General features: G+C 48.8%; 6 protein-coding genes across 10 annotated transcripts; 1 reads left to right on the top strand and 5 right to left on the bottom strand.

Annotated features, from left to right (window-relative positions):
* Nucleotides 1-411: 411 nt before the first annotated feature.
* Nucleotides 412-78,673, bottom strand: ARHGEF12 (Rho guanine nucleotide exchange factor 12). Of its 3 annotated transcripts, none has more exons than XM_032709756.1 (41): nucleotides 78,161-78,673; nucleotides 45,877-45,900; nucleotides 44,973-45,061; nucleotides 43,320-43,376; nucleotides 34,471-34,569; nucleotides 33,985-34,034; nucleotides 33,110-33,167; nucleotides 32,250-32,428; nucleotides 31,797-31,874; nucleotides 31,484-31,603; nucleotides 30,738-30,872; nucleotides 29,268-29,339; nucleotides 28,447-28,539; nucleotides 27,922-28,032; nucleotides 27,187-27,285; nucleotides 26,475-26,517; nucleotides 26,228-26,333; nucleotides 24,772-24,909; nucleotides 24,254-24,286; nucleotides 23,271-23,385; nucleotides 22,341-22,446; nucleotides 21,905-22,117; nucleotides 21,363-21,492; nucleotides 20,975-21,010; nucleotides 20,183-20,337; nucleotides 19,350-19,496; nucleotides 18,475-18,560; nucleotides 17,534-17,659; nucleotides 16,649-16,763; nucleotides 15,644-15,744; nucleotides 15,318-15,395; nucleotides 14,008-14,083; nucleotides 13,431-13,598; nucleotides 12,842-12,929; nucleotides 11,922-12,011; nucleotides 11,699-11,775; nucleotides 11,146-11,373; nucleotides 8,905-9,375; nucleotides 6,752-7,065; nucleotides 4,736-4,808; nucleotides 412-4,197 (listed from the first exon to the last, which is right to left on the bottom strand). In XM_032709756.1, exons 1-41 carry the CDS (start codon nucleotides 78,190-78,192, stop codon nucleotides 4,187-4,189), a joined length of 4,620 nt encoding a protein of 1,539 aa, XP_032565647.1. In that variant the 5' UTR covers nucleotides 78,193-78,673; the 3' UTR covers nucleotides 412-4,186. The 3 variants fall into 3 exon arrangements, with proteins under 3 accessions (XP_032565647.1, XP_032565646.1, XP_032565648.1); XM_032709755.1 differs by having other exon boundaries at nucleotides 44,973-45,067; nucleotides 78,161-78,321; XM_032709757.1 differs by lacking the exon at nucleotides 78,161-78,673 and adding an exon at nucleotides 57,793-58,193.
* Nucleotides 78,674-86,006: 7,333 nt separating this feature from the next.
* On the bottom strand, nucleotides 86,007-92,702 carry LOC116797851 (TLC domain-containing protein 5-like). Of its 2 annotated transcripts, none has more exons than XM_032709722.1 (3): nucleotides 92,637-92,702; nucleotides 89,652-89,851; nucleotides 86,007-89,290 (listed from the first exon to the last, which is right to left on the bottom strand). In XM_032709722.1, exons 2-3 carry the CDS (start codon nucleotides 89,848-89,850, stop codon nucleotides 88,752-88,754), a joined length of 738 nt encoding a protein of 245 aa, XP_032565613.1. In that variant the 5' UTR covers nucleotide 89,851; nucleotides 92,637-92,702; the 3' UTR covers nucleotides 86,007-88,751. The 2 variants fall into 2 exon arrangements, with proteins under 2 accessions (XP_032565613.1, XP_032565612.1); XM_032709721.1 differs by lacking the exon at nucleotides 92,637-92,702 and adding an exon at nucleotides 91,725-91,828.
* Nucleotides 92,703-95,943: 3,241 nt separating this feature from the next.
* On the bottom strand, nucleotides 95,944-97,326 carry LOC116797769 (TLC domain-containing protein 5-like). The gene is made up of 2 exons (XM_032709599.1): nucleotides 97,131-97,326; nucleotides 95,944-96,482 (listed from the first exon to the last, which is right to left on the bottom strand). The coding sequence occupies exons 1-2, from the start codon at nucleotides 97,324-97,326 to the stop codon at nucleotides 95,944-95,946; spliced, it is 735 nt and encodes a 244-aa protein (XP_032565490.1).
* A 5,629-nt stretch (nucleotides 97,327-102,955) lies between these two features.
* On the bottom strand, nucleotides 102,956-144,589 carry POU2F3 (POU class 2 homeobox 3). Of its 2 annotated transcripts, none has more exons than XM_032709536.1 (14): nucleotides 144,304-144,589; nucleotides 140,081-140,134; nucleotides 139,356-139,424; nucleotides 128,414-128,448; nucleotides 114,934-115,038; nucleotides 113,808-113,910; nucleotides 110,727-110,809; nucleotides 110,443-110,625; nucleotides 109,979-110,120; nucleotides 109,279-109,415; nucleotides 107,943-108,104; nucleotides 106,391-106,457; nucleotides 105,447-105,579; nucleotides 102,956-104,150 (listed from the first exon to the last, which is right to left on the bottom strand). In XM_032709536.1, the coding sequence occupies exons 1-14, from the start codon at nucleotides 144,587-144,589 to the stop codon at nucleotides 104,111-104,113; spliced, it is 1,599 nt and encodes a 532-aa protein (XP_032565427.1). In that variant the 3' UTR covers nucleotides 102,956-104,110. The 2 variants fall into 2 exon arrangements, with proteins under 2 accessions (XP_032565427.1, XP_032565428.1); XM_032709537.1 differs by having other exon boundaries at nucleotides 103,487-104,150; nucleotides 105,447-105,558; nucleotides 144,304-144,443.
* A 3,392-nt stretch (nucleotides 144,590-147,981) lies between these two features.
* Nucleotides 147,982-158,942, bottom strand: OAF (out at first homolog). Its single transcript, XM_032709624.1, has 4 exons — nucleotides 158,690-158,942; nucleotides 152,749-152,883; nucleotides 151,700-151,880; nucleotides 147,982-149,519 (listed from the first exon to the last, which is right to left on the bottom strand). Exons 1-4 carry the CDS (start codon nucleotides 158,915-158,917, stop codon nucleotides 149,245-149,247), a joined length of 819 nt encoding a protein of 272 aa, XP_032565515.1. The 5' UTR covers nucleotides 158,918-158,942; the 3' UTR covers nucleotides 147,982-149,244.
* Nucleotides 158,943-191,173: 32,231 nt separating this feature from the next.
* On the top strand, nucleotides 191,174-215,548 carry TRIM29 (tripartite motif containing 29). The gene is made up of 10 exons (XM_032709548.1): nucleotides 191,174-192,028; nucleotides 199,736-199,831; nucleotides 201,018-201,251; nucleotides 201,599-201,797; nucleotides 204,579-204,581; nucleotides 204,983-205,066; nucleotides 208,432-208,491; nucleotides 209,641-209,742; nucleotides 210,785-210,861; nucleotides 213,333-215,548. The coding sequence occupies exons 1-10, from the start codon at nucleotides 191,174-191,176 to the stop codon at nucleotides 213,393-213,395; spliced, it is 1,773 nt and encodes a 590-aa protein (XP_032565439.1). The 3' UTR covers nucleotides 213,396-215,548.
* Nucleotides 215,549-243,793: the final 28,245 nt, after the last annotated feature.

Here is a 243,793-nt window from a genome sequence, read left to right as displayed (position 1 = left end):
AACAGCAGAAATTCAGTCAAGGCACTTCAACCTCTACAAAAGCCCCTAAAAAAAATCTCCTTTGCCATCACCACTCTGTCCTGCCAAACACTCCAGGCAATTCCAATCCCCCAAAAAATCCACCAGACAAAAGGTTATTTCCTTTAAGCTTATTTAATGATATTTGAAACGCTTAAATTTTCTATTTCCCAGATCCTGAAAACAGATTTTTTTTTTAAGTGACCAATATTTAATTCCAGAAACATACAACCTGATCAGCTAAGTCATAAAAGAGCTATTTTACAAACATACATCTGGATAATTAGAACAATAAAGTCTTTTTAGACATTCAAACATGATCAGTAAAAATACAGGATTATTAATAAAGATTTTTGTGTATTTTTTTTTTTAAAGAATACCTCCAGATTTTTCTTTTTTTCTTCTCTTTAAAGTAAATCTCTGTTAAGAGTACATGATTGTATGTTGTACAAAGAAAATAAAAATATTCTAGTATGAAGAGAGCTCCACAAGACTTAATTCAAAATAAAACAGCAGTGTTTTGGCTGCAGTATCCCTTTTGCAGTACATCTGCTTGTCAGTTGGCACCTTTGGGGAGGGGGAGGGAATTGAGGGATTTCTTTAGGGAACAGAGGGAGAAATCAACACCAGATACCAGGAGATTATGGGTCTGATGTTCAGACCCCTATTCCAAAACCAGGGACAGGATCTGTAAATCAGAATATCCAGGTTTTACAGAATAAAACTGGGAACAGGCTGAGTGCTGTCTGAAAGCTGCCCCAAACCATCCAGATTTCTTCACTCTTGAGGTTTCTTCATCCTTCTGTCTGATCCCACCCACAGGATGCTGAAGGAATCTCCCCTCCCTACAGAAAAAGTATGTTCAAGAGACCCAAATGATCCAACACCAGCTCAGCATTTGCTCTCCGACAGGAGAAGGAAATTCCCATCCCAAAAAAATCCATTTGACATTCCTGCTTGTCCATGAACCATGTGACAGCAGAAGTGACCTCTCAGAAGGACACAGAAGATGGTTCCCACACTACAAATTTGTCCCCAAAATAAGAAACCCTTGTTACTCTTCTGTTTGGGGAAGGGAAAAAAAACCCCAAAACAAAAACCCCTCGACTATTTGGGAGGAAAAAAATCCCAGAGAACAGTGTCCTGCTCTGTTATCCAGTTTGGATATGGGAATGTACAATCCATCAACAACCAGGGGCAAACCAAAATGCTTCCTCACGCTGAAAACTGGGATTTAAAGAAGGGAATCTTATGGCTTCAAGGACGAAAAAAACATGAGAATCCTGAACAGTGCATTGGAGCTGCAGCTCCTTCCATGCCTGAGCTCTGGGGGACAGCACATGGGCCAGGAGAAAGGAATTCCCTGGCATTCCAGGTGACTGCTCTCGAAAATAAGGGATTCCTGACCCCACCATTGTTTTCCCAGAGGGGGAATGCCCTGTTTGTGAGGAGCTGAACCAAAACCCGACCAGCACAGAGCTCAGAGGGTCCTTTACGTCGCCCATAAAACTGGGTTCAAATTTAGGCTTCTCCAACATTCCTTCAAGCTCTCTGGCCCCTCCTGCCCTGGAGACTGGCCATGCCAGCTGGGACAAAGGCACCCAGCCTGGCTGTTCCCCTGGCACACCTGGAGAGGTGACAGGGACAGCACTGTCCCCTCCCCTCCCCTGTGTTACACATGAAGGGAGGGTGGGGAAAATCCCACTCCAGCAGCTCCGAGGCTGAAGTGTAGGGATGGGGCCACACAAATACTCTGCATTCCCAGCTTTTTTCACTGCTGCTACACCTGTCAGGGATGAAAACAAAGCAGTGGTGGAACCACAGACCACCAGGAACCTCGGAGAAAACCAGCCCACCAGGGATTTTGCCTTCAGTCACAAGGAATGAGTATGAAGCAGCCAGGCCTTCACCTTTGCTGGTCTTCCAGGATATTCTTCTGAAGCCAGACTAAGCTCTCTCTATTCTACAGTTCAGGGATAACCTTCCCATCAACCATGGAAGCCTCTGGAAAGCTTTCAGACCACCAAGGTCACAAAAACTGCTCCTGGGTCTGGAGTGTGGGGTTGCAGCTGATGGAAGGGAACTGGGAGGGAGGAAAGTGTCTCAAACACCAAGTCTGGCTCTATCCCAGTCCTTTTTCTGGCAGGACCCATGGCAGCATGGTTTGGGGGATGCTCCCCCCCCTGGTTTGGGGGATGCTCATGAACATCTGGGTGTTTGTAACCAAAGGAACCGTGTGGCTGAGGTGAGGAGGGGAGTGCTGGGGTAATACTGACAGTGAATCTCACCCAAGGAAGCTCCTGCCAGCCTGGCAGAGAACACTTGGGTTTGTGTTGGCAGTGTCATGATGCTTCGTGCAACCAGCTCTTCAAACAAGAGGAGCTCCTCCCTACCCTCTGAACTTCCACATCAGGCCCAAAATCACCTGTGCTGCCTCTGCCCATCATCACAGGAACTCTTCCCTTGCCTGTTCCATGGGGAAGAATAAGATCTGATGTTTTTCTTACAGACAAAGGACAGATCTGTTTTCCTGCCAGCAGCTAAAATGTTTCACTCAGAGGAGCAGGGAGTGGGATCTTGACAGTGACAGTGACCAAAGGCAGATTCTCTGAGCACTCCCTGATGCTCTGACTGTCAGTGGGATGCACAGGCTTGGCTTGCTGCTCACTCTGGGCTCCTTAAACAGTTTAAAACTCGGCAAGAGGGTGCAGCAGAGGCTTCCTCACACACCTTCCCCCAGCAGCCCCACTCCTGGTGTCTGTGGTACCAGGGACAGCTTGAACTGAACTCCTTGCCTGTGCCAGGGAGGAGCTGCTGCCCTGGGACCAACCTCAGCTGGTCCAGTGTTACCTCAGTGATAACCTTTTCACCATCCTGTTCCCAGACTGGAAGGAATTCCAGCAGCAAACCCCGTTCCAACAAGCCTAAGGAAGTCCCAGAGAGCTGGTTCAGCCTTCTTGGATTTGCACATCTCTGTTTCAGCGAGAACACGTTGGCACAAGTTAGTTTAAAAAAAAAACAACCAAACAAACCAACCCCACCCCCCCAAAAAAAAACCCCCAAAGCCCACCCCAAGCCCTCAGCAAGACATACTTTCAGGTACTAAAACTTACTGGCCCTATAATCAGCAGTACCTGTGGCTAACTCCAATGGCAGCCCTTTTTCATTCAGTAGTGAATCAGGGGCAGAGCTGCCCCACATCTTTGAAACACTTCTGGGTTTGCATTTTTTTCTTCTTTTTTTTTTTTTTCTTTTTTTTTTTTTTTTGATCCAGAGAAGAGTTACAAAAGTGCTGCAGGTCCAAGTATTTTTTTATCACTTTACAAAGGAGACAATGATCAAAGCCAACAAAGTCAAGGAAAAAAAAATAAAAATTAAACCTCTCTTTCTCCCCTCCCAGTCTGATCTTGCAAGTCAACGAAGGAATGGGAAAGGGGAAAAGGAAAACTCGCCCATCTCAAGTGCCTGGATGTTTAGTGCATGGAAAATTCTTGTTGCACACGTGGTGACAGGAGCAATTCCCATGCAGTTTGTTGAAACACAGGTAATTCCAGCCACAAGCCATCCTAACAACCTTCATAAGTAGCTCTTGGCATGGCAGTTTGAGTTGCCAGCAGGGAGTGCAGAGTCCAGTCCAGTGAAATAAAGATTCACCTGCACACAGGTAACACCCTGGTCCCTCACCCCTGACCCAGGATGGACCATATGCAGGGGGCTAGAACTGTCACTACCCAGTTCAAACAGAACAAAACAAAACAAAATAAACAAAAAAAAAAAGGCAGATTAAAAAAATTAAAATGTGCTTTTGATACACGGAATGAAGTCAAATAAATACATTGATCTTTTTTTTTTTTTTAAATGTCTAAATACATTTTTTTTTATATCCTACACCCAAAGCTCTGTACATTTGGTTTGGTTTTTTTTTTTTTATTTTTCTGTTCTGAAAAATGTATTTCTGGTAGCAAGGAGAGGAGCAGAATAGAATAGACTCCCTCACTGACAAGATAGTGCAGATGCCCCACAGGAAAAGCACCCCATGCCCACTTTGCTAAAGTCTGGTTCGTGTTTGGATGGTCCAAACCCTCTTGTCTCAGAGTCCACAAGGAAGACAGCGGGTGCTGTGTCCTGATCCTCTTCATCCCATCTTCAGCCACTCCTGAAAACACGACTAGCTTTTGTCTGAAGGAGGGAAAAAGAGAAAAAAGGGGAAAAAATGTGGTGAGAGACAAATGTCTGGCACTTCTGACCACCCCTGTGACATGAGAGACATCACACCCGTTTGACCTCAAAACCCTTGTCAGTAGTTGCAGCAATTCCAGGTGTAGGATGCCCAGTTTAAAGGGACCCATGGAACCACTGCACAGCATCAGAGACACCCCGGAGGAGCAGGAGCCAGACTGATCATTGCACACCTTCAGAAACCTCCCTCTGGGACTTCACACTGGGAAGAGGGGCTGTGCATCCTGAGGTGAAGGTCTCTGGCAGGTGGGGTGAGAAAGAACCTTTCCAGAGGAGGAACAAGCTCCTCTGCACATCCATGGATTCACTGACCTTTCCCGGAGCTCAGCCCTGGGAGAGCTGCTCGAGGAGGTGAATCCTTTCTTTTTTTTTTTTTTTGGTGAGTGTGAGAAACATGAATAATTGATTTTGTGTTCTCTGTTTAATGCCTGGGGCCGAGGTGGAACGTGCTCCCAGTTCCAGCCAGGCTGGTTCCTACCTGAGTGCTCTCCCGTGGAGGCTGAGCCAGCCAGCCCTTGGCGTCGCAGAATGGTGTAGTCCTCCTCCACCTCCTGCAAAAGCAAAACAACCCCAAAGCTCAAAGTGGCTCTTTATCTCCTGAGCAAACAGAGGGGGCTTCAAATGGGAAAAGAGAAGTTTCAATCACCCACGTTGCAGTGACTCACAGTGGACCTCAACTCCTTCACCAGCATCTCTGTCTGACCTTCCATTTGCATGCAACACTCTACTTTTTTTTTTTTTCCCCTTCAGGTTTCAGTTAAATTGAAGGCTGGCTACTGAATGTTTCATACCTCAAAATGCTATAAACCTTCTGCAGCGATGGTTATTTTGTAAAGAGAATCCCCATCACAGAGAAAAATGAAATAATTCTGAATATATTTAGCCTGAAAACCTTGTCATTGGTTTGCTGCAACTTGGCACCTTCATTTGACACTGGCAGCAGCAGCATGCAACAGATTTGATAAACCTTTTTATGCCAGGAATTCATATTCCTTAGGTCAGTGGCCCCTTCAAAACTCCACTGCTGCAGACTTGTCCCAGCCCTCAGGAACCTCTCCAGATTCAAACCAATACGTGCCCACCAGAAATATTTGCCTCTCGTCATCCACAACTCAAATTCAAGCAGAACAGCACCAAACTCCTGCTTCAAAAGCTCCCAGAAACAAGAGCCAGAGGTAAGGAAAAACATGGCAGGTCTTTTTTTGTTTTCCCTCCCTCCTCAAAATTATTTTCAAGCTCTTTTTTTAAGCCTCATACCCTAAATGCCTCATACCCTAAAAAATTGCTTTTTTTAAGTCTCATACCCTAAAGGGTATGAGAGGATCAAATAATTTCCTGTGGAGAGAGGACAGCTCTTCACTCACAGCTCCAGCTCAGCTGTGCTGGAGGCACTGCAGGAGAGGGAAGTGGGGAGAGGCCCAGCTCCTGAGACATTTGAGAATGGCCTGAGGAGAAGCTTTTCTAAAGGGTATGAGAGCCCTGAAGGTGCTTTAGCGGGAGAACAACACACCTTTAGTTGGAAATACATCACATCTTTAGTAGGAAACACAAACACACCTTTAGCAGGAAACACATCACATCTTTAGTAGGAGCACAACACACCTTTAGTAGGAACAGAATACACCTTTAGTAGGAGCACAACACACCTTTAGCAGGAAACACATCACACCTTTAGTAGGAAACACAACACACCTTCAGTAGGAGTACAACACACCTTTAGTAGGGAACACAACACACCTTTAGTAGGAACACAACACACCTTTAGTAGGAACACAACACACCTTTAGTAGGAGCACAACACACCTTTACTAGGAACACAACACACCTTTAGTAGGAGCACAACACACTTTTAGTAGGAACACAACACACTTTTAGTAGGAACACAACACACCTTTAGTAGGAACACAACACACCTTTAGTAGGAACACAACACACTTTTAGTAGGGAACACAACACACCTTTAGTAGGAACACAACACACTTTTAGTAGGAACACAACACACTTTTAGTAGGGAACACAACACACCTTTAGTAGGAACACAACACACCTTTAGTAGGAACACAACACACTTTTAGTAGGGAACACAACACACCTTTAGTAGGAACACAACACACCTTTAGTAGGAGCACAACACACTTTTAGTAGAAACACAACACACCTTTAGTAGAAACACAATACACCTTTAGTAGAAACACAATACACCTTTAGTAGGAGCACAGCACACCTTTAGCAGGAAACACATCACATCTTTAGTAGGAGCACAACACACCTTCAGTAGGAACACAACACCCCTTTAGTTGGGAACACAACACACCTTTAGTTGGGAACACAACACACCTTCAGTAGGAACACAACACCCCTTTAGTTGGGAACAAAACACACCTTTAGTAGGAACACAACACACCTTTAGTAGGAACACAACACACCTTTAGTTGGGAACACAACACACCTTTAGTTGGGAACACGACACACCTTCAGTAGGAACACAACACACCTTTAGCTTTTCAAGGGCATCCTCAATGTTCTGGATGTACTGCATGAGCTGCACACGGATCTCCAGAGGCAGGGGAGGGCTTGCCATGAAGGAGCAGGACTCTTCCACTCCCCCCCAGCGCGAGGCCAACATCTCCTCCGGGAACGGGGAGCCCCCTCCGTCCGACCGCGCGTCCCGGGGGGACAGCGGGTGCTGCCGGGCAGAGTCCAAGGGGGCCCGGCCACCCCCCGTGCACTGGAGGACCAGGGAGGACACCTCCTCGTCCGTGGAGCTCTCCTGCACTGTTCCATATCCATCGAGGATCAAATAATTTCCTGTGGAGAGAGGACAGCTCTTGGCTCACAGCTCCAGCTCGGCCAGCACTGCACTGGAGGCATTGCAGGAGAGGGAGGTGGGGAGAGAGGCCCAGCTCCTGAGACATCTGAGAATGGCCTGAGGAGAAGCTTTTCTGAAAGCTACACAGATTGTATCACACCAGACTGGTTTGGTTCTGAATTGGTTCAGAGATTAGGGCTGGTTTTTGCACTGTAGATTAAAATCTCCATGATTAGATAGACAGGAGTTGGACTCAAGATGATCCTTGTGAAACTCTTCCACCCCAGGATATTCTGTGAACTAATCCCCCACTCTTCTGGTTTTCCATTTCTATTATACTGATTTTTGCACTGTAGATTAAAATCTCCATGATTAGATGGACAGGAGTTGGACTCTGATCCTTGTGGGTCCCTTCCACCCCAGGATATTCTATGAACTAATCACCCACCCTCTTGTTTTCTATTTCTAATACTGGTTTTTGCTCTGTAGATTAAGAACTATATGATAAGATGGACAGGATTTTTGCACTGTAGATTAAAATCTCCATGATTAGATGGACAGGAGTTGGACTCTGATCCTTGTAGGTCTATTCCACCTCAGGATATTCTATAAACTAATCACCCCCCCTCCTGTTTTTCTAAAATCTGTTTCTCTTATGCTGGTTTTTGCACTGTAGATGAAAAACTATATGATTAGATGGACACTAGTTGGACTCAGATGATCCTCGTGGGTCCTTCCCAACTCAGGATATTCCATGAGCTCATCACCCACCCTCCTGTTCTTCCAAAGATCTCTGTTTCTATTATGATGACCGAAAAAGCTGCACTTACACTAATGGTACCTGACAAACCCAACTTCTGGATTTCCAAACTCCACTTGCCACTTATGGTACTGAGGCTGCTTTTACCTTTAAAACTGAGCTCGCTGGTATGTTAAAAGATAAAGCACTGACAGACAGAAATGCTTTCACAACCTGCACCTTGGTAGGATTCTATCAAATCATTTCTCCCCAGCAAAGCCAGCACGTGGAGTCAGAATTGACTGAAAACAGATCAGTCTAATTCTGATGTCCCTGCACAGTTAAAAGAAGTAAACAGTGTAAGAGGTGACAAATAAATTAGATGCTTCAAGTTGTTGGCTCAGTTTTAATAATTTAAAATGTCTCAGCAAGAAAAATTATTTGCAATATGTAGTTGGAAGGCAGAGCTCGGGCAGTCACAAATTGGCTTGTTCACATGGATTTAATCCAATTTTTAAATAAAAGCATATTTATGGGTAAGAGATTTCTATATGACTATTAGTCTTTAACCTGCCTAATAGCAGCTACTTCTACACAGCATGCACATGAGAGAAACCTCAGCTTCTCTAGCAAGTTTAGCGACAAAAACCTGCCAAATATGCCATATGTAGCAATAATAATAGAAATAACAAAAAAAATAAGCTTTTAAGAGCTTCAGACAGGGGTAAGGTCACAAGAGACTGTGACAGTGCAAAGCTAAATTCTTTTCTTGATCAGGAGAAGCCAACAGAAAATGGCACCATGAGTCACGGGGGCTTAAAAAAGGGCTTTGCCTTCAGGGAAAACCTTTTCCCTACACGTCCCAACAGCCAGCTGAGGGATAAAGTGGTCCAGGGAAAGTGCAATCGAGAGCTTGGATTGTGCAATTACAGCGTGTCACAGTGTGTTAACCCCACAGCACTGCAGCTTCTGCCTCCACAGCACAGAGAATTCAGCAGGTACGTGCCTGCACAGCCCTTTTCAGGGCTGGAATGACTCGTCAAGGTCGAGAGTTGACTTTAGGATAAGCAAGAGAGGAGCCTCTAATGCTGAGCCTCACCTGAGATCCGTATTTGCACCTCCTCTTCCTCCTTCCTCTCCATCAGTTCGCTCTCAGAGGGGTTTTCATCGCTGTGAGCCTCCCGAGCATCAAAAAAGTGCTCCCCGCTCTCCTCGGCCCCCACCCCTTCCAGCTCCAGGGTGGAAACCTCCGGGGTCCCGCTCCCGCGGTCCGTTCCCAAATTCCCACTGGGCCTGGGGTCTCTCCCCACCAGCTGCAGGGCATCCCCTGGGGCTGGAGACTCAGCTGAAGTCCGGAGGCCATAACCAGCTGTGGACTCCTCAGCTGTGGGCAGTGTTCTGTCCGAGCCAGGCTGGAATTTGTCGCCGTCCGAGTGCTGGAGCTCGTTCCCGCTCTCCGTCTGGGCTTCCTGGGAGACAGTCCTGAACCTGGGGAAGCGCTGCCGCTCTTCCAGGGTGCCCTTCTCAGCCAGGCCAAACTGCTGCACCAACAGCTGCCTCAGCAAACCCACTGCAAGGAGAAGAGACACGTTCAGAGTGATTAAACCGGACAGAAAGGTCACCCCTCCGCCGAGGTGCATCTCCTCTCGTTGCTCTTGCCAGGAAAAACAGGGATAAAAATAAATGTAATAAGGGCTCAGGTCTTACTCCACGTTTCACCTCATAAGTGAGAGCAAACGTGTCAGTGCAAGTTCCATCTTCTTAGAGAAAAACAAAGGAATTGCCTGCTGGAATTAGCTGGAGTGCCTGGGTTTCACCCTGCAAAACAGCTGTGGCTGTGACAGGGGATTCCCTGTGACTGTTGCATTCCTGTGAGCATCTTGTGACTATTCCATTCCTGTGAGCATCTTGTGACTATTCCACTCGATTTTGAAATGACAGATCAAAAAAAAAAAAATAAAAAAATTGAATAAATGTTTTCCCTAAAATTTCATGCAAATTTATGCCCATTTGAACTTCAACCCACATTCCTTTAGCTCTCAAATTATCCCAACCAAACACTTCAAAATAAGGACATATTGTTCAAAACAAAGCTGTGATGCTGTCAAGGGTATAGCTGTTCATCCTCTCCACGGAGCACTCTTGTAACACCCAAAAAAAAAAGCTATGATGTCATACAAAGGAAAAGTCACTCATCTCAAAACTTGAGTGACCCTCTGCTGCTGTTGGAGAGCTGCTGGTTTAATTCTGAGAAGTCAGGAGACTGTGTAAGGTCACCAATACTGTCCTTGCACACCCCCAGACTAGGATTTATTTTAGCACTGGCCTCTGAAAACAAATACCAAGAACGTTTGTGTAACGTTCACAATCAGAAAGGGACTTTGAATTCTGTAAGAAGAAGGATAAATGGATTAAGAGATCCAAGATAACTCAGAGATTGCAGAGAACTGTCATTACTTGTACAGAGAGAAGGAATTGGGGCCAAGGATGCGAGTGCTCTGAATTTTGGGAGAGTCAAAGAGCCCCCAGAGCAGCAATACAGACTCTTCCCTCCAAGTACAATGGAGGGACTGAGTGTCCCTTTGAGGGTTGCCAAGAAAAGATATATGGATTAATGAATTCATTCAAATTTTAGGAAGTTCTATTTAGGAATTGCACTGCTAGAGCTGATGGAGGAGGTTGCAGAGCATTATCCCTCTGAAAGGAGATGTACTGCAGAACAGAGGAAGTGATTAAAAATCTTCTATAAACAATTTTAAAGAATCATCTGTCCATCAGAAAAACTCCTTTTGAACACACACAAGAGTTGATCTAATTATACCCAACCACCTCTAAGTCCTCAGGAAATCAGAACTTGGACTTGCTCAAGTTCACATATATCCAATTTGCAGGATTTCACAAAAAAAAAGTAGTTGAAAATCACAAAACCTCTCATTTCCACAGCAGTGGAGCAGGATAGAAGTCCACAGCCTGACTGCCTTGTCTTCAAAATTCACTGCTGACTAGCAATGGCACTGTCCAGCACTGCACTAAGTTCTGCAATATAATTCTGCCATCAAAGCACTCCATGGACAGTGACAATTCATTAACACCACCATTTTAGACATGGGAAAACCACAGAAAAACAATGAGATGCCCTGAAGCCAAAGGAAGGGTCAAAGTATGAATTCAGACCTCCGAATTCCTGGCTGTCAGATCCATTTTGCTGTGAAACACAGCACAGGGAGAACTGATAATTAATAGGAACGGGCTTTTGGTTTTAATTTAGATCACTGATGGCTGAGCTAACGATTTCCACCTCTGAATCACATCCCCATGGACACTGGCCATGGATACTCACAGTTCCTTAATGCATCCCGTGCCCACTGCCCCTCTGACAGCGAGGGGGAACTGGTGGCTGTGTGTTCATAACATGCAGAGGAGTCTTTGAGGGTCAGCTCTGCCTGCTGCACCTTCTCAAACTGCCCTTCAGACACCAGCAGGCCTCCCACCTTGGCCTTTTCAGACATGATGGGTGAAGAGGACTGAGTGTTGAGTATGAGGGGAGATTCCAGCCCCAAGTCTTTATCTGGGGAACAGAAAACAGACATTCAGGTGAAACGACGGGAGACTGCAGAGGATTCTGCTTCACACAGAAAACTCTGAAAACACTAAAAAATACAGTTCTTGAGCCAGTTCAATCCAGGGTTAAAAAAGACTCATTCCCAGCAATTTCTAAACCAGATGGGAATAGTAAGAGGTACATTTCCGAGAGGTTCAGCATCACTTCTCCACACGACTTTTCCTTTGAAGAAAAATATCAAAGATGCCCAAGCCACGAGGAATATGGCTTGGCACATCTGCACTCCAGGCAGCAAATCCACTGAGCCCATTTACCTGAATCCCTGTTTTACCTGGGCTTTGGAGGCTACTGGCAGGAATGTCATGCTGCTCCTTGAGCTTCTGCTGCTCCTCTTCTTCACGCTCCTCCCTGCAGGGAGGGAAGAACCAGCACATTCCTTTAGTCACATTGAGCTGAGTCTCTGCAGGAGAATCCCTGCTCTGGCTGGCAATCTCTGAGCAGGAGGGGTGCTGGAAAAAGGAAAACCAGCCCTTCCTCCTCCAGCTTTTACTTACTCTCCAGGGCCTGACTGTGGGAGTGGAATCACTCTCCTGGCACTGCCCATTTTCACAGTCCCTGCCATCTGGGCTATGAGGTCCTGCCACCTACAGCAGAAACATCAAATAAAAACATGCAACGAGTGAAGCATAATGAATACTTTTCTATTTAACACCTCTTAAATCCAGCTAATACTTTTTTTTAGACTTTATTACTGCTTTTCTTATCAACAGAAATAGCTTTTGTTCATGTTCTGTTACATTCAATTCCCCAGTAACACCCTGTGAACACTCACCTCACCAGGATACTTTTCAGCAGAGGGAAATGATAGACAGGACCTTAGCAGTTGTCAGATGAACCAGTTATTTTATATATAAATATATACAAAAGCATTATTTCACATATTACTGAAGAGTTTCATATATGACACATGACAAGTTGCCATGTATCCCATAAATAAGTCCTATACTTCAGAAGAAAAGCATTTCTACCAAAAAAAGAAATAAAATCTTTTAGCTAGGGGATCAAATTCCTGCTTATGACACCAGTATCCAAGTCTGCAAAGATACCTGGTTCTGCATGAAGATGCAGGATTATTTAATCTTATCTGGCAGTCAGTCACAGAAAACCAGAATTTCAAGGGTAAAAAAAAAGCATTTTTGAGGTCAGAATGGGTCTGGAGGGAGTCAGAGAGCAAACATAACAACAGAAACACTGTGTGGGTTTGGGGGTTTTAATATAATACACATGCTCACTAATAGGTGTGTGTTCACCCTCCCCTGCTTTCTCCAACTTAGGAGAGACTAACTTAGACCATCAGAGCTGTGTTTTTAGCTCAGAGGAGGAACTCAGGGACACCTGCACAGGTACTAGAGCTGTAAAAGACCTCTGGAGCACACCAAAGCCAGCAGCAGCTGGAGCTGAAGCAGTTACTTACACGTTCTTTTCTGAGACAGTCTGTGCCACCAGCTCGTAAATGTGAGCGCCGTTCTCTGACATGGAGATGACGAAGAAAGCTTTGTTATCTGCACCAACACAGGGAAGGAAGGATTTAGCTAGAATGCCTTGGGCCACACAGCTTTCTGAAAAGTCCTAAAACAAGTCAAAACCCCGGCCCAAAGCAAGGACAGAACAGGTCATGAGATAACTCTCCAACGCTGTAATTACGGACACATCGACCTTGCCCTGTCCAGGAAATTTGTCCTCAAAAAAAAAAAAAAAAAAAAAAGCCATTCTGAAAAAGCTTTATTTCTCCTCTGTTCCCTCCTAATAATTTCCAGAGTACTTTTCATCTAACACAATCAGAGTACTTTAATTTAGAAGCCTATTTAAAACCCGAGCAATGCCTATTACTGCTGCAGAGGAGTTAAACGGCTCATACATACTAAGCACGATGTTGGACAACCAAGAATTAAACCTACGCAGTTTTCCCTGTTCTACTCTGGATCTCCACACAAAAACTTCTCAACTGAGCTCAGCCTTTATTTTTGGCTTCTCCTTTTGGCTCCTCAGTGGGTCACACTGACCTGTTGCCACCTGGCGAACCAGGACGGTGTTGAGTTTGATGATGGGGCTGAAGGTGTGTTTGCTGTCGGCTGTGGAGGCCAAGATCTTACTGTGGCACTTCAGCACCAGTTTATCATCTTGTTTCTGCAACAGCACCAGAATGTCCTCCAGCAGCAGAGTGTAGAGATCTGCCCAGAGTGCAAAAAGAACCCAGAACGAGTTAAAGATTCAGAGTCTCCTATCGCACCCCTGCAGAAGGCAAAAAGCAGCATTTTTGATTACTCATGCAGAGGCAGCAATCAGTGCTGTGCCATTCCAGGCAAAGCTTGCAAATCTTCCTCATGAAAACTACAGCAGAAAGCTACAGATGGAATTGGATCATCTCATGACTGACTGCTGTGTCCCTGCATGGCCCTAATGATGCTCCAGCACATTTCAGAATTGACAAGAATAATTTAATCAGCTCTGAGGAGCACACGGGCATTATTACATGTGGCAGGAAGGAGAATAATTGGGAGCTGAGCAATGCTTTCTCCTTCTCTCCTTCCCAGCAAACACACACAGAGCCAGGGAAGGCAGGGGATGGCACAGACTCACCAATGGTTTTGTCACGATTCACCTTCCAAGTCAGAGGCCCTTCATGGAGCATTTTTCTCTTTGTTAGGTCCAAGTTCTGTCACCAGGGGAAAGAAAAGAAGCAGCACTGTGAAATTTCCATGGAAGCAAGTCAGGATAAAACAGAGAGTTGCCAGAGGGACTCCACTTTGGAGAGAAGCAGCTAAACCCAGACTGGGAAAAGAAACGTGGAGCAGGAGCAGGTTGTGAGTGTAACCCAAAATGTTGTGAGAGATGTTTGTTGTCACTCTTCCTCCTTCACTGCTCTTTTGCAGATGCTGAGTGTCACAGGGTGGAGGATTTTCCTACCAAGCCAAGCTCCTAAGGCATTAGGATGCCACCTGTTTCCTAGGAGGAGCTTTTCCAGTATCCTGCATAAAGTTTGCAGTTCCAGCATTACAACTGGTTAATGCCTCAGCGCTCGATTTGCAAGTCAAGTGTGCCTACAAATGATATACAAATCATCCCGAAGATCTGACGGAATTTATAATGTCAATGGATTCTTCAGGCATTTCAGTGCTTGTGACATTTAGATCTGCAGGCAGAAGTGACAATTTTCACAATTCATCCCTTCCAAGTCTCAGAGTCTACAATCAATGACAGCAAGATTTCATAACTGCCAGTGAGTTGTTCACTTCCTCTCTGGATGCCTGCAAGTTTTTTTATTTGTGGGAAGGATACATGACACAGTTTCACAGAAAAGTCTTCAGATAAAAATTTTTTTGGCTACAGATTTTGGGGGAGCAACCAGCAAGGAACCAGCTTCATTAACATAACTGCAAGACTTTACAGGGGCCATGAACCAGAATATTTGTAACACTGGACTTTATTTGGCTCTACCTGTGGATCTCTTACACAGATCAGCCTGTGCACAAGATCTTCTTTTCCAGCCAATTGCACTGCTACACCTCAAGGCTCTCTGAGGCCTCCCCACTTCCAAGAGCACTCCTAAGATGTGCAATCACATGAGATATAATCCACAATAAGACTCATCATCCATCAGATATCTCTCATATGATACACTGTTTGAGCTTTGACCACTAAGATTTGTTTCACAGAGCTCCATCAACACCATTCTGTGCAGAGCTGGGTTGTTATATCCCCAGAGATCTTGAGGAAGGTGGCAAAACTCACATTTTTGAGACTAATTGTTTTCATTTCTGTACAGAAACATTTACCCCCGAAGACCATTTGACTGCACATCAGAAAACTGTGGCAGAAAGAGGCACAAATTGAATGGCAGGGCTGCAAACACAATTTACAGAGGGATGGGTTCAGTGTTTTCAACTCACCCTGAACTCATCCATCATGGGATCCTCAGACTGCTTCAGGTAGGACAGGTCGAGTCGACGCTGATAATCTTCCAAATGCTGCAGAAAACACGACAAAAAGGGTCACTCTGAGCAGCAAAACTCCCTGGGGTCACAGGGCAGGTCTGGACACTTCCATGGATGCACCCATGGGCACCTCCACACACTCCCAAACGCTGGGATCCTCCTCTCACAGGTGCCACAGAACACCTTTGAGCACAACATAAAGTCACAAGTGGAGACTCCAGGTGCCTTAAAAATGCTTATTATCCTCCCCAACCCTGAGTGCTCCCTCTGTCACCTCCCACCTGCTTGTTCTCTGACTCTTTGACAGCCTGGTTCACGTGGTTGAGGATCTGACGACAGTGATCCGCGGCTTTCTTCACTTTCTCCTTCTCTTCAGACAGCTCTGCAAGAGAAGGAGGAAAATGTAACAATGCTTTCCAAAAAAAAAAAAAAAAAAAAAGCTTTGAGAAGTCAGCAATCTAGTGCAGATTGCCGACCTCAAATTTGAGAAAGGGAAGTTAAACTCGCAGACGAGTCTGTCAACAAAAGGCGCGTTGCAAAGGTGAAGTGATAAAAATGAGATTTGTGGCAGGAGATAACTCATTCTAAGCTGCAGATCTTCATACACAGCACAGTGGTTGTTACTCTCCCTTTTCTGAGGGGCTTGTGACAACTACTCACTGCACGAGAACCTGAGTAGTGCTCTGAGAAATCCAAAATCTTCACCACAAAGGGAACAGACACAGGTGAACCCATCAATTCTCACCACCACAAGCCACACTGAGAATTCAGTTAACAGGCACATAAACCAGTACATCAAAGATAATGGAGTGTCACATGCTTTCCTAATTATGATTAGGATGAACTTGTAAATGCAGCCTATTTTTTATGAGTAATGAAATTACACTGCAGAAGGTATCAGATAGTAAACCTGGAAAAGCTTTTTGTGATATTATTAATGACACTGTTGTGCTGGAAATATCTTTCAGTGTAACACATTCTAACTAAATCCCACCCTCTGCAAGAACATGAGAACCTTGTGATGCTTTGGAGATTCAACAGATTCACTTATTTCACGGTGAATTTTCTTTTTTCCCCCCTAAGAAGGAACAAATACTTTGTATTTTTGTATACAAAGGGGTTTCCTTTTTGTTATTTTTCTAGCCTGCCCTCCTGTGCAGAAGGCAGCAGCGAGGCCACAGTGAAAACAGATAAAATTGAACAGCTCTTCAACACGTGCTTTGAAATCACTTTTACCTGGGAAAACCTGCTGAGGTGGATCATAAACCCCTGTGGAAAGGCTTTACCTGTGTACTTAGCAATGTTATCCAGCAGAAGGGGGTACTTTGTCAACCTCTGCATCTCCGTGGGAATTATATCCTTCAGCTGCAGCCGGCGGCACAGGGGATTGCTCTCAGCATCCTAAATTTGAACAGCGCAATATCTGCATTTGTCATTTTTATTAAGGTCATAATTACCTGAATGCATAACATCTATTCATCACATAAATGTCTATTACTTCGCTTTCCAGTAATTAAATGCAAGACAAGAAGTGCCAAGATCTATCACCCAGACAAGGCAGCCCCTCTCCATCTGCAATTACACAGAGGAAGAGCTCATCACCAGAGCAGTGCCTTCCTTCCCTCATTACTTCCCAGAGGCCTGGGACCATCCCCCATCAATCTCAGTCAGCACCACACAGGGAACACATCAGTTTAGGCTTTCACACCGCAGCAAAACACAGCACATTCTTCAATATAATCTCCTCTTGCATTACCCGAGTCCTCCCCAGCCCGTGGTAATGAAGATAATGTTCTCTCCTGCAAATGCCACGTGTATCCAAAGCCCCTTTCCTGGCAGGCAGAGCAGGTGCACATCATCTGTCTCCTGCCCCTGGCAAGCACTGAAATGGCACTGCCCTAAGAGCTTTTCCCCACAGAACTCCTCATCCTTGGGACACCATGTGCTTCCCTGCATCCCACCAGGACATTCTGTGCTCCCCACAATTAAAGGCTCCTCCCTCCGGGAACGATTAGCAAGAGATAAACACAGTGCTGGAAAGGATCCCAACCCGAAGACAATGTTAGACATGATGTCATTAATTACTGGAACTCGATCTACAAGCATTCAGGAGGCTGTGCTGGCCCCCAGCCACATCCTCGGGGCGACTCCAACCCCGCTGTCAAACTCACCTGCACGAAGGTCTGGAAACGCGAGTCCTTCTTCTGGCGGGACTTGATGACCTCCAGGGCAAAGGGCTGGTTACTGCAGAACGTGGCAGTGGCATGTTTCAGCTTCTCCTCTGCTGCTCCACTAAACTGTGCCAGAAAGCCAAGAAAGCCAAGTTTAGATAAGCTCAGGCTCAGCACGGGCCACCCTCAACAGACACAGAGCCGCTGGTGTGGCCAGGGAAGAAACCAACATGAGGAGTGAATTTCAGCCCTGGTTTAAGGCTCTGCCTTCCCATTTTCCTGAGGAACATCCCAAACTCTACAGTTCTCCTGTTTCCAGCCCAACCACACCACAGAATGGCAGAATGGTTTGGGTTGGTAGGGATCTTAAAGCCCATCCAGTCCCACCCCCTGCCACGGGCAGGGACACCTTCCACTAGCCCAGGTTGCTCCAAACCCCATCCAACCTGGCCTTGAACACTTCCAGGGATGGGGCAGCCAAACCTTTCCATAAGGATCTCAGAAATGAAGCCTTCAGCGGTGCTACAGAACTTGAAAAGGTTCAGCTATGTAAATTCCAAGATTAGAAATAAGTATTTTTAACTTCTAACTGCACCGCAGGCAACACAAGACATTTCAGTGTTACTGAAATAAATGGTGCAATTACATTTTTCAAAATGCTACTCTCACCTTTGTGTCTCCAAAAACTACCTTTCTATTCTACCCACACATCTGAAGGAAATTATTTCTGTTCCTTAAATTGCTCTTATCTCTAACCAAATGAAAGCCCACAGAAGTTCTTCCTGCTTTCCTTCCACCCTTATTCTCCAGCTCCATAGAAATGACAACTTTCAGACCTTCAGTTCCCATCAGCTGGAAATTGCCTTCACCAACCTCTGCCTCTGTTTGTCATTCTATTGAAACATTATTTTCAAACGTAAGGAAGCATAAAAGAATTTTACCCAGGAAAGCAAGTCTTCCCCAATTTGGCCAATGACAGAAGTCTCGTTCCTTTTCCGGACAGTTTTCATCTGATCATTCAGTGCAACTTAAAAATAATAATAAAAAAAGTAAAATTTTATTAATAGTGGTCACATTGCTTAATTTTCAGCAGTTATTTTAAAGTAAAAGCTATTCTAGGAGAAGACTAGATTTGCAGTAATTTCAATTAAATAAAAAATAATTATCCTGCAACACAATAAATTTAGAATAGCTAAGAAAATGCTATGTAACTCCTTTGGACTTCTGTCTCACCTGCCTTCAAATGACCCCTAAGAACCATTCCAATTTTATCTTTTCTGAGGCTCAGTATCACTTTTTTTAAAAAGAGCAATATATGTAGAATACAACTCAAGCCACCTGCATAAAATCATACAAGTGATTATTCAGTGGCAGGGCTGCAATTCCCCTCGTGAGCAGTTCTTTCCCTAAACAATCAGGAGGGGCCACCCTTCAAAACCACCTGCAAGACATCAATCTTTCCAGCTCTGTTTTCATATTCTCTTCAAAAACCCAGTTGTAACATCTTGATGTTGACCCACAAAGCCCATTCATCAAAGCACTGCTCCTTTTATCCGGCAGGAATCAGCACAAGGCAGGCTGTGCACACAGATAAGAGACAGCAAGGGCTGGAGCGCTGGGCAGATGCTTCCCTTATCAAAATATCTCTGTAAATCAGAAATATAACAACTGTGTGCCAAAGGAAGCCCAGATGTAACGCTCCGTTTTATCTCGAGCGCTGCACGAAGCCGCCTCTTGTTTCAGGGTCACTTTGGCTTAAATTTCTCAGCTCTTGGCACCCAGAATTCCAGCTGAAAGGCACCTCAGCTGCTCCTACCATGAAGGCCAAGGATGTCCTCCAGATTGGAGAAGATTTTGCGTTTGTCACTGGAGTTGAGGATCCCTTCCCTGGTCACACGTTGGTAGAAGACGTTGTGCAGGACCTTCAGCGTGCGGACGTGGGCTCGCTCTGTGTAAAACAGCTCTGAGGGGAGAGGGGAAACAGGGATTGTGACTCTGGGTGGGGCACATGGAGCCAAACACGAAGCCAACAGAAGTCAGAGTATCAAGTTAGAACAGTCTCCCTCACCAGCACTTTCCTTGCTGGCCCATATTCCAGCACGGAGCCACGCTTTGCTGTAATTCCATGTTTGAAAGAAGAGAGAAGCCAATTGATTCACAGCTCACAATTGACCCCAAACCAACAGTGAACTCTGAGCAGCTCATAAAGCCACACAGAGAGTCCTGGAACTGAGATGAAGCTTTGAAGATGAAGTTTGGGAGCAGCATTTGCACCGTGTCCTTTCCAAAAAAATCAAGCTTCTCTTGCTTTCTTTCATAGAATATATTGCAAACTGGCCTTTCAGTACCTTAATATTGTTTAATAACCACTTAATATCGTTTAATAACCACTTAATATCATTTAATAACCACTTAATATTGTTTATTTCTTCTCTAAGGACTGGATCAGTCTCATCTCAGGATACTTTTCAGCAACAAGTACAATTTCTATACACAAGAACTCTGCCAGCCAGAAATTAACAACCACTACTTTGAGCAGATCAGTGAAAACAGACCTAATTTTAAATGTGAAGAACTTCAGAGCTCCAGAGCACAGGTTTCAACTTTTTTTTGTATGCTTGGTGAGCTAGGAAAGAACATCCATCTCACCATTAATCACTTCTTGGCGCTTGATTTCATAGGGTTTGAGCCCCATCAGCACTTCCCTGCTCACGAGCTGCTGCCAGTTGGGAGGGTCCATGTCCATGTCAAAATCATAGAGCTCATCTTCACTCTGCACATCTGCAAAGCCAACACTGTCCATCCTAATGTGAGAAAAAGGTGTCAGACACTTCCCACCTTAGGCACAGGTGTAAGGAAGAAAGAAATGCTAAGTATACATATGTCAGTTGTAGAGGATTATGAACATGCTCTCAATGTCAGCTGGAGGCTGTTTGATGTCTGAACCTATAGGCACAGGCTCTAATTTTGCCCTTAACGACTAAGAGTGAATATCTGTTCTTCCAGTGCTTCCACAACCCTCCTTTTAATGACACAGATCAAATAATTCGCTTGGAGTCAAATATCAAGCCAGTGAAAGGGCACGGCCCAATTTCTTTCCTCTGTCTATCTGCAGATCCAGAGCCAACAGCAAGGCACAGGTTTAAAGAGAAAATATGGAAATGTCTACTCCCTAACCTAACAGCCATTCAAATCAGGAGATACAGCAATCACTCCACTTCACCCACAGATCAAAGGGTTTATTTGCATATGACTCACTCCACCTCTCCTATATGTGGCTGCCAGTGCCTGATTCCATATAGGTGTTATTAAAGAAAAGGAAAGATCCTGCAGACAACTGTGCTGGCTCAGAACAACGAGCTTCATAACCTGCATTCTGCTTCAGAACCTCCCAAGCCCTAAACAATTCGGTGCAGTTCAAACATTTCTAAGCACACTCACTTGCGAAAAGGCTTCGGTGTTCCCATGTCAACCATTCTGCAAGGAAGAAAAGGAATTATTAGGGAAGCTTATGCCTGAATTCCCCCTGCTCAGACACTCAGCACAACTTCAGAGTACAGCTCTGAGCTCCTCACTAGAACATTCTGTCCCCTGTCAGACTCACCCTCCTGACAGAGAGTTTTTTAGTGTTACCACAGCAGCAGACACAGACCAGTGGTTCTAATTCTACCAATAAAAATGATGTCACTAATAATTTTATGGACTGTTTCAACAGCCACTGTCACACTGACACAGGAGTTGGACTGCAATGGTCCCCATGTGTCCCTCCCAATTCAGGATACTCTGATTCCAGCACTCTCTCAAGGCTCACTCAAGTAACCACAGTTACCTCTCTGACTCTCCCTCCTCCTCCTGCAGGTTTTCCAGAGGAGATGGGAATTCAAAGGTGGTGTTGGGTGTGCGGGGTGTGCCATCCATGGAGTCACTGGCAGGTGGAGCTTCTCCAGGCTGCTTCAAACCTAGACAGGGGGGAAGTGGGAAATGTCATTAGAGAACTTTCCAGCCTCTTCAGAGCCTCTTGATTCCAGCCTCACTTCAGCTCAGAGCTGGAGGAACTGAATTCCTGGGCTGGTAAGAAAAATCTCGGTGACAAATCCCAGGTGACACAGGCTGCTGCTTCCAACAGCAGGCACTGAGACTGGGTCCTGCCTGCTGGATGATCCAATGCCACGGTGACAGAACCCACTAACAACACTTTCTGGTCATGGTAAGATTTCCCAATTCACAAAAGATGACTAAGGAGAGGAAGATCATACCTGATGATACAGAAAGGTTTCCCAATTTGTCAAGCTTGTTGCATCAGAAGCGTGCTTTGCATACTTCATTCCCAACACCAGCTTTAATCATTCCTCTGCATTCTTTCCATCCTACCTGGTTCGCTGTCCTTGCTTCCCTCTGGAGAGGAGAAGGGCCCCATTGCCAAGGGGGACATGGGGTTGGCAGGTGGGTATGGAGCATCTGTGCCATCACTGGAGGAGCCACTCTGGCGGATCTTGCTGGAATCTGGGGGCTCTGGGCTCACAGAAGAGGCTGTGGGTAAGTGCTTTGGGTGCCTGGGCTTCTGCATCTCCATGGCTCTGCCAACTGAACAAACACAGAGCAGTTACTCTGCTCAAAGAGCCCGGGCCTGTTTCCAGTGATAAGGAGAGGAAGCATTTCAGGGCAAAAATAGGTCTGCGTGTCTTTAAAAACGTATTTTAAACCCAAAAAGTTTACTGAGTCTTCTTAACATGAATTTTTAAAGACAGCAGAGACTTTGTGTGGCTTTCAGACCAAAAGGGAACATGTACTGCCCTGCCTGACATACTTGCACTGCTGTCGTGTCGACTCGGTCTCCTCGGTGGGCCCAGAATATTTGGAAAGCCTCTTCTCTTCCCTTTTTCCTCTCCTTCTTTCTCTTTCTTGATACTTTGCTGCAGTTCAAGAAAAGCAAACGGATCACTCACTGCTTGAAATTCAGTTATTTACTGAGATGTTAACTGAGGAGGGAGAGAAACACGACTCATCTTACCCTTTCCAAAAGGTTGTGAATGCCTGATCTAACCTTTTCACAGTGTCAGTGCAGAACTGCTCCTAACACTCCTAACATTTCCAGGGAAGCTGGAATGCTGATGGAAATAAGCAGCTACTGTGACCAGATACACCCCCATGCTGTGGGGGACGAGCCATCACCCCCCCAGAGATGGGAGTTTTGGTGGAAATATTCATTATATAACCTGAAAAGTGGGGGTGGCAGGAAGAATAGCTTTCCTGCCTCATGCAGGATGAGTTTTTGGGCAAGTCTGTCAAGAAGAAAACTAAAATATACAGGCCAACAGCTGATTAACCATCATTAACCATTAATGAGACCATCGTGGGATTGCATGATCCTTGTGGGTCCCTTCCAACTCGGCGTATTCTGTGATGATATGAAACATTTCTCACCTAAAGGCTAAATAAGGCTAAAAATAAGGCTAAATAAGGCTAAAAATAAAGCTAAATAAGCCTAAAAATAAGGCTAAGTAAGGCTAAAGCTGTGAAAAACAAGCAGTCAGAATTCAGGTGTACAGGTAAAGGAATTTAAAAGGCCACTCATTTTTAATTCCCAGATGCAGAACCCAATTTCAGCTGCTGTGCAGCTCAGTCACCCCAGATCCTCTCGATGAAGAGAGTAAGATCAGCCCCAATTTTTCATGTGTGTCATGCAAAAGTGGATTTTGAATCCTAAACTGATGCTCCCTGGCCACAACAGCACTACCTTGATCTTTGGCAGGAAACCAATACGGCCCCGTTTCTGCTCCAGGTTCCGAGGCTCCTTCACTTTGACTCCCAAGTGTTTCATGTAGGTAAGGATCACATATTGCATCGTGGAGCTGCCAAGGAATACAAAAAAAGAGTAAGGAGAAGGAGGAATGTATTGGAAAAATACACTTTACCAATAAAATTGAGGTCAAACGCAAAGGTTTTAGTGAGAAGGTGATTATTTTTATATGAAAGTAAGTCGGCTTTTTTTCTTTAATATAAAACAAATTATCACAGACACTGGGAAAAATTCAGTTGATATCAGAATTTCTCCTGTTGTAAATATAAGATGGGAGTTTATAAAGATGAAGTATATGGGTGGAATAGGTTGCCCAGAGAGGTTGTGGACTCTCCATCCCTGGAAGTGTCCAAGGCCAGGTTGGATGGGGATTGGAGCAATCTGGGATGGTGGAAGGTGTCCCTGCCCATGGCATATGGTCTTTAAAGTCCCTTCCAACCCAAACCATCCTGTGACTCTCTGATAAAATGCATAGAAGCCCAGGAGGTAAAACTAAAATTTTGAGAATTACACAGAAGGTCCTAAAATTCTATATTAAATACAAATGAGAAGTCACATTATAGCTTTGGGTTATGGTAAAAATAAGTAACAATAAAAGGTTACTGTGAGGAGTCGAGTAAAAGCTGCTCAGCCAGTTGTATACACACAAAGTGAACAGGACAAGGCACACACACAAAATAAATCAAAAAGAAACATGAACTCCCAGTGACAGTAATTTCTAAGATCTGAAACAGAGGCAACAAACATCAGAGGCTGAGAGCAAGAGGCTGATGCTCTGAATTCCAATCAGTCCTAGCAGGGGATTTAGGGGATGAGAGTCGGTGGCACAGCCAGGAGAGGGCTGTCTTGCTCTGCTCAGAGAACAGAGCCAGCACTGGGGATCTTCCTGCCCAAATTAAAACCCCCCAAACTTCCATTACCTCTTGTCTTCTTCCAAAGGCTGAGATGTCATCCTGAAAAAAAACAAGAGAATTTAAAAATGAAACTCAAAAACCAATTAACACCCCAGCCACATCCACCCAAGAGCATCAGCAGCTGTGTTCAAAGTGTCCTTTAGGATGTTAAGAAGTCCCAGTAAGGAAAAAACCAAAAAACTCAAAATCAAAAATGAAGGTTTGGCTGCGAAAATTGGCTTCAGCCCACGTTAAAAGAACAAATAGGTTCTGAAGCTATAGGTTTCTAAAAAAAAGGACTGATCTAATAATGCACAAGCTGACAGTGGCAGCATTTCCTCTGCTGTTTGAGCAGCCTCCTTGAAAACACACTCCACTATTGGTTTAGTTTTGGTTGCCATTGTTCAAACACTGAACAAGGGAAATGATGTAAATGCACTGATGTCAAATCCCAGCTCCCAACTCCTCAGTGCTGCTGTTTTCAGGTTTGGGGCAGATCCTGTTTCTCCTTTTTACACTCCCAGCACTCCACTGCTGTGACTTACAGGACCTCCTCGATTTTAGCAAGGATCTGCTCTGCACAGGTCCTCTCCTTCTCCACCGCGTTCCTGTCCCGCACTCGCTCCGCGTCCAGCTTGGTGAGCTCCCCCTCGGCCAGGGTCAATCCCATGCTCCGTTTCTGCCTGGAAAACGGGGACAGGGAAGCACCATTGGAGACTGAACCCTGGGACAGGGAAGCACCACTGGAGACTGAACCCTGGGACAGGGAAGCACCACTGGAGACTGAACCCTGCCCCGCACCGAGGAGCAGCAGCCTCATGGCACCCGGAACGTCACACGCGTCTCGTTATCGGACGGAAACGGAGGAGTCTGGAGGGAATTTGAGGGGTGACAGGACAAGGGGAATGGCTTTAAACTGGAAGAGGGCAGATTTAGATTAGATATTAAGAAGAATTAATTAGATATTAAGAAGAAATTCTTCCCTGTGGAGGCCCTGGCACAGGTTGCCCAGAGAGGCTGTGGGATATTTATTAAAAGAGGGATGTTTTTTAAGAAAAAGTAGTTATTCTGCAGCAAACTCTTCTGCACACAATCCAGGTTGTGTATTGAAGTATATACCTTGAATTGAGACTTTTTAGGCATGAAAAAGTCCATTATTATACACTTATACATTTGTGTAATATATATAAAAATATTTGTACTATATATAAAATACATATATCTATATGTATTTTATATATAGTACATATATATACATAAAATACATATATCTATATGTATATATAACATATATACATAATACATAAAGATATATTTATTATATATATAAAATATATATACATAATACATATAGATATATGTATTTTGTATATAATATATATACATAATACATAAAGATATATGTATTATATATAATATATTTACATAATACATATAGATATATATATTATATATATTATATATACATATATAACACATATAATATAAATATATATATATATCTATTTGTATATAAATATACACTTGTCTTGGTATAATGTCTGATGTTGGCACAGAGCTCTTATGGCTCCACGTGAAAAGGCAAATTATCAAATTGTATTCTATGCCCATGACAAGTTTGTAAAGTGGATTATTCCGTGCCCAAAGGGGAGAGGGGAGGAAAATAGGAAAAGGGGAAAAAAAAATATATAAGCTGATTATAAACACATTTAGTAAGAAGGATTTATACAACAACACCTGAGAAAGTATATTCTGAAATTGGCTCAAACAGCTTCAAGGAATGAAGAATCCAAACTCTAAAATTGATCTGACAGTTGATTACTTGCAACAGTGTCAAAAAGCATTCAAATATTGGTCACTTTGAGGGCCTTTCCAGTGGCATTTCCAATTCGGTCTAAGATTAATTACTCTGTCCCTCAAATTTGGGCTTCCCCTGGCCTGGCCATGCTGCCTGAAGGTAGAGATGAATGAAATGGAAATCACACAGACAGCGGGTGTTACCTGAAATCTTCCAGATTCCTCTGCACTTCTGGGCACACTTTATCTTGCATAGTCTGGATGAACTGGCGGTGAAGCTCTTCAGGAAGGAGTTCTGGCCTTCTTCTGTCTGTGAGTCAGAAAGTTAATAAATGATTCTTTGGAGGAGTGTCCCCTCCACCTCAGAATAAAGTCATTTCCCAGAATATTTTAACCCGTGAGGGAGCACCTCTGTGCCTTTCCCTTACAGAAATGGGCAAGGACACCCTACCTAGTTCCAAGGAGATTTCATCTGGAACTGGAACTTTGAGATTCTGCAAAAGAGAAGGAAGGCTGGGAGAACAAACACAACCAGCAGCACCCCAACGAAACCCACAGCACAGAGCAGACAAGAACATTCCCCGAAAAGCCAAAATTACCCAATCTGAAGCCCTGATGGTTTTAAAGGGGAGACTCCCATGCTGAGTATATATTATATTTCACAGGGATTATTTGAACATGTGGTGTATAAACCCCTGCTACAGTATCTGGTTTAATTTATTTAATTTAATTACATTTACAGTTTAATTCATGACAGTAAAGAATTTTCTCAGGCTCTGAAAAAGACACATAACATTTCCCAATCCTTGTAGCAGCCACATCAATATCCACAGCAATTATTAACTAAAAGGCAGTGCAGAACAGCTAGAGTTTGCTTACCTATCACTAAATCATTTCTCCTATCAGACAGCAAATTCCCTGTGATTTATTGTGGCATATATATGTATATATATACGTAGATATTTCAGGCATCTGAAACTGTATTAATTTCCTGTATTCACTGGTAACATTTAAAAAAAAAAAAACCTTAAAACTTTTATTAAATTTCATTATTAGTAAGTATTATTAAAATTCTTATTTTTAAAATTTTCTATTTTGGAGGACTTAGGTAAAAATCAACTTGCTAGAAGTGCTTGGAACTGAGGGAAATGACTGGAACCTACTGCAGCTCTGTCCAGGAAGAACTGGTAAAACTCCAGGAAGACTCTCCGGGTCTCTTTGGAGTTGGTCTGTTTGTACAGGTCTGTGTAAAGGTAGCACAGCTGTGGGAAACAGGAGGGCAAGAAAGTCAGTGATGCCACAGTAACCCTTCTAACAGCCCTAAATCCCGAGTTTTCTTTCAAACATTTCAAGGAATTCAGCACTGCTGGATTGAAAAACCCTTCCCAGGTACTTGGGAGTCCTCGAGGGAACCTCAGGTAACATCAGGGGAGAGGGAAGGGGCAGGAAAACAGACACAGAGAGGTCAGACCTTCCCTGTACACAACTAATCCCACCTAACACCCCTAACTCCCGAGTTTTCTTTCAAATATTTCAAGGAATTCAGCACTGCTGGATTGAAACCCTTCCCAGGTACTTTCAGTCATGGAGGGAACCAGAGATAAAAACCAGCGGAGAGGGAAGACACAGGGAGATCAGACACAACTAATCCCACCACCTTAGGGTGGAATGAAAGGCTTTCAAGAGCTAAATATTTATTTGTGAACACCTAAATGTGAAGAGGACAGTTTTTGTGCTCCTCCATCTACCTGAGAAGACAAAGGAGAGATTTATCACCCTCATGCCTGCACAGGGCTTGCATTTCTCCCCTGGCCAAGTCAAGCCACTGAGTGCTACATGAGGAGATCCTGATTTATTCTGGTTTATACTATCAGGGAAACAATTCCAGAACATCCTACCAGTGCTGCAGGATCAAACTGAGACACCACGTGGTGCAGGAGAACAGCCAGGTGAGCTGGGCGAGACTTCAGGAGCTCGATGTTCTGGAAGCAGCTGCACTGTCCATTAATCTGTGGAGGTACAAGGAAAACACCCGAATTATTCCAGAAAGCTGCTGTGAGATAAACCCAGGGCAGCTAAAATAACTCAGAGTAAATATATGGCAAAAGCCACTGCTGGGACAATAATGCAGAACTTAAGAGAAACTACACAAGCAAATGAAATAAGGCAAATTAATGTCTAGGAAGCTTGAAGTTATGAGAAGAAAGAAAGGATAACAGACTCAAAGATGGCATATTGTCATAAACTCCCCAAATGTTCCTGTTTGGCAAGACCAGCAATAACAAGAATCACAGTCCCTAATTCTTATTTCACCAGAACTGCTCAATACAAGCAAGTCATGGAGCACCTGGAGTTTAGGCCCAGAGGAATAGAATGGGATTTCAGCAGGAAAAAGGGTGGCTGAGGCCAGAAGTCATTCCCACCTGCTCCTGTTCCGTGTCAAAGTCATCATCCTCTGCTCCAATGATCTGAGTCCCCACTCGGGATAAAGGACTTCCAACACTGGACTGGGAATCCTGGGGTGAGTCAGGAGCAAGGGAAGGGAAGAAAAGCATGATTCTATTACTCTCTTATCACAGTAAACCTTTACCAAGCTGGAAATATCACTATCCTTTTTATTCTTCTCCAAACTCCGTGGAAACCCACGTCTCTTCCCTCAGCCTTGTCCAAGTTTGCAGCTCCCCCCACCAATGCTCCTCCCCAGAACCATCAAATCAGATGATTCCAAGACCAACTGCATCATCTACACACATGAGCACACTGAGCATGTGGCAGATGACAAATGCCATCTCAGTGTAAATGGAGAAATATGACTGTGGAAAGACAGGCAGATGAGGGGAAAAATAACTGGGAAGTCATCCTAAGGAGGATGATACGTTCAGACAGGTCTGCACTTCCTGCTGTGCTCCACTTTTACCACTGCTGATGATGCCAGCCTCAAAACAACTAAATATCCTAAAAAAAGGCTGGACTCAAAGAATAAAACATGTACAACTGCTCTACCTATTTTCTGTCCCGCTGTTTTACTGCTGATTATGGATTTCTTGCCTCTAAACGGCTCTGCTCTTAAGCTCCATAAACATTTACTCAGCTAATTAACTTTCCCTGCACCATTTTAATTGCATTTCATTTTCTCAAGCAAAGTTCATGCAGGCTCCATTTAGAAAGTGGGGGAAAAGCAGCAAGATTTTAATGGGCCCATTACAGGAGATGCTGTTGTGACACTTTTATGATTTGTACTCACAGTATCTTGAACCTCAGGCTTTTCTGGGCTCTCATCTGGATAAATCCTCTCCTTCAAGCCACTGCGAGGACTCTGGGAGAGAAGGAAGTTCAGTTCTGGTAAGTACCAGCAAGTCCAGGAAAGTGAGAACTGCACACCAAGTGTTTCAGCCACAACAGCCAAAACTTCTCCTTTCTCACACAGTGAGCTGCTCGACAGCTGAGGTGTTGAAAAGACAGGCTGAGATGTGTGTCCTACGTGCACAGTTCACAAAACCCCCCAAAACCCCAAGTGAATGCAGAAGCAGTTTGGAGAAGAAAGCTGGTGACACTGAGCAACAGCAGAGCTGTAAAATCTACCACCTGTCCTTGGCTTTTCAATGCCCTCTCCTCCTCTATTGACAGTTCATGTTTAGCTCTCTTCTCTCCACCTTCTCTTCCTCAGGTGGCCCAGCACACCCTTGGCTTTATTTGCAAAAACCACGTGCTCTTGGCTCATCTTCAGTGTGTCCAAAGGTTTTTTTTTCAGCCAGGCTGTTGCTTTCCAGCCTGTCTTTTTCCATAAAGTTATTCCACCCCAGCTGCACAACTCTGGAGTTCTTGTTCAGCTTCCAAAGGTTTTTGTTGCCCCCTGATCCTTTCTCAGAGCCACTTTGGATTGAAAAGCCTGAATGTTTGGTGTGCCAATCACCTGCACTGATCTAATGCATCCACAATACTGACAGGATTAAGTTTATCAGGAAGATAACTATGATTTTTTTTCTGCATTTATTATATAAAAACATGAGTGATATCCAGTCAGATTTGGAGCTGGAGGAGGAATGTTTCACATTAGAGTCATGTCTGTTCACATCTGACCCACCTTGCTTTCACTTCCAACTGCTGGGACAAATTTAGCTCCCACATCCTTGAGTTAATCAACAAACTCAGGCCAAATCCAAGCACAGAGTCTCAATTCCCCTGCACTAATCAGATAGTGACTTAATTAAGGATTAGGCACCAGGGCTCTGCAGCAGGGAGAGCACACGAGCACAGACTGATAACTAATGAGGGAACACACTAAGAGCCTTTACTGCTGGCAAGAACTGAAGCTTATTTGGTAGAAGGAAGGCTCTTCCCCACTTTCCTGGCAACTTGCCCACTGACTGGATCTGAGTCACAGTTCTGCAACTGGAACATTCCCTGAGAAGATGCTCCAGTTGGCACCTGAGTCGTGAGAGGGAAGCTGGCATCTATCTTTCTTTGTCTGGTTACAGGGAAATCTAATCCTGGATAAAAACCCAAACCCACACCATCTTTCCCAGTTCATCCAAGTCCAGTCTATCATGTTTTATCAGGGAAGGAGTTTTGGTGGGTGCTGAGGAGCCCATTCCAGCACAGAGTTACTGAGACAGAGCACACGTGTGACACACAGGACAGCACAGAGAATCTGCACAGGAAAACCAAACCCAAAGGGCAGAGAAGCAAAGCACTGGAGCTGTTGCAGACTCACATCAGCAATGTCACTGTTGGGTCTGGAGGGGCTGTCCCCACTGCAATCCAGTTTGCTCCCGCAGTCCCCACTCTCTGCCTCCCCCTCGCTGATCTGCAGCGACTCCGACACAGACCTGGAGGACAGGACTCCATCCTGAAAAGATAAAGTGAGTTGGGAGACAGCACAGGGCAAACAGAATATTTCAAGGGATGATCAAAAACCAAAAGCCAGTTAGATCACATTACTTATAAGACTTCTAGAAAAGGCTGCAATGCTTTTCTAAGAGAAAACAACAGAAAAACCACATCAGGTTTTCAGGACTTATCACAGGCAGAAGGAAAAGGGGGAAAATAACACATAACAGAAGCTAAATTTATTTTTTTTTTTTTCAAAAGTGAAGGTAAAATTGTTTTAAGCTTCCAGTTCTTCATTCCCCACTGTAAGAATGACTTCAAGGGGTTTTCTGAAGTCGCACTGACAGACTAATCAACACATGATAGCTCACACTTACTGTTTTAAAAGCAGTTTTTCACAGATGATTTGAAAGCCCACTGTAAAGCCTCCTGCATGTCCTTATACTGACATTACACTGCACTGCTTGACAGCCTCTGCAAGTTTAACTCCCAGGTCTCAGCTCTAGAGGGTGCAACCTGCCTGTCCCAGCAGGGCAGAGCCTGGCAGGGAACTCCTGCTCGCCCACGTCATCATCCCCCAAGAATTTCCACCTGGAGCATCCCACAGGGAAGCCTGACACGTTGTGTTACCTGAGTGCAGCCCGTGGCTTTGGAGAGCTGCTCCTGCAGCTGAGGAATGTGCTTTTTGGCCTCCTGGATCTCCTTGAGCAGGCGGGGGGTGGGGGACCGGCCGTACTCCTCTTGGAGGGACTGCAAAAGAATTGAGCTTCCACTCAGCACCTCAGCTTGGAACCACAGCCTACTGCTCCCTTCATTCCATTTACACATTTCAATAATAAACAGCTGCTACAGAAGGTCTATTTTCCATAGCTCTGTAAGCAGTGATTCTACAACCCACCTCTGACTTTCCCCCACCCCTCTCCACCTCACACAACCCCGGTACCTGCAGCCTCTCCTGCTCCTTCTGTAGCATCTTCCTCAGAATCTCCACCTTCTGGTTGTGGACAATATTATTCTCCTCCTAGAAAATACAGAGAGATTAAGGGGTGGGGTTTTTTTGGTGGAGCTGGGAAGACCAGGAGAGTGGACATGCCCATTTTTCATCTGCTTCCCAAACACGGGCTCTAAACAAAAAAGCAATTCAAGCTTCCAAACACAATCCTGTGTGTTCTTTCCTAATTCTGAACACAGCTATCAACATTTAAAAAACCCTCAGATGAGACTGGATATTTGCACTTGCAAAATGTTTTTCACCCAGGGAATAAATACCCACGGACGGGATAAATATTCCAATTTGTGATTTGTGCAAGAAGCACTAATTAATCCAGGTTAAAAAAAAAATAAAATACCAGACTACATTTCCACAGTTCTTTGGAAAGAGAGCTTTAAATCTTACCCCCATAAGCACTGGGCTGGTGATCCTTTCTGCATTTCCTGATGTGCCAGGTGAGTGGGGAGATGTCATGATGGGAGACATATGCCCAAATCCTGCCAGATCCACTTCAGAATCAGCCAAGGGAATCTGGGGCGACCCTGGTGGGCGCCCCTGGACAGTGAGAGCTACATAGGAACCCGCTGCAGGGAGACAAGGACAGGTCACACCTCAGACATTTGGAGATTTCTGTGATTCTACTCCCATGATTCACCCTGGAGACAAAACTCAGACCATTCCTCACCCATTCCTCCTTCAAACCTGAGAGCGTGGTCAGCTCTGCTTTACAAACATCTATTTAAATCTCGGGTAATCCAAAAACTTCCGTGATATAAAAGCAAGCACTCCAATAATTTCTAGTCCAGCAGGTTGTATTTACAGTACACACAGGCTCAGGCCACAAAATAAACTCTGCTGGGGTGGAAGGAACCACCACCACCTTCTTCCTTGTGCAAGATAATCAACCAAGAACACACTTCCTTCAGCAATGCCAGTGCTTTGCAAGCATCACCCAGCAATGCACTTAAAAGTGCCTGAATAGCTCTGGTATTTAAGGGGGAAACAAAAGATGGGAAAGCACCTGGGCAAGGCTTGACAGTAAATTCAAACATCAAGCTAAGGAGAAGCTACAGGAGAATGTACCAGGTTGAGTTCAAGGTGTCAGAATTACCCCAATTTCGCTTCCCTGTTTCACACCCTCCCTTTCTCTCTCAGCACTGGGCATGGTTAGACCTCACCCTTGTCACCTGAAGGCTCAGTCAGCCTTTCAAATGAAGCCTGTCACACTTTTAAGGAGCCCAGGGTCAGAAATGACCTTTACTTACACTTGATCAGCTTTACCACCTCCAAATGGTTCGAGTGTGTTACGAGGGTGCCGTTCACCTGGGGCAGGGAGGGGGAGAAAATTCAGTGTTTAGCAACTGATTCCCAACCAAAAGCATCCACAAACGACACAAAAAGCACTACAATATTTTCTTTCCCCACCCCCACCTCCATTACTACATCTTTCAAGACACCATCAGGTAAACAATTTATCCTTCTAACAGTTTATCTCAGTGAGCAGAGCTCTGCTAAAAGAAAACTATACACATACCAAAAAAAAAACACCGAACACTCCAAGCAGTCAAACAAACATAAAAAAGCAATCCATCTCTGACTGGGCAGAAAAACAACAGGGTAGCTGATTTAATTCATTAATTTAAATGCTTGGTTGAAATCCCAGCTCTATTTGTGTCAGGAGCTGGTGGAGCACAAGCAATCACTTTGCACTAATAGTTTACACAGTCTTTTTAGTTACTGCCTTGGTTTCTTAGTTGCTTGGCACTAAAAGAAAACATGGATCTGGGGACACTCAGGGGAAAAACAATAATTCAGGCAGACTTTATCTACAGGTGATTATTAGTAACTCTCCATTCCTTCTCTCCCCTGCCATTTCTGTTTCTGTTTGATACCTGAACCTTGTAGGATGCTGAACTGACCCATAAAGCTCTGAAATGAGTGATCTCCACAACAAAACTAACACTGAGCAGTGGGATTTCAGTGGTTACTGGTCTGGTATCCCCAGAACATGGAAACAACCCACTCCTCACTCTGCCAGGCAAATGAAAACATCCCAGCAGATGTATCAATGGTGTTTTTTCAGGGATAGAGCTCATTTAATACAAAGGATCCACTTCCCCCACAATTTGAATGCCCTTACCTTGATAATTCTATCCCCTGTTTGCACTCCAGCCCGCATGGCTGCTCCATCTGCAGGGAAAAGAAACCCTTCAGTTCCCATTTCAGTACAAACACTCAAAGAAAAATGGTTTAAACACTTTCGCAGTTTGATGCAAAACTATTTCCTGCACTCTGCCAAGCTTCCTCTGCCCCCAGCAGGTGAAAATCTCTGGGTATCTTGTCTAGAGCAGCTCTGTTCTCCCCTGGCAGTGCATACCCCACAGCCACAATCCCACCACGTTCCAAGGAGTCGTTTCCCTGCCCTTGGACACAAGAGGTCAGTTTTCAACCCATCAGACACGGAGGAGGCGATTCGCTGCATCCCAAAAGAGCCACACGTCATTCCCAAGGTGCAGCCGCCCCACCCACGGGGATTTTTGGAGTTTTCTCCTCCCTGTTTCTCTGATCCCCATGGAAAGCCTCAGGCTGCTCCCTGGCTGGCACGTTTGGCCCCCTCCTTGCCCACCTTCCTTGACGGACTGCACGAAGACCGGGTTGTCTCCGCTGACCGTCAGCCCGAATCCGTTCTCATCCCGCTGGATCACGACACACCGCTGAACCAGACCTGCACCAGAAAGGTGGGGAAAGGCCAGGAGAAAGAGGAGGAGAGAAATACAAAGAGACACAAGCTGGGCATCAGTCCAAAACCTTATCCTCCTAGATAATCACACAGTACTGAGAGGAACTGGTACAGTACAACAGAGGGAAAATATATGAGAGACAGAAACAGGGCAGCAGTCCAGGAATAGAGAGGGATGTCAAGACAGGTCAAGCTTATTGCTTCAGCTACACAAAACAGAGAGATAGAGCAGCAGAGATGCAGACAGCTCTGGCACATCACACACAACTCGAGGTAAAAGCAGCTTTTAAGGAAGAGCAGCAGTACACAAACCAATGAGCATCATTCCCTTTGTCTGTGTTAATGGTTTTTCAGAGTACACCAGAGGGCTGTCATGTTCCACTTCATCAAAAACAACACACAGCTTCTAGGAGAAGTCACAAATCTCTCAGACTAACACGAGGGGGTTGGACTAAAACAGATTTAGTGATCAGGAAAAGTTCTGCCCATTCTCAGCACAATTCTCCTCTTGGGGCACCTTCTGTTCCAGGTGAAAATATCACACAGAGCCAGACCAGCAGCAGGGAACAAGTACAAGCCACGCTTAACTCCCCTGAATGAGACTTCTGAAATAAAGACCCTGCTTCAGGCTACTGAAGTTCAGGGCCAAAATCCCAGGAGATGTGAGTTTGAATCTGCTCCTCCTTTAACTTGCTGTGAGACATCAAAGGCGACTTGTTTTGTTTCCTGCTATACTCAGTGTAATGTGAGCATACATTAATAATGAGATACATTTACTTAGTAGCTGCAGCATTTTGACAAGGTGAAATGCTGGTTATGTCTCTTGCTCACCTGAAAATGAAATAAGGGAAAAATAAAACAAAAGCAAGCAGCAGTCTTGGCATATTCATTGTTGAGCACTTCCCCAGGAGCATCTGCAAAAAGCCCCCCACAGTGGAGTCATTATCCTGAAAAGTGACTTTAGGAACTTTGCAAAAACCCTTATGTCTACCAGCTTGCTTTGCTGCTTCTTTTCTACAGTCACATCAGGCAAAATCCCTACACCAGCACCTTGAAGAGGAACTGGGAGTTCTCCACAATCAGATACTGAAACTGTGGCCGTTCTGTTTAGTGTGGAGGGAGCACAGGGAGCTGTCCCAGACAGACTGGCTTTTCTGGAATACTTTTTAAGGACTGAATTGTAACAGAGCATGGAGTCATACCCACAGCTTAAATTACTCTCACACCACTACAGCTCCTTTCACTTCTCTGGAGCAACTCCTGATGGAAATGAGGAGCCTCGAGTGAAAACACAGCCTGCCCAGTCAGTCCTGTTCTCCTCCAGCGTGGCATCCATGAAAATGGGTGTGGGAGCAGTGGGAAAGGCTGTATTCCAGGACTTTTGCAGCAGTCTGGTCCCAGTGTCACATCCCAGTAACTCACAGTGGGATGGGATGGATGCAAGGTGAGAGCAGACAAGAGGAGCAAACCCCCCTGAGCCTCTTCACATGGTTAAGGGAAAGCACAAGCCTCTCCCTTCTGCACCTCCCATTCTTCTGTGTGACCAAGCTTCTTGAAGCCTCACTTCACAAGAATGATGCCCCGGGGTGGGGTGTGGGAACATGTGCTATTCCATAAAAACAGCTCCTTTCCAGCCCTGTGCCAGCCCTACAGGTTTTATGAGTAAGCCACCAAACTAATCTTTTGACTCACAAGAACTGTCCTTCTTTAAAGACACAGGGTAGCCCTGAGCACTTGCTGCTCTTCCACTGGATTGCTTTTTTTCCAGAACTAATAACCCTTGGATCTATTGATGACCTTGCTCCTGGAATGAGCCTGATGCCAAAGCAGAAATGCAGCAGGTGATGCAACACAAACTGGCCTTACAGAGTTTAGAGTTCCCAACTGTGCAACACCACAAGTCTCAATTTCACCCAAAAACCCCTCTGAAATTTAGAATGGGGAAACAACTGAAATTAGGACAACTTGAACCCAAATAAGTCCATCATTGCTTTTTCCCTGTATTTGCTCCCTTCAGACAAGGAACAGGCACTTAACCTTTCTCCTAACACAACATAAAGGCTGGGCTGAGGTGTAGGCAGGCCAGCTGAGAGATTCCATCCTTGACTGGGACACACAGCAGCTTTCTAGTGATTTTAATGAAGTTATCTGAAGGTAACACTATTACCTGCAGAACCAGACCTGCTCTGATAGCACTCCTTGTCTGAACCAGGCACACTAAAAAGAGCAACCTTGAAGTGCTCTCTAAAACCCCCCAAAATCTGCCATTTGCTCCCTTTTGGTCCCTTAAGTAAAACACCTTCAGTTTGAAATCTGCTGCGCGGTGGAATTTTGAGAGCAGAGCAGCAATGTTTTCATAACCCACGGCTGGTCCCTTGAACACCTCATCAGACACTCAGGAATGGACTCACAGGAAAGCCACAAACCACTGGGAGCCCAAGGACACCAATGCAGAGTTGCCAAGAGCTGCTCCTGTCACGCCTGGATATCACAAGAACACACAGGGACATTAAACTACCAACTAAACCAAGTGACAACCAGCTTTTCATTCACCTTTTTCCCCTTTGTGTTCCAATCCTTAAGTGCTCCCTGGATGGAAATCCTGAGCTGTTTATTTTGAAATATCTTGCCATGATATTTCACTCTTTCCAGCTGAAACTTGGTGAATATTACAAGGTCAGCAGAACTAATCACTGACAAAATCAAATCACTAATAATGTTATTCCACATCTGCTTTCTTTTGACAGTGTCTCGATGGCACAAAGTGAGGAGAAATCACTTAACCGAGCTTTAAGCACACAAAATCAGATTACATGGCTGTGCCTCGAGTGGATTCATAGAATTCTGTGGAGAAAACAATAAATTTTGATCTCTTTTTTTTGTCCTCATGCAGATGGTAATTCCCCAAACTCACTGGTGTAGCCTCAAGCCTCAAGCACAGCAGAGCAGCCAACCGTGGGCTGGAGTTAGAGAGGTTTGAGATTAAAAATGAAAGCAGACAGAAGAATTGCAAGTGAAGCAAAGAGGATCCACTCTTCAATAGGTGGCACTAGTCCCTCTCCATTCTCCAGCCCTGATCCAAGTGCCTTTGGACAGTGGGGAAGGGTAAAGTCGAACTTCTCAAGGTCATTGACACCCCATGGCTAAAATTAACGTCTCAGCCAGTCCTGCCAGACACATTTCGGTTCTCCCAAGAGCTCCTCGAGTAAGAAGGTCATTTACTTCATCTCCTCTTCTACTATTTGGAAGTTATTCAACGAAATAGGGAATTTCATTAGCTGTTCCCAACGAATAGAGCAGAGTTTCATTCTGAAAACTTGACTTGCTGGAGAGAATGGAGGCACCAGGTTGGACAGGGCTTGGAGCAACCTGGGCTGGTGGAAGGTGGCCCTGCTCGTGGCAGAGATGATTTTTAAGGTCCCTTCCAACCCAAACCATGACTCCATGAGGCATAAATTCCATCTCCCATAACACCCCAAGGCTTTTCCTCTGCTCCAGCTCGGATGGAGCTGAGATTTGTGAACTATAACCTCCCCTGGGGCCATGAGGCCACAATAGGAAAATGCAGTTTAATGGGGAGTGATTTGGAATGAATCATTCCATAAACAAAAAAAAAAACCAAAACCAACCAAACAAAAAAACCACCCCAAACTCCTTGGGGATTTGAGAATGCCCAAATGTTTCACTCCATTTGGGAAGCCATCTTTCTATAAAGTATTTTCAGAAACGCTGCTCCACGGAACAAACAGAACCATCAGCTTTTATAAGGACAGATTCTCAGCAGATGAAATTCTGAATTTCAGTTCTAGTCATTACCATGATTTCATACCAGATGCCATATAAGCAGCATTCCTCAGATTCTTCCACTAACAGAAGTCATGCAAAGTCACTGCAAAAAACTATATTGTTTGAACAGTGCAGTCCATAGAGCCTGGATAAAATTGTTAGTAACAATGGCACTAAATACTGCTCATAAAACAAGGGTTGGTAACCTTTTTAGAAAAAAAAAGAGCCATGTATTTTAATGTGATAAATAGGACTATCTGCTCCCATGGCAACACCACATTCAATCCCTGTGGTCCAGCCCTCCCTGCATTCCCAGCCCTTCCTGGCTATTCTAAAGGTAGTGATGAGGGGTTCCCAAAAGTCCTTTAAAAAGGTCTGGAAAAAGAGTGACCATAACACAAAGCTGATAAGAACTGCCAGGAACAAACCAGGAAGAGTTAAGTTCGATTTCAAACCAGCTCAAACCTGGGGGTTCAAAACAACAACAAAAAAACCAAAAAGCCCCAAAATTTATCACAGATTTGGAGGTAAAATGTGAAAGAGTCTGTGTAAAGTCTGGGCGAATATTCAGGCCAAAAATTGGTCATTACTAACAATAAAGGAAGATGTTTTTGGAGAGCAAACAAATCATGGGGAAAAGGAAAAGAGAAACTATCTCATCTACCACCCTGAGAGCTAAATTCAGTTGTAAATTCATATAAGAGATGAAAATTCTACTTTGAGAAACAAGCATTAAGTATCATGGGAGATCATGGCACTAATTAGTACATTACAGCATATCTGAACTTAAACTCAGTCTCTCTCCTGATCATCTAAATTTTGCTGAATATACAAATATAATTGGACTTATGAAAGAAAATATCCCGCTCTGAGCTCATGCCACTATAAATTAACTTCTGTATGTCAGGCCAATTTCCCTGCCTCACCACTCTGCCCCCCAGAGCCACTCATACACTTCAAGAAATTCTGCTCTCTTAATTAAAAATTTCAAGAGGTAAGAACAAACACACACACACATACAAAGCCACACCTCCTTTTCCTGTTGTCATTCCAGACTTCTCTGTTACTCCCTTTCCAACGCTCAGTTACCAGTGAGAAAAATATCAAGCCCAGCATTTCTACTTGTAGGTTTTGGAATAGTTTGGGCCCATCCAAAGCAAACAGCAGAGTCCTCCACACATTCCACAGAACCTGGGGAAAGCAGAGGGCAGAGACAAAAGGCAGGGCCAGGTCCAACCCAGCCAAGGCCACTGGAAAGGAAGGATGAGTGGAAACTGCTCCCAGAGATCCCGGGCAGAGCATCTGCAGGAAGCTTTGGGGGAAGTCAAAGCTGACGTTAGGAAGTCGTGTTTCTGTCGGCCACACATGGAAAGCCACGGATTGAGGGAGCGGAGTAAACACACAGCAATCCCATCAAACACACCAAATGTTTCCTGGCATTAACCCCCCACACATGGAAAGCCACGGATTGAGGGAGTGGAGTAAACACACAGCCATCCCATCAAACACACCAAATGTTTCCTGGCATTAACCCCCGGCAGCTCCACAGCACCTCTGGTGTGTTGGGGGGGAGCAGCACCGGGAAAAGGAACTCCAGGCAGGGATCTGGGAATGAGGAACCAGCATCCACCTGGCAGGGGAGAACTGCTCCTCACAGGGAGCATCAGCCCCAAATCCCTGCTGTTCCACCCCAAATCCCTGCTGTTCCAGCAGGTCATTTTTCTGCTCACTCCCTCATTTCTCTGCTCCTTCCCTCATCTCCCTGCTCATTCCCTCATTTCCCTGCTCATTCCCTCACTTCCCTGCTCATTCCCTCACTTCCCTGCTCATTCCCTCACTTCCCTGCTCATTCCTTCACTCCCTACTCATTCCTTCATTTCCCTGCTCATTCCCTCATCTCCCTGCTCATTCCCTCATCTCCCTGCTCATTCCCTCATCTCCCTGCTCATTCCCTCATTTCCCTGCTCATTCCCTCATTTCCCTGCTCATTCCCTCATCTCCCTGCTCATTCCCTCATTTCCCTGCTCATTCCTTCACTTCCCTGCTCACTCCCTCATTTCCCTGCTCATTCCCTCACTTCCCTGCTCATTCCCTCACTTCCCTGCTCATTCCCTCATCTCCCTGCTCATTCCTTCATCTCCCTGCTCACTCCCTCATTTCCCTGCTCATTCCCTCACTTCCCTGCTCATTCCTTCATCTCCCTGCTCATTCCCTCATTTCCCTGCTCATTCCCTCACTTCCCTGCTCATTCCTTCATCTCCCTGCTCATTCCCTCATTCCCCTGCTCATTCCCTCTCTCCTCCCTGAGACAGGTTTCCAGCTCTGCAGGAGCAAATCAAGGCCCTCTCCAAACCTGTTTGCTGAGGAACCCTCTCCCACCCCAGGAACATCACTAGAACATCACTATCGGGTTACTTTTCCTTAAAGGAAAACAAAAAAAATAAAAGTGTGTGATTCAAAATCCCAGGGGAAAGGAGAGATCTCATTTTCACATTAAGAATGGGACATACCCCCCTAAACTGCACCAGCTAAAGGGCTTTTCCTAAGACTGGTTTAGAAGGAAATCCTCAGGGTTGGTGGTTTTTTGGGGGTTTAGAGGTTTTTTTGCTTTTATTTTTTACTGGATTTTTTTGGTGGGTTACCTTTTTTTTTTTTGCTTTCATTTTTTACTGGATTTTTTGGGTGTTAGATTTCTTTTTTTGCTTTTATTTTTTGCTGGATTTTTAGGGGGTTAGATTTCTCTTTATGCTTTTATTTTTTATTGGATTTTTTTGGGGTTAGATTTTTTTTTAATTTTATTTTTTACTGGATTTTTTGGGGGTTACATTTTTTTTTGCTTTTATTCTTAATTGGATTTTTTGGGGGTTAGATTTTTTTTGTTTTTATTTTTTGCTGGATTTTTGGAGGGTTAGATTTTTTTTTTGCTTTTATTTTTTATTGGATTCTTTGGGGGGTTAGATTTTTTTTTTCCTTTAATTTTTTATTGGATTTTTTGGAGGTTAATTTTTTTTGTTTGCTTTTATTTTTTACTGGATTTTTTGTGGGTTACTTGTTTTTGCTTTTATTTTTTACTGGATTTTTGGGGGTTAGATTTCTTTTTTTGCTCTTATTTTTTACTGGATTTTTTTTGTGGATTAGACAGTTTTTCTGCTTCTATTTTTTTATTGGGGTTTTTTGGGTTCAGACTTTTTCTTTGCTATTATTTTTCATTGTTCCTCACAACCAGAGCCACGACAGCATCACTTGGCATTACTTTAGTGGTTTAAGAACCTGGATCCCAGCCAGGAACACCTGGCAGTTTTATTCCAGTGGAATGATAAAAGCTGATACTTGGAAGAGTCATTGCAAGTGCCCAAAAGCCCACAGCAGGTTATGCAGCAGCAATTTTCTTAACAGATTAAAATCAGAAAAGTGTCACAGACTGTTTTAAACATGAAGAGGGGGGAAAAAAGGAGAGGGAAAGAAAGGAAACTCATGGCTGGAGTCAGGACATGCACACTTAGGAACAGGAGATGCAGCAGCACTGGTCAGAGTCAGCCCAGCTCCAAGGGTCTTTACAAGCTGTAGGATCCAAAAAAACCCATTAACTTGTGAAAACTTAATGCTTTCTAGTATCTAACAAATATCTTTAGAGGCTGGAAACTGGAAAAGTTGTTAAATACAGCCAGGGTGAGGAGTGTCCCAGATCTGGGGGGAGCTGAAGGAGCAAATGGGCTCATCACAGTGCAGTGACAACACCCTGATGTGTGGGGACACTGCCACCCCAAACCAATGGGGCAGTAACACCCTGCTGTGTGGGGACACTGCCACCCCAAACCAACAGTGCAGTGACAACACCCTGCTGTGTGGGGACACTGCCACCCCAAACCAATGGTGCAGTGACAACACCCTGCTGTGTGGGGACACTGCCATCCCAAACCAATGGTGCAGTGACAACACCCTGCTGTGTGGGGACACTGCCACCCCAAACCAAAGGTGCAGTGACATCCTGCTGTGTGGGGACACTGTCATCCCAAACCAATGGTGCAGTGACATCCTGCTGTGTGGGGACACTGCCACCCCAAACCAAAGGTGCAGTGACATCCTGATGTGTGGGGACACTGCCATCCCAAACCAATGGGGCAGTGACAACACCCTGCTGTGTGGGGACACTGCCATCCCAAACCAAAGGTGCAGTGACATCCTGCTGAGTGGGGACACTGCCACCCCAAACCAATGGGGCAGTGACAACACCCTGCTGTGTGGGGACACTGCCATCCCAAACCAATGGGGCAGTGACAACACCCTGCTGTGTGGGGACACTGCCACCCCAAACCAATGGTGCAGTGACAACACCCCGATGTGTGGGGACACTGCCACCCCAAACCAAAGGTGCAGTGACACCCTGCTGTGTGGGGACACTGCCATCCCAAAGCCTTTGTGAGATGCTATTTATTCCAGTGCACAAGCCCACACACAGCAGTGATACACAAGCCAGGACTGCAAGGTCACTCACTCCCTCTGCAACAAAGAACGGGCAAGTTCATCTTCTTACATTTGTTTTATTTATTTACAGATACTCTGGGAAACGTGGGAAGGAACTGAGTGGAGATAACCTACAAATAATGCAAAAAGGACTGCATTGCTTGCTCTGACCTCCACAGCCAGAGCAAGACAGGCTTTCCTACAACCACACAACCCTTCTGGGGTCCAACAGTGCCCCAAACCCCCTCCAGTGGCACGAGGGCTCTGGGTGGGTAACAACAGAATATTCCAGGTGAGAGCTTGCCAGGTTAGTTTTCCAGCCACTACAAAACTAGAAGCTGATACACTAAAGCAACACTTCAGTGGCCAGTTTGGCCAGTCCCTGCTGCAGAGCCAACCATGCAGATCATGGGAAGGGGTGGGAAAGCCTGGGATGCACAGACAGAAAGCAGGAGCTGCCCAGGGATGAGGCTGCTTGAGCTTACCATATGTCTCGGATCTACTCTCCTCAGAACTAGACTTTGTCTTCTTGGAGGAGCTTTCTGCACGAGAGCAGGAGAGAAGGAGAGAGAGATATAGAAAATATGGAGACCAAACATGAGAAAAAACAAACAAACAAACAAACAAAAAAATCCATGAAAAAAAAAACAAAAAACAACAAAACGCAGACTGGTTTGTTGGGTTAAATCGTGCAAAACACACAAATAAGATGGGAACAAAACACAGGTGGAACACTTGGAATAAGGGGTGAATAATGAAGGTACAGGTAACACCACACAGAATCTTGTTATAGAATTTAAGACACAATAAAAGATGTTTTCTGCAATAACTACAGGAAGGATTCTGGATAAAAACAGTCCAAGCACAGAAACTCTGGTATTGTTTAGCTCCAAAATAAGTAATCAACACTGGCACAGCAGTTCAGCATCCTGAATTCACCCCTCAAAAACAAAATCCTTTTCTGAAGGCTGCAGTGCAGGTTCATCTGACCAGACCAGGGCATAAGCATCATAACAGTGGAGCCAGGTGACAGCTCTCAAAATTGGAGTGACTTTCATCAAATTAAGATTAGAGGATTCTTGAAGTTTGTTTCTGAAGAAAATAAATTCCTCCTCCTTCAGAGCCCAGACCTCCCCCAACCTGAGATAATTTTACATTACCCACTTCCAAGGACTAAGGAAAAGAAGACAAAGCACTAATTCAGGTTTTCTCCCTTCCAGGATTTTTTAACTGGCATTTGAAGCCCATTTTCATTTATTTTGTGCATGCTGGGAAGGAGTCATGCAGCCAGTGACAGAAACCATTAACAGCCTGGTTTATAAACATCAGCTTCAAATGTCTTGTGCAAGAAAAAAAAAACCCACATCCTACAAGTTGTACCATTCAAGTCTCCTGCCTTCCTTCCAGCAGCCCCAATGCAGAGACATGAAAAATGCACATTGCAAGGGGCCAGGAGGCTCACATAAGAGCCTGTCATGCATTTAATGAACATACACAGAGTCACTGGGTTAGGGTTTCAGGGACAGGGAAGAATCCCTCAGTTCCCAGACAGTTCTGGACAAGCTGCCCAAACTGACCCTAATTTAGCCTTAGGGAAGGTTAAAAAAAAAACAAAACAGGGGAGCACATCCTTTTAAAAGAGATGTTGGTCTTAAAATGTAGCACGTTGGAAAGTACAAATTCACTTTGCAAGGGACAGAGAGGGCTCAAAATCCACAAAGGTCCAAAAGAACAAAACAAAACCCCCAAAACTTAAACCCAAACCAGGGAACCCAGCCCTGGCTGAGCCTACAACATCCCCAGTGTGACACTTAACTAAATCACAGCTAATCACAGCATTAATCCTGACATTTCAGGCTGACTTTTCTGAAAAAGTGCGAGTTCCAAATGTTCCCTGAGCAGCTCTAATCATTTACTGCCACACCATCCTCAGGTTTATCATTTATGAGATGTTCAAAAGCAACGCCCCCAAAAAGCACAACCCGGCTCCCAAAACCCTGTCTGCTGGGGCATTAAAATTAGCTTTTAAACCTAAAATAGCTTTTAAACCTAAAATAGCTTTTAAACCTGATATCCCCCAGTGCTTTTCAGATGGAAATGCGGGTTTTCACCTGGGGTTTTTTTTATTAGGACTGTACCTGTGGGATCGAAGTCGTGGGTGCTACTGCAGCGCTCGACCTTCTGCTTCTTGTCAGCTGGAGACTCTCTGCTCAAAATGCTGCCGTGTCTGGGTCAGGGAAAAGATAAAAAAAAAAGCACAAATCCTCACCACCAGAGCGCAGAGGAGCTGCTGGGGCTCCCAGAAATAACCTGAGCCGCTCACGAGAAAATCGAGATTGAAACACAGGCGTTAAATTCGCTTAAAAAATTCATTCCCGGGCTGAATTCGAGTGGGAAAATGATCTCCCTCTCGGAGGCTTCGGGAGAGTATCCAAGGTTCTAGAAACAGCCTTGCTAACCTTCAGAATTAGCAACAGCAAGTGCATTCTCTTTATCGCTCAGCTTGAAGAGCAAAATAAAACTGAGGCTACATAAACCCAGATAAAACCTCCTGCAATATGAACTCTGCCTCCTCCCCAGCAAACCTTCAGTGTCTTTGCATGCAAAAATTAAAAGATTTAGAATATTCCTAGCCCCCCCCCCCCCCCAGCAGATCATGTACCAACTCAAGTGTCCCTTTACCATCTCGAATCTCAGGTAAGATGAGCCTGCAGCGATGTGACAGAATGCAAATGTAACACTATGCCAGGCACTTTAAGTTCACCACCAACTATCTTTTTGGCACCTTGTCCCCATCTGGACATTTAATTTCCTCACATCTGCAATGGGTAATGTGCTCTGGGTCAGCACACATCTTTATTTTTCCTTTTAAAAGCGTCCCTCGCTCAAAAACGCTGCAGCATAACTTGCAGTGAAGAGACAAAGTCAAATTTCAGGAACTCAATAAACATAAAAAGTCAAATTTCAGGATCTCAATAAACATAAGAAGTCAAATTTCAGGAACTCAATGAACATAAAAAAAATCAAATTTCAGGAACTCACCTCGTAGGTTTTTTGAGAGGAAACCTGAAAAGAAGAAAAGAACACAAGTTTAATGAACTTTTCTTTCTCAGTATTATCCTTCACACCAACATTAATGCTTAAATACAAAGTTATTTTACACTTCTGTGATACCATCACAAGAAAATCCATCTTTTTTGCTTTTTTCTTCAGTCAATTATTAGTCCATTTAGAGCTGATTCAGTTAAGTAAAGATATGTTTAAGGTTTCAAACAGAATTAAGAACAGTCTGCTCTCAAATCCAGCAGCTCTTTTGTCCTCAATACACATCTTCCTCTCATAATTAATTCCCTCCACTAAAAATTAACATTCCTTCATTTTTTTTGCCCTAATAAAGGTCCAAACTAACTGAAAATTCTCCTTCCCAGTAACACAGCTCGTGTTGAAATCCAACATCTCTGTTGTCATGAAACTCTATGAACTTGCCACCCTTGAGACAAGTGCAAGAGAGTGAAGTTAACCTGAAATTATATCAACTATTCCACATGTTATTATACATACAGATAACAAAAGCAACAAACCCACAGCAACAAGGTTGTATATGTATTTTTAAGTAAGGGAAACATGTGGGATTTATGAAATCAGGGGGGTTTTCCCTTGAATTACTGCAGAAAATGGACAGAACAAGGTGTTTGCCATCCAGCTCCAGGCACCAACTTCTACTTTCACAAAGCAGAATTCTTTCTTTCTCAGAACCTTTTGCAAGTTTAACTCCATTCCTACTTGTTTCATGTTTTTAGGTCCTTCAGCTACAAAGCAATACATACATTTAGAGCTGTGTGTGAATATATAAAAACTCAGTAAGCCACTTTTTGTTCGAAATGAAGATCTACAGATGTTTTATAGCTGATAATTTTCATATATTTATATATATATATCTAATAGTTATTCTTAAGGCATTCCCCTATTTATAAAGGTTTTCCAAGTGCTGGGGTGAGGGTTAGAGGGAGGAAATTCAAGACAATACAATTTTAATACCACAGAGGTTACCAGGGCAATGAATGACAATTTTTTTAATTATTATTATTTTTTTAAGTTTAGCTTAATTTAAACAGACCAAATGGGTCAAGAGCAATAGTCCCATGTTAAGTCTGTATTAAAAAAGACAACATGAGGGCAGGACAGCCCCAAGGACACCAGCTCCAAACTCAGACTGAGCTGAAAGGTTGGGAGCTGCTCCAGCTCCCTCCTCATTACCTGAAAAACATAACTGGCTGCACAGAAGTGCTCAGCTTAATCCCTCTCTTGGAATAATAGCTGTGCCATTAAGTGTGGATCCACCCAAAACTCTGGCCAGCTCCCACATGCCAATCCCCTGTGCAAACATGCACTAATATGGCAACTCTGAGGCGAGCAGCTGATGACACATTAGGCAAGTGAAATTAAAATGTTGTCTGTCTGTTCCTGAAAATAATTAACACCCAGCAAGACACTCGCCATCTCTGAGATAACAGCATCAAAATTGGGGCAGCTGCAAGAGCAGCTTCCAAATTAAGGGGGTAGGTGGGGCCTGCATTGCATAACCTATGGGCAAAGCAGCAGTTTGAGGAATTAATTAATTGAAGACAAGAAGTGATAGTCCTCTTTCCTCCTGCCCCCCAAAAAGCTCTATCTTAATCTCAGAAGTCTGGGAAATCCACTCTGATTCAAATCAAGCCTCTCCACCTGCAAAGCCAGATCTCTTTAGCATCCAGTCCTCCACTTACGAATTTTGACCAGCAAAGAACAATTTTGTGCAAGACAGACAGCTTGGATCCCACAGAAAGAAAACAGAAGTCATCTCAGGCCAATCCAGCCCTGCCTGCACAGCCAACAGATCCAGCAGCAACCAAGTCTTTCATTGAGAAAAGCAGAAAAGATAAAAACAAAAACAAAACAAAACAAAACAAAAAAAAAAAGGAGTCCAGGCAAAGGCAGCTAAAAGATGCTTAAGATGAATTCCACCACGTTTTTTTATCTAATTAAAAAAATCCTAAACACTGCTACCCAAATATTTCAATGAAGCATTTCAGTGACAGTCCCTTCTCAGCCCCCAGAGCTGCAGGTTCTGCTCCTGCAGCAACACACGGGTCCTGGGCAGCACAAAGTGAGCTCCCTGACATTCTGGCTGCTTCAGAGCTCTTCCTTATCTGCTGGAGGATGAAACACAAATATTCTATTTTAGAGGTCTAGAAGTTGGGTAGAACTTTCCTCTCGGGCCAGGGGTATTAACTGTGGCAGGAAGGATGTTGCAAGGTATGGGCAGGAATAATTGTGACTCTGCAGTTATTGAAGGAACTGCAGCAAGTCATTTTGTGCTATAGTGACTTTTCCCTCAAAGTTGAAGGTTTTAGGGATGATCTTTCCTTGTGTAGTTCTCTTTCTATCAGAGATTCCATTGTTGGTCCTGTTGAACTTTTTCTGTAACGTTTTACAGTCTTTATTTCTTGCTAATATCAGAGCAACTAAAACCAGGTTTAATTCAGTCTCTTAGGCAGCTGTGACTTACAAGCAGCTATTTTGCACTTTGGTTGATATTATGCACACTGTTCTGTGATATCAAAATATTTTGAGAATGTTTGAATGGATTAATTAACAAATACGGGGATGTTGAAGACTCTATACTCGTTATTTGAATAACATTGTCACAATAATTGCATATATGGGGATGCTGAAGATTCGTTTGAATGACATTGTTACAACAATTGCATGCATGTGGATGTGTTTGAGAAACTAGCAACTTTAACAACTAATTAATTATTTAGGAAGGAACCCTGAAGTTGTTGAAAATAAAATGGGCAGTGACATCGTTGGAATTTTTCCCGTTGCTTTGACGTTACCGGTGAACGTGAAGTTCCTGCCGAGTGGCAGCCAAAATCCTCCTGTTCCTAGCCCAAAACCGTGCTCACAGCTGGGCAGCACAAGAGGTCAGGAGCCAGCTGGCTCTGGAGGATCCCAGTGTCCTGGGAAGAGCCCCCAGCCCAGGCCCTGGGGCCGTGTCCCCCCAATCCCAGCGCGCCGGGAGCAGCTCCGGGAAGCTCTGGAGCCCCTTGGCCTCCCGCCAGCTTCCTGCCTTTCTTTCTCCTCCAGAGCAGGGAGGGAGGCAGGGACACGGTGGGGAAGCAGGGCAGGCAGCAGGTCAGCCCAGGCAGTGCAGGCTGGGAGAGCTCCAGGCTCTGCCCTGCACTTGATTTGCTTCCCAGGTATCCCCTAAAACCAGTGGGGTGGGAAGGGGATGGGCTCTGTCCAGCCAGGCTGGAGGAGAAGCTCCCCAGCCCCCCTCCCAGGAAAAACTCCTCTCCTAAATCTGAAATCATTCCTGGGCACTGAGTTATGAAACCCCAGAAACTGGAGGTGGAAGAGTCAGCTGAGCTGAGGCTGCAACGCTGATTCGAGGTCCTTGCTGGGCACACTCAGTGCAACATTCCTCCTCTTTTCCCACTTTCCTGCCTGAACACCACCCAGAATTCCTTGATTTGCTGGAGACATCCCTCATTTCCATCCCTCACTTCCATCCCTCATTTCCATCCCTCATTTCCATCCCTCATTTCCACCCCTCATTTCCACCCCTCACTTCCATCCCTCATTTCCACCCCTCATTTCCCAAACGCTGTGTCACTCCAGCAAAGAGCGGAGGGGATTAAACACAATCAAAGAACACAGAGCAGCTCCCACGGGCTCACCCAGCAACAATTTGTGTTTCAGCACCACTTATCTTCACTTGGAAATATGATTAAGCTCGAAAGCAACACCGAAAATCCCCTCACTGCGTTAAGAGCGTTCAGCAGCACATATTACATAGTTAATGCACTTCACCTCCTACTGTAAACAGCAGGGCAGAGCAGGGTGGGGTTAAACAGCTGGAGACTTAATTCCAAATGGAGCTGGCAAGTTTAGGCTCCACGATAAAAAAACCCTGTAGACATTTTGTCTGATAACTGATGAACATCAGCACATTTTCAAACAAGTTGTTCCACTCTCCCAAATACCGGCAACAATTAAAAGCCAAGTCACATTTTGATTTTTTTTTTCCCCCCCAAAGACTGGGTCAAATAATTTAAGCCATTTAAACGCAGCAAATTACTAAAAGTATGTCTCCTTAGTCATGGTGCATTAGGAAAATCTATTTACTGTAAAGCCAAGTGAGGAAAATACACCTACAAGTAGCAACACAGTGGATTAAGAGTTATACTTCAAGTTAGCTCACACACACACACACAGGCAAGTGCTTAATAACTACCTTGAAGCCAAGCAGAAAAAGATAGTTTTAAGACCTAATGTGTCAAAAGACACCAGAGCAGGAAGGATTCCCAGCTTCCAACAGTACAAAGCATTCCATTCTAGCCCGGGAGGTTGAAAATATAGCTGACCATAAATAGCACAGCATTCAGATAACCATGTTGGGTTTTTTTTCCTCCCCCTACTAAAATATTACCAGAATTCAAGTATCTGCTATCTGGAAAGCTGATCAAAGAGAAAAATATTTAGATTCAGGCAAGGGCCTCAACCTTGGAAATATTTATTCATGGGCCTAACTTTAGTCCCATTTCCTTCAGCAGGACTGCTCACATGCCTGAGACGAAGCTCGTGTGTGTTTGCAAGTAGAAATTACTACAACTTGTGCCCAGATGAGTAAGAAATATTGTGAAACCCATACAGGGGAGAACAGCCAGAAACTGCTTGCTTGACAGAACTAATCTTTAATTAGGAGATGAACGGTTGCAATGGAAGCTTCTTCTCTGCTTTATTAGTTTCATTTAAATAAGATGTTGCTTGTTAGAGAAAAACCCTCTGAATGAACTCTAAATTTGAAAGGAAAGCAGCAAACACACCTGATCATGCCAAACTCGGGAGAAATGAGACATGGGACAGGTTTGTTACAGGTTTGCTCATTTGTGGTTTTTATATACTTAGAAAGAGAAGCCCCCCCAATAAAAACACCAAACTTCTGGGTAAAACGACCTCATCCTACTCCAGGAGGTTTCCACCAAGTCATCACTCAATGAGAAGCCTTTGGCCAGCACCAGCTCCATGGATTTCAGTGGAAAAGTAAATTTAACTGGCAGCTACAATCAGAATCCCAGAATGGCCTGGGTTGGAAGGGACCCTAAAGCTCATCTCATTCCACCCCCTGCCATGGGCAAGGACACCTTCCACTACCCCAGGTTGCTCCAAGATTCATCCAGCCTGACCTGGAACACTTCCAGCAGTGGGTGTTCAAGACTTCTGGAAGTCTGAGCTGGATAGTTCATGTGCAACCAAACAGCTCCTGGAGAACTCCAGCTCTGTTCTTGAGTGACAGTCACAAATCACTGAACAATTCCATGACTATTCCGGGTGCATCCAGCTCATCTGGTACCTATTAAACTTCATTTTCAACACCCTGCACCGACAGCACTCAAGAGAAAAGCTACATCTGCCTAAATCTCATAGGTTTAAGTGCCCTGAAAGTACAGTAAACACGGATGTTTCCAACACTGTTCTGCAGATAATTCCCATAATTTCACCTTGAAAGACACAGAATGAAAGAAAAACAAGGAAGGGAGTCTGTTTTCCCAGCTTGCAGATCCACCAGGGCAGCTTTTTGCAGGGCTTAAAAGCCCTGAGAAAGGTACTGAGGGAGAGTGAGGGACGTGACCTGGACTAAAGTAGCCCCATGGTGACTTTAACGTGGAGCTAAAGGTTGTCTGTCCCAACAAAAAGGGGGAGCCTGCTCTGCACAGGGCAGTGGGTGAGCCAAAGGATCTGAGAAGAGAAGATCCAGGGAAACACGGATGCAGCAAGTGGGAAACTACTGGCAACCGAGGGCAAACACAGACAGCACTTCCCTGTAATTGCCTGTGCTGCCCACAAACTCCAGCTGGAACCACATCAGCCAGGCTGGGACAGCACTGATCCAACACATCCAGCCCATTCAGCTCGGCATTAAACCACTTAAAGAGCAGCTTTATGCCCTGTCATCTTTTCCCTGTATCAAAGTAGAGAAGCTCAGGAAACCACAGGGTTGGTTTTTTCCTCCAAAAAAAAAAAAAACCAACCCACTGCAGACTGATGGCAAGAGACTGGACACGAGGTGCAGGGAAACTCAAACAGGGAGGATTCCTGGGAGCTGGCAGAGCCTATGGACAGATCCTTCGGGACTGAAGGCAAGTGCACAAGGAGGCAAAAGGGAGTTGGGCATTAAAATGTCCATGTTATTTTTGCAGGAGTCCAAGGCAGCAACCCCAGCTGACGCAATGACTCATGGAGGAATCGTTCCTGGCATTATTAGCTTTTGATTGCTGACAGCTCCAGGAACAGGCCTGGTCGCTGCCTTCGGAGAAGGAACCCAGGAAATTCAGGGAAGTGACTGGAGAGCCCATAGAGCCAAGGTTGTCTCCCCCTCTAAACATTCCCAGCAGCTCCAGTGTGGGATGTGCACTAAGAAACCATCAGCAAATACCTCCCACTCAATGTTAGATTGTTTTTCTGGCCACAAATGTCTCTCTCCACAAGCAGAACGCGCTCTCCAATTTTCCTTTAAGAGGGAAAATGCAGAGTAGCCAATCCAGCCCATCCCCACACTTCCTGATGGATCAGCAGATGGATCAATGCAAGGGACTGGTGCTATGGCAACCAATGTGCTGAGGACTTAAACTGGGTTAAGATAAATTTGATAAAAATCAAAGTCTGGAAGGCTGGCAAGTCCCTGTTGGGCTGGAAGATGGGAATGTCAGAGCTCCAAGAGGAAGGTTTTTCTACAGGGAAAGTATTCCACTGGTACTAGTTAGAGCACCCACAGGATGTTTCCTCTTTGAGCTTTAAAAAATTAAATATCTCTATACAGAGTTCTCTTTCACTCTTGCTGTTAACCAGAGATTTATTCTGGGTGAAGGTTTCATCAAGAGGGGTGAAGAGAAGGCAGGATGAGAAGGGAGAAAAAAAAAACCAGTTTAAAACCACGAAAGAAAAACAGAATGGAAAGATAAGTCTTCACCATAAAACGGGTAATGAGAACACGGAGATTTGCCTCCTGGTGATATTTCCTGATATGGAATTTCCTGATGACATAGGTAGTATGTCCTGTAAAAATGACAAGGAGGTTGCTTTGAGTTTACTCCAGCCAGCTGTAGTTCCTTCCTTAGCACCCTTCCTGTAAAAATCCGAGCTGGGAAAGGTTTCTATTTCTCCATGAACAGCAACACTCGGAAAGGGCAGAAGAAAAGCATCTCCAGAGAAGTTTCCTCCACAGTTCACTCATTCACTCCCAGCCCAAGCAAGTGCCTCAGCTATTTTTCCATGACACAAGCACTTGGATTTTTCCAAGAGCTGATGTCAGGGCTTTTCATGGAGAAAGAACTGCATTTACAGGGCAGGCAAGGAAGGAGGGCTTCCCCAGCAGCCATTCTCAATGTGGCCTTTGTGCTGCTCTGCTGCTCAAGCCAGGACCCTGCAAGAACTTTTAGTCCCCGTAGAAACTCTATAAAGGGGAGGGGACAGGGACATTTCCAGCAGCCAGGGCTGTTCTTCCACCCCTGACTGACTTCCAAGGCTCAGAAGCATCAGCTTTCCTTCTCCAGGCCCTGAAGTTCCAGCCTGGTAAGACAAGGCCACTTATTGTTTAATATCTCTGCAGCCAAACAAATGAAAACGGGGAGGGGGCACTGGAGAGAACATAAATAAACCATGTCTGCTTAATGCTGCCTTTAGATTCAGCCTAAAAGCAAGAGTTGAGTAACAGGGATGAGGTTTGGCCACAGAGCAGGTACAAACTCTGCTCAGGAACTCGTGGAGAACAGAGGTTGCCAAATCCCAGGTGATTTCCTGCTGGTTTCCCGACACAAATTACTGAATCTCAGAGTTTCCACCTCTGGGGAAGGAAAATTGCAGTGGAAAAAAAACTGAATTAAACACCAGAAATACTGAAAATGCCCAAGTATTAGTCTCTAATGCTATCATATCAGAAATTTAAGCAAAACCAACGCCCAGCAGAGAAGAAACGTCCATTACTTGTTCCTTTCCTGCAGGATTTTACTGCATGACCCATTTAACAGAAGTGACCAGGTACAGCAGGAAGGTCAGGTTTGTGATTTCAGAAGTCATGACCCAGTTTCTCCCTTATTTATTTATTTTGAAGCACGCCATAGACAAATATTCCCAGGCCTAGAGAGCTCAAGCTTCCCTGAAGCAAGAAAAGGCAGCTGAAAGATGCAGTTTGGCCTTACTAGAAGAGCCCTAAAATAGCCCTTTTCTCCACATTTTCATCTCATCTTGAAAGAGGGGGGGGGGAAAGGGGGTTGAACACGTCTGTTGTGATTCCTTCCTCCAGCTTTCACTTCTGAAAACCACTTTAAACCCCTCTGCCCGCAGACTGGGAGAAGCAAATCGAGCACCAAGGGCTTCTTGCACAGACAGGGTGTGGAGTCCAAATTAACCTGCCCTCCCTAAACTGGAGTTAATTACGGGGAAATGAAATGTTTGCTTTGCTTGCCAGTAATTGCAATTCCGAGCTGGCTCAGTGGCAGCAGCTCCCTCCCCACCAGCACTCCTCCTACACGGCGTCTGGAACAGCTTTCCAGTGAAATGCTCAGAAAAAAAAGAATTTAAAAAAAAAATAAAATCAAAGCAACAAGACAATTTTCTTCTCCTTAAGCCAGCCATGGAAAGCTCCAGCCATGGAGTGCCACGGGATTTGCTTTCACCTGACACACACACACACACAGAGGGCTGGGGATCACTCGTGTTGCCCCGGCGTGTCGAGCAGTTCTTGCATTTCATTAGGCACAAAGCCTAGTTCCTTATTAATGCCATACCCAGCTTGTGGTTGTTATGAACCAGCAGCAAGACTAGTGGGGAAACAGCCCTTAAAAACAGCAAAAGACAGCAATTAGAAAGGGAGGAGGGGAAAAAACACACACACACATACACAGAGTGCACGTAATACAACTGGAAATGTAGCTTTCAAAATAGTTTAATGCTCGCTCCAATTAGGCAGCTTTAAGTTTTGCAAATATATGTACAAGGTTCAGAGGCACAATTTGAATATTTGGCCCAGAGTTCACATTTCTGGTGAGTAAGTGAGTGAGTTACAGTTGCCTGGCTGGGGAACACCACACCTCTGTGGCTTGGAAGCAGCACCAGTGGCTCAGGTGCTGCACAGCAGTGAGGAAAAAACCTGCAGGTTTTAAAGAACCAACAAGGCCAAGCTGCTGTTCTGCTCCTCAGCATTATGAACTTGTGTGTGATTTAACATCTCACTGGTCACCGAGGTGATCAGAGGGATGGAGGAAAAGCTGAGAGAACTGGGATTGTTCAGCCTGCAGGAGAGAAGCTTTGGGGTGACCTAAATGGGGCATTTCAGTACCTGAGAGGAGCCTGCAAGAAAGATGGAGAGGGAATGTTTAGAAGGGCCTGGAGTGCCAGGACAAGGGGGAATGGTTTTAACTGAAAGAGTTTAGATTTAGATGAGATATTAGGAAAAAACTCAGTTAAAACCAGCCCAAGCTGTGGCTGCCCCATCCCTGGAAGCGTCCAAGGCCAAGTTGGAGCAACCTGGGAGAGTGGAAGGTGTCCCTGCCCGTGGCAGGGGGTGGAATGAGATGACCTTTCAAGTCCATACCATGATTTACCTTGATGCAGGTGTAACTACAACTTGAAAACACCAGGAAGAGTTCACAGCTCAGCAACATTTTAACCAATGGATTTCTACATTCCAAAGGTATTCTCAGGTTTTTGCCTGACCTACTGTCCCACACAAGGTTTCATTAAGTAACTCCTATGATAAATAAGGTCAGCAGGCACCTTGTCTTAATTTAGATTTTCCTTCAATCCTCTTGTTAGCTTGTTTTAAAGGTTAATGTGCATTTACTGCTCCGGAAATGTAATTCCACCACTCAGACCCAAGACTTGCCTGCTCATCAGAACTAGTTTATGAGTTCAAAGCTAAGCAGACACTCAACCAAAAAGCATTTTCAGCCCTGCCTCCTCCAGCCATGAACCTTTGGCCAAATTACACCCGTTCTGCATGGGATGTGCAGACAACATCCACCCTCCTGACCTCTGCAGAGCTTCTAAACATCTCCCAGCTGCAATAAACTAATTTACAGCTAATATGTCTCAAACCACCCAAAGGCAAAGCGCTCCCAGAGGCTTAATTTACACCAGGGGGGAAAAAAAAATTGGATCCACAGTTTTACAAAGGAAAGTTGCAGCATGGAGAGGACCAAGGAATCATGACCACAGTGTTGCTCAACCTGTACAGTGTGTTCTTAGGCCTCCCCAGCTTCCAAGCCAGCTAATTCTGATTCAGATTTTAAAAGCATCCGTGGAAAGTTTCTCAACCATACATTTCAGTTGGAAAGAATTAAAAAAAAAAAAAAAAGGTGATGTCAGCTGAGCTATAGAGAGATTAGTGTTACATATTAGAGTTGAAGCTACCTTAGCTGTTTACGTGGCCTAAGAAAAATCAGGAGCTTTCTGGGATATGCAAACCTATTTTTTCTCCCCTCAAAAGGCAGGTCTTGCCCACGGAACACAAGAGGAAAGATGCACACAGCACACACTGCATGAGGAGTGAAAAAAAAATGTGCACACAGGCATTCGTGGCATGCTTTGCTCCTTCCCATTTCATCTTCCCTTCATCTAAATTACAGGAGAAATCCAGAAGGAACCACTGCAAAGGGCTGGAGCAGAACACACAGGGCTGAGGATTTCCCAGCCACATCAAGCCCTGCTCCTTCCACTGTAAAATGGAAGATAAAAAAACCCAGGAGTGAAGCTACTTGTAAAATGGCTCAAGATCCTGAGAACAGCGTGTGAGTCAAACACAGAGCTATTAATAGGCCTCAGAACATGTTTGTATTAGTGTTTTCCTCTCGGGTCTCTTAAAATAAATAAAAATACAAGCAAAGAAAAGAAAAAACCCACACAACTCCGTAACGTTTACTCAGGGAACCCACCAGCTGCTAAGAGGTGATGGCAGCAAATTCCCCAGCCCATGCCAGAGATAACCAAGCTCTCAGAAATATCAATATCACAGTGAAGTTGTGACCCCACTGGGTTCACTGACACCAGTCCTTGGTGCCTCCCCCTCAGCCAGGCAAGGATGCTGAGAATTGCCAACCCTCACTGACTGTATTTGTAAATATCTCCATAAAAAACACACCCCCCCAGCATCTCCCAGCTCTTCTACATCAAATCCTCGCAGCCACAAATCAGTACAAACTACTGCAAATGGAGAGGAGGCTCCCAGTGCTCCTCTGATGACTGTCACTGCATCAACACTCTCAATTCTGCACCAACAGCACTGTCCACACCATCACTGTGACTGTTACTATCCCCCACTGAGGTAATTTGCTTTGCTTTTTAGAACATTTTACAATAACATTTTAAAAATAATTATATATATATATATATACGTACACATATATATAAGATCAGTTAAAACTGCCTTCAGAAAAAACACACTCCGAGATGGTTTGGAACACTGATAGCTAATTTAACATGAACATGCATAAAATATCAGCTTAGCAAAAATCACATTCCCTTCCACTGCAAGAGCTGGGGAGAAGGGTCTGCTAACACACTGGTAGGGAATTCAGCACTGGGAAAGGGAAAGGAGGGAGTGCTGCCAGCATCTACATCTAAAAGCATCTTTCCTAGCTGTCAAAACCTTTGTTCTTGAGCTGACACACAGAGGCACAGATTTTCCCCAGCAAACACATTAAATTAGCCATTTTCACAATGGAAACACAAAGGAGTAACTATTAAAAAAAAAGAGAAAGGAAAAAAAAAAAAAAGAGACAAACCTCCCTTCCCACCCTTTTTCCAGGAGATATTAAAGGAAAAAATTCTTTCTCCTCTGCATTCAAAGGAGCTGTTTTCTCATCTTTCAGTATATCCAGCAGCACAGAACAGGAACAAAGGCTCTCACATCATTACCTGTTTCACACGACCGAGTCAGCTGAGCAGGGAGATCCCACAGGCCCCTTCCCAGGGGGAGCACGCTGAGCCCAAGTCCTCTCCCAGGAGCTCCAGCTGCCCCTCCTGGAAGCTTTCTGGGTTTTTTTTTTACGCTTACCCGATGTCCTCGGGAGGCATCTGCCCGATTGTTCCACTGACCACTCGAGGGGAGGGAAGAAAACTCCACCTCTTCTCTCCCACCTCCTCCCAGGCACCATCAGCCCAGCGCTGCACGGCTCATGGACACGGGAGGGAACAGCATCCACAGGCTCCAGGCAACCAGGACGCAGGGGAGAGAGCTGGGGTTTTAAAAATTTACCATTTCCAGCTGTCCTGGGGGGCAGAATAATACCTCTCTCTCTATATGTATTTTTATGTCTGTGCAATAGGTGGATGTGTGCCTTGTGTGCATCTCTATCCACATATAAATCCCCAAATATACATAAATATATGTCCGTGCACGTCACTAAATCCCAACACCGATCCCAGAAACCGCATCACGAGGCTCGGGAAACAAAAGCCTTGGCAGGGGGCACTGACATTTTTGGTTTAGCTTTGGGGTTTTTTTTTCCCCCTTCAATCCACTTCCAGCCTTTCCCAAGGGTCAGGCTGTGCCACGGAGGGATATTTTTGTTTCCCCACAAACGACCGGGAGCGGCACCTGGAGAGCGGCAGCGGGAAAACCGGAGCCTCTGGAGGGCTTGGGGACACAGGGAAGAGGGTGAGGATGGAAGCACATCCCTGTCTGTCAGGGAGGAACTGGGAGGTCAGAGCTTGGTGCTGTTGGAGTGGTCAAGCCCTGGGCAGGAAGGAGCGGAGGGTGAAGGGGCTGTTTTCTTTTTCTGCCCCAATAACCTAATTAAGTTTGGGAGCGCTGCTGGCGGGGGAGAAATTTCTTCACGCTACACTGTCTGTTTGTGTTTGATTAATGTAAATCTTCCCAGGGCTCCACAGCCCCGGGGGCAGTGGCTCTCCATTAACAAGCAGCCAGTGGAGGGGAGAGGGAAACCAAACATCTCTTATTTTACCCTTTGCCATAAAACCAGGCAACTCCACCCGAAAAGATCAGAGCAAGAAGCAAGAGAAGAAGCTCCCATTCCTCAGCCTTGCTTGGTTTCACACCCTTTCCTCGGTTTGGACTTGAAAGGAATGTGCTGTGTTGCTTTCCCCCCCCAGAAAGCTGTAGGTAAAATATAAATAAAAAGTTAATTCTGTAGGTTTTTAAGTTTATTATTTCCACAAGCAAAAAAAAAATTGGAGGCAACAGTTAAATAAATTTTTCATGTGCTTAAATCCTTTCTTTTTTTTGGTGATTTGAATTACCATTCCTATTAAATCCCACTTCTTCTTCCCCCCAATCACAGGGCCTATTACAAAGATGAAACTGCAGCAAACTTCTTAATGTATTAATAGCAGTTATTTTCTCTTGCATTTCCTCAGTTCTCATGAGCAAATTTTTCAGGCTACAACTCACCACAAGTTCTGTGCTGCCCAGTCCAAGGCATGCTGGTCCCAAATATCATCTCCAAGCCACAACTGCACCAAGGCTACAATTACCCAGGAGAAAAAGCCAAAGGAAGCCAAAGAAATCAACTCCTACCCCTCCATCTCCCTGCTCCAGGCAGTAATTTCCTAGCCAGAGCTTGTATTTTCCATGCTTCCCTCTTTTCCAGTGGCAGGCATTATCATTTTCTAAATAGCAGAGGGCTGGATTTCATTGGTTCCTATTTTGAAAGCTTTGCCCAAGCTCCTCATTTTCTAGGAATTTCACGAATCAGAAAATTGTCAGCTCTTCCAAAAGAAAGTGGGAACTGGGGGAAAGCAAAAAACAAAAAACAACCAAAAAAAAGCCAGGCCATGGCTCAGATCCTCCCAGGAGCACCCCTTCCTGGTCTGGAGGACACCATACAAAAAAATGGGGAAAAATAAAAGAAATCAACAGCATTGGGGTTTTTTTTTAAGCCAACACGAAATCAGGGAGTTAAGGAAGCCAGGGAAGAGTCACTGCAAATCCCAGAGCTTCATCTCCACTTTATTCGTGGCTGAGTGAGAATCATGTGCACCAAACAGCCCCTGCTAAGGGTGTCAAAACAGGGATATTTTTAAACCTGGACTGCGTTTTAAAAAATCAAGTCTTGCCGAATTCTCCTCCCTCGTGCTCCTCATCATGTGAAACATGGATGGAACAACGTGACAGGCCAATATACCTGAGTTTACTAAGCTGCATTTTGTTTAAAACACTGGTTTTTTCCCCGTTTCCTTCATTGGGAAGAGCAAATTCACACTCCCCAGTGCCTGCCTCAGTTTACTCTTCAATAAAACCTTCCCTACTGGACAGAAAAACACATTATAATCATAAGAACAAATATGTATATTGTAGAGTACTATATATTTATATATATAAAATAAATACATAATATTTAAAATATATTAAAATATATTAAAATATATAAAGTATAAGTGCAGACTATACAAAAAATATAAATATAGAATATTCAATATACTACATATATTTAATGTATATATTAAATATCCTTGCAAAACTGGAATTCATGCAAGCAGAGTGCTTGCTTTTTTTAAATTTTCCTGTAAAAGAGTTAATTTGCAATCATTCAGATCAGTGGGGAGGGACCAGGAATACAACAGGAATATGCTTCAATATCCTTTATGCTTTTAACTCAGAGGAGGCATTTTCAATTCCCTTAAACATAAAAACTCCCTTAGTGGCATCAACACTTGGGAAAATAAGTGCATTTGTACCATAAAACAAGCTTAAAAGCTTCAGAAATGGAGATTGCAGCTTCTCTTCATTACAAAAAAAAAAAAAAAAAAAAAAAGCCAAACAGACTTTGAAGAACCCAAATAAAAGTTCAGTCTACCAGGAAAAGCACTTAGTATAAAAAAGGATTTAAGCACATGAAAGATTTATTTAACTGTTGTCTCCAATTTATTTATTTTTTTTTTTTGCTTATGGAAATAAGAAACTTAAAAAATAAACGCAAAATTCATTTTTGTTTCTATTTTATCTACAGGTTTTCTGGGGGGGGGTGGGAAGAAAGCAACACAATACATTCCTTTCAAGTACAAACCAATGCAGCTGCCAGGAAACAGGGTAAAAACAAGGAAGATTCGGGAATGGAAGCTTCTATCTTGCTTCCTACTCTGATTTCCCAGATTTCCTTCCCTCAGCCACAGGAAATACGTAGAAAACCAGTTGGAAAGGGGGGGAAAAAAAAATAAATCTTTGACCATCAAAAGGAAGAAAATCTGATGCAAGCAAGGCTTTGAGGAGAAATTAAAGATAGTCAAGATATGGCAAGGACTGGAATGGAGCAGCATCATTTTAAATCCACAGGGATTTCTGGGCTACAGCAGGAAGGAGGATAAGAAAAGGAAATATGGAAAAGAGATACCACATCATTAAAAAATAAGTCTCTCCTAAGAGCAGAGAAAAGATGGTATTAATAATAAGTAGTGAACTTCTCATTTAGCCAGATGCCTTTGCCCACTTAGAATAAAACAAAGGACAATTAAGTTAAATAAGTGTTTCTAAAATATCATAAGCTTGTTTACTCCAGGTTTCACCTGCCAGAGTTTTCAAATCTCTCTGCTCCCTCATTCTTTGCAAGTAACACCAATTTTGGTCCCCATTCCCTCCCTAATATTCTCTATTAATTAAGGAATTCTTCACTTCTTGCCCATATATAAACCCCACGCCCTACAAGCACCGTCAGCCAAGCTCCTCTCTGTGTTGAGCCCCTGCTCAGGCTGGGATATGGTAAATATTTATGCAGAATTCACAGACCTTTACCCCAAGAAGGAGCCAGGCCTGGGAAAAGAGCAGCTTCCCAGAGCTCCACGGAGCGGAAGCAAAGCGGTCCCAAAGGACCAGAGTCCACACCCCTGTGAAAAGAATCCAGAGAGCAGCAAGAGCAGCTCAGCATCCAACTGCTGCCACTGCTGGGGGAGTTCTGCTGGGAAACCTAAAGATTCCACACCCCAAACCCTAAGGATCCTGTTTGGGAGGGGCTGTCCCATCCCTGGAAGTGCCCAGGCTTGGAGCAACCTGGGCTAGTGGAAGGTGTCCCTGCCCATGGATAAAGCTGAGCTTGGAGGTCCCTCCCAACCCAAACCAGTGTGGGATTCTGTGATATGATACCTGCAGCTCAGCTGAAGAGGCCCAACCTCGCCCACAGTTTTTGGGAAGCTCAAAAAGGCACAGGTGAATAAATCCAGGAAGTTCAAATAGGTGAATAAATCTATTCCATATAAAGATTTCAGCACAGATCCCAGCAGGATATGGGACAGATGGACACATGCATTTTTAACCAGTGAATCCCTGACATCAGAAGCCATCACAACACACAAAAAGTTTGCCAGTGCACCTTCTCAGCCCCCCAAAACCATCGCTGGCAGGCAGAAGGGCTGCCCAAATGCTTCACAGAGCCCTGGTAGGAGCACTGACTCCCAGTCTCTCCCATGCCTGATGAGCTCAGGATGTTCACTTCTCCTATTTTATATCAAGGAACAAAATCCATCCCACACATCTTAAATAAACAGGAACTAGCAAAGGACTGCTACGGGTTGGTTTTGGGGTTTTTTTTGAGAGAGAGAATGTGTAAATATAAAAGTACAGACAAGAAGATATGTGAGAAATCTGACGTATTTCAGCAAGATACTGCAAGAACACAGAGTCCACTGCATGACCTGCAGCTTTTAGGCACATCTGAGAAACATCTGAGCATTTTCAGCTCCAAAAATCATGGGCCAGTATGTCAGAACATCCCCACAAAGGAGTCAGAAAGATGTGAGAGGCACTGAACTGCTCTTAAGTCACGTATGGGGAACGTCAAATTTTCTTTGCTTTATAAGAAAAGGATCCGTGTGCTCTTTCAAAAACTTTAACTCATCTGAATATCAACTTGCAAGCTCCAAAGGACTAAAAAAATCTTGTCTCTGGCCATCTCTGGGCGTGTTTTAAGGAAAGCAGGAGGCAACCTGATGACCAAGTGAGTTAATATTTCATTGGAGAGTCCCAAGTGTGTTGTGTTACATAAGAGTGGGAGTTAAAGATATAGAAGCTTCCTCTTAGGAATAGAGGAGACAATTTAAGGACAGCTTATATGAGGTAGAGCAATAATATTCCAAACCCACTGCTTCACATATAAAAAACATATAAAAACCCTTCATGGCTTCAGCTCCCTCAATTACTGGAACTCATTTGGAGAAAGAGAAAACTGAGGGACAGAAGCAGGAAATGATTTTTGCAGTAAAAGTAGATCAGCAATTGCTGCAGTGGAAATACTACCCAGACCAGCCACCCTATCTTAAATCAGTCCCTTAATTCCTTTTTTAAAAGCTTAGTGACACAAATCTTTGTGGTACCTTGGTACAGAAACCAAGTCACAGATATTTGCAATACACAACTTATTTGGGAAGGCAAGTCAAGCTGAGTGCTGGCAGTGCACATGCAAACTTTCCATTTTCAGAGCATTTTGCTACAGAACAGATAAGAAAATGTTTTTAGGATGCAAGATACCAGATGAGAACCCTCTAAGAAACACCCCTAACTCTGCAAGTCCATTAGTGGACCCGGTTACAGCAGTCACTGGGAAACTCAAGGGTCAGCATCTGCAGGATGCCAGGCAAAATTCAACTTAAAAACTGTCACAGAAGGGAAAAAAAAAAAAAAGAATAAATTAACTGTAGGACAAGCTCCAGGGAAGTACTACCCACAAAGGAAAAAGCAAGGATGATTTAGAAACGGGAGAAAACGATGAAGTGAGTAGGGTGGGAAAATCAACTCGACTGCTGGAGACACAACTCAATTTATTATGCACGGAGTGATTCACCACTCAAATCCTCTGCTCTGCTCTGAACAAAACCCACCTTCCAGGCTCCAGCCAGCTGACCAAAAAGCAGAGATCAGCACAAGTTAGGATTAGACTGGCAACCTACTTTAGAGTCAATCATTACAAGGCTGCAGCACAGCTGTCTGCTGTTCATGCACGGCTGCCTGAACCCCCAGCCAAAGGCTCTCAAAGTCATCTTCAGAACAAGAGAACACTCAACTCCTTAAAACTTTCAGCACAATTGTTAACTCTGTGCATTTATTACTAGTAGATAATACTGAAGTAACTCTGCTAACCGAAGAAAATTAAAGAAAATTATCATTTTCAACGTGCACAACCGGACAATTTTTTCTTACAGACAGTAACTAAAATAAGAAAGTTCTGGTCCAAATATGAAAACTGATTAAAAGACAGCTGTGAAGTCTGTTAAGTCTGCCATCTGTAAAAGCAAAAAGTGAAAGACCTTTTATGAAAGAGGACCCTCATCCTTCCAGTTTCATTGTCTGGGCTGACTCCTGGCATAGGAAAAGGGGTTCTATGGAGCTGCATCTAAAAGGTCACGCAGCTTCCTTCCTTGATCTTTTACCATGAACAATTTTAGAAGGCATTAAACGTTTCAGAACAGTCTAGCTAAACAAATTTTTGCTTATCCTGTCATTGAATTAAGTTCAACCAATTCCAGTAAGTCTGCTGAAAAAAAAAAATAAAAAAAAAATTAAAAAAAAGAGCCCCCCAAAATGGCTCCAAAATACAGTATTTATGCCAGTCACTAAATTCAAACTTGAGTCAATGCCAAAACAGCATAAACTAGACAGAGAAGTAATTATTCTATAGCTGACAGTTTGAAAAGAGAGAAATGAGAGCAGTGATTCTCATTTTCTAAGACAAAATAGACTTAATTCCCAGCAAACTGAACATAGTTGTTAAAAATGTGTCATAATTCCAAGAGATAAAAGCCCAAGACCAATACCATGGGTTTAGCACTCAATACCTTCTGATGGTTCACTCCAGAGCTGGGAATTATCAGCAATAAATACTTTCAGGCCTGTAAAACTCTATGAACTGCTCATTCTACATGGAGGACCAGGGAGGGAGTGGGGGAGCTTGAACTTATTTTTTCTGAGGGATCTTGCAGGTCCTTCTCAGTTCACCATCAACTTCACCCCACCCCAGCTTTACAAACATATACAAATAAAACAGATACGTACAATAAAGAGAAAACAAACAAATAAAGGACACAAACAGCAGCACAATGTTGACCCCCCTAAGCAGGTCAGCACTGGCTTTATCATCCCTCTATCCCACGGCTGCAGCCTCACTCTGCCAAACCCTAAAAGCAGGGAGGAAAAACCCAAACCACAATGCAAGCTACTGCTACCTGTACTCACAGCCCCAGCCTCTGAAAATGCAGAAATTCAGGTCCTTTGGTGCACAAAACCACACTTTAATTCTCCCCCTGCTTCAGTGCAACGAGGAGCACACCGGCAGCAAAATTCAGAGTTCACAGACATTGCCCACGAGCCAAAGACCAGTTTATCCCCCCCAGAATTAACTTTATTTTGCAGTCTGTCCTATTGATGATTTCTCCTCTGCCCTGCAGCCAATGCACAATCCACAGCCTTTCCCAGGGCTCTCCATCTCCCCCTCCCCACCAACCCTCACACTCAAAGTCCAGCACGGGGTCGGGAGATGGGCAGGGAGAGAAAGGAGCTCTCCAAGCTTTATTGTTTGAACTCCAGCGCTGCACCTGCCTCTTTCCTTTGGAATCCCAGAGCAGGAACATTCACACAGGAGTGATCAGGAGGGTACATTTCCTCCAGGAGCCTGCCCAGTGCCTCGGTTCATGGGGAGCTTTTAATATTTGCTCACCGGCTGCAGCCTCACCAACCCCTCCCTGCTCTGCAGGGCTAAAAGCAGGCAAATCTTCACAGGATACCTGCAGCTGCCTTCCAGATCACCAAATAGAAACCACCAAGTGTTAGCACCTTCATTTAGCTTGCCTACAGAACCTTCATATATATATATATATATATATATATATATATAAAAATAATAATGTGCTGGCTCTTATCAGCTCCATCTGAGTCATCCCTGCTGGAGGAAAACACAACTCCCCCACTGCTGCACTGCCAAGCTCCAATTTGGGCAGGGAGGGCCCAAAATCCAGCTCTCCCTGCCCAGTTTTGCCTGTGCTGCAGGGACTGAACCTGCTCCTCACCCATCAGAAGTTGTCCACGCTCAAACAGCTCCCAGCAGTAATAAAATGTTGGGTTACCACCACAACCAACAGCTGAGCATAAGGAGCTGGGATGATTCATGTCACCACACATGCAAGAAACTTGACAATATAAACACTGAGAGAGAGAAAATATTAATACACAAATATATATTAATATATAAAATACATATATTCTATTATATATTGTATATTTTTTATATATGCATTTGTTATATTTATATATGAAATATATAATACGTCTTTTATATATTGATATATATTATATATTTATATATGAAATATGTAATATGTATTTTATATATGGATATATTATATATTTATATATAAAACATATAATGTATATTCTATATATGATATATAAAATATATAATGTATATTTTATATATGGATATATTATATCTTTATATATAAAACATATAATGTATATTCTATATATGATATATGATATATAAAATATATAATGTATATTTTATATATGGATATATTATATCTTTATATATAAAACATATAATGTATATTCTATATATGATATATGATATATAAAATATATAATGTATATTTTATATATGGATATATTATATCTTTATATATAAAACATATAATGTATATTCTATATATGATATATGATATATAAAATATATAATGTATATTTTATATATGGATATATTATATATTTATATATAAAATATATAATGCATATTCTATATATGATATATGACATATAAAATATATAATGTGTATTTTATATATGGATATATTCTATATTTATATATAAAAATATAATATATATTTTATATATGATATATGATATATTTATATATAGTGTGTTTATATATAAAACATATATAATTGTATGTTTACTATGTAAACTATAAATTATATAATTTCAGATACAAATTATACATAACATATAAAGAAAGAAATAAATTATATATTAATTATAACCCTAATTATAAGTGATCCATAAAGTATATAAATTATAAATATACCTAAATACAAAGTATATATAAGTTATGTAATATCTTCAAAAATAAAGCATACAAAGCACTACACTACAATTATTTATACATAAATATATAATATATATATAAAAGGATGGACCCTCAGAGCAGGATGGACCCTCAGAGCAGGATGGACCCTCAGAGCACACAGGCACCCACCTCCAGGAACGCTGCCCCCATCAGCACAGCTTTGATTCCTTCAAATCCCACAGGAATCCCACAGCTTTCCAGCCCTGGGTCCCAGACACCTGAGCAGGGCTTCCCACTGCCACGCAGCCAATTCCTCTATTTCCAATGTACTGCCCCGAATAAAGCTCGGAGGAGGAGATGAGAAGATTCCACGCTGGGATTTAAACAAACTGGGCCCTTGAACAGCACAGTCCTTGGCTGAAGTGCCCAGAGTCCCTCTGTGCCTGTCCTTGCAACCAATTACAAACTATCTTTTGCATTTATCAAAAAGAAAAAGCAAACCAACAACCCTCCCCCTTCACTATTTGCCTGTTGGTGGTGATTTTTTTTCCCCCCCCTTTTTACCTTAGCTGTTGAAATGTTCCTTTGGGGCTAAACTTTTTGATCTGAAAGACATTTCATTAAAAATAAAATAAAAAAAAAAAAAACCCTAAGTCCCCATATACTCTATATCAACACTGGTTTTGAGGAAATATATTCCCTCTTCCCAGGGATTGTGCCTGGATTGCCAGGACCAGAGCACAGCCAGGTGCCCCAATAAAAACAGAGAAACCAACTTATTTTGGTGGTGTCAACTTCCAAGTTTCTCAAGACCTCTGCTGATCAAATCCCATCAGTATTCCAAGAATCAACTGATGGATGTGAAGGAGCCATTTTCTACATATATATGAAAAAGCAGCAGATGGAGCATAATTTTCAGTTGCTGTGATGCTCCTGTTACTGCAGTAATAAGGAGGCTCAGCAAAGCTGCCTCCCAGGAGCTGCAGAGCCACGAGGATTAAAAATATATATATTAATTAAAAAAAAAAAAAAAAAGAAAAAGAAAGGGGGAGGGTGGAGAGGGAGGGACAGATTCTCTCCACCTGGCTGAATTCCAGTGAAAGGATTGAGATTTTTGCAGGCTGCCTGAAAAAAAAGAAAAAAAAAAAAAACCAAAAGAAAGTTGCAAAGCTGTTTCCTCTCCCCCTCCCAGCTCAGTTTAATTATCTGCTTCTCTTTGACTCGTGACCAGGGAAGAACCTCCTCCAAACTGGTGCCAAGTGTCCAAACAAGCTGTAACCAGCACAAGGACTGTCCCCACCGCCTGCACCCCCCCGCCAGGAGCACCACTGACCTTTCAGCTGGGCAAACCCATTCCCACTGCCAGGGAAGGAGTGTTTGCCTGCCCTAAACCAGGGATTGAGCCTGGATCACCAGGGCCAGACGCCTCAGCTCCAGAGGGGAGTCCAAGGCACTGGTGAGCAGGTGCAGACACCAAAAAACCCACGGTTAATGTCTCACTGGTGAGCGCAAAACCTGCTCCTGAGTCTGCTGAAAGGAAAAGGGGGAGGAGGTCAAGGTTTGCTGTGCAACACGTACAGCTGAGGCTGCACTGGGTACCATCCAAGGTAAACACCACTCCAGCATTTCCAGCCATCACCAGCATTCCTCCAGCTTTCCACGCTGGAAGAAACCTGTGCTTGCCCTTTTTGGCTTTTTTTTTTTTTCCCCCTTTTTCCCCTAAGTGTTTTCTTCCCAGAACAATTTCCACGAGGTGAGCGAGGTGAACGTTTTACGTCACTTCACGGACCCGAGAGACACCTGAGTGTAAAACTTGGGGCTTCCAGGGCCGGATGCCCCAATAAAAACAGAGAAATTAACTTATTTTGGTAGTTCCTGAAGACCTTTGCTGATCTCAAAGGGCTGCTGTGCTTGGCAACACCATATTACCAACTGCTATCACCCACCACTGAAGCAACAAACCTGTGGACAGCACTTTTAGATCATGCAGCCACTTCCAAACTATTCCAAGATATTTACTTTTCCTGCTGAAGGTCCTGTTAAAACTCCCCAGGGAAGGGAAGCCTCACTGAGGCACCTACACACTTGGACAAAGGAAATCCCACAACAATTGGGAAGGGCTCTCTCTGCAGGATCCCCACAGCACCTTCCACCAGCCAAAAACGATTGAGCTGCTTGGTTTGTGCTCAGATCAGATCTGTGCCCACAGGAACCACTTCCGCTGCCAAAACCGCAGGGACTGCACGGGGTAAAACCACAGCCTGTCATTTGGTGCCTCTCAACAGGCAGCACCAACCAACTGCCAGCTGGAGAGCTGCACTTCAGCACCAGGAGATCTCCAAGAGAGGGATTTTTATCCTGGGCACGCAAGAATTCCACCCCTCCTTACACTTAGAGAGTTCGCATTTATATGAATTTATATGGAATTATATAAATTCAGCTCCCTCTGTTGCAGTTCCCCCTGGATATCTGTCACAGCTTCCTCAGGCAGGGTAGGTGGCAGGAAATCAGGGTGCAGCAGTGGGGAAAATCCCTCTTTTTTAAAACCAGATACGACCTGAGAACAGCAGCTCATCTTTGGCTGAGGTCACTGCCTAACTTGGGAGTCACAGAATTATAATTTCTCAGAAGGCAGAAAAAAAATATCCCATCGACACAGACCAGAAAACCACGTTATTTGCTCACTTGCAAACACTGACTGGGAAAGGCACTTAACAGAAAAACAGGAATTATTACCATCGTGGCTCAAATAGTGTCCCGTGGGACTCGCTGTCACTGCAGGCAGCCTCCTCAAGAATTAGACAGGCACTCCCAGACACCAAACACGCCTCTTCAGTCCTCCACAGCAAATTCAGCTGCAGCCCTGGCTCGTCAGGGTTTTTTGCCTTACCCCAGCAGGTCCTGGCCCTTCAGGGCTGACATGTCCTCAGAACACAGGGGCAGACAGGAAGCCTCTGTCCTATCTGGGAGTTGCCACCAGCTCCCCCATTTCTCCCCCTCTCACTCATTTCCTATTGATTTCTCCTGTCTTAACACTGCAGCTTTTTCCTATTTCCTTTGTCTCGCTCGTTATAGCTTCCCTCCTTTAATCCTCCTCTTTCCCCCCCCTGTTTTCCAGCCCTTTTCTGGCAGCTTTGATCTCAGTCCCTGCTCATCAGAGCCCTCTTTTGCATCTGGGCACACCAGAAAGGCAGAGGTGCCACAGAGTACTGAGAGGAGACGCCTCGTCTGATGTGCTGCCAGCGAGCTGCACCAACAGCCACTATCATAACAGGGGAAAAAAGACTTTCAAGCAGCCATCAGATGCTTTGGGTTGAGCCTGCAGGTTGGAGCTTGTATGTTTATGGGAGTGGTGGACTCCGAATCCTGTGCCTGTCTCACATCAGTCTAGGGCTTTATTAAACACATGGGTCTTTTCCTCCACGCTGGGAAGTGCTTGCTCAGGTCAATTCGGGTCCAACCCAAGCTTTGCAACCCCCTTCCAGTCCTGCAGCTCGCTCAGGACTCCATAAAGGAGTATCTAACTCTTCCTAATTCCACTTGGGAAGTCACCCCCAGCCCTTGGTAAAAGGGCTGCCTGTGATGCCACAAACCAGGATTCACAGCCTGCAAATAAATTCCAAACCAGCTCCTCACATAAACAAGAACAGTTGTGCTGCTACTCACAGATTCAGTAAGGAACAGCAACTTGGAAAAAAATTAAGATTTCCACCAATATCCCTGAGGATTTCCAATGCCGTGATCCCTCTTAGGTTTCAAGTAGCAACACTGCAAATTTACACCACCAAAAGAGGCCCTTCTGATTCATTCACACAGTCCAGTCCACCTTTTAACAAAACCCTGTTCCCTGACCATAAAAGGCTGAGTTTTTTTTTTCAGATGAACTGAGCCCAGATTACAACAAAATTATTTCAAGTACGGAAACCTGTGCTGCGATCGATGATCTTTTCCACCTCAGGAGGGACACACTCATTTGCAATTCCGTGAAGTACCTTCAGCACCGAACATCACAGCCCAGACCTTTCAGTGTTGTCAAAACAAGGCTTAAAATAGCCCCGCCATCGCATTTAAGCGTTTTGCCAAGCGATGTAAACAGCGATGTTTCTTATTTACCATCACACCGGGGCTAAAGAGATGTTTCTTATTTACCATCACACCGGGGCTAAAGGGTTCCTGCCCAGAAGTCTGACAGACACAACACTGGAAACCCCCCAAGGAAAGGATGCACAAAAGGATAACAAAAGCACAAACCCCCCGTTTAGGAGACGATCTGTGAATGTCTTGAACGTTGTTTGTTTTGCTTTTGCTATTTATACTTATGCTTACATCTCAAACATAAGGATGCTGCTTTTTCCTGTCGTTTTTAATACATTTGTTTTCCCGTGTTTTCTTTTAAAAGAAAAATGAGCAAACCTTGTTTCTTCCTGTCTTTTTTCTCTATGTGGGCTGTTCCTATTTTTTTTTTAATGTATCCTGCCTTGCATTTTATCCCTTGTACATTCTCAATGCACGCTGCACATTTTACATCCCTTTTGATTTTACTAGTTTGCTGCTGCTTCTCCTGTCCTTATTTTAAGCCTTCTCTTCTGGTGATGAAACATTATCTACATCCAGGCTCCTGACCCTCAGTTTAATCAAGCTGAGACATGAACTAACACTTTTATTCTTTAAAACCTAATAATTATGCAGAGCAGGGCCACGGAGCAGAGCATCACCTACCTGAAAATATGCATTTAAGTCTATTTTCTCTCAGTGCTATTGGCATCTCTTACACAGGAAAATCTAGTTATCTCAAAGCAGATAAAATATCAGGCCTAGAGTGAAAGAAGGGAGAGTGCTTAGGAAGGGGAATATTTGCAGAGCCTTAGGAATGCTACGAGAAGCGCTTTTATTAGCAACCCTGACCACCCAAACTCCAGGATAATGCAAATGGGATTCATTAGTAAGTCTCCTACTGCTGATTTTCAGAGGGAAAGAAGAGGTATTCAATGAGAAACCTGGAGGGTAAAGCCTTGAAGCAAGAGCCTGAGCTTATCTTTGAAGCAGCAGAGCCAACATACCTCCCTGGTGACCCAGAAGGACCAGCTCGAGGTTAAGTGGAGAATTCAGTCTCCAGACCAAAGCAAACACTGCTCCTCTCTGAGACACTCTGCATAACTCTGAGCTGCAGCCCTGGGCTGGCTGGGGGGGGCTGATGGTTATAACCATGAGAGGCCAGGGATGCCTCCCAAAACACTGTGGGAAAACAAGAGTTAATGCTAAAAATCCTGTTGATTCTACTCCAAAGCTTCTCGGGAAAGCAGGGAAACAGGAGGCACTGAAGCTGCTCAAATTCACACAAATGTTTAAAGACATGAATTCCCTGGGAGGAAATAATCAAATAATCCTGGTGTACTGTCATGAAATACATAAAATAACTGGCACAGGTGTCAGTATCACCTTCCCCAAATTCATGAATGCTCTGTACCACCTTAGCATGAGCTGCTAAATAATCTTTGATGCCTAAATCACTACTTCTGCAACGTGATGCAGAACAGTTGTGAGGGTGAACAGAACTCTCTTTGATTCCCAGCAGGACTGTGGTCACTGCTGCCACCCTCAAGGACCACGAAACTCTCGTCCCACACAGGTCACAGGAGTCAAAGATCACCAAGGAACACCCACAAAGCTCACCAGTGACCTCAGCAACTCCTGCTCCGAGGGCAAGACGCACTTTTCTTCCCAAGAATCCCCAACTAGGACAGAACAAGAGACCTCAAAACACTCCAGTGTGCAAACAACTGTCCACAGGAAGAAAGGGGAGGGACACTGGACACAGAGCAGGACAACCCAAACATGACAGTGGTGAGTTGTGTCAACACCCCACCAGCACTCAAACACTCCATGGGCAGTCAGAGGCAGGAGAACTGACTGCATCAGGCTGGAAAGGGTTTCCATATTCCATGTTTCCTAAGCCCTGTGGATGCCCCTCTGACAGGAATGGTGTCTGAAGAGCTCACACATCACCAGGTTGCTTCTCCAGACTCTTCATGCCACCCCTCACACCCTCCAGGCTTTCCACAACTACCTCTGCTGAGTAATTTTTTCCTGCTAAATGTCCCCAGTTCCTGTAGATGTGGACGAGAACTTTGAAAGTCTAAAACTGAAGGAGCCAACATCCCAGTCTCACTCCTAACCCATCCATCTGAAACGTTCAGAACTGCCATACCAGGAGTTATGTGCACGGGGGAGAATTATACAATTGGGCTAAGAGATGAAATATCATTCCTGCCTCCACCCAAATAATCACAACGCCCACAGCTCTACTCAAAACTAGAAAATCAAGCTCACCTCAACTCCTGTCTCCAGTAAAAACCCTAATAAACTATGCAGCATGAACTGGGAGCATTTGCTTCCTGGCCAGCAGAGAACATCCCAGACAGTCCTCTCTTGTCACAGCCACGACAAAAGCAAAAGAGAAAATGGATTTATGCACAGACTATGTCAACTACTCATTTCCAAACTCAGTGAAGGCACAATGATGGAAAGCACAAGATGATTTGCCTTAAAGATTATTATGCTTTTTAGTCCTTAGATGTCGTGCTGCAGCTCATTTTCCATAAATATTGGGTCTCACATTAAATAAATTACTACTGATTAAATAAATGCATGATATTAGCATCTAACTACTCACTAACAATAAGGTGTGACTTTCTGTGAAGTTCTTACTCTGCTGGAAAAAAAAGAAAACCCTTTTTTTTCCCCCACCAGGCAGTTAAAGAACTCCCAGTTACTACAGGGACTTCCAAAGACAGGGGAAAGTGCATCTAAGCAGATAAGAAACAATTAGGGTCTATTTTAGTACCAAGTCAGGAGCAAATCACCAATTAAAACTTCTCGAGGGTAATTATGTGTAAATTCTACCTCTGCTGTTTTCCAATCATAGCAACAGAAACTACAGCACGGTTATAAATAAAACTCATTTGCAAGCAAGTGCAGAGGGAAGAGTCACCGGTTCCTCAGCGAGGTCCTGCGAAGGCAAGAGCCTCCTTTCTTTTTATTGGGCTTTTAATAAACCAGAAAGAAAAACACATAAAGCGAGTCCCGCAGCCGTGCAGTTGCTCAACTCTGAAGTGAGTCTGGAACGGTTACAGGAAGAAAAATAAAAAACACAGTGAGCTAGGAGAGCAGGAAAAAAAAAAAAAAAAAAAAAAGAGAGAGAATTAATGGCACACAAATGTTTCTTCGGTGTCATAACAGGATACAGCTACAGCCCAGCTCGGGGCAGCCCTCGGTGGCCAAGCAGAGCCTGCAAATGGCCGGGTTTCATCCCGGCCCCGGCGTGGCCTTGGGAAGAATAAAGGCCTTATCTCGCCCGGCCACAAACAGCAACGCCCAGAGCCGGCCTGGCTGTGTCCAGGAAAACTCCCGAGGGAGGGAACGCGGGCACAGTCACTGCAGGAGCGCAGGAGGGGCAGGGAGACTCCTCCAGCAAACTCGGCCACCGCCGCCCTCCCCGCTCCCAAATCCTCCGGTGACAGCCCTGAAACCATCCGGCAGCAAAAACCCAACCCAGCTCCAGCAACCGGGCGAAAATTTGCATTTTTTTAGGCTAAAAACTACGGCAAACCTCACTTAAATCCAGGTAGGAAGGAAGACCAGATCTGCCTGATTTCAGACACCTGCTCTGGGATAAGAAATGGTCCCCTCCATGCACCAGGTTCCTTCCACCATCAAGTGAATCTTGGTGAGCAGCTCAGAGATGTTCCACCTCAAAGGCTTACTAGGCTAAGCAAGATAAATGCCACCTCAGGAGGCCTCTAAATAAACACGGCCTGGCTAAGAGAGGATTAAGTGAAGGGGGTGTATATGTTTACAAACATAAAGGAGCAGAGCAATAAGGCTGGAGATGGGTTTGATAAGGTCCACTGGGCATTTTTTTTTTTATGAAAAAAAAGCAGCAGCTGCCAAAGTAAAAGAACATCCTGACATAAAGAAAGGGAAGTTTAAGTCACTGTTAAAAGTTCTGACTCTCTCAAACCACCAGCAGCCATGCAAGGCACCCCAGCAATCCTGGACACTGTTTTGCAGATGTGTTTCTACTCTATCACGAGCTAATCTTTATTTTACCCTTTAGGTGTTTCTCCAAATGCTGAGGAGCTGATGGGGAACAGTGTGTGTCAGAGGCTTCTTCAGTAACTCTGAACAGCCATTACACTCCCAGGAGTTTTAACATCTGTTCTGCCTTTTTGTTTAATGCCTGGTATTCCCCCACTCTCCCAGGCACTCACTTCCCTCCAGGCTTAAGGCACTTGAAGAAAAAGACACTTGAAGAAAATGCTGTTGCTTTGGAGGCAGCTGGATACCAGAATCCAGCTCAGGGATGGAGCATAACCATCAGCAAAATTAACTGAGTTAAGGTTTGGTCCACAGAGGGAATTATCATCAGATATGAACTGGCCTGACTGTGTTTCAGCAGAGTGCCAGACACTAAAATCCATTTAACTTTCCTGGGAAAGGGAACAAAATAAAAAAGATGGAAAAAAAAAAAGGGAGGGGATTTAATGAAAACATCATTTATCACACTAGCTACAGAACAGCACCAGAAATGGCCATTCCTACACTCCTAATTTATATACTTTAATGCCATACATGACATCATCAACAAAAACATAAAAGCCATAAAACATGTCAAGGATGAGACAAGTGCAACTTGTGCAGGGGAAATGTCTGACAGCTGTCAAATCATAGCACAATTACCACCTTCAGCTGAGGGGATACCACAGGAAATATCTGCTGCCTGTAACATGGATTTAGGCAGCTCTACATGTGTAACATGGAAAGCTAATATGGAGAAAAATGCAGGCCCATGCCACCCTGTTATATTCCTAATGCCAGCTGGCACAGATGCCAGCTGGGTTTCCCTGTTTTAGGGTAGTTCCCAACTGGATCCAACCAAGGAAGGGCACTGAAAAAAAACACAGAGAGAACTGAACACGTCATCTGATTTCCACCATGTAGAGCTAATGATACCAGAAGCATCAAGATGATTTCTACTGCACCTGCTTTACATTCCCAGATTAAGAGACAGATTGAAAGAGGCAACACAGAGGCTTCTTGGGCCTAATGGGAAAGGAAGCATTTCCCCAGTGCACTGTGGGACAACAGTGACCAAAAGACACCCCCCTCCAGATCCTGCACAATGCAGACAGAGAGGAGGGGTAGGAATGAGAAAACACCACCATGCCTGGGGTTCTGCTGAAAGGTTCAGCCAGGGAATAAATCACAGAATCATCACAGAACCCCAGAATGGCTGGGGTTGGGAGTGACTTTAAAGATCATCTCTCTCCACCCCCCTGCCACGGGCAGGGACACCTTCCACTCTCCCAGGTTGCTCCAAGCCCTGTCCAACCTGGCCTTGGACACTTGCAGGGATGGGGCAGCCACAGCTTCTCTGCCCAACCTGTGCCAGGGCCTCCCCACCCTCCCAGGGAAGGATTCCTTCCCAATATCCCATCAAACCCTGCCCTCTGTCAGCATGAAGCCATTCCCCCTTGTCCTGTCCCTCCAGGCCCTTTTAAATAGTCCCTCTCCATCTTTCCTGTAGCTCCTCCAGGTACTGGAAGGCCACAATTAGCTCACCTCAAAGTTTCTCTTCTCCAGGCTGAGCAACGACCACAACTTTGCACTTCCAGGGCTGGGGTTCCTTCAGGCCAGAGCTGGAGAGCAGTGGCAAGACAAGATCCAGCTTCCCCACATTCCCCCAGCCATCCCACATCCCCACTTCCAGAAAGCTCCTGACTGCCAGGGCCGTGGAGACAGCTCCTCACCTGACATTAAAAGCCTTTTAAACCAGGAGCACCAAACAGAAACATCCTCCTGACATGACTGAGAGCTAAAGGAAATGAGACTTTTTTTTTTTTTTTGCCTCCGCTACGTTTTCAATTTGGCCGTTCCAATTCAATAATGGAAAGTATTTTGTTTTACTAACAAGTAAATTAAATTCCCTGTTCTCGTGCTTTTCTTTTCCATGCATCACTCAGCTGCTTCTTGGTATGAAAATCCTGCCGTTCCTTTTGATAGCATGCAACTGCCACAAGACATATGGTCTGAAGTATGTAACAAAATCCTCACAAAGCCACTGAAATGCCTTTTTAGTGTCATTGTCTTGGCTGGTACAGAGAAAAACGTCCTGCAACTCAAGAATCATGGATGGGCTGCAAAAGAGCAGAAATTTAGGAGTTTTCTTCTGTCACCTGTTCTGTGACAGCTACACAATTAATTACAAAGACTTAATCCTCTATGAACAGTCATAAACACAGGCTATACACAATTCTGAGCTGACCTGTGGAGTCATGAAAAGGCCTAAGTGTGAGAACTGCACTCACTGCCCACCCCTGGAGTCTATAGGAGGAGCTCAGGCAGCCAAAATCATCATTCCTCTGTCCCAGCTCTGGATTCTCTGCTGTGCCAGAGCTGCTCGGTCATGAAAGGCCAAAGCAAGGCCTTTGTCACACACATTCACACCTTAACCACCAAAGATACATGATAAGAATATAATAAAATACATGAAAATTTTTGACATTGTTAAGCTGGGGGAAAAAAAAAAAAAAGGATATCTTTTCCTCTCCTCAAATGAAGGCACTCATTCCACTCATTCTGCCTCAAAAGCACATGAAGAGGTTTCCTACTTGAGTTTTTTTGTCACAAAGAACCCCACACTTTTCTCCCAGTTGAAGCAGGAGAACTCCAGGCCGTAATAAAAGGCACATGGAGCACCCGCAGAGCAGCCCAGAGGCCTGAGCAGGTATCTAAAGCCAGGACAATCTAAACCGAGGGAGACACCAGCAGACATTCCTGCTCCACAACTATCCCTCCTGCCTCACCTGAGGTGACCTCCCAGCAGTGCTTGACCCAAGGAGACCCAAGTGCATCCTGCACAAGGTTTCTGAGTTCACACTCGAGCTGAATCCCAAACTCCTGTCGCCTTTCCTGCTTTAACTCCTCGCAGAGATTACTCTGGTGTTCCTCCCATCCTGGGAGCTGAATTACAACCCGTGCTTCCTACCAAGTCAGCCTGGCAGGCTTGAAAGCTGTTGGACCTGAAATACTCCAGTTTCAAAGTTTAACCCGGTCGCTTTGACAGTCAGACACCCTGGGTACAGACGGGCTCCCAGAAACTCAGATTTAACCCCGCTCTTCTCATTCTTTCTATCAATGAAGTCAGAACGCGAAGTACGCGAGCTCTGGAAATAGTCTCTACTTCAGAAAAGAGGAAAACCAAAGAAATTTCATTTCATACTGACCTGTCCGTGATTGTGGACTGTGTGCCACTCATTGGAGCCTTTGGCAAGAGGTCGTTATTATCCAATTTACATTTTACTTATTTACTGCGGGAGTAGGAAGGAGGCTTCGCCCCTCGCGGAGGTTCCGGGCTCCAGCCTCGGCTCCGGGAGAAAGTGACAAGAGGAGGAAAACGAACCGAAACAAAAAAAACACCCCAAAATAAAACAAAAAACCCGAAACAAACAAACAAGGGGAAAAAAAAAAAAGAAACAACAAAAAACCAACCAACCAAACAAATAAAAAAAAAACAACTCTTCTTTGCGGTCGCGCAGAATATCCAGATCACGGAGAGGGGAGGGGAAAAAAGTAAAAAAAAAAAAAAAAAAAAAGAAAAAAAAAAGGAAAGAAAAACCAGTCTCGGTGTTCCCTTCGCCCCCCGAGGGGGAGGAAAAAAGCAGCGGCGAGGCTGCGGCGGGAGCGCTGCGGGGGCTCAGCGCAGGGGGGGCGGGCGGCGCTCCCCGCCCGCGGCCGGGCCCATGTCCCGCTGCCCGCCCGCCCCGACCCCCGCCCGGGGCTCGCCCGCCGCGGGGGCGGCCCGGCCGGCCCCTCTAGGCCCGGGGCTCCATCGGCCGCCGCTCCGCCTCCCGCTCCGGCCCCGCGCACGGCCAAGCCTCGCCGCGGCCCCCGCTCCCCTTCCCGGCCCGGGGCTGGCCCCGCTGCGCTGCTGCGGCTGCGGCCAGGCGGGAGCGGCGCGTCCCGGCGGAGCCTGCGCCGAGCCGGGCCGGGCCGGGCTGGGCTCGGATCCTGGGCTGGGCTCGGATCCTGGGCTGGGCTCGGATCCTGGGCTGGGCTCGGATCCTGGGCTGGGCTCGGATCCTGGGCTGGGCTCGGATCCTGGGCTGGGCTCGGATCCTGGGCTGGGCTCGGCTCGGCTCGCCCCTCCCCGGCGCCTCCGGGGGGCTCGTACCTCCGGCCGCCCCGCCCCGGCACCGGATCCCTCCGCCGGCAGCCCTCCTCTTCCTCCTCCTGCTTCTCCTCCTCTTCCTCTTCCACCTCCTCCTTTTTCTCCTCCTCCTCCTCCTTCTTCTTTTCCCTCTCCTCCTCCTTCCCCCTCCTTCTTCTTCTCTTCCTCCTCCCCTTTCTCTTCTCCCCTCCTCCTTCTTCTCCTTCTTCTACTCCTTCTCTCTCCTCCTCCTTCTTCTCTTTCTTCTCCTCCTTTTCCTCCTCTCCCTCCTTCTCCTCCCTTTCTCCTACTCCTTCTTCTCCTTTTTCTCTTTTTCTTCCTCTTCCCCCTCCTTTTCCTTCTCTTCACCCGCTTTTCCTTCACTTCTCCCCCTCTTCCTCCTTCTCCTCCTTTCCCCCCTTCTGCTCCTTCTCCTCTTCCTCCCTTTTCTCCTTTCCCCTTCCTTCTCTTCCTTTCCTCCTCTTCCCCTTATTTTCCTTCTCTCTCCCCCCTCCTCCTCCACCTTCTCCCTTTCCTCCTCCTCTTCTTCCTCCTCCCTCCCTGCCCTTCTCCCGGTCCTTTGCGTTTTCCCCTTCCCCTTCGGGAAGCCTTTCCCAGGCCAGCGGGGTGCTTCCTTCTCTCCCATCTCCATTCAAGTCACAGTCCCTCCTCCCTCATCCCGTATCCCTGCCGGAGAGCTTTCCCTCTCCATTTCTCATCCCCAGCCCTCCTCCTCCTCCCTCCCGCTCCCCGGTTTTTGCCTCGTCACAAGCTCGGAGGGCAGGGAGTGCCCGCGCCTCCATCTCCACGGGCTGCGGGATGGAAAACATGACACCAGAGAGGCTTAACAGCAGAAAGAAAATAAACAGTGAATTAAAACAGTGAAGTGCCGGGAGCTCTGTCTCAAAGAGTCACCGCCTGTGCTGTTTGCTCCAAAACCTTTCATGGCTCCACGTCCAGTCTCACATTCCCCTGCATTTCCACACACGTTTCATTAGGAATTTTTCTCACGGGTGAAGGTCAACATAAACCCGAGAACTGATCCCTCCCTGCACGGACCTCAGCCTTCCAGAAACACTGCACCAAGTTCCTGCTCCTCTTCGTGTAAAAAAGCTCCAGTATGAAAAGATAGGCAAAAAGGGATATTTGGACATTGAAATTTCAGCAGGTGTGGATTTCCCTCTCCTCGGCACAAACACATCCTCGCTGGTGCACGGCTGTGTCTCCCTGCTATTTATGCCCTGCACAACTCTGCTTCAGAGGGAAATGCCTGCCTCAGCTCTACACAGAATCCCAATGGTTTGGGTTGGAAAGGACCTTAAATATCATCTCATTCCACCCCCTGCCATGGGCACAACCTTCCACTATCCCGGCTTGCTCCAACATCCAACCTGGCCTTGAACACTCCCAGGGATGGGGCAGCCACAGCTTCTCTGGGCAACCTGTGCCAGGGCCTCCCCACCCTCACAGGGAAGAATTCCTTCCTAATATCCAGTCTAAACCTACTCTCTGTCAGTGTGAAGCCACTTCTCCTTGTCCTGCCACTACAAGCAACTTGTTCTCAAACACCTGGAAATAAAATCTACATGCTCTGACTTCAGGAACCTTCCACGCTTCTCCTCCAGGAATTAAAGCTCACGAGCACTGCAGAAGTCCAACAGAAATCAGGATGGTTCCTCTGCCAGGGAGGGTGGGCAGTAATTCCTGCTCTCCCTGTGCAGAGAAACTCACGGAACATCAGTCTGTCCTACCAAATGCCAGCAGACTAAAATAACCCTATTAGCTAATCCCAATCATCTAGGACACCATCCTCCTTCCCTTTAATTAATCTTGCCATCGTATACTTCAAAGCCAGGACACTGGACTTGGAAAGAGCCTGGAAAACAGGCTTTGGAAACTTGGGAGCAGATCCCTCCCTGAGCACACAGGACCATACCTTGCCTGAAGCTAAATCCAGGCTGCTGCTGCTCTGGAACACGGAGCCTTTTCCTGCTTTGGAGCGAAGGGAGCGTGGATCAGGAAGCCAGCAGACTGTCTGAGAGCCTGAAGAATTTGTTGTTTTGATGAAGTTCAGAGCAAAGAGGGGAAGCGTGGGATGAAATCATTTTCTACATGATACTTGACATATAGACGCGGGACGTTTATACTTCCTTTTTTGGTTTCCTTTTGAGGAAAACACAGGCTTGGGGAGAAAAAAAAAAAAAAAAGAAAAGTGTGGGAGTGCAAGACAAGCAGCCACGTCTGCCTCTCATTCTGCAGCTGTGCACCACAGCGGTGATGAAGTGACTGAATGCCTCCATATATCTGTATTTATTTATTATATAATCCCTTTATTGCATCTTGCCTGCAATAAATCCCTCCCTGCTTTTAACTTGGGGAACATCGAGTTCCGTGCCTGGAGAAGGGAAGGCTCCTGGGAGACCTTCTGATTCATGGCAGGCCCAGCATTTGCATATTAGGCCTCCTTTATTCCTTTAATTATATTTTATTGTGCATGACAACGTAATGAGAACAACAATTAGCTGGAGGAAATGCTAAGACATGGATACTGAAACCATAACTGCTTCTCTTTTCTGCAAATGCTATTTTTTTATGGTGGGAGCTGACTGCATACTTAGGTTAAGATGGATGCCTATTTATGATAATTCTGCCTGGGCAGTTTTACAGCGTGAAATACGGGGTGGGGAAATCAATAACCAATTACACTGTACCAACTAAAATAGATACTTTTTTTTGGTAGCTCTGAAGTTGTCACTTATGCTGAATTTACCACAGAGTACCATCCCATGGCAGAGGGGTTGGAACGAGATGATCTTTAAGGTCCCTTCCAACCCAAACCATTCTGTGTTTCTTTGATTAACCTCATCAGTCTCCAGGGCGCAGCACCAAAGTCCACAAAAGTCTATTTTTCAGTCCAAAGCAGAGCTAAGCAGCTCAAGTGAGGAGAACCCGGGAGCAAAAACTGATGATTCCTGGGGAGCATAATTTATTTTGCCCTAAAGCAAAGGACAGATCCTCGGAGGAGCCTTAGAGGGGCTCCTGCAAAGGCAGGTTTATAGAGAAAGTGTTTGCTGAGGATCCTTTTGCCTAATCCCTCTTTTCCAGCCTCGCACCGAGGAGCTGTTGCCATCTGCTGGGAAAGCCTCGAATGGTTCCTCTAACCTGAACTTCCCAGCAGGTAAAGGGTGAGCTTCTGATCGCCCCCTCGTTCCCCTTCGGGAAGGAGCATTTCCAAACCATGTGATACCTGGGATGCTCCGTGGGGGTTTGCACCGCTGTGGGCTCGGCATAGAAAGCCACAGAAATCAGCAAAAGGCGATACTTCAAATTTTGACTATGAATAAACAGCGCAGGTGACCCTTTTTCCTTCAGGAAAATCTTCATGTTTCGGTTGGGATAACCAGCCATGGGAGCAACTCACCTGTGTGTGCAACGGGTCTCCTGCAGACCTCAAGTAAAGAATAGGGTAGAAAGTAAAGAAAGTAAATAGTAAAGAAGTAAAGTACAGAACAGCAAACAAAACTAAAGAAAATAATAGAGAGCTTTGCAAAATTATGTGCTGAGTCAGACACTGAGTTTTGCTGAGCTCCATCATAAAAATCAAGGGGATGAAGTCTCTTTTGCTACAAGTCATCAGTTTAAAGCCACTGATAGAATGCACCAGTATTTTGGACTGTTAGTTAAACTCACCATAAATTGCTGTGCCAGCTCTTGTTCTGCTGCTTTTGGGAGGAAACAGCCAACCTTTCCACCTTGCACAAGGCTTACAGAGAAGACAGTTCACTTCCCAAACGTGCATATGGATTTGTGACTCCTGAAGAACAGAGAGGACCTTGATCTTGGGTCAGGACTGGGGTAAACCTGGCTCTGCTCTCAAGCTCAGCACAGCTCAAACCTTCCTGCCTCAGTGATTGTTTGTAGTGCCCTGTGTGTGACTCCACCCAGTCAAACTCACCTCAAGCACCAACAGCTGCTGGATCCAGTGGCCACTTCCACGTCTGGATGTAACCCTAACCTGACAAAACACAGAAATTCTATGCAACTTCAAAGCCTTTTCCCATGTTAAAACAAGCCCCTGATTTGCCACCTACAGACAGGCAGCTTGTCCTGCACCCAGTTCCCTGGAGCTGCTGGAAAATGCACCCAGGGCTGGTCTCTTTTAGGCCACTTGGGACAACACTTTGCTGCCTCTGTTGAGACACAGATGGACTAATCTGTCAGAGCTTCCACTGTGGCAGCTTATTACAGTTCCTAAACCTGGATAATCCACGTGGCACTAAGCATTTTTATAGCTCTAAGCTTTCTTTCCATACCAGCATAAGCAAAGCAGCCACCTCTGTGAGGGCAGATGAAGCTGCTGGACGTTCTGCCAGGAGGTTCCTTCTCACCCTCTGCTGGAGGGGGGATTAAAAACAGAGAGGTGGTTGTTAAGGGGGTAAAATCTAAAGAGGTGAAGGGTGTAAATTTCTCATCACGTTTGAGGATTGTTACACTGAACCTTCTGACACAACTCAAACAACGAAACACAAATATTGCTGAAAAGCTGTGTTTGTAGCTTTTAAGAAGCTGCAGAACCTGGCACTTTCTCCTTCTCATTCAAAATGAATGACCTGTAAACCACTCTGACTTTACAAAAGCTTTTCCATACACCTTGATCTATTCAGTTTTCCTCATTAATTTTCTAAAGATCCCTCATGCTGCCAACTTATCAGCTGCCAAACTGCCCCTGGAACCTGAGGGAAAGAGGGCAAATCAAACTCCTTCTCTTACACAGATTTATTAGAGCACTTACTGAAGCTGACTTGGAGAGAGCAAAGTGCTGGTTTATTGGTATAACCAAAAAAAGAGTTGCTCCTTGCCCAGAAATTGCTTAAGGGACACAAAGCCAGTGCTGACTGATTCCCTCTCCCTCTCTGGAATTTGATTTCTTTAGACATAAAAGACTCCATGTTATTTTACTTCCAGACTGTACAAAATCTGCAAGTATCAAGAATATCACCATGAAGCTTAAACCATTCTCTCATCTTTTCTGTCCAAGAAAGACCTGCTGACAGCAATAGTATCAGTCTAATAGCAGATTTCAAAGACTTAGAATGCTTTTACATCAGTGCTTGGACTATTGCTGCAAGGGAATAAAGCCTTGGATATCAAAAAAAAAATTGCAATTTCTTCAAATACAAATAAGGAGTTCAGCTACAAAAAGAGGGCAGAGGACTGAAAGAAGAGGTTAATTTTATAGAGTTCATTTTATAGGGCCAGCAGGCAAGCAGCAGGGAAGGCTTTAAAGAAATAACAGGACAATAAAAAGTTAAATTAATTGGGTGTTGGGGGGCAGATTTCAGTATACAGTCAAAGCACATCTGTCCATTGACTTAAGGTTCCATTCTGGCACGTCACTCCTGAAGACATAAAACCTGGAGGACGCTTGCAGCTCTAAAGCAAAGCCTCAGAATGCTGCTGTACTTTCTTCTCTGCTCCTGGGCTACCCCCGAGGTTAAATGAATTCCCAGCATAAATTCCTGCAGTCCCTGAGCCCCCTTCACCCCACTGCCAGGGCTGCCCCTGCCCTGCAAACAGGCCAACAGCTCCAGAGGGCTCAGCAGCTGCTGCCCAGTGCTGGAGGATTTGGAGCCCGATGGAAGGGTTACATGCAAACAACTAAATTGGCTTAACTATTTATAGGAAGCAGACTTTTGGCACTCTGGATCCCTGGCAAAATGCTGGGGCCACAAGCAAGCAAAGTGGCTGTTCTTTACCAGCACAGCACCACAGGCCTTGCCTTGGCCACACACAGGTCTGGAGCTGCTGGGACAGGGCAGGACCCTCCTTCCCTTCTGGATTTATCCAGTGCCTCGCCCACAGAAATCCTGGGTGGTGCCCAGGTCTCTTAAGCATCACTGAAAGAAATGTTTTCCTCTCCTCTAATTTTGGGAGCAGCCCCTGAAGCAGAGATTTTAAAACAAGTGCACATCTTCCCCAGTGACCTGACGAAGCTGTTGTGTGTGTTGGTGGCTTTCCCGGGGCTCAGCTGCTGCACCAAGGGCAAAAGAAGTCCCTGATTCCTGCACAGCCCCCTGGCAGCTCCCATTTCCCTCAGCAGATCGGGACAGCCCTTCCCAGGGAGCTCTGGGGCACGAACACAACATGACACACACAGCTCCCAGCAGCTGCCCTGCCTGCAGTGCCTCCCTGGCCCTGAAAGGAGGCAGATCCCCAGCACAGGAGCAAAACCAGCCCAGCACAGACAGAGCAGCACCACTCAGAGCCCAGATTAAAGCTGCACCTCTGCACGGTGCTGACTTTGGCTCATCTCTACAGCTGCAAGTACCCCCCCCCCACAAGGCAATGTTAAATTAAATTAAACATTAAATAATGCTAAACACGCCCTCTTCCTAGCAGGCTTCCCAATGAAGCAATTCCTAGATAATATTTAGTTTATGAATGAGAAGAGCTCAGTGTGGAAACACAGTGGAACGTTGTCCCTTAGCATGGAAAACAAAGGAAACATTTTTGCTCTGCATTACAGGACCACACACAGAACCACTGAGGTTGGAAAAGACCTCCAAGATCATCAAGTCCACCCTCGATCAATCAAAGTCCTTGATCAACCACAGCCCAGAGCACTGAGTGCCACATCCAGTGGTTCCTTGGACACCTCCAGGGATGGGGATTCCACCACCTCCCTGGGCAGCCCTTTCCAGTGCCTGACAACCCTTTCCATGAAGAAATCCCTCCCGAAATTTTAACCTCAGACAACCTTGCAAAGAATGCTAACGTGCCCAAGAAGCAACAATGCTGAAAGCTGTACAAGCTGTTGTGAAAAAAAAAAGCATCCACTGATCATCCCTTTGCTCACTTACACTCATCCAAAATACACATTGCAACTGAGGAACAGCATCCGAAGAGAGAAAGGAAATTCCTCATATAATTAAATAATCTTTATTTTATAAAACATAATACAAAGCATCTACACCATTCACTGGTGGAACATTAGTTGCTATTACACAGTAATTCAAACACGAGTTATTATTCCACACTAGCTCTGCAGTTTCCTTTCCCAGTTTGCTCTAGCCACCATGGACCAGCCTGAGGACAGGACCCACCCTGTGCTCCACAGCTTGGGAGTTGTGTTTCTGGGTGTGTGAGTCCATGCTGGACACACTGTGAGGCCTTGCTCTGAGATGCTGTTGCAGCTCCACCTCATAAAGCTGTTCCTAATTGCCCTTTTGTTTCCTGGGGCCTTTGTTTAACTTCTAAAGCCATTGATGGACGTTCTCCTTCCAACCAAGTTCAAAGGAGGGGACCACTGAGCCACTGTAACTCAAAACATCTCCACACAAGGTGTGGTACCTGCACTCAGTGACACCCTCACTCACCTGGGCAGGTGTGGGATGTCCAGGTAACCACACACCCCAAACCTCAGAGCCCAGACCACCAGGGCTGCCCAGGAAGCTCTTCTTGGTGGGCAAGTCCACAGCTGCACTGAGCAACAAGCAGGCTGTTCTCACCTGCCTTTCTTCAGGCCTTGCTGCTGAAAGCCCCTTTCCCTGGTCAGGCTGGCTGCTGAACCTCCTCTGGCTCGGGATTTACTGCAATCCTTCCCAGGGAAAACCCACCAGGCATCCTTCCTTCAGCCTGGGGGGTCCACGTGAACCAGAAGCAGCACATCCTTAGTCCCTTTGGCTCCTACCTTTGCCAAACACCTCGGACTCCTGCTCCTGGGAGGCAAGCAGATGCTGGGAAGTGCCATGTTCAGGTGACAGAAGTGCTGCTGATGGGTCATAGTGAGAAGTGCTTGGCTCAAAGCAACAGCATTTTGCTTTTATGCAGCACAAACCACCCAGCATCCATCAAAGGTGGCTTGGTGTCAAATGGAAACCCCCCACGAGGTAGGTAATGCTGTCCCCACTCCAGAAAGTGGGTAAGCTGAGGCAAAAAGGCTCCTTGACGTGCTCAGGAGAGCTGGGAAAGAACCAGCAAGCCCCAACCAGCCCTTCTTGTCTCCCTTCAAGGCTCAGTAGTGCTGGATGAGTCAAGTTTCCTTTGCAGGACCAGCTCACCACTTGGCTCTGCTCATCTGAAGGGCTTTTCTTGGGCTCTTCAGGTCTTTGGCTGCTGCAGGGGAGGCTCAGGCCCTGAGCTGCTCTGGAGGCTCAAATGAAATGATCCTAATAATGACAGCAACAACAAAGGAACAGCTGAAGAATATGCAGTGGAACAAACAGCAGAAGCTGCCAACTGGGGACAATGTTTCCCTGCAAATGGGACCAGATAAGTAATGATTATTTTTTCTCCCAGTCAGGTTCACTTTTTTTTTTTAATTAAAAAAGGCCACATTCTGTGCCTCTCTGCTTCTTTAATTATTAAGCTGTAAAATAAGTCTCTCTGACCCTATAAATGCTCATTTTATAAAGTGACACAGATCCAACGAGGGAGACAAAGTGAATTCCAAGCCCAGAGGTCAAGGCATCAATTCAGATGAAGGAGAGCCAAGATCAGGTCTCTGGCTTGCACAAGGACAAATTTGGAGCTGGGCAGCAATTCCACCTCAGCCATTGGGTTTTTGGAGATGCATGTTGGCCACTCTTCAACCAGAAATCCCAGTTTGGATTTGGGTCAATAAGCCCAGCAGAGGGAATTTTGGTGTTCTGCAGACAATCAGCCAGAAAACCCCTTACTGGCAAGTCCTGGTGGGGCTTCTCACAACAGAGAGTCACTCAAGGAGCTAAAAGGAGTATTTGTAGGGGATGGCTGGAGTTTTAACAGTCAGGGATGAAGAGGGAAAAGTCATAAAAGCATTTCCCACCAGGGGCTGTGTCTTTGGGTGTATTCACAGAGCACCTAGTCCTGTAAGGCTCCAGTGCTGATTAGAGCTTCTGGACACTACAGAAAAATAAGTTATCAATATGTTAATAAATAAGTCATTAAAAGGAATTAGAAAGGGTAGGAAACAACAACCTACCTAAAATACTGATTTTTCTAGAGTCACACTCTAGCTCATCCACCAAAGCTGTTTCTCCCAAAGGGAACACTGGGATAATGAACTAAGTGCAGGTAACAACCATCACTCTGCATCGATGTAGCACCTCTCAAGGAAAAGTCTGAAAGTGCATAACACAGATGGATCAGCTCCATCACCCCCAAGTCACAGATGGGGAATTAGGCACAGAGTTAGAGTTATGTGACTTGCCCAAGGTCACACAGTGAGTTGGTGGAAGAGCCAGGAATTTGATGCAACACTAGAACATGCTTCTTCCTACCAGTAGGAACACTCTTAGCTGCCTACACTGTACAGGACACTGAACATGAAGACCTAGTGTTATCTCCTCCTCTCTTCTCCAAGGTTCTATCAGCGCTGAAGGAGTTTTCTACTCACACCACTATTTACACCCGCACTGCTGGACTAGTCAATGGTCAGTATATAAAATTAGCCCTTCCTTCCCTCGTGCCATCCAGCGTGTGCTCACCCAGCCCCTGCCAGGCCAAACACTGCAGCCCCAATGAATCCATGGCACAGCTCCACGGCTTTCAGTGGAGCCGAGCCAGGGATAAAACCCGGCTCCAGAACCGCTAACGTGAGCTGGCTCCTCTCCCCATTCCAGGCACGGTCCCCCCCCCTCCCCTGCCAGGCAGCGGGAACTCGAGGAATTCTCTCCTCAGCACCCCCCTCAGTGGGTTTTCAGGTGCCCGTTGGTTTTCAGGCAGCAGGCGCCGCTCCGGCGGCTCCTCCACGCCTGGTACTTCCTCATGCTCTTCCTCCTGGCGAAGCGGCAGATGCTGAGCATGAAGACCCAGGACACGGCGTACATGATGACCCCCCCCAGCTTGATGTACCAGCGGGGCCGGGGCGAGGCCAGCTCGCAGTACATCAGCCAGGCCCCCATCCCGATCCGCACGCCGGTGAACAGGACCACGAAGAGGAAATCCACCACGTCGCCCGTGAGGGTGTGGTAGGAGCCCGTCTCCTTGAGGAACCAGCGGGCCTGCAGCAGGGGGTTGGTGATCTCGCTGCCGAAGATCACGGCGTTGACGTCCGCCGCCGACTCGCCCAGGGCCAGCGAGGCTGCGATGCCCACGATGCTCACTAGGTGGTGGGCCAGCATCAGGGCACCCTCCGTCTGGAAGTACACGCACCAGCACAGGTCGAAGAGGAAGTAGCCCAAGCTAAGGCACAGCCCGTGCACCTGGAGGGTCGTGTTGGGTGATCCTGAAACGTGGAGACGTAAAGAACTTTAGGGCAGCGAGCGGGAGCTGAGACGAGGAAGGGGTGTTGGCTTGTGCTGGTCACAGCCCGGCCAGAGAAGCCCCCCCCAAGTCACAATGCCACGGTTGTCAGTCCGGCAGCTGCACACACGTAATGGCCACACGGGCGTGAGCAAACTGCAGCTGGGGAGGGCCAGCACACGAGGGAACGCAGTGCCAGGCTCCCCATTTCTCTAGAGCTTCCCATCACAAAGCAGCTCAGAGACCGCTGCAGTCACCGCTCCTCGAGCGGGCCGAGGTGGTGGGAGAGCCCCTCAGTGCCACCACCCACGGAGGGAGCTGGGACCAGAGTTTTCATCGCTCACCTGGGTGACTCAGTGGCCAGGGCCCATCGATAAAGCCAATGTAAGCAGAGAGACAGGTGGCAAGGATGCCATGGGTCAGGGTGACCAGCCTGCAGCTCCACTCGGAATTCCGGTGCCTGTAGCGGTGGCAGAACCACTTGTAGAGGGAAAACCAGCCCAGCAGACTGCAGGCCACCCTCAGGGGCAGGGGGAACAGCATCCTGTCAGGGGGACAGGGACACAGAACGGATCAGAAACACTCAGGGGACCAGAAGGTCTGTAAGTATCAAGGCAAGGTGAAAACCACTTTACTCTCCCCACTGCAGACTTCATTTCGTCTTTAATGGCACCAAGACCTCCAAACCTTTTTGATGCAGAAGAATTAGAATCTATGCCCATAAAGATTATTTTTCCAGAGGTATTTCTTTTACATGCCTTCCCTCACTCACTGTGCAATACAGAATCTCTCAAACAAGCAAAAAAACACACTGCCAGAACAAAATTACAGCGCACAGACAACTGTGGGTGCTGCTCTTGGTGCTAAAAGCCCCCCAGTTATTTAATAACCAAATATCTACACCTCATTCATATTTATAACAGCTTTCTGTGAAATACAAGATATGTCTCATCACTCCTGAGCACTCAGGGAAGTACATCAGAAGCAGCTGAGTCACGCTTTGGGATACAGGAGTTTCCAGTTGTGCAACAGCAGAAGCACCAGTGGTACCTGCTGCCCAACTCTGGCCTCACACCCAAACTCACACCAAAGAGACTTCACGTGATGAGGAGTCAGAGCTGCAAAGCCCAGCCTTCCTGTTTGGCCTGTTGAGGTACTCCCAGGAATGACTGGAGGCTGGGTAAACAAAACCATTATGTTTTAATGGGCCTTGGGAACACGGGAGATGAAATAAGGATGTGATTAACTGCTCTGAGCAGGAGTTTCCATTCGCATCCCTGGTACGTGAGCTCCAGAGTCAGGGCACATAGGGGAAGGAAGAATTCTGACGTGACAAAAGGGACTGACCAGCTGGAGAAGGCTGGTAAAAGGAAGAGGAACAAGCTTTTAAACATTTTGAGGTGTTCTCCACACCTACTCACGAAAAAGAGACTTCTCCATCCCCTGGAAGGAAAGAAGAGGGCTGTCGTCCAACTGCACATCAAAGCTCAACAGTTAATGGCTTTAAACTGACAGAGAGCAGGATTAGATGGGATATTAGGGAGAAATTCTTCCCCAGGAGGGTGGGGAGGCCCTGGCACAGGTTGCCCAGAGAAGCTGTGGCTGCCCCTGGATCCCTGGAAGTGTCCAAGGCCAGGTTGGATGGGGCTTGGAGCAACCTGGGCTAGTGGAAGGTGTCCCTGCCCATGGCAGGAATGAGATAATTTTTAAGATTCCTTCCAACCCAAACCATTCTGTTATTTGTCCTTAGCACATATAATACATATTGCACCTGTGCATTATGTCTGTGCCTGGATGCCAGACAGGCCAATATCATTTAAAACCCACCAATAATTATATAATAATAATAAATAACTATATATAAAAATATATAAAATAAATATAGAGATATATAGAAATATATCACATACAAAAATAATAATATCTAAATATGACACAATATCTAAATACAATAATATAATTAAAATATATATTATATATCTTTAGATATCTAATATTATTATATATATTATGTATATCATTATATGTATTATTACGTATATTTTTCTATGTAATATATATTATATTATTGTTTGTATCACCAGTAGCAACGTGGCCCCGAATGAAAGCAGGCTCTACAATAAACACACGCGCCTGAAAACCGGGTGCAGAACAGCCCGGAAGAGCTTAAAAATCAGACGGGAAAACCAGATGGGCACCTCCCGCAAAGCACCGTTATTTCCTTATTGCCTTTTTTTTTTTTTTTTTTTGGTAGTACAAGTAATAAAATGGAGGAGCCCAGAGACCGCAACACAGAGAGATCGAACCGCATCCCGGGGGCAGAGCCCAGCGCCGGCCCCATCCCGCATCCTGCCCTTTTCCCGCGGGATGCGGCCGCCCCCCATCCCCGCGCGCATCCCCGCGGGCTCCCGCCCCACCTTATTCCCTTGCCCGGCTCCTCCCGGGCCTGGCTCGGCTCCTCCCGGCTCCCCAAAGGTCCGGGAACAGGGTCCGGAGCCTTCCCTTCCCCGCACACCCACCGCCAGGGCCGCGGAGCCGCGGCCGCCCCCGCCGCGCAGGCAGAGGAAACGGCGGCGGCCGAGGGGCACCTGGCGGCGGGGAGGAGGGACCGCAGGGATGGAAGGGATGGAGCGGGGATGGCAGGACGGGAACCGCGATGGCAGGACGGGAACCGGGATGGCAGGACGGGAACCGGGATGGCAGGGCTGCAGAAGGGATGGCAGGGCTGCAGAAGGGATGGCAGGGCTGGAATAAGGATGGCAGGGCTGGAATAAGGATGGCAGGGCTGGAATAAGGATGGCAGGGCTGGAATAAGGATGGCAGGGCTGGAATAAGGATGGCAGGGCTGGAATAAGGATGGCAGGGCTGGAATAGGGATGGCAGGGCTGGAGGAGAGACAGCCAGATGGGAATAGGACCCTAGAGCCTTCATCATCCTCGTATCCCTGCTCCCAGAACAAAGTCGTGTTCCCACAGGGCACACAAAGCCTGTGGGCACAGAGAGTCTGTCCCACCCCCCGCCCACCCACTCCAATCACCTGGTGTGTGGCAGAGATAACCCCGGGGGTTATCTTCACACAAAGCACGCCGGGGATTTGCTTTACTCACACCCAGGCAGCGCCTGCTGGGAGCAGGCTCTTCTCCAGAACTCCTAAAGCTGTGTCACACCAGGTTCAAGGTTCTGTGCCCTGCAGGGTTTATCACCCAGCAGTGCAGCTTCAGCAGGCTGGGAGAGCACAGAGCCCTGCCCCAACATCCCCTCCATCCCCTGCTTAGGCAGCAGTTACAAAGCCCAGCAATTTCTTCTCACTGTTCCCATTCAGTGCTCACCATTCTCTGGCCTGCCTTCCACATCCACAGAGCAGCAAAATGCAGGACACCTCCTCCAACCAACACACTGGCTCCTGGCTGATGTTTCCAAACTGAAAGGGAGCAGGTTTAGAGATCAGGAAAAAATTCTTCCCTGGGAGGGTGGGGAGGCCCTGGCACAGGTTGCCCAGAGAAGCTGTGGCTGCCCCATCCCTGGGAGTGTCCAAGGCCAGGTTGGACAGGGCTTGGACCAACCTGGGCCAGTGGAAGGTGTCCCTGCCCATGGCAGGGGGTGGAACAAGATGATCTTTAAGGTCCTTTCCAACCCAAACCATTCTATGATTCTATGGATGTTGACTGAGCAGCCAGGAAGAAAAATAGACACGTTCACACAAGGCACAGATTTATGGATTTAATGCAGGAGGTAGAAATACAGAGAAACTGTGCATTTTTATTTCCTAGGTCATACAATGTGCAAATTTTGCATCGTGAGGTGCAAATTGGCGAGTTAAACCACCCCCCAGTGGATTGTACCAGAAGTGAGGTGCAGCTTATACACTAATTTTCCTGTTTGCTTTGTGCAGACTCAGCCATTTCAATGGGCTGCGTTGCACTGGCTCGTTTTGCCTGCAGATGAACAGAGTTCAGCAAAACAGCTCAGGGCAGGACACCTCTGCAAGCAGTTGTCTGCACTCTGCTGCCCCATTTAGTGCAGTTCCACCCTCTCCCAGCAGCACATTCTTTCCTCTTGCCTTCTGTACCTGTTCTAACCAGAGCTGGAGGGTCACAGTGTGTTAGCTTACAGCACTGGGAAACTCCTTGTCCACAGATAAACTGGGAATACACAGGAACTCCAAACACCCAGTGACAGGCCACGACCAAGGCTCACTTTTTGGGACTGTAAAAATCAAAAGGACATTTATCTGTCGAGGATATTTGACAGACAAAAACCAGACACCTGTATTAAGAATCACATTCTTTAAAATGCAAGTACACAAATCCAGTGGGATGCCGAGAGTGGAGCTAAATGGTTTTCTAGCATCACATCAGAGAATTTCAAATTAAAACTGTCCTTAGATGAGAAGTGGTCCATGACCACCTGAGGGCACTTACTTTGCTTCAAGTCCCAGGATGGCTGCTATCAGCTTTGGTTGCTTGCAAGCAAGGTGGGGGCACTGGGCTACTGTCCCACAGCTGAAGGAAAAGCATTTCCTTGTTGGAAGCCAAGCCCAGGCTCACCTCCACTCCAGACACCAGTCCTGGCCCAGCAGCTGCAGGTTCCCAGCTGGAAACAGTCACTCAGCAGTGACCTGGGACATCTCATGGCACCAAAGGTGTTCTCACACTTTCAACTGCTTCCTCAAAGGTAGTGCAGCCAAAACAGCCTGCAGACCAAACCTTCCAAAACAGTCATTGCCAGGATGAAACCCAGCAGTGAGGCATTGGTGCTGCAGAGCAAAAAAAAAAAGGCAACCATGGCCAGAATTTAAATTACCCCATGACCTTGTGTCCATCAGGAGCAAACACCTCAGTTCAATGGCCCGTTCTTAAGTTCCCTGCAGTACTGACTCATTGGTTATGGGTCCATTAGTCACAAATCTGAGCTTCACCTGCCCCTCACACCTCAAGCCTGACCTGCAGAGCACATGGCTCAGTCTGAGCTTGTCTCCTCACCAGCTCACTCCTTCCTGAGCTGCACGAACCAGTGGTGGTTTAAGTTCCCTCCAGCCTGTTTGCCTCACTTTCTTAACTTCAGTTGCCTCCTTAAGACCCAGAAAAAAAGAGCACTACAGCAACCATTTCTTTTAAAAAAGAGAACATAATTTTATTAGAAGTCTCATGACTCACAGGAGTTTTTGGAAGAGCACAGGGTCCATACCTCAGGCCCCCAGAGCCAGCCCAGCTGGAGGACAAAGCTCCTGCTTTCCTAAACAGTAACTTGCCTGGATTCACAGCTGCAGTGCTTCCAGTGGACTTGCCAAAAGTCAAGTTATTTCAGGTCATTTTTTTAATCTCTCCAAACACCTTATTCTAACCCCCAGCCAAGGCTGATTTCTGCCCTGAAAAACACCAAAATTAGTGAGATAAGAGGCAGGGAGGAGCTGCCTTCCTTCTGCAGCAGGACTGACACCTCACTCCAGCAACACCCACACAGGCAGTTCCAGGGGCTCTTCAGCTCCATGAAGAACCTCCCCTAAAATCTTGGAAAGCAGCAACCAGCCCTGCTAAGCCTGCAAGCAACACAAGGCCCTTTGTTTCTCAGCTCCAAGCCAGGCTTTTATAGGAGAGTAAATCTCAACTGCAGCCTTAAACAGAGGGAAATTCACATTACAACCCCAGGGGAAAATGTCAGAACACGACTCTGAGAGGTAAAGAAAACAAGAGAACTAGTCCATGCTCCAAGGCCTGCTGGTGTGGAGCAGATGTTACACTGAGACCTGTCTTGTCTTGACTGTCACCCCTGAAAATAGTCACGTATTTGACTCATTAGCCATGAATTCAGCTTTAGTGGCTTGTAAATGATCCAACCCCAGGACAGAAAGAGCATCCAGGGGGGCTCTTCCCTATCTTCTCTCACCCACAAAAAGCCTGATTATTGTTTTTAAGCAATCCAAGGCCAGGAGAACACACCTGCTTATGGAGTTTATTGGCATGAGTCTAATTCCTGACTCTTATTTGCAAGGGCCTGAGCCAGTCCCAGTGAAGTCACACTGCTCTAAGATCAGTATCTGCTTGAATGCCAACATTAAAAAAAAAAAAAAAGAAAAGGAAATGTATCATTAAAAACAACAAGGTAAAACCTTGCCTCACTTCAAGTACCATCACTCCACACACTCAAAGGACAACTCTCCTACACCCCTGAAAGCACTTCAGTCTGGTCCTGAGGCTTTCATTGAGTACTTAGGAAAGCACATTGTCCAAATCCAGGATTAAGGAGAGTGAGGCTCAGCAAGTCTTTGCCAGGTCACACCCCTACCCAGCCCCACTGGCAGGAAGGTTGGAGATTTTCCACGTTTGATTTTCTCTGCGCTCTAAAATAATTTTACCTCAGAAACAATGACAGAACACACAGACTGTGCCATTATTGGCTGCAGACTGAGCGGGTCTGGCGTTGCCACCCTCCTTGAGGCTGCACCATTGCTGCAGAAGTCAGGGAATCAGTGTCAGGCTCCTCGGATTTCCACTCAAATCCCTCTTTTCCCCAGCTTTTCCACGTTCCTCGCGCTGACCCATCTCCAGCGCCAGAGAGTCATTTTAGGAGCCCTTTTCACAGGAATAAGCTCCAGCAGCCAGGCCCCAAGGCCAGGGGATTGTCCTCCACAGCCCATCAGTGAGCAGCCACGTGCCCATTTGCTCTCACAGGTTCATTCCCACTCCTCAGGCGCTTCCAGGGCAGGTGTTTTTTCCCCATCTTCCTCCTGACGAAGCGGCAGATTTCAACCGTGAACCCCAGGGACACCACGTACATGGCCAGGCCCCCGGCCTTGAGGAGCCAGCTGGGGCTCGGGGACATCACCATGGCACACATGATCCAGGCTCCCCCCACGATCCTCAGTGCCAGGAAGAGGAGCACGAAGAGGGAGTCCACCAGCTCTCCCAGGAAGGTGTAGTACCGGCCCGTCTCCCGCAGGAACCAGCGGGTCTGGAGCAGGGGGTTGGTGATCTCGCTGACAAACACGACAGCGTTGACCTCTGTGGCAGATGTGCCCAGGCCCAGCACCAGCACCATGCCACAGATGCTCAGGGTGTGGTGGAACAGCATCAGGCCCCCCTCTGTCTGGAAATACAGGCACCAGCCCAGGTCAAAGATGAAGTAGCCCAAGGTCAGGGACAGCACGTGGGTCTGGAGAGGTGTGTTTGGTGAGCCTGAAATGAAAGGTGCACATGAAATAAGCCTGTTTAAGGTGTTCTTCTACAATACGGAGCAGTACAGGTTGTGAGGTGCCTCTTTCCTCCTTAGTTTCCAGCCTTATCCCATGGGCCACGTGCCAGGCTGGAAGCTGGGATGTCTGGTCCTGCTTTCCCTTCACACCCCGTCCTGCCACACTGCTGCTTTTCTCTTTTTCTCTCACAACCCTTTTAAAAAGCAGGGATGGAAAGTCAGACTTCCAGCAGCAGAACTATTTGAGATTTAATGATAGAAAACATCAAACAAAACGCTGCAGAGACAAATGTCAGAAGTTATTACACCCTTAAAGATGTGAAAGCACTTAGTCTGCTCTCAACATTGCTACATCTGATGCTGCAATAAACTCAAGCTGCCAAGCTGAACACTTTTAATGTAAACCAAAGAAAACAAAATAAAAAGAAAAAAAGAAAAAGGACAAAGAGATGAATAGTAAAAAGTGATAAGGGCGGGGGAATTCAACAAAATCCTCCCTCAAACACCCCAAAACCACCCATAAGAGGAGAGCAAAAGCAAAAGAGGGAGGGCAAAACCCCTTCCTCCACCTGTGACAGAACCACAGGTGAGCACAGGGCATGACAAGGCCATGGGGGAGACTCCAAACACACCTGCGTGGGTCAGAGGCCAGGGGCCGGCCAGGAGGGCGGTGTAACCCGAGAGGCAGGTGACAATGAGCCCGTGCAGGAGGGTGACCAGGCGGCAGCTCCACTCGGAGGAGCGGTGCCTGTTCCAGCGGCAGAGGCAGAGGTACAGACACAGCCAGGTGAGGAAGCTGCAGGTCACCTCCAGAGCGATGGGAACCATCCTGCTGGACACGGGGGGAGAGCGTCAGGAGGGCAGCAACACCCCCGGGTTCATCCCACCACCCACCTGGGTGTCCACCCCAGAACATTCATGGAAACCCCGGAGAGGGGAATACAACCAACCAACCAACCAAACCTCAAACACCAAAACGCGAGCAAAACAGCCCAACCCAGAGCCTTGTCCCCCTCCCCTGAGCACGGCGCTCTCCCGAGCCCCCCTTTAGCAGCAAATGGCCAAAACCACGGGCTCAGCCCTCCCGGTGCCAAAGCGCCTCTGCCTGGCCCCCCACCCTTCTCCCTCGGGCACCAGGACACCCGGAGGGACCAGACCCCATCCCAGCACAGGGCAGGAGTTCCCCGACAGCCCGGGAACCCCCGGTCCTTACCCCGGTCCGGGCGCTGCCGCCGCCCCGCCGGGACTGGCCCCACTCCGGCTCTGCTCGCCCGGGACCTGCAGCTCCGGGGCTGTCCGGGCTGGGAGGCGGGGCCGCCACACGCGGAGCCTTTTATCTGCCCTACCCTGCCCCGCCCTGCCCCGCCCTGCCCTGCCCCGCCCCGCCCCGGCCGGGCCCCCGCGGGCTCCCCGGAGGATGCTCCCCCTGCATCCCCGCTCGCTCTGCCCCTCTTTTACCCACCCCGGAGGCGAACAGGCTGCGAGCCCCGGGGCTGGGAGAGAGCCGAGCTGCCGGGCAGGGCGGGGAGGGAAGGGGGAACGGGGTGGGGGAAACGGGGACAAGCGTTTGGTACCTCCGGCCAGTCCCAGCCCTGCCGGCTGCTCTCCCGGAGAGCCCCCGGCCCTCACTTGGGCTGGATGTTTTCCTCTGTGATGGAGGAGGATAAAGCTGAGAATAAAGCCGGATCAGGCTGATGTCTCTTTTTTTTTTTTTTCCCTCTTAAGTGTCCCGGAGTCCTCTTTCGACTTTTGTACCAGTTTTGAGAACAGAGGCAGACAGGGAGCAACCTTTGTGTCGTCCTGATTGCGGGGAGGGGAGGCTGAGACGGGAGTGGGCGAGTTTGGGACAGCTCGGGGCCGAGCTGGGGAGTGGTGCTGGACGCACGATTAACAGAGAGATGTGACACAGAACACGCAGAACAGGATGAGTGAGTGAGGAGCTGAGCCCAGCAGAGGCAGGAGTGAGTAACCAGGGGAGGGCTCTGCTTCCTCCAAGCCCTCACAGCCAACTCACACGGTGTCATTTCTGTTTACTCAAGTTACTGTAAAAATTGAGGCTGTGTGTCCCAGACAAGCCAAACCTTCCCTACATCCAGGGCTCCACGCTGGGAGTGAAACCAACCCCTCAGAGCCCCCACCTGTGGTCACTGAGATCCACTGTATGTGCTGCACTCCAGAGGATGTTCCTCTGTGTCACACACTAAAATATTCTCCTGCTTGGATCATAGGCTATAGGTTGCTCTTATATTTGAGCTAAAACTTCCTGATTTTTGCCTCCTTCCCTGGCATTTTGGCCCCTGCTCTGAAGCAAACCCATGGGCTGTGCAGGTAGGGACCCCCAGCACAGAGAAAGGGGCTCCCACTGCAGCTCAGGCACCAGTCCCTGCTGGCTCTGTAAAGCTGAGCCTGAATTTAAGCTGAGCTGTTGTATTGGAGCATCAGGATCTCTGCTAATTCCCCCAACACAGTAAGGCCCAAGGGTGGGGGCATCAGGAACCATGAGAGCACTTCACAGGGTCATTTGGATACTTAGAAATGCTCCAAGTCTCCCTTCAGGCCTCGGGGAAACCTGGGAAGGAGCAGGAACAGAGCCCAGTTCTCCAGCTTGCACTCACTCTCCTCACAGGTGGAAAGCAGAGGCAGAAATAATTCAGTGAACAGTAAAAGAAATTAAATTGTTAATTTTCCAGCCCTCCCCATTCTTGCCTGAACTTGGGCACTGCTAAACATCATGGATGCCCCAGGTACCCCACCTCCTGCCTGGTCTGCACGTGGCTGAGAGCTCTGGGGTTGTTACAAAAAAAGCCACCCTTGACTTCAGTCATTACTGGGAGTGTAATTCCTGTGTGCACTCCAGTGTCTGCCAGCACAGAGGAAAGCTGGGAATATTTGTCCCTTTGATATTCTGAGGATGCCAGCTGGCTGAGAAGAGCAGGAACTCTACAGACAGACCGTAACTTCCAAACCCCAATTTGATTTTGGAGCTGGGGGGTCTGGCTTGTGAATGACCAGATCACACATAAAAACAAAAGATGAGTGGATTTGCACCCCTTATACTCACAAGTGATGGGGATGGGACCCCCAGAGGTGTTTTTAGGCAGGGACTCAGCTGAGAGTCGGCTCTTCACTCCCTCCTGGGGTTCAAGTCACTGATGCTCAAATCCCAGGGGTGGAGGAGCCCTTTTCCTTGGAGGAGAGTGGGGACAGAGAGCTTGGGGACTGCTCAGGCACAAAGAGCAGCTTTGGTGGCAGCTCAGGTTGCTCGAGAAGGTCACCTGAGTTCTGATAGCACATCTTGTGAGCACCTGCTCCCTTCATTGCTCAGCTGTGGCTGTGGGAGGGGACTCTCACTCCTGGAAAGCTGGAATTTCCTGCTCTGTTTATTTTGATGCTCCTGTGAGACTGGAAGCGTTCCTAGATGACAGGGGGATGAAGATATTTCTCTTCCAACTGGAGCTTTGTTTTTTTTTGGTTTTTTTTTTGTGAAGCAAACAAGCTGCTGGTGTTTGTTTTCCCATCCAGGCCCAGTCTATCAATAAATCCGGGAGATTTGTCATTGTGTTTATAAACTTCGTGGGGGAAGATCAACTCTCGGGGTATGTTTGCACAACACCTGGCACAGCTTGGCTTTGATCTCACAGCAATACTAATGTGCACACACCGTTATTCAGCACTTAATACATTGGCAATTTCCCTCCCAGCTTTCAGGAATAATGTTCCAAAATCTATGCAGTGCTGCCTTTTGGGGGGGGGGGGGGGGAGAAAATTACTCAGAGGAATTTGTGAAAATTTAATGGAATAGTCCTTGTCAGTTCAGAGCCAGATTTTATCTCAGTGTATCTTCTCTATGCTATAAGAACACATAAATATATATTATATATAATATATATGTAATATACATAATATATATTGTAAATAAATGCCTTAACAACTTTTATTTTTGGTCTCTTTTGATCAATAGCCTCACAAACCTCTGGGAGCCTTTACCAAGTGTTTAAACAAACTGAAGTCAGGAACCAAGTTACAGCTCAGCTACCAGGTACAGGATTAATGCAGGAATTACTGGGTAAAATTTGCAGGAAAAGGTTTTCAAGGCAATCAGAATGGGAACTTCTGAGCTTTTAAATAATTGCTTATGAGCTGTGAAATAACTGCAGATTTTCACAATAGAAACGAGCTGGAAAGTCGAGTTTTGCTGTTTCATAAATGCCTTCTATGAGGGCTGGCAGGAAAATCAGCTGGAATGCTGAGCATTCCTGAACTCTGCTGCTTGGCACAAACTGAGGGCTGGGAGAAGGAAAGGATTATCACCCCCACTGCCTGACAGGGATTAAGTCATTTGGCCAAGGTCACGCAGGAGGTAAAACCATCAAGGCAGAGCGTCCCAAAGGTGCAGGTCAGTGGTTTAAATTTGTTCTTCCTATCTGCTGATCTTTAAATGTTGATGTTTATAGGCAAAATTAATTAAAAAAAAGAAGTTAAAAGAGTACAATTATCTCAGCCACGTGCCATCCTGTGATCCAGTTGTTCCCATCATGTATTTATTTTAAGAAGGTCTATATTTTAGGAGGGAGAGGCTGGAGCAAGGCCCCTTTGTGCCACTTGAACATCTTTTTCGGATGGATCTGGCTTTGAATAAGGATTGGAAAATTATTGCTTAAAAAGCTGGCAGCTCCTTCAGGGGTCTTTATAATCACAGAGCCTCAGGCAGCCACTCCTCTTTTCCATCCCTGGCCAGGGCAGTTGGGTTAAAATCCAAGTCCCTTTGACTTTATTCATGGAGCTGCAGCCCACTCAGTGAACATTCCCATGGGAATTGCTTCTCAGCAGGAGAGGAGCTCTGGAAAAGGTTCTTTCCAACAACACCAAGAAACCACTGGCATGGTTTACTTATTAAATCAGATTTCTGCTGATTTGTTCACTCCTGCTTCTCCAACCCTCCACCACCTCAGCACAGACCCCTCAGTCTCACCCCAGTTTAACTCGTCCGCTGATGTGAAACAAACGAAAATTCATCAGGCAAAACACTTTAAAATATTGTATAAATATAGTATAGTTCTGAATTCACACCAGTGAAAACTCTGCCACGTTTAATTCCTGTCACTCTGGCTGCTGAAGACAGTTCTCCCTGTTAGAGACAGTCAGAACCTCCAGGAATCTCCCAAGAAAACCCACCCCCACACGTGCCCCAAACCTGTGACAGCCCAGCTTGGGAGCAATTACATCCCAATAATTCATTTCACCTTCCTAAACACAACTGGAAAAGCAACAGAGAACAAGGCTTGAAAATGAACCCTCCAAGCATGTAAGGAAATTTAATTAATGGCAGAAAGAAGGGCCATAGCAATCAGGAGAGGTGGATTAATACTACCCAGCTACAGTTCTGGCTTTCCCAACGTAAAATGTCATTTTTAATCCCAAGAGATTTTTTTTTTTGGAGAAAAAAAAAAGTTTCGTTTAATTTTAACATTTCCACTGAAAAACAGAGATGATGAAAGTGGTTTAGTTAGAGGTAAATGAGTACTGGGGGGAATGCAGGAAATAGAAATACAGTTTGTCCATTTTTTGTGTCAGAACATTTTTTTAAAAACTTGTTTTAGTACTGAAAAAAAAAAAATATATTTTTAAAGAAATGTTACCTGATATTTTCCAGCCCTCATTATTATCAGTGTCTGCTGCTATAGCAAAACCTCACTCAAAGCAACAAATTCTATGTACAACGTGCATGGAGGGCCCAACACTTTGTGTGAAAGCAGCTGATAAATTCTTTAAGGTCCACAGACCCCCTAATTCATCACACAGGACTGGATGAGTCGGAGAAGAAAGAAGGGATCAAATCCCCAGAAGTGACAAAGGATCATTTTTTACTTAAAAAAAAACCAAAAAACCCTCATATTTACCTAAAAAAAGCCATCAGAAAAAACAGTACTACTCAAAAATATCTATTTACAGTCTGTGACTCAGATACTCATTTACTTTTGTTCCACTGAATTAATGACTTGTACCCGTTTGTCCTGCCCAGGAATTCGTATGACTCAAGCCTACTTTTAAGAAAATTAAAGTTTTCCTTTAATTAATGATTAAATTAATGATTTTCCTGGTGATAGGCTGTGAAAGTGGATGTTTCCTAAGCTTTAGGAGCTCGTGGAATTCCGAACACACCAACCTCAAGGTTCCCACCTGAGCAATAACAACGTGTCCTCCCAGGAGCAGGAAAGCAGAGAACAGACTCAGGAAAGAGCAGAACACCTCAACTCCAAAAGAGGTTGGGTTTGGTATCAGGGAAAACCCAAAAGAATGAGTAAAAGGAAAAAAAAAAAATAAAAATAAAGCAAAAAGGGGAATGTCAAGACTCATCCTTGTCCCACCAAATCAACACAAATTGCTTTTAGGCAGAATTTCACCCGAGGTTTCCAACAGCATCTGGGAGCAATAACAAGACTTGGACACAAAATTTTGCAAAAGACAATTTTTTTTTTGTTTGTTTCATTTTCGGTTTTTTTTTTGTTTGTTTGTTTTTTAAAAGGAAAAAAATAAGAAGCCTCTAAAATAATTAATTAAAAAAAAAGGGGGAGGGGAGAAATAAAAAAAAAAGGGGGGGAAATGAAAAAAAAGGGGGAATGAAGAAAGGGGGGGAATAAAAAAAAGGAGGGGAATGAAAAAAAGGAGGGATAAAAAAAGGGGGATGAAAAAACGGGGATGAAAAAAAGGGGGGATAAAAAAAGGGGGGATGAAAAAAGAGGGATAAAAAAAGGGGGGATAAAAAGGGGGGATAAAAAAAAGGGGGGATAAAAAAAAGGGGGGATAAAAAAAGGGGGGATAAAAAAAGGGGGGATAAAAAAAGGGGGGATAAAAAAAGGGGGGATAAAAAAAGGGGGGATAAAAAAAGGGGGGATAAAAAAAGGGGGGATAAAAAAAAGGGGGGATAAAAAAAGGGGGGATAAAAAAAGGGGGGATAAAAAAAGGGGGGATAAAAAAAAGGGGGGATAAAAAAAAGGGGGATGAAAAATTAAAGGGGAGGGGAATGAAAAAAACAAAAAGCACCTTTGGAAAGAGCAGAATGGCTCAAAGCAAAGCAAGTTTGGAAGTGGATAAAGCACAGTTGGCCTTGGAAATCTATGGAAAAATCAAGGCTGACGTGTGGACACGGGGCTGTGGTGAAATGAACTGGGTCCCCTCGGCTCAGTTTGGGGTTCGTGGGGTGTGTGCGTGACAGCAACAGCAGGAGAGCCCCTCCTCGTGGGAGGGTTTAGGGGGAAGAAAGGAGAGTCCTGACACAAGAAATCCTTCCAGGTTAGAGCCCGCCAGGCAATCCCAGCGAGGATGCAGAGGCTTTGCAAGCAGAGGGCAGTGTGTGACATGCGGGCAGGGCTAAGCAAGGGCTCGGTCGTGGAGGGAACGTTCGTGGGGCTGGGAATCCTTGGGGAAAATCGGCTGCAGTTTGAGTCCCTGGAGAGCTCCGCTGCTCCAAGGGTTCCCTTGGACAAGGCCTTCGCGTGGCAGCACCTGGAAGGCACTGGAAGGCCGGATGTTGCCCCAGGAATTATTCCTAGAGGAGCTGGTCCGTGGCTCGGAGCCGGAGCTCCGTTGGCACGCGGTGGAAGGGGGGCTCTCAGTGGAGGTAGGTAGGTTGGTTCCATCGGTACCAGGATCTGTTTGCAACACAGGGAACAAGAGCTACAGTTGGTGAGGCTTCCCCCTTGAAATAAAAATCATTATCACTCCATTCATGACCTTGCTTCACTTGGCAGATGCTCCTACAGCAACCCCCTGACTTTCTAGGTAAGATCTTCATGATTCCACGTGCTACCTGGCTGTTGGACCTGCCCCGTGTAAAAGGAGGTCTGATCCATGGCTCAGATCCCACCCCCTGCTCCCTTTCCTTCCTCACACACCATCCCTGCTGTGATGGGGCAGAAGCTACAAGTGCAGAGAGCCCTGAGCAGCACAAGCATCCTCGGTGAATTAACCAGGAGGGCTCTGAGCCCGTGTCTGGCTCGATGCTTTTGCAGCATCGAAAGGCAGGACAGAGGGGGAAAAAAAAACAAAACAAAACTCTGTTCTGCCACTGTGAAAGAGTCACTCACAGCACAGGTCTCTGGGTGGCACTGCAGGAGAGAAAATTGGCTGTGGAGGGGGTTGTACAAGCAGAAACAGCAAAATAAGCCTTTCTCTGCTTCCTCCACGTAAAAGGTTAGGTTAGGACAGTCCTGGCCAGTTTATCTATTCAATTTGATTTATTTTTTCCCCTTTTTAACCAGCACAGCTTTTCAGGCAGAACTTGATTTGTTATTTGTTTTCAAGCAGAGAAAGAGCCATATCCCAACAATCATGGAATATCCTGAGTTGGCAGGGACCCACAAGGATCATCAGTCCAACCCCTGGCCCTGCACAGGACACCCCAACAATCCCACCCTGTGCCTGAAAGTGTTGTCCAAACCCTCCTGGAGCTCTGGCAGCCTTGGGGCTGTGCCCACTGCCCTGGGGAGCCTGGGCAGTGCCCAACCACCCTCTGGGGGAAGAACCTTTTCCTGAGATCCCACCTGACACAGCTCCAGCCCTTCCCTGGGGTCCTGTCCCTGCTCACCCAGAGCAGAGATCGGAGCTGCCCCTTGGCAGGAGCTGCAGCCCCCTGAGCTCTGCCCTCAGTCTCCTCTTTTCCAGGCTGAACAAGCCAAGTGCCCTCAGCCACTCCTCACATGACCCCTCCAGACCCTTCACCATCTTCACAGCCTCCTTTGGACACTCCCTAACAGCTTTATATCTTTCTTATTTTGTGGCTGCCAAGACACTCAGGGTTAGAGATGAAGCTTCACATCAGGACGTGCCCCCACGTAGCTCCAGCTGCTGGAGTCTCCAAGGGCTTGCACGTTCCTCCCTGAGATCCCACTGCTTCCCTCCCCAGCCTCCCAGTGCCCTGGTGAGCTGTGGGGTCCCCTCTGCCTTACCCTGAAGAGTTGAAACCAGAAGAGTTCATGGCAGCTTTGGAGTTGCTCTGGGCTGTGCCGGGGCTGCTGGCATGGAGGGCACTGCCAGGGGACGAGGGCCTGCTGGAGTTCCCTGGGGAACACGATGATGTTACTGTGTGTGAGAAAGCACAGTGAGACTGGGCTCTCCTCCTCCTGCCCAGGGCAGCCCAAGCCCAAACATTCCCATCATATCCTGTCCCCATCCTGCTGTCCCCTCTGATTCCCTGCCTGCCCTGCAGGGGCTGTGCCCCAGCCATGGGGAAAGTGGGGGACCCCAGGACTGCTCCCTGGGGCCCTTGGTTTCCATTCCTATTTCTACTCTTATTCCAATTCCTATTCCTATTTCTACTTTTATTCCTATTTCTATTGCTATTTCTATTTCTGCTCTTATTCCTATTTCTATTCCTATTTCTACTTTTATTCCTATTTCTATTGCTATTTCTATTTCTGCTCTTATTCCTATTTCTATTCCTATTTCTACTTTTATTCCTATTTCTATTGCTATTTCTATTTCTGCTCTTATTCCTATTTCTATTCCTATTTCTACTCTTATTCCTATTCCTATTTCTACTCCTATTTCCCCCCCTACTCCTATTTCTCACCTCTCAAAGTTGATCTGACACTCTGACCCACTCCCAGGCACTCCCCTTGCTTGGCTCCTGTGTGTGTCCGGCTCCCAAACCTAAACACCCCACTAAAATTTGCCCAGGATTATCCTGGGAATGTCTTTATCCCAGCCAAGAGAAAGACTCAGCTGTTCTTGTCCCAGGCACGACAGTTACATGGGGACACTTTCCCTGGCCAAACCCAAGGGTCTTATGAAGAGTATCCTGCAAATGTGCCCCCAAAATCAAGTAGTCAGGGAGGAAAGGCAGAGGGAGGAGGGAAGGAAGGCAGAGTGGGGCAGGATTCCCAAGGCTTACCAGTCCCAGGCATGGTGCTGTGCACTGGATTGACAGAGAGGGGCCCCAAGGACCCTGAGGTAGAGACCTGGGGAGAGACAGAAGCAAACAGCATTTGGCACTGAGTGTATAAATCCCATAATGCCACCCCTTTCTCATTCCCTTTGGAGTGTGCTGGCTCCCAGGCTCACTTATCACCTACATCACGGATATTTCTATTCCCACTCCGGTGCAGAAGCACCATTCCCATACTCAGGGCCACGAAAAGAAACCAGAATTAGTTTTACACGTTGCTGGCACCCTCTCCATCCATCTGAACTCATGGAAAAGCCTGAAATGATCCAAAGCAAGCCAAATTCTCTGGAAGTCCCAAGATCCCGTTGCAGGAGCCGCTGCCCTTTGGATGTTCTGCCTGAAACTTCCCAGCTCCCTCTGGTCCTGGGCACAAATAATCCCATGTCCTTGAGGGAGTCGTGGATGGGTGGGAATTCTCAGGTGACAGGAATTTGGGAGCTGCAATCCCAGCAGGCCTGGGGCACTTGTTGCTCAGTTTGATACTGGAGGCAGCTCAGGGTGGCTGATGAGCAGAGGGCTCATCCCAGGGAAACAGGGAAATTATTCACCCCCCCTGCAGCTTTGAGAATCCACGGCTTGCAAGCAGCTCTTTGTGCGTGTGAGCTCAGCCCAAACGTGTTGTGCAACAAGTGGCCAAACTCCTTGTGATGCTTTCCTGCCTTCCGAGGGATAATTCCAAAGCCCAGAAGATTTCAGGATAAAAGCGTCGCCGGTGAACACAGACTCTCCCTCCCACTCCCAGCACTCACGGCGCTGCAGGGAGGTTCCTGCCACTTTTAAATGTCAAAGCAACCAAGCAACCACTAAATTCACCAGCAGAAATGCAACAGTAGCTCGTTATCCACTGACAGTGGATCACAAGGACACAGCTTTCAAACAGCTCTCACAACATTTTCCTCGTCTTTTCCCCATCCTCCCTGGCAGTGAAAATACACTTGCCAGAATGTGAATGTACCACATGAGAGAAGGACAATCAGCACTAATTAAGTGTATTCCGTGTTCCTGCACAGATGTAAACCAACAGACTGAGGTAGAAACAGTTACCATTATGCTTCAGAGTTAACAACTAAATTGATAGGAGTGGATGTAATTCCCAAACTCTGGAATGCTGATATCTCCTCCATTAACTTTGGAAAGGTTTTCCTTACCGGTCTCAGGGGGGAAAGCTTTGGGATAGCATTCCTATTTAAATAAGTGATCCTACAATTAAACTAAACTGTTCCTTCTGGGAAACTTGCATTTTCTTTCTACTGTCTTCAATAATAGAATAAAAAAAATAAATGTTCTGACTGAGATTCCACTTGAGTTGGGATGCTGATTACATGCCCAATCCATGGCTATCCCAGGACACTGCTGCAGGTGCAGCTTCCCACTGGACTGTGGGGTCAGGGAATACAAGGAAATGTCCTTTTCCTGCAAACCCTTCTGCCTCCCCACACCCTTTTTCCCCTTCTTGTCAGGGATGGCCCACAGAACTCCTTAATCCCCCGTGTCTCACCAGTCTGGAGTTGTAGATGGGTGATTTGATGGGGGATGGCATCGGGCAGCTGATCCGCTTTTCCTTCTGGCGCCGGTTGCAGAACCAGACCCGAACCACCTCCTTTTCCATGGAGAGCTGCTCTGCTATCAAGGATATCTCCTCTGAACTGGGCTTGGGGTTCTGCTGAGAGAGGCAGGAGGTTAAAGCAAGCCCCAGAGAGCTGCACCTTAGAGCATCGGTGCCTGGTGCTGGCAGGGCAAGGGTGGGGTTGGCTGCGAGCTGGGGAGGGGACAAAACCTGCTCCTAAGACAAAGGGTAAATATTTGAGAGGGAGAGATCATGTTCTGTGAACCAGGTTCCACAGCAAGTCTCAAGGAATCAGCGTGGGATGAGTCACCTGTCCCTGGTACTGCACAAAGCCCCCCACTCTTCAAACAGCCCCTAAACCATTGCTGGGGGGCACCTGGAGCCTGGTGGTCTTGTCAGCCACCTCTCAGGTTGTGCACCCGCCTGCACCACCTCAGCAAAGCCACTGCTTCCCTTCCCTCCTCCATCCCTCGTTTACAAAGGGAAATAACAGCAACTCATTTATTTCCTGGTGCGTTTTGACAGCAGTTTTAGCTCTGCGGGGGTTTGATCCGAGTTGGAGACTTGAGGGTCAAAAAAAACCCCCGGCTCAGAGGTGCCAAGGCAACGTTCCCATTTCAAAGGACGCCTTCTACCAGCTGAAAATGAGGTGCCAAAATGATCTGAGGGTGGCTGAGCAAATTTTGATATGAGGGAGAAGCCAAAAAAAACCCCCCAAAACAAACCACAAGGGCTCATCAGAAACAGTTTTGATGAGAAATTTTCAATGCACAATTTAGTCCCGCTGATTAAAGCTCTGTTTGCTTTCTGCAGTGATTTTTCCTTGAAATTCTTGATGCTGAAAAAGCAGAAGGCTCCACTTCTGGATGGTTTCAGCAGCAATATTTGAGGCAACCGTGGTCTTACAACAGCTGCCTAATGGGGCATCGTGGCCCCCGAGCTCCTGTGACACAAACCTGCAGCTCAAAAAGAGAAGAGGTGGGTGCAGGACATCAGCTTTGGCTCAGTGGGTGATAACAGGGAAAACGTGGTGATAAAATTGTAATTCCCTTAAAACAACATTTCCCAAGGAGACAACAGGGAATTTCTCTGGTTTTAACACTTTCCCTGTTAACCCCTTCGGGCATTTTCTAACCTGCTTTCACAACAAACCAAAAGAGATGTCTAATTTTTATTCTTTTTTTTAAAGAGGATTCGGTGCTGCCACGTCCTAGAAAACACTGAACTCAGAGAGAGTTCACAACACACGGGAAGATTTCGCCCTCACATCTTGGAATCTCTTCTCCAGCGTGGAGCGAATGTTGGTCTCGATGCTGGTTCTCTTCTTCCTTTTCCGCCCAAACATCTCATTCACTGAGGGGTAGGAGTTGGGGGTGCTCATGGAAGAGTCCAAAGGAGCAGATTCTGGGGAGAAAGGGAGAGAAAAAAAGAGATATTCAAGGAGATGATGAGTTATTTTCCTCCCTAGATCCTTTCAGTGCACTGAGGCACCTCCTACGGCACATAAAGTTTTCCTGCAGTGTAGATCCTTCCTCTGATGAGGATCAGAATTGCTCCAAGGGCCCCAAATCCATCAATGAGCTTGTCCAAATCAGGGAAGAAAGAGGAGTGCTAATATTTTAATCCACACACTGTTTTTCCTTTGTCCAGCCTGTTTTCCAGCCTGCCCTGATGGGGATTTTCCAGTGGTTTAATTTCACACAGTTGAAGATGTTGGCTAAACCACTTGGATAAATTAGTCAAGATCAGTCTGCAGAGGACACCAGCCCAGTTCTGCTGCCACTGGTGATTCCCCTGTCAGTGATATCTTCCTTTTCTAATCACAGCTCATGAGCTGATCTCTGAGCACCTCGAGTTCCTTCCCATTCTTTCCAGTTTACACAGGGTTGAACAGATTAACCTTTTCCCGGGGGTTCCTGGATGGATCCTCTCACCCTGGTGGCATTTCTGCACCTCATGTCACCCACCTGCATCACTCAGCCACTTCTCCAGCAAGGGTTTGAGCTTGCACATGTTCTTGAAGCTGAGGTTGAGGGCCTCGAAGCGGGAGATGGTGGTCTGGCTGAAGTCGTTGCCGTAGAGCTTCCCCATGGCCAGTCCAACATCCCCCTGCCAGGGAAGACCCAAAGCACAGCATGAGCTCAGGAAAGCCCCTGGCAGGTCCCTGCTGTCACACCCCCTCCGGGCTCAGCCTTGTTTCCACGACCCACCTTTCCCGAGAAAGAGGCTCCATTTTCCCCCAGGGATCTGCCCCACGCCCCAGCTGTTGGAGGAGGTGCAGATCAGGAGGTAATGAAGTTTTGGGAAGGGTGTATCTCTTGGTGTGTTTGGAAGGGGACGCTGCCAAATGAGCCAAACTGTGTCTAACCCAGCCCTTCCACCACCACCACCCCCCCCCAGCCCAACCTGTCCCCCCCACCAGCCACCCCACCTGTGTGAAGCCCAGCTTGATCCGCCTTTGTTTGAAGGTCTTGGCAAACTTCTCCAGCTCCTCCAGGTCACTTGGCTCCTCTGATGCCCCCGAGGGAGTCAGGTGCTTTGCCACTTGCAAATGCTGGGGGACATCCAGGTGGGGTTCAACCGACGAGCCAGGGAGCCCAGAACGCCCCACAGCCTGCAAAAACAACACCCCAAAAAAGGGATGTTCAGAGGCACAACGACAGGAAAACCCCCGATTTCCTCTCCATGGAGCAGCACCCTGTGGGTGGGGGTTACCTGTGATGCCAGGCTGGGTCCTGGCTGGGAGAGGAGGAGGCTGCCCTGCTGCTGAGGGAAGGAGAGGAGGTTGGGCTGCAAAGCTGAGGAGAGAAAAAGGAGACACGTCTGGTCAGAGCAGCTCCTTCAGCAGCTGAACATCCCTGCCCAGGAAAGGCTCGTGGAGCTCTGGGTGTTCAGCTCCATTAATTAGCTCTTGCTCAAAATACAGGAATTTCAGCCATTCAGCCAAAGTGTCTGGCTCTGAGCTGGATTAGAAGAAAGAAAAGGTTCTTCTCGTGGCTCTTTAGCCTGAAAGGGATTATTACAATAATTATATAAGTAAAATATCTCATCCACTGATCCCTGTGTGGAGCTCATTACCCTAAGGCTGAACCAGAGCTTTTTATAGAACTCTGACTTTGATTTTAGGTGCCAAGCAGCAGAGAAGTCACTCCATCCTTCATGGGGATCTCTCCCAGTGCTTAATCATTGTAGCTGTTAGAAAAATGTACATCTTATTTCCAACATAAGCTCTTCTGACTCCCAACTTTCAGCCACTTGATCTTGTTAAAAAAACCCCCCCTGATCCTACAGTTAATCTCACGAGCCCTCCCACTCTGCTTTCTATTACACATTTCATTTTCAAGTGTCATTTTGAAGCCCTCTGACCCTTTCTTTTCTACCCAACTGTATTTCACATAAATTGAATTTCTTTCGGAATATATGATCTGGCACGAAAATGATGAAAGGGAAGAAGGAAGGGAAATCTATAAACCCAACAAAAACTAGTATTTATGGAGCCTGTGTAATTGTTTAGCTGACAAACTGCCAAGTACAAGCCCATATCTCTTACAGGGAATGTCCTACAGGACTAAGTTGTGTAGTTCCCTAGAAATTTAGTTTGGATCAAGTCCATTGTGAGTGAAACCTATGGAATGTAGTGAGGATTTATCACCTCTCTTGAAAGACTCAATATATTTAATTGATTTTAACTGACAATTACAGGGAAATCCAGAGAAATTTATGGACTTCTGCTAATAAATAGGAAAACAGATAATCTCCAGGATCAATCTCTCCCCCTTTCTCTTTTTCTGCCTTTTCTTGTTTAATTTAGCTCTGATGTGCACTGTCCCCTTTATTTATTTAGGTTGGGGTTTCAATGAGCCTTCCCTAACGCTGGAACAACTTTGAATTTCAAATCCAGGCTGGTAATGAGGTGCACATTTTTAACAGAGCAGGTAATTAATCACAGGAATGGCTTGCCTAGGGACATGGCAGATGCTCTGTCATTTGGAGTCTTTAAAATCATGATTGAACACCTCGGTGAAAGCTGAGCTGGAGCTCAAATGAAAATTATGGGCTGGATTCAGGAATCACCGGTCTGACAGCTGAGGAGATTGAGGCTCTTTGCACAAGATGAAGACTTCAGCAGCAATATTTTGACTGACAGCATTCCCAGCATCTCCCTGGCTGCTCATTCCCACCCTCAGAGCACAGAGCTCACAGGGAATCACACCAGGGCACGAGGAACCAGAGCCGGGAATTTCTCTGCCTTAAAACTGGTTTTAAAACAGAAAACCTGCACTGAAATCCTTGGAAAGGCTGAACCCCTTTGGCCATAAAATCCATGGATTGAGGTGTCCATCAGTCAGAACTCAGGAAACAACTGAGGGTGTTCCCCTGAGGGCTCCAGGGACAACTTCAGGAATATTTTGTGCATCTCTTCAGCAGGAAGAAAACTCCCCCTGTGTCTGTGCCAAAGAACTAATTCCACAAAACCAAGTTGTGCCTTCCCTTTCACTCCCCAGTGGCTGTGCACGGACACAGCAAAGGATCATTAAAACCTGGCAATCACTTATGCAAATGCAAGTGCTCCTGCACAAAAATCCAGCTCCTGGCCAAAAAAATCCAGTCTTGAGCAAGTCTGGAACTGGAAGGGGTCACAGCCAAACAAGTGGCCGTCTGTGGGGGGTTAAAGCTGCCAAAAAAGTCACTGAACAGAAGAAATTCTAATCTACAAAAGGCAGCAAGTTCTGCTTTGAAGTATAATATATTTATTAAACCCAAATAAAAGCAGGCAGCAAGCAACAGATTGCCCTGACCCTATTTCAAACGAACTATATTCAAGATTATTAGTAAATACACATCAAATAGTTCCTTTATACATCACTCAGCATCACTTGGCAGAGAGAAGAGTTTATGTGCTGCCAATAAGAAATAAAATTCCCATTTACCTACACCCAGGGTATGTACCAGTGGCTTTGAGCTGCAGAGATTTAAGGGTTTCATTCTGAATTTTAGTTCGGACAGAGCGAGCTCTGCGCTGGACTAAATCAAAAATACAAGCCAAGGACCTGCATCACTTTGTGCCTGTGGGGTGATGGATCAAAGCCCACATCTGTCTGCCCACAAGCAGCAGAAAAGATCCTCCCTGGCACGTCTGCATCCCTGGAGAAACGCCATAAAAAATATCAGGGGTAAAACCAGGACCACAGGGACTTTCTCCAGGGCTGGGTCCAGCCCTCAGTCCTTTCCCGGAGCCGTGTTCCAGCAGCAGTTGGATCTCTCCTGCCCCACGGCAGCTCCAGAGCTCCCTCTCTCCTCCCCAGGTTGCTCCTGGCGGGGTCAGACCCGCTCGTTCTCCTGCCAGCGCTGCCCTGCAGCTCCTTCCCGGGATTTACCTCCCTCCGAGGTCCTTCCCGAGATCAACTCAGCCTCTGCTCGGTTTTCTGGGAGAACCGAAGAGCGGGAGGGAGCCCAGGCAGGCTGGGATTGCTCCCCGGGCAGCAGCTCCTTGCTGCGCTGCTGGAAACCGGCCGCTGTCCCGAATTCCCGGTGGGAATTCAGCCTGGCCCCAAGGTGGCACTCTCGGAGCGTGCAAGGCGCAGGTGCCAGGAGCATCTCCAGGCCTGGACCCTTCCACATGGATCTGGGATCATCCCCGGCGTGGGAACAGCCCGGGATGGGTGGGAAGCATCGGGGAACAGGCTGGGAAAACCCAACGGGCTGGTTGAAAGCAACACCCTTTGGGAAGAGAGGTTTTTTCCTAGATATTTATCTGCTTATAACGATGCCCATTTGGGCTTTTATGGCTCTTACCTTGTTGTCCTGCCTGAGACTGGGACAGAAGAAATTGGGGAACTGACTGCATGTGCCCAGGAAGCAACACCAGCTGCTGCAGGGTGTGGAGGGAGCTCATATCCTACGGGGAAAAAGCAAAGGGAACAGTAAAACTGGGGGAAAATCTCCTCTCCTTGACCCCCTTCACACTCTTCACTGAACTGCCCAACCCACTGGATTTGGGTAACTTGAGAGCCACAGATCCAGAGGTGCTGCAGGATCTGAAGGTTTCAGCTGTACAGGAGGAATTCTGTGCACACACACAGACACCCCCACAGAGAACTGTCTGCTTTTCACCTGAAAAAAATTCACTCTTGGAAATGATATTTTTGAGGTAATCAAGCCCTGGTTGTTAGAAGGAGCAGTGAAACCTCCTGGATTTCAGCTTCTTCCAGATAATGCATTTTCAGGGAGCAAACTCCCTAAAATTACACAGCAAATTGCAGCAGACTGTCCCATCTCACCAACACCCAGAGCTTGCTTTCCACAGCACTGTTTTGAATTCTGGGGGGAATTGAAGAGTCCCTAAATTGTATAATGGATCTGAATACCCCTTGAAAGAATGAGGGAAGAGATTACTGAGCATCTGTGTGGCCTTCTGGCATTCAACTCCTCCTAGAATTTAACAAGAGTTAAGTGCTAAACCCCAATTTTTTACCCTAGGAAAAAAAAAAAATTCCTCTGGAGGAATTAATTTCTTCTGTGGTGTAAATCAACTTGAGGCAACACATTCAAGGCTACTGGCTGAGATTAAGAGTTAATCTATCCTAGAATGTTATCTGCAACAATGGCATTAACCAGACACTCATGAATGAGGAAGAGCAGAGCAAACACATCTGACACTTCCCCTTGGTGTTGTCTCAGCCTCCAGTTATTTCCAATTCAAGGGATTTCCTGACCATGGTGTGGTTTGCCTACTTAGCAAACCCTCAGAGGAAATCCCATCCAAGGATGTGTCCAGTCTGCTTTAGAATCCACCTGCAGAGAAGGAAGGCTGAGGAGGAAGCTGAATTTTAGCAACACAGATCCAAAGGGGAAGTGCCAGTGTCCAAAGGGGTTTGGCAGAGGTCTCGTGGTGGATCCCTGGAGCAGCCCAGTCACTCACCCCTGCAATTTGGCTTCCAGGCATCATTGATGAGCCCTGCACGAGGTGCCCTGACCTAGGGGGGATGGCAGATTGCAGGGAGTCGCTGAGGTCTTCGGTTTTAATCTGAAAAAAAGAGCAAAGCCATGGCAGAATTAGGCTGGAAGGGGTCTAAAAGAGGCTCCTTTTGGGGAAATTTAAGGGTCAGGACTGGCTGCTTCCATGGCTGACAGGCAGGGTCATTCCCCACTTCATCCCATGGACAGAGTCCTCCTGCTCTGCCGAGCCAAGGGCAGTTTGCTCAGTTAAAACACATCCATTGAAACACTTCAGGAAGCAGCCAAGTGCAAGGTTTAAGGCATTTTGTGGAGTTATAATGAAGGCAAAGAAGCAATTCCCCTTCACAGATCACGACTCACACCCCCCCTGGCAGGGCTGGTCACGGAGAACCTCTCATTCTGTTCTGCAGGGGATGGGAAAGGAAAGGTCACAGAGTGAAAGACCTCAAAAAAAGCACAGTAATCTTCCAGTCTTGAAACTGCAGCACTCCAGGCACCAAATGCATTTGGCTTTGCTTCTACCAAAAAAAAAAAAAAAAAAACCCCAGGAAGTTTTAAGGAAAAAAAAAGAAAAAAAATCTGCTTCCTTAGTTACAACAAGCTGTGGAAAAAGAAATGGAAAACTTCACAGGAGTCAGCCCTTTGTCCAGTGGTCATTTTGAGCTGCCTGAATGTTCAGGAAAAGTTCTTGTCTACAAGGAAAAAAAAAAAAATCATCTTAATTTCTGTGTCTACATTCTTGAGAGATGAATTTGCCCAAGGACCAGCAGCAAATCCTTGTTTCTGGCTTATTCCTCAGTCTCCGTGTTAATTTCTAGCACCGCTACTACATTTGAAAATACAAATTTGTTAAAAAATAATAATAATAACCTGTTACATCACTTTGTTCTTGCTGAAACCCTTTGGTAATGCTGACTGGGACAGGGGGGAGGGCAGATTTGAGGGGCTTTTAGGTTCATTCCTGAAAGCTGTGTGAGGAGTGTCTGTGCACAGGAGGCAGAGAAGTCCTATAGAACCCTCAGAACACTCTTTATCTAAGGAAAGAGTCAAGGAAACTTCAGCTCAAGTTTCTCCCAAGCATGAAGACTCCAGGAACAAGGCTCAGACCACGAGTCCCATTCAAGAACCTCTTGTTGTCACAAACTGGGAAAACCAGGAGGACACCAGACAGGACAGGTTTTGAAATTCCTGTTTGTGGGCTCAGCACTGCAGACTCTCCCTGACTGGTGGGATTAACCCTCTCCATCTCCCACCAAATTACTCCCAAGCCCCACACCCCCCCCAGAGATGGGGAGGGTCACCTCGGAGGGGGCTTTCTCCAACTGATGGGGCCTTCAGGCCGTACAACCTCCCACCAGCAGAGGGGGACAAGAATTTCAGCCTTAAAACCAACATCCCAAGCGACTGTTTTGGCTCGGGTGATGTTCTTCTCCCCGTTTGACTGCAGCAAACAAAGACACAGAATCGCTTAGCCTGGAAAACACCTCCGAGATCATCAAGTCCAACCTCTGACCGACCTCCACAGGAGAGGAAAACGGGATCACAGGAGGCTCCAGAGCAGGGAGCTGCAACATTCACCTCTGCATTTTGGAAGGGAAGGTGATTACAACACCCCCTTTCATTACAGCTCCAGCTCTGGCCACCGCCGAAACTAGTTTTGCAATAAGCCCAGCTCCTTGCAACAAGGGGCAGACATGCTGCGAATTCCAGCTCTTTCCTACCTTTCAGGTTGGCATGATCATCCCTCTTTTAGCCTGGCAGGGAAAAAAAAAAAAAAAAAAAAAAAAAAAAAGGATGGAAAGATCTTCTTCTTGATCACTGTCGAGTGATAGTGTCTAAATCAGTGAAGGATACACAAAAGGTTCAGGAGAACACACCCTGAGCCATCCAGTCATTGCAGGCAAAGCGGGTTTACGGGTGTTTTTTCCTTTCTGAGGGCGCATTAAAAAAAAAAAAAAAAAGGAAAAATATAAATAATAATAATAATAATTAAAAAAAAATCAATAATTTCGCTCGCAATTCATGGGCGTGTGCCTCCAAAAAAAAAACAACAAAAAACCAACAACAGTCCCCCAAAAAAATAAAGTCTTCCAGGTCTTAGAGAACGAGGCGCCGGGTCCCGCCTGAGTTCCGATCCCGATGGGAGCGGAGTGTTGAAGGAGCACGAGCCATTTCCAAACTGAAATCAATTTTTCCAGCTGCCAAGCGGGACGCTCTGGACCCGTTCCAGGGAGAAAGGGGTGTGTAGCTGCACCCCGGCATCGCACAAGATGGGAACGGGAGGTGGGTTTGGCAAAGGACCGGTTCCCGATTCAAAAACAACAACATCTCCCACTGCTCCTTCCCCCGTCCCTGGAATTCTCTGGCTCCCTCCTGCACAGTGGGCGGGAACCTGCGGGTTCTTGACAAATCCTTCTCCCCCCCCTTGCACCTATTTCCATTGGGTTTAGGCTCAAATTTACCTCTCCCTCCTCTTCCTCTCCCCACCAGGCCTGCAGCTGGCTAATTGTTCGCTGGCAGGAGCTGGGGGCACATCCAAAACTTTTTGGGATGGTTTTATGCAAATCCCGCACCTTCGTGGGTTTTTTTTTTTTCCCTGGCTAAACCGGCAATATCACCAAAAAAAAAAAAAAAACCAACCCCAAAAACCCCAAAAACCCACACACATTGTGGGCGAGGCCGCCCGATATCATGAGACTCCCGTATAAAATAATGTGAATTTCAAATTAATAAAACGAGGGGAGGAGCTGCCTCCTCCTTTCCCAGTGCTTGAGCCTCGTATTTGGAGAAAACTCCTGCAAATATGGGAAGAGTTTTCATTAAGGAACTGGGGGGAAAAAAAAAAAATAAAAAGGTTGAAATTATCACAGAATCACCTCATGTAGATATTTGATGAGGACTGTGAAACGTTGCAAGTGAGCAACGTTGGTTTGGTTAAAACCGGGACTAAATCCCACTGGGATTGCTCAGGACTTTGGTTTTCCATGAGCATCATGGCAGATGGGAAATGGGGAACAAGAGGTCATTGAGAGCAAGTCTGAGTTCATTCCCATTGGATTTTACTTGGGGAAATAACAGTATGTAAGGAAAGCAAGGTGGTTTAGAGGAAGGTTCCCTGCCTGTGGATGGGATACTGGAGTGAGATGATCCTCAAGGTCCCTTCCAACGCAAACCATTCCATGATTCCACGACAAATGAACAGGACCAAGCAATGCCCTGCAAACACACCCTGCCAGGAGGTGAGGAAAGGGGCCTGGGCTCTTGGCTGTGAATTTACAGCCACCTTCATCCTCCCTTTGGGGCTGGAGGGGAGCCCCCAGGCAGGGCTGGGAGCAGCTTCCAGCTCCTCTGGAGCAGGTAACGGCAGGTGGTGGCACGGGAGCGCAGGGATAGGAAAGGAATCACACTTGCAAATCTCAAGTGGATGTTTTCACAGCCCTAAAACAGGGGCAGCTGCCCCCGAGCGATCCCAGAGAAAAACACAGGAAGGGTGACAGGGTAGAGAGGGTCCCTTCCACAGTTGGCTTGAACATCTGCTGGGCCTGGGCAAGGATGGATGGTTTCTTACCTATCTCTGGCCTAAACACAAAAACAATAAAGCAAAACAAACTAAGAAACATATTGAGGGTGATGGAAAATGATCAAAGCTCCTGAGCTTTCTTGCGTAACTGATTTGTGGAAGGTGTTTCATAAACATTTCATAAGAAGGAGAATTATGAAGAAAACATCTCCCAACCTGCCTGCAATTACTGCACAAACTCTTCCTTACCAGTAGGAAGAAGGGGAGAGGGAAAAAAAAAAAAAAGAAAGAAAGAAAAGTACATCTGTTTTGTAACTGATCTGTGAACTTCTGGCAAATGTTCGGCTCATGAAAACATCCTGCAGACATATTGCAGAGCAGTAAAAAGGCAGGAAGTTGGAAAGATTCACCTCAGAAGGTCTGATGGCACCACGGGAAGGTGATAACCTTCACAAAGACTGGCCCACGTTTGAGTCGGTGGACTGATGGTCAGATCCCCTGGGAGGGCAGGACTCTCTGTATAAACCCAGTTTAGGCTCACTGGTAATCTCAGCTGGGTTTCCTCATCTATCAGGCACCAAAAGCACAGAATCAACCAAGTTGGAAAAGACCCCTGAGATCACTGAGTCCAATCTTGGACCCAGCACCACCTTGTCACCCAGACCATGGCACTGATGCCACATCCAGTGTCTTCTTAAACACCTCCAGGGACAGCGACTCCACCACCTCCCTGGGCAGCCCATTCCAGTGTCTGATCACTTCAATTCCAATGCCTGATCACTTAAAATTCCAATGTCTGACCCCTTCTGTAAAGAACTTCTCCCTAAGAAGCTGAGTGCAGCCCCAAAACGCAGCACCTCCTTCTCACGAGGATGAGCTTTGCTGTAACGCAGGCACAGCTCCATCACCCTCCTCACCACTGACTGAGCCCCCAGAGCCTCCAGTGCTCTCCCAAAATCCAGCTCAGGGGTGTCCATGCCCTGGCAGCGTGAGGCCCTCACAGCCATGCCAGCTGAGCTCCTCCAGCAGCAGTTATCAGCCAGGAACTGCGGCCGCGAGTGTGAGATTGGAGACAACCCTATTTGTTGTGATGTTTCTGTTTAGGCAGTAACCTCTTTGAAACACATTTATCTGCCTCTGTATCTGGCTTATCTCACAGTCAGCAACTCACAGCTGCTTAAGAGCTTGAGTTACTCACATCCCTCCCTCCAGAGGGAAGGGATGGTGCAGAGGGAAGAGGATCAGGTGCACACAGAGGGTCTGAACCACCTGCCCCTTGCTGAAAAGCAACAACACGGCTCTTCCGGGGCTGAGTCACCCCAAAAACGCCCTTCAACACATCAGCACTGCCTGGAGCTGCCCCAAAACCATTTGCCTGAAGCCAAGGGAGGTCTCAGAGCTGGCTGTGAGGCTGTTGCAGCTCGCTGAGCCTTCCCACCTTCCGATGGCGTAAGCGCGCTGCAGCGAATTAACCTGCACACGTGGGCACCATAAAATAAAAAACACACTAATAATAAATTATAGCAATAATAATAATAATGGGCTTGCAATTACTATTTCCACATGTACTATCCTGCACACAGGGCTTAACAGACACCCGGGAAGGGAGGAGGCAGAGAATCTTTATGGCGATGCCACGATATTCACCTTTAACATTTATATCACACTGAAGGCTGGGGATTTTTGGAAGCTGTCAGCACGACAGGAAGGGAGCTAATCCCATGCTGAATTCCTAACAGGCTGTGTCCTAAAACTCAGCCATGACAGCGCACTGAAAAACTAATATATAATCCCTAACCTCAACACACCTGCAGCACAGCAACATGAGGCCTTGGAGTTTATTAACTGAGGCTTGATTTGATATGGTTTGTCCTCTGAGCTTCAGCTCTGGCTGTTAAGAGTTGTGCTGGTGTAAAAGTGGGGGTGGGAAATCAAAACTTTCAGAGTTTACATGGTTCACAAAGGAAAATAAACAGAAGTACACGCAGCTTTGCATTGACGGGCTGATGCAGCATTTCCCTGGGATTTTTGCTTTTAAACAAACAGGGAAGAGAGAGAAGTCACCCCTCTGTGCTGAAGGATAAACCTCAAACCATCACATGTGGCTTCAAAAGCAGGTGCTGGGTGAGGGAGAGGAGAACCAAAACCGGAGGTGGGAAGAGCACCTGCCCTGGAACAGCCAAACTCAGGTGGGAGCATCCTGACCAAGGGCTGCTCCCATCAAGGGCTGCTCCCCACAGCCCCTGCAAGAGGCTGGGGAGTGATTTCACAAGGTGACCTGTGCTCAGGGAGCACAGAACTGGTAAAAAAATACTGAAAAGCGACCACTTAGAGCATCTCCACTCTTGCTGTTGGTACCCAGGCACGTGGTACCTTCCCTGCCAAGGCCTGTGGACTTGCCAAATTGGAAGTATTTTAAAAACAAGGAGAGGAAGGTGCCGTTTTTTTGGTCAGAGCGGTGAGAACCTCCAGTCAAAGCAGGGAAAACAATTTTACCACCATTAAGGGCTGTGATTTCTCTCCTGTCTCCATTCCAGCCACCCTCATCCCTGCCCTCCTGCCCCAACCTTCCCATGCAGTTGCAGCACTGCTCCCTGCATCTCTCCCACTTCCACTTGCCCAACTCCCCAAAGCTCTCCAGAACTCCACCTCTGCCTACACCTTTGTGCTTATCTGCTCTGCTCCCACCCTGGGCTGCACCCCTGCCCCTTTCCTTATCAATGTGATTTCACCAGGCTCCATGGATTCTCCCATGCCCTCCTGCATGCTCACACAGGTTCCCTGGAGCCTCATCATGTCCCCGTTGAAGCCAGCAGCGAAGTTGCCTTATTCTGGTTTTCCTATGGTCAGAATCTGACCCTTCCCTTAACAGTTCTTCAGATTCCCTGCCTGAAAAATTCCCTCCTTCCACGGATCTCTTGTCTACGGGGAGGGAACTGTGTTTGTTCTGGACTCTCTGTGCCTTCTGGCTACCAAGCAGTGACAAATCCAAATACCTGGCACTGCTGTGCAGTACAGATTTCCCTGGATTAGTCACCCAGGAGAAGAGCAGAGCGGTGTCCAGCCAGGCAGCCCCTGGCAGTAAGGCACTTCCCACCCCATCCCACGTTTGTAAGGAATTAACTTGGAATCAGACAGCTCCCGTGACTGGGGCTGGCCCCAGCCCAGCCCCACAGGTCCCTCTCGTTGCTTCATGGTAGTTTTGGCACCAGTTGCTGTGCCCCAGGGAACTGGGACACGAGAAGAGCAGCTAGAGGGATTGCATTAAATACACTAAGTAATATAATTAAACAAGAAAGGGAGAGTGAGAAAGATCAGCTTTGGGTGGAGGGGATGAAGTCTGGTGACCAAGGGGAAGAAGAAGCTCAGAGCCAGCTCTCTGCTCCAACTTGGAGGTTCTGGGCAAGGTTCCCAACAAGGAGGGCTCCTTGCTGGGTAAACCCCCCATCTGACTCTGAACCCCTCGGTTCAGCCCCCTGATTTCACAGGGAGCAGATCAGCACCTCTGGGAAGGGAGAAAGGTGCACTCTGGTGTCAGGCTTCCAAAATTAGAGGCCTTGCTTGGAAGCCATCGCCTTCACCTCCCTGTGCTACGACTTGCCCTTCTGCAGAACGGGTGCAGGGCCCCACCCTGGCTGGGTGGTGCAGGGCTGTGACTGAGTTCTTGGAGCTCACCAGATGAAAGGCCTTCAAGAACTCAGAGTCCTCTCCTCACTGCCCAGGACTGCAGCAGAGTCAGAGCCCTGCAGACTCACCACCCAAAAAGGTGCTGGGCAACCTCAGCACTGGCTGGGCAGTGACAACCACATGCCCTGGGCTGGGTTTCTGTTGTGGAAACAAGTGTTATGACCCTTTGGACAGGTCCATGAAACTAGGGCTTGTCCCCTGTGAGCCTAGAAAACACTTCCCAAAGGATGGCTGGAGCCCAGCTGGAGCAGGGAATGAGCACAAAGAGAAGATCTGCCTCTCCCTCATCTCCAAGACAGCTTTGAAAGAGCTGTACAGGATATTTTGCCAGTGGACCAAGGCAACAGGTGTAGGAACTACCTTATAAATGCAGGTTGCTCTTTAGAAGCAGGAAAGGAGGAGTTTGGGAACGGACTGCAGCTGGATCCTAAGGAGCAGATACAATCCAGCCAACTCTGGGTTGTTGTCAGCTTTTATTGGCTGGCCTAAAATTAGTCCAGTGGTTTCAATCCACCTCTTGAGAAAAAAAAAAAAAAGAACCAAATCCTTGCTCTTAATCCCACCCCCCATTTCCCCCATAAGCTTCCCCAGGGACACACTGTCCTGTTTTGGGAGTTCATTCCCAGCAATCTCATCTGAGGGCCTCTGCAAAGCACCAGAACAAAACCAGCTTGAAGAAGGGGTTCCTCTGCATATCTGTCCTAAGCAAAGCAGGGCCATATATAGACACAGAGGACTTTCCCTCCAGCCAGGGCTTTCTCTGATGCTTTCCCAAAGGGCTGCATTTCAATGAGGAACCAGCACACAAACAAATTTATGCAATCAGTCTGCTCCTAGGACAGAGCAGGGAAACTTCAAAAGGGAAAGGTCAAGGCAGTGCTCAGCTCAGATCCAGTGTCAGTCAAGGCAGATGGGACAGCCAGGCTGATTTCCAGCCAGTGGAGGCTCAAGAGATGAAAAGCAGATGCAAGACTTAGGCTGATCCCCCGGGGCAATGCAGAGAAGAGAGAGTGAAATCTGAATTGAGCCCCAGAGGGGAGAAGGAAGCAGGATGTGAACCTCCCCTTGAGAGGAGGGCAAAGCAGGACTGGGATGGAAATCTGGAGGGCAGACTGAAACCTGAACTCCCCACGGGGAAGAGCCAAGCAGGAACAGAAATGACATCCAGGGAGCACATGAGATTAGGGGGAGGTGGGAATGAAGAGCTGTGAGAGAGATCCCCGGGGGGAGGGAAGCCCTGGTGGAGCGAAATTAAATCTGCAGGGAGTTTTGCATCCCAGATATTAATAACAAACTACCCAGCAAGGTAGGCCCTTCTTTCCACCTTCAAAAGGATGGAGGGGAGGAAGAACTTGTCTGTGGTTGAGCACAAGACTATGAATCAGAGAATCAGAGTCCATATCCCAGCTGTGCCACGGAGCAGGTCCCTGGATTTCAATACACCCCGATGTCCACAGGCAACTGTCCCATAAAGCATCCCCTGATTTCAGCTGCAATCACAGTGCTCAGCATCTTTGGGAAAAGCCAGTCTGTGTCTGTAGGACAGAGCTAAACACCTCCCCACCTTCCAGAGGCACCGGGATGCTAAAATCCATTAGCAAAGTGCCTTCAGACGTGTGGGTGGAAAGCACCAAACAAGGTCAGAGCGTTATTAATGGCACTGAAAAACGAGCCACCAGTGATTCCAGATCTCAGATGCAGTTGGCCCACTTTAATTTCTCACATCATGTGTCTACAGGACATCGGCTGTGAAGACCTGAGATAACCCACCTCAAAGCAACTGTTGAAAGTCCCACATAAATTAAGAAGTTAAAGTTTCCTTGGACAATGACTGTCAGAGCAGGGAGATGAGTTAGACAAGGAGGTCCTGAGGGAGGGGAACCCTCTTGCAGAGAGCAGGGTAGTAACACACTGGTTTTAGAAGGGGGGAATTCTTCAACAGACCCAGCTGAAAAGGCTTTCTAGGAAGCCTGTTAGAAAGAGATATTTATCCTTATTACATTCCCTGATTGGTGTAAACCAAAGAAAACAAAGAATAGGAGTAAAGAACCAAAAGCAAAATTGAAGCTGTGCTGAGCCCTGCTCAAGGACATCAGTGCCTGCTTGTCTGTCTTAAATATTGTCAGGTCTCACAGCAGGAGCACCTTCACATCGATCTGATTAATGGTAATGACAGGTTTGATAAACAAATGACAGCCTGTCTTGCAAGGGTCAGCCTTTTGCTGGAATGAAAGTGCATGGCATATTTGGATATGGAGCACATGCAGATCCTGCTCAGCCCTGCCAGCACAGCTCACACAAAACCTTTCAGCTTGATTTCCAAAGGGACATGTTCCCTCTCCCAGCACTGAAAACAGCTCAGTGCCTGAGAGCAGGGAGGGCTGGGAGAGATCTGAGCCTGCATTCCCTCCCTGGCACCCAGACTGTGTCACTGCCAGGACCAGCGTGGTCCTGCACATCACTTCCCTGGTGGAAAAGCCATCAGGGATTCAGCAGCTGTGCCTTTTCCTCCTCCAGCTGCAGATCAATGCTCAGCCCTGTGTGCTGGGCTACAACACTCCCACCAGGCACACAAGCCCTGGCATCTCCCAAAACCATGAGCCCCAGCTCCGTGTGTGTATTCCAGAAGGCAGTATATTATCCCAGGGATTAGCTCCAGACACCTGGCTCTCCAGAACAGCTCTCTTCAGAGCCAGCTACAAAAACAAACCATCCAGTATTTCCTAAAGGCTGAACGCTGAGGAGACCAGGAATTAAACCAAACCAAGCCCGGTGAGACCACAGCAGCACCTGGGGAGGATCACCACATTCCAGCCCGGGAAAGCTCCCATCCCAACACTTCCAGCCCTTCTCCTGGTCCCACTCGATGCCTTTCCCTGGCAAAACTCAAGCCCTGCTCGCAGAGTTACCCAGTTCAGTCCCTGCCACGCTCTGGCCACGATCCCAAACCATCAGGAGGCAGATGTCCCTCTCCACGCTGCCAGCAGCGAAGGTGAAAGTTTATTACTGTCTCTTTGCATTTCCCTTGATATAAACAGGAAACAACCAGCATTAGAGTCCCTGGCTGAAAAGCCAAACCAGATAGGCAAGGCAGAAGATGCTCTTTTTTCCATACACACCCTTTTCCCTCTCATTCACATACAAATTACTGCTGCATCCAGGTGGGAGGAGAGTTTGAAGAGGGGAGGGGGGGGGGGGAAGAAACGTTTGCCAAATAGGTTGAGGGATCAGAAGGAGCTTTCTCATAAAGCACAGGGCTGACCCACAAACTGCAAAAAAACCTCAAACTCCGCAGAGAGTTTCCCTCCTCCCCGTTTGCAGGGTGAGAGCAGCCACGGCAGGGAATTGGTAGGCAAGGAAGGGGTCTAACCAGGTCACTCCACCCTTCTCTTCCCGCCTGGAGCACAACAGGGGAGGGAAGCAGACCTGAAATGTAGGCCATCTACAAAGACTGGGGGAGAGGCTTAAACGAGGTGAGATTTACGATCTTCAAAGTGATTAGCGCCCAGCACTCCAAATAAAGTCAAAGGCAGCTCAGCAGCTCCTGCAGTCAGGTTGGAGTTGGGTTTCAAACCATCCTTCTCTGGCTTCGGGTTGAAAACTTGAATTGCAAGGTAACGAAAAAAAAAAAAGCCACCCAAAGCCAACCTCAAACCCCAAACCAAATTAAAAAACCCACCAACCTCCACCCCTAATGAAAGAGCTCAGCACCTGATTTTACATGAAAACACTTTGATATTTCCATCTCTCCTCTCTTCCTTTTTTCTCGTCATTTGAAATCTATTTGCTGAATTGAGGGTGAATTCACCAACAGCTGAGGTCAACCCAAAATGTGAGTGTGGAACCCGTGTGCATTCGGGCTCATGCTCATTTAAGATAATAATTTAAAATAATAATAATTACTATTATTATTATTATTTTAAATAACAATAATTCAAAATAATAATTATTATTTTAAATAATAATAATAATAATTTTAAATAAGCCTACACGTGGCCAAGAGAGAGCCAAGAGAGGGAGACAAAGAGCCACTTGCACAGCCCTGTGTCCACTCATGGACTGTTACATCCCCATCCCTGACATCACTGCAAAACCCCGTGGGCAGACACTGTTCTGGGGCGTTGGACCAGATTAAAAACAAAATGAGACAATAAAATGAGCTTGTTCACAGCCTTTTGCTTTTTAAACCCTGTGAAATCCCCAGTCAGGTTTGCTACTCACTCACAGGGAGGTGCTGGCACAAACGAACGAGGTTTTGTGTCGCCCCTTTGTTTTTAAGGAAAAAAAAAATATAAAGCACTGGCGGGAAGTGAATGCTACAAAAAAACCCTCACAGTTCTTTTGAGAAATGTGACAAAACAAATTTTGGCAAACAGAACCACGATTTCTTTTTAGGAGGAAGATGTTTCTACCAAGCCAACTCTACTGACAGCAAGCCTGGCTTTCCCCCCCCCCCCAACTTCACCAGCATCGTTCGGTGACACGCAGAGGAGCAGGACCCTAAAACCAGTGGGTCAGAGCACTTCTGATGCTCCACCACAGTCAGTCAAGTCTCCTTGATTAACCCCAGCTTCCAGCTCCAACATCTTTGTGGTGGTGTTGCCATAGGAAAAGTCTGCACCGGGGAAGGATCTGGTGCTTATTTCTATCTGGAGGGAATTTTCTGTTATCGCTGCTTACGAGCAGATTGGATTCTTCTCCTGGCGCGTGGAAAGCCTCTGCTCTGGGCTCTGCAATCCACAGAGCTGGAGACACAAGGCTTTTTTGTTTTCAGCTGGGTATTCCAAAAACCTGGAAGATGGCTGAGCGTGTTAAGACACCTCTGATGGGAAGTTATGACCCACCCAAAGCCGGAGCAGCCAAGCCAAACAAACAAACAGCAGCTCGCTGACATGTGTCAGGCAAGAGCCACCGGGGCAAAGCTTGCAGGGCAAAGAAAAGGCCACAGTGAGAAGGCCCAGCTGTCCCCCTGCTGCAAGCAGGGAGCCTTTGGAAAGGGATGTAAGCCTTGAGCTCAGGGAATGCAGAGCTGGGAGCAGGGAGGTTGCTGTGCTGCCAATATCTGCCGCAAGCGCTCGTGGCTGTCCGTGGAGTTACAGCCCCTGTTGCTTCCCTGGCTCCAGCTCCCCATCCAACCCCCAGAGTCCTGCAGCAGCTCAGGGGGTTGGCTCTTTTTCCTCTTCTGCTTTACAGGTTCTGAGCCCAGCCCTGGTGGCCACAGGAGCCCTCAGCTCTGGACTCAGAGAGCATTTTCATAGGATCACAGAATGGTTTGGGCTGGAAGGAACCTTAAACACCAGATTGTTCCACCCTCCTGCCATGGGCAGGGACACCTTCCACCAGCCCAGGTTGGTCCAAGCCCCATCCAACCTGGCCTTGGACACTTCCAGGGATGGGGCAGCCACAGCTTCTCTGGGCAACCTGTGCCAGAGCCTCCCCACCCTCACACGTCTGCACAGATTCAAGAGCTCCAGAGGGCTGTCACCTTCTGAGGTGACACCCAGCAATTCCTTAGAGCCACAAATGAAAACCTCCAGGCACTCAGTGCGTTGTTTTTACCAAAAAAAAAAACAAACTCAGGGGTTGTTTTAACTTCACAAAGCAGGAGAACAGCAAACACAGCAGAGACAACGGTCCCTCCTGTGCTCACTGGCAACAGGGGCTCACCTGCCCCAGGAGCAGCACTGCTTTTATCTGCTGTCCCTTTCCCCACTGCCTTGCAAAGAGCAATCTGGGGTAGGCAGGCCTGGTCTTGACCTACACACTCCAAGACCTCAAACCACCTCATCTTTTTAGTCCTTGCTGATACTCCTGTGAGTCAACCCTGTACCTTTGGCCTCGCACATCACAGCACTCCCAGTGTCCCAGTGCACGGGGCTCTGGGGAGGGATTTGCACATCTGCCACTCTAACTGAGGTGCCTTTTGTTTGTAAGTGATAATAGAAAATAAAAAAATTAAAAGGTCAGCAAAACCCTCAAGCAAGTGGTCATTTAGAGAAACTCTGTAATTAGCTGAACTTCTATGAAATAGGAAGAGGGAAAGCAGAGGTGAGATCTGTCATTCTGTCCCACAAGGGGAATTGGGAAGAAGTTCTGTGGTCTGTTTGATGGCAGCTTCTGCCCTAACAGTTCTTATCTCTCAGCAGGAGCTGCCTGGGACTCGGCATGATGAGCAATTAAAAAACAGTCATCCAAGAAAGCAGGAGAATACCTGGTAACCCAGGGAGAGTCTTACCTGCCTGTTAAAGTCCAGCCCATTCTGTTCATTGCCTACAAGGAAACAAACAGAAAAATATCTCAGTATTGATGACAGTGAGCACTGGTGGGAGATTTCCAGAACTTAGAACACATGGGAGCAAAGCCATGGGGCTGGCTCAGCTCAGAGCAAGGAGAGGAGGAGGAAGGGGGAGTCACTGGGAACGCAGCAGTGGAAGGATGAAATCAGCTTTTACAACATTTAATGCTATCAGCCTTTGCTGAAGGTTAACAGAAGTGTTTCTTCCCGGGAGATACCTGGCCAAGCAGCAAAGGGTGGGGGAAATCTCCCTGAGTGCAAGGGAGATTCCAGCAGGGGTGAGCTGGAGGACATCACAGATCTCCAGGGAAAGCCGGGACTAAGGCACTGCACGTAATAAAGCCTGGACTGACTGTGGGAAAGGCCGGCAAACGGGTGGCCAGGGCTGTTAGCCTGGGATCTTCAGGAACCCGTGTGGCACTGGGTAATTATGGGATATCTGAAGGAACAGAGGGTGCCGTGGGGTTGTGCTCAAGAGGCGTCTCCTTGATTCCAAAAGAGATTGGCAGGCACAGGGGGAAAAATCAGACAGGTTTCAGCCTGAAGGTACCGCACAGGCCCTCACTCATTCCCCTTTGATGATAAACATCCCCCCCCCTCCATCACACCTGCCAAATTCATCAAGAACATCACAGAGGAAAGGTTGTGCTCTCCACAGATATGAATGCTTTAAGGGATTCCACGAAGCTCTTTAGCTGCAAAGGCAACCCCAAGAAACCCCTTCCCTTTGCAATACATTCCCCGACTCATTCTCTTCCAGTCCAACCGAGTTTGTGATAAACAGCCTTAAATTGTTCACATCCCACCAACACAAGCCCTCGGGGGCTCCTCCCGCTGTTTTTTCCAGTATAACGTTCCCCAGAAAGCAGAGCCCGTGCCCTGTGATCTGATCAAGCTCCAACACATCGTGTTTCTCAGCAGTTCATGTCTCCTGCAAAGAGCTGGAAAGCTGCTGGGAGAGGCTGTGCAGGCAGGAGTGCAAATCCAGCCCTCCCATGGACTTGCTTTCCTCAGCTGAACGAGCCTTTGCCCTAACCCAGCCTGCAGTTTTCCATGCACACAACATTCCCAGGTGAATCAGCGTGGCCCTTTGAGATCCTCAGGGGGAGTGTGCTTGGTACAATTACTCATGGATGGCAAAATATTTGAGAGGCAACGATAACAGTTTCATGGCAGCCTCTCGTTCTCTGCTATCTAGAAACAGCTCTGGAGATTTAATCTGAAACATTTAACAGCACTGACTGTGGAAACTGAGCTGCAGGACTTTGCCACAGCACTGTTTAACAGCAGAACAAGCTGTTGCCCCCATCGACTCTGAGATCTCCTCTATCTCCTCACCATCTGCACCTCAACCACGATCCAGCTCCGTGCCCTCTCCCCCAGCCTGGCTGCATTTCTGCTCTGCTCCAGCCTGCCCTCGCTTCCTGCCTTCCCCCCGACCTGCTCCTCAAAGCTTTCTCTCTTCCCAATCTCAGGTCTTTATCTCCTTCCATGCAATCCCCTGCTCCTGCTGCAACCTCCAGCTTGCCACGTGCTCCCCCCCTCCTGCCTCTCCTCCGTAGCCATCTGCTCCCTGACCACCTCTCTCCAGCTGCTCCCGCCCCGGGAATCGGGTTCATTCATTGCCTTCCAGCCAACAACTGCACAGCCACCGATGGGAATGCTGATAGTGCTAATGGATGATCACAATCAGCATCCACACACCTGAGCAGGACTCCAGGAGGATCTTCAAGGCCTGCAGTTTCTACCTTTGAAACCCACGGTGAAGGGGAGGGGGGGGGGAGTTGTGTTGATGCAATCTGAAGGCAGTAGCTAAAGGGAAGAAAAGCGAGGAGAGAAGGAGGAAATAAAAGTTCCCAGTTGCTAAAATAGAACAGGAAGGAAAAGGTAATCTCCTGGTTTCTTGGATACAGGAGTTTCACTCACGGTTCGAGTGCAGCATGTTGATGAGGCAACATTCAAAGGCCTTGAGGGAGATCCCGAGGTCCTGGTGAAGGTGTCTGAGTCACCACCATACACCCCAAAACTTGGAACCTGGCATGTGCAGCTGGAACAGTTTCCCTGCACATCACTACCACCAGGCCCAAGTTCTCCTGCACGGTCTTTCCTCCTCTTCCAAGCTTCCCACCTCTTACTTTTCCCAGACTTTGACCTGCCTTTGCCCCTTCCTCTCCTCCAAGGTCAGACACAGCGTCCTCCAGGTTCTACCCACTGAGGGTCAACAGGGGGGACTGGGGGCACCTCAGCCAGGAATTCTGTGACTGCAAATATTCCTGGAGACTGACACTAACTCAGGGGTAACCTGGGTGTCTCAGTCTGAGAGAACTGCCCTGGGCTGCCTCAGGAGACAGCGAGGAGCAATAGGCACCTCCAGAGGCCATTCATCCCACCTATCTCAGACACCCATCTCCAGCTGAGATGAATGGCCCTCTGGAGATGACTATTCCTCTTAATTGACTCCCAAGGGACCCAGGGGCAACTAGTTCGGGCTTAGATGTCCAAGAGTGAGATATTTAAAACTGGGTGAGGTGATTCCTGCTCCCAGTGGTTATGTAAATGGGAGCTGGATACACAAATCTCTTCAAGGCTTCAGCAGGACCAGCCAGTGTTTGTGCACAGATTTATTTGCAAACAAATCTGGTCTTTTTCTACCTCAGTTAATGTAAAGTTAAAGTGATTCCAGCTGCAAGACAAGGTTTGGGTGTGATAGGGATAACAACTCTCCCCTTTCAGTTAAATCAGTAACTTTGCTGCAAATATTTTAAAAATAGACTCGGTTTCCTCCCAGTTTCTGTCAACATCAGGACTCACACTGCAGTAGTCATCTCTCCTGAAAGGAACGGGCTGTTCAAACACTCTGCACTTAAGATTTTATCTTTTCTAGCTCCAGGAGATAAAAAGAAAGAAAAGTGTAAGTGGCAGCAGATTCTCTCCTGCTGTAAACTGCCAGAACTCCACTAATTTTAATGGAGCTTCAGCCCAGCCAACAACTTGCCTCTTGCTACACCAGCCAGACACAATGGGATCCAAAATCTCCAGCATCTGCAAGATGCAGTCCTGCCCTCCCTGAATTGCATCAAACCGGGGGAAGCCCTGAGATTTAAACCGGGCAAGGCTGCCCTGAGCTCCTGCACAATTCCCAGGAGCTTCTCCACAAACGAGGCTCTTTCTGGGTGTTCCGGACAGGGAAGGGGAGGTGGGGGGGGGGGGGGGGGGGGGGAAAGCAGCGATAAGCTCGGTTTAGCACGGCAGACCAGGACTGTGCAGCTCTCCTTGGTTCACCTGGCAGCTGTTTTGCATAGCACTGGCATCAGATCTGGTGCGAGTTTGCCTGGGGAGGTTTCTCTGGGGATGGGAGAAGCAGAACAGTTCCGGACAACTTCCCCCCCACCCCACCCGCTGCCTGTTCCCCCCCTCCCGGGACGCGGCGTTCGCTCTGGAAAAGCGGAGACAGGAGCTCCATCACGATTCCCGCTGGAAGCTGCAGAGCCAGTCGGGCACTCGGGGATGAAAGCACCGTAATGGGGAGAGAAGGAAAATCAGGGTTGCAGCGCTCCTTCATCTCTCCTCCAAAGGCAAACACACGCATGCAGATGTGTCACCTCCGGGGGGGTGACAGCTTCTCACCCAGCGACACCACAGGGATCACCTCGGTCCCCCTCCCACCCGGCCCCGCGCTTAATTCACCCCACGGTTTGATCCTGGAAGGGCCGGGGGAATTAGGAGGCGATTTCAATCTTTAACAGGTGTTGGGGAATTCCCACAGGGAATCAGTTTTCTGCCGCGGCGCATTTGGGAGGGAAATTCGGAACAGCTGAACGGGCGATGGGGGAACAGTGCCAGGCAGACACCAGGCAGGGGGTTCGGCTGCCTGGGCTCAGATGTCTTAACTTTTAGGTGTCTAATTGTGAGCCAATTGCTCTAGGCTCCCTTTACAGCCACGGAGAGGGAGGAAGCAGGCGCTTCCAGAGGGCAATTCATCTCACCCTCGAGATAGAGAGCACGGAGATGAATCACCTTCTGGAGACACCTATTTCCATCAGTGACTGCACAAGGAGCCTGGGGTGAGCAGGTCAGACTTCAGCCTCAGAGTATCGAGTATCTAAAATTAAGATTAATCTCACCCATGCTGAGGATTTTAGCACCCCAGCTGATAAAGCACAGTGCCACCGGAGATTGGCAGAGCAGGCAGGATGCTGAGAGCCTTTCAACGTGCATTTTCTAAAGGCTGAGAAATTAGCCTGTTCAAATCTCTCACCTCAAACAACACGTGAAGTTAAAAGATTTACCCGAGTGCTGGTAAAGAAAAGAGCGGCAACAATTACACAGCTATAAACAGTACTTGACCCACACGCTGTAAATGCTGCAAAATGCTCACCTGCACCGAGGAGGATGTGGTTCTACTAAGCAAACAAGACATTCAGCATCAAATACACTCCTCAGGATTTCAATTGACTCTGGAGACTCAAGCAAACACCAAGTCACAGCCCTCACGCTGCTGTTCCCAGAACCACCTTCTCCAGAGCTCCAGCGGTGGGAGCTCACTTAAATCACCTTTTCTGCATGTGGTGGTTACCCCTGATTCCCAACAGCTGTGCCCACCAGCACGGGGGAGCAGGGACTGCCCTGAGCTGTTCCCTGGATCCTGCTGGGATGCTTGCTGCTCCCAAAGCACTTAAAAAGTGCTTTTTAAAGGGAGCAGGGCAAAGTGTGAGCGGGATGGCGAGTTTTTGAGGCTCCGAGGGCACAAACAGCCCAAAGCATCGGAGCATCTCCATGGGAAAGCTGAGGCTGGGTAGCAAAAGTGAATCTGTGCTGACTCAGACAGCTCCAGACTCCAGGGGAAGCTTTCACTGAGCACTCAAGTGTTTCATTTGGGTGGAAACCCCTGGGTTATAAAAATGCCTTCCCTTTGTCAGCGGTGCCTCAGAGAAACCCCATCCCCAGGTCCCACTGCAGCTCGGAGTGTGATGTTCCCTTCGTGTGGGGCAGGGAGTGGGGGGAGAGCAGGACAGCAAGTGTGGGAGACTCGGGCAGCTTCCAGAAGGAAACCCGAGGGCAGCAGTTGTTCCCACGGAAAACATTTCACCTGCAGGTGCTGGGAGAGGGCAAGTCTCTTCTCTTAGACCAGAGGCAAGAGGCAGATCAGACCAGCTCTTCCTTTGCCCCTCTAATTCAAGTCAAACCAGCCTTTTGTTCCCCTTTCCCCTCCCCATCCTTTTTTATCCTCTTCCATAATGGGATGTTTAAGGAAAAAAAAAAAAATTAAAAAAAAAAATAACCCAACCTCAAACCCTAATCACCTTCATTTGAATTTCAAATATCCCCCTCCTGGCCTCCCCCACGCCCCAACTGACTCGGAGCTGGGAATATGGAAATTTCTCCTGCTTGCCTTAAATGTGGCTGTGCTATGAAAATCATCAGCCTTATGCAAATCCCGAGCAGCCCCGATTGCCATAGCAACCAGCTGTTTCCAGCCCAACTGCTGCTGCTTTCATTTATTCGGGACTTGTCCCGGGGCTGTGCATGGCTGCGGGGGGGGAAGAGACGAGAGAGAAATCCTGGAGGCTTTGAGGAAAGTTTCACGAGGGAGAGCTGGCCTTGGAGAGCAAAGGCGTAGCCAAGGACTGGGCTTGGAGCGGGGCTGGGAGAGGCCAAGTTTCCTCAAAAGACTTTGGCCTGGCAAGATGTTTCCAGCCTGGTAACAACAAAAGGAAGCAGCTCAGGTGGTGCAGCCCTTTGCGTGGATGCTGAGGGTACCACTGAGGTGGGTTGGTGGGGGCACCTTGCCTTCCACCCCAGCTGGAAGCTGACACAAAGACCAGAAACTTCATTCCCTATTCCAGGCTGAGCCATCACCTTTAAAAGAGACCCTACCCCAACACCTGAGGTGGGAATACAACAAACAGCAGCTTTCCCAGAGCCCAGCAGAGATCAGGGCTCTGTTGTGCCCATCCCTGGCTTTCACCCTGTCAAAAAGGTGGGAAAAGAGATCGGGACCCTCCCTTTGGAGCTGAGGAATGAAGACACACTTAACTGAGCTTGCACTGTGGCAGAGGCAGACTGAGGCAAGGGCTCTGATTTTCCATCTGCCCTGACATGGGTTTAATGCAAACCGGGTACTGGGAGGGGATCTGGCTCCGGTGAAAGTTTTGGTGTCCAGTTTCAGAGCTGCCCTTGCTCTCTGCTCCACTGCCAGGGGCCCTCAGATGTCCTGTGCCAGCAGCAGAGGTGTCTGGTGCTGCCATCCTTCCACAGGCTGGGTGAAGATGAGGATGCCAGGGACGAAGGACATTCCCAGCAGGGTCTCCTCAAAAGGGACACTTAGGAGTAGATGCATCAGAGCCCCTTAGCACTTAATTTTCTTGAGGTTTAAAAGACAGGGTCTTTCTTACTCTGAGAGACAAGATACCTGCTTTATTGCTCTCTCCAGGGGAGACCCCGTGGCTGTCTACAACTTCCTCATGAGGGGAAGCAGAGGGACAGGCACTGATCTCTGCTCAGTGTGAGCAGTGACAGGACCCAGGGAACGGCTGGAGCTGTGTCAGGGGAGGTTTAGGTTGGATATAGGAAAAGGTTCTTCCCTCAGAGGGTGGTTGGGCACTGAACAGGCTCCCCAGGGCAGTGGGCACAGCACCAAGGCTGCCAGAGCTCAAGAAGTTTCTGGACAAGGTTCTGAGGGACAGGATGGGATTGTTGGGGTGTCTGTGCAGGGCCAGGGGTTGGACTTGGATGATCCTTGAGGGTCCCTTTCAACTCAGGATATTCCAAATCGCTCAGAGGTTACCCAGGCTGTGAGGGTGACATAACCCTGCTCCCACTGCCACCAGAGCCCCGTGTCCCAGCTCCGTGTGCCCTCCCCATCCAACCACACCCCTCTACCCACCTCCTGCCCCTCCAGCTCCCAGACCTGACTGGCACCACCGACCCCCTGTCCCGGGGAGCAATCCCAGCCCTGCCAAGGCAGCGATAAGGCTGCGGGGCTGTCCCACACTGCACCCACACAGGCACAGCCCGGCTCTGCTCCCCGTGCTGGGGTGCCCAGCACACCCCTCCCAGGGCTCCTGGCAGGCCGGGCAGTTCCCCGGGATCCAGGGTGGGGAGGGAAGATGCTCGGGAGCGCCCGCAGCTATTCAGTTACCGATGGTTGTGTTTGAAGAGCTTCCCTATCGCCCTTTTGTAAAAGCTTTGGCTTCCCCCCCATAGCCTCAACAGATGAAATCAAAGGGAAGTAGCTCTGCTTGGTGTAACCTGTTTTGATCGAGCAGATAAACGGGGGAACAAGTGTCTGACACAAACAAACAGACAGACAGGGGCAAGTCCCACCTCAGCGTTTTGTTGCATCAGATACCGAGGGCTCAGATAAACCACAAGAAGGGGGAGATCTCTCTCTGCCCCTGGGCTGCAAGACCAGGGGCGACACTCGGCAGTGCCAAGCCCCCACAGTTCCCATCAAAAAAATCAACCCAGAGCTTTGCTGGCATGGCTTTCATCAGTTTAAAGAGATGAAAAGAGCTCGGAGCCAAGCAGAAAACTCACTGCCTGTCATTACCCCCCATGGAGTCAGCGGGACTGGCTGCCTGGGAGCTCAAGCCACGCGTTAAACCAGGCTGGAATCCCGCAGGAAAAGGGAAAGGGGACCCCCAGAGTGGAGGGGTCAGGCTGGGAGTGACCCCCACAGCTCCTGGGTGATGGGGGAAACATCCAACTCACTCCCCCCGGGGGAGAAATTGGTGCCTGTTCCCCTCTTCCCCCTCACACACACCGTAAAAAGGGCAGAGTGGAAGTAAAGGAAGGATTAAGATTCACAGGGTTGGCCAGGGTAGGTGATATTCCTTATAAATTATTGTATTTTTTTTTCAATCGCAGCCTTTTTTTTTTTTAAATGGCAAAATTCCACTGCCCTCGGAGAGGCTGGAATCAAACCAACCTGGGTTTTGGGAGAATATCTTACTAAAAAGCTTTGAAGCATTTTCTACGAAACTGGGTGGATGGAAAAACAACAACAAAAAAAAAGAAAGAAAGAAAAAAAAAAAGAAGCCTGATCTTTCCAAACCTCCTACGGAAGACGAACAATTTTAACAATTTTCTCAAAAAAGAAAACCCCCCACAATTATTTCAAACACTTTCAAAGTAAAACAATGCCCCAAATTACCCTTCTTTTTTTCCCCCCTCTAAGCCTGGAATTGGCGGAGATATGAAAGGATGAGATTATGCTTCTGCTACTGACACTTCCCATCAGATCTTTAGGCATCAGGTTTAGATCAAGGGCTTGGTTTACAAAAGCATTTTGGCACCCAACTCCCTCCAGGATTTTTTTTTTTTTTTAATATATATAGATTTATTTTTTTTTTTAATTCTTCTTGGAGCCAGTCTCCATCTTTTGGTGATGAAAGGCCTGTGGATATCTGCACCTCGAAGGGTTTCTAGCCTTTGTAAGGTATAATATTGTTAGCTTGGGAACAGACCTCTCCTTTGGGGGTAACAAGATTCCCGGGGAGTCGTGTGGATTGGTGTAATTCAGTAGGAAATGGGTCTTCAATTAATGAGTCATCAGAAAACAGCTTTTCCCCACATGAAGCCAGTAACCAAAACACTAAACCATCAGGTGCCGCAGTAAATATTCCTCTAACGACGCGCACGGGGGGGGGGGGGGAAATAAAAACTTCCAGGGAAGTTCAGTACAAAGAGCTTGGTTGTTTATAAACAGAATGGTCTGAAAGAGGAGGGGGGGGGGGGAAGGAAAAAAAAAAACCACCACGAGGAGGTTTTGGGTGAAGCGTCAGGGCTCGATGTGCCAGGTTACATCATCACCTGTACCACAGCGGGCCAACGTGTCACCCTGCCCTGGGCAACCCCGGAGGGTCCCACGGGGTGTCACAAAGGGGGTCACAAAGGGGGACACCCCAAGGGAGGGGTCACAAAGGGGGACACCCCACGAGAGGGGTCACAAAGGGGGACACCCCACGGGAGGGGTCGTGGCCGGTGCCGGACACCCCCACGAGCAGCTCCCGCCCCTCCGCTGTGTCCCCTGGCAGCCAAATGTCCTCCTCCAGCGATCCCTGGAAAACCCGAAGGGACCAAACAGATCGGCGGCAGCAGAAAAAAAAAAAAGAGCGATTTCAACAGGTTTCTTTTTTTCGTGCCGCTCTTCGCAAATGAAGGTGATTTACTCGCTCTGATTTCCCTGCTTGATTGGAAGGCTCCTGGAGCACGGGCTAATGCTGCCGCGAACATTTTTTTGTTATTTTAAAACAAATTGACTTCGCTTCTGCGCTCTCTTTCCTCAATTACCACTAGAAAGAGGTGCTGCAGCTCGCACTAATGGCTGTCTGGGGAGCTCAGGCTTGGAAAAAACCCCATATTTTATCCAACCAAAGGCAGCGCCAGCTTCTGGTTTAACACTATTGACTCCAAGAGCAGCAGCAGCCAGAATATCTCACTCCATTTAATAACCAGAATCAAACACCCGGCTTCCCTAATCTTGATTAACCCTGCTATCCATCAACTCCGTGTGCCAAACATCTCAGGAGGCTCCAGCTCCCGATTTAAGGCCCTGTAACAGCTACCAGGGGTTTTTTTGTTGTTGTTTTTAGAAGAGCCTGGGAGGTTTGGGATGTGTTTGTTGCTCAGCAGCTTGGAAACATTTATCTCAAAAACCAACTTGGGGTGATCTGAGAGCCCCGAGCAGGAGCTGAGCTGACCAAAGTCAATCAGAGTTCATGGACGTGAATAGAACCAGATTTTATCTCTGCCTTAGATTATGTCAAATAACCCAGCTTAATAGCCACGAGCACACTGAGGATTTCTAAATAAAGGGGTGACTTTAGTCCCTTTAAAACATGCTTAGAGTTCTCTGGGTTAACCAAAATCTCATTTTATCTCAAATTATGTAAGTAAAAGGGAAACAGTAAAATTGTTCCACGCAAAGTTTTAACCTCTTGCACATCCCCATACCCCAAGCTTAGGGTTAGAGAATAATTGATTCTTCTACATTTGCTCTAGCAGTTTTGGTTTTTAAAGGTTTTATTTCTAAGTTTGCAGCACAGCTTTTAATAATCTTGATTTGCTATACCTAGTGGCCGTTAAAATTATTTCTTATTGCTGCTCATCTGCCTGAAAAGGGACGTGACCAGAGCCTTTGTGAAATCACGGGTCCAAGTCTTGCATTCAAAGCTCCCTGCAGGCAGTGGGAGGGAGAACTGATGGCACAAACTGATTTTTTTTTTTTTTCTGGTGTCTGTCACAGCTTTTGGTTGCTAACCTGGCAGAAATCAGCGCTAGCACCTTTAAAACATCACCCTGTTCCTCAGCTTTCCATATTCAAGGAATACTGAGGCTTCCAGCCACTGAGCAACGAGAGCCTGGGCAGCATCAGGCGGGAGCGGAGGAGGTGAGGGACCCAATCGTGCCTCAAGATGCAGAGCAATGCATTTCTTCTGGAACTACCTGACTGGATCTGATTATTCCCAAAGTCCCTCCCATTTTTCTCCACACACACACAGGGCCAAAGAAAGGCTGGGTTTTGCCTGAGGAGCCGTCCCTGCCACGATTCCCGGTGCGATGGGAAGAGCTGCCTGCGCTACCCGGAGCTGGACTGAGACCATTCCAGTGCCATCATTCCTTTGGCAAGGCTGGAGCACGTTTCCCTGCTGAAGCCACAGAGGACACTGAGGGAGAGGATCTTGCATGCTGATCAAGATAGCAGCGCAATCCTAGCCCAGAGCACATTCCTGATCCACTCCCGGGCTGGCTGGAAGAGCGCGGTGGAGCAGCAACAGGAGCCGAGCCGAGCAGAAACTTCCAGCACCCACACTCCCCTTTGCTTTTCCTTGCTTCCCCCTCCCCTCCCTGTGTCCCCCACATCCCAGAGCCTCCTTACCTGGCTCCACCTGGTCCGGTTCGTGCCGGGTGTCTGTGGAATCTGCCGCATCCCCGCTCATCTTGATCTCTGCGAAAGGAGGCACAACTGATTTTAATAACAGGTCACAGTCCCAGGCAACAGGCACATGTGGCTTCCACTAAACAGCACAAATGAATGTGTAATTATAACAAACCATCAGACTTTCAAATTTCTGATTCCTCAACATACAGGCACTAGAATATTCATCAGCTCCGAGGATGCACTTTCCCTCCTGTTGCTCTTTGCATCCCCCTCACTCCTTCCCCCCCTCCCCACCTTGCTGTGGTGCTCCCACCCTTCACCCACAGGACGAGGGGTCGATTCACCACAGAGAGCCCCCCCCAGCCCCACTGGGCTCTCCCCTGAGCTTCCCAAACCTGCTGGGGTGGTGTCCCTTTGACACCTTCCTCCACCACACCTGCACTGGCAGGGGATCCCTCCCAGCTCTCCCCTCCTCTCCCAAATCCTTTCCATGTCCCTCAAGACGGCCCATCAAACTCAACTCGTTTCTCCCACTCCATCTAATCCCTGTTTTCCCTGTTTTCTCCCACGTGCACGTGCTCACACCCCTCACAAGCCACCGAGAAGCTGCTTTGCTCCAAAGCATCATCCCCAACCCAGGAGCACAAGGAATCCTTTCCCATCAAGCTCTTGAATATCTCCCCCCCCTCATCCTTATCGAGGCCAACGAATTTGTCATTTACCCTTGAAGTGATGGCTGCCACCACACCCGGGGCCACTTTCTCCTTCGGGCACGGCTGAAAGAAAAGGTGGGAATGGTCAACTTCACCCTGGATTGCTCATCTCCTCCTTAAAAGAGGCCAAGGACACAGCGGTGAAAGGAGGGAGAATATCTATTCAAATTCAGATGGACACCCCCTCAGCTCTTACACCTTTTGCACGGGAATTTTAACTGTTTCCAGACTAGATGGGGGTAAAAAAACAGAGATAATTTTTTTTTTTTTATCAAGACCCGAGTGATTTGCATGTTCTTCCTGCAGCCAATCCCGGCCACAGGCTCATCCCATTTGCATCGGGGAATAACAACAGCGGGGAAGCTGGGCCGGTGTTTGCTGTGGGTTTTTTGGGGTAGAGGAGGCAGGTGGAAGCCATCTAAAAGCGTCATGCAAACCTTTTCCTCTTCCCTATATCCACCTTTTATTGCTTCCAAACGGCCAAAAGGATTAGAAGAACCCTGTGGGGTTTTACACCCATTTCCCTCTGTTGCTCACACTAAAACAGGCAGAGCTTTGTGTGTGCTCAGGTTCTGTTTTCCCCTATTTAAACAGCAGATAATCTGCTTTTTGGCCAAGATTTAATATCTTTGATCAAGTTAATGTTTGAAACTTTCTTCAGTAAAGGAATAAAGGTAGGAAGAAAAAAAAAATCAGGATTTTATACCAGAGCGCAGAAACTTTCACATACTTCAGAAACTTCCTTCCCTCAAATTATATTAAAGAGTGAGGGGAAAAAGGAGAGAGAGAGAAAAGAGTTGCGGGATTTTTTTTTTTCCCCCTTCAAATAAACCCTCTGCAATTAAGACATGAATGTTTAGTGGGGCTTCTAAAGCATTTCTACTGCAGGAAGAGTAATTACCATCAGCTATAAACATCTTCTTGTCTTGTAACACTGCCAAGGGACCCTAACTTAGGCAATCTACAAAGCACAAAGTTTTGCTGCCTGCCAAAAAGTATCTTAAAAAAAAAAAATCCAAGAGGCAAGTTCTCATAAAATAGAGGAAGAAAAATCTAAAAGCCTGCAGAAGTTTGGTGCTTGCTTTGGAGAGAAAGCTTGAAAAAGAACACAAACCACCACATATATGTTAGTGAAAGGAAATATTTAAACCCCAAGACTGAGGAGCCCTGAATGGGCACAGAGCAAGAACTGGAACAGCTCAGGCAGAGCTGAGGGAGGGATGAAAAAGCAAAGCAGGAGAAGCTCTGTCCCTCCTGCAGGAGTGACCCCCCACCCCCTCGGCCATTCTAAGCCGGGGTGGGTGGGGAGAGAAGGAGGAATTGCTGCTGCAACTCGATTACATGTGGCATGTTATCCATCAGTGGAATCCCCTCCTCCCGGAGCCGGGAGGTAACGAGATGCCCCGTGATCCTCGTGGAAACAGCACGAGGGTTTTATGTGCACCGAGATTCAAATTCCCACCGTAAACGTGCACAAGTGATTGCTGTTTAAATATCTTGTGGGGGGAAAAAAAACAAACACAAACAAACAAACAAACAAAAAAAACACAACCAAAAAACACCAGGAAGAAAAGGAAAATCTTTTTTTATCAAAGCCTACTGATCTGAGAGGTTTGGGGCTGCCCAGCTTTTGTATCCCTGTGGATCATCCTCCAGTGATCCTCAAGAAGAAGCAGCAGACATAGAGAGGAGTCACCTTCTAAAATGACATAAGCATAGCCAACACCTTTTTATTGACATTTAAGAGTCTCCCACCACAACCAGGACAGAGTGATGCCAGTCTAGATTTGACCTCTGCTCCATCCAAAAAACAGTCCCTCAAAGACAAGGCTGAGTGAGACTGAGTCCAACTACACACAGCTTTGCCAGGTTAGCAACACACAGAGAATAAGCAGGCTAGGAAAAAAAAAAAAAAAACAACAAACCAAACCTCTCTGGGAAAAATAACACAACTTAGGACTGCCTAATCCTAAACCACAGCCCTATTAGGAGCCGCCACTGCGGCCTGGGCCATATTAAAAATGTGCTGCTGCACCTCAGCTCCCAAACATACCTGGAGTAGGGGTAGCTGGTTTGTTCACCCAGACCAAAGGAGCTCTACCAGTGCAGACACTTCTCTGGGGATATATCTGCATCTGTATTTTTGCTGAAACAAATGGTGTCAGCAAATAAAGCCTTTCCCAAGCCCTTGTTCCCCGTAGCTGTTCAGACATGGGCAAGGGTAAACCAGCCTGATGACTTTAAACATGGAATCCAGCGGTGGAGGAGGGGGACCATCACCTGGAGTCTGCTGAGTGTTCTGTGCTTTAGGTGCCTGAGCCCCTCTGGAAGCTGCAGGAAAGGGGAAATATCCAAAATGCCTGGGGAGGAGGTGGTGGTACCCACCAGGGAATTCTCTCAGCGGGGAGGAGGGTGTGCAGAGCCAGAGCAGCCCACCCTCACCTGGCCCTCCGTGTCTTCCCACAGAATCATTAAGGCTGGAAAAGCCCAGGGGAAAAAACCAGAGCACACCTCTGCAAGCAGCCTGTTACAAAGGGACCCCGAGGTTTTTGGGGACCCCAGAATTGAATAGACTGAACTGCCTTTGCACAAGGGTGAAAAGACCCCTTCCCACCTGTGTTGGGCTCCCTCCCTGCACAAAGGGGGGTTAAAGCTTCGGCCCTTCTGACAGACAGCACGGGGGGATGGAACCCAGCCCTGTGCAGCTCCTGCCCAAACCCACCCTGGGAGAGATGCCACTGGCTCTGACAGAGGGCACAGTATCGACCTGGGGAATCTTCTCGTGAGGAAAGAGTCACCCACAAGCCCAGAGCCTGTGGGGCCACGTCCCCAAGAGACCCCTCACGGCAGCACAGGGGCTCAGGAGAGCTGAGTTCCCAGCCCAGCCCAGCCCAGCCCACGAGCCTCCCGCAGCCTCTCCTCGCAGCCAAGGCTCCCCAGCTGCCCCCACAGGGAGCCAGCCCACTCGGGGGTGCTGGCTGGCCATGGAGGGGCTGTGGGCATCCCAGAGCTATGGAGAGGCTGGAAACAGCCACGGAGCAGAGGCTTTGGCCACCTCTGCCAGCCTGACCTGTGTCGGGGGGGGCATTGCTGCACCATCTGCCTTGCCCTTGGGCCTGCCTGTGAGCCCACAGACAGGCAGGGCTTGTTGAGGGGCTACAAGCCCTGAGCACAGACCCTCCCCAGCTCTCCCTGCACGGCAGGACTCCCAACATCCACAGCATGTCAACAGGCATCCAAGGGAATGAGCCCTGGACTCCCAACACTCACAGCGTGCCAATAGGCATCCAAGGGAACGAGCCCGGGACAGACTGATGGGTGAACCCTCCCCATCCCTCCAAACCAGGGGCTAACAGAGCCTTTTGTGCTGCACAAAGCACCAGACACAGGTCACTAGCACATGGCTTCTGCACCCCAACACCCTCCTGCCTGCCCCCGCCACAGGCAGGGCTGTCGGGATCTGGCTGCTCCCACCCCAGTCTTGCCCTCAGCTCCGTGTGCCCAGGGATGTGGTCCTTCCCCTCGAGCTCAGGGGCTTGAGCTGAGGGCAGAAGCTCTGTCAGGGTGAGCTGGAGCTCAGCACAGCTCCAAGGGACTTGGCAGGGATTGCCCTGGTTCCCCAGCTAACTGCAGAGCAAGGTCTGCTCAGAGACAATGTGATACAATCTCTGGATCAGACCCCCTGGAAGGAGTCTCTCTCTGAGTATCCCTGTTCATTCATTCCTCACCCAACCCAGCCTCCCACAGCTCCCTCCTCATTCATTTCTCCCTCCTTTTCCCTCTTTGCCGTTAACTTTTCTCCTTCCAACCCATGTCCCATCTCACACACACACACACACACACTCACCCTTGCTGCATCCCTCCGTGAATTTACCCCCTCTCACTCCTCCCAGCTCTATCCCAATGGCAGGACCCACAGGTCCCACCAAACCCTCCTTTCCCAGGTACCCGAGACATTTCTAAGCTCTGCTCCCGGCCCCACGTCGGGGCTGGCAGCGGGAGCGCTGCGCCCACACTGTGGGCATGGCTTGGCAGCCCCCTAAACAAACCAGGGCAGCATCCATCCCCAGGGAGGAATGTGGGCACTTCACCAGCCACTCCAGCGGGAGAAAACAGGAGGGAAAGCAGGGAGGAAAGGTCGCGGGAATCAGAGCAGCCCCATTTCCTGCCCAAGCCCACGGTCCCGGCGACACGGCGAGCTCCAGCCCGATCCTTCCTCAAGCGCCCTTTACCTGCGTGCACAGACTCCAGGTTCACCATCCTGCTGGCGGAGGGAAATCCGCGGTGTGCCCAGCCTCCTGCCGTCAGCCCCAGGTTGCCAGGGGCTGCCAGTTTGCCCTCCCTCCCTTGCCACCCGCTGCCTCTCGAACCGGCCGTGGGTCCGCTCCCGAAGGGACCTAGAGCTCCATTGCCTGTTGCCATGCAGGGCCAGGTGAGCATGCGGCGCGGTGCCACGCCTCGCCCCACCTCCGGCTCCCTCGGGTGCCCTGACACCCAGCAGCTTGGCGTCAGGCCCATGCAAAAGCGCCCATTTGCATATTAGTAACTCGGGAATGGATGGATGAGTCCCTGCAGCGCTGCCAGGGCGTGGGGTGGGGTGGGAAGGAGGGAGAGGAAAGGAAGGAAAGGCGGGTTGGGTTTGCCCGCCCTCGGCTGCGCGGATGCACCCGCAGCACCTGCCTGCTGGGCTGAGAGCGGGGGGCTCCACCGGCTGCCCCGCATCCCAGTTGTCCTCGTGGATAAGCTTTTGGCTCTGCCCTTGGCCGTGCACAGGGAGGAGAGGCCAAGGCATCGAGCCAGGCTGGGCAGCAGCAGCAGCACCCCGGAGGGAAGGTGTTGGAGCTGTGGGAACAGCCCCTCCGGCCAGCAGCCCTTGCGCTTCGTTTTGGCCGCTGATAACCCTGGGGTGTGCTCAGGGGGATCCAGCCTGTGCTGTGGAGCCTTTGCATCCCCTCAGTCTGCCTTGAACCTCAGTGATGCCACATGGGACAACCAGCACGAAAAGGAAAGTTAAAAGCAGAAAGGGAACCTGCCTCTCCAAAGATACAGGGCAGGGTTAGGATTAGCACATGGAGACTCCCCTCTCCTGACACGGGCTCTCCAGGGTACATCTGTGTCCCCAAGAAGAGGAGAGAAATAGCACAGCTCTTCCTCCTTATCCACCTTGTTTAAAGCTGCAGTATTTACCAACTTCCAGGGAAGACAGGTAAAAAAAAAGATTCCCTAACGTTGGCTGCTTGGAAGCTGCCAGAGGCCAGAGCCCCAGCTCTGTGCTGTGAAAGGGACCGAGTGACCCCGACGGCCTCAGGTGTCACCATGTGCCACCTTGATGACCTCACCACCCCCGGAGCAGCAGGACATCCCTGTGACAGCCTGGACATCCCTGTGATAGTCAGGACATCCCCGTGACAGCCCGAGCCCCGGCGCTGCCTCAGCCCCCTCCTGAAAGCGTTAACGCTCAATCGGTAGCTGCCAGGTACAAGCTATCGCACATTCATCTCTCCCTGGGTAATTCACGTTCCAGGGCTCCCGGCTTTCCCACATACTGCTCTCCCTCCCTGGAAAGACAGGTTTCTCCGAAGAGATGGGTGGGCGGGCAGGATCTCCAGCCTCACCTCCAACCCAGTCCGGAGTTGGGGGGCTGGAGCTGCCCTTGGAGTGCGTGGTCAGGGACCTCCATCCTCGGGAGAGGAAAGGGTGGATGAGTTCAGTGGAACTCCAACAAGGAAAAAGTGGAGGGAAGTCGGGGGAAGAGGTGGAAGGGGGGGAAGTTCCCGGGTCAGACTGACATTTTCAGGACGGGAGATTTCTGCAGCTCCAGGAAGCAGCGAGGTGACACGGGGCGCTTGGCACAGGCAGCTCCCGTGGAGCTGCTGGAGGGGCTGGACTGCTGCCACCGATCCCCAGCTCCGGCCATTCAGGCCCTGAGCCCTGGGGCGTTCCTGGGCAGCTCCTGCTCCGTTTTCTAGTGTTTTTGTCTGGGTTTTCCCCATCCCGGAGACTGACGCGATCAGGTGTCTTCACTGCGTCAAACGCGAGCCCGCCGGTGGCTCCCGGCCAGCCTGAAGGATTGAGGACCACGAGATCTCTCCTTCCCCCACATCAGAGCACATTTTGGACACGGATCAGGAGTTTTACCCGACAGTGGGCTTTTCTCTCCGCTTTTCCTGGTGCTTTTCCATCCTCCAGAGCCGAGCAGCCTGTCCTGGAGCCTCAGGAAGGCAGATTCTCCCGGCTGGCATCTCCAGCTGGACTGGAATCCTGGGCATCCTCCGGGCAGGGAAGCTGTCCCGGCCACGGACAGGGCACCAGTGCCCTCTCCTGGCCCCAAACAAAGCTGCGACTTTTTCTGGCGGTTATTTTGTGGGCAATGAAACAGCGGGGGCAAGTAGTATTTTGGTGGTTTTCTCCCCAAACAGCCATGGGAGCAAAGCCCATCACCTGGACACCCTGGGCTTTGGGGATGTGCTGTGCAGGGAAGAGAGAATGCACCCTCCTTATTAAAAATAGGGGGGGGATCACAGCATCAGCACTTGAAATAAGACCCCCTTCACCAGGCAAAGGCAGATTTGCTTTAACCCCATCTGAGATGATCACTCCTGAATGTCAGCAGACACGCTGCTCTTCTTTTCCGTGGCCATCAATGAATGATCCTGCTGCTCTCATCCTCACCGTGCTCCTCCAGTCCTGCTGCCAGTGTTTATTCCCCTCTTGGGGGAAGATAAGCCCTGCAGATAGCACTTGATTTATGGGCTGTGGCCTTTGGACTGGAAGCACCAGCTGCAGAGAGACGTTACAAAATCCCCGACTGCACCGGGGAGGTTTCCTGTCTCCACCTGCATCAGGTGTTATTTAAGTTTATTAAGAAGGACTTTTCTCGGGAAAAGCAAATGAGCTTCAGTTGTGTTCTCGCAGGGCTGGGGAGGGCGCGGTCCTGCAGGATGTGCGGCTGGACCACGAGCATCCCTGTCCCGGGCACCGCCGCGCTCCACCAGCACCCACTGGTGGAGGCCGGGGATCCTGCACCAGGTTCCAGGTGCCCTGGAGCCTCCCAGCTACAAAACCAGCTCATTGAAACCCGCGGGGATCTGACCCGATGCTCCTTATGCCCGTCCCAGCATCCCTGTCCAGCAGGGAGCAGCGGGAATGGGCTACACAGGACTGCCCATAACCCTCTCCCATCCCACCTGCCCCCCAGTTGGGTTTAACTCAGCAACAGGGACAAATCCCACGGGGTCCTGCAGACCCAGGGACAAATCCCTGGCAGTGCTGACCACGTCAGGGAAACAGAAATAACTCCATCTTCCCCAGAAACCACAGGAGAGGGTAAATTGCCTCGGTGGGTGAAGAGGAGAAGGGCTGAAATCCTCGTCCCATCCCTGCATTCTCCACACTAGAGGGAATCAGTGCTCCACATTTCTGCCTCCAGCCCCTGAGAGCTCTGAGCTGGCCCAAAATTGCCTCCCTGCCCTCCCCTCAGCTGTGCCTGCACAGGGATTCCCAAGGAACACCTTCTGGAGGCTGCAGGACCCAGAGGAGCCTCCAGCCTGTCCCCCCATGGGACCACGGGGAGAGAGGAGCAGGAACCAGCCCTTGCAACCCCAGGACCTGCTTCTACTGCTGCTCTTTTAGTCACCAGAGCTCAACTCAAAGCTCCCACGGTTGCTTGGGATGAGTCAAACCTGTCTCCCCCTGGAGAAGCTGAAAGCATGGAATGGTTGAGGTGCAGGATCACGTTGGTTGAGTGTCAAAAATTCCTGGTCACGCTGAGGGCAGGATGTTCCCCCCCAGTCCCTGGGTCTGCACGAGGTACAGGTTTGAGACTTACCCGTTCTTAATCAAGAACCCAAAGTGGATGGGACAAACCCACAGACAGTATCATGCACAGAGAAAAACTTTCAGGCCAAGGATGCTTTAAAAAAAATCAGTTTATTTTACCTTACAAATGATAAATAATTTGTTTTAAAAAAAAACCAAAAAAATCATTTCAAGTGTGTTTTACTTCATGTTCCAATATTAAAATACCTTTCCCTTCTCCCCCCCTTAAGTGATCGATACAAAAATAATTGTGACCAAATTTTTTTTTTTTTTTTTGGTCAAAAATTCCCGTGTTTTAGGCAAAAAGGCACGTTGTGAAGGCTTTTCACCAGGAGGCACAGGGGGTCCCAAAGACCCCAAGAGCTTCTTTCTCCTCCCTCCTTGTTCTAGCTTGAGGCAGCACTGCTACAGTGCTTTTCTTCTGATCCCTCCAGGTTTACACCAGGGCCAAGGTCAGCTACAGTATCATCCCTCTTTAACATGGGGGGGAAATCAAGGCACAGCAAAGCAGTACAATTATTTAAGAGCTTCTTGTGAATAGCTGGCAGAGTAGGACATAAAACTGGACGTAGATGTAGGATGTTGTCTCCTTCAAAACCCACCTGGGATCATCCTCTCCCCCTGGAACCACAGTGTTAGGATGGTAGTCAAGAGTCACAGGACCAGCACAAAAAGTTGGGCCTTCACTAGTCTAAACAGGGATTAATTAGAGCCCTAATTACCAGCCCTTTAAGGGGCACAAGTCACTGCTGGGATATATCCCCCCATGAAATCTCTGGCCACAGGAAGGATATAACAGCCAGCAGGGCACTAGAGAAAGCTACAGGCAGCTCTTGCTTTGGGTGGGCTTCGTACCTTCCTTGCTCAGGGGATGTGGTCCCAAAAATCAGCGGTTTTCCCACTGGGAGGTGCTGAAGTCAGCGAAGGGGGTTCTTCAGTGGCAGAGATGTTTGACAACCCGGGTCAGCAAGGCCATTTCTCTCCCCGCCCCGACCACGCAGCTCGAGGCTGGTGGCTGATCAGAGCTGCCCCTTTCACTCCAGAGCAGGGCAACACCCCCCCTTTCCCAGTGCTTCACCCCCAAAAACCTGCGTCCCCTGCTCCCAGGGAGCTGCATTTCTGGCAGCTGGCAGGAGAGCATCACACACAGCGAGCTTGTCCCGGGATGAGGCAGCGGCAGGTGGGGAGGGAGTCACAGGAGGCCGGAAGGAAAGGCACACACACAGAGCTCTCCTGGCACAAGGCACCGCCGTGAACAGCATTCCTTCTTCGGAGCAGCCAGCTCCAGGAGCCCTTGGCGTCGTGAAGAGTGGCAGGAGACGAGCTGCCCCTCGGAAAAGTCCCGGGAAGCTGCGCTAAGTCTCCTCGTCCCAGAGGCAGAGCTGCTTCTGCGGCACGTAGTAGTCGAAGGTGTAGCCCTTCTGGCAGCTGCGGATGCCACACTTGTAGGAGGAGACCTTGCCCCCGGCGTCCCGGCTCTTGCAGTACTTGAGCATGCAGGGGTACCACTCGATGCTCAGGGAGTAGCTGCAGATGCAGGGCTTCCAACGGTCTGGGCACAGCCGGCAGCGCTGCAGCTCCGGCAGGTCCGAGCCCTGCGGCAGCACCTCGAACATGGAGCCGTCCACCCCTGCGGGAGAGAGCAGGGACACTGCTCAGGGTCACTCAGGAGAGGAGGGACACTGCTCAGGGTCACTCAGGAGAGCAGGGACACCGCTCAGGGTCACTCAAGAGAGCAGGGACACTGCTCAGGGTCACTCAGGAGAGCAGGGACACTGCTCAGGGTCACTCAGGAGAGCAGGGACACTGCTCAGAGTCACTCAGGAGAGCAGGGACACTGCTCAGGGTCACTCAGGAGAGCAGGGACACCGCTCAGGGTCACTCAGGAGAGCAGGGACACCGCTCAGGGTCACTCAAGAGAGCAGGGACACTGCTCAGGGTCACTCAGGAGAGCAGGGACACTGCTCAGGGTCACTCAGGAGAGCAGGGACACTGCTCAGAGTCACTCAGGAGAGCAGGGACACTGCTCAGGGTCACTCAGGAGAGCAGGGACACTGCTCAGAGTCACTCAGGAGAGCAGGGACACTGCTCAGGGTCACTCAGGAGAGCAGGGACACTGCTCAGGGTCACTCAGGAGAGCAGGGACACTGCTCAGGGTCACTCAGGAGAGCAGGGACACTGCTCAGGGTCACTCAGGAGAGCAGGGACACTGCTCAGGGTCACTCAGGAGAGCAGGGACACTGCTCAGGGTCACTCAGGAGAGCAGGGACACTGCTCAGGGTCACTCAGGAGAGCAGGGACACTGCTCAGGGTCACTCAGGAGAGCAGGGACACTGCTCAGGGTCACTCAGGAGAGCAGGGACGCTGCTCAGAGTCACTCAGGAGAGCAGGGACACTGCTCAGGGTCACTCAGGAGAGCAGGGACACTGCTCAGGGTCACTCAGGAGAGCAGGGACACTGCTCAGGGTCACTCAGGAGAGCAGGGACACTGCTCAGGGTCACTCAGGAGAGCAGGGACACTGCTCAGGGTCACTCAGGAGAGCAGGGACACTGCTCAGGGTCACTCAAGAGAGCAGGGACACTGCTCAGGGTCACTCAAGAGAGCAGGGACACTGCTCAGGGTCACTCAGGAGAGCAGGGACACTGCTCGGCATCATTCAACAGAGCAGGGACACCGCTCAGGGTCACTCAGGGTCACTCAAGAGAGCAGGAACATCGCTCAGGGTCATTCAGGAGAGCAGGGACACTGCTCAGAGTCACTCAAGAGAGCAGGGACACTGCTCAGGGTCACTCAGGAGAGCAGGGACACTGCTCAGGGTCACTCAGGAGAGCAGGGACACTGCTCAGGGTCACTCAAGAGAGCAGAGACATCATTCAAGAAAGGCAAGACCACAGGAGGAAGTTATCAAAGCAAGCACTGCTTGCTCCAATATGGAACCATTCACCCCTGGGGGGAGAGAGCAGGGACATCACCCCAGATCACCCAAGAGAGCAGGGACATCACTCAAGAAAGGCCAGACCACAGGAGAGAGCCACCAAGCACTGCTCTCTGCAGAGTCCCCAGGTCAAGGAGGAGGAGGTTGGACAGTGTTTCCAGGAGCTGTTTGGGCATGAGCTGGAACAGGAACCACGGGATAATAAAGTGCCTTGGGGAAAGTAAGTCAGAAGATACACAAATGAAGATGGTGAAGGGCCTGGAGGGGAAGACTGAGGGGAGACCTCATGGCAGTTCCAACTTCCTCAAAAGGGACAGAGGAGGGGCAGGCCCTGAGCTCTGCTCTGTGGGGACCAGGGACAGGACCCCAGGGAATGGCCTGGAATTGTGAGGAGGAGGGTTAGGTTGGATATTAGGAAAAGGTTCTTCCCCCAGAGGATGGTTGGGCACTGACCAGGCTCCCCAGGGCAGTGGGCACAGCCCCAAGGCTGCCAGAGCTCCAGGAGGATTTGGATGATCCTTTGGGGCACAGGGTGTGACTCTTGGGGATGGGCCTGTGCTGGGCCAGGAGTTGGACTCGATGACCCTTGTGGGGTCCCTTCCAACTCAGCATATCCTGTGATATTTTTTCTGGGTGATGGACCAGGTGAAAGGTGACTTTGAAAATACCCAACCCGGCTCAGCAGGAGAGCACCAGCACAAGAAGTCAGATCTGCTGAGGAACAGGCCACTGCAACGTGAAACACGGGCCTTAAAGACAGCGAGGAGGGAGCCCAAACAATCCCTGCTGATCCCCAGGAAGCTGGCAGGAGAGATGCCAGCCCCGTGCCAACGCGCTGACAGGAGCGGTTCCAACGAAACCGAGGGAAACTCACCCTTCTCCAGCCAAAACTTGACATCTTCTTCCCGGGTGTAAATGGCTTCTTTGGCCTCAGCACACACGTTGTGGATGTGGGAGCTCAGCTGGGCCCCCTTGCTGAAGTTCACGGCCACGTCCATGCTCAGGTGCTCCAGCCCCCGAACCTCCTCGGCCTGACGCACCGTCCGGGGGTTCTTCTGCACAGGGGGAAAGAATCAAAGCTGGAATCCCGGGTGCAGTGGGTTATTCCTCACAGCGTGCTGTCATTTCACGCCAACACACGATGCATCTATTTAAGAATTAGCCTTCAGACAGCCAGCTCCTTCCTCCTCGAGGCTGAGACACAGGAGAGGTTCTCAGCTCTCCCTGCCCCAACTCCAGGTGTCAGGGATTCCCAGCACATTTGCTGGCACCAAGGGAGATGCACTGGGAAAAGGCAGGAATGGGCCGTGCTGCCAGCACTCAAAGAGCCAGTGAGCCAAGGAGCAGCTTCAATAAAGCTGTTTTGTTCAGGGACCTGGCTCCTGTGGCACGAGTTGTCCTGAAGAGAGAAATCCCACCTTTCCCTGGCTCCAAGCAAAGCCAAAGTGATCCTTGCCAGGGATGCCCATTTTCTGGGAGACATGTACCCTGCAGTGGCCACTCCTGAGCAAGGAGTCAGGCTCTCCTCTTCCCCAGCCTGTCCCAAAGATGTGCGAATGGATGTTCCTCTGGAAATTCCCCTGGGTGGAAGGCACTTTAAAAACTTGTTGGTGCTGAACCCATCATGTTTTACCACTGCTCTGATTTGCCTGTGATGGTGTCTCAGTGTTCTGTCGTGACAAATGGCCCCAGCTCTGACCTGACTTCACTGGGGCAGGGATTTTCATGGCCACCCCCCCACCCCTGATACAGGCTGGACTAAACCCTGCCTCCCTCTTAGGCTCAGTACCACTGATAAACTTAGTTTAATACCAAGTCCTTCAAGCAGGAGAGGTGGTGAAAGGTGTGTCTGAGGGCTGAACAGTCAGGCAGCTGCCTGGGAAGGGCATCCAGCTCCAGGAAAGCCTGGATGGAGCCTCGTACCTGGCGCAGCTTGGCCATGGACTCGCTGGGGATGATCTCGTTGCGGTGGAGCCGCGTCACAAAGCACAGAGCCTGGAACTGGCTCTGGCCCCTCTCCAGCTCCCCCAGGATTAAGGCACGGAAGATCTTCACCTCCTGACAGAGAGATAAATAACAAGAGCGAGAGTCACAAATCTTTGCCATCAGTGGGGTGAACCGAGAAGCTCCGGCTCCAGAAAGGCTCCAGCCAAAAAACAAAGTCCAAGGTCTCATCCTTGTGCTACCTGAGCACAGGGGTGTAGTCCCAGGTTCAATCCCACCCAGAAGCCTGCAGCAGAGTCACTGCTGTATGGAAAGAATTAAGGGTTTTCCCAACTCCACTGTGGCAAGGACAAATTGCTGCCAGGTCACATCCCACATCCATGGCTTCCTCAAACAGCAGCTGGGGGTTCTGTCCTTCACCAAGGAGGGAGGCAACACTCCAAGGAGCCTTGCTTGGTTTTGTTAAACAAGTATCACATAGCCATTATCTCCATGCCTCACTGAGTAAGCAGTCCCAGATCTCCTCTGCTGCCTTCCCTCACTCGCTTCTGAACAACTGGTATCCTGGAGAAAAAAATTACTAATTTTTCTGAACCCAACAGCATGGGGAACAGAAATGAAAATCGAATTGTTAAAGCCAGAATAGCCCATTATGATCAGCTGCAGGCGACCTTTTCTGCCTGGGTCAATAATTCTGGTATTTTACATACAGACCTTCTGACATGGTCACAGTCATGCAGGAGGCTTGGGAAGGAAGAGATACCAAAAATGCTTGTGAAATTGCTATGGAATCATTATTTTTTCACAGATTTAATGGGGAGACTTCCCACTGAGACACTGGCACCACTGGAACAACCCACATTCCCATCTACATTCAGTCCAGCTGCCTTCCAGCTGTGAGCTCCCACACCGAGCACGGCCCACGGATGAGTGGCCTAAAACCAGGAGCTGACTCTGGCATGTTCTTCAGCTGTGGATTTAATTTGAATTTGCTTTGAACAATCAGCATTCAGTCTGGAAAAAAGCAAAACAGGGATAACCATGTTTTGCACTCAGGCTGAAAACCTCTGCAGGCAGGAGATTAAAAACAGTGCAGCACTTCCCAGGTTGGAGGCAATTTCTGTAAAATGAGAACGTGCTGAGCAACTGATTAATCCTCCTGATCCGTCTATTTAAGAATTAGCCTTCAGACAGCCAGCTCCTTCCTCCTCGAGGCTGAGACACAGGAGAGGTTCTCAGCTCTCCCTGCCCCAACTCCAGGTGTCAGGGATTCCCAGCACATTTGCTGACACCAAGGGAGATGCACTGGGAAAGGCAGGAATGGGCCGTGCTGCCAGCGCTCAAACAGCCAGTGAGCCAAGGAGCAGCTTCAATAAAGCTGTTTTGTTCAGGGACCTGGCTCCTGTGGCACGAGTTGTTCTGAAGAGAGAAATCCCACCTTTCCCTGGCTCCAAGCAAAGCCAAAGTGATCCTTGCTGGGGATGCCCATTTTCTGGGAGATGTGTACCCTGCAGTGGCCACTCCTGAGCAAGAAGTCAGGCTCTTCTCTTCCTCAGCCTGTCCCAAAGCCTTGCTTGGCCTTCCCCAGCTTCCCAGCTCTCCCTGCCCTGGCTATGGCTCAGGTGGAGCAAGACCCAAAGCATGTCACTTAAAAAATATCTCACATGGAAAGAGCCACCAAAGTTTCTCCTCCTCAGAGAGCACCTTTCCCCCCTTCACCTCCCCTCTTTCCCGGCAGCAGGAGCAGAGTGAACCAATGCCAAGGTGGGTACCCAGCCAAGGCAACAAAGAGCACCCTTAACCTCTGGGTTTCTGCAAAATTTCCCAGCAGGGAACAAGTCCCAGCAGAGCTTTGTGGGGACTCTCCAGGTGAACTCATCGCGGGGGCGTCGGGAATCCTCGGCCCTGCCCTGCACTCCTGTGGCAGGGACACTTCACCTCCTGCTTGGATCTGAGTGACAAGCACTCGGTGTGACAGGGAGCAGCCAGTTCTGGGGCACTGCAGGTGACACAGCCCGGGCCCTCACGGCAAGGGGGGAGCAGCTCCTCCTTCCTAAAGGAAGGAAATCAGTGCTCCGAGCTCCCAACATCCCCGTGCCCACCAAAGGGACTCCCAGCAAAGACTGGCCTGCAAGGAGGAGCAGGGAAACCATCAAACTTCTCCCCTCCTCGTGCTGTCCTCAGCCAGCTCCTCCAGGGACTGTCATCTGGGGGGTGAGAACAATCCATGCCCCATGTTCAGGGTTTATCCAGCAGGGACTCACAGTCCTGTGTGGTCCAGATCCCTCCACTTGGAGTGGAGCAAACCAGTTCCCAGGGAAATTAATTATTTCAATGCCTTCCTCCCTGCAACCCATTCAGCTTTCCTGCCAAAATTTCCCCCCCCCAAGGCCATCAGTGCTGCTGTGGGACCCACTTTTGTCTCTGCTGTCACGTGGCTGCTCAGAGCAGGGGGGACAGGCAGAGGGGATGTGCTGCAGGGGTGACACCAGCCCAATTCTGTGCCCAATTCTGTGCCCTGTCAGCAGCCTTTGCTGTGGTCAGGGCCCCAGGGAACAGCCACAGCTGGCCAGAATTCCACGTGCTTGGACAGCAATGTGCTCCTGCATCCACACTGGGGGTCCAGCTGAGTTACCCTGAGTGGGTGGGGATTATGCTTTTTAACCCCTCTCTTCCTAGAATGAAGTCACTTTGGTGTGTTGCCACATATTCAGGGTGAATCAAGGATGTGCTGGGAGAGGGGGGAAAAAAAAAAGCAAGCACATTTTCACAGCCATAAGATTCTACAAGTCAGAGTAACAAACAGCACGGTGTTTTAATGAGCCCACCCCGTCCCTCCTGCCCTGAATGACCCTCCTTTTCTATTTTTGGTACCTCTCCAGAGAACAGTCTGCTTTCCCAATCACACAGATACAATCTTGGACAGATGCTTTCCTGTATCACCTGGTCATTTGTCAACAAACACAATGGCCCCTCGTCATAAGGAAATTCTGAAAGCACCACACCAAAATACCACAGAACATCAGCCTTGTCAACAAGGACCCTGCATGGACTGGCAGGGCAAGTGTTAAAACACCATTAACCCAGGCTTGCTCCCTTGTGTTCCCAACTCAACTTTTCCAGCAATCAAAAGGGAAAAGAAACTTTTCTGCATCTTTGTGCTGACCTCAAAATAAAACCACCCACTTTGTTCTCAGGCCATTTTTAACAACGGGCAAGATCATGTTCTTCAGATTAGATACAACATTTAGGGTTGCTGTTCCCCTTCAGTGTTTTATTACTTTTTTTTCCCTACTATGCAGGAAAATTAGCGTTTTCATCACATTCTTGCAAATGTGGTCACTGTTGCACTGCCCAGAAAACACCAAGTCCCAGGTTGGACTCTCACTGACCAGTATGTGCTGCACTAAAGAACAAAAAACCTGGTGTGCTCTCTGAGGCCACAACTCCTCCAGGCTCAGCTCAGGAGGGGAGGCAGGGCTGGAAGAGAAATGAAAATCCCAACTCTGTGGAAGCCTCAGGCACTGCTCAAGTCCCACCAGTGTCAGAGGAAAGCAACGAACAGTGATCTCATTTAGCTCCTTTCTTCTCCAGCCCCTGGTCTGGCAACCACAAACTGCCGGCAGAGAGGAGGGGAAAAAAAAAAAAATAAAAACCTGCCTTTTGGACTAACCCCCTGCAGTTTGAGCCAGGGAAGTGGAAAAATCATTTGTGGAAAAACCCCAGCATCCTGGCCACAGCACAGCCACGCAATCTGGCTCGGGGCAGCAGGGCAACAACCCCAGCTGCTTCTGTGAACACTCAGAACCAACCCCACGACCTTCACTGGGGAGGAGAAGTTGTGCAATTTTGGAGAGATGAGCACGGGGAACTGCCCGGGTGCAGAGGGGGAAGCCTGGCCAGGCTGCTGCCTGCTCACCCCATTACTCACTGCACAGCCAGCTCCCCACTCCTTTATCACTTCCTGGCTTTTTTCAGCTGTTTTTCCAGCAAAGCCACAGGGCAGAGAGAGCCAGTTCCCAACTGCTCTAAAACTGAAGATGAGGAATGAGCTCCTGCGAGTCTGAGGCTTGCAAAGCCTTCCAGGGCCCATCTGTGTGCTTCCAGCAGGAGCTGAGGGGATGCACGGAGCTCAGGATTTAACAGACTGGAGCCAGAGACCCTCAGAGAACCTGAACCCAGAGGCAGCTCGACTATAATAAGGATGAGAGCCAGAGAGGAGATAACATACACCCTGTTGGGTTTGTGGATGAGATCTGAGCTCTCCAGAAGAGCTGAAGCAAGCGAAAAATGCTGAAAAAAAACCAAAATAAATGAACACCTCAGGACACCAGCAGTCCCCAGGTCACATCCCAGGCTCCCAAAGGGCCTACCTAGAGGATCTGTAATGAGGTTGGATTTCCATTGCCTGGGAATACATTGCAGTGTGCAAGTTTGCAATCTGCAGGCTTGAGAGCCCTCCCTCCCTCCCTCCCTTAACTTCCCTGCTGGGCCACGTCTTCTTGCAATGTTTTAATATTGTTTTTTTAATAGGAGCCATGGGGCTGCTTCCCTGCACATGTGCTGGAGTACTTGGAGCATGCCATTGCTTCCAAAATCTCCATGGCTTCTGCTGCCATCTCAGAGAGAAGTGGGCTTGCCCCTGCACCCACCCCAGATGGAAGAGGGGACCCCGGGAGCCTGCAAGGAGTGCAGCTGAAAGGGGGACAGACACCAGAATAATCCCTGGCAAAAGGCTCCAAGGTTCACAGCAAGGTTGGGACACAACACCTTCCTACCTCATGGGCCTGAGCTTCCTCCTGCTGCAAACCAAAGTCCACCTGAGCAAACAGTCTGAAAGGGGGGTTGGAACAAGATAACACAGCTGTGGCACCCACAAAGCCCTGCCACCCACACGGCTGCAAACGGCTCTTCTCTGAGCAGTAGGAAGTTCACTGCATCCAGCCAGGCTTGGAATGCTCCACGCTGGCCAAGGAGCCACTGAGAAGGGTGGGATTTTGGGCTCCAGCTCAGCCAGCATCACCTCCCTGCAGAGAGGCCACCTCTGGCACTCTGGGCTGGGGGGAGAGGGTGTTGTCAGTCCCACAGACAGCTGTCAGTCAAACACTTCACACCCCCCCCCCCCCCCCACGAGCTCCCAAAGACAGCAGGAGCCCACCTAAGGAACTAACCACCCCAGAGACATCCCAGAGATACAGGAGACATGGACACCCCCTCCCGGAGTCAGGAACCCCGTGCAGACTCTCCTGCCCTGCCCCTGCTCCGTGCCCAGCTGTGCCGAGCCTGCCATGCAAAACTATGCAGAGCCATGCAAAGCTGTGCCGCTCACAACGAGGAGCAGCGCTGCCGGGGTCAGCCGGGTGCAGGGACACTGCCACCCATCCCACCGGGACCTTCCACCGGCTACTGCCAGCACGGAGGCAGCCCGGGTCACAGGTGTGACACCAGAGGGGACAGCGAGCCTGGTTCACCGGCTCGGAGCTGTGCGGAGCTCTGCAGAGACCTCAAACAAAGACCCCAACCGTGCGTGAGGATGGACGGAGTTTCCCCTACACGTGCCTGTCCTGCCAGCTCCCGCTCTTTGCCTGCCCGGACCCTTCCCCAGCACATCGCCCCGTGGTCATCCTGGCTGCTTCTCAGTTTGGGATCACCGCCTCCCTCGCCCGATCAAAGAGATCTGGCCCCTGGAGCCCCCAGGTTCCGAGTCCATCCCAGCCCGGAGGGAGGAGGGGAAGGACCGCTCGTCCCACAAAAAGCACTCACAGAGCCGTGCCCCGCGCGGTGCCAGGGGCCAGCGCTCCCATCCCTCTGCCTTTCATGTCCTCCGGGAACCACCGAGGGAGCCCCGGACCGGCCGGCGGGCGGGCGCGGGCGCTCCGCGCATCCCTGTCCCGCGGGGATGCTCCCCTGGGCCCCGTACCTGTCTGAAATCGGCCGTGAGCGTGACGAGCGCCCCGTCCGCCGCCCGCAGCTCCAGGCTGACGCAGTCGGCCCCGCTGTCGGCCTGCAGGCTCTCCTCGGTCACCTGCCCGCCGGGCAGCCGCACCCGCACCCGCAGCTCTGCCCGCGCCGCGGGGCCGGGCAGCGGGGCCAGCGCCAGCCACAGCAGCGCGGGCAGCGCCGGGAGCCGGCGCCGCGGGCCCCGCATCCCCCCCGCGCCCACGGGCTCCGGGCAGGGCGGGCGTGGGGCGGGGGCGCGCACGGCGGCGGGGGAAAGGCGGCCCCGCCGCGCCCCCGGCCCCGCGGGGGTGGCTCCGAGCGCCGCCCGCTCGCCCTTTTCATCCAGCGACCGCTCGCTCGCTCCCTCCCTCCCTCTGCGGGCTCTGCCCTCGCCCCCCGCCCGTCACTTCCCACCCCACCCCCCCCCACGGACCCGGGACGGCCCCGCCGAGCAGCGCCCGCCCCGTCGTTAAAGGAACAGCGCCGGGACGGGCGGGGGAGCGGCGGGAGAGCATCGGCCGGGCTCGGCCCCGGACACGCCGGGCCGTTCTCCGGGGGCCCAGCCCCGCACACGCGGATCCATCGTGCGGAATCCCGGCCCCGCACACACGGATGCATGTTCCAGCACTGTTCCCGCACACGCAGATCCATCATCCGCAGCCCCGGCCCCGCGGGTCCATTATCCGGGGTCCCATCCCCGCACAAACGGATCCATCGTGTAGAATCCCGGCCCCGCGCACACGGGTCCGTTGTCCGGGGTCCCATCCCCGCACAAACGGATCCATTGTCCAGGGTCCCATTCCCGTACAAACGGGTCCGTTATCCGGGGTCCCATCCCCGCACACACGGATCCATCATCCAGGGTCCCATCCCCGCACACACGGATCCGTTATCTGAGGTCTCATCCCCGCACACACGGGTCCATTTTCCGGGGTCCCATCCCCGCACACACAGGTCCATTATCCGAGGTCCCATCCCCGCACACGCGGGTCCATCGTGCGGAATCCCGGCCCCGCACAGGCGGACCCATTGTCCAGCCCCATTCCCGCACACCCCGCTCCCTCCTGCCGGCCGGGAGGATGGAGAGGGGGTCTGTTCCTGCCCGCTCCGGGGCTCTCCCACACGCCCTCTGTGTTCTGTTTTCCTCGGGTCCCCAGCTGGCTACAAACTGCAGCTGGGAAGGGGATGAGAAGGCAGCGTTTGCACAAAGCCTGCACACATCACAGAACCATTCAGGTTTGAGGGGACCTTAAAGATGATCATCCCCACGGGCAGGGACACCTTCCACTAGGCCAGGTTGCTCAGAGCTCCATCCAGCCTGGCCCTGAACACCCCCAGCTGTGTTTTAGCCACAACTCTGTGCCCTCTGAGCTCGTAGTTGTTGCAAATCCCCCTGACACCGGCAGGATTGCTGGGGCTCTCCCGGTGCCACAGGTCTGGTGTGAGCCAGGCTGGATGCATCCCTGCGCCTGAGGATGCAACACAGACCCTTTTGGAGCTTCCCCCACAGGCATGTGGGCCTGGGTCACTTCAGACCCCGCAGTTCACACTCAAAATGCTTCCAAACCTGCCCTCCACCCACCCTGTTCTGTGATCACTTCCAGACGGGCAGATGCTGCTGAAGGGCCCCTTTGATTTCAAAAGGTCTCTCTGCAAACACAAAGGTCACTGTGGCAGCAGGATCAGGGCCCCTGGAGAAAGAGCTTTGCAGAAGCACAGAAATAAATAGAAACAACCATTTAAAGCCACGCTTCCAGGCAGAGAGATCACTCTTGTCCAAATAGTGCTTTTTGTGTGACCTCACACAAGTTTTAACCCTAAATTTTCACAGCTCCCCTCCGGCATATTGGCTCCTTGAAGTGTTTTTCAGGACAATAGCAGAGCTAAAAATAAGAAAAGAAAAAGTTAAGAGGTGCAAACGGGGGAGAAAAGCAGTGACTCAGCTGGGATACAAAAAGAGAGGGAGGGCCCACAAGGTAGGAACCCACAGGAAGGCAGAGCCTCAGGACAAAGGCTGCAAAGGAGAAGGCCCCACTCACAGGGAATTTATTCAGAGGAGATTATGCAAAAAGACAGGAGGGGCTGGAAGGAAGAGTGCCACGAGGGCAGTGGGCCCAAAGAACCCTTGGAGGACTTCCAGACTCACTTCTCGGCCCAAATCTGGGATCCACATCCCTGTGGCACTGGGTCCATCAGCTCCCAACTGAGCCCCAAGGACCAGAGCACAGAGAGATCCCGTGGCAGTGCTGGGGGATAAAGGACAGTGGGAGATCAGGCCGTGCTCCCAGCAGCTCCACACCTTTGTGGGAATGTTCTCTCCTAGCTGCAGGTTTTAGCAGTGGATCCTGGGGTGGGAGAGGTAATTCCAGGCTGTCCCTCACCGTGCTGCTGAGCAGCAAAGCTGGCTTGGAGCAAGTGCTACTAGTCTTCTCCTGGTAGTTCCTAGAGCAGAGGAAATCAGGCTGGCTCAGAGAGCTCTTCCCAAGGCTCAGCAGCTCGCCAGGAATGCTGTAGTCCTGCACACTGCAATTTGAGCAGGGCACAGCTCCGACCCGGGCACGGCAGACTTGATCCCAGCCCCAAAAATGAATGTCCAAGATAAGAAATCCCGGAGGGTGGGGAGGGGATTCTAAGGAGCAAATAGTTCTTAGCAGAGAGAAGGGGAGAGAAAAGCAATCAGGGGGCACGGGGAGGTGTGGGGGAGAACTTTGCTGAGGTTTGGAAGGGACTGAAAGCTGCCAAGGGAAGGGGCCAGACTGGTCAGCAGGTGACACCTGGAATTACTGAAGAGCAAGGGCAGCTCAAAGACTTGGGGACAGCGATTGAACCAACACTTCACTGGTGTCAACCAGCCTCTTCTGTCTTCACTGCTTGCTCCTAATGCATGGAGGCTCTTTTCTGAACTCCAGCAGAGGTGAAACACGTCTTACACTCAATGTACCCACTGCAGGATCAGTTGCCTTTAATTTTCCTGAATGTTAATGATCTGGGCCAAGATTTTCTGGTATGTGAGCACGTTGCAGTCTTTTACTGGGAGGAAACTTCCATTAAAATACCTCAGCCACGGCTGAGAACAAGGTTAAGGAAAAAAATATGCTGTTAAAAGAAAACACTCCTCACTGTGCTTTGTTGTGAAGTTCCAGTGCGTGGGAGCAGGGAGTTACAATCTGACACAGGGTTTGCCTTGGTGCCTCTGTCATCCCTGGGGAAAACCACTAATATCTGGCCAAGCTACAAATCTTCATTCCCTCTTCCTCACCTCAAAACTTCATTTACAGCAGCTCAGTGTCACACGGGTGCCTTGGAAAACCAGGAAGGGATCGATGTCCAGTAAAGCTGGACTCAAAGACTTGCTGTGAGAGCTCAGGGAAAAACAGAAGCAGAGGATGTGAGAAGTGCTGGAGCATCCACACAAGGCTCTGTGGGTAAACTTTTTGCAAGAGCCCTGCCTCCCTTTCATGCAAATTTACCAGGCAAACAAAAATGTTTGTAGCCACCCTGTCTTCACCACTTGCCACCCACTTGTTGCTGCGTGCCTGCTGCCAGGGATGAGGGATAAATAACCTACACCGTCTTCCCCCTTTCCCCCGTTCCAGGAATACATCTGACCTGTGTTGTGTCAGCCCTCCCACCCCCCAAAAATAATAATAAAAAAAAAATTAAAAAAATAATAATGATAATAATAATAATAATATCCTTTCCCCTCATAATCCAAAACCTGCTGCAACTCTCTCTTACACAGCCTAGGATGTTTCCTGCCCTGAACACAGGAGGTTTTAAAAGCAAGGGGAGTGAAGGTGCTGTTTCATCCCAATGTGAGTAATCAGTCAATACTCCAGAGGCCATTAGCATCCCAAGTTTCCCCTCCCGTGGAGGAGAGAGCAATAATTACTGCTACTTTCTCAGCAACTTTACAGTAAGACTCTACGGCCAGTTTGCTTATTACGAGCACGAAACCAAAGCATTTTAAACACCACAACAACAGCACCACGGGCACATCAAAGGGTGAGGGTGTTTGTTGTGAACGAGCTGCTTATTTCTAAGAAACAACCCGTGGAACCCAGCGGGGAGCTGGGCTGGGGGAGGCTGAGGAGCAGCTTGCTGGGAACTGCTCTGCTGCCAGGGACAGCTCAGCTTCCCTCACCTTTGGGGGGGGGGGGCAAAACAACACCCCTCCCGCCCTCTGCCCTGCTCGGATGGGGTGCCTGGAGGGCTGCAGGGGGGCTCCCATGCAGGTGCAGCACCACACCCCTTCCAGATCTCAGCTGATCTCGGTCCCACACAGCTCTGCTGCTGCAGGAACACGCCGGCGTGGTTCCCCTCAGACTGCTGAGTCAACAGCCACGGCGCTTCCCAAGGAGCTCCAGGCCCTCCAAATTGCCTCTGCTTCTTCAGAAAGGCCTCGTTTTGCCATTTCAAGTGGCCCTTGCCCCTGGCACCGTGGAGTGTGTGAACAGGAATTCAGTGCAGGAAGCTCTGGCTCTCAGGGAAGGGACACATTCAGCCTCTGAAGGTCTGGGCCATTCCCAACTGCTGGGGCCCTAAAAGCAACAGCAAGCCTTAAATGTCCAGCCTCAGCCCTCCCCCTGCAAGGGGGTTAATTGGGCTGTGCCTAATGAGCTGCACACAGCACCCTTGCCTTGGTCAAGGCATGGAGGAGATGGATGGAGCAAGGACCAAAGCTGCTGCATCCACCCCTTTGGTCAAGGCAAGAGGTTTATGCTCACTTAGACCAGGATTGCCCCCAAACTGCCATGGGAAGAGCAAGATCCTGACCCTGCTGCTGCTGGGAAGCAGGATGGAGTTGGATGGAGGTAGAACAAGGGCTTGAGGTGCCTCCCCTGCGCTCCTGGGGAGATGGATTCCCCTGGGGAGCCACTGGCAGCTTTTTCCAGCAGAGAAAACACTGCAGTTCACTCATCCCAGGGGCTGCAGAGCTGAGCAGAGTCCCAGGAAACGTCCCATCCTTGCAGCCTCAGGGCTGTGCCTTGATCAGGTCACTAAGCCAGGCAGGCTTCTCCTTCCAGCACTGCCTGAGAGCTCACACAGGGGGAGTTCAGGGCAGGAGTGTGAAGCCAAGGGGGAGGAAAACCAGGCTTTGGGTTGCGCTCTGAAAACCCACCTGAGATCAGCCTGAAAGATCTCAGTCTTCAAAATTAAAATCAGCCAAGCCCGAGCTTTTCCTCCCTGCTCGGTCCCCAAGTCTCTCATTCCATTTACACTGGTGTTAATCCCAACTAAAGTTGGTGTAACTGAGGTCAGGGATCAGCCCCAAATGTTCTGCCCTGATCTCTCTAATCTTCCATCCTTCATTTTCGTGCCAAACTCTACTTTTAAAGCTACATGAAAGAATCATCAGTGCTTTTTGAAGGATTCAATCAGGGCAACCATTTTGGGGATCTGAACACATAAAAACCTGCTATTTACTATTGTTCCCAGCACTACAGAACTAAAAGAGCTCTGGGAGAGTTAATTGGATTTTTTTTGCTCTCTCAGTCCCCCAACTCATAGACTAAATCCCAGCTATTATCTGGAATATTACTACCAAGGACCTATGGCTTGATCTGAAGCTCTGGGAAAGGATTTGTGTTGTGGTGTTCAGTTGAGATCTTACTGTTACAGAAAGGAATCAGGCTTCAAGTCATTTTTCATTAATTAAAAACGATTCAGCCCTCCCTTTTGAGTGTTCCCTGCTGCCCCTCCTGAATGCCCTCCTTTCCTTGGCAATTACATAAACCAAGGCTTCTGAATGGTGCTTAAAAACAGCTTTTCTGTCTTAAAACAATGCCCAGCAATTTCGAGCTCTGACCTGGTTACCACCCTATTCTCTGTCCTGGGCAATTAAAAGGTTGAGCAGCACAGCAGCCTGGGTGTAATTAAATGAGCAGGCCCCAGTGGCAGAGCACTGGCAAAGTTGACTGAGTGCTCAGCCCCTAAAGCTGCTGCAGATGCTTGTCCAGAGCTGCTGATGTCCTGATTAGAGGCACATTAATTGGGATTCCATGCTCATTTAAGCAGAGGCTGGGTGCAGCTGCAGGGAGGATGAGAAAGGCAGAGGAAGGGGGGAGGACAGCACTTGGAATGTTTCTGGGTGTGTGCAGGAGGGGTTGTGCCCCTTTTCTCCTGGATAAATTAATGAGAGGAGACTCAAGAGCATGAGCCTGCTCCTGCCACGGTTGGTGTGACCTGGCTCACAACCAGGGTGGAAGAGGGAAAAGCCACAAAAATAACACCCCTGAGGCCACACCACTCAATAGAGGTGAGGATCCCCCCCCGGGGGATCCCAAAGAGAGGAACCCTGAGTCGTGGGAGCTGGTGGAGACCACCCACCCCCCAGCCAAGATCCGGGCTGCCCTTCCTTGGGAAGGCCACGGGAGCTGGAAGGACGAGGTGGAAAAGTCTGGGCTGTCAGGAGACATTTCGGAGTTCACACTGATGGTGGAGATTTGGGAACTGCCAGGAAATGGCTGGAAAAATCTGTCTTGTGGCCAACACCATCCTACAGCTCCTGGGATGAGTCAGAGCTGGTTCAGGGCTGAGCACGGGCTGGGGGTCCCTTCCCTGGCACTGGTCCCTTTGGACCAGCTCCTGTCCCCTGCTGGGGGCTGAAGTTCTACCTGAGGAGGTGAATTCACATTCCTTTTGTGTTTAACTGGTTTAACTGGGAGGGAAATCTTGGTGCTCCTTATTTTCTCCCGCTCCAGCCTTTTTCTGTCCCTCTCACACAACTGCTGCTCCTTCCCTTAACATCTGGATTCAACTAGCAAACAGAAGGCATTCTGTAACACATTCCTGACCTCCCTCCCTGCTTCATGTCCCGTTCTCAGAGGGAATAAACACAAAGAGGGGGAGGTCAGAGGGAGAAAAAGAAGGACAGGGCAGGAGGAAGGTGTTAGTAAGTGAAAAACCTTTTTCTTTTCATTTCCAGAACTCAGCTCTTGGCCTGTGGGACACGGGCTCCCCAAATGCTGCAGAAATACAGGAATGCCATTCAAATCCACTGCAAAGGTCTTCTGAAACTCTCCCTCCATCCCTGCAAGTGTCCAAGGCCAGGTTGGACGGGGCTTGGAGCAGCCTGGGCTGGTGGAAGGTGTCCCTGTCCGTGGCAGGGGGGTGGAACTGGATGAGTTTTGGGGTCCCTCCCAACCCAAACCATCCCAGGATTCCATGAAAAGCTGTTCTCAAGCAATCACAGTGAACAGAGGGAAAACCTTCCTGCCGTTTCCAGGGCTGGAAAGCACGTGGAAGCCTCTGCACTGCTGATGGGATGCTCTTTGCTTGGCAGGTATCTCACACAGCCAAGCCCCAGATCCCCCAACATCACAGCTGTGGGAGTGATAACCCATCAGCTTTTAACATCCCTGGGAACACTGTAAGGTCCCTGCTGTATTTTGGGAATGAAGAGATTCAGGAGGTTAATGTAAGTTAAAGTCCATCAGCTCAGGCCCTCCGTGGCTCTGGAGGTAAAACTGGGAAAGGTCTGGGAGCAGCAACGTCCTGCCCTCCAACTGAGCCCTGAATCACATATTCCCAGGAAAGCAACCAGTTATCCTGCTGTGAACATCTGAAATAACAGCCCTCAGGGACAGCTGCTGATGTAGGAAAGGGTCTTTAATGCCTCTTCCAACACAAACCATTCTATGACTCCGTGAATAAAAGTGGTGTCTCTCCATCTGTCCTTCCCCTCCTGAGGAATGCAGTCAGTGAGATGTTCCCCACCAGGGTCCTGCTGGTGCTGACTTGGAAGAGGTTTGATTTAAATCAAATTCCCCGTGGAAATGACGGGGGGGGAAAAACCCCAGGTGGTGAGTTCTTGCTTCATGTTTCTAATTGGGAGGCTGATCAAAGACTAGATAAAGCACCATCCGTGTGGAGTTGAGCAATATCCTTTAAAACCAAAAGGATGTGAATTTTCCATGCAGGACGAGCTGAGTATAAGGCATATTATAAATCTAAGTGAAGCCCTCAAATTCTAAAAGGATATAAATCTAATTAAAGTGATATAAATCTAACAGGAGAAATACACTGTAAATCCAGCCAAAATGATATCCATCCAAGGAAAGCAATACAAATGCACTGGGAAAGCCATAAATAAAATCAAAGCAATATATAAGACGTAACAGAAGCAACCTGACCCCTAAATCAAGTGATATAAATACAACAGAATGATCTCAAACTAATTAAAGTGATTTATAAAATGGACATTTCCAAAAGAATCACGGCCCACAGAAGATGGGAAGAGCTGAAGAGAGGGACCAGCATGAGCAATAAAAGCACCTGCAGCCCCAGAGAATAAACCAAGGTGAATGGGGTGCTGTGCTCCAGCTGCAAAGGGGTCAGGAAAGCTCCTCCTCTCCCAGCCCAGCACTGAATCCCAGCTTTGCTCCTGACCCACATTCCATGAATGAACGGCAAGGAAGCCAAGTAAATAAATAAATAAATAAATAAATAAATAAATGTAACGTGGTGAAAGTAATGAGTGTGGGGGAACCACAGCCCGAGGCCCCGGGAGCTGTGGGGATGCTCGGCTGAGCGGGAATTCGTGGGAATGAGCGGAATCCCTGCACGGCTGAACGCCCCCATCCCGCTGGATCCCCCCTGGAGCAGCAGGGGGGGTTTGAGGAGGCAGCCCCCGGGCGAGGCGGGACCCCCAGAGCAGTCAGGAGGGGTTGGGAGCAGTGCCAGCCCGAAGCAAAAGGGCAGGAACGACTCAGGCGGGATTTTCCAGGTGCCCAGGGCCGGCAGGGATGGGGCCCCTCAGGAGCAGGGGGAGGGTGACCTGTTGGGTGGTTGGTGGCTTTTCCCCCTCCCCTGACTTCCAGAGGGGTCCAGCTCCCTGCAGACAAGGGGACAAGAGCAGAGTCAGCCCTGCATGAAATTCCTCCCCCAGGGAGGCTCATTCCCATCCCAAACTTTCCTGTATAAGCTGAAGCCACAAGAAAAAAAATACAGTGTTTGGGGATATTTTTTTCCCACTTCCCCCCTTCACCTCCCGTGTTTGAAGGCAGAAACTGTCCCAAATCTGCTGTGTCTGCAGACAAGAGACAGTGGGGGCTATTTTTGTCTTAAGCTGGAAAAATCTCCCTGTTAGTTTCCATTTTCACCCACGTGCACATAAAATAAATCCTTAAGGATCCTTTGGTTTTCATGCAAGCGATGTAAAAATTGACCCAATAATTGAAATGATTGACCTAATACAGCCACAATGCAAATAATTTATAAGGCTCTTTGTCTTTTGGAGGAAATCCATTTCAGAAAACAGCCAGATCTGCTCAAAATTCTGGCTTCCTTTAGCTAAAAGAAAGTCTGTACATTCTGAGTAATAAAACATCCTCGGTTCAGCTTTACAATTGTGCTTTTCCCTTGCAATCTTACTCCAAAGCAAAGTGCCATATGTTTTATACTTACCATTCCAACATTTTCCTGTGCTTGAAAGTCATTTGGCACTTGAGCATCTGCAGTGGTCTGAATTTAATTTTTTTCCAGAGTCGAGGAAAAATATCTATTTTGTGGAAACTTACTGGAAAGCGTCAACCCCCCTCCCCAAATCCCCAACCCCAACAATTTATGTTAGAAATCAGCCTGGAGGGAAATACAAATATTTTTCTTGCAGATTAAGCTGGAAATATTTCCTATGCTTTCCTGAAACATTAGTGCACAATTCAGCAGTGTGCTGGACTTAAAAATCCACTGATTCAAACAGCTTAAAAAAAACCCCCAAATTAACTAAAATGTCTATTTTAATGTCTAAATGTCTGTTTACTTTCTCTGTGGACAGATGGACACTTGTGGACCCCTTTCCGTGTCAGTGTGGTCTTAAAGCCCATTGGAAATAGTTTTGTAAACTTATATTATATTATATTCTTCTCATAATCGTGGGGATCAGCTTGAGAGCGGGGGGGGGGACCAGGACAGTGGCCAAACGAGCTCTTTGTAGCCCATCTCTGGTTTAAGGTTCCTCCAGCCAACCCCCCCCGAACCCATTTCCTGGAATCAAGGACTGGGCAGACCATCAGCATCCCCGAAATCCAAGCCTGACTTAGCCCAGGCTGGAAGGAATGAGACACTTGGAATTACTGAATGAGCTGGAAATTGGGAAATAGGTCTGGTGACTGACGTTTTGGTGACACACCAAACCCACACTGAACTCCCCACAGGGGCACATGGATGCCTCCTGCTTTCCCTTGGCTGCCAACAACCCTCCTGGTTATCTGGGAGCAGCAAAAAGCCTCAGCTGCAGCCTGTGCTGATGGGATAAATCACACAGGTCACCAGAGTTCTCCTTCTGGGCTCCATTTGTGCGCTTTTACACCGAGAAGGGTTTTATCTCTGCGGCTATTCCTGCTCTGGAATGAGATGTGAGGAGCAGTTTTAGTCCCTGTGGGCATTTGGGGGGCAGGATTTGGCTCTGAGGATTCACACGGGGCAACCAGGAGCTGGATCCAGCCCCGGGGCTGAGCAGGGATTCAGCACCAGCCTGTTTCTCACCCTGCTCTTTGCTGAGGTGGCTGCGCTCGGTATTGCACACACATGGGAAACAATCCTGGGATCCAGTCAGCAAACAGAAGCCCTGAAGGCATGAAACACTCACTGGGCTGTCACTAAAGCCTTTCTGGTGGCTGCAGGAGGACAAGTGCTGGCCAGACCAGCCTGAGGCACAGTGAAAGCACCTCGGGTCCAGCTCCCAGAGCAGCTTCTGCACCGAGCACAGCTCTCGACTAACACTGCTGTAAATCTCTGCTGGGTGCTGCCAACAAGCCATAAACGAGAGAGGAGGGAATGAAATCCCTCCTGTGCCTATTCCTGCAGTCCCTCCTGCTGCTCCCAAACCCTGCTATAGCTCCCAAACCCTGCTATAGCTCCCAAACCCTGCTACAGATCCCAAATCCTGCTGCAGCTCCCAAACCCTGCTATAGCTCCCAAACCCTCCTGCAGCTCCCAAATCCTGCTGCAGCTCCCAAACCCTGCTGCAGCTCCCAAACCCTGCTGCAGCTCCCAAACCCTGCTGCAGCTCCCAAACACTCCTGCAGCTCCCAAACCCTGCTATAGCTCCCAAACCCTGCTGCAGCTCCCAAACACTCCTGCAGCTCCCAAACCCTGCTGCAGCTCCCAAACACTCCTGCAGCTCCCAAACCCTGCTGCAGCTCCCAAACACTCCAGCAGCTCCCAAACACTCCTGCAGCTCCCAAACACTCCTGCAGCTCCCAAATCCTGCTGCAGCTCCCAAACTCTCCTGCAGCTCCCAAACCCTGCTGCAGCTCCCAAATCCTGCTGCAGCTCCCAAACACTCCTGCAGCTCCCAAATCCTGCTGCAGCTCCCAAACCCTGCTATAGCTCCAAATCCTGCTGCAGCTCCCAAACCCTGCTATAGCTCCCAACCTTGCTATAGCTCTTAAACCCTGCTGCAGTTCCCAAATCCTGCTGCAGTTCCCAAATCCTGCTGCAGTTCCCAAACCCTCCTGCAGCTCCCAAACCCTGCTATAGATCCCAAACCCTCCTGCAGCTCTCAAACCTTGCTATAGCTCCCAAATCCTGCAGCTGCTCCCAAACCCTGCTGCAGTTCCCAAACCCTGCTGCAGTTCCCAAACCCTCCTGCAGTTCCCAAACCCTGCTGCAGTTCCCAAACCCTCCTGCAGTTCCCAAACCCTCCTGCAGCTCTCCAACTCTGCTGCAGCTCCCTGGTGATGTTATCCCAATGTGTGGCTCTTGGAAACAGTCCACTCTCCCTCATCTCTATCTTCCCAGCTCAAGGTCCTCCTGCCTGCTGTCCCCAGAGGCAGGGAGATGGAGACAGGCCAAGGGACAATCTGTTCCTCATTGAGGTCATCCTGCACTCGCTGCTGATGTGGCATTTGGGGGATGGAGCAAAACAGAATAAAATAAATAATCTCTTCCCCCTCTGGCCTCAATTCCAGCGCTGCTGGGGCACTGATAAAGCTGGAGAAGCACAAGGCCAGCAAAGGAAAAAAAACTCTTCCAGGTGACCCTTTACACACCCCCTGTCCTGCTCCCGGACCAGGGGTTTTTGAAAAACCCCAGCAACTCAGCAGCTGGGCACAGCACCAGCACTGCAGAGGAATGTTTTCTATATCCCTGGGCAGCCTTTCCAATTTTTTTCTGGTTTTCTCTCTCTCCCAGTTATTTCAGAGAAGGGGCTTCCCCCAGCCCTGCTCCCCAAGGCCCCCCATGCTGGGAAACTCTCCTTCCCCCCCCCAGCCCAGCAGAGCTGCTGTGTCATTTTGATGACCCAGCTCAAAGTTTCTCGGATTCTGGTGAAAAATCGCAGCTGTCTGAGAGTTTCCTGTTGCTTTGCCTCCCCTCACTCGCCCTCCCCCCATGAAGGAGGTGGGGAAAGCAGGAATGCAAAAGCTGAAAAGCTTCTAGAGCTGGGAAATATTTTTTCAAAAGCGAGATGCTTCTGCCTTCCCTCTCTGTGGCATTTGAGAGAAATCAGCAGCACTTTTTGAGAAGCTACCCCAAAAAAAAAAAAAAAAAAAGGATACCCAAATCCCAGAGCTCCCAACCCTCCCTCATCAAAGAACTGGGCTCTGAATTGTGAATCTACCAGAAGCTGGAGAGGTTTGGCTCGAGCTGTTACTCTGGAGTTTGGGATGTGCCTTTCAGTCACAGTGAGGAGGAAAAGCAGAGTGTGCTATCAGCCAGCGATTCAGGGAAGCAGAAGAGCATGAAAGAAGACAGCAAGGGGGCACAAGAGCTGGAGCAAGACAAAGCTGCCAGCGGGAAGCCCCTTTTGTGAGCCCAAGGCACCGTGGCACGGAGCTCAGAGCTTGGCTGAGGACAAAACAAGATGGTCCTGCTTGTGTGGCTGCCCTGCCAAGCACTTCCAGGCTGGGCAGCCTGCGAGTGGAGAGTGCCAGGCCTGAGAGAATCCATCCTGCTGTTTGTGGGGCGCTGCTGGAAGGAAACCTGCAGCCCAGAATTAATTGAGCGGCTCCTCGCGCTGCGGGAGAAATCACATTATATTCCCTTCACAGCTCTCGGGCCAGGATGGCAGGGAAACACGGATTCCTGGCTGGGATGGAGCCACAAAAGGGTCAGGGCAGTGTTGTCTATATTAGCAAGGGAAGAGATGCCTTTTGCTGGAGATAAGAGGCCCTGAGCACGGCAGGAGGGAGGGACTCTGCTTGCTCAGAGCAGAGGCAGGAGAGCAGAGCTCATGGGGGTGCACAGAGGGGGACTGATGCCAGGCAGGCTTGTGGCACCATGAGCAGCAAAACTGGGTTGTGGAAGAGAAATCACCCCTTCTTTCCATCTCCGGGACACTCTGGAAAAGAAATCTCCCCTTCCTTCAGAGACACCCCCAGCAGCTGCCCCTGGGTCTGGGGCTTTCCCTGGCTGCTCCCCTGGGAAAACAGCAGCCCAGCTGCAGCAGGAGGTGAGGAATGACCCCAGTTCCCCAGCTCCAGGAAACCATCCCTCCCATTGATGATTCACAGCAGTGTGGAGGCTGGGAGGTGCGTGTAGGGTCTTGCGTGCTAATCCCAACCCCGGGATGGAGCTGGGGGAGGTGGGAAGTGGGGGGGGGGGGATGAATTCCCCCGGGATGAGGAGCTCCAGACAGCTGAGTCAGCACGGGGTCAGCAGGGCAGAGCCAGACAGGCTTTGATTCCCCCAGCAACTGGTGCTCAGCTGGTGCCTTCCCAGCACCCAGCTCAGGAACCACGTGTACAATGGGAGCTGCTTTATCCCTTCACTCCTAACCTTCCCCGGAGCCCTTCCCCACCATCACGTGGCTGAGCGTGGCTCTGTTTCAAGGGACAAAGTGCAGGAGTTTCTCATTAACAGGGAATGAGAAATGCCTGCTGTGATCCAGCTGCAGCACCTCCCTTGCAGGAGGAGGGAAAAAGCGCCGTGGGGGGAACAAAGAGGAAAAAAAAGAGGAAATCAAACAGGCACAACTGGGCTGAGAGCTCTGAGCCTTGTGGTGTTGCCCCTTGCACCCTCCTGAACCCCCTCTGACCCCAGTGTGTCACGGGGGAGAGGGCCTTGTCCTGCTCCCCAAGACTTTTGGGGGATGTCCAGCAGAACCTCTCTGCACACACAGCATCCATCTGGGGCTGCCCTGCCCTGCCCAGACACCTCTAGCCCATCCCAGCATGTCAGGAGTGGGGAGCAGGAACCACACTGCCTTCCCAGGGGATTTAGGAGCAGAGAACTGGATGAAGAGGAGGGGCAGGAGAAAGGGAAGTGGTTGCTGCACTGTTTACGTCACCCCCTGAAGAAACTGAGATTTGATTTCCCTGAGGCAGCTCCCAAATAATTCACCCGACATTCCAAGGAAAAGGGCCTCTTTTTTTTTTTTTTTTTTTCCCCCACCTACAGACTTGGCTGCAAAAGCAGCCTCTCACTCCACAAGAGGAAAAAAACCCATATTGTTGGTGAGAGCCCAGTGCTGCCAAACAGACTGACCCACGTGGGCAGGGGCTGGGAGTGAGACAGGCAGAATCAAGTGGCTCTTTATCTGGTGCCCGGGTTGCCCAGCCTGGGGGGATGCACAGGCAGCAGAACTGCAAAGGTCAAGCTTCCTGACAGCCCAAAGAGAGGGATCTTCCTTCTGGGGAAACTAGAAGAGGAATTAGGAGGAGTATGTGATGAGCAAACAGCCAGATGGTCACTGGGAGGATGGGGGAGCCACCCAGCCAACATCCCTGGGCAGCAGCACATTCCCAAGCCCTGGAGGTGAAGGAGCAGACAGGGCAGGGATGGAGGTGGCTGTGGGAGAGACAGAACGGGACAGAAGGGGAAACACTGAGTTTGGATAAAGCTGGAGCACTGCTTTCCTTCCACTGCTTTGGCTCAGCACCAGAGACACCCAGTCCCAGGGAAACTGTCTGTCTGGGATTGTTTGTGGAGAGGAGGAACAAGCTGCTCTCCTCTCACCCCACCACACAGTCACTGGCACTAAGGTCTAAACTGAGTGAGGACCTGCCAGCATCTGCTGCAGCTTCCTCCATCCTCCCCTCAGGAGGTTATAGCAGGATCATCCCTGCCTTGTCCTCCCAGCCTCTGCCTTCCCCCAGGAAGGGCTGGTGGTGTTGGCCACGGTGCCATCCCCTTCCCTTCCTTCCCACCTCCTGGTAGAACCTCTTGTTGAGGGTGAAGGGCAGGTTGCAGGAGACAAAGCCCCGATCCTATTGCCATGGAGATGTTAATTCAAGCTGAGTTCAAAGGAAATTGTTCCAGCTAAAGCTAACAAGCCTGGCAGGAAAGCCCTGCTGTCAGTTGAAAGGGGCCAGCTCCTCGTAAAAGGGGGAAGGAGGTGGGGTCAGAAAGAGGGGCCCCTGCTCAAAACACGAGCTCCAAACAGACACGGGCCTGTTCCCTGCCTTGGAGCAAAGCCTCCCCCACCAGCACAGCCACCAGCTGGGAGGCAAAGCAGCAGGAGATGCCAGGCAGCATTAAATGCACCGTGTCAGAGCCAGGGCAGGGCAGAGGAGGGCAGGACAGTGCCCTTACTTGGCACAGAAGTCACTCAGGGTTTAAACAGCCGACGCAGCTTCGGGTTGTGGTGGAAGTGTTGCTTTTGGGGTAATGATTAATCCTGGTTTGCTGGCTGGTATAAAAACTGGTGTTCAGAGGTGTGGTTTAGGGGTTGCTTTGTCTCTGAGAGCTGGGGGTGGACACTCACAGCCCACCTCTGAGGATGGGCGATGACCTGGGCGTTACTTGGCACTGCTGGAGAGCATGGGGGTCCATGTGGAGCACCTGGAGAGAAGGCAGGTGTGCTCTGCCCCCAAAACACACCGAGGAGCGACTTGTGGGGGTGCAGGAAAGGCAGAGGCCACGGTCTGGGGTGGACAGGAGCGAGTGCAGAGCTGCAAGGTCAATAAACACCTTTGAAAGAGATGATGAAGCAACCAGCTGCCAACCCCCTCCCCTGCCCCGCAGGGGCACTTTGAACGTCTCCCCTGAGTCAGAGCAGGAGCAGACCTGCTTGCTGCAAGATTTGGAGAGTTATGAGCAGCCCATCTTAGCACTGGAGACATTTAACTGTGGTTAAAAAAAAAAAAAGAAAGAACAAAAACCCCAAAGTCAGGACAGACTCTTCCAACTGAGCGAGGAGAGCTTCCCATCTGCTCCTCCGGTGCCAAGAGGAGACGCAGGCGCTGGAGATGAGTTGCTCCTGCCAGCCAGGGCAGTGAGAGGAAGAGAGGAAGCTTTTATCTGGAGCAGGCAGCCCTGGAGAAACTCCTGCCTGGCAAAGGGAGACCCCGAGGGAGCTCTCTGCAGTCCCTGGCCAGTGCTGGGCAGCGAGGAGCCTGCAGGGCTTGCCGGGAGCTTCGAGCAGCACAGTTCCCCTGCCATTCCACCCTTTCCCTCCTTTCCAGCTCCAGTGCCTCCTTTGCTGCTTCTCTGCAGCCCCTTCCCTCTCCTGCAGCCCCGGTGTGGAGCTGGGCTCGGGGCTGCTGCCGGGGAAGCGTCGGGGAGCAGGAGGGAAGCGCTGACAGCCAGGCAGTGCTGCAGCTTTCACATCCCGCTGCTTTAGCAAGACTTGGGCCCTCTCCCACCTCTTCCTTTGCTTTCATCTTCCCCTGCTTCCAGGCTGTAGCTGAGGGCTAGGGCTGCTGCAGAACCCGGAGAAATTTGCTAAAGGACAGCGGAGAGATTTCTCACAAACCGGGGCAAAAACGTTTTCTCTCCGCTTCACTTTTCCTGTGCCCTCACATCGCGCCTTCCCCCTTTCCCTGCCACCTCTCCCAGGCTCCTGCCCTTGCCAGCTGGATCCTCTCCCCCTGTGTCACTGCTGGGAGCACGAGGGGCTCCCTCCTGGAGCAAAGGCTGACTTTTGGCCTCCTCAGCAACGTGTCTGAGCAAGAGGAGGGAAAGTAAGGGAAAGGGGAAGGACAGACTCGGGTTACTGGGAGCTGTTAGGGCAGAGTGTGTGTGTGTGTGTGTGTGTGTGTGTGTGTGTGTGTGCAGTGAAGCAGAGGAGACCTGGATATGCTGGGCTTGGAAATGACAGCAGGGATGCTTGGCATCTCTCTGGCCTCGGAATCTCAGAGATGGAGTCACAACTCCATGTCCTCCATGGAGCAGGACATGGAAACAGGGCTCTGATCTGCTGCACTGGTCCCAGGATAAATCACATCAAACTAGCTCAAGCTTCCTCCTAAAGCAAGCTAGAGAGTTTCTTTTCCCCCCTCCCAAGGCTCTATCTACAAGTTAAATTATTTTAGAAAATAAAAACAACTAGTTAGAGAAACAACTAGTCCCTCCTTGAAATTAGTCCACAATTAATTTCATTTTCCATTTATATGTAATATTTGTTCTGGCTGCGAGAGGGTGGGGAGGCCCTGGCACAGGTTGCCCAGAGAAGCTGTGGCTGCCCCATCCCTGGAAGTGTCCAAGGCCAGGTTGGACAGGGCTTGGAGCAACCTGAGATAGTGGAAGGTGTCCCTGCCCATGGCAGGGGGTGGAATGAAATGAGCTTTAAGGTCCTTCCAACCCAAACCATTCTGTGCAGCATCTCTGTAGCCATTTAGAAATAATTTCTCCCAACTCCATCCCCTTTTTAGTTGTATGTCTTGAATTAGGTACTAGGGTGATAGTGCTGAGACAACACAGAGCTGTTAAAAACCCTGATGAAGGACCCATGATTTCCTCCACTCTTTAGAATCAGAGGGAAGCAGATATTCCCCCACATCCCCCCACACCAGAAAGCAAGTTCTGAGTTTTGTTTCTAGCAGGAACTTGGCAGTTTCCCTGTGAGACCTCTGCCTTCACTTGCCCTGCATTTAGCTCTTTTTCCCGCTGATGATTAAGCCCTTCTGAGGCAATATTTAGAGCTGCCTTCATCTCCACCCCATGCTGATTGCAGAGCATCACCAATTCTTCCTTCCTTGCTTGTTTTTTTCTTTGTTCTGCACCTGAAGAACTCAGGGCTGGTTATTTTAGTGCCCATTGCAAAGTTAGTCAGCCTGGCTTTTGACAGCTCTGATTCCTCCACACAGCAACCTCCAAACTGCTGCTCTCTGCTGATCTGGCCTGGTTCCCCAGCCCTTGCAGGCATTCTGATGACTGTTAGCATCCTTTTGAGGTGGTTATTCATCCAGCTAGAGCTGGAAACCTCCCTTGGAAGGTGTCCTCACCCCCCACCTCTCAAACGTTTTGAACTCTGGTGGTTGTTTTCTTTTTCCTTAGAAAAATCTCAACTGCAGTTGCTTCTCTGAGCTCCCCAGTCCAATTTTCATTCCTGTGGATTTCTCTTCACCAACAAGGATTCTGCCCATTTGAAACCAAGGACCTTACTTGCAGGCTTTGTTTGTCTTTCCATTTGGTTTTAATTGAATCAGCAGTTAATCTCTGAGGCCAGGGTTGCTTTCTCAGTACAGTGCCCCCATTGCTTATCAACAGCCAGGCCAGGGCAATGCCTTCCCTCACTGGTCCAGTGCAAACTGGTGAAGAAATTTGGCCTCTCTCATGTGCCAGAATGTATTCCCTACTGTTCTTAGTGTCACTGATTTTTCAGGCTAAATAAGGGACTCGCTTCCTGAGTAAAAACCCACTTTTTCAGTCTGTATCAGGTGAATAATTTTGCAGGACTCTCTGTCCCCGTCCCAGTGTGACCCTGGGAATGCCCAGCACAGCCCCCTCACAGTGCCAGGACCAGCTCAGCTTTCTTTCCTCACTCATCTTAAGCCTTATAGATTCTTTTTGCAGCATGTCAAGACTTGGAGGATTCTCACTATAAAGCTCTGTATTGCCCTTTCTGCTCTAGATACCTTCTGGGAACTGTAATTGTTTCAGATCTGGCCTCAGAGCAAGATTTCCAGCTCTCCTGCCCTTCCTGCACCTCATCAGAGACACATTGCATCTCGTGGTGTAAAACATCCTCTGCCTGGAAAGCAGGATAGGCTGCAAATGCTGATAAAATGCAGTTCCCTGAACTGGGGAGCTGCTGAAACCAGGATTCAGCCTGGAATAGACAAGGTTTTACCTTCTCTCTCACTTCTAATTCCTCCAGCTCCAAAATACAGACTTAAAAAACAAGGGACTGTGCTTAGATGTAGTTCCTGTTAAATTTTCCTCTCAGTCACCATAACAGCAGCTGCTGGAAAAGTACAAAGAGCTGGTGTGGACACAGGGCAACAGCATAGAGCATCCAGTGCACCAGCACCTTGTTTTAATGTGTGGCAGGGGTCATGAAATGATGCAGAAATGAGCTCCAGCATCATTTACAGCACTGCAAGAAACAAAACCAAAGCTATCCATGCACAAAGGGGATTTGCTTTCCTCTCCTTTTAATCTGTTATTTGAGTTCCTCTTTAAAAAAAAAAATCTTCCCTGATGTTTCTCCCTGAGCTCTGAAGCTTTCCTCCAGCCTGCTCAGGTGGGCACCAGGCCAGGCTGCTCAGTGATACTGTTTGCTTGGCTTAGCTCTGGCTCCTGTCAGGAGCAGCCTTGCTGGCTGAACACACTGTTTGGGGCCATATGTGGTGTTATTTACACGGGGAAAGGCAAGAAAAAAAATGTATCTTTGTGAAATATGAGGCGAGGGGGGAAGAGGGAGAGGGGTGGGAATGTGCCCGTGTGGGACAGACACCCCAGCCCAGCCCAGGGGAGGAATTAGCACAGGGAAGGACACAGCTCCTCAAACGCCCTGGGAAGGTCTGCAACAACCCTGGTAATGGGAGAAGGGGCTGAACAGGCCTCTGGAATGGCTGCATGGAAGCTCTGCTACCAGCTGGGAGACTCACTTTCTGTGCTTTTTCCCGTTCTCCCCATCCTCGTTCTTTGTCTGAACAGCAGAGGAAGGAGCCCACGGGCTCTGCTCCAGCCCAGCTCAGCCAGGTCACTCAGGGGAGAGGGAACATCAGACAAAGCTGAACGGGCTCTCTTAGGCTGGGCCTGAGCTAAAACACCCAAGAAGAGCACGGCAGGCACTTGAACTCCCCAGCAGGTCCTGGCCTGTCTCCATCATTACCTTTGTGAAGCAGAGCAGCCCGAGGACTCTTCCAAATCCCACAGCAGCTGTGGCAGGGAATGAATGAAAGCAGAGAGGTGAACTGAAGACATGAGGTGTTCTGTCATCTCCTCTTGGCACAGCAGCTCTCTGCTCTCTCACTGGTGCCCAGCAGCCCCACAGGTTTGGGATCCCAGCACAAACAATCCCTTCCCAGCACAGCCCGTGTCAGTACCCAGCTGACAGATGAGAGATGCTGTGCCACTGGAGGTGCCATCCTTCGGAATAAGATGTAAACCCAGCTGCCTGACAGCTTGGACTAGGAAAAAAAACTCCCTTGGCAGCTCCTGCCTGTGTTATCTTCCTCCCTCAGCCAAATTCCAGGTGAGGAGCTGAACAAAGCAGCAGTGATGAGCTGCCAGTATTTTAATGAGCAGTTCCCACAGACACCTTCCTGCCTCTGCCTGTGATGAAACTCCCGAGCAGGTGCACGTGTGAGCTCCCAGAAAGGAGCTGTATTTACCTCTCACTTGTTCAAACAGCAGCAGGTACAAAAAGCCCTCTCTCATAACCATCACTCAAAGCGGGGAAGTGGCTTATTTGGCAAGGAAATTGTCGTCGAGAGCAGTTTGCCGGGGATGTTTACACGGTGCTTCTGAGGGTATAATGAGTGTGCTGATAAGATAGTGAAGGAACCGGTGACTCCGACGAGGAGGGAATACGATGATGATGGGAAGCTGTTGGCTGCTTTCTGCAGGGTGTTTGGGAAATACCCTGCCGGCTCCCTGCAGAGCCAGCAGCGCTTACTCCTGGAGCGTTTCTTTCAGGCCGTTTAGGGAGAAGGTCTTCCCAGGACAGAGGAACAGGACTGGGAGAGCTGGGATTTCCAGGATCATGTTTTTCTCCCCCTACGATGGAATGTGGGGTGTTTTCCGTGCTGTAAACCCAGCGATCCCTTCCCAGCTAATGCGGGGCATTCCAGCAGGGAGGAGGGGGGGAAGAGGTGCTGTTATCCCCCCAAGGAGCCCTGGTACTGCTGGAAAGGAATCCTGGAGGCACCCACCCTGCCAGGGACCTGCAGGACAGGCACGGACCAGGGGAGCAGCACATGGGGAGCAGCACAGGCTCCTGCTGTGCTTTGGGGCTGGTTCAACAGCTCTCCTGCTCCCCAGGGCTGTGTTTCAGTGGCAGTGGATTTACCTTTCTGATAAGGCACAGAAAAGACAGGAATATTACACCCGGGAAAGCTCCAGTCCTGTCCTCTGCCCCGACCTCACTGTGGGCATGGGGAAGGCCCTTCCTCCCAGGGACACCAGGGATGGACCCATCCCTCCGGGATGCAGCCCTGGGCAGGTCTAGGCATCTACCTCACCACCAAAGATTGGGATGGAGATAACATCACCCCCACTCCCCCCCTTGCTCAGCCCCAGGCACCCGATCCGACCCCAGCCGGCACCACGGGCAGGTGGAGGGGGACGGACTCGTCGTGTCCCGGAGGGATTTTGAAACACGCCCAGATTTTTGGGGCCCCCGACACCCGTGTGTGGGCCACGGAGGACACCTAGTGGCTGGCAAACCGTGCGGGGTGCCCTGCCCCACAGCACCCCGTCTGCTGGGCACAGCTCTGCATCCTCAGCTCCCCTCTCCATGCCTATTTCTGCTCTCCATCTCCCCTTTCCATCCTCATCTCCCATCTCCATCTTTATCTGCCCTTTCCATCCTCATGTCCCCCGTTCATCTCCATCTCCCCTCTCCACCTTCATCTCTACTCTCCATCTCCATCTCTCCATCCTCATCTCGTCTCTCCAGCTCCATCTCCCCTCTCCATCCTTCTCTCCCCTCTCCATCTCCCCTCTCCATCCCCACACAAGCCCCAGGAGCAGGGAATCCACACGGTCCCACACCACGGAGGGGGAAATCTGGGCTCAGCCCCTTTGACCCCCTCCCAGCCAAGCCCTGGCACAAGCAGGATGTGTGGGAGATCACTGGAATGCTCCGTGGGGTGGGCATGTGGATGCAGACAGCCAGGAAGGAGGAATAAACATTTCCTGTGTCCTTCTAAGCCGGATTTACAGTCTGGTGCAGGGCATGGGGACGGGCAGGGTAAGGGGAGCTGGGATGGGCAGAGGATGCTGGAGGATCCGCCTTCCAAGTGTGGCAGAGGGAAGGAAGAATTTGGGTGGCCAGTAAGGCTGCACCAACTAGCCTGGGGGGCCCTCTCCCCCACCACTGGGGTGCTCAGAGGGTCCTGCTCTATAATGAAGTCACTCAGAGTGCACTGGGAAGGACACCCCCACTCACTGCTCCATTTCCCCCCACTGCACAGGCAGGATGTGAAAATCCTGGAAACTCCAGACTCCGGGAAAAGCTGAGCACTAAAGGCTCAGGTGACAGACATGGAAACCTTTCAGCAATGCCCAGCAGCCCATTGTCCCTCACAAACACCCTCTGACAAACCAGCTGCTCTTAGCTGGTGGTGAGCAGGGTGGGCAAAGGTGTCCCTTGTGTGTGTCCCCATGGACACACTGCCCTCCCTCCCCTTCCCACTGCCACGGGGCTGGGAGCCCTGCAGAGCTTCAGCCAAGTGGGTGAGGGCACTCCTGTCGTGCCCTGGGTGGCAATGTGTCCCCCTGCCACGGGGAGCTGCCCCCAGAGGGCAGGATCACCGAGGGCACAGGAGGATGGGAGGCAAAGCCGAGCGCGCCCTTCCCTGTCCCAGGAGGGAGCTGCAGCTTCCTCACCCAAATCTTCCTCCACCCCCTTGGCTCCCCTCCCTGGGTGCCAGCCAGCCCCATGACGCTCCATTAGGCTGTGCTGGGACTTGATGGAGCCTCAAACTTCAGCGCAATTAATGTAATGAAGCCCAGCGAGCAGCGCACACCAGGCTCCCGGCGGAGCAGCAGCTCCCTGCGTTGCCCAAGCTCCAGGTGCTCCCTGCCCGTGCACAGCAACATCCCTTCCCCACTCCTTGGCATTCCTGCACTGCTCAGAGCTGCCTGGGAATCTCCCCCACGGTTTTACCCTCTTTCACAACCATGCCACCTACGAGGAGGCCAAATCCTGCCTCGCTGCTGGAGGAGCAGGCTCTGCCAGGGGGGAGCGAGGTGGGGAGGCAGCAATGGGGGAGGCAGCTTTTGGGCCCTCTGGGTGCTGGGCACTTTCCAAAGCTCACATGCAGCTGCAAAGGACTTCTCCAGCCTGATGGGCCACCCTGTCCTGCAGGGCCAGCAGGCAGGGGTGGTGGCACTGCTGCCAGGAGGATGCCTGGCCTCAGGATGTTCCCCTTGCTCTGTTCCCAGTGCCCAGGCTGCTCCCCTGCACCTTGTTACAGGCACTTAACTCACCACACACAGCTCCTACTGTGGTGACAAAGCTGCCACCAAGCCCAGGAAGCCCTGCCCTGAGGGGGTAGGTGAGAGGATGGCCAGGCAAGGATGCAGCAAGTGGCAATACCTGTGCCACCAAGAAGCTCATTACCTGCCCTGACTTTGAGTTAGGTCCTGCTGGGGGGGCTCCTTGAGCTGGAAAACCCTTCAGAGGTTTGTTTTGCCGGGTGGGAAGCAGGGAATGGCTTTTTCTACCACCAGACCACGTAGGAGTGAAGCAAAGAACCCCCAGTGCAGTTGGCAGGACGGTGGGGGCTGTCACAGGGGGGCTGTCGGGGGGGTTTGGGGTGCAGGGGATGCTCTGGGCTGTCCTGCTGCACGTGAGGAGCTGGGGCAGAGAGCTGGGGGAGCTTTCTAAGAGGTGGAGGCTGAGCTCTGCCATCTGACAATGGACTTGGAAGGAGACACAAACAGGTGTGAAGCCCATGAGCTCAGTGCCACTGACGTCAGAGCCGCTGTGATCCGCCTGTCCCCGCATCCCTTCCAAGGCAAACATCAGGCATTTTCCATCAGACACTGCTTTCCTTGGGTGCCAAATCCCACTCCCATTTCTGCAAGCCAGGGCCGGTGTCCACATGCTCCTGTGGAACTGCAGATCCCTTCCCAAGCCTCAGACACTGGGAGGCCCTGACAGGAGCAGGTAAGGGACCTGGGAGGACGAGCTGTGTCCAGGGCTACCTGCTCCCACTCCATCTGAATGCCAGCAGCCAATCTACCCTGCTCCTGGAGAAAAGCAGCCTTGCTGGCCTTCCCTGCAGCCTGCTGATCCTGTTGTTTTCACCTGGAAAAGGGGATGGCATGACACAGTTGTTTTTCCCAGGCAGCTGCCACCACCCTAGAGCCAGGGGGTGGGATTGGGCTGCAGAGGCATAATGCTGACCAAGGGCAGGCAAGCCCAGACAAGGCAGCACAGTGCTGCTGCTGCTGCTGAGTAAGTGGTGGATGCTAAAACCTTCCCCCAGGTCTGTCCTGACCCTCAACCTGCCTTGGCTTCTGTCACGTTATCCTGAATTTATTGCCATGAGTAAGTGAGGGTCAAGCCCCAGGTTCACTCTCTTATCTGGATTTTATGTTTCTCTCCCAGAATTGTTCTGGTTTTTTTGCTCCTTCTCCCTTCTTTTCCCAGTGTTTTCCCCCTTGGTCTCTCCCCTTTCACCTCTGTCTCATATTTCTTTTGCTGTCCTATTTTTTTCTCATTCTGTATTTACAGTGGAAGGAGAGAGGGGAGTAAATCAAGAGACACTCGTGCACACACACACACACACACACGGGCTGGATATTTGTCTTGCTCAGTCACAGGGTGAATAAGCTCCCTTGTTCCAACATGTTTTCAGATTTAACTTCCCAGGGGCTTTTCAGAATGAGAATTCCTCTGAGCAGCCACACACAAGGGCTGAGCTCACAGCCATTTGCTGTGTGGGGTGGCCTCATTCCTCAGGGGGAAAATCCTCATTTTCCCCCGCTCTGGATTTCCAGGAACCCAACAATGACGGGGAGCCCACCCAGAGCCTCCCCCTAAAGCCTCCCCGTGGGCAGGGCAGCCCAGCCAGGCCAGGCTTGGCTCCTCAGGTGGCTCCTGGTGTGACAAAGCAGGGGAAAAGCCTCTCATGGAGGTTTTTTCTGCCCCCTCTACAGGGCAGAAGGTACAGGAAGCAGAATGTTGGCTGTGGGGATTCTCCCACATCTGTGGGATGCTGCCCTGCTGCCCTGGGATGGTCCCATCCCTCTGAGCCTGGCTCAGGACTCTGGGATCCAACTCCAGACACTGAGGCTTTTGCAAGAGGTAAAGAAACTTGTGGGGGACACAAGATTTGCCCTTAGCAATGAAGCCACTGAGCAGAGCTGACCCCACAAAGCTCTGTGGGATTACCCCCAGCCCCTCACCAGCAGCCAGCCCATGAGCCAGCCCAGTGCAAGGGGAGGAAGCCCCTGCCCTTCCTCAGCCTCACCTCAGAGCTCTCTCAGGGCACAGGTCGCCCTGTCCTGCTCCCCCTCCCTCCGTGCTGGGCTGCTGGTGACCCTGGAGGCCCTGGCAGGGACAGAGCCACAGTCACCAGGAGTGTTTCTCCACTCACAGTTTTCTCCTGCCCTTGCCAGCCAAGCCTGGAGGGCTGCTTGGCTTCATGTTGCCAAACACAGAGGATTTCACAGGATTTCACGGGTTGTATTAATAGCTGTCTGTCCTTTTTCTTCTTTCCCTGCCTGTCCTTGTCCTGCTCCTCTTCATCCACCCATGTTTCCCCACTTTCTCTCCAGGCTGGGTGCTGTGAGTCACACACATCCCCTCGGCCCCAATCCCAGACCTCACCAGGAACCTGGATTTTGGGAAGGCAGAGGCTGCACTGAGAGGGAAGCTGGGGAGCTGCTGCTGCCCTGGGAGGACACGGATGCTTGGAGAGGGAAAACAGGGAACTGTGGGAGCTCAGAGAAGAGAAGACCTTTAGAAGGAGACCAAGGAGGAGCAAGTGATGTTGTTCCTTCTAAAAACCTGTTGTCACCCACCACACAACCACACAGAGCTTCCTCCAGCTCCACCAGCACACAGTTCCTGGCCATCAAGGAGAGAACACGGAGATCCTGGGGGCTCTAAGCCCTTGCTGGAACCTCCACCACAGGACCAAATCTTCTTAGGGAAGGAGGGCAATCTCTTGCAGCTCTCCAGAGATCAATACATTCAGTCCTGCCAGCTGCAGAATAACTAAAGAATGAATAACATAAATAAAACTGAATGTTTCATTGTACTTCTCCAGCCCCCCAAACCACGAGGTTATATAAACTATCAATTTCCCATAAATAATATGTCTCTGTTGTAACATGCTTTGCTCCCAAAGAACCCAGAGCACTTTAGAAGATTATAAACAAGCTGAAGCAAAACAGAATCACAATCTCCCAGGTTTGCACGTGGAACCATCCATGAAATCCCCCCTCCTGAGGCGGAAAACTGCCCCCAAGGAGCCAAAGCAGATGGTAAAAAGTCTCCAGTGGGCATTGCCAGCCCAGCTAAGGAATATTCCTTCCTGATCCCAAATTTGGAGATTGTGTTTTAGTGCTGAGCAGACACCTGAGAGGTGCAACCAGCCCCACCCAACTTCCCCATCTCAGGCTGGGCCAAGTGCATGAGAAGGGGGTGGAAAAGAAAACAAAAACTGAAAACCAATGACACAGAAACCAAGTTAATCATCAAAGTGGGGGCTGGGGGGGAATCCTTCCCGGCCTCCACAGGCAACCAGCAGAAGCCTTGAAACACAGGCTTAATTAATTAATTAAAACCAATATGAACGTGGTGCAACAAGTCTTGTGAGCACATTGGAGGCAATGCAGGATCCTCTGTACAGTTATGCTACGTGTTGATGACTGCAGCAAGCTCACCCTGAATCCTGGGTTCTGGTGTCCAAGACTGCTTCAAAGGCTGTCCCTGAACTCTGCCCCTGTGATGCTTTTCTAATTTCCAGCCTGCGTTTTTTAATGGCCAAATTCACCCTATCCTTTAACTCAGAGCTCCCCTCTTCAGCCGGCATCCCCCTTCCTGTCCTCCACACCCATTTCATGCTGAGCTGTCATTTCCCTCCTTCAGCCTTCTCAGAGCTGAAGACTCAGCAGAACCACCAGAAAGGGGTCCTCCCCCAGGCAGCAAATCTCCTCCAGTTGCTGCCCTTGTCCTGCCCCACGCCCTCTCCCTCCTGCAGTGAATCACCCTCCTCCTGCACGCTCACCCGGTATCGCTGTTACAACACGGCCATTCATGTCCTGCCTGGAACTTCTTCCAAGAATTAAGATTCCCCAAGGTCCAGCTCATGGCCTGCAGGCCTGATTTAAGCCCTGGGAAGCTCGTCCTTGGCCAGCTTGGTATCCTGGAGGAGCTGTTTGGATGCTCACACCACCCCAAAAGTCCAAGTCCTCGTCCCTGGAGTCAAATCCTGAGCAGGACTTGAGCAGAGCTGAGCCCTCAGTTCAGCAGGTGCCCAAAGGTGAAAATGCATCCCCCAAAGATGATCCCCCTGATTGAGTTCTCCTTCCCTTCATCACCTGCTGCAAGACACACAGCTGATGGGTCACGTGGAACCCACGTTGCCACAAATATCTGAGCTTCACTTTGTGCCACATAAATCGAGCCTGTCTCACACAAATTCAGCAGGGAGAAGAGGAGGTGTGGTGGTGGGAGAGGAGGCTCCAGGGAGACCTCACTGGGGTCTTCCAGTACCTTAAGGGGGCTTATAAGAAGGAGGGAGAGGGACTTTTTATGTGGGCAGATAATGACAGGACAATGGTTTTCAACTGGAAGAGAGCAGGTTTGGATTAGATGTCAAGAAGAAATTGTTCCCTGGGAGGGTGGGGAGGCCCTGGCACAGGCACAGGCTGCCCCATCCCTGGAAGTGTCCAAGGCCAGGTTGGAGCAACCTGGGACAGTGGAAGGTGTCCCTGCCCGTGGCAGGCGTGGAACAGGATGGTCTTTAAGGTCTCTTCTGACCCAACCCATTCCCTGATTCCATGAAATCCCAGCTCTGAGTGCCTGCAGAGCTGCTCTAAGCACACCCAGAGCAGTGGGGTTGTTTGCCCCGTGCCCTCTCTGCCAGGAGAGCTCCACTGATCCACCTGCATGCATTGCTGCCTGACTGATCTGTGGGAGAGCAGCAGGGAGCCCTGAACTCGTTCTGCCAGCTCTGCTGTCACCCTGGGAGCTGCTCAATGTCTGGGCATTGCTCAGTGGGCTCCACTGGGCTCTTCTGGAGCAGAAACAGCCCGGCTGCACCTCGGCCTCGCGTCTCCGGGGCCGTGCGTTGATTTTGTACAAAGGTGGAAGAAATGAGAAAGGGCTGAAGGTATGTAGGATGTGAAAGCAGAGTGGATTAGTGGGTAGAGCACAGGTAATTAGCAGACAGGTTCCCTGCTCCCAGTTTGGTCGGAGTTGTTGTGAGAACTGGGGCCAGTGAATCATGGGCTGGTTGAGCTAATTCTCTGTGACTCTCCATGACTTCATCAGTCGTTGGTGTTTGAAATTCTCCTCTGGAGCCTGTCTAAAGGAGTGCCCTGGGGTTGGTTTAACTGTTTCTATTCTACTTAGCTGGAAATGGACCCGATTTTTTCACTTTTTTGTCCCGGGGAGATTTGGTTTTTAGGCACCAGCCCACGAAGACTTTTGTGCAGCACATTCCGCTGCAGTACAAGCAACAAATATCCAAACTTTCTGCTACAATGAAAAAAAAAATGATGTTCAAAACAAGAACAGCAGCATCATAGACTATTAAGTATTAAAAAAAAAAAAATCAAAGATTTAGAGGGGTCACAGTGATGGAAAATAAGAGAACAAAACGGCCATTTCAGGGGGGAAAAAAAAAACCCTCATTCTGCTGAAAAATCTGTTGGTTCCACAGTACGTGCCTCAGTTTCCCTAATTGCCACATGGGCTTAGCAACCCAGACCTATTTTGCAAAGGTGTTGTCAAGTTTAATTTGTGAACCTTTGAAAAGCTGCCGTGAGTTTGTAGAGATGAAAGGCCCTGCAGATGCCAGGGGTGGGTGTGTGCTCTGAGTCACAGGCACAGCCAGGGCCCATCACACAGAGCACTGCAGAGGAGACTGTTGTCCTGTGCAGGGAACGTGGGGAGAACCAGAGCAAAAAATCACTTATACAAGTGTGAACTCATGCTGGAGAAATCAGGAGCCACCCTCTGGGAGGTGCAGAGATAAAGAGGCATCCAGGCTGGGCTGGACTTTGGCTCCTGAATTGCTCTGGAAAACGTGTGTGTGTGTGTGCACGGAGTGTGAGACCCCCCCTGGAACAGGGTGCACAGATCCCAACATAAGGAGGATGTGGAATTGTTGGAGCAAGTCCAGAGGAGGCCACAGAGGTGATAAAGGGACCTGGAGCACCTCCCCTGTGGAGACAGGATGGGGCTGGAGAAGAGAAGGTTGTGTGGAGACCTCGGAGCACCTTCCAGGTGCTGCAGGGAAACTGGAAGAGGACTGGAATGACAGGACAAGGGGGAATGGCTTCAAACTGAAAGAGGGGAAATTGAGGTTGGAGATATGGAAGAAATCCTTCCCTGGGAGGGTGGTGAGGCCCTGGCACAGGTTGCCCAGAGAAGCTGTGGCTGCCCCATCCCTGGAAGTGTCCAAGGCCAGGTTGGAGCAACCTGGGCTAGTGGAAGGTGTCCCTGCCCATGGCAGGAGGTGGAACAGGATGAGCTTTAAGGTCCCTTTCAACCCCAACCATGCTGTGATTCTGTGATTCTAAATGTTCTAAACGGGAGCACAAGTTGGGTAACAAACTGCCCTTCAACTAAAAACCTGTCCTTTAACTCCAGTTCTCCTCCTGTGACCCCCAGACAGAACTACCCAGCACTGGCAGTGGCTTTGGGCACCAAGACAACCATGTGCACCCCGAGTTTTAGACAGATGTGGACAATACATTTCCCAGGAGAGGCCACAAACAGCAGGAAAGAGGTGGGCCCTGCCTGCAAAGGATTTTTTTTGGCATGAAAAAGGCACGATGAGGCACGGAGAGATGATGGGGCAAAGATGGGCTTGGCAGAGCAGCAGTGCCAGGGTGTGTGGCAGCAGAGGTAACACTTCCCTCTCTCAGGCCACCCTGCCATGGTTGCACAGGTATTTGCCAGCAGGACCTGCCCAAGGCACTAAGACCAGGCCTGTGGGTGAGCTGAGCTTGAAAGGGGACCAGTGAAAGTGGAATTATGCAGAGGTGGCTGGTGACAGCAGGGAATGCTCCTGACACACGTGGCAGCCATCCTTCCCTCCTTCCTTCTTTCCTTCCTTCCTTCCTTCCTTCCTTCCTTCCTTCCTTCCTTCCTGCAGACGCAGCCCAGACTAAGAGCAAACATTCTTTTTCAAGAAGTCCATTTGCAAGGATCCAGTGGTGAGGCCCTGGCACAGGTTGTGAACTCCCCATCCCTGGAAGTGTCCAAGGGCAGGTTGGACGGGGCTTGGAGCAACCTGGGATAGTGGAAGGTGTCCCATGGAGCAAAATGGTCTTTAAGGTCCTTTCCAACCCAAAGCATTCTGTGACTCTGTGATTTACTCTGCATTTGTGTCAAGGTCTAAAAATTCAGCCCTTAATCTTTTGCCTGCCTTACCTTCCCCAAAATCTTAACAAAGCAGCAGGAGAACAAGAGAAACCAAGGCCACCTTCTTCCACATTAGACCTCTTCATACAGATGTTTTTTGTTCCTTAGGTATTAAATGCTGGCTGGAAAAGCTCTGCTGAGTCTCTTCTGTACACGTGAGAACAGGCACCTCCACCCTCCAGTATTTTTAATTACTTGGAGATCTGCAGGGCTGTTGATGTTATAAAGAACAGCTCAGCCCAGACAGCCAGGGGGGAAGAAATACATGTATGTCAGTCAAATTTTTCTTTTTATGAAATTGGTTTCTAAAAAATAGCATTGCCCTTTCCTACTGGTGACTCATGAAAGACTGTGGCCCTATTAATAAAAAAATGTCCATTCGAAATCACTGCAAAAGGTGTGGCCTTTCCCAACAACTATTATCCAAAAAAATCCTGTGTACTGAGCCATTTCTCATGGACAGAGAGCCACAATGACATACAGGCAGTAAGAGGGGCTGGATCTATAAGCCAAGAAAAATCTATGAGGCAAAAAAAAAAAAAAAATCACTTTCCTTTTGTCTCCTTTTAAACAACAAAGCCCTTGGAAACTGTATCTGTAAGACAGGCACTTGCTGGCTCTCTCCTCTTCCTCTCAGGTCCAGAATGTATCCTGGTCCTGCTTTGGGTTGTCTCTTTTTCCTCAAAAAGAGCTGCAGACCTGGACTTTTCCTCCATTGCTTAAATCACTTCCAGCAGGGGTTTCATGATGGATATTTAATGAGACATTATTACAGCTAAAAATCACACTCTCCAGCAACACCGCCATTGCATTCTGTGAAAATTGAATTAAGCACAAATCTTTGGCATGGTTAATTTACACCCTGGACATTAATCTCAGAGAAATCTCATTGAAATCCAGGGCATAATCTGAATTTATGTGATACGAGATCAACCTCCTCCTTTTGAAGTTGCTGGAATTCACCAGTGCTTGCAAAGAGCCTTTTTCTCCTGAAGTCTGTGATTCCAACAAGGGAACATTTCCCAGGAATACCAGCCAGCGGAGCCAGATCTACTTTTAAAACTTCTTTTAAAACTTTTTAAAACTACCAGTTTTTTTTTTTTTTTTTTTTTTTTTCCCGCAAGGAATATTTTGGCCACGTAGCTGCAAAACAGTTCCTCTTCCAGGTGTGTTCCAGGTGTGTCTCTGAGCTCAGTGGACATTCATGGGAAGAGCTGCACGGGATCCACCTGAACCCTTATCTCAGAACACACAATGGAGGTTTTGTTTTACTGGGCATATTTTGGATATTCCATGGCCTGTGGGAAGAGCAGGACCGGGCAATTTTCACTTGAGGGCAGCTGTGTTGTTCTGATAGTCAGGCCATTTCCAGGTCTAGGTGGATGGGCCTTGCACAAACCCAAAATAAAGATAATGGGGTTTTTTTTAAACCCAGCATTAACCATATTTCCCCTCCCTGTCCTGCTGAGCAGGGTGAGCCCTCGGGGGAGCCCCGCCGAGGAACGCTTTCTTCTGGGCGTTCGTTTTAATTACAGCCCTAATTATTTTGGTGCATGTGGATGACCCAGTTAACAAACCCATCCTGGGCATCTCGTGGTCTTCTCCACCCCTGCCCATCTCTGCGAGGAGGGAACCTCAGCCCCTGGCAGCTGGGAGCAGAATTATTTTTGAAACAAAGCGGTCGGACTGGTTGCCACATCTTAATGAAAATGATTTTTTTTTTTTAACCAAGGCATTTTCTATGTATATAAACAGCCCTTCCTCCCAAACCTGGTTAGACAAGAATGTTCCTGGGTGTGGACTGCCTTGTATAATTAACTTGCACAGCTGTAGCTTCTGATCCCTCAACGTCTGCTCCTCTCTTCCCCCCTGCATCTCCCCGGCATAATCCAGGCGTTCTCCTCCTCCCCGCCGGGAGCTCCAGGTGCGTCATTCACTCGGGCAGAAGGTTTCCTGCATTCCAGAGCCATTCCCTGCGGAGACAGGGCAGAGGAACCCACTTTGGAGGGGGCTGAGAGGCAGGAGCTGGAGGAACGACGAGCGAGCACAGGAGCCACTTGCCCTGTTTAGACCATGGAAACGGGGAGCGCAGCGAGGAGCAACGGGACCGCCGGGAAGGCCGAGGATGTGAAGAGCCCAACCACCCCAAAGAAAGAAGAAGAAGCGAAGAAGGCGACGAGCCCTGGCGGGGGTGAGAAAGAAGCTATAAAAGGCACGGGCGGTGCTGCGCTGGAGACGGGGCAAATCAAGAGCTCCCTCTTCTCTGGGAGTGACTGGAAGAGGCCCATCATTCAGTTTGTGGAGTCATCCGATGAGAAGAGGTCAACCTACTTCAGCATGGACTCGGCTGACTCCAAGAAGATGCAGTATGCCAGCGGACAGATCGGAGACATGAGGAGGCCAGCCCTCTCCTTCCCAGAGAAGGGCGACCTCAGGAAGTCCCTCTTCTCCTTGGATTCCAAAAAGAGCTTCCTGCCCAGCGACGGGGAAGGGAGGAAGTCCTTGTTCTCTGGGGGGCAGATGGGGGACCTGAAGAAGTCTTCCCTGCCTCTGGTGGAGACGGGGGACCTGAGAAGACCCTTCAACAAGCCGGACAGAGCAGCTGGGTCACGGCCCAGGGTGAAGCTCGAGGATGTTCTGTGCGACTCCTGCATCGACAACAAGCAAAAGGCTGTGAAGTCCTGCCTGGTGTGCCAGGCTTCCTTCTGTGAGCTGCACCTCAAGCCCCACCTGGAGGGAGCAGCTTTCCGGGACCACCAGCTCCTGGACCCCATCAGGGACTTCGAAGCAAGAAAATGCCCTGTGCATGGGAAGACCATGGAGCTGTTCTGTCAGACAGACCAGATGTGCATCTGCTACCTCTGCATGTTCCAAGAGCACAAGAACCACAGCACTGTGACAGTGGAGATCGAGAAAGCAGGGAAAGAGGTAATTAATTCTCTCTTTGTTTCGTGCTCCCATCGCTCTGTAGATCTCGATGTGACACCCCAGCCTTTGCTCCCCAGCCTGCAATCTCTGCTCAGGTCATGTCTGTGTGGAATTCTGGGATGCAGGGGTGGTGGATGGGAAGTGTTTAGCAGAGGACTGCTATTGCCTGGGTGCTGCTGTGATGGGACTGTTGTCCTCCTGATGGCTGGTTGCAGCAGCACAACGCTGGTGGTGTGCTGCAGATTTGATTTGGGGGATGGAGAACGTGGTTTCCACCCCTGGTTGCACACCTGACTTTAGGCAGAAGCTGAATCAAAGCCCTAGAAAAAGTCAGTCTGGAGTTCTGACAGTGTTTGTGCACAGAAAGGTGGGCATCAGGTTCCTCCAGAATACAGGTGGTCAGATCAGAGACTGCTAAAGTGACTGGTGGGTACTGTTGAAAACTGCCATCTCAGCTCCTTAGAGTGAGATTATGGCTCTTTTACTTATCTGTTATGGATATAATAATGAATAATGTCAGGCCACACCTGTGGGAAGAGGCTTTTGAAGCTTAGATGAAGAAAAAACCCTGGTGTGAGCACAAAACATGATCATTTCCCCTGGAGTGCTGCTACAATGGGTTTAGAGGATGGACATCTAAGGAGATGTGGGACAGTGCTCACTGATGAAATGCCTTTCACCTCTGTTTGCTCAAAGCCTCGTGCTGTTTGTTTTCTGGGTGGGTGATGATTATTCCACAAGCTCAGGGTCTCACCAGGTTCACTGATGGTAAAAGCATGTCCTGGCCTAGAAACCTTCCAAGCAGACAGGGCAGGGGAGGTGGCAGAAAGGACACCCAGGACATGATAATGGAAAACCATTTGCCTGGAGTCCCACAGTGGCAGACACTGGAAGGGAACTCAGACCTGCTAAATCCTGTTCTTAGGCACAGCCCAAGCCAGTGCTCTGATGTGGGGAACAGGCAAACACAAGTGCCTGCTGTTAGAAATCCTTAATGGGAAGACCAGTTGAACTCTTTCTAAGGAGCTGGGGAGATTTATCTCATAAGGCTGAAAGAGCATGTCATGTGGAGCTTATCTCTGTCTCCCTGTTTGGTCTGTCCTTGCCATGTCATCTCCAACCTGCAGCTTTGCTGAAACCAGACAAAGCTTCTCCCATGCCCCAGCCAGCCTTTCTTCAATCCCTGCAAGGCTTGCCAGCCTGCTGTTTGTTCCATAATTGCTGCTTCTTGTGGTTTTGATGTCAGCTCTGAACATCTCACGGCTCTAACATGAAGCTGTGTCTGGTGTCTGCCAGGGTGTCCGATCCCTCTGAGCTGTTTCTGCTGGAATGAGCTTAACAGTTGCTTCCTGAGGAAGCAAAGCCAGCCAGATCTTCTTCCTGTGGCTGGATGGGTCGACAGCACCTTGCTTTTAAAGAGGGAACCGTAGTTGAGCAGAGAAGACCTTACCTATGATTTAAATGAGGTTTGATTTCTCTCTCAGAGTCCTTGGAGTCCTTGTGCCACTCATGAGCTCCATGCTTTAGTTCCTGCACTGTCCTGTGCTGATCCTGCTGCTGCTAAGCCTGAAGGATTTAGGGCTTTATCAATATGAATCACACACATGTGCAAGTTTCTCCTGACAACGAGTTCGGTCCTGTTGTAACTTGAGCGAGTATTCACTCAGACAAAAACAATTAACAGAAGAGCTGTTGCTTACAAATGTTTATTCCTAAGCCCTGATTTATTCACCATAGGTGGAGCCTTAGCAAGAACCACAAAGAGGAATGAACATTTCCAACCCTTTGTGTGTACCACCTACCCTTATCAAGCCTTGCAAATCACAGCTGGAATGTGACCACAAATTGGGAGAGTGGCTGGTGCTGAGGGCCTTTGTGGAAGGGATAAGCAAAAACCCCACAGCAGGTCATCCCTATCCCTGCCCCATTTTCACAGCTTGGAATCCAAGCAGCTCCAGGGGAGCTTTGCTACCTCCAAATTTGCTGACTGTGCCACGGGGCTGGTGACCAGAATACAGAGAGACCCTTTCACACAGTGCTGGATGTCGAGGATTAACTGGTTCACCTGCAAGGATTCCCTGGTCCCTGGCTATTCCATGACTCCAAAACTGGAGAGGATTCCAGGAGAATTGGTGTTTCTGTGTGGTGCTGCACTGTCACTCTGGGTGCTCAGAAATTTGGTGGCACAGAACTGTCCCATAATCAGGTGGTTCAGGCACATCTGTCCTCCTGCACTGCAGAATTAGTGCAGAATTCAGCCTCTTCCATGGGTCTGTCTGCTACAGACCTACAGAGATGCTGTGCTTCAGTGTTGGGAAAGATCCTGCTGTAGAATTAGGAAACTCTGCTTGCTTCATGGTGCAGACAGAGCTTAAGAGGAGAGGAATGCAAACAAGCCAGTAGACACACACCTACTACTTAGAGCATTTAGCAAGCAGTGGAAAGGCTGATATCTCTGTCTCAGACAGAGAACACAGCAGCATCTTCCACTTTTCAGGAGCCTGGGGTGAGAGTCACTCACCCCCCTCTTCCTTTTACACCAGGGAAAGGCACAGGGACTCAGACAGAGCCATTTGCTCTGAGTTTCCACCCAGTGCTATTTGCTTATTTTACCCAGCAAACCTTTAATGCCTTCCCCAGATCCACTTTGCATTAGTTTCCTGCTACAGATTTAAAGGCAAAGGAACCCCTGCACCAGAATCAGTGCAAGAAACAGCCAAGGAAAAGTCTGTGAGGCTGAGGAATAACCACTTAACGCTTGAGAAGTGAGAATTGTCTGCAGCAGCTTGTACGCTGGAATAAAACCCCGTGGCCAGCTTGATTTATCAGCAGAACCAGAGCCCCCCTTGCAGACAGCATCCTTCATTTTGAAAGGGGATCCCTCATTCCAAACCTGTTTTACAGGCCTGTTCCCAAAAACGAGACAACTTCACCTCTGCCTGCCAGTGCCAGAGCTGAATAACCTGGCAGTGAATCCCCTGGCAGTGAATCCCCTGGCATCACCTCCCAGCACCAGCCCTGGTGCTCAGCAGGGCAGGTCAGCTCTGCTGAGAGGCACTTTGATTTCATTTTTCTTTTTTTTTTTTTTTTTCCTTTGAGTCTTCACCTCTAAAGAAAGGTTCACATTGTCCCTCAGGTGCAGGGAACTGCTGTGCAGGAATGGGAGCTGGGTGTTCCTGGTCTCCAGGAAGCTGCTTTTGAAAGGGACTTCACAGAGGTTGAACCAGGCTTTGAAGTCAGCCATCCCCAGGGATGGATCCAGAGGGATTTCCATCCTCCCTGTCTTGCTTTCACTGACCAGAGAGCAAACAGGAGTGTATCAGTATGGCAGTGTCATGGAATATCATGGGATCAACAGGGAATGTCAGCATTCCACTGATGCAGTGTGGCTGTGAGACCTTATCCACAGCAGTTGTGGGTCATGCAGCTCAACAGAGATGCTCCTTCCCCTGACGTGGTGCAGCCACTGCAGGATGCTCTTCCTTGCTGGAAAGCTGGGAAAGTGACCTGCTGCAAACTGGGATTTGAGTAGATTTGCCTGTTTGCCTGCTTCCTGCATTGATGCCTCTACGGTGAGGGCAGAATCCAGGGAAAATCCACCAGTTTGCAAGTCAGGAATTCTCTTCAAACTGTGCAGAGAGCCTTTTCTGGCCTCTGCTCCCACAGTGGCATTTTTCCAGGATGCTGCCAGAGGCTCCAGAGATTTTAGCCCACTGAGGAGAACATGCAGTTGTAAAACCAGCAGAACTGATATCTCAAACAAATTCCTGCCTTCTCAGCCGTGTCACCTCCACTCCTGGCCCTGCACTGGGACAACTCGTTTGAACAGCCCTTCTCCAGCTTCATTAGTGGGTTGGGATGTTGCTGGCAGTAATTAGCACAGCTCTCCCAGGCTGGTGACACAGGGGTGTTCCCTGATTCAGGCCCTGGGTTCCCAGAGCATTAAGGGCATGATGATGCTTGTACTGCTGCCTTGCAAAAACGAGTTGCATCATGATGCAAGACTCATAATCTCACATCTCCAGGTCCTCTCCACAGCACAAGGGCTGGGTTCAGTTGTGGATGTTTAGGTGTACACTCTGAACTTTCACTTAGGCCTCTTGGCTGGCCTAATTAACTTAGACTCTAATAGGGGATCCAATCTTAGCTCAAGGACTCTCAGTGCCATCATTTCTCAACTTGCTCTACTCAAACTGAATGGTCTAAACCTGGATTTCCTAGATCTTCTTCACTGTCACTGTTATTTCTGCACTGCAGGGACTCTCTCTGCAGTGGGTGGTGTTTCTATGTTATCTGTCACTGGGATATTCTGAACCCCAGACTCACCCAATGGATTTGTTCTGGATGGTCCATCACAAGAGAATCAGGGTTTGTGCACCCTGGAAAATCTGAGAAATACAAAGAAAGCTGGGAGAGAAGTTTCCTCATAGGGGATGAAGTTCAGGTGAGTGTCCCTAGTACCTGTAATTATATATATATATATATCTGTCAGCCAGTCACAGACTGAACAGAATCTTAAAAACTTCATGAAATCATGATGTGGTCCATCTCCAGAGCACCCTTAGGAATCCTTATGCCCATGTCACCAGTTCTTGCACTATTCCAGAGTCTCCCTGGACCTCCTTTGAACACTTCTTTCTGTGATTTGGGGGATTTTTTGGTTGTATTTTTTAATGTTTGTAGTTATCACACAACCACACCTCCCTTCACCTCCCCTGCCCTTGCTGGTGTCTGTGCTGGTGTTTCCTTTTGCCATCAGGAGGGATGTTTTAACCCCTGCCAAACCTGGATGAGTGTGGTATTTGCATTCTGGCTATTGGAACTATCTCTGTAATTTCCATTTGCAAGTCATAAATCTCTCACTCTAAATTGTTGTGTGGGTCTGCCCTTAAATAGTTGTTACATCCCATCCCAGAGGCACCCAAACTATCTTTCTGGGCAAAGGGATGTTACAACTGCAACGAGCTCAGTATCACTTTTGAGCAAGTAATAGTTTCCAGAATTCCTTGGAGACCCATCTTAATTAAAAAGGACTATAAATGTATCATGTTGTTATCATCACCTTCCAGCCATCACCTGACTTTTTTTTTTTTTCCTGTTATCTTTCTCTTCAAATCCCTTGTGTTTGGGAGTGTCTGTGTGGCTGTGAAAGGTCTCCTCTCCTCCAAAAAAATCCCTCCAGTGCTTCTCTGTATGATTTCACTTACATCCTTGCCATAAGAATATCCTGATATTTAGGGATGAGGAGGGAAATAATTGCTCAGGAGATGTGCTTTTTTAACTGCTTTGCTAACAATTAATACCATCTCTGTGGCTCCAGGACACAACTTGCATTTTGGTGTGATTTCTCACATTGGTTCATGCAGTGCAGTGGAAAAAAATGATCTAAAATGTTTTTATTTCATTGCATTTTCCTGCTGTGCAAAGAGTCTTGATGCAGAGGACATTCTCACATGAAAAAATCATGGATTCCTCCAAGTCACTGTCTTGGAAATGTGAAAACTATTGGATCAAACTCAAGTCTTTATTCTTTTGATCAGTAATAGAAAAAATTTTCTCGTCTTGAAGCCTGTGTGGTTGCCTGATGAACCTGTACCACAAAACCCTTTCATTTGTACCCCGAAAAAGATGAGATTCAGCTCATGACCTCATTCAGTTCACTCCTGAAGGCTGTCAGGGTGTTTGGATCATATTTACAGGGCTGGTGCTCTCCTAACTCCCAACAACAAGGACAGTGACAGTGTGAGGATGCAGCTTCTCTGGCCCTGAGACAATTCTGAGTGCATTTCCCTTTTTGGTTCCCCCTTTTCTTGTGTTTTACAAGGCAACAAAGCAACTGTGGAACTGCTTTCCCTCTATAAATGGATATTCCCTAAATTGGAGCAGCGAGAGTCCACGGCTCTCCGAGGCAGCTGTGCCTGGTTCCAGCTCGAGGGGATGTTCAGACTCTGCTGGGACTGGCACCAGGACAGGAGCCCTGATGGGCTGGTCTCCTGCTCTGGGCTGCTTGACAGCTCCTTGCCTGCTCTCCATCCTGAATGGAGAATTGGAACGTTTTCAGCTCCCACTCTGAGGGTGACTGTGATCAGTACAGACCCAGATTTTCATGTTCTGTTACGTTCTTGGACAGACAGCTGGGCGAGTCATGTGGGAACAGATTTATCCCTCCAGTACCTCCCCTGCCTCTAATTGCTGTTCTCAATGCGAGTGGTTTTGGGTCATGCAACCATTTGCCACAGGAGCAGCAGGTTTGCAGGACTCTTCTGCCCCAACACAGCCCAGCTGCAGAACACAGGTCATTTCTGCCAACTGGGTAGTTCCTCAAGAGCTCTGGGGTGAGTGTCCCACAGCCAGATTGCCTGTGGTCATAGCTGTGCACACAGGAGACACGGGAACACCTTGGGATGTGTCAACAAAGGCTTTGTCATGATGTGCTGGGCAGGGAGGTGGTGACTGTGAAGGGCTCAGGGAGGGGCTGCCTGGAGTTAACGGCACAGGGCATCCCTGACAGCCCAGCCCTGGGCATCCCTGACAGCCTGGCCCTGGGCATCCCTGACACCCCAGCCCTGGGCATCCCTGACAGCCTGGCCCTGGGCATCCCTGACAGCCTGGCCCTGGGCATCCCTGACAGCCTGATCCTGGGCATCCCTGACAGCCCAGCCCTGGGCATCCCTGACAGCCTGACCCTGGGCATTCCTGACAGCCTGACCCTGGGCATCCCTGACAGCCCAGCCCTGGGCATCCCTGACAGCCTGGCCCTGACAGCCTGGCCCTGGGCATCCCTGACAGCCCAGCCCTGGGCATCCCTGACAGCCTGGCCCTGACAGCCTGGCCCTGGGCATCCCCGACAGCCCAGCCCTGGGCATTCCTGATAGCCTGATCCTGGGCATCCCTGACAGCCCAGCCCTGGGCATCCCTGACAGCCTGGCCCTGACAGCCCAGCCCTGGGCATCCCTGACAGCCCAGCCCTGGGCATCTCCAACAGCCTGGCCCTGGGCATCCCTGAGAGCCCAGCCCTGGCTCATCCCTCAGCTCCAGTCCCATGGGCTGCCCTGCCAGTGTCTGCTCTCAGCTTCTCTGGGAAGCCAGTGCACAACCAAATGCAAATGAACCCCAGGGAAGTTGCTGATCTAAGCCAAGCAGGTTGACTACACCTCCTCCACCTCCTCCCTCCTCCTTTTGTGTTCTTTCTTTTCTTTCTTTTTTTTTATTTTTTCCAAGCATTCCCCAGCTTCATCATAACATGAAAGCTCTCAATTCAGAGCAAATTAATCCACAATCCTGTCCAAACAGAATTCCTGCCGGAGGCATCATCCTCCTGTTGCAACACTCGTCCAACGTCATTCCGTAATTAGCTGGAAACTGTTATTGCTGCAGAGGCACACCCTGGGACGGGCCCTGCCCTGCACACACAGCTGAATTTTGAAACAGGGCCTCTTCCCCCTCCAGCTCCTGCCTCTCATGTGATTAAAAGAGGCACGGTGGTAGGTGGGTGCTGCTGCTGAGCGAGCTGGATCTCCTGAGCCAGGCAGCAGCTCTGGGATGCTGTCCAGTGGCAGCACATGATCTCCATTTCAAGCAGTGCCAGCAGCCTGTGCCTCCCGGCCATCCCTGCTCGGGGCCAGTGGGAGCACTGAGCTGCTTTGAAGTGGGCCACCCTCAGCCCCAGCTCATGAGACTCCCTCCTTCCCTTCCCCTCTCTCCCAGGCCGAGCTCTCGCTGCAGAAGGAGCAGCTGCAGCTGAAGATCATCGAGGTGGAGGATGAAGTGGACAAGTGGCAGAAGGAGAGGGACCGGATCAAGGTGTGTGTGAGATGTGAAGGTCACTTGTCTCTCTCTTTTCCACTCTCCCACATCCTCCTTTCCTCAATCTCCCTGCCACCTCCAGCTCTGACTCACCCCATCCCTCACCCTTCGCTCTGCCAAGCTCAGTCCTGCCAAACCTTGGCAACAGAACTGCTGCTGAAGCCACCCTGTGACAAGTCCTGGGGGAGATCAAGGAGAGGCAGCACAGCCTTGTTACAAAACCACCCCAGGCACCTCCCTGCTCTGGGTGCCTGATGGTTCTTCAACCCCCAGCAGCCAGGCAGAGTCGGAAACAAAGGTGTTCTGCTCCTCTTCCCACCAGACCACACACAGAAATAACCTGCAGAAGGGCTCTGGGTAACCCAAACTGAGATAAGGCAGCACTTCCCCCAACAAACATCTTATTTATAGTGGAACAGCTCATTTCCATACTGATATAAGGCTCCTTTATAATTCTTTCACCATGGTAGGGGTTGCAATACAGCAATGGTATTATTTTTTTGTCATTTATACCCTAACTGAATAGAGCAGGGAAAACACTATTTGGAGACGCCCCAGAAAATTTGCATAATATTAATAGACAAAGCCATTCTTCTCCCTTTCATGTGGTGCACACACACTGGCTCACCAGTTCTGCTTTTCATCTGCTTTATTATTATTATTACTATTATTATTATTATTATTATTGGAAACCTGACCTAGAAATTTTAACTCTGAATATAGTTACATCCACAGTCTTTCTGAGGAATGTTTCAGAGGGACCTCGAGGTCAGGTTTGTAAAAAGTGTTTCAGCACTTTTCATCCTTTGAAATGGGGGGAATTTGATGTTCAAATTGTTGAGGAGCCAGAACCATGACTTAGAAGGTTAAACAGTGTTTTTAAATATCACCTGAGAGTGCAGTTTATGAATTGAAATAAAAGATCTGCTCTAACAGTGAGGAAGACATCATGCCCTTTGGATTACATACACAAAATCATTGCAGGAACAACTATTACTTCTCTTGGCACAACTTCTCTGATGCTAAAACTTGCCTACCTGGAGTCTCCATAGTCTAAATGCTGAGAGTCCTTGGACATATCCCCCTCTGTGTCCCTCTGTTAGCAAAGTTATTCCTTGAAAAGCTGAATATTTTCTTTCTCCTGTGTCTTTGCTGCTCCTCCTCTCCCCGAACTCCCCCTCAGAATTACACCACCAACGAGAAAGCCACGGTGGACCAGCATTTCAAGGAGCTGATCCGTGACCTGGAGAGGCAGAGGGATGAGGTGAAGGCTGCCCTGGACCAGAGGGAGAAGATTGCATCAGAGAATGTGAAAGAAATCGTGGATGAGCTGGAGGAGAGGGCAAAGCTGCTGCGGGAGGACAAGGAGAACAGGGAGCAGATCCACCAGATCAGTGACTCCGTGCTCTTCCTGCAGGTAACTGAGACTTCACTGTAATTTTCTCTTTTCCCACAGAAGACAGGATTTGCCCTAAGGACGAATCCCATGTGAGTTTAACACGTGTTCACCTTCTCCAGTTCAATGCACACCTAAGTCAGGAACTTCATGTTTGGAGCTGTTTCTGCTCTGGGAGGTGAAGGATGGACTCAGACATGCAGGTTTGTTTACAGATGGCTACAACTCATGGACAGAGCATTTGCCTGCCCCCTCCACCTCCAGCTCTCACACTACTTGGAGCCCAAGATTAGCCAGTTCCCTGGGATCTACCCTCCAGCTCTCACGTTCCTCAGTAACCTCTGCGCCTTTCTTTTTTCTTTTGGCAGGAATTTGGGGCTCTGATGAGGAATTACGTGCCCCCTCCCTCTCTCCCAACCTACAGTGTGCTGCTGGAAGGGGAGAGCATGAGTCCATCCATGGGGCTCCTCAGGGATGACCTGCTCAACGTCTGCATGAGGCACGTGGAGAAGATCTGCAAGGCAGACCTGGGCCGCAACTTCATCGAGAGGAACCACATGGAGAACGGTAAAACAGCCCAAAAATCCCCCCTTCCTCCTTCTCTCCCAAACCCAGGGGAGATGAAGTGTGCTGAACACGCTCTGCACAGTGGAGAAAGTAGGAAAAACAGCGGGAGGAACACTGCCTGTAGCTGGAATTCTTTCTGGAATATCAGAGTTATCCCACCACACCTATGCGGGGATGGAGCCAGTTGAATTTAAAGTACCAAGGCATCCAAACCAGCCCCCCTTCCCTGACTGCTGTTGGATGTTGTGGCTTCACAGTATTTAAGGGTTCAGCCACCTCCTGTGTGGCACTTGAGAGCAAGATTTCTTTTTGGGGGTCGTGAACAGTGACCCTCCCCTCCTGCAAGAGGGACACTCTGCCTCGTGCCAGGCCCCCAGCAAGCCCTTCCAGTTTTAGCACCACAGTTTCTACCTGGAGGATTCCACACATCCACTGAGGCAACTCAGTGCTCACTGAGGGCAGTGGAGAAGGCAGGAAGGTGAATGAAACCACCTCAGGAGGGCAGTTCTGAAACCCTCTTTGTGCAGCTGGGTCAGCACATGCTGGTGTGATGGGAAGTTTTACAACTGCCCCTTCCAGTTGCCTGCCACAAAATGCTCCTGCCAGCCCCTGCCACTGGAAATCTAATACTTTAAAGTCTGATTTTCCAAGGGGAAAGGTCTCCATTTTGGTGTTCAGTTAAGCTACAGCTTGAACTGGGATAAAACTGCCCCTGATCCACCTGGCAGAGCTTTCCTGCCTGCCCTGATCCAGGGGCTTCAAGGGACACACGGGACCAAAGGGTCCCCACACCTCAGTGATTCCTGAGGACAGCTGATGTTCCTCAGGTGAATAAATGGTCATTATCACAGCACAGCAATGACTCTTCTAAGGCTCTAACCCACTTTCTTTCAGTGGCTCCCAATTAGCTCTGAATAAAGGATTTATCTTGCATCAAGCTAACACCTAAAATTAGGAGGACTAAGATTAGGGCACTGCAATGGGGCTGAGCAACCAAGGTTCACTTCCCACAAACAGCCTTTGTAACCTTGGGCATGTTACTTAATCCCATGAAATGACCTCCTGCCCCAAGAATAACAGGGATGGGAATTAACAGTTATCTCACCAGGCTGCTGGAGGATATAATCTATTAGTAATTGAGGAGCCCCAGATACCAGAACAATAAAGGTCAAGATATGTAACGGGAGGATAAATTGTACCCTGCTCTTCAGGAGGGTGTGTGGCTCAAAAAGATGCAGGAATAACCTCAAGTCCAGTTCATCCAAATCTACTGCAAACCTGCAAGATCCCTGTTAATTCATTCGAGCTCACAGCACTTACATTGCTCCTGAATTAATACACTACACTGTCTAGTGCCACCATCCTCCATGAGACATGAATTAGATGGACCAGATACTTCTGGAACAGAGAACCAACCTTGCAGAAAAGTCAGAGACCACAGTGCTCATGATGCACAGCCAGGTTTTAAAACTCCCCCTGCCCTTAAAGCAGAGCCAGGAATTGAACATTATTTACCTTTCAGCAGTTAAGGCTGCAGCAATCCTGGTTAGATCCCCAATACTCCTCATGCTGAGAAATGTGGCTGTAACCGAATACAAGGAGATGACAATCAGCTCAGATCCAAAAATCACTTCTGTACATTGTTCTTCCTTCTTTTTTTTCCCCCAAAACTTTGCAGAATTTCCACCTGCTGAGCTGCTTTTTGCCAGCCCTGAGGCAAAGACATTTTTGCTTGGCCACTTGTGCAACCCAACAAGATTATGCTCGTGCTCAGTTCTGGTAGCTGAGGATAAAGACTGACTATTCCTTGATACTTGATCACTTTTAATTGGGGTCTCCTCCTTTTACTGATGCCAGAAGCCCTCACTGGTACTTGAAATCCGTGGAATTCAAGTGCCAGAACATTTCTGAGCAGGGCAACTAAACGCTGCCAGAAACCTGGGTACTTCCAGAGGCTTTAGCAGGGATTTAATGGACACAGCTTGGAGTCTGCCTAATGAAAAGAACAGTGGTATCCACTCAGTTGGGAAATGTTATTTAAGGTGAGTCCCAGGAACTTCAGAGCTCTCCCTTTTCCAAACTACAGTTACAGATGAAAGAGGGCAGCACTCTGCATCCAGTGACTGCAAGGAAATAGCTCCACAATTACTTAATGGATTTAATTAACTCGGACTCCCCCTGAGTCATTGCAACAAATTCATTTGCTACTGGCTTGATGTTCTGGTGTAAAAACCTTCCCAGGAAGAAATATTATATTAATGGAATGAAACCTGCTTAATAGCAGACTCCAAAGGGAATCCACTTTCTTTTAGTTGTCATAACAGGTACCTACGTAGCAGAGTGGCAAGGAGACAAATAATCAGGGAGCATCCAGGGAGTTTAAATAACACAGAAATAAATTGGAGAAATAAAAGAAAAGTTTGTTCAGTGACTTAAGAATCAAAGAATGGAACTATTTAAACACGGGAACCAAATTTACTTCCTTGCAGAGAACAATGGGTTTGTATAGGCCTTCAAAGAAAGCATTTTTATGAGCAAGTGCACTGATAAAACATCTTTTCCTGTGGATCAGTGTCAGAAAACCAAACCCAGGCTGTGAAAGAGCTGCCAAAAGAGCAGATTTCATCCACCTTGCACGAGGCCTGAACCAACCACCCCTGTCCAAGAGTCTAGAGCTGTTTGCTACTTTATTTTAACACCTTTCTCCAAAAACTGAAGGAGCCATTGAGCCCTCCCAGCACTGACTTTCTGGAGCTTCAAATACTGGCAGTCCTAGAGCAGGGGGTTGAAAGCCAGGCCTGTGCTCAGGTTAAACACCAAAGGAGCCAAGCCCAAACCACTTTGCTTTTGAAGTGGGGGACATCTTTAGCCCCACAGCAGCGTTTTGGTAGGAAAATGCCACAAGCCTCAAACCTCCCTATGTTGTTTTTTAGGAGATAGGGCAGCTCCAGAGTGGCCAAATGCTTCAGCTGGGCTGTGCCCAGGGAACCTCCTGGTTTAGACCCTGGGCAGCCACAGCACTGCTTTGGCTCCCAGCCAATGAGAAAAATAGAGGAACTTGTTTTCAAAGAGCAGAATCACTTCTGCAGCGCTTGAGGAAGCAATCCCACCCTGTTTTCCCCTTCTCCCTCCTCCCCTCCCTCTCAGGGCCACTAAACTTCCCCCTCCCTGCTCTGCTCCTCCAGGTGACCATCGGTTCATGATGAACAACTACGAGTGGAACCAGCCTGACAACTTGAAGAGGTTTTCCATGTTCCTGTCTCCCAAAGGTATGGCACCCTACAGGTGGTCAGGATTCCTCTAAACACAGCTTAGGAAAGGAACTTCACTGATAATGTGTCCCAAAATTTGCTTTTCCTCCGTCCCTCTGCGCGTTTATGCCGAGTCTTCTCTCCAGCTTACAGAGCTCTGAGAAGGTTTTGCCTTTTTGTCTCAAACAGGGCAGAAAAAGAGAAGAGCTGGAGTGACTTCAAAGAGTGTAGTTTGTGAATGGATAGTTTTAAGATGTCTCACTGGGTTAAAGTCAGTGCTGTTCTCCACCCAAAGCTTATCTCACTGTGCCATCGAGTGTGAAAGCTGCTCTAGGCTTGCTCTGCATTAGGATTTGACTTTCACCAGCAAACATGCTTTTTCCTTACAGGAAAAGGACAGAAGAAGTGAGAAACGTGTCCTAAAAAAAAAAGCAGGAGGCTGGAGTTCCTTTCTGAGCTCTGGCAACAAGAGCCCTGGTGATTTGCTCATGTCCCAGTTGTTGCATGACCCACTACAGGATGAGCCTTTGGAGGGAATGAGGGTTTTCAGCACATCCAGTTCCAAAATTACAGTTGCCATTTCTAAATGAGCATCAGGAGCCTCCAGAGTGAGGAGCTGAGGGTGCTGAAAGGCACTGCCTGTAGGAAACAAAAGGGCAGGAGGAGTAGCACAAAATAAGTGACCAAATTTCAGCCCTGCCAGGGTTTGCCAGATGCTTCCAGCCAGATGGTGGGCAGGGATGTGCCAGCAATTAGCAGTGGCACTGCCCTGGGGGTGTATTCCTGCTCTGCTTTGGGGTTTCCTGGGGACAACCCAGATCCCAACACTGAGCCCTTTGTCTGGAGCTCCCCTTTGCCCTTCTCCTCAGCTCCCTGCCCACGCCTGGCAGCTCTGGCAGCTCTGGCAGCCCTGCCTGGCGCCCAGGGGGTGAGGAGGTTGTTTGGAGCAGATGCCAGGGGCAGGGCTGGCATTCCCAGACTTCAGCAGGGCTGCTTCCCACAGGCTCCCCGGAGCAGGGGGCAGAGGGGCATCTTGCCAGAGGTTGGTTTTGCATGGAGCCTGTCTCCAAACACCTCCCAGATGGTTGGTGCTGCTCTGCTGCCCCAGCTGTCCCAGGGCTCTGCAGGCCCTGTGCAGTCAGGGGAGGACGTGTCCTGCTGAGCAGAGCTGATGATGCTGGGGAGAGACCACAGGCTCAGCCCTGCACCCCAAAACTTTTCGGCCTGGAGGGAAGTTTGAAAGTTAATTCTAAAATTGCACGAGCTGAACCCTGTCTCTACCCAAGAAGGGAAGCTTTGAGTTCAGGTGGAAACAGCCCCACAGGCATTTGAGGAGTGTGGATGGGAGGAACAATGTCATCCTGCTGTCACTGCTGCCATGTGTGTCTGGGACATGGCAAAAGGAAGGGAAAAGCCATTTTTGGCAGTGCCACAGCACTGTAATGTCTGAACTTCCCTCTGCTCCTCCTGGAGGATCAGCTGCAGACACTTGGGAGTAGAAGCTCCCTGGCTGCCTGCTGGGATCCAGCATCCCAACCTCCTGAAGTGCCAGGAGGGATCACCAGGCACTGCTAAATCCAGGGTTCCTCCTTTAGTGGTGTCTGCCCTGAGCACTGGGAGGGCTGTACAACAATGTGCAGCTCAGTGGCCCTACAGATACTGGGGGAACATTTATTCCACCTACACAGCTGAGAGCACAGCCTGTGCTGCCTTCCAAATTACCCATTCCCTGTTTTCCACCAACAAAGTCACTTTGTTGTCCAAAACAACTAAAGCACGTGGTTGCACTGGCTTCTCCAGCAGGGTCAGGGCTCCAGCAGGACAGAAAGGATCCAGCTGCTGAAGCCACACTGATGGGGAATTTGGGAACAGAATGAGTCAGTAGGCAAAGCAGGAGATGTGACCCACTTATCTGGCACGCTGGCTGGCCCAGGATTGCCTGATGAATAATGCAACATAGCCATAACCATTTAACTCTCTGGAGCTCTCTGTGCTCTCTCCATGTGTCATGTCCAAGTCTGGCACCACAGTTGATTGCATCTTTTCTAAGGAATTCTGTAAAATGGGGGGTGGGGAAAAAGAGGACCACCCTTTGCATTGTGTCATGTGTACAGAATCCTTGAGGATCTCATGAGAGTTTAGGAACACACCCCTTTTTCTGGCTTGGTTTGGGTCACTGCAAACTCTGCCTGAGGCCACAGTGGAAAGTTTTTTCTGGGTTGAGGAATGCTGCCCAAGTAATGCTCTGTGCTAATTGCAGTGACCTAAACTAAGAAACTGCTTGGATTTGAGCTGAGCCTATAAGGTTTTAAGCCCTGCTTAAATTCAAGGAGACTTCCACTGCTCTTGTCCTTAAAGAGAGTGTGATAAATAATGGTTTCAAACTGAGAGGAGGTGGAGATTAGATATTAGGAAGAAATTCTTTCTTCAGAGGGTGGTAAAGGCCCTGGCACAGGTTGCCCATCCCTGGAAGTGTCCAAGGCCAAGTTGGAGGGAGCTTGGAGCCACCTGGTCTGGTGGAAAGTGTCCCTGCCCGTGGCAGGGGGTGAAACTGGATCATTTTAAAATCCCTTCCAACCCAAACCATTCTGTAATTCCAGCATAAAACATTTGCCTGCAGGGATGACATAATGAGGCAGAGGGGAGACATAAAATGTTTCAAAAGACAGAGGAACGATTTTTTTTTTTTCCAACTGCTCCATGCTCCTTTCTGTCCTCTCCCACTAAGCTTTCTTCTCCTGATGCTGCAAACAGTTTGGCCAAAGCCAGGAGGAGGAGGTTGGAAAGATCATCTTGTGCCTTTGGAAGTCTTTGAGTGAAGAGTAGGAGGGATTCAGGCAACACACAGAGAGAGAAGTGTAAATAGAAACAGGGCTTAAGCAGAGCAGCAGCCCACAGGATGGCAGCATAGCAGCTCCAAGTGTTCAGCTTGGGTTTGCTTTACTGGGAGCCCAGTGCCTCACAAAAGGGGCACAACAGCCCCAGGGTGAGGTCCTGGGGAAGCCCTGGAGCACCTGCCTGTCCCAGCCTGTGCTCCTGCAGGAAATGTTCCTCCCCTTGTGTCTCCCGAGCTCTGAATCCAAGCTCTGCACACAGATTCCCTCTACAGAATAGTCCTGTTGAGTAGACAAACCTGAGCTGGTGATTTTCTGCAGCTCGAGTCAGCTCTGTGGCAGGGAGAGCTTTGTTCTCTACACGAGAAGTCTATTCACCATTCCCTAGAATCCAGGGAAAAAAGACCAGGCTTTCCTCTGCTCCCTGGACCCAGATTTCTGGTCTGGGGTTGCTCCCAAATTGGTTGGGACTGTTTCCTAGAGCAATGCCAGGCCTTTGAGCCAGCTCACCAGGAGCCAACTGCTGAACTGGATGCTCTTGTTTTACAGCCAATTTCAACCCACGATCATGGGAATTTTCCTCCTTCCAAGCAACTGAGGAAACACTTGGTACGGGTAATTCCCACTTCAGTTCCAGAGGATCTAACCCCCCGTGCCACAGCTTTCTGGCTGCCTAACCAACCTCTCCTGCTTCCCCTCTCAGCTGTCCTGTCACCTGCCAGTCCCTGTCTCCCAGAGCCATCCCTGAGCTGGCTGATCAGCACTGTCTGCACACCCCAAACCCAGGGAAAGGCATCCCTGGTTCTCATTCTTCAGACAGTGAAAGGAGGTGGAAAACACAGGAGCCACAAAATCCCCATCCAAAACCCTCTGTGTGGAGGTTGTGGCAGAGCCAGGAGAGGACTCCTGATACTCCCAGCCAGTCTCAGAACCACAATGCTGCTCCTCTCCATCCCACAAACACCTTTTACTCAGCTCCTAAGTTCTCAGAGACCGAGAGGATGCTCACTGCCTGCACAGCATCCAGCAGGGTGGGGAAGGGGGTGCTTTGAGCACCGAGAACCAGCAGCAGGGAGCCTTTTCTTCCCAGATCCCCATCTTCCCTTTCCTCACCTGTATTTTCTTTCTTTGCTTCCTTCATGCTCAGAGGGTCCAGCCTTTCCCTTCGCTCAGAGGCAGCCACGGCCACCCTACCTGGGGGAGCTCTGGTGACTCACAGCCACACCCAAGTCATTCCTGCTTTCCATGCCACAGGCAGGGCTGTCTGCCTCTCATCTCTCTGCTCTCAGATTCATTCTGGCAGCCAGGGCCTGACCCCAAGGAGGCCAGGAGGGGAAGCCTTGCTTTAATTTCAATGGGCTTTGAATAAAGCCTCAACTGCTTGGAGGCAAGGGAGCTCGGGCAGCCGTGGAGTCATTACTCCTGTCTCTGGAGAGGCACTTTACCTGCGAGGAAGCTGCTGCTCCTCAGTCACACCTGCCCTCTGGGTCTCTCAAGAGAAAGGCTCTTCCCTGCCTGGAGCATTGGGATCACTCCATTCCCACACACTGTGCCCCTCCAGCTGACTGCTCTCATCTGCCTTTTGTCACCGAGACAAGAGGGACAAAGCCACTTGTTCCCACCTCCCCCCCACCCCTTGGGCCAGTCAAAGGCAGCTCTTACAGGGTGTGTTTTGAAAATGCTTGGGCTGCTCCACTGCAGCCCGTGGAACACCATGGAATAACAGCACGGAATAACACCACCTCTTCTGTCTTCCAGTAGGCAATGGTACTAAGCTGCCTTTTCAGTTCTCCTCGGTGGGACAGAATCCGCCCGGTGACTTCAGCAAACAGTCTGACGGGAGCCTCTTCACTAAGACCGGTACTAGGAACTGAGTATTTCCCCTTCCTCCTGCCCCTTTTTGAGCTGATAACACACCTCATCCTGTCCTTGCTCCCCCAGAGAAGGCCTGGAGCAATCCTGACTGCCAGTCTCTTAGATACCTGCACGTGTTTACATGAGCAACTCTGCTGAGCCAGGGCAAGGGGAGTTTATTAAGGAGTGTTAGCAACTATTGCAAAGTTTTGTCCAGTGAAGAGGTGAAGGGATTTTAAATTTCGTTTGTAATGGGTAGAGGCAAATTTTAGATGATTTTAGAGGCGAGAAAGATACCAGGGAATGATGTTCATGGCCATTTGCCCCTCCAGCCTCACCAGTCTCATCCTGAAAGATTAAGAGACACTGAGCACAACCTTAAAAAAAATATGCAGTAGCCCCCTGTCCTCTTTCACCTGAACCAGAATCCCACATTCACCATCTCATCCTCCTCTTTTCATGAGTTCAAGGGCACCAGAGGTGGAATCCAAGAGCACCAGCACCTGCCAGGGAGAGTCAGGTCTGACTAATTTGCACATGGAGATGGTGGGGAAAGGTCATTGTCTGATCCCCTGAAACTGGCTGTGATACAGCAGGGCTGGTGTTATTTTTGAGTCAGAACAGAGCTGGTGTGGTAGAAGGGGGTTAGGGCTTATCACACTGCCAGAGGTGCTGTCATGAACCCCAGGCCTCAGCTCTTTGCACTAATTAAACAGCCTGGAGTGCTCCTTGCAAGAGTCAGAATGCTGAGTTTGGGATTTGGCCTGAATTTAATTGGTCTGATTGCATTCCACCTCTCTGCGTTCCTCAGACATTTTAATTAGCCAGACCTCCTTTACTCCCTTTTCCTAACTGATTGGGTGGTGGAGTAGGACTCTGTCTGATGCCTGTCGTGTCCCACCCCAGGAATGGCTGCATTTCCATGGGAAGCAATTGCAATACTAATTATGTGGCACTTCCAGTCCTGCTGCTCATCCCGACGCTGGCCAGGGGACACGGGGGTGGTGGCAGGGGCTGATCTGTAACAGGCTGTTTTATGTTGTCACAGCTTATCCTTCCATAGTGAGACATCAGTCTGCAAAGGTGACGCCACAGACGTGGAAATCCACCAAACAGTCTGTTTTGGTAAGAAACCTCTCCTTGGTGGGAAAGCTTGTGCACATCTCCAGCAGCAGAGCTGCCTCTTCTAGGGACACCTGAGACAGGGATGGGGCCTTTGGAAAGGGGAAAGGAAAAGCTCCAAGTCAACAGCTCCTGTCAGGGATGCAGAGTAACCCCTCCACCACCACCTCCCCAGCTCTGGGCTGGGGGGATAATCAACACTGCAAAATGACATTTGGGAAAGGTTTTGCCCTACACAAGTCCTGTAAGCACACACATGCTGCTGTCTGTGGGATTCTCCTCCCTGCAGGGGTGTCGTACACTCTTATTAGTCTGTGACATCTAGAATGTGCAAATGACACCAAAGACAACCAGATAAAAGGATCTTCCTAATTATGTCCTGCACTGGGCAAATGCAACATCAGAGATGAGGAGTCAGAAATCACTAGAACGTCTCTAAGTCACTCATTTTACACTGTTAGCACAAACCAGACAATTATAAGAGGCAGAGGACAGTGATATTTTAGGTCTTGTGATCTCAAATGTACAGGGTTAACAAACAGTTAATGCATTAGCACAGAAGCACAAAGTCAATCTATTTTTCCTTAACATCCATTCACACTGTGCTGCATTAAGATCTTGCATGATCTGAATTAAGACTGTCAAGCTTTTGCCCCCTCAGATGAAATCTATTTGTTGTTGTTTTGTTTTAATTTCTGGTTTTCCATTTGTGAAAGAGTATTTACTGTTCCATGGAAATAAGGAGCAGAGGGTCAAGAATTGAGGGCAGTCCCACACTGAAGGAAAGCAGAACAAATACACAGCAGTTAGAAAGTGGCTGCCTGAGGATTGCAGCTGTATCTGCTCAGTTTTCAAGGCTCCCCAGGAGATGAATGCCTGGGAAAGGGGATGTTCCTGGGCAAACTGGGGCACTTTGAGGAAATCCAGACTTGAATGTGCTACAGCAAAAGGTATCTCCAAGAAACAGCAAAGTTTTGCAATCCCTTCTGTCTTGTGTCTGACCACTGCCTGCCTAAAAAAAACGTCAGGAGGAAGCCTGGGGAACTTCTCCCACCCAGTCACTGTTTTTTTCTGTCTCCCTTCCTCGCTGATGCTCCCATTTGTAATGACTATTTCATTTTTATAACCTCTGTTCACCAGGTAGCCCTGAACCCAACAACTGAGCTGATAAATACAAGCATTTAAAAGTACCAAAATAGAAATGCGTGCTCTGGACTGCAGTATCTCTGCAGGAGCTTTTATGGTCTATTGGGCCAATAATCTAGCTTGTAAAATAGTCTTAAATGTGTATTTAAGTAATATACATTCTAAAAGGTCTGTAAATATGAATTTTCACAAAGGACTATTCAGTTTAAGGAGGAATGTCTTTTTAACCCCCAGGAAGTTCTTTTAAACGAAGCCCCCCCTCTTCCATATCTTAATTATATTGGAAATTAAAGCCATAAAATGAAAAGAATTTCAACAAAAGGGAACACTGAGCAGGAGGTGAGTGGGGCACTGAGCAGCAAGATGGGCTGGGTTTGCTCTGCCCATCCTTCCTGCTGTTCCTAATATTAAACTAGTGCTGCACAAGAGAGGAGCAGTGTGTTTTCTGTGAGGTGTCTCCCACGTTCTGCATGGGGGATCTGGGCAGTGGATCAAACCTAAGACAGGCTGGGCATTACAAAACCCAATTGTCCCTGATTTCCACGCTCTCTGCTTCAGTGGGGTGAGCATTTTCTCACCCAGGGCTGCAGGTTCTGCCAGTGCAGCCAGTGACCACAACAAATAAATAAATAAACTGGCTGTTGTGTTTGCAGCCCTCCAGAGCCAACAGGAGGCTGCACAACACACCTTTGCCACGTGTTGCTTGTTGGGATGGTGCAGATAAGAGTGAAAATGCAGGGGTGGGTCCTGATGAGATGAGATGCACTCAGGGACTGCAGTAAAATGAGCTGGAGGGACAGAAACCAGCAATTCCTGTAGGATCTCCCCCTGTCTCTCCACTTACACAAGCACTGAGCACTGGGCAAATAAAAACCACACCATTGTGAGGGTATTTCCATGCACAAGAGTTTGGGTTTGCCAGCCAGAGAGCACCAGGAAACACCTCACAACCTGAATAACTGCACACAGCTTCGAGTGTGAAAACTCCCCTGAGTTAGTGACCAATTCAAACACACTGACAGCAGCATAAAGGTGACATTCCTCTCCTCCCAAAAAACCCCTCATCAAGCCATGAGTCACAGTCTGAGCTTTTTACATGATGCAGAGCCTCATTTGGCTCAGGTAAATCAGAAAGCAAAGCCATTTATCTGCATCTGGTGTCTCCAGCACCTCCAGCAGTGAAGAAGTGAGGCAGAGGTTCCTCCAGGCCCCAGGTGTTGAGGAGTCTGTGAGACAGGAATGGTTGGGCTGCCCAGGAGGGTGAGAGGTGTAGGTGGCCAGAAAAAGGAGGTGGGTCAAACTCACATGCCCCAAATTCTCCATTGCAGTCACATTACCGCCCCTTTTACGTCAACAAAGGCAATGGAGCCACTTCCAACGAGGCACCTTGATCCCTGAAGATTTAGGGAAGAGCTGGCAGCACTTGGAGTGAAGACTCAGCTGCGGATTTTCATGGATGTACCTGCTACTATATTAACCTTACTGCTCTAATCTCTGCCAGGGAGAGGGAAGGTGCAGAAGGGAATAGCCTTTTCTAGAGGAAACAAGGACTTTTTTTTTTCTCCAAATCACCCAATTGCCTTGAAAGCTCCGCAGGCCTTAACAACATAACCCTCTCCTCTGCTGTCCCCTCCTCGTTCCCTCCCTGTTCCCTCTGCTGCTCTGCCTCTCCTGGGAAGCATGCATGCTTGGGTAGCAGCCCCTGCCAAGCCAGTTGTGTCCCCTTTGCCCCGAGTGTGTTTTTAGGAGCTGTTCAAATCCCGGTGAAGGTCCCAAGCTTGGGGAGCCCAAAGCTCTGCCCAGGATGGAGAGGTCCCAGCCAGCCCCTGGGAGCAGTGATGGGCTAAAAGCTCTTCCTGTGTCTCTTCTACCCTGTCACCCACCCTCTCCTGGGGACACCCAGCTCTCACTGGGGGCAGGTCCAGCACTGCCACCTCCCTGGAGCCCTGCAGGTCCCACCACGCTTCCTCAGGGTCCTCCACCAGCTCAGCTCTGCTCCTTGCCTGCCAAAAAGCCACGACAGGAGCTCTGCAGAGCTGCTGCAGCCCAAGGCCGGCTGCTGGTGGAGGGCAGAGAGGCTTTGCATCCCATCAAAGTGCCCCTCCAGCCACCTTTTCAAATTAAGAAATAAAAAGAAAATCCATCCTGCTAATACAAGATTGATTAGATGCCATAGGTGTTGGGTGCTTTCCTGTTTTCTAGTGGTTTTTCTTAATTCCCCTAAACCAAAATTGATTTATATACTGTAGTTCAGGTGGGTTTTTTTCCCCTGCAGTGGGCAATGAAAATTAGTCCCGTGGCTTTTTGCTCAGGATAATATTTTTTATTTGTCCCCTGGACAGATGAGTCACATCAGCCTGCAAAGCAGCCAGGGCTGGTTAAGCATTCCATGAGCTCCCTGAGATGATTTTCCCTCTCCATGGACAGGCTGAGGGGTAAAATCCACGCTGTGCAAAAGCCTCTCTGGGTCAGTCAGTGGGAGCAGGTGGCCCATGGCAGGGTCAGGACCCTCCAACCTTGAGAGCCAAGACCTAACAGCTACTTTTCATGGCTTGCTCTCTTCAAGCAGGTTTTGGAATGGCTTCACCCCCCTCCTCCCTTTCCTGCCCCCAAATGCCTGAGAGAGGTCCCACCTGTCATTCCCTGAGGATTATTTTCTGACTAATCCCCGTGCAAAGATTCTGCTTTTTAATGCAACACCTCGTACAAAACTTGTGAGGCTGAACGTTGGTCACTCCAGAGGACTTGAAATGTCACTTTATAATTATTTTTTTTTTTTTTGCCTTAATGACCAGAGGGGGAAGGGGCTGGTGTGGCAGGGCAGGATGTGAAGAAAGGGAAACTGGGATAGAGTTGCTTGGAAAAGCCCTGGAGGGTTGGAGTATGTGTGTGAAAGGAGAGAACGAGCCCCCTCTAGGTCTCACTGGTTTGCCCCTGAGCAGGTTCCAGTAATCACTTGGGTTCCAGTAAAAGCTTCCACCACCTCCTCTTTATGTTCCAAAATGCATCAGTGATCCCTCCTCCTCCTCCTCCTCCAAAACTTGGATGTTTAAATCCCCCCTTCTTCCCTGCCCTAGAGAGGGCTCTGTGGTGCCAGCTGGGCACCGCCCCTGTGACCACCCTGGGGACACAAACGTCCCTTTCCTCCTGCTGTCCCCTGCCCTGTCCCCACCCCTGCAGCCCCCCCAGCCTGTTTGCTGCCCGTCCCCTCCTCCAGGGCCTCACAGACCTCGCACACACAACTTTTCCCAGCGAATGGAGCTGCTCCTGGGGGGATGCCAGGCCCCCCCTGCCAGCCCTGCCGGTGTCCCCCGGCCCCTTTGCCCTGCCAGAGGGGCACAGGGGCACCTCTCAGTCCCGGGGAATGTGGCAGAGAGGCTTCAGGTGTATTGTGCATGAACTGTTTTTGTCGTGTTTGTCTTGATCAGCAAAGCAAGAGGAATTCCAGCTCCTCAGACAGGACACGGCTGCGCTGATGTAAATGAGGCCCCTTCCCGTGGGCAACACACACTGCAGAAATAAAGGAGAGAGCTCCATGTCTGACCAAAACTAACAGCTCTGGCTTTGGTGTCTGTGTGTTTGTAAGAGTCCCAGGGAGGTTAAAGTCTTGATGTGAGCGACAGTTATGGAAACCCCATTTTTTTCCAGCTTTTTTTGCTGCTTTATGGATGTTTTAAGTCCAGGTCAGAGAAAATTCCCACATCCTTGAAGGTGAGAGCTGATGAATGCACTTCTAATGCAATACCTTGAGACTACCCTGCCCAGCTAGGTCGGTTCCCAAAGGCTGGTGCCACTGAAGTCCTTCCTGCAAAGGCATTTTGGGAAACCCCTCAGCCTGTGGCTCTTCCCTGCCAGAGTTACACCTCAACAATTCCCACTGGAGAAAAACACTTTGTTCACTGCCCAAAATCAGACTGTGAGGGGACATGCTGAGCTGGGGCACTGTTTTGTCCCAGCACAGACCCAAATCTCCCCATCAGGTTGGTTCTGGGCACCATTTGGACCCTACACCCACTGAAACCCTCTGGGGACCTCTGGTTCTGCACAGTTCAAATGTCTTCCCAACATTGTGGCTTCCCCTGCCTCTGAGGGAAGAGTAAAACCCCTTTGGGGCTGCTAAAGATGCAGATTCAAGGCCAGACACACCCTGACAGCTGCTTAAAAAGAGCAATTGTACATCTCAACCTCTGGGGACAAGAACAGAAGCAGCAAGGATTATTCATTTACCCCAGACAGACTAAGGCAAGGAGCTTTCCAGAGGATGACTGGCATATTTTATCTCCCAGGTACTAGATACCAGCTATTTTTCCCCAGACTCATTCCTGAAGAGCAAGAATGCCACCAATTCACTTGAGAAGCCAGTAAATCCTTCTTATTTACCCCACATGGGAGTTGGCACAGAGGAGAGCTCAGCTCTTCCCCATCAATTCCACTCACTGCCTCCATTACTGTTATTACTGTGATTAAAAAGCAATCAAAGAGAAATCTTCTTCCTGTCCTGAAACTGCCTCAAAACATCTCAGTTCCACCATTTAAGCATGAGAGGAGCCAGTTACAAGCACACCCTGCACTCCTGGGCTGTGTGATGCTGGAAAATGATAACGGAGCTCATGCCCTGAGCAGTCAGAGGCAGGGAGCAGTGTGGGGATGGAGTGATGAACCTCAGAGCTGCAGGGCTGTGGGGATGGAGTGATGAACCTCAGAGCTGCTGGGCTGCCTCGTGCCTGCTCAGGGAATCCAGGCAGGGCAGCTCCAGACGTGCTGGAAGGAACTTCAGAGCCTGCTCTGAGCTCAGCACCACTGCACACCCAGCTCAGAGGGACAGGATGGCTCCTCTCCCTCTGCTCAGGCAGAATGGAGGGGTTGGATCTTGCTCAGGCATCAGCTCTTCATCCCAGGAACACCCCTGAGAGAGGGTGGACAAACATTGGCACAGAGAAAGCATGGATGCCCCATCCTTAAAACCATTCAAGGTCGGGTTGGTTTGGGCTCTGAGCAACCTGGTCTGGTTGTGTCCCTGTTTATGGCAGCAGGGTTGGACTAAATGAGCAGAGTCCTGCAGGATAAAGCTTTCAGAACAACATTGTGTGCAGGCATTTTAGCACATCTGAGAACCACTTGGCACATTAGAGGTGTTGTTAGTGCAGGGAACACGGGGTCACAGCACAGCTGGAAAGCCTGAAGGCATCATGGAATCATGGAATGGTTTGGGTTGGAAGGGACCTTCAGGATTATCCAGTTCCACCCCCCTGCCATGGGCAGGGACACCTTCCACTAGCCCAGGTTGCAGTGCTTTGGAAAGGATGGAAAGATGGAATAACACACGTGATAAAAGAAGTAGAGGAACCTAAGCAGAATAATGTATTTTTTGTGGAAAAATATAGTATGAGAAAATGGAAGTTCTCCCGTCTGAAACACTTATTATTTGATATACTTTAAAGAAAAATAATTTCAGGGAGAAGTAATGACTGAATATTCCCAAATCCATTTGCTTCTGCTAAAAGAACAGCTGCACAGGAAGGAGAGGGAAATAATCAAGAACAAAAATCTCATCCCAGCACACTCTCGTGTTCAGTGGGCATGAGGGACTTTTGCCCTTCATAACTAACATAATAACTTGGTGTTTTCATTACCCAGAGAAATGATTAATCCCCGTTTGAACCTCTCTAGATGCTCCACTTCCATCACATCTAACACAGCAAGTTTGACTGAAATATGGAGAATTACATGAGAAGGTCTGGGACAGAGGACTGGCTTAGACTAAGGAAATATGGGAATAAGGGCAGAGATCTGGAGGTGTTCAAGGCCAGGCTGGATGGATCTCTGAAGGTGTCCCTTCCAACCCCAACCATTCTGGGATCAATTTAGGCACAAATAAAAATGCAGAGCTCTCCTCTCAGACCCAGCACAGCAGTTCTGGGCACCCCTCTCTGTTGCCACAGCCCCAAACTCCTCAGTGTGCAGCGAGACCTGCCAGGATATTCCAAACTGAACCAGCCAGGTAGGAGCTCAAAGCTGTGTTATGTTATTGCAGCTGTCAGGAACATCTGCTGGCAGAGTTATGGCCAGTCAGCTCGGTTCTGCTAATTATTAGGAGGTTTTTTAGGGCAATATCTTTTCATTTCCTAGATAAGAGCGTGCACAGTCACAGTTGCTTGGCTAATGAGTGGTAATTTGTTAAAGGAGCAATTATTTCATTAAGCACTCCATACTTTCCCTGGCAAAGGGGAGGAAGGGTCCAGACTCTTCAGCTCCCATCACTTGTGGTGAGGAAGAATTTATCTTTCTGTGCTCATTGCAGGCAACTAAACCATGTCAAGGAGGAGTCCCTGTGCCAGCCAGGCAGCAGCACAAACTCAGGCACACGAACTGAGGAGTCTCTGGGCTGACAAAATGTGATGGCCACACATCTGGGTGACCCTTTTTTTCCACCCTGCCTTCAGCATCTCCCTTCTGGCCCCCAGAAGAGCTCAGCCCCGACCAGGAGCGAGGCTCCCTCTCCAAGACAACTGCATATCAAGGGGAAATCACACAAGAAATCACACCAGCCCTCTTGATAAGCAGCAGGCAGCCCTGCTCCTGCCAGCTAAAGGGATTAATGGCAATGCACACAGACACAGCTGGGCAAAATCAAAACACTATGCAGAGACTAAATTATGCCACTTAATGGTAAAATGTCTTTGAGCCTCCCAGTCCCTTTCCCTTTGCTGCTGCAGCCACGGGAGGAGGAGAAGCACCAGTTGAAGGACAGGCAGAGCTCAGAGGGTAAATCCAGCCACCCAGTCCTCACAGGAGCAGGAAAAAGCCAGGTCTTCATGTGCCTGCCATCACAGCTAGCAAGAGTCAGGAGGTTTTGAAGCACTGGCTCTTACAACAGGACGTGGCTCTGTGGTCACCACCACAGGCTCTGCTGCCAACCAGTCAACACCAGTGACCTGCCCAGTGCTGCCTGAGGTTCCCCCCACCCACAGCAAACAGGCTGTGACACCAAAGGGAAAAACCTCCACGTGCTGTGGAGGCGAAATGAAAATAAATGTGGGCGTGCAAAAGGCTGGTGCACGTTTCATATGGTCAAAGGGAAAAGCCACTGTGGATTTCCTCTTCCCCCTATAAAAACCAGGGGGGGCTGAGACTGAAAAAGGTGGAGTTCTGTCATAGCTTCCCCACCCTGAGGTCCCTGCACAGTGGAGGGGAGATAGGCAGTGACACAGCTGCAATCACAACGTTTTCAAAATGAAATTCAGGCACAGGGGTTGCCTTCCTGACCGTGCCTTGTTTTCACTCTGTGCACATCTCATTTGTCTTGTTTCTCACAAAGTTCTGTGTGGAATTAAAGGGGAATGTGGAATTAAAGGGCAATGTGGAATTAAAGGGGCATGTGGCTGTCCTGGCTGATGCCCCAGCAGCAGTTCCCCAGAGTTCGTGGTGCTGTGGGTTAGGAGAAGGATCACAGCTGGATGTGTGTAAGGGAACAGGCTTGGGACTGCTGGAAATGCTTTGGGTTGGCTCTGCCCCACTGCCAGAGCTCAGCTGGGACCAGTAAGCCAAGTGTGGGCTGGCTCCAGTCACGCTGCAAACAAGACCAGCCTGACTCACCTCATGGGAATTTTCCTGGCAAGCAGGAGCTCAACCTCCTGTCCTGAAAGCACAGAGACCTCAGGATGACCAGGGAAAGGTCATCTAATTGTGTCAAACCACCCTCCTTCTGGCCACTAATCCAGGCCAGGTTATGAACTGCTTAAAATCCACGTGGCTGAGCTGCTTCCCAGTGTTTCCTAATGATACCTGTGCACTTAAGGGGAACACCCTTCATCCTCCAGAGACAGGGATGATGTTGTCACACCAGAACCTTTGTGGTTTCAAAGCAAAGAAGCCCAGAAACACTCCTAAATTAGAGGATTTAGTGGGAGATGGGAAGAAACAATGAGCCATTTCCTCCTCTGAGCTGCCCTGAGAGAGATCCAAGAAGTTGTAGAGTAGTGAGATGAGACAGATGCTGAGAGAGTTTGTGAGGAACCCAGAACCCCAAAATAGAAGCTGCTTGCCAGCTTCTCAAACTAGCAATGGGAGTGAAGCTTCTGCATTTTAGTACTGTCAGTACTGTGTGCCATTAAATTTGATTAGACTGAGCTCAACAAGGAAAAACAATGGTAAACTAACACTGGTCAGCATAATTATGGCCAGATTGTGGCTTCTGGGTGGAATCTCCTTCGGATTTCATGGATATTAATTGGTGAGAATTACACCACGTGGTTATGGGGCTCCAAAGCTGTTGTTGTCTTTCCTCTTTTTCCTTTCACTTAGAAGTTTGCTTGAGGGATGCAGTTCAGCTGCTAAGGATTTTCCTGTCTGGAAGCAGGTCCCTGGTGGGCTGGAAAACCAGAGCTGGGGCTCAGGCAGTGCAGAAACTCTCTGGTGCAAGTTTGTGATTCCTCTTTGAGGATACTCTGTCTGTGTTTCACAGCAGAAGGGAAAGATGCTTTCTATTTAAAGCAGATGGGTTAAGAGTTCAGGAAAGGAGGATGAAAAGAGATCATGGGATGGAAGGGTTCTTGGAGATGTGGGGATTTGGGAGTGGAGATCGGCTGGCACTTGGCAGACAAGAAATTAAAGGGCAATTTGTACTAAGAACTGTTCTGACCCATCTTAAATCAGTTCTTTGGAGTCTCCCCCGAGGTACCACAGTAATTTCCTTCAGCTTTTACTCAAAGGCCAGACTCTCCTCTAGGCAGCTTCTTTTTCTTTTTCACAGGTTGTTCTGGGGATCTTAAATGGCAATTGCATTACCAGTAAGACCAGTTTCCTTCATTTCTGCCAATCAGGGCACTGCAAACTCTGTTACCTGCCACAGAACACAAGTTCCTGCCCGAGGCTGTTGTTTCAGCAGCTTTTAAAGCCCCAAGTCCCCCTTAAACCTGATGCAATGGGCAGATCCCCAGCTGGGCTGAGGCTGCAGCAACTCCAAGAGCCTGTTTGGCCTCAGCTCAGGGGGCAGAGCAGGATGTTCCCTGTCCTGGCTCACCCTGAGCACATTCCTAAGGGGGTCAATGCTCCCAAAGTGCCTTTGTGGGTCTGCTCTGGAAGTCTTTCCAGGTGCCACGTCTCCACCAGCAAATGCTCTGCATTTCTGTGGCATTCTGAGGGGGTCTGTGTCTCTAAACACACAGTACTGGCACCCTTGGGGACACAGGATGGGCACGTGTCCCTCTCATCCATTATTCCCTGCTCCATTTTCTGCAGGCAGCCCTCATTAAACTGTTCTTTCCAGGCATTTCTAGTTCTGACTAAAAAAAAAAACCAGCGTGTCTCGCTGCCTGTTTTCTGCAGTGTGGGGTTGGGAGCACCCTGGATGGATCCATTCATATTTTATATCTTTCAGGCATTAACTAGTCCCACCATGTCCATGTCAGGTGCACAGTGTTCAGAGAGATCACGCTGCTGATCATCTTTGAAACCTCTTTTTTTTTTTTTTTCCCCCCTCTCATATCCCTCTTAATTGAGTGATGTTTACCTTGCCCTCCCCCTTTTCAGCAGATTTGAAAAACAAAACCACCGGTTTGATTTGCATGTAATTTCCCCCCCCCCCCCTTTCCTAAGAGACCACAGAGATAAACCTCCCAGTCCCAGCAGCAAATCAAGAAATCCTGCAGTACAAATAACTAAAAATATCTTTTACAATAGTCGTCTTGGTATTTACATATTTGCTCCCAGTGTCCCCATCTAATTAGACTCCGAATCCCATATTCACTTGTGCTGGCAGAGAGCTCCATTGTTTTCCTGTTTTGGGTCTGTGACTGACTGGAGGGCTGTGGTATAATCCCATTTATGCCTTTGGAGGAGGATGAGGCAAAAGCAGAGAGAGCTGAATACTCAAGTGAGGAGAAACCTGTTTGCAAAGGCTGTTGATAATGCAGCTGATAGTGTGGAGCCTCTGTGCAGGGCTCAAATTTGGGGTAAAGGACCAACCCCCTCATTGAATTCATCGCTGAATTAAAGATCTTGGAAGATATTTTGCAAGAGAGAGAAAACTGCCTGGAGAAGGCCTTAAAATGATACCTGAGCTTTCCTCTCCAAAAAGCCAAGCAACTGGATCTGCCTCAATATCTATCCCAGTGTCAGGGTCAGGCTTATTGCTGCTGCACCTTCTCAGATTAAAACAAAAAATGAAAACCTAAACCCACAGTTGTTCATGTCAGATGATTTGGTTTTGACTAAGGGGAAAGGGTTGGGAAATAGCCCAGGGAAGAAGCTGTGAGAATACAGCAGGAAAATGGAACAATCTGAAGAGACGTGAGTTGGGAAATTTTATTCTCGCTCGTTGCCTCTGTTTCCCTGCCACGTGAGAGGATGACAGGAGCAAGCTTGCTGCAGCAGGGTGTGCAAAATCTCCCTGCTACTCTTGCATAAAAGAGGTTACTAAGAAGTGTGGAGCCTTTCTGAGACACCCTGTCCCCTCTCTGAAAGTCTCTTTTTACCCCCAGCTGCTGGTGGGGCTGAGCCAGAGCTGTGCTGCTGGCACAGACATCCCACCCTGGCATTTTGCTGTTACAGAAACAAACTTAAGCTTGGGATTTATCTCCTCTTGGTTAATGCACCAGTCAGAAAAGCAGCCAAGAGAGAGCCCTGGTGTGCCATGGAGCCACCCAAGGGGAGCTGGTAGCTAAAGGCATTAGCTAAAAGCCAGAGAAATCCTGGCTCCCTAATCCTGACCTATTTGGTTTCTAACATTTAGAATCCAAATCACTTTGATTTTTTTATGCAGGAGCTGCTCCAGGGATATGTATTGGCTCAAGGGGCAGGTAAAAGACCACAGGGCCTTTGCATCTTCAGGCTGGCAGCAAACCTGCCTGGTTTTGTCCCCAGAGGGTGTCCCAGGGGCTGCCAACCTTGTAACCACCACTGGCACGGGAGTTTTAGGCTGGACAGAACCAAACCTGTAATTTGGTGATCTCTGCAAAAGGACTGTTGTCAGAAAACACTCAGCAGTGGGGAGATGGTGGTTGCTGCTTATCCCACCAACTCAAGGCTCACTTTCTGCCCCACCAGCCTCTCTGTACTGTGCTGTCCCTGACCAGGGAGGGATGGAATGGAAAGATTCTTCCTCAAAATGCATTTGCTGCATCTTCTCTGAGCTGGGAATCATCTGCCCAATTATATACCTTGTCTAGGTAAATTAGGATCTTGCTGACCCCCCAAACAAGGAAAGGAGCTTTGTAACATAAGAACCCTCCTATACTTTGGGACTGTTGGGGCCTCAAGGAACACAAAGCCCTGAAACACCAACCCGCCTCCACGCTCCTCTCCCACTGAGGGGAATTGTAAAGGAGGCAGCAGCATTAATTATTGATCCCAAATAGAATTAATAAAGAAAGAACATTTACTACAGCTGATAAAATGTTCCATGTGAGATCTTTATCCTCAGGTCAGAGGCAGAAACAAGACAACAGCAGGGAGCTCCTTCTGTGCCAAACAAGACGTGAGTCCTTGTCCCTCCCCAGGAGCTGCTGAGGACACAGAGAGAGTTTCCACCAGGGAATCAAACTTAGAATCATGGAATGTCCTGAGCTGGGAGGGACCCACAAGGATTATCAACAAATCTAACTCCTGGCTTTGCACAGGACACTCCAACAATCCCACCCTGTCCAAACACTCCTGGGAACTTTGACAGCCTTTGGGAGAAGAACCTTTCCCTGAGATCCAACCTAACCCTGCCCTGCCCCAGCTCCAGCCGTTCCCTGTGTCAGATGTGGGTGGGATGGGGTTGCAAAAAGGCAGCTGAAAGCCTGGGCAGGCTCGTGGCTGCTTGGACAAGCATTCCCATGTCCCGTGGGAGCAGCTGGAGCAGCACTTGGGATTGGGGGGGTGCTTTGCTGAGCTCCCAGGAGGAGCTGGCTTCCCCCTCACCCCAGGGTTCGAACCTCCTGGGGTGTTATTACAGTTCAAGGCTGCACTGTGCTCAGTGTTTCTCACTTTTCAGGTTAAAGATGGTTTCTCACTCAGCTCCTTCCCAAGGCAAAGATCCTCCAGAGACTCCACTCACTGTGGACATCTCTGACAGTGACACAGTTTTTCCCCCCATCCCCTCGGTGGGCACACGTCACCACACACATAAATATTGTCAGGGTGCATGAATCTACATAAATTACCCCCCCCCAACATCTAGTAAAGCTCTAATCAGCAGAAAAGAACAGATTAAAGATAAAGGACTAGATCAGATTGCATCAAGTGTCTGCAATTCTCTGAGTTCTGCTGAAGTTATTCTGATTACACCTGATTCTCCCATTGCCTCGAGTCAGGATGTTTTATGACCTAGTTGCATTTATTTGTACCCACAAACTAACCTGCGTTATAAATTATAGCAAAGGGAGGGGATATTTTTCTCCTTCTTCCAGAAAGCTTTACATTCATCAAAGTTAATTGTAATCGGCCTTTAGCTCCCATAAATAATCAGTTATAGTGCTGAGACACAGCATAAATCCACCCAAATTATGCTAACAAGGAGGATTTGGGAAAAGTTTAATCAAAGTTTTGATGTGGAATCGCAATCAGCAAAAAACTGCCAGATTTTAAAGGTCCCCAGTCATCTCAAAAACCTCCTGAAACCAGGAAAGAGTGGAAGGTTCAGGGGTTGGGTGGTGAAAATCAAATTATCAAGGCAATGGTCTCCTCTACAGGTCTGTATTTATATTGCCCCCAGCAGCACCACAGCAGTTCCACGTGTCCTGCTGCTGCCTAAACAATAGGGATGAGGGGATTTAGGAACAGGAAAACAAAGGTTTGGGCATCTATTCAGAGCTGTTTTATCACAACCTTCCCGTTGCACAGTGAAGAGCACAGCACACCTTGTTGGGGCTTTTTCCCCTCAGTCTGTGGCCCCAAACACCAGCTCAGTTCCAACCCAAGAGCTCCATTTTCCACAGCAGCTCCCGTTCTCTCCCATAAAATTTTTAATGGAATATGGGTGCCCCACAAAGCCAGGGTGGTCTCCTCCCCTCTGTGCCTCATGGGGCAGAAATGGGATCTTTCTGGACTCTGAGAAAGGCCCCTATTCCTCCAGTCCTTGCTGGTTGGGTGATGAAAAAATACCACTGCATCCTCCTGCTGCCAGGACTTGCCCACACAGACAAATTCCTGGGAAGTGGATGATGGGACTCGTAATTTCATGTCTTGTGTTGTCAGGGAGTCACAGCAAACTCAATTAAAGGTTGAGACAAGAAGAAAGACATGGGAGGGAAAAAAAAGAGAATAAAAGAGAGAGATGTGTGTACCCATATATATATATCTGTATCTGGGACAAAATGATGGCTGAAGCATCCCTGCACCCCAGCAATAGGAAGTGTCTGCTTCTGATGAAAAACGGGGCCTGCAGAATGTGCTGAGGAAAAGCAGGAGCACAGCAGGGAAGGAATCCAGCTGACAAATGACACCCAGGAAAGATCCTTCCAGGCAGCGAGTCCCAGCTCTGATTGAATGGACTTGTTAATAAAAATACACTGAGCAAAAAAAAATAAAATAAATAAAAAATGAAACAGAAAGAGAGAATCCTTTCAAATAAGATTTGAGTCCTTCCTGACTTAAAGCTGTGCCTCCATTTGTGAGCTCCTCTGTCCTTGCAGGCTCAGCAGGACAGCAGAAGGAAAGGAGAGAGAAGTGAAAACAGCCTGGAGAGTGTCATGTCCCTCCCCAGGTGTGACACACACAGTGGTGGAGCCACCACAGCTTTAAAACATCTCCACACTCTGATTCCTTTAAAAGTGCCCTTTGTTTTCTTGGCAGTGGAGGCTGGAGCAGCTTCTCTGCTGTGTGGGGAACCCTGGGCAGCATCAGCAGCCATTCCAGGGGCAGGGGTTGATTGCCAGCTTTGGAAAACACCTTTAGTGGCACGTGGGGGAGTGTTAGAACTGAGCCATGACACGGGACAAGGGAAATCCAGAGGTCCAAGGAGGCAGGAGGGAAGGATGTAAATGGTGCAGGGCTGGAACTGCTCTGAGGCACAAACCTCTGCTGCCTCCTGCCCTGAACTCCTCACCCTCACAGGGATGTCAGTCCACTGGTTTTCCTGTCCCACACCTGGGTTTCTCTCTGCCCACTCCTTTTTGTCATCCCTGCCTGACCCACGGGGAGTTTTGGCAGCAAAACCAGTGACCAAAACCAACGGGATGAGAAAAACCAACAGGAACAGAAGCACATTTCCAAATGCCCACGAAGGCATTTTTGGATTTTGAGGCCATTTTTCAGCCTCTCACACGCTGTCAGCTCCTGCTCCCAGGGCTCATTTGCCACCTGAGACCCAGGAGAGTTTAATGGAGCAGGGACGAGGGGGAAGGAGCTGGAGATTCTCAGTGTTTCAGAGAACTCTCCTGGAGGAAAACGTTTGCTTCCCTTCAGTTCCTCTGCAATCCTTCACCCAAAACCACTGGGCTGATCCTGTGCCAGCTCCCAGCGCTCCCACCTCCCTGGAAACCTAAATTCCCAGCTTTTCCTGGCCAAACTGGCACCATTCCTTTTATCTCAGCCCATCAAGACTCCCAAAAACTGCCCACCCCACCTGTCCTTGCTTCACTTTGCTGCTTGGGCTGCTTTTTTTGGCTGCCTCCTTCAGCACACGAGCACGGGGAGCACCACTGGAGGGCCCACAAGTTGTTTGAAGGAGTCTATCCTATATTTGCCACCCCCTGGAGTTAAAATATAATGAGCCCTATAAATAATAAATAAATCAGCAATTCTTTTTCATGTCTTTAGAAAGGCTATTCTCTAAGGCTACACAGCTTTTAGAATTTTTAATGGGAGTGCAAGGGGGGAGCTAGAGAGTTTTTCTTCTTGATTTTAAAGATAAACACATGATTCATGGAGGTGAAGCTTTAAGAAGAGGGGGAAAAAAAAAAGTCAAGGAAATCTGATGAAATCATCTCTTTCAGTTCAGCGCAAAGACAGAGGAGAAAAGTGGACTAAGTTTTGCTTGGAACCTCCTAAGAGAAACATTTACTCCCACCAGGCAAACAGATCAAGGTTTTTTACTGCATCTATACATGGCAGGTTGAACAACTCCTCTCCGTGTAACACAGTGTTTGAAAAGATGAGCTCAGTGTCTGACACATCTCCAAAAAAGGGAGACACTAAATGGGGAAGAGGAGACTGATCTGTGCTTGTTATCTTGGGCCTTGGGAGTCTTTCTGTGTTGGGAAAACAGTACAAACCTCCTTAAGGGTCCTTCAGCTCAGTGTGCAGGGCAGTGGGTATTAATAATACAAATCCCCCCCGTATCTGAGAGATGAATACACCAGGTCAGTTCAACCCAAGTATCCTTGATGGAACCAGCACATCTGGGTGGAGGAACAGCACAAAAAAAAAAAAATAAAAATCCAATATCACCCCCCTAGGTCCTGTCTCAGCAAAGCCTGCTCTGCCTGCTTCCCTCCTAATGAGGCATTTTACAGTGCTGATGAGAGAATTCCCTGGTGGAACAGAAGCACCAGGGTGGGATATTCTGAAATTTATACACACTGAGATGAAGGCAGGCACACAGAGAGAGGGGGGAAAGGTGGAGAAATGGATGGGAATCCAGTTGACTTGCACTCAGTGTTTGCAGTGTCCCTGTTTCCATCAACCCCCCAGAGAACAAACTAAACCAACACAGACCTGGGGGGTTTATTTATAAGAATTTCTCTTCGGTTCCCCCTGGCCCAGCAGAGTTGTGGTTTTTTTTTGGTTTTTTTTTTTTTTGCTTTTGTTTTTCCCCAAGAATCAGAACTAATCCTGCAGGATAATATTAATGTAATCAATATGATTATGCCCGTGAGAGAATGTCAGCCACTGAGAAAACAGCACAGCCAAAGGGATCCAGGAACGGAACAAAATCAAGGGCAGGAGCTTATTTTTGGATTTGTTTTGTTCTTCTGTCATTTTGTATCCACTTTCCCCCCGTACTATGTAAAATAGAAAGAGATAGAGTAGAATTCTTGGGAATTACCAAAGAAAGGCAGTCTTTGGTTAAGGCTAAATGCTACAGAGAAACCCTGGTTTGAAAATCTGCTCTTCAGGCAGTTGGAAAAACATACCTGAAGTTGTGATTTCCCTGCTGAACCCCAACTAAGTGGTTCCCAAGCTGCCTGTCAGTCAATGGCAGGGTGTCTAATTACCTGTACATCACCTAATTACCTGTCTAATTACCTGCACCACTCTGACAGGAGATTATCAAGCCAAGCCTGTTGCTGCTTGGCTGGTTGGGCAGAGCGTGGAACCCGAGTGTGGCTGTCCCAGGGCATCCTCTCCATGTGGAATTTGATCAGCACAAGACCAGAGGCTTCACTTTCCGACTTGAAAAGTCTCGAGGCAAGCACAGAACGAGCAGAGCACCTGAGATCCTGAACACACTCGCCCACAGAACTCCAATGAGGTGATTTTTCCAGCGCTCCCACAGCCGTACCTGGATGGGAACTGGAATCCTGAGCTCCTATTCCGAGCCTGTGCCTGTGGAATGAGTCATTTCCTAACCAATTTGGGAAAACCTGGGGTGTGCTTTGAAGGCGTGGGGTTTTCTTTCTCCAGTGCTGCAGAATGCAGAGCTGGCAGGGGGGGTTTGTCACCAGTAGAGCTGTGTCTGCATTTTGGGTTGCTAGGCAGGTTCTGACAGTGGGAGTGTGGCTCTCAGAGCAGCTGCAACGCCGAGAAAACTTCTGCTAAAGTTCCATTTTTTTTGGAGGTCAGCATCCCCTAGGTCTGCACCACCAACCAGCCTGTGTCTTCATTTTCTTAAATCTCCCATTACTGTTTCTTCTGAAAGCTCTGAGATGGTCCCCAAGGGGCCAGACAAGGAAACAGAAATGGAGTGAAGATTAAAATGCTGATCTAGAGCTGCTAATGCCCCTCAGGAGTTACACAAACATCCACTTGGAACGAGGCCCATCTGGATAACAGCAAGAAATGTTCAAGAACAAACCTTGAAGGTTAGTCAACAAAGCAGCTTCCTCTAGATTTTACATCCTCTTTGCTTTTACCCCTGGCCTGGACACCTCTTTAAGTCTCTGACAGTGGCCACAGGTGAAAGTTGCCCCTGCTCTGGGGATTATCTGAGCCACTGATGGGCTGAGAAAGCTCTGGATGCTCTTCCAGGATGTCACAGTGTCTCCTGGGTGACTGGTCAAGCCTCCCCACCTCCCTGAATCTAACTGCTCTCAGAGGATGAAGGATTATAGCACTGCTGAGAATTCAGTGCCATTTAAGAAGGGCTGGACTCAGACTGCTGAGAAACAGGGAGAGCTTGTCAGGTGAACAGGAGAATTTATCTTGCCCCTTAAATAGCATCAAAAACTTAAAGGGAGATTCATCTCTGCCAGTGGAGATGCCCCTGGCACAGAGGTGGGTGTGCTCATCACCCAGCCACCTCACCTGGCTGCTCCCAACCCAGCAGGGAGAAAGGGGCACTTTTTAGGGGTCAGACTTGCCTGACTCATCCAGGGTTTGCTGTGGATGAGCCCTGGTGCTGCTCCCCCTGCTTTGCTGTGCTCAGCCCTCTCTGTCCTCAGGCAACTCCCTCTTTCCTTCCCCATTTTGCCACGTCCTGCTTTAATGCCTTGGCTTTTGTCACAGGTCTTTGTGTGTGTGTGTGTTAAATCTGGGCAGGAATGTGTTTGAACATTCAGCCAGATTAGCCTGGGATTTATTTATTCTTTGCTGGGACGTGCACTCCAGCCCCTCACTGACATTATATTCATTGTTTCTCCTTCTTTATCCTTCCTTACAAGGAAGGGGTGTGTGTGTGTGCAATAAAGAAAGCCTCCCATGTCTTGCTGACATGTTTTATCTCCCCTTTGATTCCCCACCAGCCTGTTGCAGAATCAATCCCCCCTTTGATCTGGCAAGGCTGGTGCTTCCTGCCTCACCCCATTATCTGTTCTCCCCTCTCCAGGAATGTGCTGCTTTCCCACTCTCTCCTGCTGAATCCCTCCTTCTCTCCCTGGCCTGCCAAGCTCCCCCTCCTCAAAATTCTCATCCCATTCCAAGTTATCAACCTCACAATCATGGGCAGACCACCATCCTCTGCCTCCCAACTTTGGGTCTGCACACAAATCCTCACGTTTGTGGGGTCGGGGTGGGTGCTGGGATGAATCTGGGATGCACCCACGGCAGTGACCTGCTGGCACCTTGCTTCTTTTGGGAGTAATAAAAGCAGCAGCTACCTGGTGCCCCTGGCTGCCTTTCTGCTGGCAGGTTATTTATATGTAAATGTCTTCTCTGTTTGCTGCTCATAAATACAGCAGCAAACCCTTCCTGGAGATGGGATGTGGGAGAGACACACGAGGGCCCTTGGAGCCGGGCAGGAGAGTTGGCCCAGCATTATTCACAGCCAATTAGGCATTTTAAGGCAGGAAGGGATGGCTCTACACCGAGACACAGCTCATTAAACCGGGATTGAGGTTGGGAGCTGGGGAAGGCAGAGGAGAAAAGCCCCTAGAAGTGTTTTCAGCTACAGTGAGACTCTGGTGAAGCAGCAGCTCTTGGCCAGCTCAGTGTGAGCAGAAAGGCACCACTGGGATCCCTCTTTGGTTCCTAGAGAAGATGTTGCACTGTGGTGTGGGACTGCAGAGACATCAGCTGAGCCCTTCCTGCCCAACCCTGCCGGGGGTGTCCCTCTCCCCTTCCTAAAATCCAACTGCTGATGTTCCTTCCCTCCCAAAGCTCTCCATGAGGTCCAAAGAAACACCTTCTCCACGATTTTTGCTTCTATTTTGTGTGCTGCAATGTGTGTCCCCAGTTTCTGTTGTCCATCCAGTTATCCATCCCAGAGCATCTCCAGACAAGTTCCCTGGAGCCCCTCCAGCCTGGTGGAACTCACAGCCAGGTCCTCTCCCTGGGCCTTTGCAAAATGAGCTTTGACTAAGCAAAAATTATATGTTTTAAGATTCTTAAATGAAAACTATTCAAGTGGCTGTGAGAACTGGAGACTCACAGGCCTGAAGAGGTCATGCTTGGAATGAAAACTCTCTTCCTGCTCCTATTGGGCTGCAATTGCTGTATGAGCAAAATTATGCCATTTTTAAAAGCCCCATAGTCTTGAGCTCAATCCAGAGAGGTCCTGGATCCTTAACAAATCTCCTCAGCTGTCCATTACTGCCAAAAGTAGCACCTTCATCCCCTGTTCTTGATTTAGCACTTGCAGTAGGTGTTGAACGCTGCAACTGTTTGGGTTTTGCTTTTTGTTTTTTGGGGTTTTTTCCTAGGAAGACAGGACCAGAAGGGGAGAATTCCTGGCAGGGATCATTTGTTTTTTTCTGGCAAAAAAAAGTGACTTGTGCCCTAAACTCCCTGGAAAGGTGGGGCTGCTCTCCAAAAGGTGAGTCTGAGTTACCCAAAGGTGCGGGAACAGGAACTGGGGGCTCTCAGCTCTCTCAGATCTCCCAACCTGTTGGTGGGAGCTCTCTCAGGCCATACCTGTTCCCCTCACCACTTAAGGAGCTGCTGTCCCTCCAGATCCCACCTGGACACAAGGGGCAGGAATTCAGGGGCACCTTTGCTTGCTGTTCAGGGGAAGCAAGGAAAGCCTCCCCCCAGAGGCTTTGCTGTGGCTCCTGCCTCCCTCCACACCCCAGGAGCCATCCCTGCTTCCCGTCACTCCTAAGGAATGTTCCTTAATGGGCTGGGCCACGTCAAACCTGCCACTCATTCCCTGCACTCTGCCAGAGAGGGCTGCAGGCAGCTCCTGTCACAAGGGGTGTCCCTCACCCTGACAGACCCTGTCAGCCCCCACTCCCCTCTCCTGACAGCAGCAGAAGTTCAGAGGCTCCACAGAGCCCCAGGCACTCCAACCTGGCTCTTTGCAGTGACTCCCACTGCTGTCTAAGAAGGGAGTGGTAGGAGGGAAGAAAGAGGGAGAGAAAAACTACTCCAAGAAAAAGGGAATGATCAGAAGAGTTCAGCTGAGTAGAGCAGCACTGGTGACCAGCAGAAGACAAGACTAAGCTCTGACATGCAATCCTCCCTCTGACCAGCTGCTAAAATACACATTCACATATATAAATGTAAATAATAAAATTATTAGTATTATACTAATAGTAACAGAATAAAATGTATAATGTTATGATACAGTATTAATATTTATGTTATGTTGAGATAATATAATCTTATTGTATTTTTATATAAATAATATAAATAATATAAATATATAATAATTCTATTGTTTGTATTATTTATATAATAATAAAAATAAATATTTATATTGTGTTTTATTATAAGTATTTATATAATATAAATAATAAAATGATATAATAAATATATGTATTTTTATATATAATATATAAATCACATCTCTAATAACAAAGAAGATTCTCCTTCCCTCTCCTCACCCCTTCACTACCCACCCAGCAATGCCTTTGCCATGGAAATGGGACCTTGGCAGCCCTTAAATAAACTCTGGGCCTGGTTTGCCTCCAGTTTATGCCAGGTGAGGTCAGCAGCCCTTCCACCAAACTGAGCTGGCATCACCTCTACCTGCATCCTGCTGGTCCAAGCCCCTGCCCCGTGTTCCCTGTGTTCCCTGTGTTCCACACCCCTTGTCCAGCCAAATCCCTGCCCTGGGCTTTGGGGACAAAGCTGTTGCCTCTCGTGTTTCGTGTGCAGGTGAAACACTGGCAGAGGTTGATAAACCCTGGCTGGCTGCAGGGAGTTGGAGATGATCACTGTCCAACCCACCCACCCTCCAGAACCCCTGTTTTCATGGCAGTTTTAATTACAGATGAGAACAGAGGTGTTGGTGTGAAGTTGGTCCCCCAGCCAAGCTGCCAAGAGCAGCTCTTTTGGTTCCCTCATTTCCTCTCCCCCCTTCAGCTCTTGGCTGCTGAGTTATTGGTGTGTCTTCCAAAGACACGGGGCTGCCAAGCCCTGAGATGCTTCTTTTATCATTTGTGTGGCATTTTGGAGCTTTCTTGTAGTCCAGAGAAGCAACCTGCAGAGCCAAATCCTTGTTTGCTGTCACAGCTCTCCTGAAAACAGCCTTGCAAAGAAACCAGTGAAGCAGCAGCTTTACCTGGGGCTGCATCTGTGGCCCTTCGTGATAAACTACCCTTGTTCCTTGCCTTGTTTCTGTCTGTGTTCACTCTCTGTCTCCTGGCACATTTAATTTAAACTGTCTGAGGAAAAGACCATCCTTCTGCTAAGTCCTTATTCCTCTCTCAGCACCAGAGGGATTGAACTATACCTGAAGCTCCTGAACAAAACCACTATACAAGGGAGATAATTATCTAATTTACAACAGCAATCCCATTATAACAACATCATCAACTGTGGTATAAATGGGGCTCAAAATCTCTGCATTCAGATTTTCCCCTCCTCTTCTTCTTTTTTTTAAGTCCCTGCCTCATCAAAGCTGGGAGTGTACTTTGGGGACTACTCCAGATTTCAAGCCTGCTTTAACACTTTAACTGCTTGTGACAGAGGGAAAGGACACGTGAATAACTGAGGAAGTGCTGATTTCATGCACATCCCTAAAGACTGAGCAGAGGAGAAGGGGATCTGGGTCCTGAGGTTGTCCTTCACGATTCAGAAAGCCTCTCCACCTTCAGCCTGTGCTTTTTGGTGAGAGTTTTAACCTGGCAGATGGTGCCTCTTTTCTCTGGAGTGATAGGGAAGGGCTGGGAAGGTGAGCCTTCCCTGGGAGCCAGACCTGCAGACCAGCAAGGAGAACGGATGGAGACCTCTCCCCTCTCTCAGCAGTCTCTCAGCAGACACCAAGTGAACCCCAGCAGGGCACAACCAGGCGGAGGGAGCAGCAAATGAGGCTGACAAGCTCTGTTTGCTACCCTGGAGAGTGAGTTCCCCTGCAGAGACGGGGACTGTGCTCTCTGGAGGAGCCTGTCAGACACCACCGCGAGCCGGGCGGGGATTTGCGCTGGCAGGGGCACAATCCTTCACTTCGATGACACTTGCTTGCTTAATATTTGAATCGTGCTGTTAACCCCGAGACTCGAGACACACACGGGCTGCTGCCACCCTCCCCACGGAGCCTGCCCTGCTGGAGCCAAGCCCTGCAGCCAGTGCCAGGCTGACACCTTCCAGCACAGCACACGCCGCTCCCGAGCCCGAGGAGCATCACGCCCCAGACCGAGGGGCCGATTCATCCTCTCCCGCTGAATTCGGGGAAACAGCACAGAAAAAAACAAGGAGCAAAGTCAAGGTCAAGGCAGCCAGGGCTGCAGGACTCCCTCCTGCATCCCTGCACACCCCCGAGTGCCACAACCTGCAGGTTTTCCAGCTGAACCCTTACGAACGGCTGGGAATAAATGCAAGATTCACAAGATCAGCTACTGCCTCACAAATTTCCCGCTATTTCTGGCACTTAGGACGTTTTTTGATACGTCCTGGATCTGTTTTATTTGCTTTCCTCAGGCTGGAATCATTGGGGTTGGAAGGGACCTTAGAGCTCCTCTCATTCCATGAGTCAGGACAGGTTGGTATCCCTGAGCCAGGACAGGGGAGGATGTGAATCCAAGCACATGCCTGAGCTGTGGAGTCACTGATGGAACAGGCACAGAAGCCAAGTCTGGCTTTGCCTGGTGCTGGGCACAGCAACCACAGCCTTTCCCAGTGCATGTTTTCCCTTCCTTCCCTCCATTTCCAGGTAAACAGCTCCAAACCGGCCCCAGCTGGATGTGCAGGGAGATGGTTGATGCAATCAGCTTCTGTGTAATTAGTGACCAAAGCAATAAGGGCAGGCTGTGGTGGTCCACTGGGGGTCTAATAACCACACAACGCCCATCCACAGGGATGTGCACGTGCTATTTTCCCACCCTGTGTTCACAGCTCTGCCCCTGCTCGGGTGATTAAGAGCCGTGAATAGTCCTGAGAGCTCTGTTCTGCTGTTCCACCAGCCCCTTCTGGGGGGATGCCAAAAGCTGATTGCTCAGTGCCACGGCTCCCGTTTGGATCAGAGAGGGCCACGCAAAAATCTATCAGCTGTTGCTTAAACCTCCCCCCCGTGCAATTGCTGCTCTTTTTCATTTGTCCCATTTTGCATGGCTGCATCTTTTCCTGACGTGGACAAGAGCCTCGTTTGCCGAAGCCAAGTGTGATGCCACAGGAATCAATAGCGTGATGATAAATTCCCCGTGGCTCGGGATCTGATTCCCAATCTTTTATCTGAATTACTGCATCGATCGGCGGGGAAAAATGAATTACAAATAGAAATACAAGGCAATTAAATGCTTTACAATTAGCACCGAGCCTCAAGAAAAACGACTTAAAGACAAAAGGTAGAACTCAGGAATCAGCTTTTTGTCTCTACTTTTTTGAAGGATATCAATCCTTATGTTTCAGTGCTCAGACCAGCCTCTAGTTCATGTATGTTTGGAAGGAGAAAACAATTCCAGTTATCCACTGGTGACCCCCTCTCCATCATCTGGAGCTGTTTATTGTGGGAGGTAAATACATGGCTCTGGTAGACCCAGGGCTTGATCCTTTGAGGCTGTTTCCCTGGAAAGACAGCCAAATATCTCATCAAAAATCTGCAATAACTCCACTGACTTCAACGAAGAGTGGGGAAATTTGGAATAACTTCAGGCAGTGGGTTCCTCCAGCCTGAAATGGGCATCAAGGATGGGATATTTCAGCCTGAATTAGAAAGGCCTCTGACATAACACCACTGGGAAGAGCTGAAGAGATCAGGGAATGCTTGGGATGCTGTTTGGAAATAGTGTGACAGAAACAAAAAACAACCAGTTGCAAATGAGTTCCATAAATCTCTGCATTTGCCGGTGTCATTAAGGATTTATGGGTGTGGAAAGGGAAGAGAAAGGGCAAGAGAAGGGACAATTGGATTTATTACTTGGAAATAAGAGCAAGGCATCCACCAAAGGTGGAGATCTTTTGGGATAAGTGGAGCTTAACCTTTAGGCTCTGCTGTGGGGGCACACTGGGCTGGGATTATCCTTGGAAAGCACTGGAGCAAAGTTGCCTGGAGGCATTTATTTCCAATACATGAGCACCTATGAGTCTGATAACTCACTGTAGGCTGATCCATGGCCAGAGGTCACTCTCAAATCTTCATTTCTGTCAGGTAATTCAATGCATCATTGATTTCCATCGAGGAGATGCTTATTAATAAGATTTAGTGTATCGGGCTAAGAGTAGCAGAAAGACCAGCTACACCATCAGAGTCATCCAGAAAGCTGATATAATTCATCACATCCCTCCATAATGTTCATTAGGTGCTCGCCACAGTTTGCAAAGTTAACAGCTTGCTTAGGACATCTTGCTCTACTGCAGGTCTGGGGCTGAGAATAATGTGAAGAATTCAAAGGCTTCTGTATTAGAAGAGATTAAAAATATTAAGACTAGATTAGTTCAGGGAGGGGATGAATAAAAGGTGACATGATAGAGGCATGTAAGGCAATAAATGGCACAGAGGAGGTCAGCTGGAGGCTCCTGGTTTTACTTTTCATAATGCAGGGATCCAATTGCAGTAAAGAGCATTCATTTAAAGCTGATAAAAGGAAATACTCTTTTCAACTGCAGTGCAATTAGGCAGCGCCAATCAGGGCTGTGAGTGATGCAGATGTAGAGAATTTAGGATTGCCCAAAAAATGGGAGTGTTCACAGAGGCAGAACAGGCACCTTCAGCTCTTCAGGATCCAGGGTGTAAAGGGGATTCAGGCTCATGCCTTGGGCCAGACACCAAGCACCAAAGATGTGGTACAAAGCTCAGAAAAGCTGGTCCAGAGACTCACTTTCAGTCCAGAAGGACTTGCTGGTGGAAGGAGTGACCTCCTGCCAATTCACTGCTGCCCTCAGTGGCAATGACACCCTGTCTGTCCTCAGACTGCAGCTCTGGCTTTTCCTGCTGCAAGTCCCAGACTAAGCACCCACCAGCTGGAGTGTGGTGACAGTGACAGAGGGGAAAATATCCCTAATTCCATTCTTGAATGAAGAAAGTCAGCCTTAGAGTGAAGGGAGAGAACCTCATCCATCTTTCTGTCAGAAAAACGAGTAATTATCATAACTCAAAAATAACGTGCAATGTTATTTCATGGAATCACAGACTGGTTTGGGTTGGGAGGGACCTTAAAGCTCATCCAGTTCCACCCCCTGCCATGGGCAGGGACACCTTCCACTAGCCCAGGTTGCTCCAACCTGGCCTGGGACACTTCCAGGGCTGGGGCAGCCACAGCTTCCCTGGGCAACCTGTGCCAGGGCCTCCCCACCCTCATACAAAGAATTCCTTCCCAATATATAATCAAACCCTAATTTCACCACTATTAGCAAACCAGAACATGCTCTCCAGATCAGGCTCCTTTTATGTGTGTAAGATAAATTCTGCTAAAAAGCCTTTGTGATCTCAATTGAAATTAAGCACAACAGGTCTAAGGAACAAACAAATGCAGCAAGGAAAGAAAATGGATAAAAGCTCTAAAAGATAAGAAGTGTCCAGAGGCTCTTCACGTTTGGCTTTTTTATTTTATTTTTTTTTAAGAATCACAGTAAACGAATTGCCTGGAAAAAGTGCCTTTGACACTGTTTTAAGCAGATAGATGGCTGGAAAACAAAATCTGAGCTTCATAAGCGTTGATTTATACAGGAAATCTAACACTGGGATTTATGCTTATCCAATCAGGGATTTAAAATATGCCATGTAACCACAGACAAGAATCAAAGCTGCTCCAAATGCTCTTCCCAGACACTCATAACTGACAAGCTTTAGGCCAAGATTTATCAGTAGAAACTCTTTTTGAATCTCATGTTGCCAATACACACGTTTCAGAAAGTTGCAAGCAGAGTATTCACAGGAAGCAAAGGGGGTGAAACTGCCACTAAAAATTCATTTTGCATCACATGAAGGAGGACCCGAATGAGACTGTTTTCCATTTGAAAATGCCATTCACTCAAAATCAAATTATGTCGTGAAATTGTGCTAATTTTGGCCAGGGGAGGGAGGTATAAAAGAAAGTTGACAATGATGAGGTGCCTGGGTTTGGCAGTCCCAGAATAACAGTCTGATGTTTCTTTGTCAGATGATTTAAATTGCCATTTATCACCTGATAAACCACAAACACCAACACTGCAAGCAAACCAGTCCAATTCTGAAAGCTGACCAATTTCCACTTAAAAACAGTTGGTTGGTTGTTTTTTTTTTTTAATCTGCTCCCGTTATATCACTGCTTATAAAAACCTTCTCATGTCTGAGCTAAATGTATTCATGAACCCATCTGTTAAGTCCTTTTTTAGCTGAAACAAGACGACATGGGCTGAGACCTACAAAAAGTCATCTGCAGGATGAACAGCACCTCACTGGAGCTCACAGGGGGGAAATCCAACCTCTGATGGGTTTTCAAACCGATTTTGCTTCGAAAATTCAAAGATTTTGGCACACCTCCCTTCCCCCACTGCACTTTGAAGGAAAATTAAAGGAGTTCTTTGCATGTGTGGCTGCCCTGTGCTGGGCTGTTCCTAATTTCCACAGCCTTTAACCCACACTACAAAAAGCTGATTGCACTACAAAATCTGATGGTTTTGCTGTCACCCTTACCCTGAATTAAAAGGTAGGGCTGAAGGGGTTAAGAGGTGTGTCCTGTCCTGTTGGTCACACAACCTGATGCTTCCATCCTTGCAGAGAGCAGAACAGAATGGGGCAGCCACAGCTTCCCTGGGCAACCTGTGCCAGGGCCTCCCCACCCTCACACAAAGAATTCCTTCCCAATATATAATCAAACCCTAATTTCACCATTATTAGCAAACCAGAACACGCTCTCCAGATCAGGCTCCTTTTATGGGTGTACACATGGTAAGATAAATTGATAAATGGAATGAGGTTTTCTACCAAAACCTCACAGATTTTGTGGGAGGGGAGCTCTCTGAAGGTGTGGCTTCAGCATCAGCTCTTTGGGATCGTGACAAAACCCAAGGGGGACTGACCAGCACGTTTGAGTGACAGAAACAAGAGCATCTGTGAAGTGATGGTCTGCAAGTTTTGGCTTCTCCCCTCCCAAAATGGGTCAGAGAAGGCTCTGTTGAATCAGAGCTGCTTTCTAGGACAGTGGGGAGCCAACCCTCTGACCTGTATTCCCAACAAAGCCTTTGCCCCAGCTTTCCTGGGCAGGTTAAGTTGCTCCCTCCTCCTCCTCAGCCCCTGTTCCACAGTGGGGTTTGGGGAGCGAGAAAACAAAATAATGGAGCTAAATGTTGCAAAAGTAAAGCAAAACTTTGCCATTCATCAAGCAGAGCACCCACTGAGGGGGGTTGTGGGTCTGTGTGTCTGTGAGTGGGGATTCTTGGGCTGGGAGGGGGATTGGGGTGAGTGGCAGCAGCCACTCCAGGCACAGAGAGAGACAAGAAAAGAGGGACAGAAGGAAACGGCGACGGCAAAGGTGTGAATTCAGCCCACACAGCCCTGCAAAGTCCTGCTCATTTCCTCCCAAAATAGGCTCTAAACGCCGTGAATCACCCAATTCCCAATTTAATTCAGAAAGTTATTCAAGAGAGGGAGAACAACAGAGGAACATCTGTGCTGGTAAGATATACTGGGACCCAGATACCGAACATTATTTTAGTGCAAATTAAACTTTTTTTCCCCCTTTCCTCATTTTTGCAGTCGACAAGAATCTCCAGACAACTGAGGGGAAGGAAATAAAAGCATTTAGCAACAGCTCAGTGGTTTTTTTTTTTTCCCAGACATCTGCTCCAGCAAGGTTTGTGTCTGCCCAGAGGTTCCAGCTGACTACTTGTGCTAACGACAGCACCAAATAACATCAGAGCAGCTCTTCTGGAAAGGACAGACATCCCTTTATCCCCCTCCTGTCTCTGTCAGAGAAAGACCTGGCTTGGAAGGGACCTTAAAGCTCATCCTGTTCCAACCAGGTTGCTCCAGGACCCTCCCCAGCCCTGTTCCACCAGGGAAGGCTGCATGCAGCTTTAGGGATTCTCTTCCCTGACATCCTCCAGGATTTCCAGTTACATCCTGGAGGCTCCTCAGGGCTGGAATAACCTCCTGCTTTGCTGACAGCACAGGCACCACGAGGATCCCTGTGCTAACTGATGCTCCTGTGGCCACTGTGCCTTGAAAAACTCCCCGAGAAAAGAGGAGGATTCTGGATTTCAGCAGAGTTTGACGAGCTCAGACAAAACGCTGGGGAGGGCACTTTGACTTGCTGCTTCTCTGCATGGGCTCATTAATTAAGGACTCAAATCAAAGCATCCCATGGATCCCAGGCTGTTCACAGGGATGCTGCTGCTGTTCTTTCAGGGCTGTTCCTGCAACACACACCCGGGCTCTGAACCCACAGAGCTCCCACAGGAGCTGGGATGTGGGAGAGCAGCTCCAGCAGCACATCCACGCTGAGCAGCTCGTGGTGCTGCAGAGAATTCTCCTTCTTTAATGACCTGATCCCTCTTTGATTGATCAAAAAGCACCAGCTCTCTGCACTACAACATGGGAAGGTTTGATTCATGCAGTGACTTGTCACGGGCATTCCCTTAAAAAGCTCATTTCAGACTAAAAAGCATCATTTTCTATGGTCATTTTATATTTAAGATTATATACTGAGGTAAAAATACATCCCTGATTGTTAGGTTGGGCACTTACAGTCCCGTTTTGGAGATACACAGATCCCAAGAACAAGACAAATCTCCATCTCTTAGTAGTCCAAGCACTCCTGGATTTCTCTCCCAGTTTTGCCCTTTTTCTCCTAAGCCTCTCAGGCAACACCACAAAAACCAGTCCTGGAAAATGACCTTTTGGATCCAGTTTTGGGATAGAAAGGGATCTTTCCCATCCTTGCTGCAGTGGGAGGAGAGGAAAGGGGATGTTTACAATTAATTGTGTCTGCACACAAGGACCTGGGATGTGACGAGCTGTGCCTGACAAAAATGCAATTTCCCATCGTTTTCATTTGGGTTTTAAAGTAGCTGGGCCTGAACATCATCATCCCTGTGCCAGACAGGCAGGGAGTGAACCTGCAACCCAACACCAAGGAAAACAGCATCTCTGGCCTTTCCAGTGTCCTGTGCCTCATTTCAGCCCAGTGGGGACAGAGTTTTCTGCTGCTTTCCCATATTTCTGCAGTAAAATTGGCTGCAAACCCAAAAGCAGCCCCGTCACCTTGGTGGGGATTTCAGGCATTGCTGGTTTCAACTTCTTTCCCTCCTTCCCTCAGCAAACCCTCTCCAGTTGCCCAGCATTTCTCACCTCTCTCTGCTCCTCTCTCCCCTTCAAACCACTCAGAAAGATGCTGCTGGTGGTGAATTCCTTAAAAAAAAAAGGAAAAAAAAAAATCATCTCCTTCCTTTTTCTGAACCTCTGAGTTTTAATTAGGCTCGTTCTGCACCTGTCTTGATGACACGTGAAGGAAATTAATGGAACCAGCAGCCATTTCAGACTTCCATGTGGCCTGTGGGAGCCTCCAATTACTTCCACTGTTGGGCTATGTCAGGGATAAGAATAAAGGACTTTAATTATTGACCCTGCTGTGCTGGGGAATGGCAAGGAGATGGATATTTGGCTGCATCACATGATCAGCACAGGATCCTGACAGCAGCATTTGGAAAGGAACACAGCAAAGGCTGTCAGGAGCAAATAAATCCTGAGTGTGGAGCCTTCCAGCAGCCCTAAAAAAAAAAAATAATCCCAGGTCTGCCTGGGCTGGAAAATGAGCCAAAGCAATAGGATGAGCAGGGCTGGTAACACACATTGTGTGAGCACTTGTACATCCCAGTCCTAAAATAGAGCATCTGAGCAGCCACAGACACACCTCTCCAGGCAAAACTTCTGACTTCCCTCCCCTTGGCCTTGATCCTCCAAAACTCCAGTGACCTTGGTGAAGGCACAACCTTGAGGGTGAGGGGAGAGAGGTTTCATGGGCCAGAAGGAACATGGAAGTCGATTTTTTTTTTTCTCAATAGAGATATTTTCCTGCAGTAGAAGACTTTTTCATCAACATAAAGAATGGAAATGAAAAATAAGAGAAAGAGGTTTCTCACTCTGTGTTTTTATGGGGCATCCAAAGAAGTTTTATAGGAAGTGTTTGACGTCTGATGAATCAAACCCGAAAAAGAGAGGCTTTGTCATATTTGCATTGAGGCAAGCCTGTGTTCCTCCCAGGCAGGTTCCCTGCAGCCCAGGCAGCTCTTCCCCAGCAGCACAGCATCCCATAGTGCTGCCAGGCAGGGGCAGCAGGGCTGGGGGCACCTGCAGCACATCCCTGCCCCTGTCGTGCCTCACGTCTCCCAGCACCACGTCACCCAGTCCACGTGGAGAGTGAGTGGGCTGAGACCATATGGAGACACACGAGCGGCTCAGGGAGATAAAACATCCACTTGCAGTTGAATTAACCAGGAGTCAACCTTTCAGCTTCTTTCCCCCCTCCCTGCAGCAGCTCACTGCCCTGGGTCAGCTCGTGGCAGCACATCCAGCTCTTGGAGGGCACTTAAAGCCAAGACCCCCAACTCAGGCTCTGATCCAGCTACACCAGGAAGGGAACTTCATCCTGCACATCCAGAGCTTCCCAGGCCACAGCCTTGTTTCTTTGGTTATTGTCAGAGTTCTGCAGGAAGGTGGAAAGGAGACCAGAGCCCATTTTCCCAAATCAGAGTCACAGAATGGTTTGGGGTGGAAGGGACCTTAAAGATTATCCAGTTCAACCCCCTGCCACGAGACCAAGTGGCTCCAAGCCTCTTCCAAACTGGCCTTGGACACTTCCAGGGATGGGGCAAACACCTCATTGTGAGAAAAATGGATCCCACTTGTGCCTATCTCAGTTCCCAGTGGCAGCAAATAAAATGATCTCAGTGTTTTGTGCTGCTTTTGGCTGGAACAGAGTTAATTTTCCCCCATCACACAGAGCTGGGGGAAGGAGAAGGAACGGGGGCCGTTGGGAGCGATAGAGCCCAGCTTTCCTGGGGATGGCTGAACACCTGATGGTGGGAAGTGGGGAATGAATTCCTTGTTTTCCTTTGCTTGGCTGGCTTTGCTTTACCTATTAAACTGTCTTTTATCTCAACCCACGAGTTTTCTCACTTCTTCTACTCCCCCAAAGCCTCTCCCCCATCCCAGGCGGGACGAGGGAGCAGCTCCTGGCTGGGGTTAAACCACGACGTGTTTTCAAGACCCATCAAAACAATGAAGCCTGAGACACTCTGTGGGTGTGTGTGACGTCTGAAGGACAATTTCACTCAATCCTACAGCTGAATAATGGCTCTTTGGGTAATTAGTAGCAGATATTTTTTAAGCAGATTGGTCCCTCTGGCTGAGGGCAACTCTAAGGTGGAAATCAATCCTGCACGAGTATTATATTAATTTCAGAGATCTTTGTCTCTGTGGACAAAAACCCACTGTCTTCCTGTGAATGTTGCAGTGATGAGAACATTAATATTAGATAATTATGACTTTGAAAGATTAAATGAGAAACGGTGGTGATGAGGAAAGGGCATTATGTTAAATAAAACTCCTGCCCGTGGAGGCTGTTAACACACGTCTGTTGACAGATACAGGGTGAAATAATAAAAGCAAGAGGAAGGGAGAGGTGGGTTCTGTCTCTCCAAAGTGACAGAGGTGCAACTCTGAGGCAGGGAAACAGAGTTAATCACACAGCAAAGGCATTGATCTCCAGCAGGAATGTTTAGCCCCTTTTTACAATGCTGCTCGTCCTCAGAGCTTTTCATCTGTCCAGGGCATGCTCAGGGTTTTGATTATGCTCACAGCAATAAAAAGGACAGGATCTTGCTTTGAAGGATCTCAGGGTATCAGGGAGAATATCTGTGATATGGACAGCTCAGGTCCCAGAGAATCAGAATATCCTGAGTTGGGAGGGAC

The sequence above is a fragment of the Chiroxiphia lanceolata genome, chromosome 23, assembly GCF_009829145.1.
Source record: "Chiroxiphia lanceolata isolate bChiLan1 chromosome 23, bChiLan1.pri, whole genome shotgun sequence".
Classification (NCBI taxonomy): Eukaryota; Metazoa; Chordata; class Aves; order Passeriformes; family Pipridae; genus Chiroxiphia; species Chiroxiphia lanceolata.
The sequence above is the reverse complement of the archived record's forward strand: the minus strand, read 5'-3'. Positions and strand labels throughout refer to the sequence as shown.

What these genes read in the sequence shown, in the direction of transcription:
- ARHGEF12 (XM_032709755.1), bottom strand. Translation starts at nt 78,192, where the DNA reads ATGAGTGGCACACAGTCCACAATCACGGACAG. An exon ending in AGCCTGAGGTTCAAGATACT is followed by an intron (nt 28,540 to 29,267) that starts GTGAGTACAAAT and finishes GACTCACCCCAG; the next exon opens with GATTCCCAGTCCAGTGTTGG. An exon ending in GAGGAGGGAGAGTCAGAGAG is followed by an intron (nt 21,011 to 21,362) that starts GTAACTGTGGTT and finishes TCTTCCTTGCAG; the next exon opens with AATGGTTGACATGGGAACAC.
- LOC116797851 (XM_032709722.1), bottom strand. Translation starts at nt 89,850, where the DNA reads ATGCTGTTCCCCCTGCCCCTGAGGGTGGCCTGCAGTCTGCTGGGCTGG. An exon ending in CTGGCCACTGAGTCACCCAG is followed by an intron (nt 89,291 to 89,651) that starts GTGAGCGATGAA and finishes TCCACGTTTCAG; the next exon opens with GATCACCCAACACGACCCTC.
- LOC116797769 (XM_032709599.1), bottom strand. Translation starts at nt 97,326, where the DNA reads ATGGTTCCCATCGCTCTGGAGGTGACCTGCAGCTTCCTCACCTGGCTG. An exon ending in CTGGCCTCTGACCCACGCAG is followed by an intron (nt 96,483 to 97,130) that starts GTGTGTTTGGAG and finishes CTTTCATTTCAG; the next exon opens with GCTCACCAAACACACCTCTC.
- POU2F3 (XM_032709536.1), bottom strand. Translation starts at nt 144,589, where the DNA reads ATGGGCCTGACGCCAAGCTGCTGGGTGTCAGGGCACCCGAGGGAGCCG. An exon ending in GTCTCAGGCAGGACAACAAG is followed by an intron (nt 110,810 to 113,807) that starts GTAAGAGCCATA and finishes TTCTCTCCTCAG; the next exon opens with CTTTGCAGCCCAACCTCCTC. An exon ending in TCTGGTTTCAACTCTTCAGG is followed by an intron (nt 104,151 to 105,446) that starts GTAAGGCAGAGG and finishes TGTTGCAAACAG; the next exon opens with ATCCTGGTACCGATGGAACC.
- OAF (XM_032709624.1), bottom strand. Translation starts at nt 158,917, where the DNA reads ATGCGGGGCCCGCGGCGCCGGCTCCCGGCGCTGCCCGCGCTGCTGTGG. An exon ending in TCACGGCCGATTTCAGACAG is followed by an intron (nt 152,884 to 158,689) that starts GTACGGGGCCCA and finishes TCTCTCTGTCAG; the next exon opens with GAGGTGAAGATCTTCCGTGC. An exon ending in CCATGGCCAAGCTGCGCCAG is followed by an intron (nt 151,881 to 152,748) that starts GTACGAGGCTCC and finishes CCCCCTGTGCAG; the next exon opens with AAGAACCCCCGGACGGTGCG.
- TRIM29 (XM_032709548.1), top strand. Translation starts at nt 191,174, where the DNA reads ATGGAAACGGGGAGCGCAGCGAGGAGCAACGGGACCGCCGGGAAGGCC. An exon ending in TCGAGAAAGCAGGGAAAGAG is followed by an intron (nt 192,029 to 199,735) that starts GTAATTAATTCT and finishes CCTCTCTCCCAG; the next exon opens with GCCGAGCTCTCGCTGCAGAA. An exon ending in AGGAGAGGGACCGGATCAAG is followed by an intron (nt 199,832 to 201,017) that starts GTGTGTGTGAGA and finishes ACTCCCCCTCAG; the next exon opens with AATTACACCACCAACGAGAA.